Genomic DNA, 288358 nt, shown 5'->3' on the forward strand with positions numbered 1-288358 from the left:
CAAATGGAAAATAAAATATAGGAGTCTGACAGGATCCCAAATATACAAAATTAAGACAGACTCACAACAAACCATATTATCATGAAAATTCCTATTATTACTGTGTGTATATAGTGAATGCATGACCAATGTGATTCTGCAACCTGTATACTCACAAAAATGAGACATTATATTCCATGTGATTCAAATGTAGGATATGTCAAGGTCATTGTACTGTCATGTGTAACTAATTAAAACAAATAAAAATAAATTAAAAAATTAAAAAATTATAGATTTTTATTTGTGCAATAACACAGTAGAATAGAACTTCCTCTACCCTTATAAAATAGTCATTTTGAATCAGCAAGAAATATTAAAGAATACAATTAAAATATCAAAAAAAAAGAAATTGCCTTACATAATTAGGATAAACCTTTAAAGGCTATCTGAGAAAAATAACAAGTCAAATTTAAGGAAAAATCATTCTGGATCACAATGCAGGCTCTCAAAGATAGAAAGTTTTGTAATAATTAAGGCCAAACTCTGAAAGAAAATGGATGCCACCAAAAACACAATACCCGGCAAAATTAAGCTTCAGAATTGACAATGAAATAAAAACATATCATGATAAACCCAAGTTAAAAGAATTCACAACTAGAATATATGCTCTACAAAACATACTAAACAAAATATTTCATCAAGGAGAAATAAAAGATAAAAGTGAAAACCAGCAAATGAAGGGACTACCCTAGAAGAATAGTCATAGGGGAAACAAATTCAAATTAGAAACCAGAAATAAATCAAAATGACAGAAAATAAAAATCACTTCTCAATAATAAAACTGAATGTAAATGGCCTAAACTCATCAATCATAAGACAAGAATGTTGGTCTGGGGTGGTGGCTCAGTGTTAAGAGTGCTTGCCTGGCATGTGTGAGGTTGCCAACCAGAATATTTCACTGTAACAGTGGGAAATTTTAAGCACTACTTCATTCTCAGTATCACATATAAATAAATAAAAAAGTTCCATCAACAACTAAAAAATAAGATACAGACTGGCAGATTGGATTAGTAAACAAGATCCAACAATATGCTGTCTTGAAGAGACCTCGTAAGCAGGACATCCACAGATTTAAGGTAAAAGGATGAGAAAAAAACTTACCATTCACTGGATAAAGCAACTGTGGTACATATACACAATGGAATATTACTCAGCATTAAAATATAAAATCATGGCATTTGCAAGTAAATGGATGAGTTGAAGAAGATCATGCTAAATGAAGTAAGTCAATCCCAAACAAAACAAAGGTTGAATTTGTCTCTGATAAGTGGATATTGATCCATAATGGGGGTAGTGAAGGGAGCAAGCAAGTAAAGGAGCAACTCGAAATAAGGATGGGAGGAGAAGGAATGGGGCCTAGGTATATGTGTGAAGACACAAATGGGGTGACTCTACTTAGTGTACAACCAGAGAAATGAAAAATGGTGATCCATATGTGTACTATGAAATGAATTCTGTTGTCATGTAGAAAAAATTAGAACAAATTAATTAATTAATTAATTAAAATCTTAGCATTCACATGGATCTTGTAAATAAGCAGGGGTTTCTATCCTCATATCAGATAAAGTGGACTTCAAGTCAACGTTAATCAGAAGGGACAAAGTAGTACATGTCAGACAACTTAAGGGAATTATACATCTACAAGACATAACAATCATAAATATTTATGCTCCAAACAATGGAGCACCTAAATACATCAAACAAACCCTTCTCAATTTCAGGAATCAAATTGACAACAAAATAGTAATGGGTGACTTTAACACAACTCTCTCATCTCTAGATATGTCTACCATACAAAAACAAAACAAAGAAGCTACAGAACTGAAAAACACAATTAATAATTTAAACTTATGAAACATATATAGAATAATTCATCCGTCAATGACTTACTATAGTTTCTTCTCAATAGCACATGAATCATTTTCTAAACAGAGCATATCTTAGGCCACAAAGCAACTCTTAGCAAATAAAAAGAAACAGACATAATAAATATATTTTATCAGATCATAATGGAATAAAATTAGAAATGAATGATAAAATAAAAATAGAAGCTGCACTAACACCTGGAGACTAAATACCATGTTAATAAATGACTAATGGATAGATAAAAATTCAAGGTTGAAAGTTAAAAAATGCTTAGAGGTAAATGAGAATAGAAATACAACATATTATACTCTCTGACAAGTTGGTTCTTTAAAAAAATAAATTTCATAAAACCTTAGCAAAGCCAACTGAGAAAGAGGTTAAAAAACATAAATACTAAAATCAGTGATGAAAAAGAAAATATTATCATGAAAATTACTTATGTAAGTATTTTATCATATAGGATGATCAGAAATTATTTTGAAATTTATGCTCCAATAAAATAGAAAATCTTAAAGACATAACCAAATTTCTAGAGACATATGACTTATCCAAATTGATTCAGAATGAGACAGAAAATTTAAACAGCTCAATATCAAGCAATGAATTAGAAGATGCCATCAAAAGCCTCCCAACAAAAGAAGGTCCAAAACGAAATGGATGCTCACCCAATTGGTACCAAACACACAAAGAACAACTCAAACCAAAACTCCTCAAATTATTCCATGAAGCAGAAAACTCTTCTAAACTCATTCTATGAAACCAGGATCATCCTGATACCAAAACCAGACAAGGACACATCAAGAAAACAAAAGTTCAGACCAATATTCCTGATAAATATAGATGTAAAAATTTCAATATAATAATAACAAATCAGATACAAAAAATATATTTTAAAGATATTGCATCAAGACCAAGTGGTGTTAATCCCTGGATGCAAGGTTGTTTCAACACACGGAGATCAATAAATGTAATTCGCCACATCAATAGACTTAAAAGACGAGAATCACATGATTATCTCAATAGATGCAGAAAAAGCTTTTGACAAAAGAAAGCATCTATTAATGTTCAAAACACAAGAGGAATTAGGCATAGAAGGAACATACTTCAACACTGTAAAAGCTATATACATTAAACTTATAGTCAACATCATCCTAAATGGTGAAAAAATGAAAACATTCCTTCTAAAAACTGAAATAAGACAGGCTGCCCTCTTTTATCACATCTATTCAACATAGTGCTGAAAACTATAGCCAGAGGTATTAGGAAAAAGAAAGAAATTAAATAGATATGAATAGGAAAAGAAGAGCTCAAACTATCTCTATTTGCAAAAGGAATAATCCTATATGTAGAAGGCCCAAAAACTGCACCAGAAAACATTTAGAACTCATAAACAAATTCAGTGAAGTAGCAAGATATAAAATTAACATGCATAAGTTAACTGCATTTCTATAAACCAATGATGAATCAGCTGAAAGAGAAATTACAAAAACTGTCCTAATTCACAACAGGTTAATAAAAAAACCACCTTGGGAATCAATCTATCAAAACAGGTGAAAGACCTCTATAATAAAAACTACAGGGCTGGGGGTGTGGCTCAAGTGGTAGCATGCTCACCTGGCATGCGTGTGGCCTGGGTTTGATCCTCAGCACCACATACAAACAAAGATGTTGTGTCTGCCGAAACCTAAAAAATAAATATTAAAATTCTCTCTCTCAAAAACATAAAATAATATAAAATAAAAACTACAGAACACTGAAGAAAGAAATTAAAGAAAATGTTAGAAGATGCAGAACTTTCCCATGATCTTGTACAGGTAGAATTAATATTGTCAAAACAGCCATACTACCAAAAGTACTATACAGATTTAATACAATTCCTATTAAGTTCCCAATGACATTCTACATAGAAACAGAAAAAGCAATCACGAAATTCACTTGGTAAAATAAGAGACTCATAATAGCCAAAGCAATCCTTAGCAAGAAGAGTGAAGTGGGAGGCATCACAATACCAGACCTTACACTACTTTACAGAGCCACAGTAACAAAAATGGCACAGCATTGGCACCAGACCAGAGACCCTGTGCCTACTACAAGAAACTGTAAGCCCAACTCTTCATGGTGTGGGCTAAGGGACCAAATTCCTCAACAAGATTCCAGAAGCATAATAAGCAAAATCAAGAATCAATAAATAGGAAAATATCAAACTAAAAAGCTTCTTTAGTAAAAGAGGCAATAAAAAAAACCTGAAGAGGGAGCCTACAGAATGGGAGAAAATCTCAAAGACACCTGTACTTCTGTATAGCATTAATCTCCAGTATATATAAAAAACTCAAAAACTTAATAGCAAACAACCCAAATAACCCAATCAGTAAATGGGCAAAAGAATCGAACAGGCACATCACAGAAGAAGAAAAATAAATGGCCAACAAATATGTGAAAAAAATTTCAACATCTCTACTAATTACAGAAATGCAAATTAAAACTACATTGAGATTGCATCTCACTCCAGTCAGAATGGCAATTATCAAGAATATAACTAACAATAAATATTGGTGAGCATGTGGGAAAAAAGATACATTCATACATTTCTGGTGGGAATGCAAATTGGTGCAACTATTCTGAAAAGCAGTATTGAGATTCCTCAGAAAACTTGGAATGGAACCACCCTATCACCCACTTATCCCACTGTCAGTATATACTCAAAGGACTTAAAATCAGCATACTATATTGACACAGTCACATCAATGTTTATAGCAGCTCAATTAACAATAGCTCAGTTACAGAACCAACCTATGTGCCCTACAACCAATAAATGGATAAATAAAATGTGGTCTAAATACACAATGGAATATCATTCAGTGATAAAAAGAATGGAATTATGGCATTTGCTGTTAAATGGATGGATATGGAGATATCATGCTAAGTGAAATAAGCCAATCCCCCCAAAATAAAGGCTGAAGGTTCTCTTTGATATGTGGATGCTAACACACAATAAGGTAGTGTTGGCGGCGGGCAGAAGTTCAGTGAATTAAATAAAGGGAAATGAAGAAAAGAATTGGGGAAAAAGAAATACAAAAAGGTCTACTGAGTTAAACAATGCCCTACAAGTAGCCCTTCAGGTAATGCACACAGGGGTATTATGTAAAAATGTGGATGTGTAACTGATGTGATTCTGCAATCTGTATTTGGGGTAAAAATGGGGAGCTCATAACCCACTTGAATCTAAGGTATGAAATATGATATGTCAAGAGCTTTGTAATGTTTTGAACAACCAATAAAAAGAAACACAATGTAAAAATAAATAAATAAATAACATAAAGTTGTTGTGTTCAACTACAACTACAAAAATAATTATTTAATCTAAAAAATGAAGCATCTCTTTATCACTTATCCTGGCGTTTCCAAGGCAAAATCAGAAACTCACTTTTCCTGATGTTATGGTTGAAAGGTACTTTTATGCATGCTTGCAGAATTATAATTTCAATTTAAGGAGTATATATCAGCATTTTTGCTAAACAAGAAGTTTCCAGAATTAATTATTCAAAGAACAAAAACTGTTATTTCTTGAATTATTCAGGATTTTGTTCTGGGTAGTTTTAAATGTTCTTACTGAAGAAAAGTATTAAGGAATGAATTAATCTATTCAACAAGAATTCATTGATTTTTCACTATATCTCAGGCCTTTGCTTGCTGCTTAGAATATAAAACTCAATCAAAGCCAATTCTAAGTGTTCAGATTTACTATCTTGTAGTACCCATCACTTAAACCAAAATTCTAGCACAGGTTGCAGTGGTAGAAATCTATCTAGATTCATTAGGAAAACACACACACACACACACACACACACACACACACAATAAAATACTAACCCTTTGGACTTAATCAAAATATAAAACTTTTTTGCATCAAAGAAAAACATTAAATAAATGAAAAAAAAACCCCTACAGAATGGGAAAATTTGTAAATCATGTGTTGAACAGGGACTTATATGCAGGCTCCATAAAGAATTCTCACAATTCAAGAATAAAAAGTAAATAATCCAATTTAGAAAGATGGAAAGACTGTGAACAGACTTTCCTCCAAAGAGGACATATGAATGGATAAAGAACACATGAAAGATGTTCAAACCATTAGTTAATAAGGATCTGAACATCAAAATCAATGAATGAATAGTATAATCCAAAAGACAGATAATAGCAATGTTGGAGAGAATTTGAGAAACCTGAAAGCCTCATCTGTGGCTGGTGAAAACACACCATGGTCTGTTGTTCTGGGAAGCAGTTGGCTGCTCTTCCACAAGGTAAGTGTAACTATCGTGTGACCAACAATTCCTCCCTGTGCATTCCTATGAAAACTAGCAAACCCAGGGCATAGCTTGATGACGTGGTGGTTTCTAACTAGGCTTACTCTTCAGACTCACTGGGCAGAGTTTGCAACATACACATTCCCAGACCAAAGCCCCAGAGAACCTCACTTACCAGGGGCCCCTGTAGGTTGCCAGGGCTTGGGCAAGTGTGTAGGGATGGCCATGGGTGTCAGGAAGACCCCAGCACTGCTAGCTGAGCTCCTCAGAGGCCCAGGTGAAACAGGATAAGAGAGGCTTCCTGGTGGCCTTCCTTTGGGTACCAGTAGGTGCCTCAGCAAGCAACATGTCAGAAGTACTGGAGCTGCCTCACCAAATGCCACTCAATTTTAAGACAAAGAAAATTACCTGTGGAAATGTCTTGTTATGCTTACAATTGAGCATCACCAAGAGGGATTCCAACATAACAATTAAACCTTCCATCCTTTGGCTTTAAGAGTTGCTAAATCACTAATGCCTCAGGGGAAATTTTGTACTTTATCATTAAGTAGTATAATGTTGCCATTTCTTACATGATGATATATTTTTTTAAAAAATCCTAAATGTTAATTCACTGTCCTCTAAAGATTCTGAGAGGTACCTGTGAATGTAAGCCACACAGAAAGTCATTCAATGCATATTAGGGATAAATGCCATCACTGACAATTCACCTGATGCTAACAAGCCCACGCTGCTTTTGTGGGAATTTATATGTCAGCTCACTTTACCAACAACTATTTTCTTTTATCTTTGATTTGCCTCCTTCTGGAATCTGTATCTGAATACTTAATTATCCCCTTGTTTCTACAAACTATTCCATCTTGTTTCAGCTAGGATTATCTGGCTCCTCCTGCTACATATTTACATTCATTAACTAGATTATTAACCAAATATTGATAGATTACCACCAATGCACAATTCACTGAGATAGGTGCTCCTGAACACACAGAGAGAAAACAAGGGTCAACATGAGCAGCTCAGTAAATCGATTAAAAACCACTGCAAGGTATGGACCCTCTGACAGGGTAGACCTTATGGCATTAAAAAAAAAGTCTTAAAAAATAGGTCAGAGGGCTTTTTCAATTCATGTTTATAGATTAAGAAGCTAAATCTTATTTCATTTAATTTACTTGTATTGAAGTCCATGGCTCCTTGTAATAGCATCTCCCTTTCTGAGTTTTTGCAAAGACTATTTTCAGTAATCTGGGGTAGAATACTGTCAGCCTCATGGCTCTATGTAATCCACTGGTGCTTCATTACTTGGTAAACAGGAGCATTGGCTTTTCACCAAACATCTGGAATTCTGCAACTTGCTATGTCATGCATCTCTATATTACAATGAATTCCACTTTTATATACTATTATACTGCACCAATTAAAAATAATAAATAAATAGAAGAAAACCAATAGAGTCGAGGAAGAAGAAGAGGGAAGGTGTGGGTAAAAAAAGGGAAATACTGGGTGGTTGAAATTATACAAATTATATGCATTTATGAATACATCAAAATGAACCCCACTGGTAGGTATAACTATATTGTACACATACACACACATTTTCCACACACATCCAAAAATGACTGTATGTGACCATATGTATACATTCTTTCCACTAAGAAACCCTGTACAACTAAGATGAAACATATGAAACAATAAAATATTGTTTATATCTATATAAACAAAATATTGGGAGAAGACTGTAGCCATCACTTCCTCTGTAAGACTCACAGACCCCGAGGTGATAACACAGGCGGTCACAATAAATTTTAGTGTTGGTCAGGTTGCTCAATTATCTCATCTGCTACTTCTAAATAAAAAAAGTTCCAGGCCAGAATTCAGTTGTAAGCTGGTATCTCTGATGGTCTGGGTTAGTAGGGGCTGTGAGTAAAACAGATTTTCCTAACATTCCCCTCTATTACAGATGCACCACTTATTCTAATTTGTTGAAAGAAGAAAAAATAGTCTAAAATCCAAGGTGTATCGTGCTCATTATTTTCTATCCCATTTTCACCTTCACTTGGCTGCTGTTGGAAAGGACTTTATAAAAAGGGTTGCTTCTTGCTCACTATAGATTTCTAAAAGAAGGCATGAGTGCTGCATGACACTGGTGGGTTGAAAAGTTGGCTTTGTCCCTTTCAAAACTGCCTCAGTCCTGTCCCGCTCTTGTAAATTTTTTGTGGTGCTGGGGATGGAACCCAGGGCTTTGCGCATGCTTGGAAAGTGCTCTCCACTGAGCTCTAACCTTGATCTCATGACCTTCCTACCTTGGCTCCCCAGGTAGCTGGAGTTACAGATGTGCTCTTTTGATGCTTATACTTTAAAGAAAAAAAATGACATTAGGTAAGTTTCCAATTACAAACCTGATAGGTGTGGGAAGAGGTCAGGGGAACTGGGTGTGGAGGTTGAGGCAGGTGAGGTCAAAGCCAGGAGGGGGGTGAGGAGGAAGGGCAAGTGTCAAGGTTGGGGACCACAGGAAGGAAGAAGAAAACCCAGTTAAGGCAACAGCACCTGCATGGGCTTGTAGAAAGAGCGTTGAGCACAGTGGGGAAGAAAGAATTGTGGAAAAGAGTAAATGCTTGGCTTTGTAAGCTTTTCAATGAAGAGTGGACATGACCCTGAGGGTTCTAGAGAGCCAATGCTGTACACTGGCAGGTTCCCAGCACTCAAAACTATCTTCACAAATCACTGACACCGTAGATCTGTGTCATGAATGAAAGGCACTGAGTAGAGAAGATGCTACTTTAATATTTTAAAGCATTAGGTAAGTGCCAGGCACGGTGGCGCATACCTATTATCCCAGTGGCTCAGAAGGTTGAGGCAGGAGGATAGTGAGTTCAGAGCCAGCCTCAGCAACAGCCAAGCACTTCTTAACTTGGTGAGACCTCTCTCTAAAAAAATACAACATAGGTCAGGGGTGTGGCTCGCTGGTCCAGTGCCCCTGAGTTCAATCCCAGGTACCTAAAAAAAAGCATTTGATAAGAACTTTAGTAAACTCAGAATTCCCATGTTCAGGTCCCTCTCATTATTTCAAAGTCATCTATTTGGGAAAACTTAGACCAAGTAACACGAGATCCACATATCTATTCAATTATATTTTATAATCTATAAAAAGAAAACTCCTCCAAAGTACACATTCATGAATAATGAATAATTTAGACAGTCTAGGGCAGATTTTTACATGTTTATATGTGTTTGTGTGTATACATATAATATTCCATTTGAAATAATGCAACAGTGTAGGTTATCAAACTCAGACAAAAATATCAATCAACATATTTAACAGCAGCAATATGTTAATGGGTCTGACTTAATGTATATATTATTAAATGTCTTTTAATGGAGCTTATGAACTTGTATATATCTTATTAAATATCTCATTAAGAAGCTCATTACTTTCAATATATCTTATTAAGTATCTTTCATTTCTTAGTTTCATTAATATTCAGCCAAATGCCTTATATTCTTAATATTTTCTTTCATTCAATTTCAAGTGCTTGAGTTAGATGTTCCTGCCTTGAGTCGGAGTGCTGACCAGCCCATAGGTGCCTTCTGACTCCAGACTGAGGCAGCCGAAAGCACAGAGGGAGATTCTGAAAGGAAATACATTCATTGCTCTTTTTTTCTTGATATGATGAATTTACGTACTACCTTTTTAAAAGAGACTAATTAGCTTTTTAAAGCTGCTGGAAATAAATTATAAGGAATATACTAATAGATGATACATATTCAGATTTACAGGACAATAATCTTCTCGGAGTTCAAACTGTTACTGTGGAACTGCAGGTTTCCACACACACTCTGGGTCACCTCCTCAGGTATGGGGAACTAGAAAGGCATTCCTCTTGGCTTCACAGCAAAGCAAGCTAGACAAGTCATAAGTTCAAGACTTTTTTGAATCTATCAGAAAGCTTTGGTCACAGGGCCACCATGAAGTCCAAAATCCAGGGAGAAAAACACAACTGCAGAGAAGCCAGCACTTGTCCTTGGGGCAGAACCCACAGGGATCTTGGGGGAAATACAGACTAGAGGAGGAAGAGCAGAGTGGAGCCCCCCGGGGGGCTCAGATAAAAGGAGGGGGAGGGTTCACATCCTCCATCTGACCTTCTCCACTGACCCCATGGGCTTCATCTATGTCTTCATTGGTTAAACAACAGTCCTGGCTGGGAAGCACTGGGAAGGAGATTCCTCCTCAGACTCTTCCCCACCCACACTCCATAGAAAAGCCTTAGGGGGAAGGGGGAAGAAAACACTACTTCCCCAGGGAACCATCAAATAGGGGGCAGCCCACAGCAATGGAGGGACAGGACTGCCAAGACCACCCACCGCCAAGAGCAAAGGGTACAATGTTGGCTTACTGGGAAAGAAGCCCCCACCCTCTCCACCACCCCACTGAGGGGAGGTATGAGGAAAGAAGTGTTTGAGAGCAGCTAGGAGACAGAGAAGGAGTAAAACCACTTGGAAATCAACCCCACGCCAAGCACAAGGTATCACCAGAGGGGGCAGCCGGCAACCATACCAACCCTCAAATTGCCTACCTCCCCCTTCATCCCCATGCTGAAGGCCCCACAGGAAAATATGAGGGGCTCACCTGCAGGTTCAAGAATGACTTACTTCTACCTCAATTGTTTCCATAACTTATTCTGCATTCAACAAGCAATCATAAAAATCTAAAATGATAAAAATTATTGCAAAAGGGGACCAAAGTTGATGAATGTATACTACCCATTTTTGAGGTTCACAATAAAGCTAGTGTGATCAAGACAGCCTGGTATTTGCTGTAGACACACACAGAGACTATAAAAATAGGTCAGCATTAACACAGGAAGCTAATGTTTTACGAAGCTGCAAAGGTAGCCAATTGAATAAGGAGAAGTTTTCCACAAATGATGCTGAACAAATGATAACAACTGGATGTCCAGATGCAAAAAAAGAGGAATCTGGACCCATATCTCACCCTTCATACAAAAATAAGCTCAGAATGGATCACAGGCTTCAGTGTTGAACTATAAAGCACCTAGGAAAATCTTTTTGTGATTTTGAGTTAGGTAAACAGTTTTCAGACCCCACCCCAAAAGTAGGATCCACAAAAGAAAAATAAATTGAAAACTTTTATCTGTATCAAAATTAACTTTCAGACACTGATACAAGAATAAAAAGTCAAACAAAAGACTGACAGAATATATTTCAGACTGAAGACTTACCTTCAGAATACATGAAGAACCCTCAAACAATAATAAAAAATCTATTTTTTATAAATAGGAATAAGACTGAAACAGACACTTCAGAAAAGATACAGGGGTGTCATAAAGCGCTCAGTGTTATACAAATTAAGGACAGTGTCACTCCCCTGAGTTCTGACGAGGCTGACTCCTTGCTACACAGTAAGCTGAAGGTTTGGTTTTTCAGAGGCAGATTAGGTTTTATTTTATACTTGATATCCAGAACAGTGCTCATTCATTCCAGTGTTATATCTTTAACATAAAAATGTTCAAAATTATTAATTAATCACAGAAATTTATAATTAGGGAAATTCAAATCAAAACTAGAACCAGGAGATACCATAGACTCTCTGAACTGAATGAATCCTGAAAACAGCAAATGTCTGGGCCACTACAGAGCATGCACACAGCCACCTCCACCTGCACAATCACTTGTGAGGTTGGATCTTCCTAACATGCACCTATCAGGGCTCAGCAATCCCCCTTTCTGGTATTACTAACTGAAACTCACAGACACACACACACACACACACACACACACACAATATGTACATAAATGTTAATAGTAGCTTAATTTATAATCCTCCAAACTGGGAACAACCCAGATTTTCTTAATTAAGTATCCATACAAGAGAAGGCCACTCTGTCATTAAAGGAAAAAACTCAATACCTCATACAACGTGGATGAGTCTTAAATGCAATCTGTAAATGAAAGGACCCAGATTCAGAAGACTGCATGTAAGACTGCATGTATATGATACTTAGACCAACAAAATTATAAGACAGGTCAGTGGTTACAAAGGTTGGCATGAGGGCAGGGTTCTATAAAAGACAAGCAAATGGGAATGTGGGTGTGACAGCTGCTCTGATCATCACTGGGGAGGATTCATGACTGTGTATCTGTCAAACTTATAGAAGTGTATTCCACAAAGAGTCAATTTCACTGAATGCAAATAAAACTAATAAATCACTACTGTTAATCTGTCTCTGAAAAAACAAAACCTGCAGCTCACTGTGGAGCAGCAAGAAGTCAGCCTAGTCAGAAATCAAGGGCTGATGCTTTCCTTAATTTGCATAACACTGAGCAATTCATTTAGGAAAGAAACTTGTTACTCAGATGTCTTCTTCCCAGTTGGTACCTGGAGGTTCCAGTGCTCTTAGACCAGCTCATTTCCATGGAAGGTGCCATCTGCTCCTAGTACCACTGAGTCAAAACCCTGCATTGCTGTCTTCTAGGACAGGACCAGCCATCGGCTCTTGGTGAGCGCACTCACCTCCTTGGAGAGCTCCTGGCTCTGGGCACAGAGCCCTTCACATGTTGGACCTGCACAGCTGTCTGCTCTCCTGCTAGAGTGTTCACCCCTCTTCTGCACTCCCTGGAGTTCAGCCCAGGTTTCACTTATGCAGGCAGGTCTTTGCGACACACTGCTCTAAAGCTACCAGGTAAGAATCTCAACATCTATACTGGTAGAACATCCATCAAAGTCCACCACTACTGTAATTAACTAAGGAACCAAGGAACTGGGGAAGAAGGAACCACCTTCACATCACTCACCATTAGATCTTTAGCAGTTAGCAAAGGACCCTACAAAAAGTGATGATCTATAAATACTTACTGACTGAATGAATGAACAAGTAGCTGTATTTTAGTGCTGATATCCAGAACAATGCTCATTCATTCCAGTGTCACATCTTTAAAAGTAAACCCAACAGTTCATTGCTGGCTCACACTCAGCTCCAAGGGAGCTGTTTTAGTTTAATTTCATGTGTTAATCTGGCTGGGCCAGGGGGTGCTCAGGCACTGGTCAAACATTGCTCTGGGCATGTCAGTGAGGGTGGTTCTGAATCGGTGGACCAGTGAGCAGACTGCTCCCCTCCTGTGGGGGGTCATTTACCCAAGCAGTTGAAGGCCTGACTACAAGAGAGAGCTGATATGGCCACCTGACTGCCTGAGATGGGATACCAGCCTTTCCTGTTTTCAGACTCAAAAAACTCAGTCCTTCTTGGGTTTAGAGAATGCCGACTTTCAGACTAATACCTCACCTACCAGCTCTGTTGATTTTCAGGCCTCTGAATTGTTTTTACAGGTCTGTAGCCTGCTAATTACACAAGCTGGAACTTCTGACCCTCCATAACTGTCAGCTAATTCCTTATAATAAATCTATTTGTTAGTGGTTTCTCAGGAGAACTCTAATATAGGACTTCCTATAAAATTGTTCCCCTACATTAGTTAATTTCTTAAATTCCTGACATACTTGGACTTTTTTATGCACACTCTGCATCTTGTACCCACAACGCATCCATTTTGCTTCCTACCATCTTTGCAGTGTTGCCCCACTTCACTGTGTCCAAATACTGAATATGGCCCACTGTGTGACTTTTTGGTTTGGGTTCTAGGAAGAAATAAACTAAACTGCTCTCCAGAGACCTGTTAAACCTACACAAAAACAAACAAAACAAAAAATGTGTCATCATTAGGAAAAGGGTACTGCTGAGAGCCATAGCCAAGTAGTAAAGATGAATGGTATTTTTGGTTGAAAGGTGACCCTGCTCAGGGATTAGGGTGGCTCCAGATTTAGGGTGGATCTTGCTGGGAATAGGGCGGCTCCAGGATTAGGGCAGATCCTGCTGGGATTAGGGCATATCCTGCTGCCTCAGGTGCCCGCTCCTTTGGAGTCCCCAATCCTCGAATGCTATTAGGTCCACTATTTTTGTCCAAATAATAGTACCAGAGAATTCATTTTCTATTGGAGGCAAAGTTATATTTCATTAAATTCATTGATCTTTGAAAGAGAATGTGAAAGCAATAAAGAAATAAGGATAGAAAGAATTCACTGAAGACCACACACCCTAAGCAAATGTGTGTCTCCAGCCTTTTTTCTCAGATAAACTGTTCAATTATGTTTGTTATTAAACAGCACCAACATGCACTGACTCAACACAAGTCATGTCTTTGTTATGGACTTGGGAGAACACAGTGTAGGAATGCGAGGAGGAGCAACCAGACAGGACTCAGACAGGAGGACAAGCCAGGTGGAAAGGAGCAAAGAAATGTTCTGGGACTCACACTGTGAACAGGAAGGCAACTCTCCCACTGCACTGCACTTGGGACTCAGAACTCCTCAAGTTTCCTGCACGCATACACGCACACACGCACTGTGCTTTCCAGTGATTCTAAAAGTGAGAAGAATACTTAAATCTTTAACTCCCTGAATGCTAAAATTCCAGTTATTTCCCTGGCCTATGAGCAATGCAATATTGCTGCAATAATCATGGAATGTTACTGAAACACAGTTTTTAGGAGCGATTTCTCATTCTGCTCTAAATATACAAAGACTTTGATTTGTCATGCAATTGTTTACCCCTTCCTAAGTCTCCTGAATAGTGCAGTAAGAAGGAAAAATAGTTTTTCTCTGAAAAACTGTGTGCATCTGGTGAAATAAAATGGAGGCAGAAGAGAAAATTTTGAATACAATAATAGCAAACCAAAATTACAAATCTACTTGAAAACAGTGTATTAATTCAAGCTGCTCTACTTCCAAAAGTGGATAAAGAACCAAAATTCTCAAGTAATAAACATAAGGAATCATATGTGAACCCTGAAAAGTATGTCTAAGGAGTGATATAACTGGTAGCTGTTTTTAATCAGTGACTTTCTCCTTGGATGTGATGGTTGCAGGGATGTAAGGTATTTGTCTCATAAATCAAATATATGTGGTGTTCATGCTAATTCATTTTCTCCTTCAAACACACCTAAAACTTGAACATAAACAACCATCTAGCTATGGTCCAAATGTCTGTGTTCCTCCCAAGATTCACAGATTAAATCCTAGCCTCCAATGTGTCAGGGGTGGCCTCTAGGCAGTGAGTGGGTAGAGGGGCAGAGCCCTCAGGAATGGGGTATTAGTGCCCTTGTAAAGGAGATCTCAGAAGCTGGCTCATCCTTTTGCTACTTGGCGAGGACAGAGCAAGAAGGTGTCAGCAATGATCTGTGACTTATCAGAATGTGCCTTCAATACACAAAGACTGTTGTTGCAGGTTCCATCTTGTTGCTGCATGATACATGCTGGCTACTGCAAAGTCACCAAGGTGCACCCACCCAAAGTACCCTCAGATAAGACACTGTTTAAAGTATCTATACTTTTTTCTACATTCATCATCAATTACCTTGATTTTAAGAAGTTTTAAAAATCAGATTACACTTAGGCTATGTTTTGGATAAATGTCCCATAAAGGCCCATGTGATAAAGGTCAGGTCCCCAACTTGTTGTTACTGGGAACCTTAAAAGGTGGGACCTACTTGGAGGTCTTCAGGTCACGAAGGGGGCCTTTGAAGGAGACAGTGGGACCCTTGCCCCTTCCTCGTCCTCTTTCACCACCAGGCCATGAGGAGAGTACTTCTACTTTGCCACCAGTCCCACCAGAGGCCTGAAGGCAATGGGTTCACCTCATCAGGAACTGGAGCCTCTAAAACTGTGAGCTAAAGTAAATCTTTTCAAAGTTGATTAGCTCAGACATTTGTTATAGTGACAGTTGACTGACACCAAGTAGCAATACCAGATTATCTATTTTGAATATTGGAGCCTGAAATGTCCTTACCATCTGGTGAAATTCAGCATCAAAACAGTATAAATCTAGGGGCTGTGCAGGGGGCTCAGTGGCAGAGTACTTGTCCAGAGCCCTGAGGTCCGCTTGCTCTAAAAAGAGCAGTTCTGAGCACTGAGCACTTTCTGAAATCATTGAGAGTGCATGCTAACCATCTCTTCATTGACAAATTGTTAAATTCTCTAAAAACCCAGACTTTAAAAATTAAGTTCCTACAGAAGATGAGAGTAAAGCAGAAAAATTAAAGTACTAGTCATTTTTAATCAATATATTATGTATTCTCTTGGAAAACAAACTTAGATTCTATCTTGTTTTCTTAGAAACAAAATTATCCCAATCATTATCTAAAGCATGTGGAAAAAGAAGAAGAAGTATCATTATTACTTTCAACCAGTTTGGGATGGAATATTACCTATTATTTTAAAAGAAAAACCAAAAGAACCTAGTAAATTACTTGAAAATTAAAATCAGGAAAAAGTTTGCCCAAAATATGGGATAATATGTGTCCCTGAATTTTTGCCTAGTGACTATAATACTTTCACATTTTTATCAACTGTCTAGCCCTTGCTAAAACATAGCCCAGAGATATGGAACATGAAAACAAAAAGAAAAATATAAGCAAAGTGAAGAAGCATTTTAAAGAGTCAGAAACAGAGAAGCCACACTGTTTGAGCCTTGCTTGCCCCAGAGCATGCGGTGACAGCCTGGGTACTTGCTAGTGGGAGAGAAGGGACTAGGAGTCCCCCACCTCCCGCACCAGGACTCACTATCTGAAACCAGAGCTAGGACAGGGGCTGGCCAATACAACAACAAAAGAAAGATGAAATTAAAAACGTGGGGAGTATGCTTACTGGAGTACACAGAGCTAGCCGCAGTGGAGATAGCAACTGACCACTTCAAATCAATATTGAATCTAAAAGTCAGCAGCTTGCAGGAGGAACTTTACCTTTCCATTTGCAGCCCTCACAGTTGGTCACACTGGGGACAGAATGGTAAGGTGATCAATAACCTCTGGAATAAGAATAACAGAGTTCCAAAGGAGGGGAATAAAACTCAGTGCTCACAAGAAGGCAGCAAACCCAGAAGCGGAGTGTGTACTCGCGTCTAAGCTACAGTAACTCACCAAATTGCTAAGGGCTTAAAACATGCATTTGCATTGTTCAGAGAAATAACGGCAGGGGCAAAATTGACTTTTTAAAAGGGAAATAACTTAATGAGCAAAGGCATAAATCCAGTAAAACAAGAAAAGTCAAGGTCCTTCTGCAGGATGAAGCACAGTAGGCCCCAGCACCAACCTCCCCTGTAGCAACTGGCAACTGAGAGAGAAAAATGACAACTGTATTTTTACAGACACGAGGGGGCTGCTAAAGCAAAAAAAAAAAAATGTGATGGATTGAAACTGCAGAGCAGGAGCTTTCTCAAAGTGAGGAACAAAGTGACTGCTGATTTCTTCTCAGGGGTCATTTGTTGATTTGGGGACACAGGCTAATTCTACAGGTGCAGACTAAGAATTGGGACTGGGATGCCGTAAGGGACTGTACCAAGGGAGCAAAGCCAGCAAGGTTTGTATGAGTCAGTCTGTCCCTATTAAGGAGCAGAGTGCATGTGTGATGGGTCCTGAACACAAGGTTCGTTTTCCCTCAGGGTCTTTGCTAAACTGTGGGCTGTGCTTAGAAGCCTGAGAGAACAGGCCAGGTGTGTCTAAAGCCACCTTGAGGGCTCCAATGGTGGCATGTGAGAGAAGAATTCTGCTAAGCCAGAATGCTTGCTTTAAACACAAATCTCCAGGATGTGTAAGGAATCCACGCCAAAAGCACCACACATTAACATCTCCCAGGGAAGTGAATTAGCAAGTTGTCAGAACTGAGCAGAGCTGACCAGCCAAACCACGCCAAGCACATACAGGAAGCAGAGGCCTTCCCAAGGTCAGCAAGGACACCAGCCCAGCTTGCTCTCACCTGCACCAGTTCCTCACCAGGCTGGCCAAGCAGGGAGGGGGAAAGCCTTCTCTGCCACCATGATCATCTATCACCATCTGACATACAATTAAAAAATTGTTAGATAGGCAAATGCAAAGAATAGGAAATTAGTAATCTAGAGAAAAAGATAATTAATATAGGCTGAGAAATTACCCAGAGGTTAAAATAACTGTAATTAAAATATTGGAGAAAATAGATGTATATAAATGGGTGAAAGATGGAGAATTCCAACAAATGGAAGCTATAAAAATCAGCAATGAAAATTCCATAAGAGAACTAAAAAACATAATTATTAGATATGAGGGATTCTGGATGCATTCACTACTATCCTGATTACAACACAGACAGAACAGAAATTCACAACACACAGAACCTGACCACAAAGCAAAAGCTTGTGGCCTGGTGGGAAAATGAAAATTCAAATACACACTACCACAAGACCATAAATGGACACAAGTTCCAAGGGCAGTTGGAGGCATGTTGCAGAGTGGAAGATGAAAACGCACACCCCACGGCCCAGCAACCTGGCCCCAGCAAGCGGGCTGCAGCACCTCTCCCTACTTTACTCCTAGTACAGGAGGATGCTTGAGAATGTTCTCAGCAGCACAACACTGCTTCATGAAGTAAGACAGCTGCACACATTTCCAAATGAGTCACAACAAGACAACAGAGAACTTGAATGATGGCTCACAGAATAGAATTCTGCCCATGCACTAGTGAATCATTAGCCCCATGCAACAGGACACACCTAAAGGGCAGTGTTACACAGAAGGTGCTGCAGGATGACACCAGGGGTGCGGCACCATCCACACACAAGGGCAGTTTGCTAAGTGTAAGCTGGATAGGCCTGGGGGACCCTAGGCCTCAGATCATTTCAGAAAAGTCACTCTCTCCCAAGGTCGAGGTGGGGTTTTCCAGAAGTCCACATGTAAAAGCAGAGCAGGAAATGCAGCTGTCCTTTAAGTCCAATATTTAAAACCATTTGCAAACAATGAAAAAGCCACTGTTTTAAGTGCTGGCTTTGGTTTTTCATTCCCACTTATTTCTGGCTTGGATAATATAAGTACTCTTTCATCAAAATTTTATTTATGTTTGCATGTATATTTTTATTATTATCATTACATAAAAACATTATATAAAATTATCAATTTAAGTTTCAAATACAGCTAATGCTGATAGCTATAACCTGAATAAAAACCAGCTCTTTGGATCCTCAATACATTTTGAGTTTAAAGGGTACCTAGAATGAAGGTACTCGAAAAGCATGGCTACAGAACAAACCCTGACAAGCCGATCTGCACAGCTCCTCTGTGCTCAAGCCACATGGCTGAAGAGCAGATTCACAGGGTGCTCACCCATGACTGGCCGGATTTAGGAGGGACACACAGGGTTCCTAAAAGTGTAGATTATTTTCTTTAAAACAAAATCAAATACAGACTTGAAGCAAATATGGCAAAAAGTGGGTGGGTATGTGTATTTGCTTTTCTACTTATTTCACTATATAACTGAAACACTTGCGGGTAGGGAATCTATCACTTGCCCCATAAATTCCTTTTCTCCAAGTGTATATTTCCTTTGGTGCCATTAATTTTCTCTGTGAATCCCACTAGGTCCACTGGGTGATGTCTATTTCTCTCAGCAACTTCACACACACACACACACACACACACACACACACACACACACACTAAGAGTAGACCTAAAAAGATTTTCCCCCTTTTCCAAATGAATATGATTTTTTTACTGATAATCTTTCAGAAATAGGAACCCCACAGATGAAATTATAGATTTATGGAGAGGTAAAAGGGACCTCAGAGACTCCATCACATGACATAATCTGATGCAATGTCCTTAAAAAAGAAAGATTCAATAAAAGGGAATGCCAACATTATTTGAAAAGATAGAAATAAAAAAAATCAAAAGTACTGGTTTAAAAAGGATCCTTTTCATCTCTCATGTATATTTAAATTTCACTACACACACACACAAAAAAAAAAAAAACACAGATGAAAAAGGCTGACATGGTTAAAGCAATACAACTAACCAACTGACCAAATGACAATGTTTTAAATTAAAATAAGTACCTATCCATTAATGAAGCAATAGTTAATGAGTCCCTAAGGCCTAAGAACACAGGAGGATAAAACAGGCATTCACTCTGTTCATTCCAATAGGCAGGCAGGACGTCAAGGAAAAGAGAATGCACATAGAAATACTCCAGATCATGATAGATACTAAAAATTCAGAAAGAAAACAAAGTAGGGTGATGTGGTTTTCACTGGACAGGGAGACTCCACAGGTCTCAGTGGAGAGGGAGAGTGCAGAGGCAGCCCTGAAGAGGGCACTTCAGCCATGACAGGCTGGCAGCCAGCCAGACACCTGCTGGCTGGACTCCCCTCCTTCAGAAGGTAACAGGGCTGTTAGGGAGGAGCACGGAGCAGGGGCACAAGAGGGAGATGGCAAGCTGAAGGGCGGGCAGGGAGACAACCAAGAGGAACTTGGGGGATTCCAGCAGGGCAGCAACATGATCTGATGCTTGGATTGTCTGAAGATAGAGGGAGCCAGCATCAGGAAGGCAGGTGAGGAGGCCACTACTGTGGTCCTTCTGCCAAGAAACAGTGGCCGAGGAACAACCATGGAGGGGAGGCAGGAGGAGGAGGACAGAAGGAGCCCTGGGCTCAGGAAAGGGCTGAGTACAGCTTAGCAATCAACAGCGATTCCCAGATTTTAACAAAAAGAATGACTTCCCCTTTGGAATATTATGTTCTCAGTCTGTGTTTTACCTATTTTCTTACAACAGTACAGCAAAATACCAAAACTCAAAATAACAAGGATTTCTCCTTTGTTCTGTGTGTTTTGATCTGCTCTCTCTTGGACAAAAGGTGCAGATGGCTCTGTCCCTCCTCACCTCTGTCCTCACCCTGGACCATCTCCAAGTCCTGGGTAGGTTCTTGTGCAATTGATGGTAGAAACACAGGAGGACAAATCCCACTTTAAGCCTCTGTTTGACAGGTCACTTTTGCTAATGTCCCACTGACCAGAGTAAACCTCAGGACTAAGCCATCATCACATGGCAGGAGACACCCACTTCTCCATATGATGAAGACAATGGCTACTCAGAGGGACAAAGAACACAGGTAGTAACTCAGCCCAACACAGGGTCAGTGTGGTCAAATCAAGACACAGTGCACTAGAAAGGCAATGACATTTAGGATCTTTATGAGATTAGGATCACGGGATAGAGAAATTGGTTTGAAATTTAAAAGAAAATGATAAAGTCTGAAGACAACAATGAGATCAATAGAGACTAAAGATCACAACCAACCAGAACACAGTTCAAAGAGATTTTTAAGAATAGACAATAAGTATTCACTTATTTTAATTCATAAAATTAAGCAATTTTATTTCATAAAATTAAAAAAATAGCAAAATCACTCAACAAAGTAAGAGGCTAAATAAACTTTAAAAAAGTGTCATAGTTTCACCAAGTATATAATACTCTTACTAAACATTAAGAAAAATAAAAAAAAAGAAAAATAAGAATACACTTACTAGTCCATATTGCTAAAAGCTTTACCACTGTTTGCTGTGCTTAGAAAATATTTCTTAAAAGAATGAATGTGCTAAATATGCTCTGATGAGGTCACAGAAACATGCTGTGCACCTGAGAGGAGGCAGAACTGAGTCATGAAGAGTTTTCAATGCTAAGCAGAGAAATATGCATTGGTTATGCAGCTTACCACAGGCAAGAGGAAGGACCTGCAGAAGGCATTGGGCAACTGTGCAAAAGGAATCCAACAGACCAACCAGGAACAGGTGAATACAGATTCTAAATTAGTAAAAGAATACAAGGACTAATCCAAGAAAGAGATAAAATACCTTAGACAAGAGTAATATAATAGGAGAGAGTCAAAGAAAATGCTAGAATCCAGCCCAGGGCAGTGCTTCTCAATCTCAAGGACACTAGGGTCCAGTTACAAGGCAGATTCTGAATCAGGAACCAGAGACTCTCCCTCTTCCTCAACCTCCAAGGTGGGGCCAGCACTGCTATTTAGAAAGGACTGAGTAGAAAGGACCCAGAGAATGGAGCCATTATGGAGAACTTCTTCTGAATCAGCTTTCCCAGCACTCCAGACACTGCAGGAACAGCTCATCACATGCTCTCCCACCATGCCATGGCCTCCTTCATGGCGCACACCAAACACAACTTGTTTGTCCAGTTCTGATGTTCTGTTCAGTGTACCTCCTCCCACTTAACTCGGTGCCTTACTTGACGCACCACTTGAGCCCTGATGCTTAACTTAGCATGCATCTGGCACATGGCCTGCACCGAGGATTTAAAAAATGAATGAACAGAAATACTGGTAAAGAAGCAGGTCTGAACACACCAGGGTTAGAAAGGGCAGCTGCGTGCAAAGAGACACTACTGAGAACAGATAGAGGCTCTGGATGCAGATCTGATGGCTGTATTAATATGGACATTGGAGCCATGTCCATATTAATACATAGGGTACACACAAAGAAAGAACATCAAATGAAGCTCTCGGGGGTAGTCTTGAGAGAACCTAGGGGAGGGGACAGCAAGGAACATAGTCAGCAGGAGGTTCTCAAAGGAAGAACAGTCAAATAATGAAAAAAAAAAGTTTGAAAACACAGCCTCTGGGCCAAGCGGATGGAGCACTGAGCACAGCAACAGGCTAGGCCTCCTTCTGGAAATGGGAGATTCTAGGAGGTTCAGAAGGAGCAGCAGACAGGGAGGAAGGGAGGGGATGGCACTCCCTGTTCACACCCAAGGCTACCTGCTGCCCATCTGAAGGAAGAAGCAGCCTGGTGTGTTTGAAAATGCCTCCAAGAGCCAGGTTGTCATACAAAAATAAATGAAATAAATGAAACGGTGTCTTATAAAGCAGGGACAGGGCTTGGCTCAGATCAGAGCATGTAGCACCTGCCTCCTCCCCCACACAAACACTTTGGGGGAGTAGGAATCCAATACTGTCAAAATGGACATTTTTATTTTTTGTCCCAGGAACACACAAAATTGGAATATGTGTGTGAAACTTCCTGAATTGGGCAGAGAATATATTGAATTTATAGTGTACCACTGGATTCTCTCTGGCCTACACAAACAAGCAAAAAACATGACTTATCCAAAGTGAATAAAAGCACAGGACTGCAGAGCAGAACTGAGAGTGTGGCGGGCTTTGAGCAGACCAACATGCAAACAGGGCCGACATGTTGAGCCACCAAAGCACAGGTGGCCGAGGCCCAGGACAACAGGCTCAGCAAGTGGCCAAGAGCACCACAACAAAGCAGAAGGTGCTTCTCTGTGAGGCCCAGGAACCCACCCAGCATGGAGAGAAAGGGCTGGAGGAGGGGGTGGGAGCTCAGAATGAATGGAAGTCCACCCTGGAGTCCACCCCACACAGCTCCAAGTCAAAAGCCAGAGGACCATAGTGGAAAATGGACTCAGACTGGGAAAACTGTTTTTGAAAATACACTGATTTGTTTTATTTTAAATTTGGACAGTCCCAAAACTCTTCAGTGATCTATTCATCTGACAATATTTTAGCATTGACAGCGATGGCTATCTGAAATAGTACCAGGTGTACGAGATGGATTACGGAAGGAGAATATTCTGTGGAGAAAACACTCCACAAGCGAGGGCAAGAAGGCAGCAGCCCTCCTGCTCTTGAGCCCCTTTGTTGACTATGCCAGAAAAACTTGGAGCCAGTTGAGACATGAGACAACTATCTGGCCACTTAAAACTCCCTGGACTGATGCCATATTCATGCACGCTCTACAGCAGACAGCATGTCAATCAATTAATCACCATACCAGCCTGGTCTGCAATTAAAACTGATCTAAATCATCAACTACCTCTGTTTTCTCTTATGAAGAGCTTGGGCATTCTTTCAGCTAGGCTGTGACAGTCTAGATGGGCAGCAGCAATGTGTGCTGCTCTCCCTCAGAGGACAGCTGGCATTATGATATGTAAAGTGCCACACAAAGTACTAGGGTCCATATAAATATTTCATCAGAAATGATGTCATAAAGAAGCCTAACAGAAGGGGTATGAGATACAACAGATGCCTAACAGAAGAGGTGTGAGGACAACTCAAGGTAGAAGTTGAGAGAGAGAGTGAAGTGAAGAACCATCAATGCTACAAAAACAGATAAAAAGCTGGGAAAGAACAGTCCATCATTAAGGGACTCTTATTTGACACAACAACAAGTGTCAGGGTGGTCTCCCAGTTCGCCATCTTGTCCTACCAAGCCACGCTGCCTTCCACCATGGACTCAAGTTTCCTGCTGAACTCTCAAAACCTAGACAACTGATCTTAAATTTTCATCAGTTTCATTCTGTCTATGTTACATCTGGGGTGCCCTGAAGACACTCTTTCTTCCTACTCCACAGGGTGACACAGGAAGCCATGCCACACACAGAAGACTCACTCCTGGTCCTGCAGATGTTGGCCTGAAATGAACACAGGCTCTGACATGAAGAGGACATTTTTTTATGAACTGTTCTTAAAAACACACAGCTTTTGCTCTCAATATTTGCGGTTAAGAATTAATGATGTTAGGGCTAGAGTTGTGGCTCACTGGTAGAGCACGTGCCTACCATGCATGAGGCCCTGGGTTCAATTCCCAGCATTGCATATAAATAAATAAAGGTCCATGAACAACTAAAAGAATATTTGGGCTGGGGCTCAGTGGTAGAGCACTCACCTAGCACATATGAGGGACTGGGCTTGATCCACAGCACCACAAAAAGGTAACTAAATAAAATAAAAGTACTGCGTCCATCTACAACTAAAAATATTTTAAAAAATAATAATTGATATTAAAAAAATTTCATGACAACTAAATCTAAGAAATGACATGCTGTGCCAAGTCAGAAGGGAACATGACAGTATGGAACTAGATTAATGTGAAATTCCTCTTACCTCTCTTTGTTATTTAGGAAAATGGAATCTCTGTAAGTTGGCACTTAATGTGAATACACAGTCTTATCATTGTATGTAAGAAGTCAGCATACGATATTATGTGTTTCACCTAGTAGTAAGAGTGAAATATAGGGAAAAATAGAAAGAAAAACTGAAGAAAAAGTAAGTGGCTAAAAAAGCATCTATTACTAAATCACTTCTCTGAAAGTTCCCCAGCTTAGTGGATCTGAGAATAAGGGTTTTTTCTTTATCAATTTCTTACTACTAATAAATTGTTTCACATGATTATGTGGAACTATCAACATTATCAAATTTTAAATGTTAAGAAAATAACAATATAAAAGCTGGTTTTGGATTTTGTTTTTGTTTAAAGTGAAAAAAAGATTTTGTGTATCTTTGCTTATATTTATATTTCATCTCATCACATAGCTACTTCTATCTCCGTCAAAATACCACAACTCCTTGAAAACAATGGTCCTCTGTCCCATGGTCTGGCTGTTAAATTACAACTATACATGCCCTGATAGAATATGTTCCTATTAAAATCCCCTTGAAGGACCTATTTAACAAGTCAGTTGACTTAGTCAATTTTCTGCTTCTGCAACAGAATACCAGAGAATGGGGAATTTATAAACAGAAGAGGTTTATTCAGTTCTCCATTCTGGAGGGTGAGAAATCCCGGATGGAGGGGCAGCATCCAGTGAAGGATTTCTTACTGGTTAATGTGGTAAAAGGGCAAGCAAGTGTAGACATAGAAAATATAGGATGGAAAGACAAAGCGATTACCACCCACTATCAAGAATAGCACCTACTGTCAATCAGAAAAGCAGTGCTGGTGTGGTTTTCACACACAGCTCTAAATGCTTCTTTCTTCCCTTCAATTAGATAATAACTGTAAATTACACAAGAAAAAGAAAATATGAGGGACAACTGAGTAAGAGAAAAATTTCTTTTAGAAAAATCAATGATACTATAGTGAGAGGTATGCTTAAGTATTAGAACATCAAAAATATATAGTTATCAGGATTTTAAACATTTAGGTATTAGAAATTTATATATGCATTCCACTAAATTACAAAATTATATAATTTTAATTAATTAGGGTCTTCTTGAATTCTTTGAAAGAAATTGTTTTAGGTGTCATCCAAATAGTTTATGAACTTACTGATGACAAAGAGATTAAAACTCAGGTTTTCACTATTGATGGTTATCTTGAGAAAAAAGTAATAAAAGATGTTTTGGGGTACAGACCATTGTGTCCTAAAAGGGAAAGTTTCATTTTCAAGACTCCCTCACTGGCTCAATGATAGTGACTGCACAATGGACCTGCTCCATCACACCTGCCATCTCCCGTCTATGCCACAAGCATTAACTCAGACATCCTCATAGACTGGTGAGTGATGTAACAGTTTTAAGCCTGATTTTGATGACCAAAAGATGCACCCTGACTTCCACTGACAGCACTGACATATTAAAAGACCCCAAGAGTCCTATACTTCTCAAAAGCAAGACTCTGTGAGTTGGATAACCCCTCCCAAGTTTAAGTTCTACACTATCATTCCTGATTCTTAGCCACACTGTGTGCCAGCCCTCACTCTCCAACTTCACTGCACACCAACATCTACATCACTCCTCTTTTCATCAAGTCCTTAAAAGAAACCTGTTATTACAAATATGGAGAGATATACTTCAAATGCCACTTAACTAGATTGGACAGTTTGCTTCACTTTCCACCCCTCAGTTTCCTCATATGTAAATGGGAATTACCTCACAGAACATTATGAAAATGAAATAGTTTAATATTTATAAAACTGTTAGAAAGATGTCTAACATACTGTTTGCTATAATTACTAAATATTATCAATATACTTTCAAACTTTATAAATTTCATAACACTAGATTTGAGGAGGCCATAAAAACAAGCATCACCCTTTTCAGAGCTACTCAAAACTCTTCCAAGTCCTCCTGGAGACACACTCATACAAACCTCCAGTGCACAGTGCTCCATAATCCTTGGGGCACAAACTTTTACCTGATAAAGCCTAGTTAATATGGGGAGAAAAAGGTGTGTGGCAAAATGAGTCATTCAAGTAGAAGGGAGGCAAGAGCCAGCACACAATGACCAATTGCTACTTTCACAATGACCAAGGAAGTGACAGGCAAAAATTATATTTTCAAGAAATTATGTTTTCTTGAGCAAATTTTGAATCTGCAGCCACTTCAAAAAGCAACTTGCTTAGATCAGTCCACTCACCATGAACAAATGCTTAACTAAAATTGCGGGGGGTGGGGGGGAATGTTCTCTGCACCACTCACTAAAAGCACTAAAATAATCCCAAATTTTCACTATGTTATAAATATCACATAAACTTATAATTCAACTTTTCAATAAGTTAATATGGGAATAATCCCAAAAACACATTAGCAAATTTTCTTCAGATTCTCAATGCCTATGACGCCTTTTAAGGAGAAATTTTCATGTAAAAAATAATATGCTATAAACAAAAAGTTACTGGCTTCTACACTGAGAGTTCTCCTACTTCAGCTCATAGTATAGATAGTTCATCCTCCCTGAAAATGAGGCCTGTTTTCCAGGCAGCTAACTGTTCTTCTTTATCATAAGAAAAGACTCCCCTGACCACTGACAGTTACCGTTAGAAATGGAACATTCTGTTGTTAAACAAGAACAGTTAAGACTTATTTTTAATCTATAAATTGTGCAATACAACGTTCTGTTTCTTCCCATACTAAAATAAACAGTTGTACTCAAAACCACTGATTAAGCCCAACTGCACAGCACTAGTAAAAGTACCTCAAAAAAAAAAAAAAAAAAAAAACAAAACCCTAGCTAAAAGTCTCTAATTGTTGCACAGAAAACTAAACACTATGACATTCTTTGCTGTTACCTTTTGAATGCTTCTGCTGGGTTCCTCTCACATTCCCCAGGCTGTAAGAGGCTTTGAACGGCTGGATCTCGCAGCTTGTACTCATATCCTTGGAGTAGTCCACTGCGGCATATCTGGGCGACCAGACCTCTAATGAACCCTCCAACATACAAAGTATCAGAGTCCTGGGCTTTGCAGAAATGAGAGGCCAAAGCCTGGCAAGGTAAATCTCTCTGCAAGCTTGTAGGTGAACTTGGCCATAAGAGTTTAGTACACAGGGCTGTCTTGCCACTACCAGGCCCTCCTACCAACAACACACCCCAGGCAGCTGCCTTTCCTGAGACAGCACCAGCATTATTCCCAGAATTCATCACAAGGGACGGTGTGTTGACAGCACTACTGTAGCAGCTACTTTTCTCCTGGAGGCAATGCTGAACCTTGTGGAAAACCCACTCCCTACAGTAAAACTGCTTCCCTTGCAGTAAACTCGTCTAGGCATTTTGCAGACCTTTTCTTCCCAAGGATTAGTCATAATAGGTTTTCTATCTTCAACACTGGCTAGGAGCTAGGTACACCAATATAGTCTTTATATCCATTTGGAAATAACTTGCATTTGAATGACAAAAGTAACCAGTTACAGAAAAATTCAACAGTTACATTTTATCAATACAATGTGCATGACTGTATTTGCTTCCATATTCTTGATTAGCAGAGAATATATTCATTGTTGAACAGATGCAAAAACAACTGGTTCCAAAGCTTGCCAATAGTTTTTGTATATCTTGATGGGTCATATAGCTCCATCCTTATGTCTGGAGTTTATGTGACTGTGGAGATTTGAAGCATACAGATGAAATAATAAATCAGGAAAACTCAAAAAGAGAAAATTCAGTCTTTCAATAGATAACAAATGCTTCTCCAAACTCCAGTGTTAATTGTGTGTATGAAAATTAGATGTAGAAAAGTTGTCCATTATCTTAAATGTCATCAAAGAGATAGCATTTATATAGTACATAGGTAGCTCTGTGTTTCTTGTTGAAGGATGACCACTCCAAGTACGAGTTCTTGCCAGGTTTAGGCATCTGGGCAACTGCAAGGGAACAGATTCAGATTATCCCTTATGTGGCAGAAATAACAAACCACTGTTTACAATTTCTTAATTCAAAGCATTCATAAAATGCATTTCTCAAGACAGCAGATTCTTACTAAACGGGTTCCTGGGTCTTAAGATGTCCAGGTAATCCACAATTTCCATAAGTAACTAAAACGAAATAAATAAAAATATCTTAGTGCAAAATACCATATATTAAAAGATTATCTACAGTTCACCCATTAATCTCAAAAATCCATACACCTCATCTCTGGCACTTTCAAGAAGTTAGGACACTTAACCCTCAAAGATATTCGTTCCATTTCCCTTTTGCATTATTTTCTTCTATGGTTGTAATTCCCAAGCAGCCAGATATTAATAATTTAATATCGATTTTTGAAACCTTTTCACCCTAGAAAGGGAGAAAAAGAGACCTGATAAACATGGAGTGACACTCTTCATTTTGGCCCAAAGGCTCTGAGGTGGAACAGCACTCCAAGGAAGCGCTCTCAGCCCGCCGGGCACAGCAGTCAGAGGCTGTCTACTGAACTCACCACACTTCTTTGTTGGTAGTTTGCAAAATCTAGGAGAAGAACCCCAGGGTTGCGGCTGGATGGGAACTGGTTAACAGAAAAGGGAAGGCGACGATCCCTTCCACAAATGATAAATCAAACACACTACAGTGTGATTCCAAGGGCGACACGCAGGATGGGGTCGGTTGGCAGCGGCGAACTCCTCCGGAGCACGGGCGCAGGGCAGAGGCGTCCGCAGGGCAGCCCGAGTCCAGCTCGGCCTGGAGACAAAAGGGTCCGAGTCCTGCGCCCGGGTCGCCAAGGCTGGCCGTCCAGCAGAGGCCGCGCCCCGCACCGTGGTCCCCCGCCCCGCACGCCTGCCGCCGCCGGCCCCGCCCCGCCCCTAGGGTGTGTCCGCGGGAGAGTGCAGGGTCCTCGGAGCCCCCACGAGGGCCGCAGCCAATGTCCAGCACGGCGCCCCCAACCCTCCAGGCCCGCGGAGCGGGGCGCACCTGAGCAGGGATGGCGCGGAGGGGAAGCGGGTCTCCGCCAGCCCCGTTGCAACCGCGCGCTGCCCACCGAGGGAAGGCCTCGCTCCCGCCGCCGCCCCTGGGCACCGCGGCCCTGCCACCGCCGCCCCTTGGTACCTCGGGCCCCGCCGCCGCCGCCGCCTCAGGCACTGGCTGCGGGAGATTCCGCTGCCAGCAGCGCTTCCGGATCCGGCTGCAGCCGCCTCCTCTGCCGGCCTGGGGTGCGCTCCCAGCTGCAGATCCGCCTCTTGGCTCCTGGCTACGGCCAGCTCCAGCTGCCCCAGCAGCCCGGGCCATGCAGCTCCCCACCCCTACAGGCCAGCGGCCGCCACCGCCGCCATCAGGGCATTGACTGTCTGGGGCAGCCTGGACCTGCGGGCTCCGCCCCGCCGCTGAAGCTCCGCCCCAGGCCCCGCCCCGACCTTCTTCGCCGGCCCAGCCCCCCCCCCCCCCCCCCCCCCGCCCTCGAGGCCCCGCCTCCGCCGTCCGACCTGCCTCACCCGCCCGACCAGGCCATGCCCCTGGCTTTGGCCCTTCTTCACTCGCTGGCGAGCGCCCCGCCCCCGTGGCCCTCCTAGCTTCGCTCTACCGGGCAGGTCTGGTTGGGCTGCACAGGCCCCGCCTTCGCCATCTAACCTGCCTCACCCACCCGACCAGGCCACGCCCCGGGCGTCGGCCCTTCTTCACTCGCTGGCGAGCGCCCCGCCCCCGTGGCCCTGCTAGCTTTGCTTGCCCTGGCAGGTCCCTTGGGCTGCGCAGGCCCCGCCCCTAAGGCCTTTCCCCGCTTCTGGGCGTGCGTGGCAGCTTGGGACTCGCTGCCGCTCTTTGGGGGGCGCCTTTCAGGCGGGCGTCGGGTCTCCGCCTTTCTACGGGGGGCGGGGGCCGGAGGACAGGGCGGTGGTGCGTTCTCGCCACCTGAGCTCTCGGTAGTCGCTGCCTCCCTCGGCCGTGGGCCTGCCTTTGTCCTGTGGGCCGCCTCCCTTCCTCGCTGGGCACCTCCGAGGCCACTGGGCTGGCAGCCCCGCGCGGGCCTGGTCGCAGTTCTGTCCACTGAATTGCGGGGATGCTTTCCCAGACCAGAACTCCAGGAGGGATGGGCAGAGTGGGGGACGTTGCTGGGCTGCCGCTGCCCGCCCATTCAGGACGCTCCGCTGTAGCGCCGCCCACCTCGCTGTGTGCAGGACGCGCCCGCTGTTGGCTCGCCCTGCGCCCTCCCGAGGTCTAGATCCCGGGTTTCTCCTGGGAAAATAGGTGTATGTCAACCGATGGAGTGGGAAACCTAGTGCATTTATTATTTTTGTTGTTTTGGCTAAAATGCAAATTTCTCCTCTTTTCTGGTATGTTTCCCAAAATACCAAGCCAATCTCCCTGGTTTTAGGAATTTCAAAGTACAACAAGCATACGTAAGTAGAAACTCAACCAAATAGACCTGCTTGTGCTTACTCTCCCATATTGCTTATTCATGGCATGAGGCTTAATGTTTAGCTTTGACTTATGTACCCTTAATTTGGTTGTTCTTTTTCCAGAACACAACCAAAATGACAGTAAAGTTCAGTTTTTCCATAATTAGATGAAATTTGATTTTATGAAACTATGAATTATGAGTTAAACAGCTTATTTGTTTTAATAGTTTTACTGGCACATTTTAGTTGTACATAATGGGGGATTTGTTGTAACATATTCATACATGAACACAATGTAACAATTTGGCCAGTAGCATTAACCAGTTTTTGTCGCTTGCTCTCTCCCCCTGATCCCTCTCCTCAACTGATATCTTATCTCGATTTATAGATTTACATGAGATTCCCCCCAACACACCTTTATTTTTCTTTTTCCTCTCTAGCTTTCACATATCTGAGAAAACATACCACCTTTGACCTTCTGAGTTTGGCTTATTTCACTTAACCTAAGTTCTTAAGTTCTATTCATTGTCTTATACATACCACAATTTCATTTTTCTTCCTGGCTTAATAAAACTTCTTTGTGTATACATACCACATTTTCTTTATCCATTCATTCACTGATGGACGCCTTGGCTGGTTCCATAGTTTGGCAATTGTGAATTTAGCAGTTATAAAATGGGTATTTATCTGTAGCTGTAGTATGACTAATTCTTAAGGATAAATACTATGCAGTGGTTTAGCTGGGTCATATGGTGGTTCCATGCCAAGTCTTTTGAGGAACCTCCATACTAATTTTCCATACTGGTTGTACTAATTTACAAGCCCATCAACAGTATAAAAGTGTTCCTTTTTCTCCACATCTTGTCCACCATTTATTATTGTTTTTATTCTTAATGGCTGATGTTCTAACTGGAGTAAAGTGAAATTTCAATGTAGTTTTGCTTGCTTAAGCAGTTTTTAAAAATATATTATTTGTTCTAATTAGTTATACCTGATAGCAGGATTCATTTTGGCATCTCATAGGTAAATGGAGCAGTTTTGATCATGACTTAGTTTACCATGCAACACTGATTGACTCTAGTTTCACAGTTGTCATTTTATGTTTACTGAAAATTTTAAATGAGAAATATGTATATCACATTTCATTTCCATTAAGCCACTTGCTAGTGTGATAATTAAAATAGTTTCTACCTAACAGGGAAATTCCCGAAACTTGGTTTGGTGGGCCTTTCTAATGATAACTATCACCCTGCATGGAATACAATTTATAGTAACATCAGCTACATCTAAGCAGTTAATAATCTTCAGCCCATCTAGAATTTTATTTTTTTTACTTTAAATAAATTTTATTTCAGGGCTGGGGTTGTGGCTCAATAGTAGAGCACTCACCTCGAATGTGTGAAGCCCTGGGTTCCATCCTCAGCACCACATAAAAATAAAGGCATTGTGTTGTGTTCATCTACACCTAAAAAATAAATATTTTTTTTAAAAAAATAAATAAAATTTATTTCATATACAAATAAAGTTTATTTCATTTTTTATTGCTTTTTGCTTTCCTCAATAGAAAAGTTTTGATAATAACAATTTTATAATACTTCTTTTTGTTAATTACCTGCATGCTAAAAATAGCATGAGCAGAGTTCTTAGTCCTGCTACTATTCACATTGTTTAATCAGTTTCTTAGCCATCATTTTCTCCAAAAGTAGGTACTGGCATTTTCTGAAAAATGCCTTTTTTTTCATATGGCTTTCCTTATTTTTCTTTATAAGATTTCCTAAAATTATCTTCACAACTGCATAAATGTGAAGTTACTGACACCTTCAATTACTGCTTCTCTATAGAATCTTAAATAAAAAAATTTTCTCTGTTTGTAGGACGGTATCTACTACGTTCAAGCAAACTCTGCTTAATGTATTCTCAATTTTGGTTTCTTCAAATGTTCAGCTTAAATCTTTCCCTAGAAATTGTCTTTTTAAAATCCACTTAGAGCTACACACGTCAACATATATTTTTACAAGAGGAAGCTCAACATATATTTTAAGTTTGTTGCTTTGATGATCTTAAGCAAATTTGTAGACTGCACAGATTGACATCTCAATTTTAGCACATTTGTGTACAAAATATAGTTTGTTGTTGTTGTTGTGGTACTAGGGATGGAAGTTGTGGCCTCCTGTGTACTAGCACTCATCCTACCACTAAGCCACATCCCCAGCCCCAAATATAGTTTTATCCAATTAGAAGTTCCATCAAAAGATTCTCCCCACAAGTTCAAGTATCCCAAACCACAATTATACATTTCAAAATTAGTTTTTTTAATAAAGTTTATGCTCTTTTCATAGAGTACATTGATTTTCTTTTTGGTCATTATAAGACTTTAAAGCTGCTGAAGGTGAATAATCTGATTTTAGAGTGCCAATAATTTTGAATGAAATGCATGAAAATGTAGAGGCTTTGTGTCAGTCCTCCAGTTTAACTAGTAGGTCCATAGGTTTATTCACAACAGAGTGCTTTAAGGAGCTTTCCCAGCAGGCTTTCCAACTGGGCCACAGTGTACAAAAGCATTCAGCATACTTGCTTCCTCCTCCGCTGTAGGCAAAACCATCTCTATTTCACATGTTCCAGACAAACCTAATGAGATTTTCCACATGTACCAGTGGGTCTGAGAAGTAGCAGCCCTGTGGGGCTCTTGTGTGTGGAAAGTGGCAGCAGCAGGCCACAGCATTCTAGGCGCAAGGCTGACACACAGAGTCACAGCAGCGTCAGAGGCCTTCCAAGCTTCTCTGATTATGACCAGGCCCAGGACTGCTTGGAGGTGCATATGTACCACCTCTCATATCAAGTCATATTTAAGTCATATTTACTTCTTTTCAGATAGCACCCTGTACAGTATTCTAGTCACTTTGAATCTTGAAAGGTTCAGGAAAAAAGTTATCACCGGCCATCTTTCATATTTCCCCACAAATTTAAATTCTGTCCTCTCACACACTATTAAACATGGCAGACGCTGGAACTAAGACAATGAAGGTCTATCAAACTCATCCCAAATAATTTTAATGCTAATATTAATAAGGCCTTATCTACACAAACACGTACATTTGAAAGAAAATTGACCACAACACTCGGAGCAACCAAAAGATCTTTATTGCAGCAGTGCAACAAAGAGAAAGGAAAGAAGGAAAGAGAGAGAAAGAAGGGAAGAGATGAACAGGGAGAGAGCAAGAGCGAGAGAGAGAGAGAGACAGCACGTGCAAGAAGAAGAGAGAGAGCAAGAGAGAGAGGTGCCTGGCAGGAGGGAGTTTTTATAGCCCAAATCTAATGGGGCCTCTGGGTCTGCAAGCTGCCTTGTTGGCCCAAGGGGGGTTGAGTGCTCAGCCTTGAGCGGGACTTGACACAAACAGGTGATAAAGGACCAGATAGAGGGGGGTTTGAGTGACTGGGCTATCTTGCAGCCAACATCTGTTCAGCCTGCCCTGCAGACAACACAGTTCAGCCTGCTCTGCACCCAACAGCATTATGTTAGTTATGTTGATTGGTCTTGAGGGAGACCTAGACCATGCAAAAGATTTGATTGGCATGATAAGTGTATTGATAGGGAAAGCCAGCTGTGTTGCTCTCTTAAATACTCTTTTAAAACAAACCTTATTTAAATTTCACATTTTAAAAAAAATAGGTGCCAGCTTTATTCAGTGCTATTCTTGAAAGCATGTCTTAAAATAGTCTTTACTTATAAAATGTGAAAGAAAAAAACCTCTCCTTCAAAAATTAAAAGAACCCCCAAATATGATTCATTTTGCAGAATTACCAGCTAAGCAAGATGAAGACTTGCTAGCTATGATTATCAAGTAGCTGATTACAACGCTTTACCATCAACCAAAGGTCTACCCCACCCCCTTTCAGAAGCAGTGCAGAGTGGCCCCAAATGGTCATCCCAGGGACAGGGAGAGGCCCAGCCATCCCACATCCCAGGGGGCAGTGGGTCCTGGGATGATTCCAGCCTCCACCACCATGAGCAGCAACTTTATGAAGAACCCCAAGAGAGATCAGAGGAAAAATTGTCCAGCTGAGCCCCGGGAACCCCAGAAATATAGGGGCTGACAAGGCCAGTGGTGTTTTGAGGTTCTGGGGCAGGGCTTGTGGAAATAGTAGTAAGTAATTTAAACACTGTCAGATGGAAACAATAAACAGCTTCACGGTCCATACATAGGCTGAGCATCCTGAATCCAGAAATCTGAAATCCAAAATGTTCCACATCTGAAATTTTTTAATGTTCCCATGACACTACAACTGTAAACTTCCATGCCCAGCCTCACGAAATGGTCACACAAGAGTCCCACTGCATTTATTGTTGCAATCTCAAAAAATAATAAAACATTTATTTCCAACCAAATTAGGTACATTAAAAGCCTAGAGTAAATGGAAAGGGAGGGAATCAAGTTTATCCTTAGAGACCTACAATCTAAAATAAAGAAGGAAGCCAGGGACAGGGCACACTCCTGTAATCCCAGTGGCTCAGGAGGCTTGAGGCAGGAGGATTGTAAGTTCAAAGCCAGCCTCAACAACTTAGTGAGGCTCTAAGAAACTCAGTGAGATCCCCAGTACCATGAAAGAAAGAAAGAAAGAAAGAAAGAAAGAAAGAAAGAAAGAAAGAAAGAAAGAAAGAAAGAATGAAGCAATCATTTTGTCTAAGAGAACACATGAAATAATAGTAATAAAAAAGGAGCTATGTTGTACATCCTTCAGGAGGGAGTATGTCTTTGAATTTACTTTAAGGTGAAGTCATATTTGAATGTTAGGAGCTTCATGGTTTGAGGACAGTGTAGAGTCACCACAGATAACTGCACAGGCTGAGTACTGCACAACTTTAGGTGACATTATTCAAATGGATTGTGATGCACTTCTCAAGGACTAGAGGGCATCAGGTTGGGAACATAGTTAGAGGTTATGTTGAGTATGGGTAACAAAGCCCCAAACAATGGTTTGATCATGAGGGCGTGTTTCTCTTGGGCAACAAGAAGTTAGGGAGGCCTAGTTTATATGGTGTACAAAGCCATCAAAAACCACCCTGATGTCTCTCTTCTGCCATTCTATGTAGCTCAGCATGGTGGAACAGAAATAGGGAAGCGGAGAGCCAGAGGAAGCCAGGCTGGGGACTGCCCAGGGAAGGACAGTGGGAGGCCGAGGAACCGGATTGTGGTGCATGCATATGATTCCCCAAATTGTCCATCCTGAAGTGCATCCTGGGGAAGGAGTGCCAGACAGCCAGGCAGGGCTCTGCTAGTGAGACAGGCGGTAGGACAGGTAGCAAGGTTCCTTTTGGACTTTCAGATACTGGGGGAATATTCTACCTGAGAAAATCAATGATCTCAAAGAGGTAAATGAATATTACTTCTTTTTGGCCTATGACAAGAATGTTTGCCTTTAATTTGAGATTCGTTAAGTAATTCTGTTTTGCTCATTGAAAAATTCTAAACTTTAGGGGTTGGGGATGCAGCTCAGTGGTACAGCACTTGCCTAGCACATGTGATCCTCTGCACCTCATTAAAATATATATAAATGTGTATGTATGTATGTGTGTGTGTGTATATATATATATACACACACACACATATATATATATATATATATACACAAATAAAATAAAGTGAAAAAAATCTAAACTTTAAGGATAAAATTTTTGTGCTAAAATGAAACTACTTCTGTCACAATGATTTTGTTTCTCAAGCTAGAGCCTAGATTTCCACACGTGGGCTTCATTTATCACATTGGTCTAGGTTAATTTTACCCCAATAAATTTTCTCACTCCTCTAAGCCAAGGAGAAAAAAACAATTCTCAAGAAAAAGGAGAAATTAACAATAAATCAATAAAGACATCTTAACAATAAAAGCAAAATTTTGTAGAAAAATAGATGGTGATTTGATGACTGAAGAATTTTTTAAAAAAATGTATTGTAATGAAAATGTGTGTGTGTAAATTTAAGCTAAATATTTTAGTGTCACATGACAATTAGGATAGCTCGCTGATTGAAAATGGAAACCATTTGTCTCAAATGAATACTGACAGTTGTTGGAAGTGACAGCTGAATTGGAAGCACCACCTCCTACTTAAATTGGGGAACATTTAGGAATATATGCCCTTATCAGACTGGGGATAGCAAGAGCCATAACAATCTCTCTAGGGGAAGTAGTATTTATTGCATATTTCAATTTCCCCCTACTAATATTTGAAGGGATTAAATAAGTGAAATCCAGAACTACTGCTATTTATGTAAATATACTTTAAGGAATCAGTAAAACAAGTCAGTCCTTATTCAGATATTACAAATAAGAAAATAAAAATGACTGTAACAGACTTACAGACCAGCATCACAGCTGCAGTGGTGGAAGATAAGACAATGCTCTAGGAACCAGTAACATAAATTTGATTTTTCTTGTGTGGACCTTATTTTATTTAATACTAACTATTAAATTAAATAGTAATTATTTCTTTCATCATCACTGTGGGTGATCATCGTCTAGAGTAGGGGATACGGATTTATAATTGCTTGAGTTCAGACCTGGTGAACATAACATGACACATTTCTCAGAGGGGGAACCCTTCATCATGAGAGCTTTTAAAGCTCCAACCTGAAGATTCTGTATACTTGACTAAGGAAGGCCAAGGCATTCCATGGAAGACGGAACCTTCTGGAATAAAGAAGAATCAAGCCCACAGAGTTGGCAGCAGAAGAGCTTCGGGGCCCCTGCAGCAGCCCCGCTCTGGTTTGGCTCCGCTGAGGCAGGAGGCTTTTGTGTCTCAAGCCAGAGCCAAGGGCTGGAGATGTGGCTCAAGCGGTAGCACACTCACCTGGCAGGCGTGCGGGCCCGGGTTCAATCCTCAGCACCACATACAAACAAAGATGTTGTGTCCACCAATAACTAAAAATGAATAAATAAATATTAAAAAAAATAAAAAAGAAAAGAAAAGAAAGATGCACCGAATGGATCCTTCAATTAATTAAAAAAAAAAAAAAGCCAGAGGCTAGATTTCCACTCATGGGCTCCATTTCTCACATTGGTCTAGGTGAATTTTACCCCAATAGATTTTCTCACTCCTCTAAGCCAAGGAGAAAAAAAATTCTCAAGAAAAAGGAGAAACCAGATAACAATACATTGGAGGAAATATTACCTGCAGAATTGGCTGCCTGTCCCTGAGAAATTGAAGATGGTTTGAAGCCTGAGAGCTCTTACACTGATAAATCGATACTGTAAATTTTAATTTATTTAAAGATAAAAATACACTAAGTATAATTTTTGAATAGGAGAAATTAATTACAAATTTTCAAAGTATAAAAATACTCTTTTCTATTAATATTATTCTCTAATGCATTTTTCTGAAAATGATGAATGCAATATTACCTCCTTTTGACTCATTGAATAGAAAAAGATCATTAAAATGTTGGTACAGAATCTCTTTGTATATAGCAGTTTGTAAAGAAGTCTGTGGTAAAGTGGAGTTTTTGAAAGAGGACTCATTTTTTGTACCAGCTTTTGGTGGAGGATTAGATTTTTGGACTCTGTGGCTGCATTGAATCCCTTAACCTGAAGCTTAGTGGCTGAAAACAACCCTTACCTATACTTCTCCACCATGCTGTGTTCAACTGGTTGCTCTGATGCCTATTGGGCCCCCTCATGCAGCTGCCCTGGGGTGGGGGGAGGTCACTGCATGTGTAGTCTAGTACCTGAGAGACCCTAAAATTCGGTACTGGGTCTTCTTCTCTTCCTGGGGGTCCAGAGTTCCTCAAGGGCTGGGGGCAATGGGGGAGGAGGTTGTGAAAAGCTGTGAAAGCTGGTGAGGTCTATATTCTGAAATTGCCCCACATAGCTTCCTGTCACATCTTATAAAAGTCAAGGCATTTGACCAGGACAGCTCAGCATCAGAGGTGGGGGCAAATCATTGGCATAAGGTTCACAAAATTACAGCTATGTTTTTTAAAGACCACAAATGGAAACCTTTGAAAACTTGATATTTCATATTAATTCCCCACCAGAGAAAAACAAAAAGCACACATATACCAGTTCTCTGTCCATTTTAAAGAAAGCTGATCTTCTGTGTTACCTTAGAATCAGGATGGTCTGATTCAAACAGCTTCCATTTTTATGGATTTAATTCTATGTACTGTTTAACATGAATAAACAGGAAAACCACAAGATAAAAACATATGTCCATCTGTACCTTTTTCAGTGTTAGATTCTGTATTTATTAAAAATTGCATTTTTATTCAATATAACATGATTTTTACAGAAGTTAAGGCTGAGAAACTTAAAATATAGTAGTTCAACAGAAACTTATAACTTTTGGAAAATATTTTGTTTGACCTCAAATGGAACATTACTCATATGAATGAATACATAACAAGATGATAGTACTTTTCAAGTTTTATAAAAAGCTTTTTTATTTTAATTAATTTGTCATTCTGTCTCTGATTACATTCTTTTAATCTGAGGAGGCTAAAAGCAAATAGTTTATAATCTTCTGCAATCATGGGTAGAAGGAGCTTCCCTCAAAGAAGAAAGCAGATATATTTTTGCTTAATTAATGTGCTTTAAAAATATGTTAAAGCATATGAGCATTTTGCAAAAATAATTTAATAATTACTATAACTTAATAATTGGCATCAGTTAAATCTTCTCAAGATTCATTTCTTATTTGATAGAATTTTTGTAGTGAATTGATTTTATAATCCCTGTTAGTTTAATTGGGCTAACTTTAAAGTGAAATAAATGAAGAATATTTTATTACTTTTATTTTTTATGTGCATTCATTATTTGCTTCCAGAAGAATTTAGAAATACCAATTACACAAGTGTCTAGCACTTCAGTCTATAATTTGTGATGGATAAGAAAAAAGCAGGACTTTTGGATATGTACACAAGTTACATAAAAGAAACCCTGGCACAGTTCCTGAACTTCAGAAGAACCAAGGTGCTGCCATTGGATGCCACACAGGAACCTGTAGAGAGAAATATCATAATCAAAATATGCTCAGATGGGAGCAGGGAAAGTCATGGTAAAGTCCATTGTAGGGGGTTATATCAGGAGCTCACTTATCACACACTAAAGTAAATGAAGGAAAGTCCCAGTTCAAGCAAGATTATAGAACTAAACCCCACCTTGGGGGTGACTGTCTGGGAGAATCTTTGTTCAATTGTATTTTGCAACACTGTTGCTGGTCTTTGAAGATGGAGAGGACCATAAGTAGGGATTGGAGAATGACTGCAAGGAGCCAAGAGTGACTGCTGCCCAAATACCTAGGAGGACACGGGAACCTTAGTCTGCAACTTCAAGGAGCTGTATTCCCCCAGTCACAAGAATGGGCCTGGAAGAGGACCTGATGTTCCTGAGGGAAACAGGCCAGCAGGACCTCAGTTGGTCCTGCTTTGACTCCTTAAGCTGGGAACTTGATTAAGTCCTGCTAGACGTCTGGTGCACAGAAACTGGGAGGTAGCGAGTGGGTCCTTTTTTAAGTTTCTAAGTTTGTGATCATAGGTATGGAAGCAACAGAACACTGATATAAATTCTGGTACCAGCCATGCTACCATAACAAAACCTCAAATATGTGCAAAGTGTTTTGGAATCTGCTGGTAAACTAAGCTGCTGGAATTTTGAGAAGAATGATAATAATTGTAAATGCCTAGATTGCTTTGAAAAACTGCTATAATTATGGACCCCAAAAGGACTGCAAGGGAGTTCTCAGAAGAAAAAAACCTCATGTTATTGAAACTGCAGGAAGGGAGACCCTTGTTCCACAGTGGCCAGAAGCTTAGGAAAATGGTTCCCTCCCTTTAGGAGGTAGGACCTGTCAATGGTGAGTTTACAAGTTGGGTTGAGGAGATGTCTAAGCAAAGTGTTGAAGTGAAAGCTGGTTCTTCTTTATGTTTATAGTAAAATTTGGGGGTGGGGAGAGAGAGGGAGAAACTGAGGAAAGAGCTGTCGATATGGGAAATCCTCATCCTCTACAGATGGCAAAAGGTGCTAAAAATAATAGATTGCTGCTCTGGAGGTTAGCACAAAGAGCTGAAGGGGTACAGCAGTACAGCCCTTTGCTGCAATCTCAGGAAGATGGAAAGGTCCCAGCATTCAACACCAGGGGTTCAAGTTATGCCAGTGGGTCTTCTCAGTCCTTTTAGAGAGCCACCAGGGAGCTTCTTGGAATTATCCTTCAGCCACCCCAGAAGAAGCTGAAAATGGAAAAGGAACGACCTCAGCAAGATGTGAGCACATGTTCTGTCTCATGAGGCATCCAAGGGGCCCACAAGGAACTGGGCTGTCTCATCAGCAGGAGAGCTGCCTGTGGGAACTGACAGGTACAGACCACAGGACAGGGGAAGATGCTCAGAACTATCAAGATCTCTGGCAGGATGGGACTGGGCAAGCCACACAGCTACTTACAAAAGTTCCCTTCCATGCAGAAGCAAGAAGACACAGTGAAGCTCCCAGAGGGCAGAGATAATCCAGATAGGATTTTCCCAGGCCTGGGGACCTAACATAGAGGAATTCCCCCATTGGATTCAATTTTCCCCATGTTTAAAGAAGAATGCCAGTAACTGTCACTTTTCAATACCCATGTAACAAATTAGCACAAAGGTAGTGACTTAAAACAGCACAAATTTTTTGGAACCTGTTGAGAGCCACAGCCACAGTCAGAATGATGCCTGGCATATTGCCAGAGGGAATGGTTGAAAGGTGACACCAGTGAACCGTTGAGATGATGATTTGAGTTAAGCTGTATATAATTGCTGTGGTGCTAGATTGATTGAGTTGTATATGGACCCTGTTGGGTGGGGGGAATAGGGCGGCTCCTGGAATCTGCCTCAGGCACCTGATACTTTGTAGTCATGTTGCAAGGCTCTTCTTTTGGAATTGCTTTCAGAGTTTATTGGAAATTTTTGAATGGTGACAAGTCTTGTTCTCTAAAGATTAATTAATTTTCAGCAGTAACTAAATTTCCAAAAAGCAAAGTATGGTATATAAATTTGGGCTCAAAATTAGACAAAGGTTATGAAAGGACTAGAAATCAAGTAGACATAATTTCCCATATGGCTTTTAACTGACTGTAAAAAAAACTCAAGAATAACATTTAGAATAGTTGAAATCAGTTGTAACTTCCCATATTAACTTTGTTTTTATAATTAGTTTGACATTATCTTAAAATCTAAGTACTTTCATATCATATCAAACATTTTAGCAGATAACACTAACTTGAATCAGTTACTCTTAGTTTCTTTACCTACATTCATTGTATTCAAATAATAATAATAATAATAATAATAATAATAATAATAATAATAAATGTGTTAGGCACCATTCTGCTTCAAAGGTGTTTCTATCAAAATTTGTGTGAAATTACAGAAGGAAAGTAAGATTTTACCTTGTAGGTTGAGTTCTGTTGCCTATTATAATAAGTAATTCAGCCTCAGGTGATTCTGTGCAGAGTTCTGTATTTGCTGTCATTCTAAATTTTTATTAATATTGTCAGAGAAGCTGACAGGTAAGGGGTAAGTTTCATGAGTTACACTTAGACCTAAAGACCTTGAACTTTACTGAAATTGTTTAGTAGCAATGAATCACAGCCCTGCATCACCTGAGTCCTCTTCCCATAACCAGAACACTGCTGCTGACTGTGTAGATTTCCATATAGGCTGCAACCAAGAGCAATCATTAATCTCCTTACTACAAACAGTAACTCTAGAGTTAAAATGTTGACTTTCAAGAGAATGTATGTGAGGCCAGAGACCTACCAGGTGACCCGATGATAGTGTACCACTCCAAACCAAAAATTTCACAGTAGGAAAAATGTGGCAGATTCCTAGAGTACAAAGTTGGAAGACATCAAATCCAACATGGTTTTTTTTCTTCTGTTGATAAACTTACAGATTTCTTCTTTAAGAAAAATTCTGAAGAAAGGAATTACCTTATTTTCATAGTCAATGTGTAACTGATTATGTTTTTCTGCCTCTTCTGTTAGTTTAGGAATGAACTTCAACCTTGATTTCTGTTTATCCTTTACAACAAATGCTATCAGAGCAGTCAGTTGCTTTTATGTTCATGGAGCATGGCACAGAGAAGGTCATGAAGAAATCTTTCTGTTGGAACAAAGAAAAGAAATAAATTATCTTACTGGATTTTGCAAGCTTAAAAATAGTTTTGGAGTCAAACTTTCTGTATTAATATTTTATTTATTTTTATGATGTTGGTGAATAAAAAAATTATTTCCTCCCATTGAACATTAATTCCCTTAACTATAATGCTGGGGTATAATTTGACCAATCTAAAAACACTGTTGTAAAGATTAAATGAGATAATACAAATAAAGTTGATAATATAATAAGTAGGTATTATATAGAGTTCTAACTGTAAATAGCTTTATACCATGTAGCTTTCATTACTTCAAAGGGATGTCATGAATCTATTAAAGAATCTAATGGAATCCCCTCATCATCCCCTCATCATTCCATAGCTTTAGCAAGCTCTTCAAACTATCTAAGCATAATTCACAATAGCTAAATTGTGGAACCAACCCAGATGCCCTTCAGTAGATGAATGCGTAGGGAAATTTTGTTATATATGCACATTGGAATATTACTCAGCATTAAAAAGGAATAAAATCATGGCATTTGCTGGTAAATGAATGGAGTTCGAGAATATAATGTTAAGTGAAGTAAGCCAATCCCTAAAAACCAAAGGCCAAGTATTTTCTTTGATATAGGATACTGACTCATAATGGTGATGGGTGGGTAGCATGGGAGGAATGGAGGAACTTTAAATAGGGCAAAAGGGAAGGAGGGAACGGGAGCGCATATGGGGGTAGGAAAGACTGAGGAATGATTTAGACATCATTACCCTAAGTTCATGAGCCACATCCTCAGCCCATTTTTGTATTTTCTTTAAAGACAGGGTCTCACTGAGTTGCTTAGCACCTCGCTGTTGCTGAGGTTGTGTTTAAACTCAAGATTCTCCTGTCTCAGCCTCTGGAGCTGCTGGGATTATAGGTCTGTGCCACAGTGCCAAGCCCATTATATTTTTAACTAATATGAACCAATGGAATGGAGTGGAGTAGAGTGCAGTGGAGTGGAATAATAGAAGAATAGAGTCTATGCTTTGCATTTAGTGGGATAAATAAAGGTAAACATTTTGTGCAACTTGCCTTAAAGTGTATGTGCATAGTATGCTTATGTGCCTATATATGTATGTTAGGTTCAAATATATCTTGCTTGATCAAGATGGCTCACACAGAGCATCCTGCAGATTTCTATGCCTTATCATTTTCATTACACTTGCTGTTCTTAGTTTCACCTGTTTGCTTTATTTCCCAACATCTAAACACAACAGCTACATTTGCAATACAACTGACCACAGAGATCACACTCATTTAAAAAACAGATTAAATCAACCAAGTGATCACATTATCAAGCGATCACAATAATTGTATGCTAGATTCACCGATAACACAAAAGGTCATGTTCAGAAGGCAAGATGCATCAAATTTTAAGTGTTCCACATAGATGACCTATATTCCAGAGTTTCTTAGACTATGACCCTGGGAGCATGTTATACACAAAGCAGGAAAATGAAGTTGCACTCTTCTAGATGATGTCAGAAATAGTTCTAAGTCAAACTTTGTATCAGAGCATGATGCCTTAGAGTAAAATTATAATGAATAAATATTCCAGATTTTTGTAAATAAGATGCTTTAAGCCAATTTATCCACTTTCTTAACTTGAAACTAGAATCAGAACGTGAATCAAATATGTCACGTGGTTTTTCTTACAAAACATAATTCCACAACTATATATAAAATGTTTTTTGTTCGAATGATATATAGTAAAGACTGTTCACAAAAAAAAACTAAAATCCCTGCAGATGATGGAGACACCTTTGAAATTCTCCATTCCAAGGACCATTAATCTAATTTTCTTCTATTTCTTCTTGAATTAATATCTCTTCAAAAAGGTTAGTTTCTTATTGAGTCTCTGAAATGCAGTGTAGCTGTTCTCCCTCATTGTTAATGTCTTGTTTATTAAACTTTTTCAAGAATTAATCTAATTAACATTGAGTTTACTTTTTAAGACTTGTATTGTTTCACAAAGAAAAGACATAAAATTATTTGAGGGAAAAATGCAGGCATTTACTGTTTTTACCTGGTGCATTTTTACTGTTTGCCACTTTAGTGATTTAATTTACACTGAACAAACACAACTCTCTCCAATACAGTTTTATTTAATGCAGCTAAATTTGTATTTGGCAACATTGTACTATATTTAGGATGGAAACATTAGTTAAAAGAGCACATAAACAAAGTATTTATTTTTGATATTCTATGAACTCAACATTAGAGATTTTAGGAAGATTTGCCAGAAGAATTCCAGAAGTTATAAGTCATTATTTATTTGATTGGTCTTCCAGGGAATGTTTGGAACTTTTCATGAATCTATATCTCATGTAGATGCTTGCCTTAAATATTGATTGGATGAAGAATTAAATAGTCAATGTGCTAGAAATTAAAAACATAACTAAACTTTTAACTTTAGCAATTCCTGGTTTGTTGACTAAGGATATATGGATGTTCTTTGAGGCAAAACATCTTTAATAAGCTTTAGATTATATATGTTTTTGAAGATTTGTAACTTCATATATATTATGTGAAGAGTTGAAATAAAGCAATTAACTATTCAAGCCAGATCAAGAATACCAGGAAACATGTCATTGGTGTAATAAATGGTGCTCTGTGCATGCAAATTTAGGAGATAGAATTTACAGGCATAAAATAGAATTCGTAACAATGGCAACAGAAGCCAAGCAACCAGAATATAGTCACATGATATGTTTCCTTAAAGAGCATTAGCTGAGCAGTCAGGAGGTCTTCATTTTATTTTCCTTTTGTCATGACTATTCTTAGTTTGTTATCTTTTGTAAACTGAACATCTAATTATAAATGTGTGAAACAAATATAAAAGCAACATTTGTATTTGTTGTGGGACAAAACACTGAAAAGGATTTGTTTTGGAAATAAGATACTAAAGTGGTTGCTTAAGTCACAAAGTTCATATTCAGGCAATTATGACTACCCTTTTAATTTCTGTAATAATAATTTTTTTCCAATAGCATAAATTTTTTTGTTCCCTCAATGGTGACATTCTTGAGTAATTTTATAAGCACAGAATTTTTTTTTAAAAATAAATGTTCTCCAGGAATGTTTAAAACTTTAAATTTTTCATTTAAATGCTGCCATTCCTTCTCTCATAAAAACTGGACAAAATTCTAACTGCAAATTAAAAGAAAGAAGGATGGACAGACTCAGTCATTTTCATTTATAATCCTTTATATCCAGTCCCAGAATATAATTTGGAGTCCAAAATAAACAGTGAGGGCAGGGACCACATTTATCTTTCACTGATCAAGTTACCAGCCCCCAGTAAGATTTCAGTTAATATAGTTTGAGTAAGTGAAAGAACAAAACTAAATCCAATAAAATGAAACATGATAAAAAAACATTTGTGCTTTTAACATAGAAGAACAAAGGCTTCTTACCAAGCATTTTTTCTCTTGAAATTTCCTATTACAAAATAGTATAAATTTCTAAGCAATTTTTAATTAATGTATTGTCCATGAATTTAGAAAAACTTGTGATTTTCAGAGTTAGGCTAATTTTCTCCACCAATAAGAAGAAGAGGAATTGATACAGTACGTTATAATGTTTGATCCAAAAATATTGGATGACATTAGGCAAATAAAGATCCTAACATGCAAAAGAGTGCAGGTCCTGAGCAAACCCACACTCAGACAAACAGAAAAGTTATTTTTCATGTACTCAGAAGATGTCTTATCACTCATGGACTATCTTCTCTTTAGCTGTGGTTTTTAATTAATAGAAGCACAAAAGAAAGGCTATGCGGTGGGATGGCCAAGTTTTGCAGAACACTCTGGAGATGATGCACCTGCCTATACTATTTATCCCAGGGGCACCCAAATTTGGGTTGACACATTTTGAAGTCTGTGATAAACGTTTGCAAAATTAAACAATATTGACAGTGAAATGGGCTTTTTATTAAAGTTTTTTTCAACTTTGATATCTCATTTTAAACAGAAGTTTTCAAATAGAATATTATTGAATAGTAAATTTTGCTGTTTCCAAGCTCAAATAATTTTAAACTTTAGAAAATTGGTAACAGAAACACCTTCTGAGATTGCATTAAAAAGAAGGAAATAGAAAACATTGCAAGTGCAAGAAGAAAACATTAGATTTGAAAGGATAAAAGAAATTGAAGCTAAAATGTAAAGGACCAGGTTTTGTAAAGTTTTCAAGCTGCACTCAGAGCCTGAAATTTCTGTGGCAGTTAAGACAATTCCCGGAACCGCCTGTTAGATGTGTGTTGAAATCTTCCCTTGACCACGTAGTTACTAAATCACCCCTTCCCAGAGGCTGTGCAGCTCAGCACATACACTTCTCAGGGCTTCAACCAATCAGTTTAAATGTATGCCTATCTTAGTGCTGACCAATCACCCCCACCCAACCTGTTCCTGCCAATGAATGTGCTAATCATGTTTTAGAGTTGTTATTTGATTTTCCCGCAGTATATGATGATTTGCTAAAGGAGGCTATGACGTATGTAAAGCCCCTGCCCTCTCTAAAAAATGTATATGAACTCTGCTCAAGTGGCTCTTGGGGCTCCTTGTTCTCTGCTCTTCTTAAGTGAGCTCTGAGCCACAGCATGCTGGACGCCCAATAAACCCTTTGCTGTTGCATGAGATGGTCTCTTGGTGGTCTTTTCCTCCGACGCTCGCCACACCTTTTCAGATTAAAGGAACAAATTTCAGTGTCTCTATTTACAACTGCCATTGATTGATGAATACAGAGAGTCTAGGAGTACTATGAATGGGGTTCCTTCCTCTTTTATTCATCCATTGAAAGAATCCAGCTACCCTTGATACTTCTTTGAAAAATGTCATTCAACTATACCAAAGAAAAAAAAGAAAAGAAATGAAAGGATGCTTTTTTTTTTAGAGAATGAAAATGGCCTTGGTTCTCAAAGACTGTTTCTTTTTCATTAATTTATTCAGACATGACCAAGTTATGATGGAAAGTCTTACAATTTATTGTATAAGTTGTGCACAAATGCAAGAAAAAAAGCAAAACAACACTTATTCCAAAATAAACTCAGTCTACTTAAGAAAATTGTTATTAACAAGTTAGATTGAATTTTAAACAATAACTGATGTGCCTGAATTCATTTTAAAAGAGCTAAACATATGTTAAATTTTTCTATGAGTATGATTTAATTATTAAGATATCTACTTCAAAGTTCAGAGATGCATGAAAACTAATATATTTACTTTCTTAGAAGTCTTTTTAAAGAGGGAGCCTGATACTTCTTCAAAATAGATAATCCAGGTTTCCTAAGAAAGTGGTGAATTGAAGTTTTTACCCCAGGATTATTTACTGTAGGATTATTATGTAAGGGCTCGAGTTGTGGCTCAGTGGTAGTGTGCTTGCCTAGCATGCATGAGGCACTGGGTTCGATTCTCAGTACCACATACAAATAAATAAAATAAAGGTCCATCAACAACTAAAAAATTAAAAAATTAAAAAAAAATATGGCCTGAGGCCTTGTTTAAAAAAGGATTATTATGTAATTAAATTAATTTATCATGTTAAAGTTTTAAGTATAAATTCACATAATTTCTCTTGGTAAGTAAATAAGCAAATAAAAATACATAAAACATACCCCAAATCACCAGTGTATTTAGGGACTATAGCAGAATCATGATACCTTTGAGCTAATGTCATTATCATATTCTCTCATGCTTTAAATTAATAATTTTCCTTACACATTTACACATACATTCACACACATATGCACACACAACTGGTTCATACACTCACATGTATAGACTTTAACCCTTTTGCTTTACATTTAGACATTTATAGCTAAAACAAACCACTATGTGCCCTATATGACTAAATAAAACTTTAAAAACTCTCCTGGGGGAATTGGTAATTTTTGTATATCATTGAAAAATTTATTTACTACCTCCAATCAATTCTGTAGGAGAATCAAATGAGTATAAAGTCATCTCGAAGATTAAAAGACTGCAAACAAGTTTGGAAGAAACACTGCATCCTGAATAGGAAAGGTAACATATATGTAATAACGAAAATGATACACTTAGGCAAGGGAATTTGGAAAAAGTTGTAATAATGGAGAAAATAGACATTTATACTCTGAGCTGGACCCTCGTATTTAGATTTTTCTTTTTAAAGTTACTCATATGTTAAATAAGGATAATAGTAACTACCACCCTGGTCATTGTGGAGATGATCAGGCATGTTAAATGACTAGCTCTGGAACAAGTATATTTATTAGAATTAGCAAATAAATGTTCATTATTATTAATGGAATTTGATGACATTAATAGTTATAATCATACTTGGTTGTGATCTTCTTCCCCAGCACCCCTCTCACACTGAAGCTTACTTTACACTTGTCTCATGATCCTTTTTACCTGTTTGATTATTAATATTGTGCTACAAGTTGTTGAACTATGTGGGGCCAAGTATTATGATAAGCTGATGTGTGCATCCTACAAAGCAAGCTCTCTCCAACTACAATCTGGTTTCCATGATTTTATTCTGTTTTATTTTCATTAAATTTATTTTAACTGATACATAAAAACATGCAAATTACACAGATTTTGGAGACTATCATGAAATGTTTCTGTATATGTAAACATAACTTACTTATTTATCTACTTAACATACTGGGGATTAAACCCAGTATGTTAAGTAGATAACATAACACTGAGCTACATCCCTACCATCTATTTCTCCCCTGCCTCTTTTTTTTGAGACAGTCTCACTAACTTTTTGAGGCTGGTCTTGAACTTAGGATCCTCCTGCCTCAGCCTTCTGAGCAGCAGGGATTACAGGTGTGTGCCATTGCACTCAGCTACATGTAAAAACTCTCAATAACTCTGGACAGAGTTCTAAGGTTTTGCACTTTAACGATGATTCTGGTTCCTCTCATCATGCTTAGAGTACAAAGGTGCTACCATACTTACCACATTGCAAGATAGTCTATATTTCTTGAATTAAAATGACAACATAAAACATACTATTTAAATTATAAACTTAATGATTGAAACAACCATTTTTCAAAGATGTTCACAGGGAGAAACTACAGAAAACTTTATAGGAAGAGAGTTTTCTCAAGTTCTAAAAATTATAAAAACGAAAATGGTCAGGATAGAAAGAAAATAAATTTAGGTTTGTAGAAGACTTTGAGCCAAATGGAGCAGAATGGAAGGAATGTTCATGCATTAGTGCAGCCTGCATGCTTTTTTGAAACATAAACTTTAGATTAGATTAAAAATAAGTTCAAAAATATTAGTTGATATAAATGTTTATCTGAAAATGAACAAACATACAAAGTTTTTAAGTAGAGTCTGTGAAATGATCATGATGTTTTTAGGACAGCTGTTCCTTACAGCCATATAAGGTAGTTGAGAGTAAAGAGAAATGTGGAAGACAGGTGCTTCAATAAGGTCTTTCAACTTCTATCTGTATGTTCAGTGAGATTGCCAGAATTTAAATGTAAGATATCCTTGCACATGTTTTCTATTGCTATGTTAAATCTCATGCTAACCCTGAGACAATTAAACAAGAGTATTTGTATATTTTAGCCTCAAAATAAACTTGTTTATAGTTCCTTCTGCCGATTAAATATGTTAATATGATTCATTTTTCCTGATTTCAAGCATCTCCAAATTTCTGAGGTCTCTTACAACTTTCCTAACTGCATTGTATTGGGACTCATATTTAGCAAATATCACTGTTATTTTTACATATATAATAAAATTTCAATGAAATGCTTAAAGCATGAAACTATTAACAACCCATGGATGGGGTGTGAAAAGTAAGCCAATTGCTTACCTTCCATAATAAAGTGAAAAAATAGAATGTAGCATTGCCTACTATATTTAATAACGGAGCAAAGAGTCATGTTTGTGGAAAGCAGTTTTGACTGTATTGTAAAATAATTAACAAGTTTTGACCATAAATTCTTAAAGTTTACAGCTGAAAAAAATCACTCACTAATGTATATTTCAGTGTATCTAATTGCAGTTTTTCCTATTATGTGATTCAATTCTAGGGGGAGATAAAATGAGACTTGTCCCATATTATTTAGTAGTAACATCTAATTAGAGGATATAGCTGGCATAAAATAATTGAAGAGTAACTCTCACTAGTGATGTCTAAAATCAAGTGATTTAGTGTACTGCATCACTTAGAACCAATGAAGCAGAGTAAGCAATTGGCAGTAAAAGTTTTTAAAAAATAGAGAAATGGCAAAGCAAGGCAACTACCATTAACATCAACAACAACAGAAAGTAATGATATTATTATAGACATTGTATGCCATCTCCACTCTAATTTTCACAACTCTGGATTCACTTGCCAGATTTGCAATAATGTTTTCTTCTATCACATAATTTTAACTTTAATTCAAGTGTAAAATCAGAATACTGTTTAATACTGTTTAGATCTTTATTATAGGTTTCACACTTAAGTTACAGTGTTTTATATGCCCATGTGCAGTATTGATTAATACAGTTGCTTTCCTGCCCCTCCTTTTCTAATCTGAGATATAGTGATTCATTTACATATAAAAGTCTGAAGGTAAGCATCCATTAATTCATACTATGTATGTGGTAGAAAAGATTATTTCATATGTGGAAAACTCAATAGAAATCACAGAGAATTCAAAAGAACATTATAATAAGGCCTTTTAGAAATAGATCTCAGTTTTTTGAACTGTGAGATCTGATTTAAAAATTCATGAGAATTACTTTCCTGTGAGAAGGCTCAGGGAATTATGAATATGACAGACAAAAGCAAAATAAAAATAGGAAACTCAAAAAATCTGGAATTCATTCATTATGTGGGTTTTATAGTTTATTATTACTGATTAAGATAAATCTTGGACATTTTTCTTCAGTTCAAAAACTGCAAAGGAGAAGTTTTAAACTACCTGTGTAAAATTGCTTTGGAACCATGTAATTGTAATTAGATAGGTCAGGATATATGAAAAGACAATCATATGCAGTAAATTCTGTGATATTTTCTAATTGAACACAGATTCTATTTTCAACTTTTCTAACAGTGTTTATTATTACAACAGTTTTTGTTTTAAACTTAAGAGCAATATTTAGAATGTGTGTTCTGCATTAATTTTTAATCATTGAATTTTCATGGACTTTCTGTTTTATTGCTTCATAAATAAATAACTTGTAAATTTGTCTAGTCAATTTTTGTTTCCACATAGAAAACTTGACCTTAAAAAGGAAGTTAATGTTCTAGATATATAATGAAAATATTTGTGAAAATGTAATTTATCATTAAGCATTATAATAGGGGATACATAAAAGAGAAGCACAGCCTCTTTTTTCAAATACAATACAACCGTTTTAGTTGTAGCAATGATTGATTTTTAAAAAAATAAATGTAAGTCCAATTATTATTGCATATATTCGTGTACATAATGTTTCTAATGAAAAGTAGGTTAAAAGAGTGGTCATAGTTACATGGTGAGTGGCACACACCTATAATCCCTAGCAACTTTGGAGGCTGAGCAGGAGGATTGCAAGTTCAGAGCCAGCCTAGGCAACTTAGCCAGGTCCTAATCAACTTAGTAAGACCTCTATATTATATAGGGGTGAGTGTGTAGTATAAGTGCCACAGTCAATCAACACCATCCAGTTCTATGAGTAGTAATGAAATAGGGCACCTCCGCACCTCCTGCTTGTATCATTATTAATTGTGCCAGTCTTTTCTAGAATTTTGGGCTTTATTTGAAAATAAATGTTACAGTATTCTGCTTTGCACAGTATGGTGCAACTATATTTAAGAGTGAAATTTGATTCATTGTGTGACACTGGTTGAATTGTTGCCTTTCTCTTTGTAAGATTTTCTTCCTATTTTTAAGAGGTAAATTATATTTTTCTGCCCTATGCAACACATAATGTTGTTTGGAAGTTCAAATGAACCTTAAGTAAAGGTGCTTTGAAAAGTGCACTGTCTTAAAGAAAAACATCGCTGTGAAGAAATTTCTAAAGAAAACCTCAGGCCTGTGTTCTCATGATCTTAAGTTCCCTACCAGTGCTATGATGTGTACTCCAGTCTCTTTCTCAGAATTTGTCTAATATTTTATCTAGAATTGGTCAACATCCACTCTGATTTGTGCACAACAATTTTCATCAAATACCACAAGGCTATTATATTGCAATATAACTTCAAATAAGTATTTTGTACAGCAGAAACCTAGATAGAACTGGAAATTGAGTTCACCATTTCCACAAACCCTTAGACATCTGTCATGTGTCCGACATTGTGCTTGTCACAGGAATACAAAGAAGAGTCTGCCCTTCACGAGCTTTTTATCTAGTTGAAGAGAAGAGCAAATGAGCATATAATAATGTATTGTAAATATTATTACGCTAAAGTGGATAAATGAGATAAATGAGAAATGTTTACTCATTTTAACAGTTTGATTTTATTTGATTTTAGGAGTTACCATATGATTCATAAAAGGAAGTTACAACTAGTAGTATGATTCCATTCCAATTATTGATTTATGCCAATTTTTCAAATAAATGCTATTTTGAAGAGTAACGTTCCTATTGAATGTTACCCACTATAGTTTATTTAAGTTCTAAAATAAATTTTTAATTTAATTCACTAGTCAATGTCTTTCTGGCAGTAAAATTTATGGGCTTCCCATTGAGCTAACCACTTATATTGAATTAAAGTGATGTGTTTTGGTCTATACTGCAGTTTAAGATGGAAAGATTACAACAATGACCCAAAAAGTTTAATCAAGATTTTCATGTTTATAGAAATGCATACAGAATGCATAATGGATTTAATATAACTAAGTTATATAAAATATAATAAATAAACAGATGGCATTTATAACTAATTATGCATAATATTTAACCCATTTATTAATTCATTGTAAGACAATAAGGAATCTATCTATTTACAGATACTTAATAATTACAGTTGCCATCACTTTTGCTGGGAAGCCTTACAGGAATCCAAAGTTAAGACATCAATTTTTTTGATTATTCTATAATAAATAGTAATTGAGAAATTATTCTATAATAAATAGTAATTATTTATTATTATTATTTTTATTATTATTATTATTATATAAATAGTAATTGAGAAATTAAGGGAAAAAATGGTTCAGCCAGAGAAATTAATAGAAGAAATGCACATTCTGGCTATAAAAATGTTTTGCTCTGAGAAACTATAGCAGCATTTCTTTATAATCTAAGAAGCACTAATGGCAACAAACTTACAAAGATATTGAAAGAAAAGAAATAAAATTATAAGCCACTGGTGCATAATAAAGAAATAAACAAAAGACTCAGAAAATTAAGACAAAGATTTTGATTCAGTCACCTCTTGTGGAGTTGAAGACAATGTGCAGAAAACTAAAAGTGCAAAAATCAAACAAATGTAAAAACCAAATCCAAGCTTTTTCAGTTAAGTTTGGGGTAAAATCCAGGTCCTCTTAGAGTTAGTTCATCAAATATACAGTGGCAGATCAGCATAGACATTCCATAGTCCAAGGATCAAGGGAATATGTACATTATGAGGCACAGAGGCAAAGTGAGTTCCAGCATTGCCAAATCAACAGTCACTGTCCTTCAGGAAATCTCTGAGGTAATCTTAAATTTTGAATGATGGCTTCTCCGTCTAAGTCAGGATTTGAGGGGAGATACGATTTGTAATTGAATGCACTAGTAATACTGTTTCTCTTCAAGCATAATTGTCATAAATTTTTTTAAAAAAAATGATGAAAGCAAGATCTGTAGGGGAGACATTCTTTCCCTCCATTCCTGGGAATTCTAGAGACTGTAGAAGGAGCATATTCCTTGAGCTTAAGAGTTCATTTCTAGCCACCACATAAATGGATATCACCCTAGGAAACCTCTATAATAAAACTCATATTTACCACATTCCCTACACCATCCCTTTGTGTGGCTTTTATGAATTAATTCAATAAATTTTTATTGTGTTCATGCATTATTTCAGGAGCTATTTTTCTGTGCCAGTGAAATCCCAGTAAAAAACCAAGGCCCAGACCTGGGGGACTTATATTTTGGTCAGGAGTTGAAGATAAGTAATAAATAATGAATAACATAATGCAGGTTATTAAGAAAAATGGACAGGGGGTGCAGGTGATACTGGGTCTCTTGGAACAACTCTCTGATAATGTGGCTCAAAGAAAGAAGAATGTACAAATCTGTGGGAAGAATTTCCAAAACAGGAGAAATGAGTTGAAGAGCACTAAGAAATAGCTCATATAAGTATCAGAAAGAAGGTGTAGGTGGTTGAGCAGGGTAAGTCAGGAGAACAGGATGAACTGAGGATGGGTGAGGACACAATACAAATGACACAGATCTTGTGAAGAGAATTTGATCTGATTTGCACAAAGTAGAAATTACTTAGTGAGAGATTTTAAATTAATCCCTCTGCCCGTTGAATAATGAAGATAGTGTACTGACTGGGTTAAGGTAGATCTTGCATGTTAGTCAGAAAGTGATTGCAATAGTGCTGGTAAGAGCTGTACTGGCCATCGCTGAGAGTGTTCCTTGGGGCAACGAAGCCTGACTAGATCATGGACACATTGAAGGCTGTTGGATGGGTGTGGAATGTTTGGAGAGTGAGAATTAGGTGATGATTTTGAAGTTTTAGTCTTAAACTACTGGAATACTGGAGCCATACTGAAACAGAAGGGTGGGAATTAAGAGCATGGTTTTGAGTGGTTTTGAGATGCCATTTGAGTATCTAAATGGAGTTGGTATGCAGGCATTTGGATATGTAGGTCTCGAGTACAAGGAAGGAGTTGAGCTTGAAGTTATAATTTGGGCATCATCAGCATTAAGATATAATTAAAGACCTAGGAAATGATTGTAACAAAAGAAAAGGTCCCCCAACTGGCATTTAGGGAAGATAAATAAGGTGAGCATACAATCTTGGTGTTTCTCTTGTTAAGAGATAAGGTCTCAAAAGACAGTAAGCCAGTCATCTTGTAGTGCTCAGCACTGAATCATTTGCAGATAGACAGTTTGCAAGTCACTTTCACATTGATGGGTGAGACCCAAACTGTGTTAACCCCAGTATACAGAGACAGTTATTCTTTTGCAGGTACAAATTCATTAACATTTTGGAATTAACCAACATATTGTAGAATTCTAAAGAAGGAAGTGTGAGACAGAATCTTACTGCATAGGCAATAATCCGATTAAGAATCAAATTCTGTGGCATTTCTTTGATTAAATAAAAGTCCTTTTTTCCCCTAAACTATCCAAAATTTTAGATGTCAATATCCATTGCTTTAGTTATAGGAACATCCAGCTATGATTGATCAAAATCTATCCCTTAAAACATGGATGGTAGGTAAAATATTATAGCAAAAAAACTCTTGACAGTTATATTTCATAACAACTTGTTTTTAATATTTGATAATGGAAAACATAGTAAATAAATATTCATATAATACTAATAAAATGTATTCATATTGCCTATGTCATTAGGGAATTCCCAACCTGTTGAAAGAATGAGAGATTTGTGGTGTCTTGCTTAATGTCTACTCGTTCATAGACTTTTCTCCATCTGGTTTTCTAGGAGTTTTAAAACATCTAAGTTAAAGTTTTTCATTTTCATTTGTTGTTGTGTTAATATGAAAATTATTCTTGCCAGAAGCATTCTGTTACAATCTTTTAAGAAAGAAATAGAAATTAGATATATGTGCCTGTTAATGTTGTGAGAATAGTGCTAACTGCATCCGCTAACTAAATCTGTAGATTAGAAAATCTTTGGTTTAGTGATCACATCAAACTTAAGGAGCTGCAGTTTAAAAGAGATTAAATGTATTTCTAACAACTGCTTCCAAAGCTGTTGATAGCAAAGGAAATGAATGACTATTATCTTGAGAAATGTCTGCAAATTTTCTTAAGGTAATATTTTGATCTTTTTTAACTCAGGTGGCATTATATCAAATGCAGGGTATCGTAAAATAGTGCTTTTGCAAGTTTAAATAATAATGCTTAAAATATTTTTCTATGAAGTCATTATCTTTTGAAATATTTTCTGAGATGCCAGAATTGTCCAGAATTTATACATAATTAAAATATATTATATGAGGAAGCCCAGCATTCAGATAGTCACAGAATTGCAGTTTGAATCACAGTGATGTTAAAAATCAAAACTGGAGTCTAAAGTAATTGAAACTCATTAATTTGTAAAGGCTTAAAATAATGCAAATGTGAAAGACCACATTAAAAATGCAAGCTTTTATAGGAACATTTTTTCACTTTTTAGGAAGATACACAGAGAAATCAACATTAGAGTTTTCCTCTGGCAAGAAATAAAATTGTATATTCTATTTGATGCAATGCTTTCTAAAAGAGCATATTTAACTATTATATGAAGTTTGCATTCTGAATGATATAGAAAAGAAATGACTATTGTTTGAACTGCATATTCTATTGAATAGGTTGACTTTTTAGCTGTAAACAGGAAATGTAAAGAAATTATTTTATATACATATAATCTTTTTATCAACTTACAACAAAAGCACCGCTTGTAAATATTTCTTGGTTCTCAGTTTAACCTGGAAATGGGGATTATAGAATTTTTATTATACAAATATACAAGCTCCATTTTGAAAACGTCTAAGGAATGTCAAGAGAATATTAAAATTATAGACATGTGGTAATCATTGTTCTTATTTTATTTATGTATTCAGTATGTTGCGGCTTCATAGAATGAAATCGATAGTGTATGATGTCTCAATCCATGATATCAGGTCTCCCAACTCGATTTCAAGTCCTTGTCATTATTCTAACTAAGACCTCAATTTCCTCAGAGGATAAATGGATTTCTGTATATTTTTATAACCTCCCTAGGATGTAACATGGTTTCTATATGATTAGAGAAGAGCAATTCCAGTAAATTGTGTTCATAATGCAGCATCTGCTATTAAAGTCTCCCAATTTTCTATTTCAAAAAAAGAATATCTCATAATTCTGCAATTTGCTATCATTATGATATAATTTCAGCTGTATACATACAGACATGCTAAACAGTGGAAAAGAAGGGTATACCTGCAGAAAATAAATAATTCTGTCCTGCATTTGTGTTTACCTCACATCTAAGAAATTGAAAGTAGTTAAAAGAAATGAATGTTGAAAATCAGAGGCAACTACCTGTAAAATATAGTTACCACTCTGTTTAGCAAGGTGAAGTATATACACACCACACAAAGTAAGAAAATTGCTCTCTCTGGAATAATATGGGGAGTGAGAGGAGTATTCTGAGTATATCTTTTACTACTTACACATAGTGATTTTTCTTTCCAGAAATAAAATAGTGAAAAAAATTACAATTGGCCCAAATTTTCTAAATCGTGTCTTTTTTTATTTTTTGTTTGATTCTTTTACTAAATACAATACTCACCATCCACAGGGTTTTTGTTCAAAGACACTCAATGGATTCCTGAAACCACATACACTAAATTTTTTTTCTATATAAACCTATCTATGATAAGGTTTAATTTTTAATTTAGGCACAGTAAAAAATTAAAAGAAATAACTGAAAATAAAACATAATAATTATAAAAATAAACATAATAAATGTTATGTGAATATTGTGTCTCTTTAAAAAGTCAAGACAAATATTGACATTTTTAAATTGTATTTCTCCAAGAGTAACTACACCTGTAAGTATGTGGTGACTACTACACTGAAAACCAAGATTTATTTACTGCTCTACATATGATAAATACAATTCACAAATTAACCTGTTAAACCCTTACAACATCATAAGGTATTATCTATCATTTCACAGATGAGAAATCTAGCAAGAAGAAATCAGGTAGCCTGTCCCAAATCCCACAATAAAGAACTAGGGTTAAAATGTTGCTCCACTACCATTAGAGGTAGCCTTTGATCTTAGAAATACTCTATGTTAGACCAGCCAATAACTTCCTCGTTGTCTGTCTAGAGTTTTCTAAGATTTCATAAAGTTCAAATGCCGATAAATATATTTCTTCTTCTCTGGATAATGGAACAGCCTGTTTTAAAATATTCACCTCTATTTTATATAAAATGGTTTACTATCTTCACAGATTTGACATTATTCTGTTTAAAGAAAATGTTATTAAGCCCATGTATCTCTCTTACAATTTTTGTGCATTAATAACAAGGGAAGCCTATTACTACTGATTTTAGTGATTGGAAGTTATGATATAATAAAAAAATAATAATTTGTTGGTGCATCAGTTTGAAAGCCATTCACACTGTGAACAAGAATCAACTTGTCAGTCATTGTTTCTTGGCCTCTGCCAAAAGAAGAAAAAAGCTTAACAGTAGTTAGGGAGCTACTGAGTTGAAATCTCTAAGGATGTTTCAACCTATTTGTTATATTTTCATCCACCCTGTCCACGGATGAAAAGTGATGTGATCTTAACTTATTACTGACTGAAAATCAGCGTCAGGGGCTTTTCTGTAGTCCTTGTAATGGTTCTGACTAACCATGCTTAAAATCCAATTGCTATTTAAATCAGACAGTGAGGCCTTCTTTTATTGACATGACATTTGCTAGTCTGTGACTTGAATGATTATATTCAGCAGGTTCTTAACTTTGGGATAGAACTTGGCTGTTGAACTCAAGATCTTTGACCTAATAACTGTAGTAAGTAATGGTGATGAAACTACCTGAAATAATAAAAGTTGCTGATCATTAGTCCTGAGAGCCAAAATGATATTTTTCTTGGGAGCACATTTATAACTTTTTTTCAAACTCAGACGTCCTTGTTCATAAATTATGAGACTAGAAATCACTCTATTGTTCATTACTTAACTGTAACATTACACATCATGATCATGCATTCTGATAATTTTTTTTCTTTCTTTTTTCTTAAACTTCTTTTTTATGTTCTCACCACACCATTGTAATGTCTACAGCTCACCCTGTTGGTAAGTAGCCATCCTTTTATCCATTTAGCATGGCTTTTTACAATGCTTCATAATTCATGCATAGTAGAATTTGACAGAAATATAATTATTCACCCATATTCAAATATTACTGGAGGGACTGTCTACCATAGAAATTCTTCTGACTTTTTTGTCACTTTGAAAAACCATTTTTTAATGACTTTTGATACAAAGCATTGTGTAGGTGTCAGTTTGTCATATAAATGTATAAATGAATGATTTATGGTATAAAATGCTAACTTTTCTTAAGGGGAAAAATGGAATTCTTTCCTTTCCTTGTATGTATAAAAGAATCAATTACTATTTATGCTTGGTATTGGTTAAGACAAAAGATCATAAGATCTTATAAGATCATTTAAGCAATTCTATTACTTTCATCACTTATTTTATTTTAACCTACACAGACTCCCAGTTCTTTAGGAGTATTTTTACCTGCTACACACCTGTTATCTGCATGCCTATATAAACAAAATTAAGTAGAACGCTTTAACTTATTGTGAATAGATTGTGACCCTTAGTGTATAAGGGAAAAGAGAGCAGTGGTTTTTGGCATGAAAAGTTAATGTTTGTGTTTTTAACATATCTCATTCTTCATTTGGCTTTGCAAAATTGAAGTAAGAGCTTATGCTTGCAGAAATTTAGGTAGTAATTATTCATGAGTATGTGGTTGATAAAATATTTTCAAATTCATTGATTTACTAATCTTTTTGTGTCAGATTTGAATTTTAGTTTAACCCAAAAAATACATTTAAATAAGCGAAATATTGGTAATTGTGTGATAAGTAAATTAACAGATGGATGTGTACATGGCTGAATGAATGAATGGATCAATTCTACATATTGCTTCTTTAATATACTAAGAAATAACAAATTTTTTTGTTTTTAGGAATTTTTAAATTTTTCCAGCTAGCTTAAAAACTTTCCTTAATATAATAACTTTAAATTGCTGACATTGATATATATTGATCCAAATTCATAACCCTCCCCCTATCTTTCTTTGAAATAGTCAAAGACGTTATTATCACATAGTACATTGTTTCATTAATAGCAAATATCATAAATAGAACTTTAGTGTCCCAATCTGAATTTCTGATATGCCATTTCTGACCAGTACTTTCTTACGTTAGCTCTTGAATAACTGAAACTTTCATCATCTCTTCTGTAAAATGGACAAAATATTATTGGCTTATCAAAGTTGCTGCAAGACTGGATTGAGCTTATAATTGATTATGTATTTGAAAAGTGTTCTATATGCCAATACTGGCTAATGTATTCCTTGTTTCTGAGACACTATTTTGCATTTTGATATATTGAAATATGGTTATGACTTAAAGTTATTTGAAAAATAAAGTACCAGGCTCTTTTTTTTCCTAGGAACATTCATGTTATTTGAAAATTGTGGACTATATTGTTATAATATTTAATTTTCATTTTCTTGTATTTGAAAGAAATCCTAGGAATGATAACTTGGTTGTCAATGGAATAGTATCTAAAATATGGAAGAGAAAGGGAAAATTGAGATAACAGAGAAAGCCTGAGAACAAACTGACAGTAGGCTCCATGATCACTCTCTCTGATTTCCTTGTTTCAGCATCTGTGAAAACATTTTCTGGTTCAGGGGTGGACTTATTTATGTGTCCAAGAAAGTATTTCATTATTTATTAATGTTGTATAATAAAATATAAGTGAAGAAATTTATACAAGTCAGGTGTGGTGGTACATGTCTAAAATAGCAGCTATTTGGGGAGACTTGAGGTGGGAGGATTATAAATCCAAGGCCAGCTTGGACAAGAATAGTGAGATCAAGTCTCAAAACAGACCAAAAAACAAAAGCAAAAGCAGAATTATTTATATATAACAAATTTAAGGAATGAATGAGAGTAAATGTAAATATAACATTAATTGACAAGGATTAAAGCAATTTGAATTTTTTTGGAATTCTTGATAACTAAGCAACATAAATTTACAACTTTAATTAGAAATTATTTTAAAATATTAAACTTATGGATTTTATAATAAATATATAAAGATACATGATTCGATGTGAAAATTTGTCAATTGAAAGGTTGGCAATAAGTACCTCAAAATTCAATTTGATTAGGCTTAGGTATCAATTTTAATTATAAGATCATGACCTCAAATGAATAGAAAAATATCACATATAAATTATAGATTTTTATACAGCAAATCCTGAGTCTGCTATATTGTTACCAGTTAATTTATATCAAATATTTCCAGAACATAAAACAATATTTTAATAATTTTTTATGTATTTAAAACATTTAAGCTAAGAAAACAGTACATTGATGAAAACAATGTGATGTACACAGAGTATAGGGATTTATCTGTCACCTACAAGTACTTTTAAAAGTTATTTTCATTTTTTATTCTTGTTTGAAATGATTCTTAAATTCCCATTGGACTGGAAATAAAGAATAGCTTCTTGACACATTGCATTTTACTCGCGAAAGTCTGTCATTTCATAAATCTATCTCGAATGACTTATAACAGTGTTCAGAAATATGAAGAACTATACTTTATACTTGACAACTACTATTAATTTTGAAAACTGAATTTTAGATACATTTTTATTGAATTACTAAAAAAGAGACTGATAATTGGGAAATTAGTCTGTGTTTTCTATCAAATTCTTACATCAATTTAAGTTTAGGAACTATAGGTATTTGAACTTTTATTGTTAGTGGACTCAGAAGAAAGTTTTTAAACTTTCAGGTGATAGTAAGAATATTCTGTAGACACCATAGACTGTGAACAGAAGCTAGTTTTTAATTCCAATATGTTTGGTGAAAAAATTTGTACCCAGCACATAAAGCTTAGAGAAAATGCAGAGAGGGCAAAGCTTTCTTAAGAAAATTAGAAATCATTGCAGATTCTAGAATTCTTACAAATTCGGAAAATCATCATGGCATTACACCAGATGAAACTTCCTGATGGTCTATGGAAAGTCCCACTTAGAAATCTTTTAAAAACCCCAACTGGGAGTTTGTTTAAATGGATGACTCTTATGAGTTAAAGACTCTACTTTGGAGATTCTATAAAACTTGTTTAAGAGGATCCCCAATGTGGAAAAATATTGCTGAAATCAGTCCATTATACACTTGCCAATGGAAACCAATATTTTCCAGATTGCATTATTCATCTGTAATGTTACCAACATCTCCTAAAGAGCCCTTTAATTCAACCTCTGTATTTATTGGTTTCCAAAAAATCTAGACCAATGCCACTTTGACAATTAAAAAGCCATTTTTACTATTTTGAAGACATTCCTTCTAAGAAAAGCACAAGTGCATTGTAGGGCATAGTTAACTAAGAATGTTGAAATGTTCTTTTGTTTATGTGGAAAACTCTTCCAATGAAGGAACTGACAAGAAAAAAAAATGGTCTAAATAAGCATAAATATCTTGCTTCCTTTACCTGTCTGTCTTATTTTCCTATTGGAAGCCTTTCCCAAGCTTAAAAATAAAAAAGAACATCTATTTTGGAGATGGGCAACACATTTTTTCCTAGCAGCAACTCAAAACATGATGAGTAATTTGGAAAAGAACTGTCAAATCGACCAGCTGCCTTACTTGTGATGCTGAGCCCTGCCTCATTTTATATCTTGTACACCATATGCTATCTGCTTATTGCCTCAAGTAGAGAGACCAAAAAAAGCTGAACATATCAGGTGAAACGTGTTTGAAATATCACAAACAAACTGACAGTACACAACTTTATGAAAAAACTTTTTTCCCAATTCAGTGATATAAAAGTATGTTCTTTTTGATAGTAGAATATAATTGGTTACAGAAAAATTCATAAATATTGAGAAAATCATGTTCTTGGCAAAATTCCACATTTTTCGATTATGATTTTATAGAATCTGCCACTAGTCAAAACAGACATCTATAGGGACATAATTTTTCAATGTTTTAACTGCTTAAGCACAAAAGTAAACATATTCTCATTTTAGAAAGTTCTATTTTATGAGTTGAGGCAGTTTTGGAATAACATGTTCTAACGTATTTTATTCCTGAGGCCACCAAGAAATACAACAACAACAATAAAAATTAGTGAATAAAATAATAATTCAAGACAAATAATAAATCAGTTATTACTAAGGAACAAGGTGACAGATATTTTTGACACCTTCATATCCCACCCTACCTTGAAATGTGGAAACTATAATGTGCTAAATGTAATTTAAATTAGAAGTGGAAAAATTATAGTTACTTTCAAGTCAAAAAAAAAACGTGGTTATTATGCAGCATGCTGAGATGTATTGTTTGTAAAAGGTGTTCTGAGTGTGTTTTGGAAGGAGACCTAGAATTTTATTCTTTGCATTCTTTCTTTGTTGGACAAACTGAACCTCATAACCTGGGCTAATCTTTTTTTTCCTTCAAGTTCTTGATGTTTCTTGTACCTGGCACTAATTAGCTACTTTATACAGAGTCCTGATTAACTATTACTAAATAAATATCATGTTTTTCATCACACCGTATATTTTTACAAAATTATGGGTAAAAATGCATATTCTAATAGAGTTTCCACTATGTGAAATGTTCAAGATAGCTTAAACTAATACTTATTTTTAAAGTGAAAAACAATTTTAGATTACTTCTGCTGGGCCAGTTTTAGCCTTATGTGCTTGACAGCATCTGTCCATTGTCTCTATAGGGAAGGTTAGGTAAGAATTATTGAATCACACATTTCTTTCTTTTTTTTTTGTTTCTCATAACTGGATGACATATTCTCTTGTTTTGGAATTGAAAGGTACTTACACAACAATTCCCTCTTGGTTGGGATATTTCTTTGCATATTCTTCCAAATATATTTTCTGGATTACGGACACCAAAAGCTTCCTGAATCTATAGGATCATAATTAAGTTAATCCTTCAAGGATGTTTCCTTCTGTTTTATCTTTGATATTTTTCTTTCACTTATTTCCTTCAGACATACTTTGTATATTGGCTTTCCTTTGTTTACATTCCATGTTTACTGACTATGCTGTAATAATTTCAAAGGTAAGAATTTTATTTCATATGTGTGAATTTTAATGTCAGTTTTCACCTTCCTTTTTAAATTATAATCATCACGTATTTCTTCTTACTAAAATAATTTATTGTTTTTCTCTTTCTTCCCCCATTTCCTTGCTGAGCCCTTACATACCTTTCTTAATCTCATGTGTCACTTAATCCATTTACTTAATCCAATTTTATGAATTTGTTTGTTGCTTTTGTAGAAGAAAAACTTCATTGTATGTACTTTCCTTTAAAATATGGTCAACTATTCTAAAGTATGTCTGTGTTTCTTTGATAATTCCTAGAAGGTACTGGTCATTTCTCTTGGATTAATTATTTTTCCTTTTTCTCTTTAATTAAATAATTAGTTCAGTTATATATATATATATATATATATATATATATATATATATATATATATATATATATATATATTTATTTTGTTTTGCATAGATCCTATTGAAACCTTATCTGGTAATTATCTAGTTGAGTGCAGAAGACTACAGTTTGCATGTTTAGAGAAGAGAAAGAGGAAAGTATGAGGGTCATTTGCTAGCCCTTGCTTGGAATGCAATCTTAAATATCTCTTTTTTTCTTAATTTTTAAGCTTATTCGTTCTAATCAGTTATATATGACAGCAGAATGTTTCTCTGGTTGTACATGAAGTAGGGTCACACCATTGATGCAATCATGACCTAGTATAATGATGTCGGTCTCACTCCATCATTTCTTGAAATCTTCATGCTCCCGCCTCTCTCTTCCCTGTCTTTGCCCAATCCAGAGTTCCTCCATGCATCACATGCCCAACTCCCCATTATGGATTAGCATCCACTTATCAAAGAGAACATTTGGCCTTTGGTTTTGGGGGATTGGCTTACTTCGCTTAGCATGATATTCTACAACTCCTTCCATTTATGTGCAAATGCCATAATTTTGTTTTCTTTTATAGTAATATTCCATTGTGTACATATACCACAGTTTCTTTATCCATCATCTATTGAAGAGCATCTAGATTGGTTCCTTTATGAAAAAAATAAAATCAATTTCTTTTTAGTGTTTTATTGACTCTGCTGATAAACAATAATCTTTGTTAGGTTTGAGCTCTCTGCTTTCCCACATGAAACTACCTCCTCATCTTCCCTTTATATTCCTTTCTTCATAATGAAGATGGCTTTCAGGCATGGTAGTTTTCTATTACTGAGAGAAAATCATCACAAACTGAGCTATTTAAAACAACATCCAGGGCTGGGGATGTGGCTCAAGTGGTAGCGTACTCGCCTGGCATGTGTGCGGCCTGGGTTCGATCCTCAGCACCACATACAAACAAAGATGTTGTGTCCGCCGAAAAAACTAAAAAATAAATATTAAAGATTCTCTCTCGCTTGCTTGCTCTCGCTCTCTTTTTAAAAATAAAATATAAAACAATATCCATTAATTAAGTCAAAATTCTATAGATACAAAGAACAGACAGGTAAAAGCAGGGAGGGTTCTGCTTAGGGTCTCAACAGGTGAAAATCAAAATATATACCCAGTTAAGCTCTTCTCTGGAAACTCTCCGAAAGAAACCACTTCAAATTTTGTTTGTGTTGATGGCAGACTTAAGTTCCTTGCAGTTGTAGACTGAAGTCCCCAATTCCTTGGCTGCAAGTCAGTGTCACCCACAGTTTTGAGAGGTCACTCTTCAACCTTCCTATATGGCTTACAGGGCCTTCAAAATTGGCAATGGTTTCTTGAATTCTTATGTGTTAATTTTGTATTTCTTCCCTTTTGGTACTAGAGAAAATCTACTTATTTAAAAATCTCATAGGGTTAAGTTAGGCCCAACTGACTCATCTTCCTGTCTTTGGGTTAACTGATTTGTACTCTCAGTTATATCTTCAGAATCTCTTTTGTAACATAACATGATCATGAGAGTAACTCCAGCAAGTGGAAGTCATGTGGGTCACCTTAGAATTCTGCCCACCACAGGACGCTTGGCTTTTTCTTTCTTTAAGTTCACCTTCCTTTCTTCTAAATTTTAGCTGGTTTTCTATGTAGTCATGTCTCTTATTTTCAAAATCATGATTAAAGGATCAAATGACTAGCTTTTGCAATGTGACAGGAGATTATAGTGACATGACTAGTGATAGAGAATGGAGGCTGGTTATGCTGATTGATGTTCACCTTGCTTCCTCTTTCTCTTCCCGACTTGAACCTGTTTAGCAGGGATACCATACAGTTTGTTGTTTTGGCTTACAGTAGCTTTTCCATATTATTTATTTCTTTTCTTATAATAACTAGAGGAAAATAGAGCAAAATATATTGACTACATTATCTTAAACCAAACATCAAAAAGTTTAAATCTCATTAATTTTAGAATCTCTCCACATAGGATTAAAACAGAAACTAAATATTTTAATTTGGTACCTAAAGTACTATAAGTTTTGAATATTGTAATAATGTAAATTCTGTGGCCTGAAACTGTCCAATAAGATGAGAATTAAGAGATTTCACTGGATGTAGACAGAATAAAACACATGAACATCTGAGTCATTCCTTTAAAAAAGGTAGAAATTTAAATTTTTATACATTATTGTAATTTTTAGACAGCAAGAAACTCTATGATATGTATGTTTTCATATCCTATAAAATATATTGTGATATGTATTACACCTCAGTCTTACATGCATGCCATTTAAATTACTACACTACTTACTTAAACATATTAAAGGTCACTCAAGGGACTGGTACATAATTATATTCATTAAAAATATATAAACTAGCAAATTAAATTAAAATTTGAGTTAAAATATATCTGAATGCACATTAGGCTATCTGGCAAATATTGCTCCCAAGATTTATTGGTGATGCTATTTTCTTCTATCCTACAAAATGATTCGTTCTTTATCTGCAAATATGTTGTTGTATTAATCTTTCTGCTGCTTCTAGCTCTAGCATAACACTTACATGTGGTAGGGGCATGCCAAATGTTGGCACAGTTAATTGATACACACATATGCATACATAGGTAAGACTTGCATAGAAAATGTTTATGCAAGCAGCTTTAAATAGTGCCATAAAAATAGTAAACAACATTAATGGTAATAGGCCAATCACATATTCCTCATTCTGCTAGTAGGAGATAAAATACAACAAAAAGAAGGCATTAATGAGTTAGGATGGTGCCTTACTAAGCGTGTAATTAATGTTATTAAGAAACATTTCAGTTGCATGTTAAAATTCCGTTAACTAAACCATCCTTCAGCATCAGTACATTGGTTCCTGGGTTGCAAAAAATTTTTCCTTTTTCCTTTTTCTGATTGGCATCTTAATGCAATCTTTCTTTAAAAAATGAGATAATGGGATGTGATCAGCCTTCCTGATTTTCCTGGAATGCTGATGTGACAGTTCTGGCAAGTTGACAGGTTAAGTGACTGAAAGTGGATGTCTTGTCTCACCATTTACTTGAAGAGGCATTTTTTAGGCTATAGTTTTCCCCTCCTTACTTGCACAGTTATGACCCCTTCTACCCCCAATATAAGAAATCTTATTTCCCCAGTTTAGCAGCATAGGACCTTGATATTTTTTTTACAAACTTTTAAAATATTCTCCATTTGCTGGTCAAAAATATGATCATTCTTTTCTGAATTATGTGAATATTGTCTTGATAAACAATTAGTTCTAAAATTAATAGTATTTCATTTGCAAATCAAGAGTTCCCTAAAGAGTAAAAAAAAATTATTCTGATAAAAAACAGAAAATATAGGGAAGTGGTACTTAGAAGTTCAAAATTTCTTAAAATGTTTATAGATGTTTCCAGAAAGTTTTCAATGTATAGTTTTATTTTTTTTATAGTTCAGTTGTTCTATGCAACTTGTATGTTGAATCAAGTATGAGTTTCTGTACTTACCTACAATCGAAATTAAATCTACTTCGGTAATCCAAGATATAATAAAGCTTAAATTTCTATAAAATGCCTGAGTTATATGATGAAGTAGGTATACTACTTATACTAATTATGACCAACTGTATCACTGGTGGAAAAGTGTCAGGAGCTTTGAGTATAATGAGATGAAAAAAATATTGCAATGTAGAAATATTTAATACCATCATAGGATTATAGAAGGCTTTGTAAAACAAGTAAAGACAATTAATATAGAAAAATATGTGGGTTCGCTAATATGATCCTTTTTGTTTAACAAACTGACTAAAAATGTGGAATGATCTAGATTGCCAGTGGTGACAAAGAAGGAGGTGAGGTTAATGGAACCCTGGTGCCATTGAAAGAATTTTATATTTCTAACATAAAACATATGTTTTTCTCTCTGTGAAGAACAACCTCTCACCCTTCCTCTTACCTGTTTAATCAATAAAAAAGAATAAAATTCTATCCTTCCTCCCTTTGTCCCTCTATAATTTCCCTCTCTCCCTCTTTCCTTTCTCTAGCTTCTCTTAGAATTGCTTTTACAGTTGCTCTACAATGCGATTAAGAAGTCCACTTTGATCACACTAGATAATAACTGGCTCACTTCATTGCCTACTCTGATCATCAGATTTGGAATAATTGAGAGTGTTTTTGGGGTTTCAAGTATTATATGAACCCTCCAAAATTGTAGTCTTCCCAAAGTTAACAAATTCCATAGGAGGAAGTAAGAAATCCACAGAGCAATGCTAAATGACAGCAGCATCATTATTCACACAAGGAATGGATGCTCCTATGTATGTGACCTCTGATAGGTGAAGAGCAGGATGTGAAGTCTGATTAGATGAAGAATCTAAGACTCTCATTCATTGTGATCATTCTATTCTCTTTAACCATTTACTTTACTTTTTCAAATTTATGAAACTAGTAAACTATATAGTACTTTTCCATCTTCATTTTGATATCAGAAAAGTGTGTGTTTGGGGGTGGGCCAGGCATTGTTCTGGAAGCTGAGACAGGAGGACTGCAAGTTCAAAGCCATCATTAGCAATGGTGAGGCGTTCAGCAACTTAGTGAGACCCTGTTTCGAATAAAAAAAAAAAGATGTCAGAAAAAATATATATCTGTTTATGGTTTTACAAATTATATTATTGTCAAAAGAAAAGGTATAGATATCGGTATTATCTTAAATCCTATATTCCTAATTTATATTTTCCATTACAAATGCATTCTTTCCTCTGAGATGAATTATGTATTAATATGCTTCAAATCAAATATTTTATGACATTATGTATGCATTTCCAATATTAAAAGAAATGATATGAACTCAAGTGAATGTTAAATAGTAAAAAAATAAATAAAATTAAATAAGTTCAAAACATTCATTTATCAATTAGAAGTCAAACTCTACTGTTTTTAGATTGAATAAACATTTACCTCTTATTCCTAGAGTATACTGCATTGTAATGAAATGACTTCTGCCTGTTTCTTGTTGGTAAAGGCAAGTTTACTAACATTTTGCCAGGACTTCTAGGTCTGATTGCTATAAAATGCCTATTTTTGTCTATATGCTTTTGTTCCTCTGGGATGGTAGGTACTTGTTTATAGTTATATAGTCATGTTCAAATTGGTTAATTATTTTTTTCCTACATTTTCTGTCATTTCCCTCCATCCAAATTATTACCAATAGTATTGGTGAAAAAATCAGAAGCTTTGAGTAAAATGAGATGGAAAAAATATTGAATATTTTCTATAGATCCATTTTTAAAAATTTCCTAATCTATGCCCTTTACTTAGAAATTCTCTCTTAGAAGATTTTCTAGGCCAAATAAAGACAACATTTCAGTGCAAGGTGGTAAACAACACTTCACACCAATAAGAATGTACTACAGATCTGAGTAAGATATGTAAATGGGGGAAAATAGAGAAAAAAAGAGAGAGAAAATGCAAGCCAGGGCAACTACAAGGTCAGGATGTGTTCAGGTTAATCCTTGTTGACAAGGTGAATCAAAAGATAATAGATATAAAGATGGGTTAAGCATAAGAAAAGCCAATATATATGTGAGTGATGGAGAGAAGACTGGTCTACTGAAATTCTGGAAGTAGTCTGGGGACAAATGAATGTCAAGATGATAAAATCTTGGGAGAGAATGATTTGCAAGCCTTGCAATGATATGCATTGTAGGTTTTTATTGCCATGTAATGAAAAGCACTGTAGGGTTTTGAATCAAGGGTTATTTGAAAGAAAGTGTATTTAAGAAAGGCTGTACTTAGAGTTAGCATAGGAAGAAAAAAATTATGGGTTTTATGCTCCTTTAAATAATAAAAACAGCTATTCAAGAAAAGCATGTTATGATTTTTTAAATATTATACCTTATGGGAAGTTGTAGCCTAAATTTCTGACTCAATTATTTGATGCTAGATATGAAAAATTCTCAGTTAACCAGATTATAATTTGAAGTAAAACAAATTAAACTAGCAGTTCAGTGTTTAATAGGTCCAACTATGACATTGAAATGAAAGTAAAGTAAACCTATCTTCCAGTCTAAGACTTTAACCTTAAGAAAATTGTGTACCCTTTATAAAGTTCAGTTTACTGGCCTTTATATCATAATGGTAATCATTAAGACATAAGGTTTTCAAATTTTAAATAAAATAATGCCTGTAGATTGTTTAACATAGTCCATATCACTTAATAAGCACTCAATTAATGTTAATTATTGTCATTGCATTGCACAGTTTGTGACTGAGCAAGTCTTTGACTCAAGCAAATGATCAAAGAGATTGCATTTTAAATGTTTGCAGAATATATTAGCATTTAATAAGTAAATTATATTAAATAGCAAAAACTCTTTTCTACTCCAGTTTGTCAAGAAGTTCAAAATGTTTATTACTATTGAATCAAAAGTTTATTCATTCAGGCATGAAATTACACCCAAAGAAAGGGAGCAGCTGAGTGTGCCTGTAACCATCCTGTATCACATATTAATGTACCTAACTGCGGCATGACTATCTCCATGTTAATGCCTGCCATACAAAGTCATATTTTCCTGTAGAAACATCTTGAACATGATGCGATGAACCTTTAAGGTCTCCCTCCCCTCATCTCAAAGCCCACCCCATGCATGGCCTATGTTTCCTACTCATGTTCAGCCATCTGATTTCCATATCACCCACTCACTCTCACCAGCAAGCATTAGCATAACAGAGCTGTTGCATGACTTTGATTGAAGCCAGCTTGGGCTGAATTCAGAATCAAAGCATAATTTCACAGAAATCAAATCTAATTTGCTGTGCATTGTATTTAAATTCTCAAAACACAGTTTCAAGTGAACTGGACTAGACCTCTATTCTTGATTCACCTTTTTATAGATCAGGTCTACTTCTCTGGAAATCACACAACATACTTTTCTCATAGAGATATTGTTTTTTAATGTGTAAGTGTTGATTAAATACTGAACTGCATCACTCTGCTCCATCTCATTTCTTCTTATAGCTAAAGCAATAAGGTATAATCACTTGACATAGCAGGCAAGTAGGTTATTGCAGCATAGTTACAGGAAATTTGTCTAATGTTTTCAGGTTTTAGAGAGGACATAAATATGTATTTCATAGTCATCTGTCTTAATAAACATCAGAGAATTGCCATTTTTATAACTAGCATATTCTTTTGGAGTTTATAACTCGATATCCTTAATTCACATTGGGTTTAAATTGTGTTTTGAATTGTCATCTTGAGGACCTAATTGTGTTTTTTTCATATTTAATGAGAACCATTGTATAAAATCCCTTTTATGTATATCCCACTTCCCACTATGATGCTTGTTGATAAAAGGCCATCCCTGTCTACTCTCTCCCTTTGGTGCCATCAGCCAAGTACTGTCTTTTCAAACCATTCTCACTGCCACCTGGCAGAGATGCGGAAACTGTGGAGTGTCATCAGAAGAATAATTGATGCTGTTTTTCATTTTAAAACCTCAAAAGTAATTTCCTTGAGCTTATATGCCTTCACAGAAGATTGCAATATAGATCTTGGGCAGAGAAAGAGAATCTACAAAAGTAAAAGTGATCATTGCAATTTTATTTGTTGGCCTGACTTTGGGTGACAAAAGGACATACATTTTCAGAGACTCAAAAGCTTTTTAGATTGTTTTGCTAAATGATTCAACATTTTTAGTATTCTTTAAAAAAATTTATACCTGACAATTCTGGTTCTATTGAGACCCACAAGGCTATTGACATGAAATTTGTCTAATGTTTTCAGGTTTTAGAGAGGACATAATTATGTATTTCATAGTCATCTGTCTTAACAAACATCAGAGAATTGCCATTTTTATAACTAGCATATTTTTTGGAGTTTATAACTCGATATCCTTAATTCACATTGGGTTTAAATTGTGTTTTGAATTGTCATCTTGAGGACCTAATTGTGTTATTTTACATTAGAAATAGAGCATATTTATAATAACTTAGAATTAAAGTATAATATAAATAGATATCACAGGAAAAAGAGAGTTTTTAGGATTGATGGCTTTTGGTTAGTGGTCTTTAAAAAATATAAAACTGGAAAAAAGTTCAAGAAATTATGATTTCCTGGTCTTTCAGAATGATATCATGAGTGGTAAATATTATGTTGTGATACTGTAGCACTTCATTTTTGTGTAGGAGTTCTGATGAAATGTTTTCTTTAGGTGCTACTCATAGCAATTCTCACTGGATTTTCTGTCCCAACTTGCCAAGGTGTTCCAGCCTTTGTCTTTGTCTTTCTAATCATCATCTCCAATCACCATCTACATTGCTTCCAGAGCATTCTTTTTAAAACCATATATCTGATATCTATTTTGCAAAATCATCTTTGAAAAGATCTTAATAGCTTTCAGGACACAATTTTCAACTCCTTTGTATAAATTATCTGGTCTTATCTATATCAGCTCTGTACACCAGGTTTCTTTTACTTTCAAAACTCTTTATCTTCCTTTACCAAATCCAGTTCCACAGGTCTTTGCCTTATGTTTGGTGCCTTTGTTCTGTGACCTTAATTCTCTTCATCTAGTGATCTCTTACCTGTGCTTCAAAACACAGCTCATTTTCTATTATTGCATTTTCTATTATTGTACAAATCGTGTAATGGTGTGTTTGTTTCCTGAGAAATCTCTGCCATAGGACAAGTAGGACGAGAGCACCTCCTAACACCTCTTTTTTTCCCCTCTCTTTTTCTTTTATTTTGGGTGTCCTGGAGATGGAACCCAGAGCCTGTGAATGCTACACAAGAGCTCTAATAGTGAGCTACACCCCCACTCAAGTGCCATGTTATATTTGGCTTCCCATGCCCTGAAACAAGCAGAATGTCTTAGAATTTGTATTCAGTCAGTACATTTTGAATGAATGAATGGAAGAACTCTAGCTTCTCAGGAAAGTGTATGCATAGATATGGCCAATTCTGAATCCTTGTGGGGCGGGCTGTATTTTAGCAGCTGTGATAAAACTATAGGATGAGGATTTCAAAAATGTTTTACGAGTTCCCGGTCACCTGAGCTCCCCGCGACGCGGCTGCGGTAGCCTCGCGGATACACGCCCTCCATGGGTCCTGTGTGTCGACCCGGCCCTTGTCCTTTTGCTCGGTCGCTCCGCCACCCCGAGCCCTCCAAAGGCCTGTCCTTTCCCTTCTTGTCTTTCCTAGTCTCGGGCCGGACCGGGCCGAGCCGGGCCGCCCGGGCACAGTCCCCAACCATAGCGTCCCTCTTCAAGAGGAAAACTGTGGATGATGTAATAAAGGAACTGAATCGTGAGTTACGAGGTACTCAGAGGGCTATAATCAGAGATCGAGCAGCTTTAGAGAAGCAGGAAAAACAGCTGGAGTCTTGTTAAAGAATTTGGGGAAGATGGCCGCGAAGGGAGTGCAGTAACTCCCAGTAATGCGTCACTGTGAGGTAAAATGATGAGTTAGAACGGCTAAAAGCTATCTTGTTAGGAATTTCCAGCAAAATTGGGGTGCTCCAAAACCTAGTGGAAGGATTTTCATCGCACGAGGATCAGCTTCAGGGGCTCAAAAGCGAGCGATTTGTCCGTACGGATCGCTGATTTTTCGGCAGATCGCCCTGCGGCTGGAGTCTGCGGCGCGCACTGGGAAACGACGGGCTGGTGGCGTAGAGATACAGCGATGCTGATTCTGCGGGCTCCTGCCAGCTAGGCATTTGCTGAGCTCGGAGCTGAATTCTGGGTTGGAGACGGTGAAGGAAACGGTCCAGTTCGGTTCTCCACACCGGTCAGACCACGGAGGAAGCCAGCGGCCACCATCTTGGAGAGCTGACGTCATCATCCTTGTTTTTGACTGATTGCAGCTCTTTCAGCTATAGAACAGGTAATTTCAGGCTGACAATTGTCTGCGTCTCGCAGACAAATTGCTCAGACTTAGTGCTAAATAACACGCGGAAACTGCTTCTTGGAGCCTGCTCCTGTCGGACCATGCACCAAGTCCGGAGAGGCCGAATTCTGGCTCCCGGAACTGCTCTGGCCCAGGGATAAAGAACCCGCGGAAACTGTCTCTCGGTCCGGGTCCTGCTGAATACTGTGAAGGCCAGAGGGGCGGAGCAGAGCCACCGCCAGAGCCCGGAACAGGCCCAGCGACCCGCAGGCGTGGTGTTGCGTCGCTCCGGCTAGAGCAGGGGCCGAACAGAGCCGCCGCCTGCGCCCGGAACAGGTCCAGCGACCCGCCGGCGTGGTGTTGCGTCTCTCCGGCTAGAGCAGGGGCCGAACAGAGCCGCCGCCTGCGCCCGGAACAGGTCCAGCGACCCGCCGGCGTGGTGTCGCGTCGCTCCGGCTAGAGCAGGGGCCGAACAGAGCCGCCGCCAGAGCCCAGAACAGGCCCAGCGACCCGCCGGCGTGGTGTCGCTTCGCTCCGGCTAGAGCAGGGGCCGAACAGAGCCGCCGCCTGCGCCCGGAACAGGTCCAGCGACCCGCCGGCGTGGTGTCGCGTCGCTCCGGCTAGAGCAGGGGCCGAACAGAGCCGCCGCCAGAGCCCAGAACAGGCCCAGCGACCCGCCGGCGTGGTGTCGCGTTGCTCCGGCTAGAGCAGGGGCCGAACAGAGCCGCCGCCTGCGCCCGGAACAGGTCCAGCGACCTGCCGGCGTGGTTGTCAAGAAACCCCAATTGGAGTAGGGGGAAAGCAGATCCTACACCACGCCCGCAAGGTAGGCAGGCCTGTGACAGACTGGCGGAACAGGCCCAGCGGCCTGCCGGCGTGGTAGACACGTCACACCACCTGGGGGAGGGGCAGAGCAGAGCAGAGCCGCTCCCCAAGCCCGCATCAGGCCCAGCGGCCCGCCGGAGTGGCAGCCACATCACCCCATTTGGAGTAGGGGCAGAACAGAGCTGCCGCCCGAGCCTGCAAGGTAGACAGACTTGCGCCCGACTGGTGGAACAGGCCCAGCGGCCTACCGGCATGGTAGACACATCACACCACTTGGGGGAGGGGCAGAGCAGAGCCGCAGCCCGCGCCCAGAACAGGCACAGCGACCTGCCGGCGTGGTAGTCACGACAACCCAATTGGAGAAGGGGCAGAGCAGAGACGCTGCCCACGCCTGCAAGGTAGTCAGATCCGCGACCAACTGGTGGAACAGGCCCAGGGGTTCACGGACGTGGTGACGTGGTAGACACGTCACACCAATAGGAGGAAGGGCAGAGCAGAGCCGCTGCCCGCACCTCCAAGGTAGGCAGACCTGCGACCGACCAGCAGAACAGTCCCAGCGGTCCGCCAGCGTGGTAGACAGATCACCCCAATTGGAGGAGGAGCAGAGCTGCCGCCCGCCCCTGCAAGGGAGACTTTTCAACTATACAAGAGCAATGTAAATATATAGCGGGAAAATTTCAAAAACACAACAGTTTCACTAAGCAGAAAGAAACACGAGCAATATGAAAAGACAAGGAAAGAAAGGACCACAAGCAATGCAGGTCAACTCAACTTTAGAAGAGGTTATAGCTGCAGCAGATGAAATGTCAGATAAAGAATTCAGGATATACATGCTGCAAATGATCTGGAGTCTCAAGGAAGACATTAGACAGCAAAATCAGACAATGAAAGATCATTTCGACCACTTCGACAATGTATTACATAAACAAATCCAAGAAGCAAAAGATCAACTATACAGGGAGATAGAGGTAATAAAAAACAAACAAACAGAAATCCTAGAAATGCAGGAAGCAATAAACCAACTTAAAAACTCAATTGAGAATACTACCAGCAGAGTAGAACACTTAGAAGATAGAACATCAGACAATGAAGACAAAGTATTTCAACTTGAAAAGAACATAGATAGCTTAGCAAAACTGTTAAGAAACCATGAGCAGAACATCCAAGAAATATGGGATAATATAAAGAGACCAAACTTAAGAGTCATTGGGATACAGGAAGGTATAGAGGTCCAAACCAAAGGAATGAACCACCTATTCAATGAAATAATACGAGAAAACTTCCCAGACTTGAAGAATGAGACAGAATCCCAAATTCTAGAAGCATACAGGATGCTGAATGTGCAAAATCATAAGAGATCCACACCTAGACACATTATAATGAAGATGCCCAACATACAGAATAAGGAGAGAATTTTAAAAGCTACAAGAGAAAGGAAGCAGATTACATTTAGGGGTAAACCAATCAGGATAACAGCTGATCTTTCAACACAGACTCTGAAAGCTAGAAGATCCTGGAATAACATATTTCAAAAACTGAAAGAAAATGGGTTCCAACCAAGAATCATGTATCCAGCGAAATTAAGCTTCAGGATGGAAGATGAAATTAAAACCTTCCACGATAAACAAAAGTTAAAAGAATTTGCAGCTAGAAAACCATGTCTTCAAAACATCCTCGGCAAAACATTACAGGAAGAGGAAATGGAAAATAACAATGAAAACCAACAGTGGGAGGTAGGACAGTAAAGGGGGGAAAATAATCAAAAAGGAAAACAAACCATGTTTAGTAACATAAATAAACAATTATGGCTGGAAGAACAACCCATATCTCAATAATAACCCTAAATCTTAATGGCTTAAACTCACCAATCAAGAGACACAGGCTAGTAGAATGGATCACAAAACAAGACCCAACAATATGCTGCCTACAGGAGACGCATTTGATAGGAACAGACATACATAGACTGAAGGTGAAAGGTTGGGAAAAATCATATCACTTATATGGACTTCGGAAACAAGCAGGAGTGTCCATACTCATATCAAATAAAATAGATTTCAAGCCAAAGTTAATCAAAAGGGATAAAGAGGGACACTACATACTGCTCAAGGGAACCATACACCAACAAGACATAACTATCATAAATATATATGCCCCAAACAATGGTGCAGCTATGTTGATCAAACAAACTCTTCTTAAGTTTAAGAGTCTAATAGACCAACATACAATAATCGTGGGAGACTTCAACACACCTCTCTCACCACTAGACAGATCTTCCAAACAAAAGTTGAATAAGGAAACTATAGAACTCAATAACACAATTAATAACCTAGACTTAATTGATATATATAGAATATACCACCCAACATCAAGCAGTTACACTTTTTTCTCAGCAGCACATGGATTCTTCTCAAAAATAGATCATATATTATGTCACAGGGCAACTCTTAGACAATATAAAGGAGTGGAGATAATACCATGCATCTTATCTGATCATAATGGAATGAAACTGAAAATCAACGATAAAAGAAGGAAGAAAAAAACATGCATCACTTGGAGAATGAACAATTGGTTACTAAATGATCAATGGGTTATAGAAGACATCAAGGAGGAAATTAAAAAATTCTTAGAGATAAATGAAAGCACAGACACAACATATCGGAATCTATGGGACACATTAAAAGCAGTTCGAAGAGGAAAATTCATTGCTTGGAGTTCATTCCTTAAAAAAAGAAAAAACCAACAAATAAATGATCTCATACTCCATCTCAAAATCCTAGAAAAAGAAGAGCAAAACAACAGCAAAAGAAGTAGAAGGCAAGAAATTATTAAAATCAGAGCTGAAATTAATGAAATCAAAACAAAAGAAACAATTGAAAAGATTGACAAAACTAAAAGAAGGTTCTTTGAAAAAATAAATAAAATCGACAGACCCTTAGCCATGCTAACGAAGAGAAGAAGAGAGAGAAATCAAATTACTAGCATACAGGATGAAAAAGGCAATATCACAACACACACTTCAGAAATACAGAAGATAATCAGAAACTATTTTGAATCCTTATACTCCAATAAAATAGAAGATAGTGAAGGCATCGATAAATTTCTTAAGTCATATGATCTGCCCAGATTAAGGCAGGAGGATATAGACAACCTAAACAGACCAATATCAATTGAGGAAATAGAAGAAACCATCAAAAGACTACCAACTAAGAAAAGCCCAGGACCGGATGGGTATACAGCAGAGTTTTACAAAACCTTTAAAGAGGAACTAACACCAATACTTTTCAAGCTATTTCAGGAAATAGAAAAAGAGGGAGAACTTCCAAATTCATTCTACGAGGCCAACATCACCCTGATTCCTAAACCAGACAAAGACACTTCAAAGAAAGAAAACTACAGACCAATATCTCTAATGAACCTAGATGCAAAAATCCTCAATAAAATTTTGGCAAATCGGATTCAAAAACATATCAAAAAAATTGTGCACCATGATCAAGTAGGATTCATCCCTGGGATGCAAGGCTGGTTCAATATACGGAAATCAATTAATGTTATTCACCACATCAATAGACTTAAAAATAAGAACCATATGATCATCTCGATAGATGCAGAAAAAGCATTCGACAAAGTACAGCATCCCTTTATGTTCAAAACGCTAGAAAAACTAGGGATAACAGGAACTTACCTCAACATTGTAAAAGCAATCTATGCTAAACCTCAGGCTAGCATCATTCTGAATGGAGAAAAATTGAAGGCATTCCCTCTAAAATCTGGAACAAGACAGGGATGCCCTCTCTCACCACTTCTGTTCAACATAGTTCTCGAATCACTGGCCACAGCAATTAGACAGACGAAAGAAATTAAAGGCATAAAAATAGGAAAAGAAGGACTTAAATTATCACTATTTGCAGATGACATGATTCTATACCTAGCAGACCCAAAAGGGTCTACAAAGAAACTATTAGAGCTAATAAATGAATTCAGCAAAGTGGCAGGATATAAAATCAACACGTATAAATCAAAGGCATTCCTGTATATCAGTGACAAATCCTCTGAAATGGAAATGAGGACAACCACTCCATTCACAATATCCCCCCAAAAAATAAAATACTTAGGAATCAACCTAACAAAAGAGGTGAAAGACTTATACAATGAAAACTACAGAACCCTAAAGAGAGAAATAGAAGAAGATCTTAGAAGATGGAAAAATATACCCTGTTCATGGATAGGCAGAACTAACTTCATCAAAATGACGACATTACCAAAAGTTCTCTATAGGTTTAATGCAATACCCATCAAAATCCCAATGGCATTTCTTATAGAAATAGAGAAAGCAATCATGAAATTCATATGGAAAAATAAAAGACCCAGAATAGCAAAAACAATGCTAAGCAGGAAGGGTGAATCAGGCGGTATAGCGATACCAGACTTCAAACTATACTACAGAGCAATAGTAACAAAAACAGCATGGTACTGGTACCAAAACAGGCGGGTGGACCAATGGTACAGAATAGAGGACACAGAAACCAACCCACAAAACTACAACTATCTTATATTTGATAAAGGGGCTAAAAGCATGCAATGGAGGAAGGATAACATCTTCAACAAATGGTGCTGGGAAAACTGGAAATCCATATGCAACAAAATGAAACTGAATCCCTTTCTCTCGCCATGCACTAAAGTTAACTCAAAATGGATCAAGGAGCTTGATATCAAATCAGAGACACGGCATCTGATTGAAGAAAAAGTCGGCTACGATCTACATACTGTGGGGTCGGGCTCCAAATTCCTCAATAGGACACCCATAGCACAACAGTTAATAACTAGAATCAACAAATGGGACTTACTCAAACTAAAAAGTTTTTTCTCAGCAAAAGAAACAACAAGAGAGGTAAATAGGGAGCCTACATCCTGGGAACAAATCTTTACTCCTCACACTTCAGATAGAGCCCTAATATCCAGAGTATACAAAGAACTCAAAAAAATTAGACAACAAGATAACAAATAACCCAATCAACAAATGGGCCAAAGACATGAACAGACACTTCTCAGAGGAGGACATACAATCAATCAACAAGTACATGAAAAAATGCTCACCATCCCTAGCAGTCAGAGAAATGCAAATCAAAACCACCCTAAGATACCATCTCACTCCAGTAAGATTGGCAGCCATTATGAAGTCAAACAACAACAAGTGCTGGTGAGGATGTGGGGAAAAGGGTACACTTGTTCATTGTTGGTGGGACTGCAAATTGGTGCAGCCAATCTGGAAAGCAGTATGGAGATTTCTTGGAAAGTTGGGAATGGAACCACCATTTGACCCAGCTATTCCCCTTCTCGGTCTATTCCCTAAAGACCTAGATAGAGCATGCTACAGGGACACTGCTACATCGATGTTCATAGCAGCACAATTCACAATAGCAAGACTGTGGAACCAACCTAGATGCCCTTCAATAGACGAATGGATAAAAAAAAAATGTGGCATTTATACACAATGGAGTATTACTCTGCATTAAGAAATGACAAAATCATAGAATTTGGAGGGAAATGGATGGCATTAGAGCAGATTATGCTAAGTGAAGCCAGCCAATCCCTAAAATACAAATGCCAAATGTCTTCTTTGATATAAGGAGAGTAACTAAGAACAGAGTAGGGACGAAGAGCATGAGAAGAAGATTAACATTAAACAGGGACGAGAGGTGGGAGGGAAAGGGAGGGAGAAGGGAAATTGCATGGAAATGGAAGGAGACCCTCAGGGTTATACAAAATTACATACAAGAGGTAGCGAGGGGAAAGGGAAAAATAATACAAGGGGGAGATATGAACTGCAGTAGAGTGGGTAGAGAGAGAAGAGGGGAGGGGAGGGGAGGGGAGGGGGGTAGTAATGGATAGGAAAGGCAGCAGAATACAACAGACCCTAGTATGGCAATATATAAATCAATGGAAGTGTAACTGATGTGATTCTGCAATTTGTATACGGAGTAAAAATGGGAGTTCATAACCCACTTGAATCAAAGTGTGAAATATGATATATCAAGAACTATGTAATGTTTTGAACAACCAACAATAAAAAAAATACAAAAAAAATGTTTTACAAAAACACTCATCTAAAACACATTTTCAAACATTTAAGTATCAAATTCAATGAAGTCTATAGCTTTTTCTAAATTACAGATAGTGATTTTACTGACAGGTAAATGACAGAAAATAAAATGCTTAAAACTCTGTTTTCATTTATGTTTTATTTGATGATTTCAATCTGTTATTGCTTTTTTTAAATATATATATATATATATATATATATATATATATATATATATATATATATATATATTGTAAGTACCAGGTTCTCATGTCTTACTAACTAGTTATATAGGCCAATTGAAATTTTTTCTCACCCAAAGCTGTGCAAATGAACTAATAAGCTGAACAGGCAACTTTTATTAAAGAGTGTCAAATAACTGATTTTGACTGAATTGGGTTTTTAATTTTTGAAGATGACATATAAGCTAAATTCCTCAATACTTCTCAAAAAGCTAATGTCCACATTGGCATTATTACTTTTCTTTTTAGGATTTCATACAACTATACACTGATTCTTAAATATTTCATAACATTTTTTTCTAGAAAAATCCCATATTATAGATGATGAAGATCAACCTTTAATCTTCTGTGGCAAAAATAATCCAGTGGTTTCACATTTCTGCTGAAAAATGAATACTGCTGTGCTTTAAAAGTTTTTCCTAAAGTAATTTTGTAACATTGATTTAAACTATCATTTATATTAGCAAACATGGAACAAAAATCAATGTATCTGCTGATTCAGGAGAAGTGTGTAGAAATAACAAGTAGATTGTGAGAGGCCTGTAATCTTCTGAGCATGCCAGGCAACATAAACCACACTCTGTCCAAATAGATCCATAAATCCGGGTTCTCTGTACTGTTAGAATGAGTCTTCCGTTATCTTTAGTTATAGAAAAGAATTTCACTTAGTAGATTTATCCCTTCTGTCCTTGGGGTATGTGTTGGATATCTTGAATTAGGATCCAGGAAAATAGAACACCTAAAAAAATAAATCAATACAAATCTCACTGAATTCTTTTTGAGAAAAATACCTCTGCTTTCACAGTGATAGCATTTTTGTTAGGATGAATGATTGGTTTTAGGTTTGGGGCACCATGTATTTATTCTGTTCTTAGATTTGCAGTTATGCACTTGAAAAACGTAAAAGAAATTCAGGTGAACTCTTTTATTGGATGTTGCTGATTGTCAGAGTTCTTTAGAGCTCACCTTTTAGCTGATGTATACCAGATTCTAAAACTTAGAGTAGATTTGAAAGTGTTTCCTTGGTCTTAGTTTTCTAGCATAAGCAACTAGTTAAAATAGAAACAGATGATCAGAAAAGTCATGGGATACACATGGTGTTTACAACTGATGTGGGTTTGGTGCTGAAGAAGATGTCCTTGGGAACATTTCTAGCTATACATTCTCTTGCTTTTTACTCCTTTGTCTCTCTTTATCATTAGGTTCCAATCTAAATTTTTCTGTCTTAGCATTTTTACCCCATCCCTGCCCTCTTTCTTTCTTTCTTTTTGTATTATATCTAGATAGATAGATAGATAGATAGATAGATAGATAGACAGATATCTTCTGATATAGATATAGATATAGATAGATTAAACCCTGGGGTGCTCTAATTTGATACATTTATTTATATTGTTTGTTATTTCAAATATGTAACTTCCATCCCTTAAATAATTCAATGTCTTTAATCTTCAAATCTTGAATTCCAGAATATAAGAATTTTAATAATATGGATCATATTTTATGCCTTCTGACATCCCATTGCCTCATTCAATATCTTATAAATATTGTAATAAAATGAGTGTGTACTAGGAGATGGATTTTAAAGGAGGAGATAATTGTGTAAAGGAGTGACTCCTTTCCATGTTTTTCTATTAAAAAACATAACCAAATCATTTTTATAAAAAATGTTAGAATCATAAGGGATCAATTTTCCCATACAAGTAGGTGGGACACAGGGATATAATATAATGGACAATATTTAAAATAGATCTGCTAATAAGTTTTCTCACATTATTTCCCCAATCCCTCAGTGTTTTAAGAAATGCATACAAGTAAGTAAAAAATTGCTCTCTGGCACTGAGCAATGCACCCAGAGCCAGATTTTCTCTTTGATATCTTTTTATTTGACAATGGTTGATATTTACACATTTTCTTTCCTTTTAAATTATAGCTCCTCCACAGTTTGTGGTTAGGCCGAGAGATCAGATTGTTGCTCAAGGTCGAACTGCAACATTTCCCTGTGAAACTAAAGAAAATCCCCAGCCAGCTGTGTTTTGGCAGAAAGAAGGCAGCCAGGTGAGTGTGAGGCTTGACTGCTTTTCTGAAGTCTCTGAACTTTGCTGACTTTGGTACTCCCTGAAGCTTGCCTTGCCTCCATTGCTATCAGATGCTGAACTTATTTTATTGCTAAAAGAAAGACAAATGATTCTAAAATAAGTGAAAGACAGATGTTCTAGCACTTTTTATTTGCTATTGGTAATCTTTGAAAATCCTGCATTTTGCAAGAAACAGAGTGTAGCAAACTTATTTTAAAAATCCAACCAAACCTCTGTAGATATTTAAATCTCTGCAGGTTAAGGTGATTTTGCTTTCTTGCACAGGATTAGTCTGTGTAAGTGAGTTGGTACATACAAAGAGCTGAGAATAGTTCCTCGCTCATGGAAGATGATCAAAAAATATTTCTAGCATTTATTGGCATAGATCCAATATCCCTCCACTCCTAGATAGAAAATATAAATGACTTTTAAAAATTATTAATTTAAGCCTGTTTCCACTTAAGAGTTGAAGAAATCTTTTCTTTCATTTTCCCTTCTGGATTTCTTCACAGTAGGGTAAAACAGAAATAATATATAACACAAAGAGCCAATACCTACCTTATCTTTGCTTTGCTCTTTCTGGACATGATGGCCTCTCAAAGTCTCTCCCAAAGCCAACTGGATACATTACTTTTATAATTTAGCACTTGGTCCAAATTCAGAGAGTGTTTAGCCTATACCTTCTGAGGCAATGAATGGAACTTTCAGCTAAAATTAGATCAGAGATTGTGATCTTTGCATAAAAATTTGTGCATTCCTGAGAGATCCTGAATTATTTTGTGCTAGATTCTCTAAAATCATCCAGACAAGAAATGTAGTTCTTGTGGTACTCTTCCCCAGCACATTCTGATACTAGTCCAGGTTCTGAAAAAATTTCTCAGGGATTAATTGAAAATATTATTATAAGTCATAGGAAATCTGAAAACTTGGCCAGCAATAGGGAATGGTTTTAGCTACATTAAGAGAACCTATTGATTAGAACTCATATATGTCTGTCCTTCTGGAGAGCCTCTAGGAAGTCCTGCTCAGCCATGCTTTCTAATTTGTAGGGGTTCCTCTGCATTCCTGAACCACCCCCAAACTAGCAGTTATAAACTCTGAATGGACACCTGGTCATTCTTACTTTCTCAACACTCCTTGTTACTTCCCCTCTGAGTCAGGGATGTAAAGGCAATGAAGAAAAGAGAGTCATGCCCACTGCCTTATCCCATTATCAGAATTATCAAACTTCAAATCCCAATTTTTTTTATCATTTAACAGCTATAAAATGTATTTCTCTTCATAGATTTCCTTGACTATTCTTTTCAGTTTATTTCACATGAATTTATCCCAAAAATTCCAGTAAGTATGAAAAAAAAGATATGATAGTTAAACACACACATGCATACACACTCACAACCTTTAAAGGAGAGGCCTTAAAGCCATTTTCCTCCTTTTTTTGTTGCACAGTATTTGTAAGTGTTTTTCAACTTTACTAAAGCTAGTTTTTATACTAATCTGAAATTTTGGGTTATGCATCTTACCTCCCATGAGTTATGAAGATTTCATAAATAAGTGTAAATGTAAAAGGAATTTACATGTTATGAAGATAACACAAATTGCTATTTTGTCACTGATAGCAAACATAATGATGAGAAGCAATTTGATTATTGCAAATTCACACTTTAAGTCATGTTTTGAGTGAAATCTCATAATGTTTCCTGATATATGATTTATTTTTGTAAGATTATTTCATGTGTACATAATATCCCTCAAAATAGCTCCAAGGTAGATAAAAAATGTTTTTTTCCTGTAGTCTAATTCACATATGGTATCAAACATTGTTTTTAATGGTTATGAAAATAGTTATCAAAAGAATTGAAGTATTCCTTTTCCTATTTGACAATGTAGCATGTAAATCCATATATACTATAGCTAAGGATGCCACAAAATTTCTACTTAGCTTCTTTGGCTTGTTTATTATTATAGGTCTAGTTACCTTCTTCTTACCAATCTGCTCCCATCAGGGATCTAGAGATTGGGAGGAGGGAGGGAGGTACAGAGGGAGAGAGAGTAAAGAGAAGTGCTTGAGCAAACTGTAAATTTTCAAATCATGAATTAGGATATTAGGAAAAATAAATTGGTCTTACTGTTTGTAGTATCCAATTTCTATGGTGATCTATGACTATCCATCAGTAGAAAGAGTGAAGTGCTTGGACTTAATGGTCCATATTCCCCAATATGTGCTGATAATGCCAATTAGTACTAATAGGATTCTCAGACACTTCAAGGCAAGCAGAGCTCTGTAGAGTGCCTTGGTTTTGCTTATAATCCATTTTCTTTTGGCCATGTCATACAAGCAGGAAATAAAGATGATGGGTTAACCTCAATCAAATGCCATTTTCCATGTAAATGGATCATTTAGAAGGTGGACTTATATTACATCCTAGAGGAAAAGATCCCAGAGAGAATTAGCCCATCTGATAGATTGGTGCTATGTAAATTGGTATTCTAATGGCTAATTATAAGAAAGTGCACATTTTGAGTTATTGTATCATTTTCAAGTGCCTTTAAATTTAGACCCTTCTCTTTTGGATGGTTTATTTCTGTAATATATTTGGATTCCACGTGAGATTTAACTTGTTCTCAAATTATGTTTCATATGCATGAAAATATCTAGACTTAGATAGTAATACAAATTTTAGGAGAGGGAAACAGTTTTTTTGAAATCATATCCCTGTCAGGCTAGCAAACATCTCTTCTTTTAGGAGTTTAATAACATGGTAATGTTTATGTAAAGTGGGCTAATAGTGTCACACTTGAATCTAATAAAGTGGACATCCATCATGTTGCAATAAAGAGAAGAGCTTCTAATTAAAGTAGGACATTATTTGCAGGATTAAAGTCATTTAGCGTAATTGAAAAGTGTTAATACCTTATTTTATCCTCTTCCATTGGTAGTACTTCAAGGGTAAAAACATTTTAAGGTGAAAATGTGTCTTGTGCCTTTAATTGAATGTTATTACCTCCTGATTGCAACTTATTGAAAATGTTTAATTACAAACCTGGAAAATTAATTACTATATTGAGAAACAGATCCCCGAGGGTTATAATGTTCTTTTTTGTAAGTAAATAGAACATAAAAATTGATATGTTCTTATTTATAATCCAACTTGGAAACATACCTCAATATGATTTATTATATCCAAATGTTTTTCTTAATTGAACAACAGTAAAGTGACATAGGTCATCTAAATTGATGTTACTGCACTCATATAAAAACTTTCAACATTTATGATTAGGTTATATGAGATATATGATAGGCTTTTTTGTGATATATAGTAAAGTGTTTTTTAAAAATAATACTTCAAAATTGTTTGGTTGAACATTCTAACTTCCATAATTATTCTACATCCTTTAATTTTCAGCCATTGATTTTATCATGCTTAGATTAGGATTTGTCAATAGCTCTTTGGGAAGTTGTCATGATTTGCAGTGCATTATAGCAATACACTCAGCTTTGTCTGTCAGTCAAAGACACACACATTTTGAAAAATGTTAGAATTTAATTTGTTGTCCTAAAATATTCAAAATTATCAGTGACAATTGCAATTATATTTTACATTCTTTGTTTCTTGTAAGTTTAGAAAAGACCTACACATTTATTGTTACTCTCTCGATTCTTACCTTGTGTAGAAGTTAAATCATATGAGCATTAATCTGCCCATTTTATATATGAGGAAAACTTGTTTTAGAGAGAGAGTAAATGGCTGAGATCAAGAAACCTTAATGTTACCCTGATTTTATCATTACATGCTGTACATATGTGCTGAATTTTTATACTGTATCCCATTAAAATGTACAAGCATTATATACCAATCAAAACTTAAAAATTAAAGACAGATCCAGCTCTTTAAAAATGCAGGTGATCATTCCTTTAACTGAAGTATATTGAGGTCATAGAGCATACACCATGATTGGAAACTTTCCCAGTTATTTTTCCCACTACCCGACCTATAATTATTTTGAAACTTTTTTGTTTAAATCTATACATCTTTTTACCAATCATATTTTTCATAACTATAATATTTGTTGTTAATGCGATTTTCCTTGTAAATGGTAAAAAAAAATATTGATAACATTGTGTTTGCTTCTACAGAACCTACTTTTCCCAAACCAACCCCAGCAGCCCAACAGTAGATGTTCAGTGTCACCAACTGGAGACCTCACCATTACCACCATTCAGCGCTCAGATGCGGGTTACTACATCTGCCAGGCCTTGACTGTGGCAGGAAGCATTTTAGCAAAAGCTCAACTGGAGGTTACTGATGGTGCGATATTGTTTTTAGATTCGTCTCATAAAAAATATGATTTTTTATTTCAAGATACACATTAGATGTGGGTTTTTTCTACTTGTTAAATGGCTTAGATCAATGTTTATCCTCTAAATTTAAATCTAGGTAAAGTAACACATTTTAACAGTTTTTAATTTACCTGCCAGTATTTCCTTTAATGCCATTTATTTTCCCAAAGGCAGCCCATTTTAATCTTAAAAACATTGATTTGGAGGAAATTTTAATTTTAAATTTAAAGTAATTTTAAAGAAATGACATCAAAATTATTGTGTTTACAAGTATAATCTGAATACTTTTAGTTAGTCTTATGTTGACATGACTGCTTCTCAAAGATGTTAATAATTTTATATTTTATTGCAGAATAAGAGATATCATCTTTAATATTATCAGTGAAACAGAGAATTAGTTTTTTAGTTATCTAATCACATTATGACATTCCTCTGCCTTTAATTATACATTCACTAAGTTAAATTAATTAAGTACTTTTGGAAGCACTGATGAATGCTAAAATTATTATTTTTTACTTGCACGTATATACTTTGAATCTTAACTGAGACACTTACATTCAGAGTGAAAGTTGAAAATGTTCTGATCTTTCCCCAAGGTTCATCACAATTGACAGTTAGGAAGTTGTAGCTAATTTTTGAGCCTCTGAGCATGAATGTATTCCCTATTCTTCCATGCCTTAAATTAAAACTTTCTATTGCTGTCTTATATTGGTGAGCTTTTTGTGTTTGTTTTCCCTTCGCATGCTGGTTAATGAGATATAAGACTTTTCATCTGTGGTTTCTCTAATTCTCTGCTGGTTAAATTTCAATGTGATTTCATAGAATTTGAATTTATGTGTAGATTAAAAGGTCATTTAAAATTAATAGAAAGGCAGTATTTTTTAATATCTGTCCATGGTATGGCCTGATTCAGCACCATGTCAGTAATGGGAATAAATAAGACAGACAAACACTGGCTGTGAAGACATTGAGTCATTAATGTCTGCACCTGCTAATGCTCTGGAGATTTATGGACTGGAGCTGAAAGAAGAAGTCAGTTTCAAGGGTAACAGTGATAAGAAATCCTTCTTTAAATAGGCAGTGCTTCCTTAAAGCCTCTTTGATGGTTTCTACCTCTTTGTTTATTTAAAAAGAGTGAAAGATAATTATGAATATTTTAAAAGTACTCATATATTCTATCAGTAAAAATTTATAGGTATTTAAATTGGAAAACAAGATATCTGGGTCTAAACCTAAGATTTACTCTAAATTGCTATATTTCAAACATAATGCTTAAAATATCTACTATAATCTAGCTACTTGAAGCATTTTACTTGAGAGAAACCGAGCTTAAATGAATAATTTGCTATGAAAAAGCAGACCATATATGTAGAAAACAAAATGAGTGAATTAGAAGAGGTAGTGGTTTCAAATGATAGGGTTCATGAGACAGGTAGATATTGAGAATGATTTTTGATACAATGAATTGAAAACTTATGCTTGTTGATGATATCTCACAGCTAGAATATCTATTCTAGGTCAAAATTAAAAAGGTGATGATGGAGTTTAGATTTTCAGTTGACTGAGATGGCTCTGAACATTTCATTACAACTGTTTCGAACATTAATTCCTACATTGATTTTTACTTAAGCAATCAAAAAGCCAAAGTTATTATGAATAACTATCTCTAAATATTAAATTGTGTCCTTGCCTGATGACTTCAGCTTCTAGTCATACTTTAGGTTTTTCAGAATAGTTAGTGATTTAATCATATGTAAGTCATCATTTTCATTTTAGGTGTACTCTTTGATAAGATCTAGGGCAATTTTGAGTCAATTGAAATTGTAAATGGAAAAATATATATCATATTCAGATTATTCCATCTGTACCAATGTTTTTGTTATATCTTTGACATTAAACTCAATTACTGAGCATATATTTAATTTAAACATTCATATAGTATTCACATACTATTGCTAATAGTGATGAAATATGTCATGTCGAGTTACAGTTGTACAGATTATGGATTGAGGTAAGATGTTTCCAAATACTTAAGCTTCAAAATAGACCTCTAAAAGATCTTCTCATAGTTATTCACTTTTTTCCTTTGCCCTTATTTCAAAAAGTTAAAAAAAAAACTTGTAAAGAAAACTCTATGGGTGGAATGAATAGAATCTAAAAGGACTAGGAGCTGAAATGCATTTCTGTCTTATGCTGACTATAAATGTCAAACCATAATCTTACATGAATGGTTTATTAAGGATTTATAATGCATAGTTAGAGAAGACCATGGAGTTGTTCACAGATCACTGGAAACCCTAAATGTTCATTTAAACTTTGACCTTAATGTCATGGAAACCTTGTGGTCATCTTTCACCCATAACATCCTTGAAAGTGAGAATTCCTCTGGCCAGGAGATTTTCAATTCACTTATTGATCGAAGTCATTCAAAAGACAATGAACCACTCATTTAGGCATTAAAAAAAAGAAAAAAAAAAGGCAGAGGGGAATCATTAGATGACCTTTGGCTACATCTAATGATTTCAGAGATATGACAATAAAAGCAGGTTATAAGAAATTACTGGAATTCTTACGAAGAACTTAATTTGAAGCAAAGATGTAACATTTAAAATTTGATAAATAAGTTAGACTCTGAAGACCTATTTTTCTCCCCATATTAAAAAAAATCCATTGATCTAGTTTTGGCTCATAAACGATTTATGTAAAACCATTAGCTTAAATTTCTATTTGCCAAATTATTGCCAGATGTCTCAGAATTATTGTAATATTGGGCTCCCACATTCTCTTAAGCTTCTTCATTTGTTTCTAAAATGAAGAAAGTGATCAAAAAATCAGTGAAATAAGTAGTTCTAATTTTGATGTATGACCAAGTAATGGTTCTATGGTTTATTATAGTTTTTTTATTATCAATATAATAAATTCAGGTTCATTGGGGTCTACAGTGTCTTGACTTGTGGGGACCTATTATCCTAAGTTCTAATTTAAATTAAAATTGATTGGTTGTGTCATGGGTGGTTCGTAGAGGCCTGGTAATTTTAATGATTTCTTCCCCAAATCTGTGAACACTAGTATAAATATGATGCATACAGATGGAGACAGAGTCATGAAAATTGGTGTTTACAAACATGGATAGACAAAGGAATTGAGAACCTCAAGCAAAATTACTTTTCTAATTATTTACCTGGTAATAAATTAACTTTTTAGAGAAAAGAAACCATTTTTTTTTCATCACAGTTGCTAAACAATAATTTAAGTCCACTATTCTTTTTTATTTTCTGGGAGGATTTTTAAATATATATCTTATGTATTGGATGTTATATGTTCATATATGATATATATGATGGGTATTGAATAAATACACAAAGTATGTTATAAGTAACATGTTTGGCTTTGGGGTTTTCTCCTTACTTCCGATATCAGTACTTTAAGACTATTGAATGCATAGGAGTTAAAATATACTAAATATGTCTTTATTCATCAGTTCTGACAGATAGACCTCCGCCCATAATCTTACAAGGCCCAGTAAACCAAACACTAGCAGTCGATGGTATAGCATTACTAAAATGTAAAGCCACTGGTGATCCTCTTCCAGTCATTAGCTGGTGAAAGGAGGGATTTACTTTTCTGGGTAGAGATTCAAGAGCATCTATACAAGAGAAAGGAACACTGCAAATTAAGAATTTACAGGTAAGCAATATTTGGTTTGCATTTGAGTCCTTGTCTTAACATAAGAACTGTTATAGGGAAATATTTTGTGGTGAACTTAAAATCTTACATCTTAGCATGCCTTCTGTGCATGTTCTTTCTTACTGTAAAAATTCTTAGTTGAAATTAGAGCAAGGGTCTTTTCCTTATGTCACTCATAAATTCAAAACAGACCTAGAATCTTTTTACTCTTGTATCACATCTGCTATGTATGTAATTATTGAAACTATAAATCATAGTTTAATGATTTAAGGATAGTAGTATAATATATAAAATTCTTTGAATAAGTGACAAATGCTTCTGATTTTACTATCACTGATGAAAGGTATATCATAGCAAGATGTAGATAAGTTGGCTTGGTCAAAAAATTGTGTAGAAAAAATAAAGGGATGAGACTGAATGCAAGAAAGGCAGGTTTGGCTAGTTAGAGGAAACCCATAGGTTTTAGGGGATGTTGCTGTGGTTTTTCTCATTTAAACCCCAGGATGAAAACAAATTGTTGGTGATCTTTTAACTGAAATGTATGCAACAGAGAAAGACCATTCCTGGAAATTTAACAATTTGGTACCTCTTCAGGAGCAACTCAAAATAATATGTGTGCTTCTGGATATTTTTTTAACTATCTATTACAATGTAACAGTATTGGCAGTAAAACAATTATTAATATCTCATAGCTTATGTGAGTTAGAAGCATGACCATGACTTAATAGGGCCACCTGTTTCAGAGGCATAATCAGAGGTGCCAGTTAGAGGAGATGAGGGCTCATATGAAGATTGACAGGATAGATTTGCTTCCAATCATCATGACTGCTGGTAGACTAGAGTTATTTGGGTCTACTGGATTAACAACCTCAGTTTACTTGCCTTTAGTATATTGCTATGTGGACTTTCTCAATATGCCTGTCTCCTTCCTCTATGTCAACAAGGAAGATCATCTCCTACCAAAATAGGCATTGCAATCCTATGTACGAAAGTCACAAACAAGGTATCTTAAAACCTTGAAACCAATGGTTTTCAATATACTCAGGTGGAATATGGAAATTGTAAAATCCAGGTGAATGTCACCATGAGCGATATCTGTTCTCTGCCAGTATATTCAACTCATTCAACCAAGAATAGTTACTCTACCCCTACTTACCCCATGTTGCAAGCATTACACTAAAGCTGGAGGATATATTCATACCACTGGGTTTGAGAGCCAGAATTAAGATACTGGGTATAATATAATGCATGAGGAAAAATGGAATGAAAACAGTTCAGTGGAATAACAGTTAGTAGAAACTGGTATCTAGGTAGAAATTGGGAATGAAAGATAAAGAAAAAACAAACAAACAAGCAAAACCATATTGCTCAATTTTCACATTCAGAAGCTAAGGAGGAAAGTAAAAAATGTTCTACTATAAATGTTTTCAAATGAAAAGGATTCTTCCTGTATGGTGGGAAATGTTATCTACACTTAAATGTTTATCTGGTTATTTATCACTGTAACTAACACACACACACACACACACACACACATACACACACACACACGCCAAATAGAAGAATGATCCTATTTTTGTAGCAAATACATGCTTACATTTTTAATTGTGTGTGTATGTGTGTATATATTAACACACACACACACCACACACATATATGATTTTGAGACATAGGCATTAATTATTGCTCTTAAGTAACAAAACTACTGCCAAGTTCACTTAAAGGAAAATAAATTAATACAGACTCTTTTTAATGTGTCTTTTCATTGATTGTAAATTAGTTATTAACTTTCTTTGAACAAAATGGAAGTTATTAAAAAATTAATGCCAGCTCTCCTTGGGTAAACACTTTAACCTCTCTCTCTGGGAGCAAGGCAGCCTAGGGCAATGGAGGTTAATGCATTTTCACTGTATTGTTGAATTAAAGGGTATTCTCAGAGTCAAGATTCCTAGGAGTGTTTGAAAGAAGCAATTAAAGGTGCGTGCTTGATGATGTCAAACTCAATAGTCTCTAAGATGCCAGCTCCTAGGGGCTTATCTGTAGCCAACTGCACAAGGAGAAAAGTAGGATGGAGTGAGCTAGAATATACACCTCTTAAAGCAGTTGGTGAGATGAATGGATAAGGTTGGAAGAGAAGTGAAGCATTCTTGTCCAGAAAAGTTATTATTTAAAATTAAAACAATAAAAGAGAGTAAAGTGCTGATGATTATGGTGATAAAATAGTGAGATGTATCAATGATATTCAGGCATTTGATAAACACCAAAGTAAGCACATCATTCTTTTTCTGTAAAATGAGTCTCTTTCCAGGAGGATTCAAATGGGCTTTTCAGTGTTTCACTTGCATAATCAAGAAAGGTTTTCTATAGGTCATGTTCTTTTGTGTCTCACTATTTCCTTTTCAGTATGTAAAGCAAGAGAAAAAAATAACATGATGAATACAGTGTTCTCATAGTCCAGCTAATTGGTAACTGAATCTGTATCTTTTGAGAAGTAGAATATTCCAGTACTCATTAAAACCTAGCTACCACAGCTATTGTCAGGTTGTATCTCCACACAATGACAAGGAGCTACAGTTAAAAAGCATCACCTACATACTCTTCTTTTAGCATTTGCACAGAATAACAAGTGCTATGTTTTAGTTCAACAGCTATAATAAAATGCAAATTTTTTTTACTCTTTCACAGTCCATATTCAAATGAACATCCCATTAAAATCCAACCCTGGCTTATTATATTTAGTTTGTGAGTGATGCTTCTTAAATGCAAAGAATTCTAATGACTATAATGTGAACACAGCCACATTTGAAAGAATGGCTCATTCTACAATGGCTATTCCCATCATCCCTCTGTGTAATAGAAGACAATTGTACAGAGATAATATGGCAAAGAATGACGTGCAAGAGCAATTTGAAACTTAAGTTAAAATACATAATGACATTTAAAATCAATTAAAACAGTGAAATGGCAGTAACATCCATGCACTAATGATATACCTGAGAATCCATTCTGAAAGCTAGAATCATCAATACACTTACATTTTGAACCTGACAGATGCAATATTCTATGAACTCCCACATTTCACCAACAATTAAGTTCATGTTCATCACAGTTTTAATCTATGTCTTCTGCCTTGCTTTAGTCTCTTTTTTCATGAGCCTCTCTTCCCAGTCTCACTTCTCCTGTACTCCTAAACCCAACCTAAGTGAGTGTTGTTTACCATGGAAGCCCACAAGTCTCAACCACAGTGAGGACTTTTGAATTACATCTTTTATTGACCTTGGGGCTATTTTCAAATTATAATGAGAGAATCTTTTGGCTTAGATTTGTAAAAGAGACCTCTTTTTAAGTGTCCTTGGCTGTTCTTCAACGAGTAATGAAAACATTTTCAGTCCTCAATTAAATGTCAGTTTTTAAAAATGTTTAAATTTTGTTAGATTATTTTTGTGATCCCTTTCAACACTAACTCCATAGTCAGTATTTGCTGATTTACGTATGACAAAACTTTCTTTTACTGGATTCTGCACTGCTACAATTTACATAGAAGTGAATACTGAACTCCTTAAAAGAAAAAAAAATTCTTCTTAAAAAATATTTTTCTTCTTTTTTTTCATGTTTTTAAAAAGAAAGAAAGTATGGCCTCCTATTATCTCATTGCTAATTTATTCCAGAGTAAATAGTTTATTTAAAACAGAAAAAAAAAACCAGAAAAGACAGCTTTTTATTTCTGATGGTGTGTAGCCTTATGATATTATGAATGAATTCTGTCCTGAGTTGTCTATATTTAACTCAGGCTCCATTATAAAATGGAATTAAGAGATTAGTATTATCAAAAAAGAAAAAAGACAAATAGAATTTATCCTATACATTTAATTGTAGAAATATAATTTTGCAAACTTTCAAATCAATGCTATGAATAACATTGTATGAATTTATTTTAATATTTCATATATATAAAATTAATGCATTATTTAGATGGGCAAATGGTATCTTTAAAAAAATCAAATATTACCTGGTTGATATTGAGTAATTATTCTGCACATTGATTACAGTTGAATTCTCTCCTTCCATGCATGCTAGATTTCTGACACTGGCACTTACACTTGTGTGGCTACAAGTTCACGTGGGGAGACTTCCTGGAGTGCAGTACTGGATGTGACAGGTGAGCTCTTTGTGAACCATCTTAGCAGCAGAAATCTTGAGCCTCATAATGATGGTTTCTTATTAAATAACAAGGTAGTGGACGATCAAAGTTTTAATTGATTGAATGTAAATCTAAGTCTGTACATTCAGTACCACTTTTTAAGCCCTCTACCAGTTCACACTCAGCATTACATTTGTGAAATTTAGTACATTGGTTCTTGAAAACTTTGTTATTTTACATCCTCTTAAGTGCAGGCAATTCTAGTGATCATGTGTGAAAGTAGAATTTGCATTTACTAATGTGTATGGAAAGCAGATATTCACTTACATAGATGCTACTGATTAATGAAGATGAATTGTTCACCATCTAAGCCAACTTCTTTAGTAGACTGTTTTCTTCTTGTAAGCATAAATGTCAACATGACTGATCAGAAACAAAGTTTATTCTGTCTGTCTTCTATAGAATCTGGAGCAACAATCAGTAAAAATTATGATTTAAATGACCTGCCAGGACCACCATCAAAACCACAGGTCACTGATGTTATTAAGAATAGTGTTACCTTGTCCTGGCAACCAGGTACCCCTGGAACTCTTCCAGCAAGTGCCTATATAATTGAAGCTTTCAGGTATGGCATGATTTCTTTTTTCTTAGTTGTGTTTTTAATTTAGCTCTTAAGTACTAAAGCCTCACCTGAGCTATCTGGCTGTGTTATGATAAGAATGGGTTCAATGGATGCATTTGAAGAATTTATCTTTTATATCAGTATTTATTCAAGAACAGACTTTATGTTTTAATTTATAACTTAATTGTAGAATTAAATATGCATCATCTATGTCTATATCTATAGAAATGTAGTCATGACACAATCACTTAGCTCATTTATTTTTCCTGACAAGCGTATGTATTTAAAATGAGAATTTGGGCATTAGAACTGGGAAGACAATACTTTAATTAGGGACAGACACATTTTTATGTTATGCAATATTTATTGAAGCATGAGACTTTGGAATATTTATGCCTAATAATTAGGATAGAACTTAATTCCAATGTTTTTATGCTATATATTTGAATAAATCTATTAAATATGTCTGCAAGAAAATGTAAATCTAAATCGAGAAACTGATTCCATGTGGTTTTAGTGCAGAAAGGAAAAGATGTTTTCATGTATTTTTTGAAATCCTATCAACTTACAGCTATGAATGATAAATTAGCAAATATTATTATAAAATTACTTTATGGGAATTTAATGACATACTGATGCAAATGGGAAAATATACTTAATTTATTTTCATGTTTAATTTCACATCATAACATCATACATTTTGAAGGATAGCCTTTGTCCTTTGTCAATAATGGGACAAATGATCACTTTCATTTTGAGCTTTTAGAATCCATATTTAAGATAATAAAAGGTACATAGTTTTCAAATTTCAAAATACTATTTTTCTACAGTTTGATAGTTTGATGCTTAAAGACATCTAAAATGAAACCTCCCTAATACCATTTTCTCTTCATTGTAAGCAAAAGTAGCATTTGACTATAGACAAAGAATTTTAAAATGTCATCCATCTGGCTCTAAAAGGTCTGTCTACACACACACACACACACACACACACACACACACACACACATTCAGAGATATTTCACCAGTCTGAGATGCCAAATCACAATTCTGTGTAATGTACAATTTTTTAAAAAAATGTAACCAAGGGAAAATATTCATTATATGCTTTCTTTCTTCTTTTACAGATATGTAGTTTTAGAAGGCTCTATTTTAATATTGCATGTGGAATTGATGCAAAAGAAAACACACCTTGTAACAGGAAAATATATTTATTGGCATAATTTACTCTATAGTCCACTTATTTATTCTTTCTGCAGGTTAATTCTTTTCAAGGTATATATATCATACTTATTGTATAAACTTGATATTGTGATCTTGGCCTCTGTTCCATTTACAGGTATTCATTTAGTGGGCTGCTGTGCATTAGCAAAGGGCTGTCACATCTCCTGGGCTGAGTTTAATTTTGTTGTGCATGGCACTTCCGTTAGGTGGGCTTGGCTTTGTTGTTGAATAAACTGAATTCATCCAAATGTTTCATTTATTGGACTGAACACTTCAAGTGTTCTGTGTGTGTTTAATTTTCAGCCATTAACCTTTGTCATTGCTACCCAACTCCATTTCCAATAACTGTATGACTGTTCTTTAAGTGAAATTTCTGTTCACATTTCAGGCAATCAGTGAGCAATAGCTGGCAGACAGTGGCAAACCATGTAAAGACCACCCTTTATACTGTGAGAGAATTGCGACCCAATACAATCTACTTGTTCATGGTCAGAGCGATCAACCCCCAAGGTCTCAGTGACCCAAGCCCTATGTCAGACCCTGTGCACACTCAAGGTAATTTCAATAGCTGTAAACATGACTGGTTCTAGAGAGAAGCATCAGACTGACATTTGAGAACAAAGAGATTGCATGAGGAAAAGTACATGTATGTACACTGCTTTGTAAAATGATTTACTGGACTTTAGCTAGTGAAGAAGAAAGAAGTCAGCAATTCAACTTGCTAAAATGTTTCCTTTCTCTGGAGCTGTTAGGATCTTTGCAGTGAAAAATTAAATCGGATACATTTACATGTTAAAAGTAAATCCACTAAGCTAGGACTTTAGTATATTTACAAGAGGGAAAAAAAGATAAAATAAATAAAAATAAATTTCTCCTTCTTTGGAAGAAATTATACACTAGCCAAAAAAAGTGATATTTTAATGGATAGATGCTCAGATAGGGGTATCCAAATTACTTCAGAAATTCTATTTTTATAGTACAGTGACTGTCCTGAGAATGCAGCATCTGGATCCTCTGAGATAGTTAGAAACACAGATTTTCAGGCTCCAAGTCAAAAACACTGGGGTCAGTGTGTATCTTAATATACCCTCCAGGGGATGCTGGTGCTAAAGTTTAATGACCACAGTTATGATGTATTTTATTCAATCCAATGTTTCAAAAAGTGATTTAGTACAGAAAACAGTAAATCAAGTTTTCTTTCTGAGGCTTGTCATTCTTTTGACTAGTATAAAAACTCCTAGAATATCAAAATGTGATTTCAAAATGGAGATGTCCTCATCTCATCTTTAGTAACCTGACTCTTCCAACTAAAAAGTCACTGGAATCTCAGATGGAATGCAGGATGCTATATTACAGTTTCCTTTTCTACTAGTAGGTAAAGGGAATTAATACAATAGAAGTAGTGCCTTTATTATTTGCTGCAAACAGCTCCCCACAGAGTTATAAGAAAGGGTTAATTATTTCTTATTTGTAAAAGGCTTTGAACAAGATATAATTCAAAGTAGTATTTTGTGCTATGAAAAGCACTATACAGCCATAAAATATTATTATAATTACCATGTAGTTCAGTGATAGTAACTAGCATGCCATTATAACAGAGAAGGTGCCTTAAAGGAATCAAGTGAGATAAAGTCACCACGTGACTAATGTTGCTGACATGATGACAGTCAAGAGAGGAGGGAATGCCACTCTGCTATTGTTCTCTAAGCAGTAATGTGATTAATTTTCCTTGATGATAAAGGGCCTGTATGTAAAAAACCTGTCTCAGGAAAAATAAAAAGCACAACAAAGAATCTGAACACCTGTAACTAGTTATATTTTATCTTACCTAGATCCAATTGCTTTATAGGGTGTCTGAATTTAATGAGTAAATTAAATTATTGGATGCAAAATGGAAAAGATGTATAATTTTAATTCAGGAAATCCTAGTACCTAGATCATTTACACCTGTGTGGATTGCAATAGTTTTTTTTTGTGTGTGTGTGTACAACTGCAGTGTGAGGTAAGGAGATAACGGAATGTGGACGACTTGCGTGTGATTGAGTCTGGCAGATTGTCCAGATCATTCAATAACTATGCCAGTCACTAAATCTTGACTCATAAAATAACTCTCAGTGAAAAGATCAAGAAAGATTAATGAAAAGTTGTTTTTGATCTGATCTGTTTCAGTTGAGAGACTATCCAGAGCAAAAGACTTATGTTCTTTTAACATATATTTAATAGGAAAACTCATGTTGTGGGTCTGAATGTCAGGATCATTTTTGATACCTCACTTTCAGTAGCTTTGCATTTTGCAACCGCTAACTTTCAAAGAGCTCTTATTTTACAAAGATTTTAAATATCACAGAACACAGAAATTGTTTATTTCATTAAGGCTACTAAATGCTTACACCATCAACATCACAATTGAGTGTATTTATGTAGGCAAAGATTAACATTGTTCATATAAAGGGACTCCCCCCTCCCCCAATTTCAATAAGCGTGTACTTTGCAGTTTTGTTAAGGATGAAACAAAGAAGGAAAATGAGGGGGAAAAAATCACCCAAGTATAGTTTCCAAGTATTCATGTGGCAATTTAAATTAGTGCACTGAATTTAAATTATAGCTAAGATATGCACTTTAAAGATATTTCTGCAAAAATGTGGTGTGGTGGCCTGAGAAAACAGGAGAAAAAAAGATGAAGAAAATAAATCATTTTAAATTGGACCTTCTTCCTTAAATAAAGTAGTTTGAATTCAACTAAACTTTGAAGTGTACCAGTTAAAGACAACTTGAAGAGTGTGAAATTCAGTGTTTGATATCAATTAAATGTCTATAAGGTACCATTTTGTCTTAATGGACACAGAATATATACCATTGTATAGGGCCGTAAATAGGTGGATGGTGAATAAGGAGACAACAATGTACAGTTACGCATGTCTTATTCAAAATGTCACCATTCTTTCTTTTCCTCCTTTCTTAATCACCAAAAGCAGCTGCATTTCCTCTTTTCAGATATTGGAGTTCTGGCCAAAATTTATTATTTTGGAATATTTTGTCAGTATTCAAAATTTTTCAGTGACTGTGAATTTGAGGAGCTCTGTCCCCTCTCTCCCCTACTCTAGTTACCTTTAATGACATAGTTCCTTGTCCCAGTGTCCCAAATTTTCCTTTCCATACTCCCAGACTTAAATAGCTCAAGGGGTAGAAAAACACAACCTGAAACAAGGGATTCAACAAATTTCTAACCTTCCGTGTTGAGACATGTATTAATTGACCACTGGGGAAAATTCTTCAATGCTCTAAAATCTACATAAAGCCAATCCTTCTAGAAAAGTCTCCGAGTATGTACTTCATTCTTTCTAAAGGATCATTCTAGTGATCTTCCACAGTATTGTGTCTGTGTTTGAATGGAGATGAGGGACTTTAAATGGTCTCTCATTAAACCATTGTAACGAAGATTAATATCCTTCAACTTATGTCCTACCTTGTGAAGTACACACACACACAAAACACACACATACACACACACAACACACACACACACACACACACACACATGCTTAAATGCTCTTTGTCATGAAAGGTTTGTAATTTTCCCCCTATAATTAGTTCTAGAAGGATAATTTGACTTGTATTAGGTGAATTGGAATTTTATTATGAATTTCTGAAAATCAGGAGTTTTTATTTCCTCTAACTGCATATATCAGCCCACCAGCACAAGGAATGGACCACAGACAAGTACAGAAGGAACTAGGAGACATCCTTGTTCGCCTTCACACTCCAGTTGTACTGACTCCCACTACTGTTCAGGTCACATGGACAGTAAGTTGTTGAAAACTATATGAGGCTTTATGGACAGCTTTATATGTAGTGAAAAAGCCTATATGAAATGTTTTGTAATACTTTAAGGAAACCAGAAATAATAGGAAAATGCAAATAACCAAACTCAAAACAAATAATTAAAATGCTCACCTTTTAATATCCAAGTATAATCCACAAAAATATTGAATGAATAAATGTGTAAGTGGAGAAGTAGAATAAAAATATATTATAATATAAACATGACCTTTTCTATCTTCTAAATTTTTAACAGTTTTATTAAGGTATAAGTAACACATCAAAGTGCACAACTAAATATTTTTAGTATATTTATAGAGGTTTGAAATTATCATCCAAATCTAATTTTAGAACACATTTTGAAATGAAACTTTGTGCCCACTATAGGCATTCTCTGTACTATATATCTTAGCCCTGTGCAACTAGGAATTTTCTCTCTATATTTAGATATGCCTATTCTAGACTTTCTTGGGTATGGATTCATATAATATATGTCTTTATTGTGTGGCTTCTTTAATTCACCATGATGTATTTAATGTTCATCCATTGTGAAGTATGTGTCAGTACTTTGTTCCTTAAAATGTACTATTCTATTGTGGGATTTCATTCCCTTCTTTACCAGGATAGTGATTCCAAATAACACTACATTGTATATCGTATTTTCTTTATCCATTTATCTAGTGATGGGCCTTTGGGTTGTTTGGAATATTGGCTATTATAAATAATGGCACCTCGAACATTTGTATGCAAATCTTGGTGTGGACATTCATTTAATTGTTCTTGGTATACATCTAAGAATTTTTGAATAATACGGAAACTCCCCCACTTAATTTTTTGATGAAGTAGCAAAATGTCTTCAAAATGATGATATCATTGTGTATTCGAAACAGCAATGTTTTAACATTCCAATTTCCTCCAAATCTATTCTAACTTTTCTTTCATCCTTGTTAACACTTATTATTCTTTCTCTTTTTTGGTTATGGCTGTTCTAGTGGGTGTATAGTAGTTTATCACTGTGATTTTGACTTGCATTTCTTTCTAGACTAATGATGTTCTTCTTTTCATGTGCTTGTTGGCATTTGTATACCTATTTAGAGAAATGTCTATTCAAATTCTTTGTAAATTTCTAGTTGAATTGTTTGTCTTCTTCTTAAAGATTTATTCCAGATATGTCACTTATCTTATACATGACTTGCAAATATTTCCAGCCTGTGAGTTGTTTTTTACATTCTTTAGGGTGTCATTTGAAACACAAAAGATTTTAATTTTGATGAAGTTATCTTCTGAATTTAAATAAACCATCTTTATATTCTTTTAGTGAATGTGATACAACAGCACAAAACATTTACACAATTTTAATCATTTGGCATGTGTGGTCAAAAAATTAGTGAGATTTAGGTAATAATTTGATATTTTAATGAATGTTAAGAAAGTTCAAGTGTCATGCGTTATTATATGTGTCAGAATACACACTTATTTCAAGTGGCAAATGTTTTTATCAGATGGCAACTGCTGCAGTGAAATCAACAAATAGGATGAAAATAGAAATATCAATTGTATTTGAGAATATTGCTACTGTGTGTGCTTATTGTATGTGTGCGACTGTGTTTTGAGAGGAGTCAGATCCTATTCTCTGTGCCTACTATAGTTAGCACCAACTTCTCATTTATGTCCAAATCCCTCTCTATTATAAATCCAAAAAAATCCATTAAAATATACATATTGGAATGACAGAAAAGTATGGCTATTTGGAACACTCTGAGGATGTGACAGAATTTGTTAAAGTAATGAACATTTGAGGGCATGGTTAGGAGTTTTCACTTTAATTACAATATTGTTTATTTAGACAGTACTTGTGTTTCTATTGCTGTTGTTTGATATTATGTAAGTAGAAGGAAGACAAAAAGTTAAAATAATGTGTTTACTGCTCTTTGAATCTAAGTTACTTCAGAGAAAGAACTCTATCACTATTCCTACCAACTCCCTTAAGAGAGGAGAATGCAAAACTAGTTATTTTTGGTCAGTTGTGAGTAGTTATGTTTGGAATATAAGACACAATAAAGAGAAACATACTGATGTCTTCCTCATGATAATTCCATTGAACAAATCCAGTTCAACAAGCATTTTTTTGTGAATGAATTATGTTCTATATGGAGAATAGCACCACAGAAGGTGTGATTCTAGTTGCTGATACACATGAATGATTGCAATAAGGATATTTATGCACACATTTAAATGAAAAGGAAGTGATTAATTCTATCATAGGCACCAAAAAAGACATTGTTATTCTTTCCCATCCATACTGAGAAATATGGAGGCATTATTGTGTAACAAAAGTAAAAAATGAAAATAACAGTTAAGAATGTTTAGTCCATGCTCCTCCTCCCAACCCCACTATGAATCAGCCTCCTTATTCAGAGAAAACATTCAGCATTTGTTTTTGGGGGATTGGGTAACTTCACTTAGCATTATATTCTCCAACTTCATCCATTTACCTGCAAATGCCATGATTTTAATTCCCTTTTATTGCTCAGTAATATTCCAGTGTGTGTGTGTGTGTGTGTGTGAGTGTGTGACATTTTCTTTATCCATTCATCTATTGAAGGCCATCTAGGATTCCAAGTTCAGCTATTGTGAATTGTGCTGCTATAAACATTGATGTGGCTGTGTCCCTTTGGTTCCATGGGAGGATTAGAGGAACTCTAGATAGGAAAAAGGAGTGGCAGGGAAGGGAGGGGGCATGGGGATACAAAAGATGGTGGAATGAGGTAGACATCATTACCCTAGGTGCAGGCATGAAGACACGAATGGTGTGAATGTACTTTGTATACAACCAGAGAGTGAAAAACTATGCTCTACATGTGTAATATCCACTGCAATGCATTCTACTGTCATATGTAGCAAATTAGAATAAAAAAATAGAATGTTTAGTCCAATTATATACTCCATAAAAGAGAAACAATGCAGACAGGTTGAATAGTATCCCTAATCTCCCCTGTTTATTTATAAGTAAAGATAAGACTAGAAGTCCCTGGATTTGCAGATTTTTAACCTTTTTTTAAGGTGTGTAATTTTGGGGATTGAACCCAGAACCCCAAGCATGCTATATAAGCACTCTACTACTGACCTACACTCCAGCCCCAAATTACCTGACTTTACATATGCATTCTTATTTCTTTTTTTTACTATAAAGAGAAGCTATATATAAATATTTAATAGAAAAGAATGACTTTTAGTAATGAAATTTTGATATATGATCCTGGGTAACACATTTTGTTTCTTCTTAAAGGAAACCTCATTATTGTTCAAATTTTCTAACTTATTTGTACAAAATTGGATTATATTTTAATAAAAATATGACTAAGTTTATAGTGACTGTTTCGTATTGTAGCACTCCTAATTCCATTTTGATATAATTTTGTATTGGCCTATTTTATGTTCTGCACATAACACTTTCTATTATTCCAATCCCATGGAAGTAATGTAATTCTCCAATAATTCCAGTGGTACAAACTGCCATGATTCTATCTTTCAGTAGTTTTGACTGGATACAAAACCACCCAAGCCAGGAAACCATGTGTTTTTCATAGCAGATTTTCCACCATTCTTAATGGAAAACATGTCCTCTGTAAATTTTGAGGGGGTTTCTTTTTTATTGATTTTTTTAAAAATAAATGAAAGCAGAATGTATTACAATTCTTATTACATGTATACAGCATAATTTTTCATATCTCTGTTTGTATATAAAGTATATTCACAACAATCCGTGTCTCCATACATGTACTTTGGATAATGATGCCTATCACATTTCACCATCTTTCCTAATTCCCCTACCGCCTCCCTTTCCCTCCCACCCCTCTGCCCAAACTAGAATTTATCTATTCCTCCCATGCTTCTTTACCCTACCCCACTATGAATTAGCCTCCTTTCTTTTTCCTTTTTTCTTATTGGTTGTTCAAAACATTACAAAGCTCTTGACATCTCATATTTCATACATTAGATTCAAGTGGGTTATGAACTCCCATTTTTACCCCAAATACAGATTGCAGAATCACATCGGTTACACATCCACATTTTTACATAATGCCCTATTAGTAATTGTTGTATTCTGCTACCTTTCCTATCCTCTACTATCCCCCCTCCCCTCCCCTCCCATCTTCTATCTCTACCCCATCTACTATAATTCATTTCTCTCCTTGTTTTTTTTCCCCATTCCCCTCACAACCTCTTATATGTAATTTTGTATAACAATGAGGGTCTCCTTCAATTTCCATGTAATTTCCCTTTTCTCTCCCTTTCCCTCCCACCTCTTGTCTCTGTTTAATGTTAAACTTTTCCTACTGCTCTTCCTCCCTGCTCTGTTCTTAGTTGCTCTCATTATATCAAAGAAGACATTTGGCATTTGTTTTTTAGGGATCGGCTAGCTTCACTTAGCATAATCTGCTGTAATACCATCCATTTCCCTTCAAATTCCATAATTTTGTTATTTTTTAGTGCAGAGTAATACTCCATTGTGTATAAATGCCACATTGTTTTTTATTCATTCATCTATTGAAGGGCATCTGGGTTGGTTCCACAGTCTAGCTATTGTGATTTGTGCTGCTATGAACATCGATGTAACTGTGTCCCTATAATACACTCTTTTAAGGTCTTTGGTGAATAGTCTGAGAAGGGGAATAGCTGGGTCAAATGTGGTTCCATTCCCAGCTTTCCCAGGAATCTACATACTGCTTTCCAAATTGGCCGCACCAATTTGCAGTCCCACCAGCAATGTATAAGTGTACCCTTTTCCCCACATCCTCGCCAGCACTTCTTGTTGTTTGACTTCATTATGGCTGCCAATCTTACTGGAGTGAGATGGTATCTTAGTGTGGTTTTGATTTGCATTTCTCTAACTGCTAGAGATGGTGAGCATTTTTTCATGTACTTGTTGATTGATTATATGTTCTCCTCTGAGAAGTGTCTTTTCAGGTTCTTGGCCCATTTGTTGATTGGGTTATTTGATATCTTATTGTTTAATTTTTTGAGTTCTTTGTATACTCTGTATATTAGGGCTCTATCTGAAGTGTGAGGAGTAAAGATTTGTTCCCATGATGTAGGCTCCCTATTTACCTTTCTTATTGTTTCTCTTGCTGAGAAAAAACTTTTTAGTTTAAGTAAATCCCATTTGTTGATTCTTGTTATTAACTCTTGTGCTATGGCTGTCCTATTAAGGAATTTGGAGCAAAAACCCCACAATATGTAAATCGGAGCCAACTTTTTCTTCTATCAGACGCAGAATCTCTTATTTGATATCAAGCTCCTTGATCCATTTTGAGTTAACTTTTGTGCATGGCGAGAGAAGGGGATTCAGTTTCATTTTGTTGCATATGGATTTCCAGTTTTCTTAGCACCATTTGTTGAAGATGCTATCCTTCATCCATTGCATGCTTTAAGCCCCTTTATCAAATATAAAATAGTTTTAACTTTTTGGATTGGTCTCTGTGTCCTCTATTTTGTACAATTGGTCCACCTGCCTGTTTTGGAACCAGTACCATGCTGTTTTTGTTACTATTGCTCTGTAGTATAGTTTGAAATCTGGTATCGCTATGCCGCCTGATTCACACTTCCTGCTTAGATTTGCTTTTGCTATTCGGGGTCTTTTACTTTTTTCATATGAATTTCATGATGCTTTATCTTTTTTTTTTTTTACAAGAAATGCCATTGGGATTTTGATTGGCATTGCATTAAACCTATAGAGAACTTTTGGTAATATTGCCATTTTGATGATGTTAGTTCTGCCTATCCATGAATAGGGTATATTTTTCCATCTTCTAAGATATTCTTCTATTTCTCTCTTTAGGGTTCTGTAGTTTTCATTGTATAAATCTTTCACCTCATTTGTTAGGTTGATTCCCGAGTATTTTACTTTTTTTGAGGATATTGTGAATGGGTTGTTTTTTCTCATTTCCATTTCAGAAGTTTTGTCACTGATATACAGAAATGCCTTTGATTTATGCATGTTGATTTTATATCCTGCCACTTTGCTGAATTCATTTATTAGTTCTAGTAGTTTCTTTGTAGACCCTTTGGGTCTTCTAGGTATAGAATCATGTCATCTGCAAATAGGGATAATTTAATTTCTTCTTTACCTATTTTTATGCCTTTAATTTCTTTCATTTGTCTAATTGCTCTGGCCAATGTTTTGAGAACTATATTGAATAGAAGTGGTGATAGAGGGCATCCTTGTCTTGTTCCAGATTTTAGAGGGAATGCCTTCAATTTTTCTCCATTCAGAATGATGCTAGCCTGAGGCTTAGCATAGATAGCTTTTACAATGTTGAGGTAAGTTCCTGTTATCCCTAGTTTTTCTAATGTTTTGAACATAAAGGGATGCTGTACTTTGTCAAATGCTTTTTCTGTGTCTATCGAAGATGATCATATGGTTCTTATCTTTGAGTCTATTGATGTGGTGAATAGCATTTATTGATTTCTGTATATTGAATCATCCTTGCATCCCAGGGATGAATCCTACTTGATCATGCTGCACAATTTTTTTTGATGTGTGTTTGTATCCGATTCACCAGAATTTTATTGAGGAATTTTGCATCTAGATTCATTAGAGATATTGGTCTGTAGTTTTCTTTCTTTGTGGTGTCCTTGTCTGGTTTCAGAATCAGGGTGATGTTGGCCTCATAGAATGAATTTGGAAGAGCTCCCTCTTTTTCTATTTCCTGAAATAACTTGAAGAGTATTGGTATTAATGCTTCTTTAAAGGTTTTGTAAAACTCCACTGTATACCCATCCGGTCCTGGGCTTTTTTTGGTTGGTAATCTTTTGATAGCTTCTTCTATGTCATCCATTGATATTGGTCTGTTCAAATTGTGTGTATCCTCCTGACTCAGTCTGGGCAAATCATATGACTTAAGAAAATTATCGATGATGTCTTCACTATCTTCTATTGTATTGGGATATAGGTTTTCAAAATAATTTCTAATTGTCTTCTGTATTTCTGTAGCATCTGTTGTGATATTGCCTTTTTTATCCCGTATGTTAGTAATTTGAGTTCTCTCTCTTCTTCTCTTCATTAGCATGGCTAAGGGTATGTTGATCTTATCTATTTTTTCGAAGAACCAACTTTTAGTTTTGTCAATTTTTTCAATAGTTTCTTTTGTTTCAATTTCGTTGATTTCCGCTCTGATTTTAATTATTTCTTGCCTTCTGCTACATTTGCTATTGTTTTGCTCTTCCTTTTCTAGGGCTTTGACATGAAGTATGAGCTCATTTACTTGTTGTTTTGTTCTTTTTTTTGAGGAATTTCCCTCTTAAAACTGCTTTCACTGTGTCCCATAGATTCTGATATGTTGTGTCTGTATTTTCATTTATCTCTAAGAATTTTTTGATTTCCCCTTTATGTCTTCTGTAACCCATTGATCATTCAGTAACATATTGTTCATTTTCCATGTGATGTAGGATTTTTCCTTCCTTCTTTTATCATTGATTTCCAGTTTCATTCCAATATGATCAGATAAAATGCATGGTATTATCTCCACCCTTTATATTTACTGAGGGTTGCCCTATGGCATAATATATGGTCTATTATTGAGAAGGATCCATGTTCTACTGAGAAAAAAGTATATCCACTTGATGATGGTTGATATATTCTATATATGTCAGTTAAGTCTAGGTTATTGATTGTGATATTGAGTTCTGTAGTTTCTTTATTTAACTTTTGTTTGGAGGATCTGTCCAATGGTGAGAGAGTGTGTTGAAGTCACCCATAATTATTGTGTTGTGGTCTATTTGATTCTTGAACTTGAGGAGAGTTTGTTTTATGAACGTCGCAGCACCCTTATTTGGTGCATAAATATTGATAATTGTTATGTCTTGTTGGTGAATTGTTTCTTTTAACAGTATATAATGTTCTTCCTTATCCCTTTTGATTAACTTAGTCTTGAAGTTGATTTTATTCGATATGAGGATGGCTACCCCTGCTTGCTTACGAGGACCGTGTGCATGGTATATTTTTTCCCAACCTTTCACCTTCAGACTGTGTATGTCTTTTCCAATCAGATGTGTCTCCTGAAGGCAGCATATTGTTGGATTTGTTTTTTTAGTCCATGTTACCAACCTATGTCGCTTTATTGGAGAGTTTAAGCCATTAATGTTTAGAGTTACTATTGATTTGTACTTCCAGCTATGTTTGATTATTTATCTTTTTTTTTTAATTTACTTTGTTTCTCCATGATTAGCTTTCCCCCCGTCCTCTGTCTTTACTGAGGTATATCGCACTGTTGGTTTTGGTTATTGTTTTTCATTTCTTGTTCATGTATTATTTTGATCAAGATTCTTTGCAATGCTGGTGTTCTGGCTGCAAATTCTTTTAACTTTTGTTTAACATAAAAGATTTTTATTTCGTTGTCGTACCTGAAGCTTAATTTTGCTGGATACAAAATTCTTGGTTGGCATCCATTGTCTTTCAGTGTTTGAAATACGTTGTTCCAGGATCTTCTCGCTTTCAGCATCTGTGATGAAAAATCCATTGTTAACCTTATTGGTTTACCCCTGAATGTAATCTGCCTCCTTTCTCTTGTAGCTTTTAATATTTTTTCTTTGTTTTGTATATTGGATATCTTCATAACAATGTGTCTTGACGTTGGTCTACTGTGATTTTGAATGCTCGGTGTCCTGTATGCATTGACAATTTGTATATCCGTTTCCTTTTTTATTTCTGGAAAGGTATCTATAATTATTCCATTCAGCAGGTTGCTCATTCCCTTGGTTTGAATCTCTATACCTTCCTCTATCCCGATGACTCTTAAGTTTGTTTTTTTTATGTTATCCCATATCTCTTGGATGTTTTTCTTGTGATTTTTTACCAGCCTTTCTGAGTTGGCTAGACTCTTTTCAAGATGATATATTTTGTCTTCATTATCTAACGTTCTGGCTTCTACTTGCTCTACTCTGTTAGTGATACTCTTATTTGAGTTTTAAATTTGGTTTATACTTTCCTTCATTGTTTGATTTTTTTAATAATCTCTATCTCCTGATAAAGATGCTTATTTGCTTCTTTTATCTGTTTATGTAATTCATTTTCAATGTGTTCTTTCACTGTTTAAATTTGCTGTCTCATATCCTCTTTAAGATTCCATTCCATATATCTAAGGTATTCCTTGATTCTTTATTTGGCCATTTTTCTGATGCCTCTAGGTCCTCCTGAATATTTAGGCTGTCCTGCTCGCTTGGTATTAACCTCCGCAGGGTCAGAAGGGACAACCAGTTGTTTCAGTGAGATCGTTTAGTGCTGAGTCACAGCGGTTTGCCTGAGAGATGCAGGCGAACAGGAGCTTTAATTCAGCCTATCCGGGCTCAGTGCATGTTCTGAGAGGCCCAGACTGTTCGCCCCAGATCCACGTCAGCTCAGCATTACCTAGTGATCCTGAGCAAACAGCCTTTAGATGGTTTACGACTCCCTATGCCCGCACAGCTGAAGAGGTCAGAGACTTGATCTCTCCGTGCCCTCCACCATGTTGGATCTCTGAGTCAGCCTCCTTATATCAGAGGAAACATTTGGCATTTATTTTTTGGGGATTGGCTAACTTCACTTAGCATTATCTTCTTCAATGCCATCCATTTACCTGAAAATGCCATGATTCTGTTCTCTTTTATTGCCAAGTAAAATTCCATTGTGTATATATGCCACATTTTTTTTATCCATTCATCTACTGAAGGACATCTAGATTAGCTCCACAGTTTAGCTAGTGTGAATTGTGCTGCTATAAACATTTATGTGGCTCTGTCCCTGTAGTATGCTGTTTTTAAGTCTTTCGGTTATAGACCAAGGAGAGGGATAGCTGGGTCAAATGGTGGTTCCATTCCCAGATTTCTAAGGAATCTCCATACTGCTTTCCATATTGGCTGCACCAATTTGCAGTCCCACCAGCTATGTAAGAGTGTACCTTTTTCCCCACATCCTCACCAACAGTTATTGTTGTTTGTCTTTATAAGAGCTTCCCTTCTGACTGGAGTGAGATGATATCTTAGAATAGTTTTGAATTTGCATTTCTCTAATTGCTAGAGATAATGAACATTTTTTTATATATATGTTGATTGATTGTATATCCTCTTCTGAGAAGTGTCTGATGATGTCTTTGGCCCATTTGTTGATTGGGTTGTTTTTTGGGTGCTTACCTTTTTGAGTTCATTATATATCTTAGAGATTAGTGCTCTATCTGATATGTGAGGGGTCAAAATTTGCTCCCAGGATGTCAGCTCTCTGTTCACTTCACAGATTGTTTCTTTTGCTGAAAGGAAACTTTTTAGTTTGATTCCATCCCATTTATTGATTCCTGGTTTTAATTCTTGCACTCTAGGAGTCTTGTTAAGGAAGTTGGAGCCTAATCCCACATGATGAAGATCAGGGCCTACTTTTTCTTCTATTAGACGCAGAGTCTCTGGTTTAATTCCTAGGTCCCTGATCCACTTTGAGTTGAGTTTTGTGCATGTACAGAATAGAGGACACAGAGACTAACCCATAAAATTACAATTATCTTATATTAGACAAAGTTGCCAAAAACACGCATTGGAGAAAAGATAGCCTCTTCAACAAATGATGCTGGGAAAACTGGAAATGCACATGCAAAAAAATGAGGGAGCTTCTTTAAGCTACTTCTAAGTGAAGAAAATATTTGGGGAAGAATTAAAGTCATCATGTTTATGAAGTTAATTGCTTCAAGATTCACTAAGTTTAAAAGAGTACATCAAATAAGATTAAAATTGCATGTCTGTATATTGGGAGTTCTTCCAGGAAAGGACCATGTCATATTCATCTCTGTAGCCCATGAAGGCTGACATTGCCAGTTTGCTTATCTATCTCTTTCTTGGGCAGGGATTTATGTGAGTATAGAATCCTTGTCCTTCACATCTGTTTTTCAAAATGTTCTTTTAATAACTGCCTATTAAACAATTGAACCAGTTGCTTTCATAGGTCTTTACATTTTTCTTTTGAAATGTAACATAGTTTTATATGTTTCTGTGCCCTTGATTTTGATTGCAGCATATTTCCATATATTTATGTGGGTGCAGTTCATTAGGGACAGACTATAGAAAATACAAGATCACAGGTTATTCACAATGACTACTCCTTTTTTAATGTAGTAGAATGTGATATTTTCTTTTCTCAGCCATTTTCTACTGTGGGCATTGCCAGTCTGAAACATAAGTTCTGATTTGGAAGGTCACTTTCATGTTTGTAATACCTTTCTTCTTAGGAAAATTCTTGCCTTCTCTCTAGTTTTGAAAATTTTTTTACCCACAGATACTTTAAAGTCAATCAATGATGGACCTAAGATTGATATAGGTTTCAACTAGTCCATTTATAAAGTCTCCTTCAGTAAGCCAGAGACTTATAATGAATATTGCTATTAAAATAAAAATGCGGGATGACAAAACAAATCCCCCTTTTTGTTTTTATACGAATTTTATGTGCACCAATCCTAACAAAAACCTTTTGTCTAAATGTATGTTATGCAAAGAGATATTTTAAAAAAGGCTTTAAGAAAATGTATATTGTTTGCTTATACTGACCGGTATGTCTGACCAGAGAAATTTTATAAAATATAAATTTTCTATAATATAATACAGAGCAAAAATAGAATGTTCACATTAGTTTACAGTGTGATCCACAGGCAGGGACACAAAGCCTTATTTTAAAGGCACATTTGCTTTACTTTTAGGATATGAAAAGAAAATGCAAGATTGATAAAAATTGGTAGTATTTTCTCCAGCATTAAATTTTTACCATATCTTGCAAGTGTAGTACTAATGAGCAGGGTGGATAACTCCAATACAGAAGATCACATTGGAATCCTCCCTCCGAAAGTCATTTTCACTGCAGTTAGGCTTTTCCTCTGGCCTAGACATTTGTCACAATTCAGTGTACATTCATCTCTGATTTCTGTGGCCTTGTGAAGGTAACAAATGGAACTCAGCTGGGCTATGTCTGGGAATGATGAGCAGTGATTTGGGTTCTTTCACATCTGTACAAAGAAGCTGAGTACCAGAATAAATGACCTGTCAGGAAGCAGGCCTGGTGTTCTCGCCAAGCCAGCAGTAAGGAGAATGAAAAGCCAGTTTCAAAAGTGTTATTTTTCAGTGCAGTCTACTTACTAACTACAAGGCTGGTAGAAAAGTGGTCAGATTGATGTCATCATACCCTCTTTTACAGCAATATTGTCACATAGAGGAATAGGAAAAGAGCAATATTGTATTATCACATGTCTGTGTACATCCTATATCTCAATGTAAATATGATCATTCCTCAATGAAATTTATGTCCTGACAAGTTTGCCAAACATGGGAAAAACCTTACCAATGGGTCTTCAAAATATGTTTTAGATACGATTTTTAAGGGACTAAACTGTGCAGAATATAAAAGCATTGATGGTTTTATATAAAAATCCTTTAATGTCATAAAATTCTTTGTTTTCTAATTATCAAGGAATTTTTATGTAGAATCCTTATTATGCTTTCTCTACATTTGGTTTAAATTCAGAGATTCACTGAAAATAAAGGAGTATTTTTCTGCAAAATTAATATTTCTTAACTCTCAGATGCACCGTATGGAATATGCTTAGTCTAAATTCAGGAAAACCTTCATGCTTCCTATTTCTCAGTACAGTGGTAATTAGTTATAGGAGAAACTATAAAGAAAAAGAGTTTTTGTTGGAAATCAAAATCTGACTACTTCACATTTGACCCAACATGAACCTGTTTTCATATTTATCATCATAGTCTCTTGCCCATCCATATAAAATCAGTTTTAAATCTTAAATTATGGGTCAGTTTATGAGAGTCAATTATTGTTCCCAGTGTGAAAGGATTGTTTTTCTTTGGTGGTGAAATTTATGTCTGTGTTTCTGTTTTTATTTACTAAACACAATCGAAAACAATATTTTTTAAAAGACTGTCAATAATCCCACTATTCAAAAATAATATCTCATAAAATTTTGATATATATTCTCTCAAAATAATTTTGGTTGGAAGCTATGATTTTATTTTTCAGAAACATGGTCCTTTAGAATTGAAATAATCAAATTCTTAAAACAGATGTACCTGGTTCAAATCCTGACTTACCATTTAACTTTTTTTTTTTTTTTTTGGTAAGGGAGTTCCAGGAATTTAACTCAGGACACTCAACCACTAAGTCATATCCCCAGCCTTGCTTTGTATTTTACTTAGAAACTGGATCTCACTGAGTTGATTAGGGCCTAGCTTTTGCAGGGGTTAGCTTTGAACTTTTGATCCCCCTGCCTCAGACTCCCAAGCTGCTGTGATTACTGGCGTGTGCCACCATGCCTGGCTTCATTTGACTGTGATAAATTTCTTACAGTAGATCATTTCCTTTTCTGTGAAATTAAGAGTTACTTTTACCCACTGAGGTTATGGTGATAATGAAAATTGACATTTTGGTGCTGGGCATATAAAAACCACTCATTAGCATGTTAACTGTTAAATTTATTATTTAGTGCATGTTTCCCCACCTGTTGTATTTGCTTTAATTTTTTTATTGAGTTTAATGACTGAATTCTCAAAAAAAAATTGTCACTGTTAAATGCTATATACAGATTTAGAAGTACTGGAAGCCAGAATGTCATTGGTCTTGCCTTTCTATTCATATTTTGTAAGCAATGCTAATGTACACTGAGACTCAAAGACTGCATTTATCCTAATTACTCCCTCTGCAGCCCCAAGTGCCCCTCCACAATCTGTCACTGTGCTGACAGTCGGAAGCCACAATAGCACAAGCATTAGTGTTTCCTGGGATTCTCCTCCTCCAGATCACCAGAATGGAATAATCCAAGAGTACAAGGTAGGGCCTGCATGAAGAAGAAAGGTTTATGGATAGTTTTTTGGAGAAAGTTCAGTGTCATATGAGAAAGAGACAGCTCTAAATATTCTCTTATTCATTTAAAGTGTGAAGTGGTTATACCTTTGTATGACAGGTAAGGAAACAAATGCATCAGGAATCACAACTTAATTTTAAGATTACAGACACATAACTGAGTTGAGCAAAAAACCTACAACAGTGGAATGATTTTCTATATGGTATGATCCAGGAACCAAGGATTTAAAGGGATGGGGATAGATGTAGGTAATAAAGAGGTCATCCCAGAAATTGCCTGCATGATTATTATTAAATTCTATGTAAGGGACTTAGGGCAGCTGTTTTAAATCTGGTTCTCAAGAAATGGAGAGAGATTTTGGATTTAGAGGGGATAAGGTAGGAATAGAAGATGGCAACGCCAACTTGATCTCTATATTCTGCTTTTATTTATTAAGATTTTGAAAGATATTTCCCTTGCGGCGGGGGGAAGGTGACCATTAAAACATCAAATTAAAAAAAAAAAACTTAAAAAAGTTTTGTCTCTTTTATTAATTGATAAACTTGTTGCTGTTTAGAAAGAGTATCTGTTGTTTTATCCTCATCCTTGATGTTTAAGACACAGGCCATGTCTAAGGATTCAAAATAAAATTTTATCTAATTGATATGATTAAACCATGGATGAGTGTAAAACTTCTCACTAAACTTTGTAAAATTTCAAATCTGTGTTGCTATTAGGAAATATTTCTAGAATTTTGAAAACAACTTATGCAATAAAAATAATATAATAAAGAACACCTCACTTTACTTCAGAAATCCATAATTGGTATGTGAAATAAAGTTGAAATAGTTCACTCAAAAGATTGCTGATTGAATTTTATCTCTAAAAATATCCTGTATTTTAAATAGAACTGTATTAAATTGAAGGTCAACTTGGAAGCACATGAATGCACTAAAGCATAAGGTTTTATTTTAAAATGATTAACATCACTTTATCAGCAAACATTCTAAAAAAGTATAAGAATAAATGCCTTCATAATAGGATAGTTTTGTACATTCTCAAGTTTTAAAATATTAGAACATTGTTTGAACACTAGATAATTAATCACTATGGTGTATATATGTGTGTGTGCATGTCTATGATTTAATTCGGTGAGGAATTTGCTTTAGGACCATCTAGGTCTGAATACCCTAAATTTACTTTCAATTAAATTTTGATAAATTTATTTACAACATGATGAATGTTTTTCATAAATTATAAAATTTTCCACTCATTATAAATCTGTCATATTTTATTAGCAAATTGTATACATAGATGAGGGATAAATATTCTTTTGCTGGGAACACAGATGTCAGATATAAATATGGAACAGGATGCACAATAATTATTTTGCTAAAAGAATTCAGGGGCTTACCTGTTTCAGAAACAAACCTTATGTATTCCTACATGTTCATCTACATGTAGATTATGAAGTATAATATGAATTAAAATAAAGATATGCAGCAGAACTATTTTACAATTACAGTTTTTCATATCCCTAAAGAAAATATGCTCTAAAGTATGATTTCTTCTTGGAGTAAAGACCTAGGTGCTTTAACATCAGTGTCTACAGTCTTTAACCACTTTATTTTCGTGTGTGTCATATGTGTCTCTGTGTGTGTGTGTGTGTGTGTGTGTGTGTATGTGTGTGTGTGTGTGTGTGTGTGTGTGTATGTATTCATCAATATAAAGATTTATTGGTGTCAATGTAAATATTGGCTTTAATCTCATTTTAGTCAATACCTATAACTTAGGTCAATTAATCTCACTGACTACTTCTGTGTAAGTTAATATTTTCTTTAATGACATATAAATTACTTAGATGTATATCTATATGCCTTAGACATTATAATTCATAGCCATCATATTTTAAATAGGTTATATGCACAATAAATTTTGATAAATTAAGTGGAAAAAAGTATGTGTTTTTATATGTACCAAAATGCTATTTCCAACTAAAGACCATTTTCTATATAGGTGTTAAAGGAATCATTGTTTGTTATAGATTATTTATCATAATTCCTTGATTATATATATATATATATATATATATATATATATATATATATATATATATATAGTTTGAATGTTGGATAGTTGTATTTTCTTTTATTGTTCTTCCTTTAATTCACACATATACATAAAATGCAAAAGTTGGACTTTGGGAAATGTCATTCACAAACATTTCTGTATTAGACTGGTCACAATTAAAAATATTTAATCAATTATAGTCATTCAGTTACCACAAATGGGATTTTCATATTTATGTGTTTTCACTTTCCCTTTGTGTAGATCTGGTGTCTGGGCAATGAAACACGATTCCATATCAACAAAACTGTGGACGCAGCCATTCGGTCGGTAATAATTGGTGGATTATTCCCAGGTATTCAATACCGGGTTGAGGTTGCGGCTAGTACCAGCTCCGGGGTTGGAGTAAAAAGTGAACCACAGCCAATAAAAATTGGTGAGTATCGATGTAGGTGCTAAATACTTCAGCATTAGTCAACTGACAACAATGTAGATTGGTTTCAGTCTACATCTTAACATATCATATGTTCATATGATATGAACATACCATATGGGCAAATGACTGAGTAGGATTTCCTACAAAATGATATAAGTTCTTGTGCTATTAAGATGCCCACCAGCCTCTTGAATCTATAATCATTATGAGTTTAAAAGCTGAAAGGTATTTGAAAATTATTTTTAATCACTAGCTTCATTTGTAATTTTGGTGTCACTGAAATATTAAGTAACTGAAAGGAGTGCATCGTGTCTCAAATCTACATGCTTCTTAGCCAGAAAAATGTCAAAAATTAATCAGAACCAGGCCAAAGAAACTTAGTAATCCAAATATACTATCCCAAAGAAATTCGTGTTAAATCTACTTCCATCATTGCATGGAACTCTTCTCTATCAGCATAGATTATATTTGTCTGCTCTTGAAGTGTATATAAATGGGATCATGCAGAATATGATATGTTATGTCTGGTTTCTTTCACGAAGCTTCAGTTTTTTTGATGATTCAACCATGTATGTATTATGCAATTCACATGTTTTGCTGCTGAGCAGGATTCAGTTCTATGAATAAGCTGTATTTTGTTTATCTGCTTTTCTTTTGGGAGAATGAACATTTTTCTGTAAGCCTTTACAAGGACAAATACTTTCATTTCCTTTGGAGAAACACCTTGGAGAGGAATTTGTGGGTAATAGGGCTTTATAGTTTTGACTTTATAAGAAACTGCTAAACAGTTTCCACAATTTCAAATTTTAAAATTTAATACTCCCAGCAGCAAGGAAAAGGACTGTCAGTTTCTCTGCATTATCACCAACATTTGACGTTGCCAGCCTTTGAAAATTTAGCATTCAAGTGTATGTAAAACAGTAACATCCTTGTGATTTTACCTTGAATTTTTTTAACGATTAATGATCTCAAGCAACTTTATATGTGCTTCCTAGCTGTTTGCAGATTTTGTTTTGTAATTTTGCCAGGTCTTTGCCTCTCTAAACTTGGATTGTTTCTTGCTACTCCTTGGGGAGAGTTGTTTTTAAATTCTAGAGATAGATAGATAGATAGATAGATAGATAGATAGATAGATAGATAGACAGGCAGACACACACACACAAATATATATCTCACAAACATTTTCTCCTAATCCATTACTTTATGTTTATTTTCTTAATGTATTTTGATGAACAAAAGTCTTAAATTTTAATGAAGTATAACTTATCATAATATTTTTCATATTTATTGTTCCTAAGAAATTGTGTTCTACTTCTAGATATTGACGACATTATCTCATACTTTTTCTAAAGGCCTTATAATTTTAGCTTTCATACATAGTTCTGTAATTCAATTTAAGGTAATTACATGTGGTTCAAGGATTAATGTTTATGTATGCATATCAAATTGTATAGGCACACTGACAAGACTTGTTTTCCTCCAGCTAACCACATACACATGGATTCATTCCTGGGTTCCTTATGTTTATAATGTTTATATGGTAATTATACTCTCTTGATTACTGTATCTTACAGTAACTCTTGAAATCAGGTAATGTGAATACTGCCCATTATCTTCTGCAGAATTGTTCTGGCTGATAATAGGCCTTCTACCTTTCCATATACTTCTCAAATTAATGTCAATTTCTACAAAAATATGTTGAAAGTGTCATTGAAGTGCAATGAATCTATCCATCAAAATTGGGTAAACATTTTACTTATGATTTTTTCTGTTCAGGACATGATATACTTCTTCATTATAGACATCTTCAATACTGTTTCAGAATATTTTGTAGATTTCTATGTATGAATGGGCTTACATGTTTTGTTAAAATATTTTGTGTGTACTTAAAGATTTTTTTTACTATGATAAATGGATTTTTGAAATTTCCTTTTGTTTTACATTATACATACAGTAAATTTTTATATTGCCATTCTATCTTGTGGCCTTACTAACATCTCTTGTTCATTTTAATAGTTGTGAAATGCCTTTTTTGAGTTTATTAAAATGACCATACTTTTTTTCCTGGGTTTTGGTTTATTTTGTTTGGAGGTGGGCGGTGGTTGTTGACATGATCAATTCTAATGAATGGTTTTCAAAGGTAAATCAACTTTGCATTCCTGGGATAAATTCCACTTGGTCAGATTTGTCCTCTATATGGATGTTTCTAGATGTGATTTACTGACATTTTGTAAAGAATCTTGCACTTAAAATTGATAGGTAGCATTTTTTTCTTCTACAATCGTTGTCAAGTTTTGGAATCAGAGTATCTGGCTTTATAAAATGGGTAGGAAGTATTACTCCTCTTTATTCCTCAGGAATTTTTGGAGAGTTTTTTCATTATCTCTTCCATTAATATTTGCTAAAAATCACTGATTATATCCATTCCTAGAGGTTTAATTTTTGATTTTTTTAAATTCAATGAACGTAGATCTATTTAGCATTTTTTAAATTTCTCCTTGTATTGGCTGTGGTAAGTAGATTTTTGGTTTTGGCCCCAAAATGAACTTGTCTAATTCATCTAAGTTATTGAATTTATTATCATGTGGTTGGTTGTATTTCCTTATGATCTTTGCCATGTCTGCAGAATATGTCGTAATTATGTTAGCTTTTCTCCATTGTGACAAATACCTGAGAAAATAAACTTAGAGAAGGAAAGATTTATTTTGACTCATGGTTTCAGGGGTTTCTGTCCAAGATCAGCCAACGCCATTGCTTTGGGCCTGACTTGATCATGGCAAATGGGAATGTCAGAGCAAAGTTACTCATGTTGGCCCAAAAGCAGAGAAAGAGGAAGGGGCTACAGATGAAAGATAGTCTCCAAAGTCCTGTCCTATGGAAGCATTCCTTACAACTAGGCTGTATATCTCACATACATTTTCTCCTAATCCATGACTTCATATTTATTTTCTTAACTTGAAAAGTATATGGAAAGGTAGAAGGCCTATTATCAGCCAAAACAATTTCAACCTCCTCCCTAGAATGCCATCAAATTATTAATTTACCAAGAAGATCAGAGCCTTATGATCTAATCACTTCCCCAAAACCTCACTTCTGAACATTACTGCATTAGGGACCAACACATGAGCCTTTGGGAGACATTCCTGATCCAAAACATAACAGTAGCATCTCTCTTTTTTTCATATATACCGTGAATTTGTATGGACCTTTCTGCCTATTCTTTGTACCCCTTTGTGTCTGCCTCTCTCTCTCTCTCCTCTGTCTCTCCCCTCCACACACAGTTATTACTATTAGTCTTTTTAAAATATACTTTTTAGCTGTCGATAGACATTTTAGTTAATTAATTAATCAATTTATTCTTTTATTTATGTATTTATTTATTTACATGCAGTGCCTCCCACATGCTAAGCGAGCACTCTACCACTAAGCTACAATTCCAGACCTTATTCAATCTTCATAATGATTTAGGAATTTTAAGGATATTTTAAAATTACAAACATTTGACTTTTTCAGTTTTGTTTTCTAATTAATTGTTTTTTGCTATTTCATCTTCTTTTATTTTGCTTCTTAAGACCAATAGTTATTTAATTTGGGGGACGTTTTTTTTTCTGATTTGAATATTTTTCTCATATGAATATTTTAAAGTTTTACTTTATTTTGAAGCACTTCTTCAGCTAAATATTCCCAATTTTGGTATATATTGTTTCCATTTATTATGGAGTATATAATTTTTCTTTTTTTATATATTTCTGTTCTTTTTCTGAGGTAATTTGGAAATACATTGCATAATATACAAATGTTTGGGGAATTTTCCATATATATTTTTGTTCACTGATTTCTAATGTAATTCCTTTAAGGACAGAGAAGGTACTTTGTGTAAATTTAATTTTTTTAAATATAGAGTAATTTTATGGCTCAACACTTAATCTTGTATGTACTTGTATTTCATAAATGTAAAGTAAACTTGGTAGTGTTTTTCTAGTCATTAATGACTTTCTTTTTTTTCTTTGAAATACAAAGAAAGGGTCTGGAAATCTATTATAATTATGGATTTGTGCATTATTTTTCAGCCTACAATTTTGTTTCATGTCTTTATTCCTTTGTTTAAATGATCACATTTTAAGAATGTTAGCTTCTAAATGAACTTATACTTTAGCATTATAAGATTCCCCTCTTCAGTCCTTGCCCCCAAACTTGCTTTGTCTGATACTAATATAGCCATATTTATATAGGCAGTGTAGTCTCTTCCAAGTATTTGCAAGATTTGTCTATTTTCCAGTCATTTATATTAACCTCTCTTTCATTGCATGTAATGTGCACTTCTGTTATTTAATTTACATATTAACAGGTCTCATTATTTATATATTCTGATTATTTTTGCCTATTAATCATGGTGTTCAGATTATCATTAGTGTATTTATTGACACTTTGGGATTTAAAATTATCAACTTGCTACGTGTTATCTGTGTTACTTTCTGCATTCTTTGTACAAACTGAGGAACTTTCAGTTTTATATTTTATCTCCACTAATGGATTTTTAAATATGTTTCTATATTTGTTTTTTGTTGTTGTTATTGTTGTTGTTTTTAGTGCTGATCAAACCCAGGGCCTTTATGTATGCAAGGCAAGCACTCTACCAACTGAGCTATAGCCTCAGCCCCTTCTATATTTGTAATGGCTTCTCTAAGATTTCCTACAAGGATCTGAAGTAAAATTTCATTTCTTTCTCTCATCCTATTTAATTAGCCATACCATTTATTTCTAAATTTGTAATAATTATCATTGTGTAAATTATAGTGCATTTTTTTTCTGTAAGGACACAAGCATCTTTCAAATAAAATTAAAATAAGAAAAAAAATTTGGTTACTCCTATGCACTTGATACTCTGCTCCATAAATTTAATCCCTGAGCTTTCCTAGTGCCTCCTTGTTGTTAGTTCATGAATGATCTCAGTCAGATCCCCTGTTTCATTCCTGTATCTTAGAGATCACAATAACATTCTTTTTCTTATGTATTTAATCTGGTCTTGTTTATGATGTTTGCACATGTCCCATGCCTGCTATTTCTTCCTGGGTAGAGGTAAAATTATCCAAGGAGTTATTCACTTAATATATTTTTCTGATATCCAATTTCTATTTCCTTTCTCTTATATTTTTCATTTCCCTCTGTTATTTTCTATAGATTCATTCATTATGACTTTATTAACATTTTAAATCTATAACCACATTATAACAACTGCTTTAAAACCCATTTCTCCTGATTTCAATGTCTGTATTGTATCAAGGTATATTTTTATTGAGTATATTTTCTAGTTTTTTACCTTGGGGTATATTTTTCTAATTTGTTGTGATTGTTTGCTTATTTTTGCATGTCTGGTAATATTTATTCTATACTGATTATTGCTGATGACATTATAAAAATTGTATTATCTGTTAAAGTATGTTAATTTTGTTCTAGAATACAGTCTAGGTAAATACCTAGAATTTTTCTTTTTTTAAAATTATGTCAGTATGGAATTGTTTATGTATTCCCCTTATTCATAGAGCAAAATCTTGGTTTGATATTTACTTTGGAGGCATGGCCCTCCTAGGATTTCAATGAAAAGTGTAATATATTTATCTGATCTCCCTAACTTGATGAAATTTAAACTTCAATCACTAAGTTATTTTTAATAGTTATCAGATGAAACCCCTCTTCAGTCTTTCATCTTTCTAGTTTTTAATTTTCATGAGATCCTTACAATCTTATTCCTACATGCATAATTCAGGATTCACCCTAAGATTTGGGGGTGGGGATCATTTGGAGATTTGGGAATTCACTCTCCACTGCTTTCTTTTGCTCATAGTTTTCCCCTTAATTTTCAGTAAGTATTGCAGTCCTGAACTCTACCTTCTGACTCATCATACCATTAAGAATGTGACTTTTGAGACTGGGCTCTGGCTTCCCTATATTGCATGAGCTAAGTATATCTCTAAGGTGGAGGGGGCTTATCAACACATATTTCCTCTAATAGGGCTTTTTTTTATTTCTAGAGTCAAATCTCTATCAATTAGTTCTGTTCTAATTGCTTGGCAGAGCCATTGATTCTTTAAAAAGTATTCAAAATATTTTTCCCAGAATTTATATATTTTCAAAATATCTGTCATGCATTTGTATAAGCCAGTTAGCTTTTAGATTCCATGACCAAAGTACCTGACAGGGACAACTTTGAAGAGGGAAAGTTTATTTTGGACTAATGGTTTCATAGATTTAGTTCATGGTTGTCCAACTGCATTGCTCTGGGCCTGAAGTGAGGCAGATAATTATGGCAGAAGGGCCTACTAGAGGAAAAGTTTCATCTTATGGCAGGAAGGAAGCAGAGAGCAAAAGAGAGGAGAAAAAGACATGGACAGATATAGTCCAGACCACGCCCACATTGTCCTATTTTCTCCAGCCCTGCCCCACCTGCCTACAGTTAATACAGTAGTCTGTTCAATTTATTAATCTATCAAGTGCATTAATCCACTGATGAGGATACAGTTTGCATAATCTAATCATTTCACCTTCTGAGCACTCGTGCATTGCCTATCACATGAGATCTTTGGGAGAGCTTTTAAGATCCAAACCATAACACCAATCCCATTATTCTCAGTTTATTTTTTGAAGTAGCATATAGAGGCTATATTGCTATTGACTAGATAATTATTTCTACTGAAAAGTATTTAATATGTATATATTTAAACTCAGTCATAATGTTGAAACATTTAGATTACCTGAGTTTTCTCTGTTTTATACATTAATAACTTTGAAGAGATAAAGTTAAAGTATTACCTTTTCTTTAAATTGCCTTCCCTTTCTTAATTAGTTGTAAAAACTGAATTAATTTCTTAACCGGAGGGAAACCTACAATCTTACCCTTCTGAGATTTTTCTAAAATAAATTGGAATAAGAAAGAAATACAGGTATACCCAAAAGGATTTAACTGATACATAGATACATATATAATAATATATATGTATATAATAATATATATACACACACATATGTACATATTTATTTCTCTTACAGTATTTAGAAATATGCCATTAATTGTTTCCCAAAAAACTATATATGAAGCAGGTTTAAATGCAATAGTTCACTGTGAGTGCCCCTAGATAAGTAAGAAACTTACTTTTTGTGTCTCTCTAATATATATAAAACTATATATATATATAGTTTTATAGTAACATAAAGTAATAAAGTCAATTTATGTATGTATATATATGTATATATAATGGATTTATTAAATATAATTATTATAACTTGAAGATAAGTAAGATTACCAAACAACTATATTTGCATTTCATGTTTTATTTTTATATACTTTAGAAATAAGTATATTTCTTAAGGAAGGGCATTTTTATCTTTTCCTAGTGACTGTTTGATTCCCAATATATTGGAGAACTATGGCTCTTGGAGGCAAAGAAAAAATAACAAATATAAAATATAACCAATCCCATGACATGACAATCAAAGTAATGTGCTGAACAGTTTTATAGTAACATAAACTAATTAAGTGAATTTAGATTATTTTAAATCAAAAAGTTTCATTAGCTTTTTAATCATTTACAAGAGACAGAGTCTCCAAATGATTAATGAGTATTTTAAAACAATTTTAGAGTACCATAGAAAGATTCAAATTTTCCTATGAAATTAAAAATATCTAGTAAATTATTTTCCTATCTTCTCTTCAGATAATTAGAATATTTTGTGACTGAGGGGTAATGATAGAAGGTAGAATTATAGTAAATGAGTAGATGCATGTGCACACACACATACATACACAAGCTGAGTTCAGCCCCCAAAAGTCTATTTGTCTGAAGAGATTTATTTCTTTTTAATATCTACTGTTGTAGTGAGAAACCTCCTAATTGTTTCTTTAATCATCACTCCATATCTACCTTCACATCTTGTCTGATAACATTATCTACACAACTGTTATTCCTAGTTGAATAGTGATGGCTAATCTCCTTTCTGTTTCAATTCATGCTCTCCTTATTGCTAATTTAATACTGGATACAGCATTGAAGAGACTCAAGCTCTCTCTCGTTTCCCCTTTGCTTTAATTAAATTGCATATTGTCATTTGATGTAATTTCTAGTTCCTCATTTTACATTTGTCCTATGCCAGACCAAATGTACTGTTTTATCTCTACCCTCTCAGTTTTCTTCATTTCAAAAGATTCCATAAGAAGACCATTAATTAGAATATTGAAAAATATAATGTATGACCTAATGCAAGCTTAAAATCAGTGTTATTCTTTTTTCTACAGTTTTCCATGGGAAAGGGACTTTTATATGAAAGTGTCCATAAGCCCATATCATTCGTAAAACTTACAGGCACAAAAATGCAACACCATTTGTTCACATACATAACTATCAAGCAATATGTCATGTAAAAATTTTACATTGATTTACAGTTTTCAGGAGTCTTGATTAGTAATATATCTATTGTCTCTCTAATCATTTGGCCTTTTCATGCTTACATTACATAGTTGGTAATAATATGTGGAACAGCTGCAAACTTTCACAGTAATAGGTACAATCAAATCTGATGTGTCTAAATAATTTTTAGTCCAACAAATTAGTTTTGTTCTTCATTACTCTCCAATGGGAGGGAGACATTAGATTTCATTATATTTTTTTGTCTGCAGGAACAATGGAGCATTACAGGTCACACACATCCTTGTCTGTGCTCTAATTAGTCCAACTGATAACATTATTTCAAAAATGCAAGGAACATTAAAAAATAGTAACACACCTTGGCAAAATAAGTATTGTACCATACTAAATAATATTCTATGGACTCTTTATAAAAATGAAGGGAAATTTTTCTTTTCTCTTTGCACTAGAAGGTATTTATTTTCTTTTAGGTAACTGTTAATAGTTAAGAAAATCAACAAATCTAGTACTGAAAATGCAAGCTATTTTAAGTAAACTTTTAATTGTATTTATATGTATGATTTTTTATGGGTAAACTTATTGGAGGAAAAAGTAGCCTTATTACCTAAGTGAGTCTGGTTTTAAATGTGGAAATTAATACAAAATAACTTTGGGGAATAAAATATAAGTATGTATAAGGAAATATAAGGAGCTTCATTAAGCCTTCATTTTGCTTGTATTCACAAAATAAAAGGTCTTTATAGCCTTACTTATAGTCTAGTCTAAGACAGGTCCTCAAAATGGAAAATGGGGTTTCAGTGTCCCATATAGTGTTCCAGGAACCTTGTATCCCTCCAAACTTAGCCCTATTATCTCTTAGAGATTCAGCATCCTCCAATAGACCCTTTGTCTCTGTCTAACAAGAAAGGAAACAAAAAGAGTGTAAAGTATTGTTACAGAAAGTAATGGGTTAGGGCCCAAGATGTTGTGCATCATTTGTACCTATACACTATTACTTAACATTCAGTTACTTTATTGTATTCAACTCCATGTGAGTCTGAGAGATAAAAGTTAATTTTCTGCCCCAGGAGAAAGGGGGAAGAGTGTGGTAAACTAGTCATTTACAGTTTGACTTATATTTCATTCCGAAAAATTATTTGTATTAAAAGTAGTAAATCTATTTTTCAAATCTAGATAATTCATAATCACATGAATTTAACAGAAATGCTCTTAAAGTAAAACTCTTACCATTATGTGAGTCATAATTTTCAGTGAAAAAGATACTGTGCATCTATTAACCTCTTTATATGTATCATCTCCTTGATTCTTCCCCAAATGAATGAAGTAGACAATGTTGTTGCTGACTAACTCAAACAGAGACTTAAGATTAGTTATCTTACATAAGTTCATTGCTTACCTAGCTAGTTAAGTGACAGAGATGGTACTCCAATCCAGGACTTCAAGGACCATGCTCTTTATAATAGTTACATTGCCATAAGGTAATGACAGTCCTACACATTCTTTTCATGTAATACACTGAAATGTGCCATATATTTTGCTTGCAATTCAATTTTTGAAGGTCTTTGATTAGATACTCACTAGATGTGATATTTACTTTACAAATCACTTAATTCCCAAGGTCTGAATTTCTTTATTTGTTAAATAAGTATCTGAATGTTCACTCTCTCATGATGTTTTGATTCCATGAGTTTAAAACTTATTAAAAATATAGACTGAAATTTTCTTAATTTTTTTGAGAGTTCTAAATTTTCAAAACATGACCAGCTCCAGAATAATCTTTGTCTAGATTTACATGTATGTATATATATATATATAATTTTAGTTATGAAGATCTTAAAATTATTTTAAAGTTGTTTCTCATATTTGATATTTAATCATTGTTAAATTAGTCAAATACATGAGATTTACCTTTTCATTAGGTTTTAATTATACATGCTGATCTCTACAAAAAGACATTTTTATGATTATAATGATTTTATATAGCAAATTTTCTTTGAGAAAGTTAAAGCATAGGTGTTCAAAAGAAAAGGGTAACATGAAATTATATAGTTTTGTATACCAGGAACATTTGAATATAAACAAATACATGGCCAAAAATCAATTGGTAAATACCTGTGTTAAATGCTGTAGTTGCTTACTTTTCTGAGAACTATTTTTAAAAATATTTTTGCTTAACTCAAGAAAAATTACTGTTGTTTAAGTTCCCAGTACTTGTGTGAGTCCTTATTTATAAGGATATAGATCAAGAAGTAGTTCAGAATTTTAGCAAACCAAAACAAACAAACAAAAAAAAGAGAGCAATATTCTTAGTCATGGTTTTAAGGATATGTCTCAATTCTTCTTTTTAAACATGCAACATATGTATGTTGATGATTGTCACAATTGCAGGACAGAACAAATACTACTTGAGCTTACAGGGATTTTCTGTGCCTTTGATGCACCCCACATGTAGCCTGCATTTATTTTTGTCTTCATATTTACTAACACTGTTGTTTCTTCTATAGGAAAAAGGAATGAAGTTGTCATTACTGAAAACAATAACAGCATAACTGAACAAATCACTGATGTTGTGAAGCAACTGGCTTTTATAGCTGGTATTGGTGGTGCCTGCTGGGTAATTTTGATGGGCTTTAGCATCTGGTTGTATTGGCGAAGAAAGAAGAGAAAGGGCCTCAGTAATTATGCTGGTAAGAAACTATTTACAGTTAAGAAAACCTCTTATCTTTAAGAATGTAATGAAAAGAAAGAAAAAAAGTATATGAAAGAACAAATGAATAATTTGGGCTTGTTTTAAAATCTTGCTCTGTAAAATGCGATGATAAACAACCTACTTTCACATACTACTCTTGACCATATCACTTTATGACTTTAGGCAATCTTTTTGCTTGTATCTCCAGTGAAGCGTAACAAGAGTGCACAGTGATAAAATGTTCAGCTGCTTTTCTCAATTAGTTCTTCAAAACCACACGCAAATACTTTGAAAAATCTGTTTAGGCAACAGCATTACTAAAACACAAAAGGAAAATAAAGGAGAGATTTGGAATCTAGCTTGTAGTATGTCAGGATGCAGATTGCAATAGGAAATGTCCCAGAAGGAAAATACAAACAAGCAAAAATCTCACCAATATTAATAAAACTGATGAGGCATGAGTGGAGTGATTTACTCTTCACTTAAATGGTGTAGTCTATTTCAGTGTGAACTGCAGCCTTTTAGAAGGAAAAAAAAATAGGAGAGAGGAGCAAAAGGAAAAGGGAAAGAAGCAGATCAGCAGACCAAAATTAAACAAAAAACCTTGGATGTTCTATTTTTTTAAAATAAATTGTTTTTGAATCCTAGACAGAGTATTAAGGACATTAGATATTATGACCTTCAAATTATCTCCAAAGGAGGGAGGGATAAAACAGGTGATAGAGAGAAAGAGATAAAAATCATAAAGTGGGTAAATGAGAGAAGATATTCAATGCTGAAGTTATGTTCAATTACATTTTGATCATAATTTACATTAAATATTATCTCTAACAGCAAGAATTCATCTGAAACTGACAATATTTCATACTTTCTAGAATTTGTAAGTGGACCTATTTAAAATAATATCATCCTACAGACATTTAAACAGTTTCTGAGACATTATATTCAGTCTTCCATTTTTAATAATCAGCAAGGATCTGTCAAAATAAAATATTATTAAGACATTTGTTTTTTAACAAAACATTAAAAATAGAAGATTTAATATAATGAAATACAATATGTACATAGTGAAAAATATATGACATACCACCCATTCAGTTGTATTGCATGTTATTTGACAGCATTAAACATAATAATTTAGTTGTGATATTGTGACTTATGTCTGCATCTTGTGAAGATTAAATTTATTAGTTATTGGTCAAAATAAATTCCAGGAGTAGAAAAGGGAGTATGGCAAATCCATTGAACAGAGGTTTCCATGTGTTTGACATTCTGCCATTCTCAGTTCTCAGTGGTTCTTGGCTGCCCAATTCCTTATGTTCTATCATCCAAGTGTTAAACCACTGCACCAATTAGAGATTCTTTCCAGAGACGTGTGCTCAGAACTAACTGCTGAGTATAGAGTCTTGAACATTAAAAAAACTAAACAGATACATGAGGTGGGAGGGAAAGGGAGAAGAAAAGGAAATTGCATGGTAATGGAGGGAGACCTCATTGTTATACAAAATTACATATAAGAGGTTGTGAGGGGAATGGGAAAATTAACAAGGAGAGAAATGAATTATAGTAAATGGGGTAGGGAGAGAAGATGGGAGGGGAGGGGAGGGGGGATAGTAGAGGATAGGAAAGGTAGCAGAATACAACAATCACTAATAGGGCATTATGTAAAAATGTGGATGTGTAACCTATGTGATTCTGCAATCTGTATTTGGGGTAAAATTGGGAGTTCATAACCATCTTGAATCTAATGTATGAAATATGATATGTCAAGAGCTTTATAATGTTTTGAACAACCAATAAAAAAACTCTCATATACTTTCTTGTTTTGCATTCTAGCCCCTTGCCTTCACCCATGAATGTATTGTCCATCAGCCCTTTCTTTAATCAGTTACTATGTAATATTTTATCTCTGTGAGACATACATATAAATGATTTAAAAAAATAAGGAAGAATTGATTTAATTCAAGGAAAATTTTGTGTTTACCCCTTCACTTGACTTTAGAGATAATAAAAATGAACTATGCAAGTCACTTCAGTGCAGCATTCTAAAATATCCATATTTGGAATGGTGCATTTTTAAACTTCATACTTCTTCATTCATTCATGACTTACAAATGAAATAGCTCTCATAGTTGGTAGGTTTGCACTTTTAGTACAATCACATTAAGCTGACTTTCTTTTTCTTCTACTACTTCTTTTTTTTAACAGCCATTCTTTGCAAAACCTATGCACTTAATTTGAAAATATCTGTTGGTCTTTGAGCTTGACAAGAATAGTACATTTCCCATTATCATTTCTCATTGTGATTGATATCCATCTGCTTGTAGAAAACTGCTAACTCGGAATGTGCTATGCCCTTCAAATATTTTGGAAGAAGGCCAAGCCAGAGAAAAGCCTTTCAAAACTTTTATACTTAATTGATAGATGGCTTACTCTCAGAATGGATTTTCCTTCAGCTAGTAATTTGCCTTCTAGCAACTGCTGCTCCAGATGAGAAGCAAATGAAAATTTGCCAAACCACAGATACCTAGCATTACATGTCTGATTTGTGATATTTTCTACATATTTTCCTCCAAAAATAACCTGTCTTCCACCTTTTTAAGTTTTCACATTCTCATCCTTTTGTAACTTAAAGAACAAGGGATTTTGAATGAGTAATAGAATATGTATTTATCTTTTGTTTCTATTTTTGACATTTCATGTATGAGCTAATAATCATACATGAAAGAGCAGAGAGATTTCATAAGGGCTTTTTACCTCGAAGGTCTTATAACAATTATTTTAAAAATTCTTGTGTTGGCCTTGCTTATATTTTGGTTTTCATACAGATTTCTTAGTAAGTCTTATAATTTTATAGTATAAAAACTGTGGAAGGTAATCAGAAGGAAGGAAAGGAAAGGGATATCAAAAAAATAGAGAAGAGACCCAGAAGACTAGAGCAAGGGAATATGGAGAGAGGAGAGAGGAGAGAGGTAAAGAAGATAGGTTTGAAGGAATGGAGCAGACCAAATTGTGAGCAGACCAAGTTGTGCATGTATAAATATATCACAATGAATTCCATTATTATGTAAAACTATAATATACCAATAGAAAAGTGAAAACTAAACCAAATAGAATTCAAGCAATGTGACTTGATTTGCAAAATGTGGTCTGAAGTGTATATGTACTTTTTCACTACCTGGTAATATGTATGTAGTCTCAAATCTATATTTACAGTCTCTAATTGTTGATTTATGATAAAACACTTTTTTGTACAATCAGGTTCCACTTTGAGTCAATATTTAAATTATTTTATAGCACAATTATTTCAAAATTCAGTTGTGGTCATAATTAAATATTTGGTGGAATTTTCCTACATTAGAAAACATATTTTCAATGCAGCTGGATTGACTGTAAGATTGTAGACCAGGCTAAATTTTTTCTCAGACCTCCTTTTTCCTACTTCTTCATTTCTGTTTATCCACTAGAGGAAGGAAAAAGAAGATGTTAAATAGTGTAAGTGCAGAATTGCTTTACAAGGTGTGATCCAAACTCTGGGTAGGATGCCTTAGCTAACTCTATGTAGGCCAAACATTACCCATTGACTCATACTATAGCTCCTTTGGAACTTGCCATTATTACAGAAAATTATACTTGAAGACTTAGAAAAGAAACAACAACAACAACAAAAACTGCTCATCACTGTTAATACTTTCTTTTAGGTGTCAGCAGGTGTAACAGATGTGTCAGAGAACAGTAATGGATTAAATTTTAGATTAAATATCAAGAATCTAATGTATATCTATATATTCATATCATCTGGGAGGAAAATCTGGCCTAAACATGTTTTGCCTCTTCACATAGGAGAAAGTCGAGGATCCTCTGAGACAATGTTACACATCAACTTATAATTTTAAATCTGCATATTAATCACTTACTTAAACTCTTCAGATATAAATACACATCTCAGGTTTTGACCCATAGCAATAAGGGCAGCTGCAAGAGCTAAAAGCATCTCTGTGTATCATATCCTAAATAAAATAATATCATACTTCTATAAGCAACATGAAGCGCCATCTACCTTAATTTTCACTGAGCACTATCAATCTCCATATCACTGCCAATGGGGGTCCTGTTTGCTCAACATATTCAGTCCTTAAACTATTATAAACAATAAAAAAAAGTTGTAGAAATTTAGATAGAAAATATTAAGTGGTTTTGAATTTGAAGTAAATATTTGGTAATATCTGTAATAATTTTTGACAATAGAAAAAAGGACAATGTAAGTTTGGAAAAAATCTACATAGCTTTGATAAGGTTCATATAAATATATCAGTATAAATGTATATAACTGTATTATAATCTTTATGATAAATGCACAGTATTTTTCAAACTTCTGCTATCCATTTTTCTATTTGTGATTACTGAAGTCATCAAATATTAATGAAAATAAATGTAATTTTCCAGAAGTATAAAGGGTAAGTTATGTTTTCTGAATATTATCTCTGAGGTTAACATTTTATGAAACTCAGTAAATATAAACAATTCATGAGTGAGAAAATTTGAAAATGCTAAACACCTCACACATAGGTTTTATAACTGGTGGTGAAATAAGTTACTTGACAGTACTATCCAAAAGCAGCTAAAAGACTTGATGGAATTTTATACTCTGATTATCTGGGGTGAGTTAATGCTTATTAAAAAGGATTAATATGCTTTCATATTTGCCAAATAAGCATATCAGGAAAGAGAATGAGAATTGGCTGCAAGAATTTGGAGTAGGAAAATGTGAACTACTAGAGATAGGCACTCTGAAAGCTACATTACCTCAAAATGCCAATTTACCACATAGTTACATTTTCCTCCCAGTTCTGGCAGACATGTAGTATTAATCCTGTCAGATAGTAGTAGACTTACTTTGTATATGATATAGCTTTGAAAAATCCCACTGGTATGTGGGAGAAATTTCTGGAAACATTATTAGTATTCAGTTCATTTTTGGTCAAAACTTCTATATGTTATGCCTTGTAAGCTTTTAATTTGAGATTCCACACAAACTTCTGATTAAGAGCTTGTAATAATTAAGTTACTCCAAATTTATTTCTGATGAGCACAAAGTTACTGCACTGTGATTTCAAAATTATAAAAAAATAACAAGAAAAAGATTATTCACCATCGATCTATCACCCCCTCACCCCACTTTCTTTCACCTTCAAGTTAAACTTTTCTTATAAATGAGGACTACCTCAAAATAGCTTGTAGTATGCAATGGCATTTATTTTTATGTTACACATTCCCATACACACACACACACACACACACACACACACACACACACACATACTTGCACGTTTATATACACACAAACATTCATCAAAATGCTATATATTATTTCCATTTTAGAAGTTTTAGTTTTTCATTCTATTTTGTAGTCTCCTTTGATGGCCTATTAAACTAAGTTACTCTTGTTCTACTTTTCAAAATGAAATTAATCTAAATATTTTGAAGCAAAACATTAAAAAAAAGAAGTGTGAAAAGATGTCCCCTTTCTTCCCTCACTTTAAAAACACAGCTAACCAGTGTCTGTAAGAGAAAATATGTGTGTGTGTTCTCTTCCTCCTCCTACTCTACTTTCCTTCTTCCTCTTTTCCTCGTCCGCCTCCTTCTTCTGTGACAGAAAAATGCAAAATGAAAGATTCCTGTGTATACTAAATTTTATGGAGTCCATTTTAAGTTATTCAGGTATTCATGTAATGTTCTGTGAAGTTTTTCCTATGTTAGCGGGCATGCAGAGATAGAGATGAATGACATTATAGAATATTTGACAAACTATTAGCAGTCTAGAATCCTTTGAGAAACACGTGTTAATGACGACTAGGACACAAATAAAATGGATATGTCCTGAATACTGAATGTGAAATGCTTTGAAATTAATTATTTTGCTTCCAAATTTAGCTCTCAACTGGCAGATATGGACCATCCCATGTGGTCTATATTCTAGCACATCTGCAAATTAACCTTAATAAATGATATATTTTGATAGTATTTTGAGTGTTATGTCATACTACTTTAAACTTCACATTTGATGAAAATATGCCATTGGTTATCTCATAGAGTTAAGTACAACACAATTTTTGTGACTCAGCTTCAGCTTCTTTTCTTTTCTTTGCTATACTTTATTCCTGTGGCAGTATCAGAAATTTTGGATGATGAAATAAAAGTCATCTAAATTAGGGAGAACTATGTGGCATCTCACATATCTCTTAAACAGCACATTTTTGAGAGGCAGCCCATCAGAACCTGCTTATTTGCATATTTGCAATGATGTTCACAGCATTATCTTAACTCCCTTTTGGCAGAGTAAAACAATCACTTGATATTCCATTAAAATGCCACATAACTGGAAAGTCACATCAGATGGAAAGCTAATTAGCTGTACCACTTTCACATTGTGAAAATGCATTTTTACATGTGTGTGTCCTAATCAGGCCTTTATTGAATACCTCTAGTGCTCAATTTTTTTTTTGCATTAATTGTTTCAGATTAATTCTATTGTGTTCAAAGCAATTAATAAGAGGCACAATGTGATACAGTTGCACTGCTGATTCATGACTCCTAGCCCTGAAGTCACTCTGTAGTGATCAGTATTTTTTCATCATCTCTGCAGAGCTATCTACTGCCAATTCTGGGCAGATGTTAAGGTTTTGTCAGGATTGCTTTACAATGCATTTGAGGTGTTACCTGAAAAAATGATAAGGTTGTATATTTCAGATCCCAGTTTGAAGGCCCTTATTTATTTTACTGTCTTGAAATCCTGATGGACCCTTGGAATTATGTTCATATTGCCTGGTAGTGTCATGAAAAGTAATGTTACTAGATGACCTTTCATATGGGCCTAGGAAACAGTGCTTGGAAACTTACAAAATTTAAAGAGTTATCATATTTAATAGCTCAAACTTGAAAAGCAGAAGAATTTTGGAGAACCATTCAAATGAAAAAGTATCCAAACAATTTGTCTATCTTAAGTGGAAATATGCTTGGTTACTTGAAATATGAATTCTTTCATTAAAATTTTAGTAAATTTCACTTTTAGTCACCAAGCAACAACTTTTAATAGACATAATTATTCTGTTCCAAAGATAAGATGTATTGTTTTCACAACTGTGAAAAATGGTATTTTTCTTTCATTCCCAGGGATTGATTTAACTGACCCTTGCTGTTTGTTTTGTTTTGATTTGATTTTAGAATTTCAAGTTTATTGCAATTTTGTAATCTGTAAGTTTCTTAACAAATACCTTGTCCATAATTTTCTAGTTAAATAATTTAGTGGCAAAACTTGATACAAACTAGTGTGAAGCTATTTTAGACTTTATAATCATTCATATTCAGTTTTCATTGGACAAATATTACATAAATTTGAGTGCAATTTGCTACTTCAAACATTATAGTATGAAAAGTATATTACCTTTCTCGGGTATGAATCATTTTGAAGTCTAAATACATTTGGCTTCAACAGTTTGAGATAAGGTGATGGGCCTCAACTGATATATACATTCTTTGGCTGTTCCTGGAAGTCCACTTGCTCAATGTTAGCTTTGTGGAGTGGAAGACATTGAGTGGAGGGAGTGGCTTCATTGACCTTGGTTCTATTAGATACTAGTGGACATTGTTAATAAGTCGCACAGTTTTGTAGAAAATTTTAACTTGTGATCATTACATATAATTGGAGTCCATTTAGTATAAATTGGTTAAAATTTTATTTTCATGAATATGCTATTCCCTATTAGTTACAGTTTACATCTACTGTAATTATACCTATTCAATTCATAATAACTATTAGCATACTTAAAAGGATCTGTGATGATAAGCAATGTGTAATAACAGTTACCTGCTTTTCTTATCTTGTTGGAAAGACATTACCTGTTAAAACTCTCCTGTTTCAATTTCTAGTACATATTTTGCTTTATGCCTTTTAATTAAGACAGTTTTATGTTAATATTAGCAGTTTGATTTGATAACTCTTCATTAATGTTGTGTCAATCTTCCAGGACTACTAGGTCCACCACTTATAATAGTGTTTGATGTTTAAATCCAAATTGTCACTTTTATTTATCCATACTTTTGACTTGAAGAAACTTGAAATATTCTATTAAAGTTGGAGCAAGTGATAACTTTGCCCTGAGCCAAACCACTGCTTTTTACTATCTGCACAATTATGTTAATTATATTTTGTTAAAATTCCCATAGGCTTAGTTCTAAACTGAGGTCCAATATGCAGTTGTTATTAATTGTAATTAATATTGACTACTTGTGTGTGTACATGTCTTTCTGTTTTTTTGTGTCTTTTTTTTACAGTTACATTTCAAAGAGGAGATGGAGGAATAATGAGCAATGGAAGGTATGCTAAGGAGATTCTTTATTAGTATTTTTAATCAGGACTAGAAAAACTCTGTAGTAAGAAGCTATTATTGTGATAAATGATCACTTATAAGTCTGAGAATTCTAGGAGGAATTAAATGGCTTACTACTAGGTTTAATGATCTATCTGTTGTGCACTTTAGAGGAATCAAGTCCAGATGTTTCATATCTCCCAGATGCCCCTGAAGAAATTAGTGGTAAATATCACAAGGAATGTGTTCATTTGTTAGCAGGATGTTTATTGCATTAATTAGACATTAGCAAATGAAGTTGCTGTTGTTTAAGACTCCTTATTGGCTCACACTAAATTGCTGTGAGTGAACAATTACATATAATCGATCACAAAGTAAATGATTCATGGATGATGAATAGGCTGTAGATTGATAGGACTGGATTCCACAACTTTGGATACTCAATTGAAATTGATAAAAGCTGATAACAAACCCATATATCCTCATCTAGTTTTTCCTTTGCCAATATGGAGATTGTAATTAGGCTCTGGTAATAACTTCCAATCTCCCATTTAATCAATATTTTAGCAAAAAGAGATTAAGTCTAATGAGAACTAGTGGATGTAGTAAGGAAGCAGTTGAATCTTCTTATTGCAGTTCCCATAGAAACACATGTTCCTCTTAGGTATTATACCAGAAGGGGTCTATCAACAACAACAACAAAAAAGTACAATGATTATAGATGTTCTATTTATTTGTAAATATGTTAATAACTTGGAAAGGAATCAAAATCCCATTTTAACATTAAAGAAGGGAATTCTTTATTAAATATGATGTGAAGGAAATTTTCCTTGTAGACTATACTCACATGCTGGAGCAGATCACAGGTGTCTTTTATTGCCTTCAGAAAAACACTTAATAGCCCCCTGATATTTTTCCATTTAAAGAACTTGGAAATGTGCTATTGATGGAACAGTATAAGTACTGTTCATTAATTTCTTTCAAGTTCTTTGCCTCTAAATCAAACATGAAGGCTCACAATAAGGATGACAGGCTAGAGAGGACAGATTCATGTTGGGACTGCAGTTACTGGGAACAAAATAACCCAAAGTCCTGGAAATGGCTAATACCAAGAAGCCATTCTGAAAGGTTGTTTCCTTGAGGTATCAATTTATCATCAAACCTTGTGTGGGGGTCACTACTATGGCCAATTCCCACCAGTTTCAGGGCAGACGTCTGATTTCTTGTGGAGTTTGACAGGATCCCAGGCAAAGAGACTTCTTCCACTGACAGGGTTGATCTATATATAGCCTTAATGAATTGCCAAAGTTCCTTAATTTTGAGAGCCTACACATTTTAATTCTAAATTCAATTAAAATCTTCTTAAATTCCTTAAGCCTTTCTAGTGCATGAGACAGGCATCAAAATCTTTCATTGAGCTCCATAGTCTGATTTCCTTTTCATTTCTGTTGTAGCTGTCCAGGCCTTCTAAATGCGGGTGATCCCAGCTATCCATGGCTTGATGATTCATGGCCAGCCACAAGCTTGCCAGTGAACAACAGCAATAGTGGCCCAAATGAAATTGGAAATTTTGGGCGTGGAGGTAAGTTGTATTTTTCGAAATAATGTTGTTTTTAATTTTGTTTTTGTTTCTGTTTTCATTTTCCAGATATTTTTAAGAGATGCAGAGTATTTCTTCCATAGTTAAAAGAATAAAGCACATATACTAATATTTCTGTATATTTCCAAAATATTTTATTATAGAATTAGTGTGTCTATAATACCTTAAATAATAAAGTAAAGAAGGTCATTATTAATGTGGAAGTATCCATAATACATTTTGTTTTTAGGAATATCAGTACAAGGTAACTAAAATCAGGGAGTATACTGATAATTAGGGTTTATGCTTTTGCAACAAATACTTCATTTTTCAAAATCTTATTCAACATGTATTTATTGAGTACCTCCTGTGTACCTGGCACTATGGCAGTCAGAAAAAATATAATATTGGTATAAAAAGTGATCATCCTTTACCCCATTTTATTTCATGTGAGGAAGACAGTTAACTAGATGGGGTGGCATGTTCAGAGAGAACTTTCTATTCTACAATCATTAATTGCTATTCCAAAGCAAAGATAAAACAGTGCAAAGTGGCTGACATGATAAAACCTCCAAAATTTCACGCTAAACTCCCCTCCATAGGTTTTTCTAAAGAGACAGAATTGTATCTAATATAAATAATGACTGCTTCCTCCCAAATGCACTTTTTCTTCTGGTCAATTGGATAGGTTAGTTTAGATAAAGATGAGAGGAGTAGAGAATTCCCTGATTGGCTCAGCAATTATACATAAGTTTTCTCCTGGTACAATACTATGCAGACAGTAAATGGACTTGAACTGCCTTATCAGTACCCTGATAAGAAAGGCTGAAATAAAGGCTGCTAGAAATAAGAGACTAGAAATAAGAGAGACATTGGGCTGGGGTTGTGGTTCAATGGTAGAGCTTTTGCCTAGCACATGTGAGGCCCTGGGTTCGAACCTAAAAATAACAAAATAATAAAGGTAGTATTGTTGTCCATCTACAATGAAAAAAATTAAAAGACAAAATGACAGACATTCAACCTTTTTAAGAAATTAAAAGGAGACTGTGGATGTAGCTTATTGGTAGAGGACTTCTCCAGCATGACCAAGGGCCTAAGTTTATTACCCAGCACTGAAAGGGAGGGTAGGTGAGGAGATAAGAAGGAAGGGAAAGACGGAACTTCCTAACGGTTGAGTTCAACAATGTTAGAAAGCACAAAGGGACAAGAAAGAAAAGATGTTCTAAGTCACATTAAGAGTTTAAACTTTGTCCAGAGGGTAATCAGAAATTATTGGTGGATTTTTAAGAGGAGAATGCTGAGATGTAAACACTGTTTTAAATCATTCAGGCTTCTTCTGGGTGGAGAATGGAAAAAGTAGAAAACTGGAGTGAGGAATTTGGAGATTCTTGTAAAGCAAAGCAAATTTAGATAGACACACTAGAAGATTTCCACACTTGGAGAATTAATTCGGAATACCCAGGGCTGTGCTAAACGGTTCCAGTTCTACTAAAAGCTGCAGTGGATTTCACATGTATGACTATATAAGCATATTCACTTAAAAAGAAGGGCTGGGCCTGTGGCTCAGTGGTAGAGTGCTCACCTAGTATGGGTGAGACACAGGGTTCCATCCTCAGCACCACATAAAAATCAATAAAAAAAATAAAGGCACTGTGTCCACTTACAACTAAGATAAAAATTTTAAAAATTTGGAGTAATCATGGATCCTTGCATTCTCTCTTCAAGATGGATTAACAATGTATTTGCATATAAAGTAATACCTCAAATTATAAAGTTACTAAGTATTTCATAAGCCTGATTTCTATGAATATCATTTCAATTAACTCCTTTTCCTTCTTGAAAATAAAATATAAAGATAATCATCCCTACCTCGTAGGTGTGTAATAAGAATTAAATGGATGACAATATATGGTTTACACACAGAGCTTAACTGCATAATCACCTCCCAAAAGGTATCAGATTAAATGAGAGAATACAAAGAAAGCTGTAAGTTTCTTTGACTTCCTGCTTTCTCTCTGTATGCCTTTACTGTCGCCTGGGAAGTTTGTGTGTCTGAGTATTCCCAACCAAGGAAACAGATCATCTTTCCCCTAAAATGCAGACTGATTTTTGCCTAAAGGAATTCTGTTCCCAAAGTTTTTATCAGTCAATAATAACTTCCTATTTTACACTTTGTATTAGAACATCACAAGGTTCTATCTTTGTATCAAGAGATACATGCCTCAGATGGAGAAAACATTTTCTTTTTCTGTTGGCTAGCAAGCTAAATTAACATCTAAAATATCTTAGTCCAATTTAACTGAAGGTAGAATGCAGGGTTTTTCTTCCATTTGTACCTTATTTTTATGGCATGAATATCAAGGCCAAGACAAAGTTTTTCCAGTTTCTACCCACTCTCTCTTCAATTTGATAGTCATTTAAACACTTGTGCCAGAAATACTGAAATACTGTTTATGTATTTCATAATAATGTCTTTTGCATTATTATGAAATACATAAACATATTTACATGTTTAAAGTCAAGAGACTAGAGTTAAGCAAGATAATTTGAGAAGTGGATATAGAATGCACGTCTGGTAGATTTTTAATGCCTCTGCTATTTTATTTATACTGCTGTGTAGTCTGAAGTTGGGTTCATATGTATCATTTTATAACCACATTCACTTAGAAAAATAAGCATGGATACTGACATTTTCCCTTTACAAATAGAATACCAATATATGAATGTAATGAAAATCATATTTTGAAAAATGAAAATATTAATTATCTCATAATTTTGCATTTTACCAATGCAAACTATGAGAAATGCATTTAAACATTCCATCAGCAAGTGCTTACTCTCATAACAGTAGGTGAGGAATTATGGTAATGAAAGCATATATCCAATAGGCTCCTGTTCTCAAGTAACTTATGATGCCATGAGGAAGGCAGTCCTTCATACAAATAATTACATTGGGCAAAAATAAAATAAATCCATGAATACAAATAAAGCCAAGGTACTCAAAAGCTGCGCCACTAATCCAAACTGGAGTCAAGGTTTCTCGAATTCATAGGTTTCCAAAACAAATGTTAACAAGTGCCAGTCAGACAGCATTAAGGTTGGCAGGGACAGCAAGAAATATTAAATGAAAAGTCCTTCCTAATGATGGCAGCACTTATTCAGAGCCAGCTTGTTGAATGGAGGGCTAGTCCAGAGTTCCAGAGTATTTCGTGTTATAAGATTCTCCTCCACATACAGATATTCATGTGTGATCCTCCAATATTTCAGTGTTGGATATAATTTAATTTAGTTTTTGAAAATGTGGGAGTGATCAAATAATATTTGAAGAAAATACATGCAGACCAAAAATCAATATAGAAGCACTTAGGCTGGAAGGCTGACTATAATTTCATCTAGCAGAGAAAGAGAGATACTCTATTTCCAGAGCCATAACTTTAGTGTTTAATTGTTAGTAATATTATGTAGAATTATATTCTTGGACAACATTGTTCCATTTTTTAATTGTTTGAGCACAGAACCCTTTCAATAACATGTAACTGAAGGGACTCTGGAGAACCTTAAGTTCAAGATATGAGAAACTGAGGTCCATGTAGGAGAAACATTTCTATTCAATTAATATTCAAATATTCAGCAGTGAGAGATAGGTGGAGAGAGCCCAAAAACTTATACAAAAAAAAAGATCTGGTGGGTTTTTTTTCCAATTTTTGATATAGTCTTAAATATTCAAGGTTCTGAGAATAAAATAAATGATACTAATACTTGAGAATGAACAATGCTTCTTAAAATCAGATTCTATAATTATTAATCACAAATAAAGAATGACAGAAAAACAATTTTGATATTCTGAAATCCAAAAACAATTTCTTGCTTATGCAACCTAGCATAAATTAAAATGTGAATATGTGTAACAGTCTCACTGAGATGCCTTTAAAATCTTTACTTCAATAAACATCCACATATTTGTAAAACAGGTTGGTATTCCAGACTTTCAAAACTTCAGAAAGAGTGAAATTGCACACTGTATACAATATATTATAAATTTCTTGTCACTGTTGTTAATGAAGATTTTTTTTAGTATTTATAAAATTCCAAAGAAAAGCTAATACTTCTGTAAGCACTTTTATTTCAAGTACTATGGGCATTATCAAATCTAAAAGTTTTAAAGTCAGTTGAAATGTCTTATAATGAAGAGATCAAGTGGTTTCATGACCTCAAGTCCTATGAAGTGATATTTTCAGAACATACATTATTAAGGACTGCACTATAATTAGATTTATCTTAACTGTACATGATTAATACTAGAGTTAGTGATTTCTCTTTTAGATTCACTTAGTGTCTTTCTTCTGAAAAGGGAAAAGAGCTCAGGAGCGAGGTGGCAGATCTGAATTATAAAGCATCCTGTAAAGATAATTCAGCATACCAAAATGATAAATGGACCGATTGATATTCAGTGTTGTTCCTGAAGTTTAATTTTACTCTTGCTGTATTACAACGTGAAACTGTAATTCTCCACTTCTAAGTGTTGATAGCATAAATTAAACTCACTGATCACTAAGGTTGCTTTTTCTATAGTTAAATCCTGCTATATTATGGAAATGACTTATTCATGAAAATTTTCCTTTGTTATGCAAGAAAAAAGAACACATTTTCTACCATCAGTTATCCATTTCTGCAGTTATAAAATCAGATCACATAAATGTCAAGTAAAAACTTCAGAAAAATGGATTTCAAAATCAGGGTCGTATAATTTTGGAAATTTTTGCAACTATTTAGCAGCCACATTCCATATCTTTGGGGATGAAGTGGAAAGAGCTGTTTTCAGGCACGATTTGTAGATTCCCTCTGTTCATTGCTGCTGTATCTTGCTACCACTTTCCTTGATTCTAAAACATAGTGAACAACTGAAAGCATTTTTCAGTATTGAAATATCCCAAATTTCTCATTCCTGGTTAGAGGAAATGGGGGAAGGGATGTGTTAAGCAGTGAGACGTGAAGGACGAGCAGTAGGCCTGCCTGTCACTGAGGTTGATAGCTTGGCGATGGTTGTATATCATCTACCTTTCATTGGTTCATGAAGCCCATCTCAGCTGAAATGCAAACGTGTGGCATGACACATTTATTTTTCATCTTCAATTCTGATAGTTTTGGGCTTCCTGTGTGTCATTAAATTGTTTCATTTCCCTATGTTCATCACAGATGTGCTGCCACCAGTTCCAGGCCAAGGGGATAAAACAGCAAAGATGCTCTCATATGGAGCCATTTATAGCAGCATTAACTTCACTACCAAAACCACTTACAACAGTTCCAGCCAAATAACACAGGCTACCCCATATGCCACGACACAGATCTTGCATTCCAATAGCATCCATGAATTGGCTGTCGATCTGCCTGATCCACAGTGGAAAAGCTCAATTCAGCAAAAAACAGATCTGATGGGATTTGGTTATTCTCTGCCCAAACAGAACAAAGGTAACAATGGTGAGTCACATTCTTCTGTCCTGAGAAGTTAACTTCATGTCATTTGTGCATGAGATAGAAATTAGTATTTGTTGTTCAATTCAGTGATGCATTACCAGGTTCACTACCTAAACTAAAAAAAACATACTGGCATGTATTCAGTACCTTGAACAATTCCTACCACCACCGCCACTGCCTCCACCGCTGCTACCACACACCAACACCAATCGGGTTCATCCTTTCAGCTGTTTTTCAATATAGTGATCAGCAATCCATCTGTACTTCCATTAGGACAGGGTAGAGGAAACATTCCTTCACACTCCCACGACATCCGCTTCTGAGTTGCTAACTGCATGTTCTGCATGTGCTTGTGCTGTGAACTAATCACATGATGCCACTATGACCTCTGACCTTTAACCCTTAGCCTTACTTTACATCCCTGACTACCGATTGGCTGAGGGATTGTCTAATAGAATGCCACACAACCAGTCACAGGATTTCAGCACCACCAGCTCTCACAACAGCTCAGAAAGGAGTGGCAGTCTCTCAGGTTGGTCTCATCACAGTAAGGAGAAATATTTGTTTGTCACCAGCATATGACCTGTGTTCCCTAACAACTGATGAGGAAATATTGAATCGCAAGCCACTGTCAGGCATTTATCTTCCAAATGACAATAACAGTTGATCCTGGTGAAATTATACCTTGGTGGGGGTGGGCAATAAAAATCTTTGTCATCACTTACGTACTAACTGCACAATAATGTATTGAAAGAAAAATAGTGCCATTTTACTAATTACTATTCCTTAAAGAGCAGATGAGTTCATTCCATCTTGAACCAAATATATGAGTCCAAAGAACTTTATAATAAAAAGATCATGCATGAAAGTTAATTCCAGGTCATTGATATCAAAAGATAAATTCAACTGAAATGAAAATAATCTCGGAGATGATTTCATATCGGGATGCCAATGATATAACTTCCTCTTTTAGGACAACCTCTCAAGTATTATGTAATAGTTATCAATTCAATGATTACTATGCTAAATATGAATGTTAATATGTGAAATTATTAATTTTTACTTCAAAAATACAATATTTGATAACAATAACTATTTTATGCTGTCACTTTTAATATATATTTGAGAAATATCAGCTAAACCAACAAGTGTTTATTGCTGCTGTATCTTGCTACCACCAATGAAAAATGCATTTTATTGGATAGAAATATATTCCTATTCTAATGAGTTATCCTCCCTTTGTATGTGAGGATATTGTATTAACCACATTGTAAATTCCACCTATTTACATCACATGCCTTTTTCTGCCTACTTCTGACTGGTTCCTGACTCCACTTACTTAATATGCTTAATTATATGCTAATTGTTTTTATGGAGTTTTTGTTTGGTTTTTCAAAATTACATATTAATAATAAAGGATTATAGTGTACTATGATACTGTGCAGTCTCCCAGGCATCAAGACTATGAAGAGTTAACTTTTTCTTATCATTAGGGTTACATTTACTAAATTACTTTTCCTCAGGAGATGGAACCTTCTCAGAATGAAAATGTTAATGCTCTCTCTTCCCTCCAAAATGAGTCATTTGCTCTTCTTGCCTATTGGTAGGATTAGGTACATTATAGAATTCAGAAAATTTTAAACATCTGTTATGAATTTAAACTGGCTTAATAATATAAGGGAATGTTTTGAATGACCTTCTATGTCATTTATGCTGGCATTTATTTGTAATTTGTCCCACAATTTTTCTGAATAATTAAAAAGTAATTTTGTTGGATATTCCTTTTTATTTCATTAAATATATGTAAAGATCAAGCAATATATGAAAAGAAATCTCCATATTGCAAGCCATGGACTCCATAAGACCTGTAAATCTTTCATTAAATGTTCTGTATAGATTGATTGTCACCAAATTTAAATGGTATCTTTTGAGTAATTGAAAGCAGAACAGGATTCACAATGTTGCTTGCTGCTTTTTGAATCCATTAATCTCTTGAGTGACATTTACATATATCCAGGAATTATATTAACTACTTCATCTACATTTGAATACAGGATTACTTGAATTGGTGATAGAAATCATTTTTTAGTAGGTAAGAGTGAGGTGATTATTCCTTTTACAGTTTAGTCTAATTGAGTTTAATGTTACACTTTTGTTTAATTCTTTTATTTATAGCTATGTTTCCTAGGGGCCAAATCTAAGAATTAACTGCCCCATGGCTAGCTAATCATATATTATGGGATTTTTTAAATCTGTGCACATTTGTGAAACCAATTTAAAATAATCACAGTGACAAAGAAAATTGGGCATTTCTGAATTATTTGAGTGAACTTCTTACCCTCTTTGAAACACTTTTATAATGCATTCAATATATAAGTTCTGAGTACTTCTTGTTAAAAATCCAACCAGTAAAAACTATACAATAAAACTCAGATGTTTTAAAATAGTATTTGAAATCATAGTTGTATGTGTATATAATATAAAATATTGGTAACAATAGCTAAATCTTTTAATTTTTTTTTAAAAATAGACCATATGTTTAATTTTAAAATGAATCACTTTTATGATTTTTTTTTACAGAGAAGTCATTTTTTAAACTTTAACTATCCAACTATTTACATTTTTATTTTAAGAGAAAAGGGTCAAATATGTTTACAAGGCATCAATATCTGCTCCGTTAAAACATAATTTAGGTACTCTGGCCTTCAGATGATACAGGGTTCAAGGTGAAGCAGCAGACTGTGGCTTGCTTCTCTAAAGATTCAGATCTCAAGAGATTTTAACAGTTGTCAGTTATATCAAGCTCACCTCCATCTCAAAGTGTTGTTAAGACATCCTAAGACGCATGTGCTGATGAATAATAGTCCTACCCAGACTGATCAAATGAAAGAACAGATATTTCTCCAGAACAGGGGAAAAATAAGTGTTGGTTGTAAAGTCCTCAGTAATTCTCTCTGTGCTTCAGCTATTTCCAGAACACATTTTAAAGCCTGTTGTTGTTTGGAAGCATAATAATGAGTAGCTTTCTTGAACCTGAGCAAGGGCTTCAACAATGAGGTTCGGAGCTCTAGAAATAGTTTCAAGTTAAGCTGCTCAGTAGTAAATCTGATTGTTCTCTTGCTATGTGAAGGTGAATCACATAACATTCAGAGCCTTAGTGTCATCATCTAGAATACGGAGGTGTTGGAACTTCTTTCTTAGGCACTTGGTTCAGGTGAGATTCAAATGACATTTCTAAAATGCTGTAGAATGTGATTAGGATTGTGCATACATAAAGTTGAAAGGGAGTGATCAGGAAGAACAAATAGCTCAAGCATTCTTCTCTCAATAATTGAAATATAGTTCTGATACTGTAAAAAGGAAATAGACCTTAGTCATTGGTGGGTTAAGGAAATGAGGAATTGAGGTTCATTTACCTTAAAAACAAAAATTACATACTTATAACCGAGCAAGCTTATTATTATTTTTATTCTGAATATGAGGCCTTTTCTGACAAGTAAGACTTCAGAAAACAAGTGAAACTGGTTTTGCTATGAGGAAGAGAAGACAGGAGAAAGCAATTATGATTGGCATTTATTGAGTTTTTCTGTGCATCTGAGCACTTCATATACAGTATCTCTTATAATCCTCAGGACAACTCAAGGAAGTAGTAACTTTTGCATGCCTATAATCCCAACAACTCAGGAGGATCACAAATTTTGAGGCCAGCCTCAGCAACTTACCAAGGCCTTACACAACTTAGAAAGATCTTGTCACAAAATAAAAACTAAAAGGGCTGGGGATGTGGCTCAATGGTAAAGCATTCCTGGGTCCAATCCCAAGTACCAAAGAAAAAAAAAATTGGAATAAGTTCATATTTCTTTTACATGTATGTAAGTTAAGGCAATACCTTTTGAGTGAGGAGTTAAATTTCAAACTCAGAAACCAAACTCTTACTCACTAAACAGAGGACACTTTCTTACCCTCCTCTTAATATCTTTTGTCCTGTCAAAGAATAGAAGTGAGAGGAAAGCTGAAAGCACTTTGTTTGTAGGGATCTTCTTTTAAATATTTATGTATCCTATGTGGAAAATGTACACAACTCAATAATTGGCTGTAGTGTCTAGTTTAAGAGTTTTATCACTTTCTGGCACTCAAATACATTATTACCAAATTGCATAATCTGACTCAGCAGTTGTAGAAGAAAGAGGATGGATTGACTTCTTAGTGAGATCTAAATGGCTAGATAGCCCTGCTACAAATATCTTATGCTTAAAATTTAGCTATAAGTTGAGGTGGGATTATTGGAAGTTACTGAGTCACCCTTGAAAGGTCATTTTCATTTTGCTCAAGAAGTATTCATTCTGCATCCAACTGAGGTCCATTTTTATGAAAAAGCTTTATTTACTTGATTTTAAAAAGTACAGCACTATGCAGATGATGAATTTTATTTTTATAGTTCATTAAGCATCATGTAATCTCAGATATGGCTCATACACCCTTCATTTATGTTTTGCTAATATTTGTGCATGAATTCATTCATGTAACAAATAGTACTGAAACTGATCACTATATTATCATTAATTTTTCCTCCTTTTTGGAATTTACAAAATGTGATAGTTAAAACATCTGGGAAATATTCTCACTATATGCAAAAGTAATTGTGCCATTTATTAGTCAAAAAGTCTATGAAATGTATCATTGTGAGAGGTTTATAGGTATTCTCCAGATTGTATTTGATTGATTTTTATCAGTGACTTTTGAGAGAAAAATGTTACTCTCCTGGATTAATTAAATTTAGCAAATTCTAATGGAAAAGTTAAGCCTGTATCCTTAGACACTGTATTTTCCACTGAGAGAGATTATGCAAAAGAGCATTTTAAACGCACTAAAATCTGACATTTAAAAGAATTTGTTATGGACCATTATTTCCTCTAACAATGAAAACGTGGAGGCAGCAGACATGAATAAATCAATAAATGTTCTTTTGATACAGCAGCAATGTTTTTGGTTTATTCAGCTCTGCAGTTAATGCAATGGGAAAGAAACAATATCATTTTGAGTGATTTATAAAAATGTGTTTCTGATTGTATCATTTCATTGTTTATAGCTTTTACCATCTCTAACATAGTGATTCTGGTATTTTGAAAACAAATACATCTTTCCACCTGATATTGCCTGTTTGTTCTGATATTCACCATCTGTGAATAAATGCATTATTATTTCCAGGTGGAAAAGGTGGAAAAAAGAAGAAAAATAAAAACTCCTCTAAACCACAGAAAAACAATGGATCAACCTGGGCCAATGTCCCTCTACCTCCTCCCCCAGTTCAGCCCCTTCCTGGCACAGAGCTGGAACACTATGCAGTGGAACAGCAAGAGAATGGGTAAATGGTATTTTATATACCAACAAAATGGCCCAGGCTGCATTCCACTCTCTATTGTTCTCTTTTGCCCTGAGTTCTTGTTCTTTCTTAGCTCCCCTCCCACCCTTTCATTACATTTTCCCTCTTTCCTGTTTGCACTGTCCGTGTATTTTTAGCTGATAAACACAAAACAGCACATATTCAGGACTGTGAATCCTTGTCCTTCAAGTGCCTCAGATTGTCTGCAATCATGATAATGCAGCCTACATTTATAATATTGCTTGTTAGTTTGAAAGCAAGTACCCACAGCTCTTTGAACTAAAGAGCCACTCCTGAGAAGGGCTGAAAAGGAAATTAAAATAACCTTCCTCATCATCCCTTGCAGTTCTCTAATGACTTGATGTCTGGCCATAACAGGGCGCCATGGTAGAGCGCCATCACAATAGGATAATTGTAGGGACCTGGGCAATGGGTAGAACTTTAATCATCAGCTCTGATGAGAATTTAGGGGCAGGGACAATAAAAGAGGTTCAAGCCGATGCACACTCTGTAACAAAACCTTTTTAAGTTAGAAAATTTCCTTTGAGGACCTTTAAATGTGATCAGTTTTCTGATTCTTTCTTTTGAAACATCTAACAAGAGTTAATGTCCTCTGTAAGCTTAAGTGTTAATTGATTTTGAACACAGACACAGATAATTTTTTATTTGAAAGAAAAAAAAACAGGTCAAAAGAATATATTCTCTTTTTCTGTATGAATAAATCCTATGTCTTTTTTATAATTCCTAGGTCACTGTTTATTTTGACTAGACCTTTATGTAACCTAAAATAGAGAATACAGACAGTTTTTCTTTGCATACATTTTCTTTACTTAGAATATATATATATATATATATATATATATATATATATATATATATATATATATCAGTTTATTTGAATGATAGATTTAAATCTTGTCTTGGTTCAAATAAATATCATATGTATGTACTTATCATTTTTTCTATCTGCTTTCTAAATCTTCTGAGGTTCCCAGAGTACTTTTCATAACTGTTTTCTATGTCATAGCTTTTGTTTTCTTTCAAAAATATTATTTTAATATATATATATATATATATATATATATATATATATATATCTGTATAGATATAACATGTATTATATATATAAATATATATACACACACACATAGTATGTATACATGTACACACATCACACACACACACACACACACACACACACACACACATACTCATCACATATTTTTGTATGTCTTTTTCTCCCTCCAAAGGACTTTATTTATTTCTCTGGGATTATAATGCCCATATATGTTCATATTATTATCATTTATATATTTTAGAAATATATTGACCTATGAAATAGGCAGCTAAGGGTATATGCTTTCTTTCCGTAACTTAAAAAAAAATAAATTTTTTATATGAACTTAATTTACCTCAAGGTATAAATGTGTTAGTCTCACATGAATTGTGAGCAAAGAAATAGCAGACCTATAAGGGCTGAAGGTGTAGTTCAGTGTTGGAGCTCTTGCTTAGCCTGTGAGAGGCCCTGGGTTCAATCTCCAGCATTGCAAAAGAAAAGGAAAAGCAAAGATACATATTCCATAAGAAAAGATTATCACACAGAATTTTACAGTCTGCATTTTTAACAGAATCATCACAAAATGAGGGAATGAAATTTAAAAGATGAATATAAAGTGAAAGCTGTGGTATTAAAACTTTATAAGCATAAAATTGAAAACACAGATCACACAAAAAGTATGGGTAATTTGGAATTCTTTCTATTTTCATTTTTTGTTGAGTCTACTTGAAATATATATACAATATAATAAGGCCAGTTACTCATTAAAATAAAACTAATTCCATCAAAGTGAGTACTAAACTTATCACTTGATTTTGTTTTATCTAGCAGTAGAATTGGAAATACTAATTTGATAATGAAAAAACACATGCTATTGCAGACTTTTATCTTTTGACAAAATCATTTTCAGAATATCAAGATATAAAGCAAAAACTTATTTCTTAAGGGGATTTTAATTTGTTTAAATATTCATCCAAAATGCATGATATTAAAAAATCCCTTTTTAAAGATTTCTATAATATCAACTTGATTTTTTAAATAGGTAAATTATATTTGTTGACCATATACATGTATATGTATATATCTACATGCATGTGTATATGTATTCATATGTATATTTGAAGTCTATTTAGGATGTATTTTAGTCTTTATTTACCTTTGAATTTTTATCACTTTACCTAGTATTTGCTGAAAAAAAGTCATTCTTGTTCAAAGTAATGGTTAGGTCTTAAACAGTTAATAATACTAACCGCAGAATTAGATTTACTTCTATTTTAGGTTTGTTTTTTTTTCAAAGAATATTGTAAGTTTTATTTCAATTGTTTGTGATGAAAACATATTTAAAGTCAATGCAAAAAGAACAAATTAAACTTACTAAGCTGAGGCTGATATTGTTCCTTTGCATATAATCTTTACATTTTGGTGTTTTCTAATGTGCAAACCTCACACTACCAAAAAGGAAATATTATTAGACTCAGGTTGTAGTCTGCTATTCATGAAATTAACGTTGACTATTTCACAGATGAGAACTTCTATAGAATCTTTTTATATTTTAGTGTGAAAACTTCATAATTTAGGCTTGAGGTTTTCTTCATATTCAAAGTACAGAAACTTTAGAATTAATTTTTTGCTTTTGATAATTTTTACTTCTATCCATCAAGGATTCTGCAGTTATACTACTTACAGAGATATACAGATTATGACACTTTTATTTCTAACATCATAATAGATAATTTAATCCGCAAATATTTCTATCAAGTGTAATAAGTGCTAAGCATTGTACTTGGAAGAGACATAGGAGACACAAGATAAATGTACAATTACTAGGGAAAACTGACCTGTGACCCAGAGGGGAAGATAGAAAGCACATTCTAGATAGTAACCCCCTTCACAACACTTATCCATCTCCATCTCTCTGTCTCTCTGTCTCTGTCTTTTTCTCTCTGACACACACGATTTTGTACAATGAACTCTTGGGGAATTTTGTATACAAAATAATAATTTGTCTACCCCAAGGAATAATCATAGATGCCAGGTAAGCAGATAAGTCTTCAAAAAGCTGATAGCTGGAGAATATTGCCGTGAATCTTGAATCATTTCTTCATAAAGAACATTGCCAAGTTGGGTGGTTGTTAGATGCCAGATATAGAGCAAAAAGTAAGGACAAAGGAGAACAAGAAATAAGTCTCTGATCTAATGGATCTTATGTACTAGGAATAGGTCGTTAATCAATAGCTGCATTGAAACAATACTAAGGTCACTCTTTGAACAAATGGAAAGAAATTTCTGTGGGGAAAGACAAAATTAAAATTAATATTATGTGTGATGAGAAAATGAGAGTAGAAATAGCTCCATTGGTCTTCCTTTGGAAACCCTGCCCTATTCTAGTTAGAGGTATCTGCTTTTCTCTTAGTTGCCCCTATTCAGTACCACCCGCTTCCATGCCCTACCCTCAGCACTTTATTTTAATTACTTGTCTGCATCCTTCAGCAATTAGTGGATTCTGTATGTGGTTTTATGAGCTTTAACCTACATTTTGTATGACAACATCTGACATGGAGTCTTAGTTTTCATCTTGAATCCTTAATGCCATAGGAAAATTCTGATTTTTGAATACAGATGATGGATTGGAGAACATGATGCTGAAGGACATGAGATTCCAGGTGGATCACATACAAGATATCATAGCATATGATCTAGAAATCATATGATATAAAAATGCTAAGGCAGTAAAATAAGACGATGAAAGTGGGTAGGTGCGAAAGGAGGAGATCTAGGCACAATTCCTAGCTGATAAAAACTGTGATCTGGAAAATATAGTCTCTAGTTTTTGTTACAATTTTTAGTATAATTTCTAAGTGTTTAGAAATCAGAAATTTTCTTTCTAAGCATTTCTTGGACCAGTCTTTCCTTACAATACTAAATACCAAAAGTTATCAAAGCATTGTCCAAATAACAAAATATTTAATTGTTAATTCAATAATATGGTTACAATGCTAAATGTTCTCTCTCATCAATATGCATCTTCAGTTAGACAAAATAGTGTTAAAATGTATTAGTTCTTCACTATAAATATATACATTTTATTATAGTCATGATGCTAGGAAGCATTGAATAGTAATTAAGTATAAAACTGGTGCTTTGCTTTGTTATTGCAATTAGAGATTGGCAAGCTTTTGCTAGTGTTGAACTTTATTGTATTTTTTATTAGTAATTTGATATTTGTATTTGGCCTTTAACAAGTTAGTTCACATGTGGCATTGATTTGCCGTCATCTTTATCATTATTCATCAGGCAAGACATAACATGACGCCTCATATTTCACTGACAGAATGTCAAAAGAACAAGCACTTCCCTAGGAAAGGTTGGCCAGAAGAACTATGGTTTGGCATTAGAAGAATTTTTATTCATTTTAATGTTACACAAGAAAAAGATGAAATTCTATCTCTCAAATAAGATGTGTATTATAAAATGTGAAGGAAACTATCAAAACAGATGTACATTTTTATAAATTTCATAGGCACATCTGTAGTCTTTTCATCCTTCCTTAGTAGCTGCATGAACTAAGACTAAAATATATGTTCCTCTGGAATGGATCAAGACTTGACTATTTCAGAGATGATGAACAATTCTTCGCCATTTTGATTTGCACTATATCCCAGCTTCCTTTCCTCTATTCTTTCATATTTTTCTTCTTTGGATATTCTTTCCTTCTTTGTTTATTTATCTAATGTTGGTACAAATCACTTTGAATCCATGGACTTTTCCCAGCTTTGCTTATATACTGCATGTAGACTTATATACAGAGTTGGTATATTAAAGTTCTAGAGTAACTTTGAAAAAGGATGTAGAAGAATTGGTGATAAAATGTATAGAATGTTAATGAGATAGGTGATGAAATATGTTTTAGTCATTTAATACACAATGCAATGCATTTACATAGTATTAAAAATAATGTTTTAATGGTTAGACACTTCTTTGCCTGATATTATTTGAATAATAAAAATGAATCTAATACAACTTACTACCATGTTTTTTCTGTTACCTTAACACATGTGATGCATATACCATACACTTTTCCTTTCTCTTATGTTCATTTTGTGTTTTCATTCCATAGGTATATCTCTAGTAGATTATTGAAAGTAAGAACAGTTTACTATTTATGGACTACACAAATTTTAGGAGATAACTGGCTAATTTCGTTTGAAAGATTAAGTATATAGTTTTTTATTTAAAAGTATAATATATATGGGAATAAACCAATGTAAGTAAAGAAAGTGCAATTATGACTTTCTGACACAAAAATAAATGTGCTCTTTTCTACTGAATTTTACAAAGTAAATGTAAATTTAATTGATGAAGTACAATGTTAAACACATTCTATACTGAAAAAGGACAATTATTTTATGATTAGCTTTTTTGTATATTTTTTTGTTTGAGTTAATAATATGATATTTAAAGTTAAGTAAGAAAATAAACCTAAGCATTTTTATTAATTAATCAATTTTTGTGTTTTCATTTCAAATCAGTAAATATGCTTATAACCTACTATTTTTAAGGTATACTGTTAGGGGCAACAGAACAAGAACAGTTCCATGTTATAACTCTAAGGTAGCTTAAATCCACTTGAGAAAAAGATACCATAAACATGTGAAAAGTAAATACAAAAATATTTTAAAGTTTTAAAGAGTCCAACATTGGAAAGAACATTAGACAGTGCATAATCAATTTTCAAATAAATGTAGAAAAATATTGTCAGCACCAGTTAAGAAGAGTAGTTTAGCAATGCTAGTTGGCCTCATCAAGGAAATATTTATAAAGATATGAGGTTTCACCTATAGCTTGAGGATTTATCAGATTAAGATAGGTAAATTTGGAGGCATCCAGTTTATTTGAATAACTTGGATTCTATAAACAAACCTACCAGAAAAGTACATAGACAAGAGTAGACAAACCAATTTAGTTTGAGCAGAAGATTCATGTTGAGAAACTATAAAACCTATCCTAAAGGTAGACTAAAGATTAAATATATTTAATAAACAGAATAGATAAGAGAAATAAAATTGGTAGACCATTCTCATATTTTCATAGAAAAAAAAAGTAAGTGGTGCTCTGCTTCACCTGTGCCCATTTTTTTTCTTTCTTTGGAAGATATTGCCATTTAGGAAACTATCTGAATTGTTCCAATACCATTTCCCTTACACATATGTCACTTAAAATTTTCTCTTTTTAGTGATCACTGTAACCTTGACCAACCCCAAAACAATATTAGGCCTTCCAAATCAATTCTATAGTACCCTGTATTTTTAATAATTTACTTAATATCAATCTACTGAATTGTATGCTATATGAAATAAAGTCAGGACCCTAACACATAACTGTTGGGAAAAAAGGATGATAAATTTGGGGTTACTTTAAAAAGAGATTTTAGTTTTATAGACCAGTTTTTGGTTCACAAGTAAATGAAGAAAAGCATAGTGATTTATCCCAACTTTCACATATGCATAATCTCCTATCATCTCTCACCAAGCTGGTGCAATTATTCTAGTTGATGAACTTGCATTGGCACATCATTATCTCTCAGAATGCATCATTTCCCACAGGGTTTACTTATCATGTGGTACATTTTGTGGTTTGGACAGATTCATGTTGACATGTATTGCTGGGAGCCATCAGCCAAGTAGGTATGATAATCTCCTTGCCAGCTTACTCCCATGCTGTCTAGTGGAAGGACTTCTGCAAGGTGACCTCGCTCAAGGACCAGGGCAGGATCTGTGTTTAGGGTGTTCCCCCTTTAGAATAGGGCGGTTTAGCATAATAGGAGATTAGGGTGTTCCCCCTTTAGAATAGGGCGGTTTAGCATAATAGGAGATTAGGGTGTTCCCCCTTTAGAATAGGGCGTATCCTGCTGCTGAGTTCCTCTTGTATCATACAAAATATCTTCACTGTTCCAAAATCCACTTTGCTTTTTGCCCATCTCTCACTCCCCAGAGTCTGGCACTACTGATGTTTTTACTCTTTTCATGGTTTTGCCATTTCTAGAATGTTCTGGAATTGGAAATATATAATCTATACCCTTTGTATATTGACTTCTTTCACTTACCAAGGTGCATTTATGTTTTCTCCATGTCTTTTTATGACTTGAAGCCCAATTCTTTTAAACATTGAATAATATTCCATTGTCTGGATGTATCTGTTTATTTATTCAACTTCTGGGGATATCTTAGCTACTTCCAAATTTTGGCAATTATAAATAAAACTGCTATACATGTCCACATGCAGGTTTTTATGATATATTCAGTTTTTAACAAAATGATTAAAATGTTACTCAAGTGAAGATATTCAACTTACAGTGGATCTATATGAGTTACAGTTTTTTTTTATAAGGGAGGACAAGACTAGTTATGCATAGCTGTGATATGGATAGTTAATTCTAATTTTAGGTACTAAGCACTAGCAATGGAGAGGAGTATTAAATAGTTCTTGGACTTAAGGATCTCACAGAATAATAGGACAAAAGAGACAGAGACAAATAATCCCAATATAACATGGGTAGTTCCACAATGTAGGTATTATAAAATTCTAATCAGTTGTATATGGAAATGGTAGAGAAGGTTCCACAAAACTAACCACCTTTGAGGTGACCAGGAACCCACAGGCAGATAGATGATTTGAGAACAGTCATACGCAGACCCAGAGTTTAGGAAAAATTAGAAAATAGGCTGATGTTGGGGAAATAGTGAGAAACAGGGCTAAAATAACAGATTAATCCATTGGGGAAGGATCTTTTAAGCCAGCTAATGAGTTTTGACTTTTCTCATATTAGTTATGATCGTAAGTGTAGGTGTGATGTGAATTAACATCCTGTTGCCTGCATTAAAGATAGGGTGGAAAAGAAGAAAAGAGAATCAGAAAGCTAGTGAACTATTTTATAGAAGGTGACTGATCAATAATTGTGGAAGAGGAGATGTAGGAGGCAGATTCAGGAGATATTTAAGATGTTGAATTAAGAAAACAATTAAATCCTTTATTATTTTTATCTTATACTTAAAAATCTATAAAAAAGTATATTAGGACTTATTTGATTTCTGAAAACATTAGGGTTACAGAAAAAGTATAAGTAGAAATTCTGCTGATTTTGTACCACAACAAAAACATATTCCTGGTCATATTATGGTCATATTCCTGGACCATAATCCCCTTTCTAGATGTAATTTGAACATGAAATATAAGTATTTAAAATAATTGTATTTTGTGCACTTAAAATATGTCAATGAGGTTCATTTCATATTAAATGTTTTACTACAATAAAACAATTTTTTAAAAAATATATATTTTGTAGGGCAAGGTTTTGAACTTCTGTTTTCTGGTTTTAATTTAACACTCAATGTAAGCAGAAGCATTTGATTTTACCGATAAAATTAAGGGAAATAAAGTAATATTGAGTATAATTTGTGTCATGAAGTCTTATGACTGGAATATCAAATAGAAAGGTTGTCATAAGTCTAGAATAAAAGCAAATCAAGGGGCTGGGGATGTGGCTCAAGTGGTAGCGCGCCCGTCTGGCATGCATGCGGCCTGGGTTCAATCCTCAGCACCACATACAAACAAAGATGTTGTGTCTGCCAAAAACTAAGAAATAAAATATTAAAATTCTCTCTCTCTCTCTCTCTCTCCCCTCACTCTCTCTTTAAAAAAAAAGCAAATCAAGTTATCTGATACTTCTTATATGGTCAGTCAGCTCTATTGATGTATTCTGCTGGTGCATAAGAGAAGGAAGCACTAAATTCATTAATTGTCTTTAATTAGCAATTTGGTGTTTCCACATTAGTAACTTTGTTGGGAAGTTATTGCTTTTTGTAAATGTGGGGTAACAATTAGCCAAAAAGATCTTTAAAGAATAAATTGAGATACTGAGATAACAGTTGTAATTACAATTTCAAATTAGGTGATTTACTATAGTAGCACTGACAATGTGATCAGGATGAAATAAACTGAGAGAACATTTTAGACACCGTGTGGTTGCTGTTTATTGTCAGTGTAGCCATTTTTGTTTGTCTATTAATGTGCATTTTTCCTCATCTAATTTCAGCTATGACAGTGATAGTTGGTGCCCACCATTACCAGTACAAACATACGTACACCAGAGTATGGAAGATGAACTGGAAGAAGATGATGATCGGGTCCCAACTCCACCTGTTCGAGGCGTGGCTTCCTCTCCTGCAATCTCTTTTGGACAACAGTCTACTGCCACTCTTACTCCATCTCCACGGGAAGAGATGCAACCCATGCTGCAGGCTCACCTGGATGAACTGACAAGGGCATATCAGTTTGATATAGCAAAACAAACATGGTAAATATATTCACTGAGTCAAGGGATCCATGTTTTCTGCACATGGAAATGCCCTTTTATATAAATTCACAAGACATATTCATAAAACTATACACATGGGGACAAAATTTTGATTTTGTATACTCATTAATCATTTAGAAAATGATTTAACTACTACAGAAATGTTAATTTGACCAAAGTCACATAACTAGTTGGAGTAAGCTAGAGCAAGAATTCAGGTCTGCTGAAATTCAGTCTAAAGTGCTTTTTGGCTACACTGGAATCTTCTAATTTACAACTGATTTAGCTTCAATTAGCTTATCCTTGAACTCACTTTTAATGCCATGATAAAGGACTCCTTTTGGATTCTTCAAAGTGCCTGTGATTATTTCTGCATGTGGTTATGAATATGTAAATCCAAGCTTCTGCAAATCACTTATGGTCAGTGTCAGTTATTAAAAGACCCTCTTTGGGCAGAAGTAAACAAATCAGAAAAATAACAAATGTACTAACAGAAAATGCATTTTTTAAAATCATAAAGAATAGATTAAAAACCCAAATTTCATTTTTTTTCTTTTGGTACCAGGGATTGAACCCAGGGTCACTTAACCACTAAACCACATGCTCAGCTGCCCCCCCCACACACACCTCAGACAGGGTGTCTCTAAGTTTCTTAGGGCCTCACTAAATTGGTGTCTTTGAGTTTCTGATCCTCCTGCCTCAGCTTTCTGAACCACTGGGATTACAAGCCTGTGCCACCACACCAGGATCTATAGCTTTATTCTTCTAATTATTAGAAAACTTTCATAAATTATAGATGCAATTCATATAGGTATCTTGCACAAATATGGTAGATCATAATTTTATAGGGTTGGTTGTTTTTTCCAATGTTTTTCTCTCAGATAGTGATATATAGGCCTGCACCCTTGAAAACAAAATCTCTGTGACATTCTTTGAATTATGTTCTCTTGATTTATACCCTGTGCTTGAAATCATGGTAGCTTTTTTTAAAAGATAATATTATCTTTCTTTTTATGGGAGGGTAATTCTAGCTACTAGAGTAAGTTGATTATGAGATGACTCTTATTCTCAGTGTTAATTGACTATTTTTAAAATATAACAGCTATATTAAAATATAACATAGTTAACTATACATACAAAGAGATTCTCAAACAGGTATGTCACTTAAAGCTGTATAAACATGCTCTTTCCTTAGGATAAGAGGGTCTTGAACATTTTCTCATTTTTTTCTAAAGATTAAAGACAACCTCCTGTTACACATAATTATTTTATGATACATCACTGGTTAAAATGAAGCCAATTACTTAAAGAGTGATAGGATTCTCTTCAAGGTTAACTGGTGAAATCACAACCTTAAGTCATTTGAAGCAGAGACTTTGGCTCAGGGGTTCTCAAATTTGTGTGTGTTTTTAAATCATATGGAGAACTTTAAAATATATTGGTCCCAAGTCCCACCTCTAGGCAGATTCTGATTCCATACTCTGAGCTTTGACTGAGGACAGCCCAAGTTGGGGCAGTTACCATGGAGGTGAACCTGCTTCCTATCTACATAACTATGGGCAACTTGCTTACCACTTGCATGCTATAGTTAATGTGTTTAAAATGATGTCAGAAATAATAGCTCATGTATAAAATGAAAGGGCAGTCCTCAGACCACTCTCATTTCTGATAAAAAAAAATACAAATATCAGGGTCCTGAGACCACACTGAAATTCAAGAATTCACTAGAAGAATTTATAGAAATCTATTATTCTCAAAGACATAGTTAACTTCTGTAAAAACATATAAAGTCAGCAAAGAGAAGAGTTATGAGGCAGAGTCTAGAAAAATCCCCAAAGCAGAGCTTCTTGTTGTTTCTTCCAATTGGAGTCAAGGACAGCACTACTTTCCCTTAAGTGTGACGATACACAGGGGATATTGCCAGACTTGGAAATGAGTTTCAAAAGACAACAGTAAAAGAACATAACACTTACTCTTTAGTCTTGCTTAAATAGAAGGGGTATTTAAGATACTTTTGTATGACAGCAATAAAAAGACTCTGTTAAAACTTGTAGTACATTTGTTTTTAAATGACATTAAGAAATAACATTGCTGACAGCTGCAGTGGTGCACACCTATAATCCTAGTAGCTCTGGAGGCTGAGGTAGGAGGATTTTGAGTTCAGAGCCAGCCTCAGCAATGGCGAGGCATTAATCAACTCAGTGAGACCCTGTCTGTAAATAAAATACAAAATAGGGCTGGGGATGTGGCTCAGTGATTGTGCATCCCTGAGTTCAATCTTGGTACCTCCCCCAAAAAAGAAAGGAAGGAAGGAAGGAAGGAAGGAAGGAAGGAAGGAAGGGAGGGAGGGAGGGAGGAAGGGAGGAAGGAAGAAAGGAAAGAAGGAAGAAAATAACATTGCAGTGCTTTTGCTTAGCATTTTGTAGGTGTCCAGTTGCACATTAGTTAGCCACCTGATTTGATAAATTTAAGTTTTACTTGAATATGTTTCAAAACTGTGATGGTAATTATAAGATTATATTTATCTAATGAAGGTTGAGATTAAAATTATTTACTCATTGCAAAGGGTTTATCTAACACATCTTTTGTTCTAAACACAGAATACTAGGGTGAATTTTTTCTGCCTTGGAGAAGTTCAAGATGTTGGTAGCTGAGATAGATGCACAACTAGGTAGATAGAGCAGAAGATACTTGCCCTAACTGGGGCAAATGAAAATACCACTCAGCCTGGTCTGAGAGGGTCATGCAAAAAAAAATCCTCCTAAGTCCAGAAATGTGCTGAAGGTGGAAGAAAAGGAACATTAGGCATTCCAGTGACATCTTAAGTGCTAGCAGGCCGCATGGGTGGGTTACACAAAAACTGGAAACAAAATAATATGTATATGTATATATGTATGTGTATATATATTATTTTTTGAAAAGGTAAACTTTAAATAGTCTTGTGACAAGTATTTTCATTCTGTTTTTGATGACTTATCTATACAAAATATATGTTTATATCACTAGAATAATTCTTAAATTTATGTGGTTGTTGGTAAGGCATATGCCCAGAGACCTATTGTCTCTATTGACGTGTATGTAATAAAGCATTGTAAACTCCAAAATTATTAATGCAAAAGAAGAATACTGTTACCATAGCATGCCATTTAATTCTTATTACAATGTTTTTGAATGTTAATGGACTGCTTTTCCCATTTTATTGTTTCCATTTGAATTCTAGGCACATTCAAAGCAATAATCCACCCCCACAGCCCCCAGTTCCAACATTAGGTTACGTGTCAGGAGCCTTGATTTCTGACTTGGAAACAGATGTTCCAGATGATGATGCTGATGATGAAGAGGAAGCTTTAGAAATCCCCAGGCCCCTGAGAGCACTAGACCAGACACCCGGATCCAGTATGGACAATATAGACAGCTCTGTGACAGGTAATGGAACTGATTTAATATGAATAACTGACCTATTTGCAATATTGAAATGCATCAAAAATCAAGTACTTTCTTACTTTCTTATGTAAGATTTATTCCACTCCATCTATTTCTGTAACATTTTAAATATGTTAATGTTAAACACAAAATTCAAAAAGGATTTGGAAATACTTTTGCTTTGCTGCAAAAATGATAAGAAAATTCATGAATTTTAAAAAGCTTTAAAGACATGAAAGAAAACTCAATTATAGTCATGGCTTTAATGAAAAGTTCACTGTGCTAGGGAACAAAGTCTATTAAAAAAAACTTTTAGAAATGATATATTTTGTATATCAGGAGGAACATACAAAATGAATGCAATCTTAAAATGCTTCTTGATATTTCACACTGTAAAACCATTCACTGATGAAAATAAGCAAGTCTTCAGAAAAAGACTCTTCAGTTGCACAAGGTATTATTTTTAGAGTGGAAAATGCATAGTGAGATAAACCATGCATTTATGCATTTCATAGTGTAGAATCCAACAACTTCCCCTCTTCCAAGAAGTATATTTATTTTGACTTATTTACTCCTCTGGCTTCTGCTTGCCTTGTTCACCAAGTGAAAGACTTCAGTTGGTACCCTCCTCTGATGATTCCAGGACTAATGTGTAACCTATGTCCAACAATTTCAATTGGAAATTTTAAAATCCTAATATGTACACAATATATATGGTGAAAAGTAAAAATTCAGTATTTCTGTTCACATAGTTATACATTCTTTGATACACGCGCACACACACAAAAAATGCCTTTTACAAAATTATGAAGACCTAGCTACTCCAAACTAAGCCTGGTCTTTGCATTTCTTTAGGATTTCTAAGGAAACTACACATATCTGTATTTTCCTGGATGACAACTTTCATCCTAGAAAGCATCTTATCACAGTCTTAATTTACTTTTAATCCAACAGTTTCCCAATTCCACAGACTTTGTGTTCCATATTAGTTCTGCAAACACAAATGGAAACTGGTTTAGTGCTGAGAAAACATGAGTGCATTCACTTTTCCTGTACAGCCCTCTCTGCATGAGGAAGTGCATAATGCATGAGTCCACTATTCGGTTTTCCTTCTTGCTTGATGGATGGTCAGCTTGCCAGGCTAATTAAGATTTAAGAACTGCAGATATACTGGTGTGATTTGAAACCCAGATCCAACCCAGAGTGACAGAGCAAAAGTTAAAATCTTTGAATTCAGAGAGCTGACTTATTAGGGCACTATTATGTCAAGCCTCTTTGCCTGAATTTCTAGCATAATCTCCTTAAGGGTAAAATTCTGCATATTTTTGCATATTTCAATAATGATACTGAACTCTTTTTTTCCTTTAGGAATGCAGTAAAAATGTGCAATAATGATGAAAAAAAGTCAGCTATGCTGATGTAGTTCTTTTATTAAATACTATAATGACAAAGATGATAAATGTATCTATAAATTGGGAGAACACCACCCTGCACTTTTACATACACACCTGTCAGGAACAAGTAAGGATGTCTAAAGTAGTCCACTGGTTAAGATGTCAAGTTTAAACGTCTTAAGTAACCTGCATTTCTCCTGTTGGTAATATAATGTTAATTCCAAATGAAGCTCTTATTGCTAAGAAAAGAAAGTCTAAATTTTCCTATTTGAATTCACTGCTTAATTACTTCTGAATATAGAAACTTTAGGGTGTTTAGGCATGAATTCCACAATGCACTTATCCTATGAATAATACATCTCCTTAGCAGAAGTTGTACTTTACACTTAAGCAACTTAAGCACCTCCCCCATACACATTTTTTTTTTTGTCTTTCCATGCACCAATGACTTTGAGGAGAAAGTTTGATCAAAGATTTGATTTGCCTTCCAGGGTGTGTTGTGTGTCTATGTGTATGTGTGTAGGAAGTGTGAATGAGTATATGTAGGTATTAGTGTGACCATAGGGGATGTGAGTATTAGTGTGTGTACATATGTAGGGTGTAGAGTGCATGAGTATAAATGTGTGTGAGAACAAGGAAGATTGAAAGTGCATATATAGTGTGAGTGTGAATGGGGTGTGCACATCTATACAGGGTATGTGCATGTATTACACAGTTTTCAATTCTATACAGTTTGTGAACATGTGTGTAAAGTGTATGGTATACATGTGTGTATGAAAGACAAGGCACAATGTGTGTGGAATATGTGTGAGTCTATGTAGTGAGTGAATGTATTTGTGTGTGAGGGAGAGCAACTAGGATGTACATGTAATTGTGTGTGTACACATGCCTGTACATATGCTCAGGTGGATGTTTATGTGGACCAAATGTTATCAAAACCAACGTGCTAATGAATATTGTTCTAATGATGTTCTTAGGTTTTGTTCAGCTATAAGGCTACTTTAATAGTGCTAATAGAGATAGGCCATAATACACATACTCCTTCAATGAGCTTTGGAGACTAGAGGACTCTGAACCTACCGTCAGTTTCTTAGAGTTCTAAACTCACCTGTGGTGTAAATTAATCTTTACTTTCAACTGAAATTCCCTTATATTTTCATTTTCATGAAGCAAATGACCATTTTTATTATATAGAACTAACAATTTCCATTCCTGGAGACTCTAAAGCCATCCAGAATGATACTACAGTAACACTGGGTGGGCTGAAAGCCTTTATGTAAAATTTCACATTTTACTTAGCTGAATTGTACTCCCAACTTCCAGCATAGGGAATACCAGCCACTAACAGTCTACAGAGCTTTATTCTGTAAAAAAAAAAAAATATATATATATATATATATATACACACACACACACACACACACACACACACACATTAACTCCAAATATTTTCATAGCAAGTATGTAGTTTGTGAATGGCTACTTAAATCTTGAAATGATCATCAAGAATAAAAAAGAACAAAAAGAAAAGAAAATATCAATAGTTCCACATCCCATGACCTTAGTAATGGTAATATGTATTTGCAAATCTCCTGTTTCATATATTTATTCCCTAAACAAACATTTATTTTAAGCCCATAACTTCTAATCACTTGAATAAACATTTAGATTCAATAATAGCAACAACCAAACAGCAATAATAATAATAAAGTAGAAAACCTAGCTCCTAGTCAATGCATGATACCCTTCTAAGCAGTGGCTTGTTTTTTTCCTATGGCTGGCTGAGCTAAGAATGGATTTAAATGTTAGAGTTTGTAAAGAAACAAGACGTAAGTATGAAATCAGAACTAAAGAATGCATGACAGAACTAAAGAATGGAGAAGCCTAAATTATTTGGTTTCTTACATTTGTAGAAAGAACTCCCTGCCCTGATGTAAAGTTTTACCATCTTACTAACTCATTTAATCCTCATAACCTCATTATTATTGTTGTTGTTCTCAGTTTATAGCTAAAGAAATTGAGTCACAGAAGGATTTACATCGTTTTTGAAGGTTATCTACCAGATAAGTGGCAGAAGAATGAACAAAATCAATCAGTTTTACTCTAAAGATAAATTACTATGATCTCTGCCCTGGAAATGCCCAGTTCATTCTAATCCTCAGAATTAGCATATTGAAGAGAAAAATAATGTTCTGTTTTTTTTTACTTCTCTGTGTGTGTGTGTGTGTGTGTGTGTGTGTGTGTTGAGAGGAATAAGTATGTATTTATAAAAATAAAATATGCATTTTATCCCTGGAAACATTAATCCTTTCCCACAATGCGCTTAATTTTGATAAAAATATTGAATTTTGATATGACTTTTATTATTTATTCTTCTCATATTTAGCTCTGTGTGCAGTTACCTTTTTCTAATAAAATTCAAATCCATTAGCTCTTTTGGAAGGAATATTATTTTTATAATTTTTATTTTAATTTGTGCTTAATACTATTTGGTTGTAATAATGTACATTTTTTTAAAATTTCATACCATCACACTGCATTTGGGACTAAGCAATGTCTATGCAACATTGTCTTGGGAAATATGGACTGTTTCTTCCTCAGTGTTCAACTTGTCAGCTTTGCTCTCTGAGTACCAGGGAGGGGCAAGATTTCAAGATTTCTTTCTCTAACTTCCAAAAGGTGGTGGGAGTCAAGGATAAGTGTTTCCTGAATTTAATGACACCACCATGAAAAGAAACCAAGGCAAGAGGAGAGTGGGAGAGGACAATGTCCTGAACATGTAGTCAAGATTGTAACCACCTCACTGATTACAAAAAGACCCAGATTGAGTGTTGTAAAGTGAAACGAATAAAATTTTCCTTGCCTGTTGGATCCCACATGAACACTACAGCTGAAAGGAAATTGTGGCCCTGTATTTTCCACTTTATATCTTTGGAGGTTTTTACTGGAACTCCCATACCAGATGAGTATGAAAGTAATAAAACCAGACATTCTCACCATCTGACCTGAGCACACAGCTTTTGGGTCCTTGGACTCAGGAAAGTTTGATCTGACAGATGGTGAAGCCTAATGGCCTAACAATTTCTCTCCCTCACACAAAAATACACTCACTCCCTACTCAGACTCACACACACTCCACACACTTGCCACACTTTGCTTCTGCTACAAAAGCATAATAATTGAGTATTAAGGCAAATTCCAGGAATAATGCTAAAATTAAGGAAATCATTTTCTGATGTCTTTAAAAAGAAATTAAATATATACTTTGGAATTTAATGGATAAGAAAAGTGCATATTTTATGCACAATATTTTGAGATGAGTTAACAAGTATTATATGAACCAAGGGAAAAGATTTTTTAATTGCTTATTTTGCTTTTCCTATATGACACATTTCTCTCCCTTCCTCCCTCCCTCTCTCCCACTCCCTCCCACCTTCCCCCACCCCTTTCTCTCTCTGGAATATAGGTGGGACTATTGTATATTCAGACATTTGAGTGTAAAAAGAATTTCCAGAGACTTGAAATGTTTCTCTGCCTCTAAACAGAAGTCAATATTTGGATTGATTTGATCAAAGACATTTAGAGTTGAAGATTTTACTTAGCGGGTAGTTAGGCAATGAGAACTTCATAGAAAAAATTTCAGGATTAAATATTGGCTCGAAAAATGGGGGAACATTAGTTTTCATATCTCATAAAAATGGTAATGCAACAATTAGCAGGGTCATATTAGAAAGCACAGACTTTACTCTAGCTTAATGGATCTAAGGATAAGCATTTATCAGCAAGGAAGGATTTAGCATAAAATGACATGTAAATGAATTGATGACTGATCATAAATTAATTTTAGTGCTGAAGATGTAATAGAGACACAGCAAGATGCCACTTTATCATGGTATTTTATGTTCAGTAACATTTGAGCAACAACTTAATGTCCTGTGTGCATTTTTTTAACAACTTGAATACATTTGAGTTATTTTTTGACCTTTCAGTAATTTTGAAGCTGAGAAATTTGGAAAGATTGAGAACATAAACACAAATAAATTTCTCTATGTGACATAAATTCATTTTTCATTAAGTGTTTAAGTATGTATTGATTATGTTTGGGGCTATAATGTGTCAAATGAATATGAATCTCATATAATTTGTAAGAATCTCTGGCTGAACTCCTTTTACCTGGTGTTAACTTTTATTTTCATGTTTATGCTTACATTTACAAAAAAAAAAAAAAACTGTTACCACTAAATGACTTCCTTTTTAATTGATGAGTTACTCTTTTTTGTTTTCTTTCAATTACTGTCTTCTTTCTCCCCCTCTTCTCTTCCTCCTCAAGGATTTCTACCCTTCTCCTCCTTCTTTCCCTCCTCTCTTTAATAATTGTTTGCCTGAATCTTCAGACCATTCTTGATGTTCAAATCAAAAGTAAGAGGAAAAATTGTAATGACTGAGAGGTGAAATCAATAAATGTTAAAAATTTTAATGATTTTATGGTAGGAACTTTAACATATGTTATAGACCTTTTTGTTCATACAATATGCTTTAAAATTGTCCTACAAAGGTACTAATTCTATGTATCTCATCCCCAATTCAGAGGAAAGTTGAAGACTTACCAGAAAGGCAGAGTAATGAAGGAAAAGGAAATATCGATTTCTTTCTGTTTATATCGGTAGCAATCTATTGAAGCAACTAACTTAACTTCTCTCTTTCACTTGGGATCATTAGTGTTCTCATTGCCTAATATGGCCAAATAGCTATAGTATATTTGTCTTTAACTCCAAAGTCATCTGTCTAGTCGCTTTGCTCTTATTGGAAGTACAAGTAAAAGAATAGCTAATGTTGTCTCTTTATCAACCGACACCCACTTGATGTCCTGCCTTCCAGGCCACTCTCTCTTCCCAGAGAAGGGAGTCAGTGAGCATCAGGAAAAGCTTCATGAACAAATGAAAAATAAATTCATTTTTAAATGAATTTAAATATGTTTAAATATTTATTGATTATGTTTGAGGTCATATTGTGTCAAATTAAAGCTTGAAAGATTGAGAGAAATCAGAGCAAACACAAAAGTAGGAAAGTTGCTGATCTGTTTAGGGTAAGGCAGATGCATGTATGGAAATCCTCTTGTGTGGGACCCACTTTCACAGGGTGATAACAGTTTATTTGGGGGGAAAGTTGGGAAGTCTTACAAGATGGGATTTCTTTGGTGACATTGCTGTGATGGGAGATTTTTTTCTAAATTTTGCAGATTCAGAAACTAAATTTGTCAATATTCTAGATCCTCAGAGTAGAACCACAAAGCAGGCAGACAGAAATAAAGCCCAGAGTAGACTCAATTTCTTGGCTGATCATAGTGGATAGAAGTGGAATAAGACAATTTTAAAAGAATAACAACAAAAATAAGAGCTTGGGATAAGTGCATTGGGATGGGTGAATCTGAATAGAGATGTCACATATACACACACACAAATAAATTGCCACTTGCCACTTAATAAAATTTAGCATCTTCATTGGAAGACAATATTGCTTAACCTTGATATTCAAAAATATCAAAGCCTAACCAAGATGTACATCATATGAACTTTATTATATAATATATAACCTATTTTATATAATAAAAATTATATAGTACAATTTTTACTTTCTTACTTGAAGACGTTATTGCTTTTCCCATGGTTCCAAAGTAATCAACAAGCATTCACTAATTTGTTTAATAAATTTTCTGAGGATGCTTGTAAGAACATTCTTTTTGCAACTAAAGCAAGGTCATTGCTAAGAAATTGTACATCAAATATAATCACTCAAAGAATTTACAGTGAATAAAAAACAATAAATGCATTTAATTCCATATGCCCACTGTTCATTGAATTCCTACTGTACAGTGACCCTGTATAAGAAATACTGAAGTGAAGAAGAGATAGTTCTTAATGTCAAGAGTTTTATTTCCTGGAGCAGGAAAATACATACAATATACAAAATATAGGGAGACAGGTGATAGACTACTGCATGCACAATGTTTTCACAACAAAGGAGGGAGTCACCCTAACAGAATGTTGAAGGTAGAATCCAGGTGATAAAGATGGTATTTTATTTGAACTTTAAAGTTTGGCAGCGATTATTAGATTTGGTGCAATACAGAGTATTGTCAAGGAATGGGAAGTGATGTGTGGGTGAGAGAGTGAGATTACACTAGTTGTGGGACAGAATGGGCTGCAAAGGTAGGCTGGCTTAATATTGGGGGGAGGTCTCAGATTCCTAATTTTGTATGTGCATTGGTGTTATAGGTAAGACTTTAAACAGAGGAACAAAGTATAAGATTGATGCTTTGAAAAGATAATGTAGATAACAATGAGGAAAGATAGAAGGGACTAGAAGGAAATCCGCTAAAAGGAGTGTCAGGATGAATTAGGAGAATAACAATAAGGAGATGCTTGTTTGGAGAGTGAGCACAGACATTTAGAAAAACAGAAATCACATGGAAGGGTTTGGAACTGAGCTCTTGAATGTTTTAAAACTATTCCCAGTTCTCGACTTTCATATTCTTTTGTGACCCCTTGCTGAATCACTTTGATTTCTTCTTATCTCCTGTAGCATTATATTGCAAGACCCACTGCATCATTTCTTCTTTCATTTTGGGCTGTTGATCCTTGACTTGTGATTATTAACCTAGAAATGAATCTCTCAGAGGAGGCTCAGTTGCTGGTGTTATCTCAGTTTCCTTGCAGTGGTCTGTGTCAAGGGAATTTGTTTGGAAAGTAAAAAGTATATCTTTGTACTTTTGGCAAATTGAATCAAGACTCTATCTTTCTCTGCTACACTTAACACCCTTTTAACTTCCAGATCATTCTAACCCTTTCAGTTTCAGTTTTCTCTGTCTTGAGAATGCATGCATCCGTGTTATTGTACCATGACAGCCTGACTAACACTTCAAATACTGAGTCGTGGCAACTTCTAACTACACTGTTGTCTTTTTAATATTAGAGAAATAGAAATAATCTATAACATACGACTTTCATCTCTTTCCTGGAAACACCTGTTTGGTTTATTTTGAAATTCTAAATTAACTTTTTGTAAGTCCTTTTTTTGTCCCTCTTCTAACAAAAGCAGAAGTTAGGGTAAACAGTACTTGATAGTTTATTTTGTCATGAATTAATGGTACACCAACTTAAATATGTACTGTGATTTTAATTTTATTACATAATGAGTTAAATTCCCAGTGTGCTTTTATCTAATATGTGTGTATGTATATGCATAAAATACTAAATGACTTTCTAGAAAGAAAAAAAGTTGTCAATATCTTCAAAGTGTATTTTCTTTAAATATAAAGTTGCATTTTTTTACTCTACTGCCATAGTTCATTTTGAAAAAGAAAATTGATAGAAATGCTGATAATAGTCTCCATAAAGGCTAATTTCATAAGTATCAGTGTTAAAGAGAAAATTAGAGTTCTTCAAATATTAAAAATCAAAGAAAGCATAAGAAATATTGAAATTAATAGCACTTTTGCAAACTAACATTTTCCTTATGTTCTATGTTTAGTTGATTTGATGTCATCTATACATTTTAGTTGATGTATATTGTTATTTTACCAGTAATTAACTGTTCACCTTAAAATCTTAAAATAATTCCAGATCTTCTATGAAATACAACTGTACTTACAAGGTCCGGTATTCAAGTTTTTATGCAGATTATCATTGCCCTCTGAACTAACTTCAAATTATACCCATACTATTTATTCAAACAAGTCACCGATCAGTTTAAATTAACCATAATTTGTTTCAATAAGAGTGTTCATCCCTGACTTGTAGAAAATACACATAGCAGTTCTTGCTTGGAAAAATGATCATGTAACAATTTAAACAATGTAAGAAATGAACCACTTGGAACATGTCTTGCACATGTGCTTCAAACAAATACCGATTTTACACAAGCTTCTTTCATTTGTACTAAGTGTGTTTAAAACATGGATAATGCTTAGCTAAGGAATCCATGATGAAACTTCAAAGTGGCAAGGAGTCGAGGCAGTGTACTTGCTCATTCGTATAGTGTTTACAAGCACATGAGATATGCAATATATACAAACTCACTAGACAACTACATTTGTTTTTAGGTTCAATGGTAAATGGATGGGGCTCTGCATCTGATGAGGATCATAACTTTTTTAGTCATAGATCTAGTGTAGGTAGCTCCTCAGATGATTCCATATTTTCCAGCGGCAGTTTTGCACAAGCACTCAAGGCAGCAGCAGATAAAGCTGGTTTTAGGCTGGATGGAACCAGCCTTACAAGAATAGGTTGGTAGACTCCAAAGTCAACACTCTTTGCATGAGAGAATCTTGTCCTTGGGACACTTACCTTTTTTCTCCTCTTCTTTCTCAGCAAGTCTGACTGCAGGGCTCTCTGTAATATGCATGAACATTTGGGATGCTCTGTTGTCTGAACTCTGACCTGATGCAAGTTTTGCAGAGCCAAAAATAGGCTCCAACTTACTACCTTCTATCCTTAATATCCCTTCCTCTTCACGGTTCTGCTGATTAATTGGAATATACTTCCTTTCTATATTATGGAAAATCAGCAACTCAGATTGCCATTAAATTTTCAATAACTCACACTTTGCAAAATCTGCACACATTAATAATGAACCTAGTGATTAAAATTATTCAGCTTTTATCTCCATTATTTTCCTTTGCCCCGTCTCTTTCTACAAATGCAGTTTCTGGGAAGCCTTCCTCAGCATGGGGTGAATGGGTGTAAGGCTTTCAGTCTAACAGTTCAAATGGCTGAGGGTCTTATTGTTTGGCTAAGATTTTAATACAATAATTTATTATATGTTTTAAAGGATGCTTATTAAAGATACACCTACTGCATTTGCAAGTTGAATAAAATGATGACTACATGTATATTGTACACTTGAGAATTTAATATTGATTTCTGAGAGTAATAAGTAATAATATAAAGGACCAATTATGTCATTTTCACATGCTGCTCATTCCACAAAAAGAAATGAAGTCTTAATTCTAAAAATTGATTAGCAGTTTGTAATCATTTGTTTTTCTGGGAAAAAAACCAACACTTTGGCATGATTATGCTCTAATATTTGTATATGTACTTCTTAATTTCACATTTAGGATGGTAATATATGAATTAAACTGAGCTCTCTTACAAAACTAATGAAATATCAAATGCATTTTTAAATCTTTGTAGTGTTCAAATATTAAATAAAAGTGATATGCTCCTGATCTTCATTAAACTCTCAGGTTAGAAAAGTGAGCCTTGGAAATTGTCTTGAATTATATCATCAATATTTATTTTGAGCATGTATTAGATATCTTCAAGCAAAATAAAAAAGATTTCTCAAGCATTGCAGACGTTTATTTTCATATAGCATCCAATCTAAAATATGTTGTAATATAACTGTTATTTGAATTTTCTTGTTTTATAAAGCATAAGTCAAAAACTTTATGTTGCCGGAGTGCTTTTTGTGGCATTAGCTGTAAGCAGAACAGTGAGAAAGTGCAAGGAAACTAATAAATTAGACAGAATAGGTGCATTTCTTGCATGTATGCTAATAGCTAATAAAGCATTAAGCAACATCATGTCACATTGACTTAGGAAAATGAAACTACGTATGATAAGTTTATATGAAATGAAAACATGACAAGAGAATTAATATATGAACATAAACCATCCTTCTCTTACTATAATAAACAGTATTAAAAGACGTTTTTGAAAATGTATTAGGTAACCTTTTCCCAGAATAAATTTCACTTCTTTTGTACTAAACCACAAGAAAGGGAAATAGTACAATTCATTCGTCCATGAGAATTTGAAGTCTGCTCAGATACAGTAATCACAAAATACCTACTTCACTTTGGATATACAAGGTGATTTTAACCTGCTATCCTCTACACTGATGTTATTGAGTTTCCACTAAGAGATAGAGTTCATTTTGTTTGCATATAAGTGGTAAAGTCAATTTAACATGAGTACCTGAGCAGACTTTTCACATAAAACTACAAGGCATTTTTTACTGTGCTCAGATTTTGTAAAATTTCAGGGGTGAAATTTGGTTAAGCAAATGAAACAGTGTGCAATTCATTTAAGAAATAACCTTTTGAATTTTGAGAAATAATATTTCATGAATTTGCATATAACTATAAAATTATCACTAAGATTTTCAAGGTAATATAAAAACTAATCAAGCAGTATGAAGCTTTGGATTGGTGGATTTGTTTTATGTTCAATTGTTTGAAATATTTTTGTGGGTGGGGTGTTCTTAGCTTATAAAAATTGAACACATTATATGTAGCAGGGAATATATTTATTTTTATAGGTGCACCAATATTTGGTATCTTCCAATGGCATCTCTAGGTAAGTTCACACACTTAGCCTTAGGAAGAGCAGAAAATACAAGACAGACATTATCAATGCATTACAATGACCTTCTCTATACCCCATTTCCTTTGTTTTCTTTCTAGGAAAAGCCTTTACCTCCTCTCAAAGACCTCGACCCACCAGCCCATTTTCTACTGACAGTAACACGAGCGCAGCCCTGAATCAAAGTCAGAGGTCCAGGCCCACCAAGAAACACAAGGGAGGGCGAATGGACCAACAGCCAGCACTGCCTCACCGAAGGGAAGGAGTGACAGATGGTAGGCTGATTTCTGTTCCTTTTCTTTCCTCAATGAAGAGATGCATTCTACTCAGTCATTAACTCAGATTAAAATATCTATGGTAGATTAGGCATTGCCTCATTACATACAAGGCAGAAACCTGGCAAAAATGGTCTTGCTTACGTGAAACACCCTCTCTCTCAACAATCTGGAATTATGTCTTTATGATCAATCCCCAAGAAAGAGAAGCTGTACCACTCTTAACTGTTGATTTTTCTACCCTTCTGGCATTTTTCTTTATTGTATTTTAGCAAACATTCCACTTAAAGGTTAGGAAAAAAAACATAAGCAGCATGTGCACATGTCATAGTATCAGAACATTGATGATATGAAATTATAATCTCTTTCACTCTTGGAAAAGAACTTGAAATGGTTTAGTAATTTTTTAGTTTTGTGAATTTCAGAGCTTAAAACATGCTAGCGGTTATGTAGTTGAAGAGTGTCTACTTGGGTTGCTATAACAGATAATCATAACTGTATAAACAGCAGAAAGTTTCTAAACAACAAATATTTATTTCTCATAGTTCTCTGGGCTAATATTAGTGGAAGTACAGAGATCAAGGCACTGACTGATTTGGAATCTTTTGAGGGCTCACACTCCGGTTTACAGATGGTACATTTTTATTACTTCTCACATGATGGAACAGACCTCTCTGGGGTATGATTAATAAGGGCACTAATCCCATTCATGAGAACTTTACCTTTATGACCTCATGAAGCCCTCATATTCCAATACCATCACCTGGGGTTAGGATTTCAACAGATGAATTTTAGGGATATACAGTCATTTGGACCATAACAAAGGGCTAGTGTGTGTGTGTGTGTATATATATATATATTTTTTTTTCTATTGAAATTCAGAGAGTAAATATTTGGAGTTTTTTTTTAGCATGTGGCCTGTGCCATAAGTACTCTGCACTGCCATTATTTCATGGGTAGAGCTATAGTAAATGAAAATATGGGTGCGACTAACATCTAAAAAATCATTATTGATAATTAATGGTGACCTCTGTATTGTCTAGTCAGTTCTGCTTTTCTTGACTGCCTGGAGAGTACATGGGGAGAGCTTGGTAATGTGTATTTGAGTTTGTTACATGTCAAAGGATTCTTTTAAACCTGCATGTTTGAAGGGTTCCCAAGTACAGTGCATACACATTGCATCTCTCTCAATAACTTTTATAGTATTAGGTGTAGAAAATAAATCATGCACTTGCTAATCATATATACTGTGTGCTCTACTTTTGACATGATTCTTCATCTAGAAGAAATTTGGGACTGAAAAAAATGGGCATTTTCTTTGTGCTTTGAGTCAGTTGGCTTCTGATGACAGTAACTGAAAAGACCAATGTTTATTATTTCCCAGGAAATTAGGAACCACATAGGGAAGGTAATGGGTCTAAATCAGGGAGCCAACAATGACAATTACAAATTAAATCAGTTTGTCACTGTTTAAGATAATCCTGGTTTACTTTCTATGCCATGTCTTGGAGCCAGCAACCATCCAGATGGTGGTAGTTCTTTGGGACTTGACATTATTTAAAACGTCAGCACAGTAAAATTATAGTAGGCACCTCGTTCTTATCAGAGACCAAACATCTGTGATCTTCTTCCAATTTTGAATCATCAGTACCACAGTTTCCCATAGCAGCTCCTTGCCAACTTCTTTCTGGGTGAACTATGTGAACTATTTATTTTTCCTATTAGAAACTGTTACATATACCCTATATAGACAGTCCCATAATGTTCCTAAAATTTTGTCACTTACATTTGAGTCAAGAAAATTAGGATTTAATTTAGAAGCGGGACATAGACTGACTTATAATTGTATTAATGATATCAACATTAGGAAAAGCCTCCTATGTAAGGCATTTTCTTCCTTGCAATGTTATTATAGGCTAGCAAACTTACATTGACTTTGGTGCCTCAAAGTAGTGTATATATTTTAAATTGATAAATATTACATATCCTTAAAATTGATAAAATAATCTATATATTTTATATAGATATGATGTTTAAATTCCATATTTAAGGTGTTTGTTATTGTTAATTTCTATATCCTTCCATATTAGAGAGTAAAAAAGTTCATATAATCCTCTATACTCTCATTCACAGATATACAGGTCTCTGGTTTTTCTTTTACATAGGCATTTATTATAGTTAGGTATTATGGGAAGAGACAGATTGGGAAATGTAAACATATCTTAATTTCATCATCTTGAATCTAACCAGAACTAATACTCATATTAAATATTCAGAGGCTGTTAGTTATAAATGAAAGCTTCCATTTCAGAGGTTCAGTACATAGTCAGCCAACTTCACAGCTCTGGGCCCAAGGTGAGGCAGAACATCATGTCAGAAGGGCATAACAGAGGAAAGCACTTCAGGACATGGCAAACAGGAAGGAAAGAGGGAACTCTCCTCACCAAGGACAAAAACATGTCCCCAGTGACCTAATTATGGTAGGTATATACCCTACCTGCCTATGGTTACTGTCCAGTTAACTCATATTGTGGATTAATCCACTGATGAGGTTACACCTCTAATCATCTAATCATTTCATCTCTGAATGTTCTCGTGTTGTCTCACACATGAGCTTTTGGAAGACATCTCATATCTAAGCTGTGACATTATAAGAAGTTTTCATAAAGTAAAACTTATTTTGAAAGTAAACAGGACTAAATACAGAACTAAATTATCAATTGACTTTTTTTTATGGGTAATAAAAAAAAGGTTAATGATGGTATAAATGTGATGCACCATATACTTACATTAAATATTTTGTGACCTGTCATAAATTTTAGCCTTTAAACCTGCTCACCACAAAGACAGATGAATCTTCTATAAATTTTGAAAAACTTTTTATTGTTATGAGAATTGTTGATTTACAACCTTAATACAAATGAATGCCTGATGAAGGAAGCTAAATTTAAAAGAATATGTGACTGCTTATTTTAATGGCAGACTCTTTTTGTCATATACAGTTAGTTATCCTCAGTACCATTGGATCAATTAACCTGTGAACCACAATTCCACTGATCAAAGTTTTTAAATGGCATTGCAAAATTAACTTTAAGTCACAATACATAATCATAATCTTTTCCTTTTCCTTTGAAAATTCCCAAAGCACTGCTCCTTTTCTAAGCAACTACTTGTAATAAATACTTCTATCCATAAGGCTCACCTTCTGTAGTTATTCTTTCCTATTATATTAATATTGCTTCAATCATTGATGAGCATAAGCCCCAAATTAGCAAATCAAATTATCTTTCTTGGGTACTTGACATTGGATCTGTAACACATTGGTGCATTATTGTGGGTATTTAAGCAAAAAAAAAAAAAAAAAGATATATCTTGGTATCTTTGCCATAAAGAAGCAAATAAAACTGGTCTTAGAAAGAAAGATAAGACTACAAAGAAAATAGATATGCATCAGGCATGGTGCTGCATACCTGTAATCTCAGTTACTCGGAGGCTGAGGCAGGGGATCACAATTTTGAGGATAGCCTGAGCAATTGAGTGAGACTCTGTTCAAAATAAAAAGGATCTGGGGATTTAGCTTTGTGGTAGAATACCCCTTCATTCAATGTCTATTTCGGGGGGAAAAAAAGAAAAGAAAAATAAATATCAGCAGTAAAAAGAAAAAAAAAGTGTTTCTTTCTGGTTTTTAAAACCTGGCTGCATACTGTCTGTCCTGAATTCTATGGAATATCTGTGTTGTTTTTTTTTAAGGGACTCTCTACTTTCACTCAAAGTACTTTGAATGGAATTCTATTTCCTGCAAACTATGATTGAATAAAATAACTTTGTGTAAATTTTTCTGATCCATATCTGTCTACTTTGGAGCCTTTGATGAAGAATAAGCCAAGGCTGTGGTGTCGCTTATGCATAAACTCAGGTGCATGTTACTTTATTTGTGTTACTGATTGTACTGATTCTAAGTTTCTTTGCTACCTGTCCTTTGATCTTGATAGTAGTTTGTGTTCTTCCTTGTCCTCAATTAACTTACAATGTTGTTAATGGTTCAAATATGGAATACTGAAATAATTCTCTGTACTTCTTTGAAGAGTATAGTCGTTTGTTTTATATTAAAGTTACAAGGAGCAATCCAAAACCTGACTACAGCAAATACTGAAGTTTTAGAAATCACTTTTAAAGGTTGTGGAAACATATAAATGTCTGGAGTGAGGCCTGAGATTATTCTTTATTTAGCTTTTGATGGGTAGCCTCACTTGACAATCACTAATGACTCCTAGACTAGGATCCCTATAAGGACTCCCATAGACGGAAAACTTTTGGTGGAACTCAATAACCTTTTATTTCTTCATTCACACCACTGATTTCAAGGAGATAAATAGACCACAGTTAAAAAATTTCAGAGTTTTAAAAGTAAAATGTCAGAAAGTTCATTTTTAACCCCAGATGGCCATTTTTCTACAGATGGAGACATTTTAAAATGGACCTTCAAATCATAACCAACTCAAACATGTAGACAAAAGTCATAGCAGAATTATAAAAGATAACTGTATCTTTTATAAGAATGAAATTTGTTAGGTTAAATGATAGCAATTTTTTAAAAAGTTACTTTCTTCCTTTTATTTGTGACTGAATCTACTATTCCTCGAAATGGTAAAATTTGAGGATCAAAATGATCACAGTATCTTTCTTTGTACTGGTTGGAACTCACCAATGACTAAGTTCAGTGTGCTCCAGGAGGAAAACAAAGAAACTTCACATCAAAATTGCTCCATAATCAGTTTTCCTAAAGTGTCTTTCCACAGAGTGGTAATCATTGGATACTACTTGCAGCTTTCTAGTTGCATGATTTCAGGAATCTGGGATTCTGCAATCTTTTTAGACATTCTGCTAACACTTAATATAATGCTTTAACCTTGTGCCTATACTTTAGTAGGTAGTTTTTAAATAAATGAAGGAAATAATTTTCTTTATTAATTCCTTATGTGTAATGGTTTTGAACCCTGTAAAAATATTACTTCATTCATTAAAAAGGACTGAAATCATAATTTTCTTTATAACCAGGCTCTCTATAATTTGAAGACAGATAAGTTTCTGCCTGATGATTTTTGATAGTCATGCAAATACTAAATCCATTTTAGAATCTGGCATCTACACAGCTAGATTTTCAAATTTAGTTTAAAAAAATAAGAAGAAAAATATGGATATCTGGATAGCTGTGTGTATGGCCAAATCTCTTTAGGGAGCCTGGCTATAGCATTAATGGAAAAGATATCAGAATATTCTGGCAGATTTCAGATTCTTTATTAAAAGCAGATACTTTGTGCTTATGCATTACTAATTTTGTTGTTCATAGGGAAAATGATTCATCATTATGTGTAATTGGTAAACAGTTGGAAAGAAACATTATTCACTTTGTTTATTTTCTTTGTAAAGAAAAGTTCGTTTTCTTTCCCAGTTTAAAGTTGTAGGAAGCAGTGCAACAGATGTGGACAATTTCCTGTTTTGGAATGATACTTTTTTGAAATGGAAAGGAATGGGGCAAAAATATTTTAAAATATATATTCTATATAGATCATGATTAGTACTCAAAACAATTTAAAATTTTTTTAAAATCTAAAGCAAGCATTTGAAATTTAAGATCCTGATCTTTCAAGTATGAAATATATAAGTAAAACAGAGTTTCACGATGTATATTTCTTAGAAATGTAGTTTTAAAATATACCATTATGTACTATTCAGGACAAAATATCTGTGTTCAAATTAAATTGGGAAAAACTGGTTTAAACAAATCAGATTCCTCCTTCTTAATGTTTATATTATTTTTGCTGGGGACTGAATCCAGGACCTCATGATAAACATGAACTCTACCACTGAGCTATACTTCCAGCCCCAGACAGATTTCCTTATTAAAGTACATCCCAGAGCCTATAAAATGTTAATGCAGACTGTGATCACATACAGTTATACACACATACACACACACAAACTCACATACTCCAGTTTTCAAATGCATTTAAATTTAGAACTATTTTTTTATCCTTGGAAAGTATCTTAGGGAGTAAATTCTGTATAATATACTTTATCCATTCAATATTTGTCAATTTACCCATTATGTTTTCAAGGTTGCTATTGTGTGTTGAATTTCACTAATGAGCAGACTAAATGGTTTTTAACTGTCCAGATAATTATAAACAATCTCAAATAAATAAATCACATACTGGTTTTATCTATATTCTGGTTTGCCTTTCCCTTTTGTCCAAACTGTGAAAGAAGTTTGTTATTAAAATGTGCTTTAATTTTAACACAGAAATCTTTGTCTGTCAGCAGGGGAGAAAAGAGCTCTATTTTTATCATGAGATTATACCAAACTGTAACTCTGGTTAATAAAATACTTAGACTCTTGATTAAATAAATCATTGTAATAATGATATTCATCACCATTATTATTTCTTCAGAAAGAGAACTGGCTTCAGGGTATTCTTAGTCTAATTCTATCTGCCAACACAAAATTTTGACTTTGAAAAAAATGCATTAGGTATTTTCTGGATTACATCCCTGGATGACGAAGAGCTTCATTACATGTGAAAAGCTCCCACTGGTTTAATATCTAAACCTTTGCACTAGATACAGAAACTATATCTACATTTTCAAATCCACAAAATTTCATGACATGTATGAGAGAAACTGGAGGTTACCCTCTCCCCAACAGTCTGATGCCTAAGGGCTGGTATTTGTATCCAACTCTCTTTTTTGCCTGATTTCTATTTAAAAAGAAACAACAACAAAATAACAATAATGCAAAACATTTCAAAGCCAGTTTTGAAAAATGATAGCTTGCAACCTCTGCAAAAAAGCAAAGATGTTCCAACTGAATGATAAACCAACATCAGCTATAGGGCTCCTAAATAACCATGCAAGACAGACAAAAAAAATATAAGTGAAAGGGCATGCATATGCTGAAGAGTAAAACAGAAACCAGGGTAAGTCCACTATGGAAAATCACCACATTGCATGATAGTAGTAATACATAAATATGATTTAAGTGATAAATTTAGGCCAAGCAGAATTCTTTTCTGGCTGCCTGCAAGTCTAGCCATAGTTACAAGATCCTGCAACTCATGGTCAATAAAAGCTGTAGATGTCTATCCCAGATATGTTGCCTGAAAACTGTGCATATTTCTCTGTATATTTTTAATTGTTATTTTGAAATTAATTTGTATAAATTTCTAATTTTTTAAATGTATAAATTTCTATAATTTATGAAATAGTTTGAATTTTGTATGGGAATTCTAATTATTGAAGTAACATTAGCACTTCCTCTGACATGTAAAAGTTGTAAACCTGGACAAATTACTACAAGGAATTTAAATAACTGGGTGCAGAGGATATATGTTGAATGATGAGAAAAATATTGTGTGTTTTGATCCAAAAATATCAGTTTTACATTGTTTATAATAATTAAATGACAACTATGTGCTATAATGAAAATTATAAGTACTGAAATTTTATCTCTTATTCACCTCTCCTTTTCTGAATCTCATTATATGCAACTTAAAGAAGTAAATTTACATTATCAGCACTCAAGGGAAAAATGAAAGTTCTTAAATTTCTACCTGAATTCTTCTGAAATGGTTAGAATTTTAGGTGTAGAGAAATGCATTAGTCTGCTTCATGTTACTATAACAAAATCCTCAAGGAAATTACCTTACCAAGAGAAAAGGTTCATTTAGTTCATAACTCTGGGAGTTCCAGTCCAAGATCAAACAGCCTCCTATTTGATTGCATCACCAAGGTTGCACATGTCCCTCATGATTCAAGTTGATGTGCTGATTTCAAAGGCTCAGTACAAAAAAAAAGAACATCAACTGTGCTACTAAGATTTTGTACTGCTTCTCTGTTGAAATGACATTTTCAGCACATTGGATTAAATACAATTTATTATTAAACTTAATTTCATTCCTTTGACTTTACTTTTTCAATGTTTCTACTGGAATATATTACAGTACATATGTGTCCTTCTGTCCTGTGTTTCTGTTGGATGATATTGATTTATTTATTTTTATTAGTCCTGGGGATTGAACCCAGGGGCACTTAACCACTGAACCACATCCCAGCCCTTTTTTTAAATTTTACTTTTCTTTTGAGACAGGGTCTCACTAAGTTGCTCAGGGACTAAGTTGCTGAGGCTGGCCTTGAATTTGTGATCCTCCCACCTCGACCTCCCAACTTGCTGGGGTTACAGGTGTGCACCACCATCTGGGCACTGGATGATGTAGATTTTAAAAAGAATCCTCAAGAGACTAAAGGAATTCAATGAGAATAGAGGCTAAGGAAGTCACATCAGTCACTTCAGGACGGTGGCAGAAATGGAGAAAAGGCTAAACAGGGTCAGCTATGACATCGTGTGGAGATTGTTCAGGGTTTGTGCACCAACCCTGAAAGTGCCATCAGACACCTCTGAACATAATTTCAGGACTAGTCAATGAAAACAAATGCCTACCTGTCATAAAATAAACTTATGGGGTTTGTGATGTTTAATGTTTAAAGTAGGGGGAAGGTCTGACCCCCCTATAATTTATTAAGAAGCCTGCTGAAGTCCAATAGATTAATAAATTCTAAATAACACGTATCGATTACTGATTTGTAAGGTGTGTTTTCTCAGTAAGTACCCGGAGAAGTCTTGGGGCTAAAAATGCCTGCGACTTCTTCCAACAGAAAGAACTTCCATGTTGGGAGAACAGAATCCGGTCCTCCTACATCTTTTGATAATCACCCATCTTACGTGGGGCATCTTTGCAAAAATACTCACCTCACTCGTGGGAAATAAACTCATACGTTAGGGTGGAAACTGAGTCTAGGAGGACCCTGGATTTATTTAACGCACACGTTCTGAGAAGCTTCTTCGCTGGCAATATTCAAGTGAATAAGTCAGGTAGGCTGTAGGACGTCACAGCCCAAAGGTTCCCAGGTGAGGATTCCTGTATTTTTAGAAAAAAGGCAATAACAAGGCATCCACAGACTCTTGTGGATTGCTCCAATTCATTTCCTGGCTCTACACGTGCCTTTGAAATGGTTGTGGCTCTACTAACGCCAAATATCGGGAACGTGGAGTGGTAGAAACGTACCAGATCCAAGATTTTATAACTCACACCATTTTTTAATTTACAACAATAAAAAAATGGTGCACACACTTTTTCTCCTAAGAAGCTCCTAAATAAATTGATCCTAATATTTTATATTGTTCTTTGAATCTCACTGGGACCGTATCGTGCAAAATAATACACCTTCCCATTACCTGTAACTAGGTTTCCTATTATTGATCATACACTAGTTATGCTGAAGTTCTCATAATGTTTGATTGATTGATTGATTTTAATGAGGTCTATATGACAGCAGAAGGCATTTGGAGTCATTGTACACAATTGCAGCACAACTTTTGATTTCTCTGGTTGTACACCATGTAGTATCACACCATATGTGCAATCATACATGTACCTAGGGTAACGATGTCCATCTCATTCCACCATCTTTCCTGCCCTCATGCACCATCCCTACCCTCTCTCTCCTTTGCCAAGTCAGAGTTCCTACATTTTTCTCATGCTTCCCCACTCCCTGTTATGAATCAGCATCCACTTATCAAAAAGAACATTTGGCCTTTGTTTTTTTGAGATTGGCTAACTTCACTTAGCATGATATTCTCCATCCATTTACCTGCAAATGCCATAATTTTATTCTTCTTTAATGCTGAGTAATATTCCATTTGTATAGATTCCACAATTTCTTTATCTATTTATCTGTTGAAGGATACTTAAGTTGGTTCCATGGTCTAGCTATTGTGAATTGAGCTGCTATAAACATTGATGTGGCTGCATCCCTATACTATGCTGAATCTAAGTCCTTTGGGTTTAAACCAAGGAGTGGGATAGCTGGGTCAGATGGTGAGTCCATTCCAAGTTTTCTCAGGAATCTCCATACTATTTTTCAGAGGGATTGCACCAATTTGCAGTCCCACCAAGTTTTTGCCACATGCACATCAGATGGAGCACTCATCTCCAGGATATACAAAGAACTCAAAAAAACTTTAAACCAAAAAAAATCAAACAACCCAGTCAATCAATGGGCTAAGGAGCTGAAGAGACACTTCTCAGAAAGGAGCTATACATTCGATCAACAAATATATGAAAAAAAAATGTTCAACATCTCTAGTAATTAGAGAAATGCAAATCAAAAGTACTCTTCAGATTTCACAGTCTATCCCACAATTTTTATGCCTCCAAACTTGAAATCCAGTAGCAAGTCAGCCATCTGTTAGGGCTCTATGTAACAGCATCGATCTCTTTAGGTGGATCCCGTGAATACGTTGTGCATCTTGGACATTCTCAGCCTGAAACCACCTTCCCTCCCCCGGCTGTTTGACATTCCATGGCTGAGATATAGCACGGAGCACATCATCATGCAATCATTTACTTATTCATCCCACAAGTCGTCATCAAGGCGGTGAGCTAGTAATTGAAGGAATAATAATGAGAAGATTGATAATACCCCTTTATCCTGAAAGGCAACGTGGAATAGGAAGGAATTATTATTATTATTTTTTGCCAACAAATTTCTAAAAATTTCTTTTGAATACTAACACTGCGGTTTGGCATTTTCTCGAAGTAGCTTCCACTAATGGTTGTTTTGATGCTATTCTGTTGCCGAGTGGAGAAGAGCAGAAGGCACACCTCGGACTTGGGCTATGTATGGGTTTGAAGGTGCAGCATCATTAGTCCATGTAATATCTGTCAAATGTAGCATCCGTCAATTCACCACAGATATTTGCGGCAGGGTAGCTTGCATAGAGGATGCGAGGAAATAAAAAGATAAGCTGCTTATTATAATTGCCCACTGAGGGATTTTTTTTTAACCATCAAAAGGAGAAAGAGGATAGTAGATCCAGACACATGATTCTATTGGAAGATAGAATACAACTCTACTTGGTGGAAAGGGGAAGTCAGAAAAGTGAAGAATACTTTTCTCTGGGAGACCCAGGGAAAGCTCTAGGGAAGGGGTGGACCTTACATTTGCTGGCCGAGGTTGGGTGGACATTGAAGAGTTGCTGGGATGTGGACATAGAGGTGGGGTGGATGTTCACTGCCAATCAAATAAGCAGTGTGCATGTTAACCTGGAGCCCAAGTCCTGCAGGATGGATATCAATGGCCAGTGGAAGTCGCTTGAACTCAAGCACAGAATGTGGAATCCAAGTGACTGCCCTGTGCAGACACTGTCCATCACGCTCTGCTGTCCACTGGGGCAAGTGTCTCTTCTTGCTCTGATGCCTGTCTGCCTGGCCATCTCTGTCCCTTAGACATTGATGCTAATGGATGGACTGCGGTGGTCATTGAGCTATGCCGTCTTCAGCATCCCTGATTGAGTGTTGACTGTTCCAGAGAAAAAAACCCAGTTCTTATGAAATCATCAAATGCATGCTTATGAAATCAGCCCAGAGCCAGTTTCTACATTCGGGCGCATCTGCCTCTCTGCGCTGGTTTGGTTCATCAGGAGGGATTACTGTGCTTCTCTAAGAAGGTTAAACTGTCATCTGGCCGAATGTGGACATAAAAGAATGCTACCCAGCAGCTGCTGTAAGTGACTGATGATGACGGTGATGGATAACGATAGGGAGGAAATTCACTTTGCAGGGGAAATAGCTCCTTTTTTTCTACTGGGGCAGAGTCCTGGTCCAGATTTGGGGATTTCTTTCTTGTGGTATTAGGTATCTCTTTCAATTAAAAAGAAAATTGCTCAGGACTGTATTCTCGGATCGAACGGCTCTGACACGGAACCGTGGGGCAGATGCGGCCAGGCGCTCTGTACCTGGGCTGGATCTGTGGCCGTTACCCGAGCTTTGCCGTGTCCTCTCATCATAAGTGGAACAGAAACAACCCAGGTCCAGTCCACACGGGGTCAGAAAGTGGCAATAGTGTGCCTTGTTAAAGCCTTCCAAGAACATTCTTATGGATTATAATGCCGTCTTCCCTGTGAGTCCCTCAGCCCTCGAGCACTTATTCTCTCTTCGAAGAATGCGCTTTACCCCAGAGACAGGTGTGGTTTGTACCCTTAGCTGCCATGGGTCTCTGCTCAGATGCCACCCCAACAGAAAGGTCTCTTTTTTCTTTTTTCCTTTTAAGGTGCTGGGTATGGAACTCAGTGGCACTTAACCCCTGAGCCACATCCCCAGACTTTTTATTTTTTAGAGATAGTGTCTTGCTAAGTTGCTCAGGGCCTCGCTAAGTGGCTGAGGCTTCCATCAGACTTGGGATCCTCCTGTCTAAGCCTCCCGAGCTGCTGGGATTACATGAATACACCACTGTGCTTGCCTGAAATGCCTGCCCCTCCCTCTCTCTCTCTCTCTCTCTCTCTCTCTCTCTGTCTTCAAATTAGTTATACATGATAGTAAGATGCACTCTGACACAACCTACATAAATGGAGCATAATTTCTCATTCTTCTGGTTGTACGTGACATAGAATCCCACCAGTCATGTAATCATATATGTACAGAGGGTAATAATGTCCAGTTCATTCTCCTATCATTCCTAACACCATGCCTCCTCCCCTCCCTGCACTCCCCTCTGCCTAATCCAAAGTACCTCTGTTGTTCCCTACCTCCTCCACCCCCTGCTTATTGTGAATTATCCTTGACACATCAGAGAAAACACTCAATATTTGTTTTTTGGGGATTAGCTTATTTAGCTTAGCATGATATTCTCCCATCTCCATCCACTCACAAATGCGATAATTTCATTCTTCTTCAAGGCTGAATGATATTCCAGTGTGTGTGTGTGTGTGTGTGTGTGTGTGTGTGTGTATCACATTTTCTTTATCTGTTTATCTGTTGAAGGGCACCTAGGCTGGTTCCACAGTTTAGCTATTGTGATCTGAGCTGCTATAAACATTGCTGTGGCTGCATCACTATAGTGTGCTGAGTCTAAGTCCTTTGGGTATAAACCAAGGAGTGGGATAGCTGGGTCCAATGGTGGTTCTATTCCAAGTTTTCTCAGGAATCTCCATACTGCTTTCCAGAGGCATTGCACCAATTTGCAGTCCCACCAGCAGTGTACGAGTATACCTTTCCCCCCACATCCTCCCCAACACTTATTGTTGCTTATATTCTTGATAATTGCCATTCTGAGTGGAGTGAGAGAAAACCTTGGTTTTGATTTACGTTTCCCTACTTGCTAGAGATGTTGGACATTTTTTCATGCGTTTGTTGATCGACTGCATTTCTTCTTCAGTCAAGAGGCCTTTCTTGGTCAGTTGTTCTAGAAGAGCCTCTACCTCCTCTGCTTCCTCCTTTCTGCCTGGTGTGTGTCAGTACCTGGCTTGTGGCTGTCTGTCTCCTCAAGCTAAGCTGTAAGTTCCTGAGAGCAGAGACTGGCTTCTTCAGCAAACTAAGAACCTGCACAACTTCCTGGCCCTGAGAAGACCTTGAATTAGTCATTGCTGAGTTGTGAACTGTATGCATGACCCTTTTATTTGTAAAGGGCTTAAATAAACTACTCAAGATGGGGAAAAGAACCTAGCCTACTTTGGGTTCCAGAGTCAAATTCAAGCTTTTTTGATGGATTTACCCAAACTGTGCTGGTTTGTGTAGTTGCAAGCAAGACAGACAACCAATAGCCCAGAAAAGGAAATGGAATATTGTGCTCTCACTCTGAAATGGACTATTTTTTATACCTCATCACAGCCTATAATAAAAGAATTACTTTTGCTTCTGCCAAGTCACTGGTAACTGCCACCCTATACCAGGGTGTTGTGTGGACTCATGAAGACACTGATCTGAAAAAGCCATTTGCAGAAAAAAGAAAGGAAATCCAAACCTAATCAACCCCCTTGGTGTCTTTAAAGGCCAATAACATTTGTATTCATTGGGTAAACACGATCCATCACCATTCTGCAGGTTTTCTATGGGCCGCTTCTTTAACAAATATATTTTTTGCCTGGGCCATTTATCATATCTTGGAAGTCTGGAGGGTAAGCTTGAACACTCCTCTTAGGTTAGCATTGAAAATAGCCACTCAGGGGATTGTCAAGGGAAAAGCCGGTTAAATTGTCAGGGGAGAAAAAAGTGTATCCCCTTGAGAACAGAAAACAGCATCTTATAGGCTATTTCCATCAGTATTGGCTTGTAGTGTGGAAACTCAGCTAAACTTCAGGAGGAGCGTGGGTCTCCATGGGAAATCAGGTTATGAATGGGAAGAGCTACAGTGCAGATGGTGAAGGTATACCCTGGAATCCTCAAGGGCATATAGGGTGTGTGTGTGTGTGTTTGGTACTGGGGAGTGAACCCGGGAGCACTTAACCACCGAACCACATCCTCAGCTGGTTTTGTCTTTTCTTTAGAGACAGGGTCTCACTGAGTTGCTTAGCAACTCGTTAAGTTGCTGCAGCTGGCTTTGAACTTGAGATCCCCCTGCCTCAGCCTACCGAGCTGCTGGGATTACAAGCGTGTGCTACCGTGCCCAGCACATAGAGTGTCCTTTAATGGGACCAAATCTGCTCAACACAGGACTCTGATGTGTTCTCTGAGAAGCACTGCCTGAAAAATTAGCAGATCCCCTTAAAGACCAAGATTCAGGGAGCTGCTGCCGCTAGAGTTAGTTATGGGATTGATGAGCTATTTTGCAAAGGGAGGAACCATGGGAAAGCATACATCTGAGAGAGATCTGCTCCCGTATCCCATGGCAACTCCACCTCTGGAGTTGAGTGGAGTCCGAGAAGTTGAAAGAACTTGGGGACCTCTGAGGTCAGTGGATATACCAAAGCACCAATTGCATATAGAAAGCATACTTTTTTTAAAATATATTTTTCCAGGTTAGTTAGTGCTTATGATAGAGAGCATATGGGTAAAGAAAAGAGACTTGGGGGTGTTTGGTCGTAGAGCAGCTGGTTGGGCTTGGGAAAAGCATGGAGCTTACAGAATCCAGTGCACACATCTGTTAAGGTTTGTAAGAAACAGCGGTGGAGACACTGTGTAGACTGAATGGTGGTTGAAAGCGGGGGTCTTGGAAAAGCGGGTAAAAAAATATCGTTGAGCTAAAAACAAAGCAGCTGAACAGAACTCGCAGAGCCTGAAGCTCATTAACAGAGCCAGGAGACTTTGGTCCCAATAGACTGTGGCTCTAGTTTCCCACCCTAGGTATCATGGTGTGTCCTCACTGAGACCATTTTCTTTGGAAGACCTGAAGGACGTCCTTTTCTTATCCCTCACATAATGACTGTTCTTACAGAGCCCCACTTTTAGATTTTCTTCGAGATCCCTGCAGAGGGATTTTTGAATAATTTTCAATTCCTGCTTTCACTGGGATGTGTGCCAAAAATGGATTTAAAGCAGTGAATGGATTTTTTAAAATAAGCCAGCTCTTAGTATTTCCTAATCCCTCTCCAGTGTTTTCTGGCCCACCCCCCAAAAAAATACTGTTTTTCAACATGGGCTTTGGGGTCTCAGAGAGAACAGGTTGTCTCACGTGATCAAAAAATGTATTATGTAACCGGCGCTGAGAATTTTCACTTTGCTGTGTAAAAACCAGGTTCACGTCCTGTGGTCCATTGAAAATATAAGGGTTTAATTTCAGGAGACAGTGTTCGATGAGACCATCCCTGCAATTAAAAGAGCAGGATGGCACCAGATGGGTGCTGTCCCTTACATACATAGCTCATGAGTAGCAAAATGAGACGATGGTCCAGATTTCCGGAATCATGGCTTCATGGAGCAGAATACCTTGTTCAGAAATGTGGGCTCCGTAGTTAAACCAAAATCTGGTTAGCATTTCAGCCATCATCCATATTGTTAAGTCACTTACCCTCTAAGCCTATACTCCTTGATCTGCGAAATGGGATTAATCATAGCTTTTACTGTATCTGGCAGATTAAGACCCAAATAAATCCCAAAGTCTTAGAAAATAGTCCATACATTGCAATAAGCCTGCATGAGTGTCCCGTTGCTGCATAAAACATTACCACAGATGCCCTGACTTTCAGTAACACTCGTTTTTTGATCTTGCAAGCTGCGCTGGCCTTGGGTCTTCTTCTGGGTCTCACAGTGAGGAGCATTGTGAGGTGACTTTGTCGGCACCTGGGATCCTTTCCAGAGGACCCTTTTAACATGGAAAGATATTTCTTCTCAGTAGACATTACACTCACATTTCAAATCTGTCCCCTGGAGACAGGTGGCCATTCCTTTTTAAGAACTCACCTGATCACATCAGGGTGATCCCCCTTTTTAGTAACTCAGGGGCACCTGCAGTGGGCCCTTAATTCATGCATTTTGTCATGGAACCTACCCAGGAGTGAAACCAGGGCTGTTCATAGCCATTCCTCCCCCAACTCATGGCAGGGTGCTACACCAGGGATGTCCACCGGGGGCGCTGTCCCCTTTCCACAAGACACTGGTGGTATTTTCACCATGAATCATTGTTCTTATCATGCTTATATATTTCTGAGGTTATTATGGTTTTGAGCTCACGATCAAAGGTCGTTCTACGCTAATGGTGCGGAATAAAGGTAACCAAACCTTTTTGGCACATGGCTCCTGAAGGAATTCACGTTGTGTGACACTATTTGCGGGTTGATCTGGCTTTGCACTGCATTACCCATACCTGAAACATTCTAATGGTTATTCCCCAAAGAACATGAGGATGGTAATGCAGATTATAACCTCGCCAGGTCCCGAATGGTAAAATAAAAGTTCATGGGAATGCAGAACATGATATTTGATCATTCATATGATCCTTTGTTATCTACCATAGACACTCTCCCTGGTTTTACTCCTGTTCTCAACAAAGGAAGAAAGAGAAAGATTGTTTTAAAGGGATGATTAGTGAGGACACCTAAAAATTTTACACTTCAGTGTAGAGTAAGAAAAAATTCTGCTTATCGTATTGATTGCATTGTCACCTGTTTGCACAGTGTCACTATCTGAATATTTCCAAAATTCCAAGTAAGAACATCCTGCTTCTTAATGTAGAAAAAGAAACTTTTGGAAAACTGACCCCCCCCGCGCCCCCCAACTACACACGGGTTTTTAAGATGCATTGTCTGTCCTTAAAACTCTGTGTTAATTTCCTAAGACCCCTTGAATGTGCCACGAGCCATTTGCAATAGAATCCATTAACATTTGGGAAGCTGAGCCTGGCCACCTAGGGTATTAAATATTTGCACCAGGAATGCTAATAAAAATCCACTGACATGATATTCCCAAAGTATTATTAAATAATGATAGCAGTGTTAAAGGGTAGCAAATAAATGAATATCTACTTAGAGCCACTTTTCTCAGTTCTTGTGATTTTTGTGTATCTATTTTGGATTTGAACGTTCTCATTTGCTTTGGAGATCAGACTTTGGAAATAGGGCTTTCAAAAGCTGCTGTGTCACTGACAGTCCCTTTGGAAAGATGTCTTTGCATAATCAAAGTCATCGAGGGGACTTGCATAAGAAAATGAAAGGTATAAATTATCTTTTCTTCATTGCTATTTCTTGGGTAGCTGGAAAAAAATGAAGTATTGTTACTTAGTTGGCCCTATTTATAAAATATTATGCAATTTTTCTATTTCATAGCATATTGGCAAAAAAATAAAATGTTGTTCTATTTTTATTTTACTTTTTTTAATTTTCTGTGGTGCTGAGGATGGAATCCAGGCCTTACATAATATTGGGCAAGTGCTCTTACCTCTGAGCTTGTCCTATTTAGAAAAGTTGATTTAATACTACCTTTTAAAAAAAATCACAATATATTAAATAGGCAGCTTCCATAGTTTTCTGTACTTTATAGCAGCATGGATTTTATTTTAAAAAATAGCTGGTGTCGTTTTGATGAAGTAATGTTGTGAAGCATAACTATTTCACAAAGGAAGGCTCTTCCTATTTCCATCACTTATCTAGTTGATATGTTTGTTTTCCAAACACTTTATTTGACATCATAAAATAAAGTGTTAGAAAAGTGAGTTCTTCCACCTCAGGTTTATTAATTTGATTTGCTTTACTTTGTTTTGGCTCAAATTAATTGAAATCTGTGGCATAGATATACATCAGTACAGCCTGTAATGATTTCCACTGATACATATTCTATGCTTACATTTATAGGAATCAGAATATTGCTTGGCATAGACTAGGTTGTTGTAATCAGCTTTGTCATTGCTGTGGCCAAAAGACCTGACAAGAACGATTTTAAGAAGGAAAAGTTTATGTGGGGCTCATGGTTTCAGAGGTCCCCATGGGTGCACCTCCTCTGTCCACACCCTACCTGTCTACATTTACAGTGACCAAATAGTGGATTAATCCACTGATTTGGTTAAGAACCCAAACATTTCACCTCTGAACCTCCTTAGATTGTCTCATGTATGAGCTTTTGGGGATACCTCCTATCTAAACCACAGCATAGGTAATAGATAGACCTCAATTAAATGAGGCAGCTGTAGTTATTAAAAAACAATAGTCTCTAATGTAAATGTCAAAATTACATTTCCTCCAATATAGTCGAATGGCCAAAAAACTTGCACTCGATAAAGGTTTTGATTGATTGGAACAATGTCCTAAATCCTGTGGGAAATGCACCGGACTGCATTGCTAAATGAATCTTCAGCAAAACATTGAAGTTTTAAAATCACCTTTGTTGTTTATTTGATTGTCTCTTTGGTGACCTTCCTATTACTTCATTTATTTATAACATTTTTTTTGGTGTTTGCTAAGTATGTTTCTCCTGATTCTCTGAACGTACACATCCATTTAATAAACCAAACTTCTTCTTTCCTCGCTTTTCCGCCGATGGTATTCTATTCATGTGAACAATCTTGTAATGTTCGGTGCATAGACCCTCACTTTGATTTTACTGCTTGGGCTTCTGCAATGAAATCTGTCCTCCTTTTATGGATCAGACTGTAGATTCCATAAAACTCATGATCATGGGTGATGACCTAGTGATTTGGCCTGCAAAGCATTGTAGAACCTTGGAAGTTATCAATGCTGTTGTCGAAAACTTGAGAAAAGCCAGACTCGAAAGAGAGTTGATTCATTCTTTGCGTCCCGGTGTGTTTTCTTACGTCATTCGACTTCTTAGGCCTGTTAAAGTTTATGTTTTAATTCATTGGATTCAGAGACTATTATAGTCACAGAAAGAATAACACATACCAGGTACAAACAGCAATGAAGCCCCCGTATTTAGCGGTTGTGTAGATACTTTCAGCAATGTAAATAACCATTTTAAGTAATTTCAGACACAGAGAAACTTCTCACTGTCTTTTTCCCAATTTAGTGGATCAAGGTAAATGATATCCTAACCCCACAGTCTGCTGAAGGCTGTGTAATTGATGAAACTTGGTCCATTTGTCAAAATTTGGGGAATGTTTCCTTTTCTTTTCTTTTCTCGTTCCTTCCTTCTTTATCTCTTCCTCCTCCTCCTCCTCCTCCTCCTCCTCCTCCTCCTCCTCCTCCTCCTCCTTCTTTTTTAATTTTTGATACTAGGAATTGAACCCAGGGGTGCTTAGCCATTGAGCCACATCCCCGGCTCTTTTCTATTTTACACAGAGACAGGGTCTTGCTAAGTTGCTTAGGGCCTCGCCAAGTTGCTGAGGCTGGCTTTGAACTTGCAGTCCTCATGCCTCCACCTCCATGGCTGCTGGGATGACAGGTGTGCACCACCACGCCCAATGTATTTCCCATTTTTTACCCCTTCTATTTTTCTCACCACTAGGATAAACAGTGACTTTGTTTCCAGTGAAAATAGCCTTATGTTTCCTTTTAAAAATTATATTTTTGATGGGGGGATAATGGCATGGATTTAGAGAGCCGAGAACAGAGATTTTTTTTTTTTTTAATGTAGATTGATTCAGTCAACAAAGCAAAACAACGAATATTATTACCCAGGCTTTGCTCCAACTGGTCAAATACAAAATCAAAAAGAGTTTTTTTTTTTCTCATTCCTTGTGTATCTCCTTTCACTTTTCATGTGAAATCCCAACTGTATTTTGAAGCTCTTCCGAACGGCACTTTCCGTGGATGGAAAACCCACCCTATATAAAAATCATCTCAGAGATGAGATCCGAAATGATCCTTCTGTTTTCTGCCGGATATCCTAGAACGGATCTGTAATTTTTTTTCCCAGAAAACTCTTTCTTTTCAATTTCATCTGCATGATATAATTCAGAAAACTAAAAGCATTTTTTGTTTGTTTGTTTTCTTCCAGATTCACTCTTTGCTGACGGGCGAAACACAAGCAGAACCCATTTGGATGTTTTTGCAACGTTATGTAAGAAGAATAAAAATCCTTCACGCTGAGGTAAGGGGAAGAGTCTGTGTAAGTTCTGATGGGAAAGGAGCGAAGGTTTGTTAACCTTGGGTCTACCTTATAAATTCTTCTGTTTCCTGCTCTTACATGCATAATGAGAACTTTATCCTTGTCTCTCTGTGCCCCGAGGATTTTTGAGATGCACCGATGTGAGATACACGGTGATAGGTAATAGGTCTGCAGTCACCAAACCAAAGGTTACCAAGCTTCTCCTTATTACCATCCCATCAGACCCAAGAAGACTTTGAACAGCACTTTCTTGTGATACTGTATGAGCTGGGGGTTAGACATGGCTGCCCGAGACAGAAGACTTCTTTGAGATAAAAGGTTTTCAGTTAAGAAGTGACGCAGTCAGGGAAGCCAGAGCTGGTCGGGGGCGGGTACCATCATCAGGGACACAGGCTCAGTCACACATATCCTTTGCTTCATGATTGCAGATGGATTTTTGGTGCCCTAGTCAGATTCCAAGCAGTAGAACAGAGATAAGGTGCAGATATTCCCTTTGGGGCAAGTTTCTAATATTGGTCATACAATCACCCTGTTAAATCCTCCGTATCTGAGCTTAGTCACATGGTCACCTGGGGCTGCAGACTAGAAGATAAAGTCCTTATTCTTGCAGTCATGTGACCAACTAAGATTTTTGTCCTATGGAAGAAGAATTAGCAGCATTTCCCCATTAATATATCCTACATTTAAAAAAAATAACTTTGCTGAGGAGGTTGTGAACTGCATAACAGCAGGAATTCATTAAAAAATGTGGTTTTTGCCCAGTGCAGTGGCCCAGGCCTGTCATCCCACAGCTTCGGAGGCTGAGGCAGGAGGATGGCCAGCCTCAGCAATGGAGAGGCCCTAAGCAACTCAGTGAGACCCTGTCTCTCAATAAAATACAAAATAGGTCTGGGGATGGGGCTCAGGGGTCAAGTGCCCCTGAGTTCAATCCCTGGTTCCCCCTCCCCACAAAAATGGGGTTTCTTCTGTTGCTTTAATGGCATTACCAAAGGGATGAATAAATACTCATTGAAGATGTACATGGATAGATGTTGTTTTTTTTCCTAAACATAAAACGTGACTAGCAATGAGACTGATTTTTTTTAAATTTTAAGACAAACATACCCAACCATTCTTTTATGCATTCAAGAGTCACCATTATACCATCTGAGCTAAGTCAGTATAGAGTTATTTTTCTTATAGAGGCTGCTCAGATACAGCCCTTTTTTGAAGTATGATTTGGGTGTGGCTTTGCATATGAATTTCAGGCTTACGCTTCCAAAACACATAAGTAAACAATTGTGTTCACTACTAATTTTTCTTCTTGATCCTACTTTTTTTTTTGATTACTTGGCTCTAATGGTTTTCTGACTCTTGCTAAAAAATCAAGTATACCTCCCAGGATGGAGATTTGGCTCCCTTGGAGGATTTTTGAATAAGAGCTATTAACTGTGATTGAGGATCCCATACATCCCAGACAAGAACCCTTCATGTTCCAGGATCAAATTAATTAAATGACTCATTTAGTGAGTGCTGTCATTGAAGAATTCGCAGTACCTCCTATGCCGTCTGATTCATTGGAAAAGAACAACCTGGCTATTTTGAGTTTTAGAAAAGGGACACTCTTGGGGTCTTCTCAGAAGCAGTTCATTGGCTTGGTGGGGGACTTGGGGCTATCCAGAGTATGGGTTTTCCAGTATTAAAACCAAAGACAAATTTGGGAAAGTTTTGTCTACTGCTCTTCAACTATGAAGAAAGAGTGGTACCATCCAGTTTGCTTTCATAGAATTGGAAAGGGAAGTCAATTGAGAATTAGACACCAGTATCGGCATGGATCTGTCTTGTCTCCAAGAAACAAAGATGGCACCAGTGGAATTTTCCGTTCAAGAAAGTGAAGAGCTTCTGATGAGTGAACTTTACCTGTGTCTAAAAGACAGCATTCACCTCCTTCCTTGGCTGCTCGTGAGTGAAACACCACCATGGTGGGTTGAAATTTAGCTCGACAGCCACCGAAAGAACTGTTTTCTGAGACAGTCCTGCCATTTACCTAAGGAATAAGTAGGATCTCTTTGAATAGACCCATGTGAGTTTGCTTGGGAAAGAAGCATACCATATCTCCTCTCTTCATAGGAAGGAGACTGTTTCAAACAGCCGTTTTCTTTGCTAACAAAGAAATGCACACTGGAGACCAATCAGCAATGTCACAGCTGGTTTGTGAAATCCTGAAATGACGTGTGCAAATCAAAGCAGGAAAGAGGCATTTGCAATGACAGGGATATTTGAGTTGCATCCCAATTTCTAATAGGATATTGCTTCATAGTTGCAAGACATTATAAACATACCATGCCTGGTATAGATAGCAATTCCTATCTCAGTCAGGACGCATGAGCTTCCTTAGAAGTGTGAAATGGCAGGGTTGAGTAGCCTGTGCTAGGTGAGGAGAGGAAGCCAGTTGGCCACTCACCTGTGATTAACCAGTTTCTCTATTGATGCACAGGGTAGCTGGAATTCTCAGTCCCTCTGTGACAGTGACTAGGTGTCTGACAGATTGGCTGCCATTCCTGTGCAAAAGCTGAGCTGCTGAGAGTAATAAATCCAGAGTCACTTCTTAGTGTTGATGTGTCCCCCAATCCAGCATCCAATTGCAGGGTTGGATGGAAGTTTACATTTTTTTTGTGGGGGGGGGGGGGTTCCGGGGATTGAATCACAGGTTCTGGGCACTGGACCACGGAACTGTATCCCCAGCCCTGTTTTATATTTTATTTAGAGACAGGGTCTCACTGAGTTGCTCAGTCCCTCGCCATTGCTGAGGCTGGCTTTGAACTCTCGATCCTCCTGCCTCAGCCTCCCGAGCCGTTGGGATGACAGGCATGTGCCACCGCACCCAGGGGAAGTTTACTTTTTAATCTATCTCCTTTCCCTACCTTTCTTATTCCTTTACCTCCCACTTTTGATTGAGGGAGGGGGTGGTGGTGTCGAATCCCTGAGATACAGCTGCTGTTTTCTTTTTCATTAAAATTTTATTTTTTTAAATTTTATTTTGGGACAGGGTCTTACTAAATTGCTGAGGGCCTCACTAAATTGCTGAGGCCTTGCTCAAACCTGGAATCCTCCTGCCTCAGCCTCCTGAGTCTGAGATTATAAGCATGCACCATTATAAGCATGCCTGGCAACTTTTCTCACTCTTAATGGAACATACTAGCCCACTGCAGGTATTTGAAGCACATCAGCCCACAGGAATTGATCCTGAAAACTTGTGGACCATGAGAGAAAGAACGGTCCCTGCCTTAGGCTGGAGATGTTTGCCTAATGTCTGTTAAGAACCCCTATCTGCTCCATAGACTTTGTGAGGCATTAAATAAAGCACAAATGTGCTTCTAAACCTGTATCATGGAACAACTATTTGAATGCACCTTCAATATTTTAATGTGTCCCTTTTTTGTAAAATGACAATTGTGTTACCCAGGTCTATTTTATGGCCAGGGAGGGAGAGAATACCCTTTTAACTTCATGCTTTGTCTTGAGTGAGCAAACCTATGTGTTTATTACGGATCAGGATTCAGCCTAGAAAGATACTGTTGAATATATAGTATTTCCATGAGTGTCACTCCATGGGACTTGGAATGAGAGTCTGATAAATTACTCAGGGGACACATTTTTAGTCCAGAGAGGTCACATCCCAAGTTACTTCCACTAAATGGCCAAGTTTCTCAGGAATAGGAATTGGACTCTCATTATGGAACCTAACAGAATTTGGGAAATGAAGGCTGTTGGGTGACAGTGTCAGTCTCTGCGAGTGGCCCTCTTGTGTGAATACAGTTCTTCTTGTTAACGTGGTCTATGTATCTGTCAATGCATGAAAGTTATAAAAGAACAACTCTTGGAAAATGTTGGTCCCTGATGACATGTTCCACCACCCCCTTGCTCTCTTTATTACCCAGGTGCATGCGAACAATGATTTGTCTAAAGTATAATGCGTAGGATACAAAAAACACCCAGAATCTTTGATATGTTTTACCCCTCAACCCTTTTTCAGTGCTAAGTGGCCTTGGTAGTAGAGCAGATGAGGTGATTACTTAACCTGTGATTTACAGGTTTCTCCAACTGACCCACAAGGTAGCTGGACTCCTTAATTCCCCTGTGACTGGCATTGGCATGTGCAAAATCCACACTGCCTTGAGAAATAAATCCAGACCGAATTCTCAGCATCGAGGTGTCTCCCCACTGCCCCATGCCAGCAAGGTTTTCAAAGGTGTGCCCTTCAAAGGAGAGAGGAAATAAATTGCACATTAAAATAAGGAGCACTCAGAGGGCTTTGTCTAATTAATGGTTAGTCTGGTAGCGATTGCACAAATTGGCTACATTTAGTTTCATCAGGGTTGTGTCTGGCATGTGGGCGACAAGCTCACCGGTGAGTTCATCTATATTCCTGAAGTAAGAGGAGTGCTTCCGGATGGATTTCCACAGTTTGGCGATTCCACGGTCTGCATTTCAGCATCTCTATAAAGGGGTTCTTTGAGTCCACGCTGGGTGCTGGGTACGGATGAGCTCACCAGAGTAGGAATGACAGACAGGAAACAAAAGAGTTTGAGTTCATCTCTTGGAAGAGCATCAAAGGATCAGTGTGTAGGTGGCTGTAAATACTTGAGGATTTTGATGTCACCCCTTGGAAATCAATTAAGAGGGGTTGGGGAGATGGGAATCAAATGAGGTCCTTCAGATAATTGCCCCTTTCTTCTATGGGGTATTGAAGTTGATTACACATGTCTGTGATATGATAAATTGTATTAATGATACATCTGTTTATATTATATATCCTATCTCGTTTTGAAGTACAAAAGAGACCTGAAGGATTGTAATGTCTGTTAACCTTATTAATTTATTTTTTTTTAAACATAGACAGGCATGGTAGCACTTTAACCCCAGGTGCTCAGGAGGCTGAGGCAGGAGGATCCCCAGTTCAATGCCAACCTCAGCCAAAGCAAGGCCCTAAGCAACTCTGTGAGCCCCTGTCTCTAAATAAAATACAAAACAGGGCTGGGGAGGTGGCTCCGTGGTTGGGTGCCCTTGAGTTCAATCCCCAGTACACGTCCCTCTCCCAAGAAAAAAGATTCCTAGTGAAAACGATAAGTGCTAGCCACAGTTAGCTCAGGTCTCTGGGATATGGCTGATTAATTCCCTTGGTTAGAAATCCCCAACTAGATATGGGGCCCTCTCAAAGTCCTAGTGATGCATCTTGATAATGTATGTCAGGATAGGTGGTGTGGGGTGGGAGGATATGGGGAGTATGGATGAATTAATCCAAATCCAAACATTGGACCAGAAAAGCAACCTGAAGTACATTTTTTATTTACTCCATGGTTGGATTGGCATGTACTTCTTAGGGAAAGGAAGGCAAGAACACAAGACTTACCTAAACCTTCTGTGTCTATATCATGTGTGTTGTTACAGTGGGGTGAGCTCTCCATATGGACAATTGGGTAAACCAGCGTTTTTTAAAATCATGTCTTGTACATCATATGAATAAAGCCCAATATGATTTGAGGAATGCACCATTTATGTGTTCCTTGGGTCATGTTCATTAAGCGTTATCATAAATATGCAAGAATTTATTTTTTCTACACCACAGAGATATACTATTGAGAAAAACTCAGTCACTTGAAAGTGTTTCGTAATAGCATCATAAACTTTTATTCTCTGCCATTTTCCTATTCTTTCCTCAATGACTTCTACCCTCTTCTAAACCCTGAGTGGTTGTTGACTATATGCAATGAACTCCATGATTATGTATCCTTTCATATATTTTTCGATTAAAAAATTCATTGTGATCTGAGGTATGCTAAATATTAGGTGAGCATGAAACCAGTAATAATTCTGACAAATGAAATTAACAGTTTTCAGAAGTTTTCTGTTTTAACTGGGCAAGGTGGTGCATGCCTATAATCCCAGTGGCTCAGGAGGCTGAGGCAGGAGGATAGCAAGTTCCAAGCCAGCCTCAGCAACTTAGCAAGACCCTAACAACTCAGTGAGACCCTGTCTCTAAGTAAAATACAAAATAAGGCTGGGGATGTGGCTCAGTGGTTGAGTGTCCTGAATTCAATCTCAAGTACCAAAAAAAAAAAGTATTCTGTTTTATACCTGTTATATAAACTTTGATATGTTAAAAACAAAAATCTAGGGGCTGGGGTTGTAGTTCAGTAGTAGAGCAATTGCCTAGCACATGCGAGGCCTTGGGTTTGAGCCTCAGCACCACATAAAAATAAATAAATAAACGTTTTGTGTCCAATTTTACCTAAAAAATCAATATTAAAAAAAATCTATCAGTATACAGAATATGCACAAATAAACATGTTAAGACCAAATGTTTATATCATTTTAATATCTGTTATTATTTTGAATATTGGTTTTATTATCTCTCATCTATTATTTTTGCTTGGCCCATTATCTTTTAAAAATATTGTCATGATTAACCAACTGAATGTTAATTATTTAGAAAGCAGGGATCTTCAGTTTTTTAAATGCTGCTCATTGCAACCTCCTGACACCTTGGTACCCCAAAGTCTCTTAAGCCTAAGATGCACATCCTTGAAATTCTTCTCTTTTCCTTTTAGAGAAAGATTGTAACCGTGTATTGTTGGCAGGAGATCAGGCCTGATTAAAAAGGAGCCAAAGTGCCTGTTGATTGATGTTCTAAATATTAAGGGAGTGACTTTAAAGCTAAAGCACTCTGTGAACCATGGTGGTTCTGTTTAAAGAGCCTTCTCCGGAGCTGAGCAAAGAGTCCCATACAACAGCCTGTTGAAAAACACAGAAAGGAATGTCCTCTGTTCCTGGCTCTGTCTGCCATCAAACATTCACCTTTCATCTCGTTCTTTTCTTTCTTTCTTTCTTTCTGTTCTCCTCCCCTGGCCAGGGTCCACAGCTGAGGATTATTGTATACCTTTCGGGGACTTGTGTTGAATATCCCCGTGCGGGACACAGACACGCATAATTGCACTTTCCCCTCCTGATTCCGTGGAAGCAGAAATTCTCCTTCAAGCTCAACCTTAGGGATGCTTCTTTGCTTTTCTCCTCCTCCTGGCTTACCCTCCTCTAACTTGGGAAATATTGATCATCCTCCACCGTGGGTGAGATGTACCCTGCCCGGCTCCTCTGTGCTGGCCTCCTCCTTGTGCAGAGACGCAGGGAGTTTAGCACAATGCTATTTGTTGAATTTATCTGTCGATTTCGCCTTCCTTGCCTGACTGGCTAATTCAGGGGAATCGGCACAATACGAGAAGCACCATCCAGGATAACGGCGTAAGTGGTTTCTGAACAGAAAATTGTAAATTGAAAAGTAGGGACTTGAGAGGGGGAGAACCAGTACCTGCAGAAGGTGGCTACTTTTTAAGTTTGGGCAGGACTTTCTAGTTGGATATGTCCACAGGTGATGGTTTTGTAAATGGATTACGTAATCAGGTCTGTTGGGGGGCAGTCCTGGGTTGGGGTCTCGGGGGGTAGATCCCATCCTAGGCCTGGCTGGGCTACCTAATAACATCTCATTAGGTATCTAAGAAGATAACACAGAAAAATAAGAATGAGCAGCCTCAGATGGTAACATATACCTAGGAGACACTTGCAACCAAGGAAAAAAGTAGGATCGAAAAAGAAATGGAAATCAAAATATGCTCTTTTTCTACATAATTCCTCCTACTACTCAAAATCTCAGGAGTAGTTCTCATTCGTGGTTTAGTCCCTGCAGTGGGCTTAGAATAGGCACGCCTGGTCTCCACGTACTAGGAATACCAACATTTCAGGTGGCCGCTGATCAGGTAGGAAAAAGAAAGTGGCCTTCACGTTTGTAATCAGAGCTGAAAAAAAAATCACTGGACTTTGTCCACCAAACTCAGCAACTATTGTTCTACCTGACCCTAGAAACTGCAGATCTCGAAATATAACAGGTTCAACATAAACGCTCTGGACAAAAGCAGTCGGCTCAGGTGCTGAAGGAGAAATATTATCCATACTATGCACCTAGGGAAGCTTCTATTCTGTTCAAAGAACTTTAAAATGTCTTACAGCTTGGTAATTAAGAGAAACGAAGTGAAATCGATGGTTTTTGAATCCCAAGACTTCCATGCCTACCTCTGGAAAAGTTTCCTAATTTCTTTATACCTTAGTTTTTTTTTTTTTTTCCTTTGTGAAAACGTGCGTCCAACACTTCATTACATAAGTAAGAACAAATTCGAGAGTTTGGTAATAGAGTAAGCACTAGATCCACAGTTCCTACTTTGTTATTTATCCTAAAATAAATTTGTCCTTCCTCCTTAGTGGCCCTTATTCCACGGTTATTATCTAGTTAGGGATGGAAGGAAATGACTCTCCGTTGGATTTGCAGATGGGGCTCAAAAGAACACGCTCATCATGTTCAAAGCCAAATTGAGATCAGGGAAGGTGCAGCCCTGGCGTGTTGAACTTCTATATGAGCAGGGTGGCTGGGCCAAGTAGATTGCTCCTACTACCCATAAATAAAGAGAAACAGATAGCAAAGAAAAAAACATCCAAATGAAATTATACATGTAGCCCAGGATTAAGACATGGGCTGACAAGGTAGAACCCCAGACATAACTTTCTGATAAAGAGACAAAACACACAAAAGAGGATCAATTGACTGTTTTCGTTGGAAGGCAGGAGTCAGGAAGGGATTGCATGTTTTCTGCATAATGTAGGATGTAATGCATAACATCCATGTGCTCTCTGGTCAAGAAAGCACACAACCATCAGATTATGAGGAGGTACAGAGAATAGAAGGTCACAATGCACCTTGAAAACTTAGAAGCATGAGACCTTGTGCAGAACTGCAGGCCTGGTCTCTTCTGAAAGGTGGTGACTGGAAAAGGGACCATATTTAAAGGGACCCAAGAAACAGAACCAGGTGCCATACTTGGTCCTGTAGTAGATTCGTATTTTGTCAAACCAGATGAAAAAGATGTTTTTGAAAGAGTGTCTGATTTTTTGTGAAATGAGGTTTGCATAGAAAAAAATAGCAGGATGCTCATGAAAACATCCTTAGAAATTGCCTTGCAGATTTTTTTTTTTTTTATGACCTGCCAATATTCTTCTTCCATGTTCCAGTTTTCTTGAACCTCAGGGATCACCGGGGAGCAATCAGCAGGTGCTTAGGAAGCGTAGGTATAAATCTAGCGCTCTTGACGAAGAGAATATTTCAAGAATCGTTGACCATGAGTGTTCGCAAAGGAAGTATTGTAAAAGCAAGAGTAGAAATCTGAGTTACTCCCCCCTTCCCACCCTGTATTCTTGTTTTTTTATTTCATTTACACATTTTGGATCCAATGTGCAAAAATCTTCGTTGAGCTCTGAGCATGCAGAAGAAGAGAAGTATTTCAAGGTGAAGTTCACCTGCAGGTGGTCTCATATTATAAGCCAGATGCCTGTCCATTGGGCTAGAGGGTCCTCAGCTGTGAACCTATTAAATGGATCATCACAACCCTAGAGAACACCACCTGATAGAAGAGGGGAAAGCAGACTTCAGTATTTCCCAGGGAAAGATCCCAACTCTTTGTTACCAGCTTTGTTTTTTCAGTATTGAGAACTTGTGGATAGAGTTTGCTAGTTCAAGAGCCCCGGCTCCTGAAAAGTGGTTCTAAACAGCTTCAATGCTTTCAAGACTGGAAGTTCCTGACAGAAGCTGCATCATGGGAAGAATAACGCATACGGTTTTTGTTCACATTACCTGGGGAAGGCACGTCACCCTGGCATCAGACCCCAGCTGAGTCTCAGAGTGACAGAAGCAGCCATTCAGAGGAGGCTCCTACCTGCTCTGTTGGTGAAAAGTTGAGATTCAGATGGCAATTTTTTTCCTCACTCTTAACAGGTCTTGACATCCTGATGGGCAGAAACAGGAAGGCTTGCAAGCTAAGAGCTCACTGTGCCCTAACAAGCAAAGTCAGACAAGACGTTCCTGGTCACATGAGAGATTTCCTAGCCTCATTTATTTTTTTAAAAAAGCTTTAATCATCACAGCCTTCCAATGACTGTCAGAGATGCCTTGACCATCTTCTGATACCTTCTGGTCCATTCTTCGTAGGAAGACATGGTGAGGTCTTGACCACCTGGCTGGACTTCTTTGGCATCTCAGTCTGCTTCTCCGGGAGGTAGGGATGAAGGTAGAACTTTGAGCTTTCCATACAGTGTACTCCGGAGCATAGTGACTATTCCCCTAACTCCTTCCTACAGCTACTCAGCATCCCAGTCCCCATGGACCACTTACTTAAGATACCCAGATCATCTTTGGGGACTAAGCACTGTCATGCTCTCAAAGTGTATCCTGAGCTCTTCTGGCTACTTTGTTCTGCCCACTGTCTTAGTTATTCCTAAAATAATAAGGGCAATTTTAGAGGACTCCAAAGCTCTGTTTCTGGTGATGCCATCGCATACCAAAGGATGTGGCTTACTCTTCCCAATCCTTGATACGTATAAATAGCAGGGCTTCAAGAATCTGCTTGGAAAGGTTTGGTTCATTGTCCCGGTGTTTATTAGGTATCTTGTATTTCTTCTCACCTTTTTGTTTCTTTAATGTCACCTGTGTGAGTTACTTCATTTGTCCAGATGAATCTTTTTCTGCTTCTCTAGCGCCATCTTTGTTTATGGAGGTTCAGCATGGTTAACTGAAGTCAGTGTTGTGATATCTTTCACTAACTCTTTTTGGGCTAACTTCTGACTCTAAAACACAAGATTTCCGTGCATTTTAAATTCTAACAAGCCATCCACTTTTGAAATTCCACATTTTCCCAGTAGTCATTCCCTTTCCCCCCCCCCTTGCTCCATTTCAAAAATGGCTGTGGGAGATTTTGTTATTTTCCTATACATTTCCAGTTCAAGCATATTTTGATGCTGATAATGTGGGTGCTTTATTGTCTAGCAGAGCACTGATAGAAATTTTATTTTATAGTTCATTTTCTCATGAATGGCTGTTCTACACAGTTTTCAGGTGATTGGCCTGAATTTTATGAGGCTAGTTAAAGGCAGCAAACATTTATATCAATGATGACAAACACTTAATGAGGTGTTCTTTGCTCATTGGTGGTAGCTCTATTTTTTCTCCAAAGCATTTTCCTAAAAATAAGAATGCAGAAAATAACCACTATATTACACAGCCTGTAGTTTTTCAGGGTCTCTGGCATTGAGAGTGGGCACACCATCTTGTGATAACTGTGAGCCAATCTATGTCCCAACACGTCTTCCTTTGTACTCTGCAGTATCTGATGCTCTTTATGGGCTTCATTGCTATCATTTTTCCCCATGTTTCATGAATGATTTGGACACTGTTGGCTGCCTGAAAATCAACCAGGATCTAAGAAAACTGAGCAAGATGAGCACACAGGATACATATCGAGGAGTGAGAGAGTGGGTCCTGTGGTAGCTCCATTCCTAGTTTACTGAGTGATCTCCATCCTGTTTCCAAAGTGGTTGTACTAATTTATAAGCAAAAGTTGGCTCTTCAAATGTAGGTCCTAGAATATTCTGAGATAGCTTCAATCAGGGGTTGCTGTTCAACAGAATGGTAAATGTGTGTTTTGCCCAGAACCTGTGCACAAAATTCAACAGTAGCATTTCCCCTTGATGGCCACAACTCAAATGATCATCCATTAATGTGTGGATCAACAAAACGTGGTATATCCACACCACACAGGAAGTTGTCCAGTTGTTAAAAGGAATGAAATTCTGCCACATACTACAACATGGGTGGATCTTGAAGATATCACACTTGGTGAAAGAAGCGAGGCACAGTGGACCCCATGGCGTTCACCTTTATCTATATAAAATGTCCAGAGTATGAACAGGCATAGAAGCCAAGTGAATTTGGGGCTGCCCAGATCCTAACACAGTTACTAAGTCAAGTTAGTAAATAGAGGATTTAAGATCAGAATCAAAAGAAGTTCATGGCAATTCTTTTTGACACCAAGAAGAGCATCCAAAGTCTCAGTTTCGGGGAGATGGGCATCCATGTTTATGGATGAGTGATTTTATAAATAATTCCAGGAATATGTTTGGAAAAGAAACATGTAACACAGTTTCTAATTTAGTAGATGTTCCAATTTCCAGGACTGAATCTCCTCTCCCATAATGACAAGCTGGTCATTAGTCATGGTGCAGCGGAATCATGTTCTCCTAAAGGTGCCCCCAGAACACATTTCATCCATGGGAATCAGGATACAGAAGAGACAGTAATGGATGACGTGTAGCTGAATTAAAAATAAGGAAGGATTTCATGAGAGGTTTCTTCTGAACTTCTTAAAGGAGAAGCAACATGAGTGGGAACAACTTTGACTTTACCTCCACCCTCTTCCGTCCAGAAAGGTTCGTCAATTCTCCCATGAGCCCAGTGGTCTACCCTCTATGATTGAAAAGACCTTACGATGCTTATTTCTCGGCTCAGTTTACAAGATCCTATTTTTCCTTCCCCTTCTGACTTCCTTCTCAAGGGAGTACATTAGAAACTGCCTGTTTTTTTTTTCTTTTTTAAATCTACAAAAGCTAAGAAAAACATATTCCGCTTTATAAATTTTTCATCGATTCTCCAGAAGCTGGTCTGCTCTTTGCTCCTCTTGGTTGGCCTTGAAAATCTGCTTCTTGCTCACCTGGTTCATCTCTTGCTATTTGCCCAAGGAGATGGAGAACAAAAATAGCGAAACGTCGAAGGGTGTGCTGATCTTTTGCAAAAGGAAAGCAGAGAGGCAAATAGAGGAGGTGCTTCAAGAGGGGAAAAGAAGGTTGATACCTTAAAGCTGGGAGTCCTGAACCTCAGAGATGATGCTGTCGTTAGGAACAGGACACAGAATTAAAAATAAATAAATAAATAAAAATCATGCTGCAAAAGCACAGGCCCAGTTAGATGATCTGCAAATAGGGTTTGCTTTTCCTCTGTACCATACCCATCAAGACTGAGCTTGCTGTCCTGTCCCCTTTCCAGGTGGATTGACACATTTGGGATATTTTGTATCCTAATAACTCTTAGAACCTTCTGGAAGGCCATGATGATTTTGGAAGTCAGTTAACTGGTTTTCATGAATCGTGGGTACACAAACCACCTCCGGATTGCTTCAAAGGAAACAAATTCACTGACAAGGTGTCATTTCTTCTATGTTTTCATCAGTGCTTTAGAGTTGTACGTAATATTGGGGTGCATTGTGGCGGAGTCATAGGTACATGGAATATAATTGGCTCCACTCAGTCCCCAGTACTTCCTCTTCCCCTCCCCACCTTCCTGACTCTATTTCCCTTTCTCTGTCTCTACTGCTCTTTTTTTTCCTTCTGTTTATTGACTGCTTTTTACATGGGTGCTTTGTAGATGTAACCAAAGATGAAATAGCATCATTTGGTCAAGTTCACGGCACTTTTCCTCCATTCACGCCCTTCCCCTTTCCTCCTCTATCCCCTTCTTTATTCCACTGAACTCTCTTCTCTCTTAATGGGAACCCCAGCCTGTGTTTTTCCTTTAAAAAAAAACAGTTTTATCTAGTTTTTTTTTCCAACAAGAGACAACATTTGACCCTTGACTTTCTGGGTCTGGCTTATCTCACTTAGCAGGATGCTCTCCAGTCTATCCATGGACCAGCAAATGCCCTCATCTTATTCTTCTTGATGGCTGTGTAGAGATCCATTGTGTCTATAGATCACAGCTTTTTTATTCATTCTTTGTTGATGGGCAACCAAACCGATCCCCTGACTGGGCTATTGTGAACTGGGCTGCTATGAACATGGATGTGCCTTTATCACTATCTTATGCTGATTTTGGTTCTTTAGGATGAATATTAAGGAGTGAGAGAGTGGGTCCTGTGGTAGCTCCATTCCTAGTTTACTGAGTGATCGCCATGCTGTTTCCAAAGTGGTTGTACTAATTTATAAGCAAAAATTAGTTAATAAATCCTTGCCATCATTTCCTATTATTATCTGTATATTTGATGGTTGCCCTCATAACTAGAGTGAGATGCAAGCTCAATGGAATTTTGATTTTCCTCTCCCTGATTGCTACAAAAGTTCAGCATTATTCTTTTCCATATATTTGTTGGTCATTTGTATTTTTTTTCTTTTAGAAGAGTCTGATTCTTTTGCCCATTTATTAATTGGGTTATTTGAGTTCTTTTAATTTTTGTGTTGACTTTTTTGAGTTTTTATATATTTTGGGTATTACTCTCTGTTGCAGAAGTAGCCAGCAAACATCCTCTCCCCTTCTGTAGGTTCTCTCTTCTTGTTTTCTTTACTATGCAGCTTTTTAATCTGGTATAATTGATACTTGACAAAGGTTCCAAAAATATCTTAGAAATCAGATAAGCTTTTAAACAAATACCTTGCACAATAATGAACTCAAGGTGGATCAAAGACTTGGAATCTAGACCAGCATCTTGGCAACTGCTAGAAGAAAATATAAGGTCAGCTTCAACATATTGGCAATGGGATTGACTTTCTCAGGAAGAGTTCTGAAGTGTAAGAAATAAAACCAAGAATCAATAAGTGGGATGACATCCAATCATAAGGTATCATTTCAAAAAATTTGCAATCAAGAGATAAGATAGGGGTCTGTAGTAGAATCTTATTACAGTGTTATGCTCTGGAGGAATTTATTTACTTAGTTGTCGAAATGGAACTCCTGCAGTGGAGCTAAGAATTAAAAGAGTCTAGCATCGTCTTGGAGGATGTTCATTTTTAAATTAAATTATGTTCAACAGTAGAGGAAGTGCTCAGTAAGTTATGAATACACAAAGAGGTATAAAATATAATATTGAAACACATGTAATGATATGCATAATATTCCTGATGTGGAAACACAAATGCATGTTATAGGAGATGATTAAATTAAAGCCATTCAATTTGTACCACTGATGACTTGAAAAAAAATACACTAATGCTTCACTAACTGTCCCTATCGGGCAGGATGTAAGAGGATAGCCAGATGATCTAACATGAGATGCTGGCAATAAGAGGAAACATAAATCAGCACAAGTGAGGCACTAAGCAACTCAGTGAGACCCTGTCTCTAAATAAAATACAAAGTAGGGCTGGGGAGGTGGCTCAGTGGTCGAGTGCCCCTGAGTTAAATCCCCAATACCCACCCTCCAAAAAAAAAGAAGAAGAAGAAGAAGAAACATAAAGAATAAAGATACAAAATTAAAAGCACTCAGTATACACAGAAATCATTTTCTTGCAACCAAGATGCAATATGGTATGAAGAAGTGCTGGGAACTATTAATAGACACACAGTGATTGGCATTTGTACATGTTACATTAAGACCAAAGATAAAAGACTGCAGCTTGAATAGCAAATGCATACTTAAAAGCTCATGATCAAGAATCTCTTAATCTGCCAAAAAACAAAAAAAGAAAAAAGAAAAAAAAAATTGAATAGGATTTAATTTGATGAATGGGTTGTTAACCAAAATAGTTTATCTGGTTCAATGACTGTCGGTAAATCTGTTTAATGACATTGCAGTTGTATATTATCCCATCACCACTAATAACATATATTGATTTTTTTTTTTGTGAAATGGAAACATTTAACATTACACTGGGGTATTGACGTTTCACACAGGGACCTTCTCCTTTCTTCCCCTGGGCTCTATCTCCCACACCTCTGTGTGAAAACTCAGTAACACAGCAAGGCATGGTGGCCTGTATGTCTGTTGTCGCAGCCCTTGGGAGGATGAAGGAAAATTGCTTAAGCACAGAAATTGGAGGCTTGACTTGGCTACAGAGCCATACCCTGGATGCCAAAAGAAAAATAATAATCAAGTCAAGGTGACCAGGTGTGGTCTTCCTCAAATGCAAAAATGGATTTTTATAGAATTTGTTCTCTTTAGATGTACGTGACAGCAGAGTGTATTCTGACCTATCATGCGTACATGGAGTATAACTTGTTCTAATTCTTATTTATGTGAATAAGCCATTCTTATTTATGGCTGAGTAATATTCCAAATTTTCTTTACCCATTAATCTGTTGAAGGGCATCTAGGTTGGTTCCATAGTTTAGCTAGTATGGATTGAACTGCTATAAACATTGATGTGGCTGTGACACTGTAGAATGCTGATTTTAAGACTTTGGGATATAAACCAGGGAGAGGAATAAATGGGTCAAATAGGGGTTCTGTTCCAAGTTTTCTGAGGAATCTGTGTGTGTGTGTGTGTGTGTGTGTGTGTGTGTGGTGCCAGGACTGAACCCAGGGCCTTGGGCAGGTGAGCAAACCTCTACCAACTGAGCTATATCCCCAGCCAAGGAATCTCCAATCTGCTTTCCACAGTGGTAGCACCAATTTCCAGTCCCATCAGTAATGCATGGGTGAACCTTTCCCCTGACATCTTCAACAACATTTATGGTTGCTTGTGTTCTTGATGATTGCCATTCTTACCGGAGTGAGATGGAATCTCAGTGTAGTTTTAATTTGCATTTCTCTGATTGCTAGAGATGTGGAACCTTTTCTCATGTGCTGGGAGCCATCAGCCAAGTAGGTATGACAATCTCCTTGCCAGCTTACTTGCATGCTGTCTGTGGAAGGACTTCTGAAAGGTGACCTTGCTCAAGGACCAGGGCAGGATCCGTGTTTAGGGTGTTCCCCCTTTAGAATAGGGCGGTTTAGCATAATAGGAGATTAGGGTGTTCCCCCTTTAGAATAGGGAAGTTTAGCATAATAGGAGAGTAGGGTGTTCCCCCTTTAGAATAGGGCGTATCCTGCTGCTGAGTTCCTCTTGAGTGCTTAGGGTCAGACAGTATATTTTGGGAGACAGAAACCCATGCGGTGTGGATTTCGGCAGAGAGAGGATTTGGGAGAAGTGGATTTGGGCAGAGAACGTGGATTCCCCCAGAGCGTGTTTGTAGACGGCCGGTGTGAGTTCGGGAATAAAGAATTGCTGTTTGAATCTACAAGCTGTGTGGAGACTCGTGATTTGTGCCCAGCCAGAGACTGCGGCATCTGGTGGCTTGTACGCGGAACATCTAAAAAGAAGGTAAGTGAAATTGTTTGCCCGAGGAAGAGCGAAAGAATGGGTGAGCATTTCAAAAAACAATGTGTTTTTGTTTTGATTTATTTTGTTTTTATTTCAAGTTGCCTGTTCCTAGAACTGTCTCAGGCAAACTGGGGAAAATGGTTGACTCAAGGTTTTAAGTTGTTCACCTCCGAGGAAGAGAAATTGTTAGAGAAAAAAGGCACCCCAATAAGACCAAGAACAGCTAGGGCATATGTTGATATAATACAAAAATGTAGCCCATGGCTTTTTAAAGACGAGTTATTAAGTATTTCAATGGGACCATCATGGTATCCTGTAGAAGGGTTTTTCTTCAACAAGAAAGAGATGGCTAGTTCTGTTTACTACAATTGTCTAAGATCTTGGTTTTTACAGATATCTGATTAATTTACAAAGCTAAAGTGTTAAAATATCAACCACTAAATATGAAATCAAGTACTCTTTACTTATTAAGTTCCATAAGGTTATATATTTAATCATTATGTGTGTTTTCATAAATTGGTGAATGGAAAAATGTTTAATATTGCTTTGGTCTATGTCTTTGCTGAAACAAGGTTACTAAGTGTTAAGATTCTATCAGGTGTAATTTATATACAAAGAGTATAAGAAGTTTCAGTTGGGTTTAAATTACAGTATTATAGTATCATAAAAAACATGAAAGTCTTTCATCTTCTTAAAGTGGAATAATTTGTCTAAATCAGAAATTTTATAAGGGTTATTTCAGAATGTGAATTTATAAAAAGGGTTAACGGCTAGAAAAGAGATATTAAGATTAAAGATGTGAAAATATATTTTAATATGGAAGGTTAAAAAAAATGTTTCTAGGTGAGATAATCTCTGTGGTAAAGTAAAAAGTTATAAAATACCATTTAAAAAAATTTTGAGGAAACTAGACTTACTTTAAAAGCTTGAGAAAGGAAGAAAGAAAAAAAAGGTATTTGTACATGGCAGATTGAGACAAAGCTTCTTAATGGAGTAAAAAAGGCCTTTGGTTGAAGGGCAGCCATGTAAACTAATATTAAGCGATTTAAACAAAATCTAAGCCTTGTTTAAAATAGTGAAGCTGTAGGTGGTGAAAAAGTACATTTAAAAGTACAGTATAGATGATAATTGGTAGGCTTTAAAAGGTTAATTTGAAGGTGGTTAAGACACCTTCATGACGGAGGAAAGATTGCATGATTCGAAGCCTAGTTAATCTTAAAAATTGGAAAGGGGTATATATCCCCCAAAGATAAACTTAAAATAACCCTTTTTACTCTAAACTTTTTAAATTTGGATTCATCAGGACTTAGTGCTGCGGAAAGGCATATGTATCCAAAAATTGTGCATAAGCCTAAAGTTCTTTGGAAAGATATTCTAACAGGACAATGGAAAGGTCCTGACCCAGTAATCGTCTGGAGTCGGGGCTCTGTCTGTGTGTTTCCACAGGGAGAACAGCAGCCGATTTGGATTCCAGAAAGACTAACTAAAACGATTTCTACAGATCGAAAAGAAGATGATTTGATTCAAATCCATAACAGCTGATATCCAGAACTCCAGCTTGGCCATTCTTACGTCTGCGACTGTGATTAACCAGGATGTTTTTTTCAATATCTATTTTATTATTGCATTTTTCCACATCATAAGGTTCTATTTTTATTTTTTGAGCTCATACAAACCTAGGTTAATGTTTTTTTGATCAGTTTTATTTTTTGACTGTGGAGTTTTTAAACATTGCAATGGAGAGTTCACCTAGGTGAAGCGACAAGGCCTTTATTATTATCTTATGTGTTTTACGTTTGTTTGCACATTTGTGTTTTGTGTTATATGTCTGTGTGTGCGTATGTCCATATTTCATATATGAGGAACGCTCATGAGAAAACGGATCCAAATTATTATTTTTTTATTATTCACGTGATTTAAATGGCTTAATTTAAATTAGGTAAACAGCTGTTAAGGATTGTTTTTAAAGGTGGTTAACAGATCTGCTTGTTTACTAATTTAAATCAGGTAAACAGCTGTTAAGGATTATTTTTTAAGAAGGTTAACAGATCTGTTTGTTTACTTTCACCTTTCCTTTTCATTATATTTAATAATTCTTTTCAGGATAATGTCTTTTTAGCATCATTGCCAGAATTTCTATCTTCATCCCAATGAATATAGCTCAACAAGTATGCTCAATCAAGGAGTCAACTTACTTTGGGAGGCAGCGGACTTTGGGAGGAGACAGACATATTGATAGATTCCTCCACTTTGAACTGCTTGCAGAACTTGCCTGGACTATGTAACTACGTTTAGTGCAGCAAATTGTGGTAATGCTGGCATATCTTTGCTGATGGTGTCACCAGTGATCTTTGCTGATGGTGTCACCAATGATGCAATTTTTCCAAAGGAACTGTCAATTGGCTTAGTGTCGTGGCATTTCTGTATCCTCCTCCCTTCTGCTAGTGATGGTCTAAATTTGGGAGCCAATGGCTATATGCTGGACCTGTAGTCAGTGACGGGTATGATCCAGTTGCATTGGTATCAACCTAAGACAGGAGGCTGACGCCTAAAGGTCAGTTTTCCAATGACGGGTAAGAGCCATATGTTGAACTGGACAACCTACCAGGCACGGTCCTTAAGCCACATTACTTGTTGTTTAATTAATCAGAAGGGGGGAGATGCTGGGAGCCATCAGCCAAGTAGGTATGACAATCTCCTTGCCAGCTTACTTCCATGCTGTCTGTGGAAGGACTTCTGAAAGGTGACCTTGCTCAAGGACCAGGGCAGGATCCGTGTTTAGGGTGTTCCCCCTTTAGAATAGGGCGGTTTAGCATAATAGGAGATTAGGGTGTTCCCCCTTTAGAATAGGGAAGTTTAGCATAATAGGAGAGTAGGGTGTTCCCCCTTTAGAATAGGGCGTATCCTGCTGCTGAGTTCCTCTTGAGTGCTTAGGGTCAGACAGTATATTTTGGGAGACAGAAGCCCATGCGGTGTGGATTTCGGCAGAGAGAGGATTTGGGAGAAGTGGATTTGGGCAGAGAACGTGGATTCCCCCAGAGCGTGTTTGTAGACGGCCGGTGTGAGTTCGGGAATAAAGAATTGCTGTTTGAATCTACAAGCTGTGTGGAGACTCGTGATTTGTGCCCAGCAAAAGACTGCGGCATCTGGTGGCCCGTATGGGGAATGTTTTTTTCAATATCTATTTTATTATTGCATTTTTCCACATCATAAGGTTCTATTTTTATTTTATTTTTTGAGCTCATACAAACATAGGTTAATGTTTTTTGATCAGTTTTATTTTTTGACTGTGGAGTTTTTAAACATTGCAATGGAGATTTCACCTAGGTAAAGCTACAAGGCCTTTATTATTATCTTATGTGTTGTACGTTTGTTTGCACATTTGTGTTTTGTGTTATATGTCTGTGTGTGCGTATGTCCATATTTCATATATGAGGAGCGCTCATGAGAAAATGGATCCAAATTATTATTTTTTTTTATTCACGTGATTTAAATGGCTTAATTTAAATTAGGTAAACAGCTGTTAAGGATTGTTTTTAAAGGTGGTTAACAGATCTGCTTGTTTACTAATTTAAATCAGGTAAACAGCTGTTAAGGATTGTTTTTTAAGGAGGTTAACAGATCTGTTTGTTTACTTTCACCTTTCCTTTTCATTATATTTAATAATTCTTTTCAGGTTAATGTCTTTTTAGCATCATTGCCAAAATTCCTATCTTCATCCCAATGAATATAACTCAACAAGTATGCTCAATCAAGGAGTCAACTTACTTTGGGAGGCAGCGGACTTTGGGAGGAGACGGACAGATTGATAGATTCCTCCACTTTGAACTGCTTGCAGAACTTGCCTGGACTATGTAACTACGTTTAGTGCATCAAATTGTGGTAATGCTGGCATATCTTTGCTGATGGTGTCACCAGTGATCTTTGCTGATGGTGTCACCAATGATGCAATTTTTCCAAAGGAACTGTCAATTGGCTTGGTGTCCTGGCATTTCTGTATCCTCCTCCCTTCTGCTAGTGATGGTCTAAATTTGGGGGCCAATGGCTATATGCTGGACCGGCAGTCAGTGACGGGTATGATCCAATTGCAGTGGTATCAACCTAAGACAGGAGGCTCACGCCTAAAGGTCAGTTGCCTAAAGGTCAGTTTTCCGATGACGGGTAAGAACCATATGTTGAATTGGACAACCTACCAGGCGCGGTCCTTAAGCCACATTAACCTCACTCCCCCACTGGCACCAAGGCCAAATTTGGGGGCCAACAGAGGTGAGGCAAAGAACCTCACCCCCCCACTGGTGCATAGACCTATCCACAAGTATGGCTGTATGACGGACCGGTAGTCAGTGACGGGTATGATCCAGTTGCATTGGTATCAACCTAAGACAGGAGGCTGACGCCTAAAGGTCAGTTTTCCAATGACGGGTAAGAGCCATATGTTGAACTGGACAACCTACCAGGCACGGTCCTTAAGCCACATTACTTGTTGTTTAATTAATCAGAAGGGGGAAGATGCTGGGAGCCATCAGCCAAGTAGGTATGACAATCTCCTTGCCAGCTTACTTCCATGCTGTCTGTGGAAGGACTTCTGAAAGGTGACCTTGCTCAAGGACCAGGGCAGGATCCGTGTTTAGGGTGTTCCCCCTTTAGAATAGGGCGGTTTAGCATAATAGGAGATTAGGGTGTTCCCCCTTTAGAATAGGGAAGTTTAGCATAATAGGAGAGTAGGGTGTTCCCCCTTTAGAATAGGGCGTATCCTGCTGCTGAGTTCCTCTTGAGTGCTTAGGGTCAGACAGTATATTTTGGGAGACAGAAGCCCATGCGGTGTGGATTTCGGCAGAGAGAGGATTTGGGAGAAGTGGATTTGGGCAGAGAACGTGGATTCCCCCAGAGCGTGTTTGTAGACGGCCGGTGTGAGTTCGGGAATAAAGAATTGCTGTTTGAATCTACAAGCTGTGTGGAGACTCGTGATTTGTGCCCAGCCAGAGACTGCGGCACTCATGTATTTGTTGTCAGATCATATTTTTCTTTCTGGGAAGTCTCTGTTCAGTTCCTTTGACCATTAATTGATTGGGTTATGTGGGGCTTTTTTGTTGTTGGTGGTGTTAAGTTTCTTGGGTATGTTGTGCATGCCTGTAATCCCACCAACATGAAGGCTGAGGCAGGAGGTTCACCAATTGGAGGCCAGCCTCAGCAATTTAGCCAGACCCTGTCTCAGATTTTTAAAATGAGTGAAAAAGGCTCATATAGCTGAGTGAGAGAGCCCCCCCACCCAGGGTTCAGTCCCCACTGTGGCCAATAGGTAGGTAGGTAGGTGGTAGGTGGGTAGGTAGGTAAGTAGGTAGGTAGATAGATAGGTAAAAGCTTTTTTTTTTTTTCCTAGTACTTTTTCCCCAAAAAACTCCCTGTTCACTTTAGGAAACAAGAAAAACTTAGATAAGCAAGAGTAAGCAAGTTGTTTTCTATAATTCTCCAAGAATCTATAGAATTATAGATTATCTCCAAGAGCTAATCTCCATTGCCATTTTGATGTTATCCAATCAGATAGGTTTTTTCCTTTGCTTAAATATGCAAATGAATAGATTATTATGCACTCTTCAAAACTTTTGATGCACTATCATTCACACTTAGTCTTGTAATAAGAATATCTTCCATGTTAGGAGTTCTCTGTTATTTTAATTACCAAATATTATTTCATCTGTAGATGTACATGATCTGTTTAACTACTCTTTTTACATTTTTTTAAAGCAGGGATTACACACAGGAATTACACACTTAACCACTGAAGCCGCATCCCTTATCCTTCCTATTCCTAACTTTTATTTTGAGATAGGGTCTCACAAAGTTGCTTAGGGTCCCACTAAACTGCTGAGGTTGGCCTTGAATTGCGATCTTCCTGCATCAGCCTTCTTAGCCGCTGGGACTACAGGTGTGCACCACGACGTCCAACCCTAATCTCTCTTTTTCGAGAATGAATTCCTGAAGCATATTTTCTGTATCAATGAAGGGTTGAGCCAGGTGTGGTGGTGCATGACTGTGAACTCAGTGGCTCAGGAGGCTGAGGCAGGAGGACTGGAAGTTCAGAGCCAGCCTCAGAAACTTAAAGAGGCCCTAAGCAACTTAACGAGAACTTGTCTCTAGGTAAAATATAAAAAGGGGCTGTGGATGTGGCTCAGTGGTTAAGAGGCCCTGGGTTTAATCTCTTGTGCCAAAAAACAAAGTGTTGATTTTGATACTTTTAATGTATTAATAAAAATTTCCTTAAATAATGTTGGTACTAATTGACAGGTTGGTCTTCACTGAATTCGTTACATCAGTTACATTTTTGCTGCTTTGGGTTAGCATTTGTTTATTTACCATTTTTATATGCAAAAAGGAATTCTACTAGGAAGTTTGGCTTTTAAAAGTTAATGCCACATCTGTCTGCCTGCCTACATCTCTCGCTCTCTCCCTCTTTCTCTCTCCCTCTCTCTCTCTTTCTCTCTTAGCACACACATACACTCACATGCACACACACATACACTCACATGCACACATGCACACACACATAGCTTTTTAAAACACTATACACTTACATTTTGAGGATGTGGTTAGACTCTACACCGGTTTCCTTATTGGTTAGAAAGATGATGGATTTCTTTTCTTCATTTTTATTGTAATTAAATCAAAATACAGTGACACCTACAAAGAAAATACTATGATTTCATCCCAAATGATTCTAGTTACTGTAAAAATAGTTACTGGTGGCCTGGTTCAGTGGTGCACACCTGTAATCCCAGCATCTCTGGAGGCTGAGGCAGGAGGATGACAAGTTTGAGGCCAGCCTCAGCACCATAGTAAGACTGTTGACAATCTAGGGAGACCCTATCTCAAAAAATCTCCAAAAAAACACAAAAAAGGCTGTTTTACCACCAAGCTCAGTGGTAAAACAAGACAACAAGAAACAAACAAAACAATAAAAGTATTAAGGTTTATGATGCAATTAAAAAGGAGAAATATAGCATTTGTATTCTCTATAACTAACTTAAAATAGGTGATATCTCAAGTAGATAAGTCCTATAGTCAAAATACTCTACTAAGTAATGTAAGCATGAGATGTGTTACAGATGTCTTGGTAATAAGATCATTTATGTTAATAAGGGAGCATACTATTCATAGAAATTGGTGTGAGCTTAGACACTGTGGAATTGCTGGGTGCGGTGACACACGCCTGTAATCCCAGCGGCTCAGGAGGCTGAAGCTGGAGGATCGCAAGTTCAAGGCTGGCCTCAGCAACTTAGCGAGGCTCTAAGTAACTTACCAAGTCCCTGCCTCTACATAAAACATAATAGAGGGCTGGAGATGTGGCTTAGTGTGTAAGCACCCCTGGATTCAATCCCTCGTACCCCCAAACAAAAAAATAAATAAAAATAAAAAGTATGGAATTCTCTAAGGATATGGTGCGGTGAAGTTTAGTTTTTCTCTGTGTGCCATTTTTGAAAGGAACACAGATGAACTAGAGAATTCTTATGTAGAGACAGGGTCTCACTGAGTTGCTGAGCACCTTGCTTTTGCTGAGGCTGAGTTTGAACGCGTGATCCTCCTGCCTCAGCCTCCCGAGCTGCTGGGATGATGGGCATGCTTCCCCCACCCATGACCAGCTGAAAATATACTGTTTTTTGATCAGCACATTTGTAAACCCAAAGCTCTCCTGTGTGTGATATTTCCACCGACTTCGTGAACTTTAGTAAACTCTTTCCACTCATGTAGCCATGCCTGGATCCTAAAACAAGATGCAAACGTTCATATAAAAAAAATCACTTATTTTAAAATCATTGAGAATAAAGATCCATTTTGATTAGGGCTCGTTTTAAAAAGAACCGTGGGAGCCAGAGGCATCTCCGACATTTGGGCCATTTTGACAGGGGCAGAGAGATCTCGTGAGGCAGAGAGCAAATGGACAGCCGAATTAGAAAGTAAATCAGAGTCCGTGTTGGTAGAAATAGAGTGGAGTGGATTTGAAAGGAAACTAAGAGAGGAAACAAATTGCTCTGTGGGCAGATTAAAGAAGCCGGATCAGATTGGGACCCGCTGAGGTCTGCAACCGAGTTTCTCTCTGGAATGAAGTGAGCAGAGCCCTTCTAAAGTATAAAATAGAAACTAAACCCCAAGTGCCCATGTTATCCCAGCGGTGGAAGGGATCTCAGAGAAATAGGACTCTGGACATCAGACAGACAGACAGCAACTCATTTTATTGGCAGTGGGGAGCTAGAAAATATGGGAGAAATACACAAATAAGAGAGTTAGAACGAGGTGCTTGTGAATGTTCATTCAATCATGCAGGGAAGACGCGGGCAGAACTGGAAATTCTAAGGACCGAAGCTCACCCAAGACTGTTTGCATAAGCAGTAAAGAGAGAGAGTGAGATTCAAGGTGCCAAGAAATATCTTAGGTGTGGAAATTTTGCAAATAGATCAATAAAACAGTTTCATCCCAATGCATGCTTCTCAGCCTCAGATTTCTGAGAAGCATCTGCGTAATATAAACTCATGAGGACCTTCATTACCATAAAGTGGTATATTTCGACTCCGAAGTGGTCTCCATTTATAAATTTATAAATTTATATAATATGATATTTAAGAAATATTTACAGTATAGATCACATGGGACATTTTTAGGTATTGATCTTACGGAGATGCAAAAATTGAAGGGTCAGTGGACCTTTACCCTGAGCTCACCAACCTCCGACTAGACACATGCATCGTCAAGGGACCCAGGACATCCGTTCTTTCAGTTTGGTTTGATTTGTTTTAGTATGTTGCCCATCTGACGTCTGATCATAAGCCCGAGCGGATCAGAGAAGTGAAGCTGGCCAAAGAGGGTCAAGGGTGGCAGTGGAGAGGGACTTAACACGTATCCTGTCAGAAGTGATCTCTCAAGACAGGTGGAAACTAGTACAGGTCAGAGGGACTGCAGGGGACAGGAGGAAGAGGCAGGAGTCCCAGCAGGGTCCGGTGTGTCCTGGGGAACCCTATCTAGTAGAGGTTCCTTTGCACTTCCTGACAACCACACACCATTTTTTCTTTTGTACCAAGGATTGAACTCAAGGGGCACTCAACCACTGAACCACACCCCCAGCCCTTTTGTGTATTTTATTTAGCGACAGGGTCTCACTGAGTTGCTAGCGCCTCACTTTTGCTGAGGCTGGCTGTGAACTCCTGATCCTCCTGCCTCAGCCTCCCAGATCGCTGGGATTATTCATTTGTGTTCTTCATGATTTCTGTTTTGGCCTGGGGGGAGATGAAATCTCAGTGCCATTTTGATTTGCATTTCTCTGATTGCCAGCAAAGCAGAACCGTTTTTCTCAATGTATTTGTTTTTTCTTTTGAGTACCATGGTACACTATAATTTGAGTTCCATTGCTCCAAATCATGTTTTGTGGAATTGGTGTTGGACGATGCTCATCTTTCCATAAATGCCTGCAGAATGCATACTTATTTTATACATATGTATATGTATGTATATATATATATTTTAGATTTTTTAAATTAATTTTTATTGTTGGTTGTTCAAAACATTACATAGTTCTTGATATATCATATTTCATACAACTGATTCAAGTGGGATATGAACTCCCATTTTTACCCCGTATACAGATTGCAGAATCACATCAGTTGCACATCCATTGATTTACATATTGCCATACTAGTGTCTGGGTTTATATATATTGAGTGGTAATAACTTCCAGGGCTGCCATTTCAGGATGCCATTTTTCTTACATGGCTTACTTTGGTGTATGAAAATGTTTACATGATAGGAGGGAGAAAAACTATCTGGTGAGACTTAAAAAAGACAAGGAATCAGTGGTACAGTGAAGAGAATGAGAAGATTCACGAAGAATGAATTTGTAGGTGTTGAACTAGAGCTGAGATGATGGAAGGGGTAGCAGTGAGCAGATTTCGACCTTCAACTGTCTCAAAGGCGTGTGCATGATGCTAAGGCAACAGGAAGACACTGAAGAGTTTGCAGAGTGTGAGATGATTCTGTGTCAGCAGCCAGGGTCTCCGGATGCTGCAGAGAGGAGCTTCAGAATTCTTATGACAATACAAATCTGATGAGAAGAAAATGCTCAATTTCCTTTGATTAGAAACACCAGGTCCAAGCTTTGCAGCATTTATTGTTGAAAGGACCAAACTTTCCTACGAAAACCCTCAAGAAATTAATGGAATGCTGTTTTAGGACTTGTGACGGACTAATAAGTAAGCCTTACTTTTTAAAATCGAATTTCTCTTTCGCATTTAGTTACAGTTATTAAAAAGAATGGCGCTATGGCTGGGCCCATTGGTACATGCCTGTAATTCCAGCAACTCTGGAGGCTGAGGCAGGAGGATCACGGGTTAGAGGCTCTTTGGAACGACTCAACAAAACCTTGTCTCAAAATAAAAATGGAAGAAAAGGCTAAGGATATATCTCAGTGGAAGAGCACTTGCCAAGCATGCAGAAGCTCCTGGGTTTGATCCCCTGTAGAAATTTTTTTTAAAAAAAGGAACTATTTATGTGTTTTTCTTTAACCTCACCACCTCACCATAACTATTTGTTGAAAAAACTACCTCCCCTAGTTATTGAGGCCTCTCAACCTGATTGTTGCTGTTGTGATGATTTTTACTCATTAGTGTCCCTGTGCTTGTATTTGAATATTTTTTAATGTATCCTGATACTGAACTATGTTAGAATTTTTTCAATGGCAGAAGTATATTTGAATAGCACATCTGTCTTCCCCAGTAATAAGTAGAACATGTAGTCATGCTACAAACAGCTCCTTAAACCATATCTTACTGGGTTGCAATGGGGTTGGGGTTGGAGCTTTCACGCTGCTTAAAACTTTATCTACAAAATTGCAATTTCATTTTAAAATGAAAATGAGTAAAATTTGGCACGCAGGTATACTCGCAGGGTAACCCTAGTTATAATAGATCCCAATAAATTTCTCCTTTGAATATTTGAAATAAAAACAGGTGCACTAAGAAGATTCAAAATGAAATTTTAATTATTTCAGATTGTTGAATGGCTGTTCAGCTTTTCTTTAAAAAAAATTTTTATTATAGTTGTTTTCAGTTTGGTTGTTTTGTTTTTTTCATACTGTTGGAGTGATTCCAGAGGTGCTCAACCACTGGGCCACTCCCCAGCCCTATTTTATCTTTTATTTAGAGACAGGGTCTCACTGAGCTGCTTAGCACCTCAATGTTGCTGAGGCTGGCCTTGAACTCTTGGTCCTCCTGCCTCAGCCTCCTGAGCCGCTGGGATGACAGGCGTGGGTCACTGTGCCTGGCTTCTGTTTTGTGTTTGTTGTTATATCTACATTCACCGGAAAACAACAGCTACTACAAAATCGTGAAATATTCATAGACATCTTTATAATTATTCAGGTGTCCCTAGAATTCTTCTGGGCATAGAGGGATGTAATCTGTGTCCTCTACTCAGTACTAGGGACATAGACATGTTATTCAAATACAATTTGTTTCAAACTGTAATGTTCTCAATGGCGTTTTTTGAAAGAAGGTAAAAATGGATTTGCCTTGCATCATTCACTGTTGACACGAGTGCCTCACGAGTGCCTGTTCCCTGTGGCATTCACAATGAGTGGCTCTTGGTTTGTCACCTCCATAGTGTGTATTCCTTGCTGCACACCTGTGGGTGGTGGTTATTTTTTTTTTTTTCCTAGCTCTTACGTAGGTGCAGCCATGTTAAATAGGCACATGGGTGGACTCAAGTCATTCTGTTCCCCTTCCCAGTAGGACCTCCTCACGCCACCCCAGAAAATCACTCTTCTGAATTCTTACCCCTTAGAATCTATTTTTTTCATGTTCTGGAATTTTACATCAATGGGAAAATATAGTATACATACTTTTTAAAATTTTAGTTGTGGATAGACCTTTATTTCACTCATTTATTTTTATGTGGTGCTGAGAATCAAACCCAGTGCCTCACACCTGCTAGGCGAGCACTCTACCACTGAGCCACCTCCCCAGCCCTAATATTCCATTTTGATGAGTGAGTGAGAAACATTTAGGACAGTGCCAGACATAATGGTATTAACTCAATGGCTTTGACATTATTATAAGAAAAAAAGCAATGTATTATTATTTAGTTATTGGGACTGTAATTACAGTGACAAGTAGCAGTTATTACTTGATTCATATCCTGGCTTTACCACTTCTCAGCTGTGTGACTTCAGACAAGTTACTTGGTTTCTCAGTGTCTCGGTTTCCTCATCCGTACAGTGAGAAAAAAAAAATGTCATGCCTGTTTCATAAGGTCTTTGTCATAGTAAATGTGCCAATAGATTTCTTGGCACATGGTAAATCAATACACACGTTTTGACTGTTACTATTTGGGGCAGTATTAATATTCTTCCATGTCTTTATTAGGATTCAAATTCTTTAATGTAAGGAGAAGTAGTTTGTTTGAATATTTGCATTATAATACTTCGATAGAAATTTATTTTTTTGTTTTGTCTGCTTTTATTGATTTTATTTTTTTCAAATAAACCACAGTGGAATGCACTACTATTCTTATTACACATATAGAGCACCATTTTTTTCATATTTTTTGTATATAAAGTGTGTTCACGCCAATTCATGCCTTTAAACGTGTACTTGGTTTTTGCATTACAATTCTTCTTACACAGATATACCACACTTTTTCATATCTCTGTTTGTATACAAAGTACGTTGACACCCAGTTATATCCAAGGACCTCGTTTACCTAAATACACTTTAAAAGGATAGACAGCCAGGCATGCTGGTGCACTCTTAGAATCCCAGCAGCTTGTGGGGCTGAGGGACGAGGAGGATCCCAAGTTCAAGGTCAGTCCCAGTGATTTAGTAAGGCTCTAAGCCACTTTGTAAGATCCTGCCTCAAAATAAAATAAAATAATAAAAAGAGGTGGGAGGATATTGCTCAGGAGCAAAGTGCCCCTGGGTTCAACCTCAGTGCCATAAAAAAAATGTAGGTGGCACTATGAGCCTTGAATTTGTATCAGTTGTCCGTTTTCATGCCACAGAGTATAAAATTCAGGATCCTAAAACGAAAACCTCTTCCTTAGCTAATAATTTGGGAGTCAGCCCCGAGGAAGGACAGCACCCAGGGCTCTGTGGACCTGCTCAGCCCCAGGGCACAGGGTGGGGAAGGAGAGTGTGTCTTCCACAGCAGGGAACAGGAACAGGTTCCTTGCAGAAAACCACCTTCCACCGCTTAGGAGCAGGCTGTCTCCGGTTCTCTTGGTCAGTTGAAGTTATTTAAGGGCATTAAAATTTGTCAGAAAAAGAGAGATGTGGAGACTTTCACTTAACCAATCATTTAAAAGTGATGAATATTTGAAGACTCTCAAGCAGAGACCACACTTAAATGGCGATGCTTGGGAAAACAGGATCTGGCCCCAGACGCCTAGATTACTGCCAGTTTCCAGGACAGAGGGTGGTCCAATAGAAAAGGCAGCTGAGATAGTACAGGACAAAGGGCAGAAGAAAAGTGAACTGGTCCCTAGATACTGCACTGGATAGGCTGGGCATGTAGACAGATGATCAGCTTACGTTGTTACCACCCTTTACTGAAACAGAGAAACTTAATTCCAGTGCACTAGAAAACTGCATTTTAGGGAAAAACTGGTCTTTCAGCTTTTCTTGGAAAAAAAAAGATCTTCAGTTTAGGACTCTAAAAGTTCTGTGAGTTTATTGTAAGCCATTTTACTTCTGTTTTCTTCCAAATAGAGCAGAGAGTTCAATGGAAGAAGTTTGGGTCGAAAAAAATGGTGAGATTCTGAAGTTTTTCTTCGGGCCTTTGATTGTAGGTATTATTTTCATTTGGAATGCAGTAGGGAATCTGTGAATCTTGACTATCTTGAGATCCTCTAACCAAAAAACTCATCCCTCAATATAAATTTAGTGTTTCAGAGTCTCTTGAATTGCCAACCAAAATGTCTTTCCATTGATTCGTGAGTGACATTTTTTTTTTCTGGATTGGTACCTGTACTGTATCACCTGTTGGAAAACCCAGGGTGCTTTGCAGTTCACATCTGAAAAGAGCATCCAACGGATTTAGTTTTATTTTCATTTTTCTATTTCCATCGGTGGGATATCCTGTCATCTTTTCAAATCCTTCTGTGGCATGTTGCCAAACATCATTAAATATGTGGATGCTTTCACCATTACTTGGATAACTTTGGCGTCTTTTGAAGAGACTCTGTCGCTGCTTTATGTATGGCAAGCAGAGTTAGAAACTGGATGCTATCTTCTGATCTCTGCCTGCCCAGATAGATCTTTCTAGAAGTGCACCTGTCTGACAGCATCTGTCTAATTTAACCTTGCCTTCAGTTCCCCCGGCTCCCTTGAACTTTGTAAAGTGCTGTGTACCTGTTTGACTCGTTATTTTTATTTTCTGTCTACCTAGACTAGATTTCAGCTTGCTGGAATCAGGGGTGTTTGACCCCATTGGTAGATGAACATTTTGCAGCTAGAACCCTGCGAGGCCCAGGGTTGACACTACATAGAGATGGGTTGAATCTGAAATTAAGTGGACACATGAATGGAGTCAACGGATCCTTACAGGAGAATGTAATTAGGAATAAATCACCTTCAACTACACATCTTGCTTGATGTTTAAAAACAGTTGTAAAGGTATGATGTTAACTTGGTCAGGGCTTGGTGTCACCTTGTCAATCAAATTAAAAATCCAGTTTTAACATTTGTCTTGAAACTTAACTGGCGTATTTTAAACCTGCTTTTCTCCTCCTAGTTATAATTACTGAATCAGAATTAATACCTGTATGTTAATTTTTTAAGCGCAAAATATATATTGATCAGCTTAACTAATTATCTTATGAACCCTGCATTTCAGAACATACTATTCGGTGTCCATCAAAATGTCCTGGTAAGAAATGGAAATCTAAAATTTTTTCTCCCTTCACCCACTACTCTCTTTTTCTTTTTCTATCTCATGGTCCATTTCACTTTCCTTTGCTCTCATAAACATTAATAAAGTCTGGGCACATTAGCACACACCTGTCTTCTCAGCAACTCAGGAGGCTGAGGCAGGAGGATTGCAAGTTTGAGGCCAGCTTCAATGACTTAGAGAGGCTCTAAGCACCTTAGCGAGACCCTGTCTCACAATAAATTATAAAAAGGGCTGGGGATGGGGCTCAGTGGTAGAGCACCCCTGAGTTCAATCCCTGGGATCAAAAAATATTAATAAAGGATGAGTTTCAAATTCTTTGACATTTATATTAAAAATTTAATACCATTTCTACGGGGTGGGGGGGGAGATCATACGACTAAATTTGGAACAGCATATTTGTGTAGAAAATGCATATTTGATAGGTTTTTGCTTAATGACTATTGTAGCCACAGGCGAATGTTCACTTTGAAGCTGGACAGTACAATTAGCCATCTTATTTATGACTCTCCTTCTCTTTCCATTTAACCCAGAAATGGAATCAGAGCATATTTAGCCAGTGAGCACCTTGCCCATTTGGGGGGCTTTCAATCAGACTTGTTTGCCTTGATGGAAGGTAGGAACTGAGGACATGATGGTTTTTCAAAATATCCGTTATTATTTCTTTAATCTGGATTTGCACTAAGCCATCCTTGCCATGTCTTTGACCCTTCTTTGAATCCACTGAACATAGAACTCTCTAAAATGCACCAAAATTCTGTGATATTAAATGTGAACTGCGGGGTAGTCACAGTAAGGTCTCAGATGTGCACAGATGTATTTTTAGTTTCTGTTACCGAATAGAATAAAAAAAACACTCTGCGAGCAAACACTAATTACTCCTGTGATGGGAAGGAAAACAGAAATCCATATCAATTTAGATTATTATGGTCCACCCTGGGTCTGTTCATGAATAATCTGTTCTGGCTCTTTATTAAGCTATAAATACATTTTAATAAATCTGGTTGACATTTAGGTATTTTATTAAACACCATCAATGCCAGAGAAAATTGAATTAAGAAAGCTCGTAATATGCTTTACTAGTAGTAAAAATTTTTTTAAAAAAGTTGCTGTAAATGGTTTTTCTGTATAACAAGAATAAATATGTTCCCAGACCAAAGAATAATGTTATTATTCCTATTTTTTTAATGCCAGAGGACCTGACCTTTTTATTTTATTTTATTTTTTTGCTGAGAGCTGGTGTTTAACAGCTTCATCTGATGTTTTATTTCTTTTGATTGGTAAGAAATTTAATTATCACTGAGAGCCTAGCAGAGTCCCCTTAAGTGAGGTCTCTTGGCTGCAGAGACTGAGATACACAGGTTGACACTGCACCCCTGTCGGGTTGAGTCTGGCATCCACTAGGGACATCTGCATTTGTTAGATGTGCACCTTAATTCCCCAAACTTGTGACTCAGACCCGCCTTGCCAGACTTTGGAAAGCATGGGTAAATACTTCCGAGCCATATGATAAATGCATTTTTAAACGAACTCCTGGTTTCTACAGCTTAGCAATCTCCTTGACAGAAATCATCAAGGACATCAATCCGTACAGTCTGAGACGGACGAGAGGGGGTATAATTGGTGCCACCAATTTATTAGTCATAAATGACATGCGTGCCCCTTCCCTCTAAATTGGAACTGAGCTCTTGCCTACTTCTGTTTCTTCTGGACAGAGATTTTGTAGAGTCATTAGGTAAGAAAGGAGGCGCTCTTCACGTTGACTTCATTAACCTTTGAATTGTTTGGATCTACGTTGGATATATAATTTGAAAATAAATGAGGTTGTGAGAAAATCTGCCGTTTGAGCTAATTCGCATACTTGAAAGCCACGGTGGCACTTATTTTAGGAACGCTGTTGCACTCTCTCAGATGAATTCCCCTATTTGCAAGATCCTTAGCCATAGCTTCTATTTAAACCAAGGGTTTGTTCACCTCCATCGTTTTCTCAAAGTGCATGAGAAACAAAGAGCCCCCTATTTTTGGTCCACTCAAAATGAAGAGGTAAAGTTTTGGTCTCTGTCCCATGAGGAGGAGCATGCAGTGATTTGATGTTTCATCCAAAAATATATTAGTCCTTCCAAAGTTTCATCTATGCCAGGTAAGCTGTGTCCCATCACCTGCAAATTATTTTTTTTGCAAAGAAATTAAATTATGCCAACCTTGGCTAAGTAATATTCAAACTCCCAACAGATATAGATTACATATTCATAGGTGAGACGCACCGTGGTCTTTAATCCTTATGTCTTTGATTCAGCTACTCAAAGGACTGGTATCAAGAAAGGACCATTTGATCAAATGACCTGTTAGTCATTTGATTGTATTTATTCATCATTACATTGTATTTGACATTTGGGAGCCCATCAGCGAAGTAGGAAATTTCTCTTTCAGAGTATTTAGAACTTCAGATTTATATGGCTCTTCATTTCATCCTTCGCATCAAATGAAATTCTTTGCCGAATGTCTGATGCAATTATCCTGCACCACACCTATAATGCCCAATTTTCTGTTACCCATGTCTCTGCGTATGTTTAGAAAAGTTAAATTAATTGCATGTTATGAATACACACTGCCCAATCTCCCATTGGATTATCTATCTACACTGTTTATGTTCCTCAAAACGTTTTCATAGCCAGATTCTGCGAGGGCTCTCCTGAGTTTTATATGATCTTTGACATTGATTAGGATAAAGGATGATCAAAGGGAGAAAAGGGAATGTCCCATCACTTAACGAGCAAGACACTTAACATCTTCTCGCCTGAGTTCACAACATAATTTAGATGAAACACTGTTGGACTTGGTAATTAGGAAAATAATAAAGGCAAAGTGGTGTCTTGATCGCATTATGAGATCTGACCCAACAAATACTGTGTCCGACCATACCATCCATTCCCAGTGTGGGTACTTAGCCAGTGAGGAAATAAAGATGCTGTCCCTCTTGTCATCTCTGGTGCGGATGGAGACCATCGCCTCTGTATCTAGCAATCTGGCAAGAAGGAATCTTTAGAAAACATAAAATAGGTTATTTTTTAAGTCATTTTTCTCTCCCTGTGGCAGGTTGGACTTGGAGAACCATTTGCCTAAGCAAGTGTGGCTGCTGGTTTTGAAGCCATTGTCTATTCAGAGCTGTGGGTTGTTTTCAAATTCTGACAATTGCAAAGTTCCTGTTGGAAAGGGGCAGAATTATCCTGAGGATCCCAGATACCAGTACTGAAAATTTCTGGTTCTGCTCTGGAGCCTGGGTATCAGCAGCCCAGCAGAGTGGAAGGGGGGCTGTAGAGTCAGTTAGGAAATGCACCCCATCCCAAGGAAGCAGGTGTATGTGACAACAGAGAGGATCTACCTTCCCGCACCACCACCAGGGAATTCATTAAAAGGTATTTCATGACATATTTGCTATAATCACGTCTCTGTGACTTGTATTATTTTTCTTTCTTATTTTTTGGGGGTCTTATATGTGTTAATTTGCTTACTGTTTCATATCAATTTTATTGCTAAAGTTTGAAATAGTGAATCCCACCAGTTCCTAGATTCACTTTCTTTGTTTTGCTCTATGAATATCCTGCTTTCCAAATCTTGGATTTCTCTGGAATTTTTTTCCCTTTTTATGAAGGCTAATCCTCAGATTTCACTGATCCTTTCATGAAAAGAAAAAACTGGGTGGACTAGGGGTACGGTACTAGGGATTGAACTCAGAGGCACTTGACCCCTGAGCTACCTCCCCAGCCCTATTTTGTATTTTATTGAGAGACAGGGTCTCACTGAGTTGCTCAGTGCCTTACTTTTGCTGAGGCTGGCTTTGAACTTGCAATCCTCCTGCCTCACACTGCCTCTTGAGCTGCTGGGATTATAGATGTGCACCACTGTGTCCAGCCTCATGAAAATATTGTATGAATTATTTTTAAATGGGTTAGGCATATGCCGTGAATATGATCTGTTTAGGAGTATGTGACTCTGTGGTTCTTAGTATAGTGAGTCACAAGACTGTGCAGCCTTCCTTCTAGAATATTTCCAAACCAAATCCCAGGCTCATTAATAGCCACCCCCACTCACCTCTCTGGAAGCCACTAATGACCATTAATCTACACTTTACAGATTTGCCCATTCTGGACAAGCCACATAAATAGAATAATATAACATGCAGAGCTCGGTGCCTGGCTTCTTTGGCTCAGCCTGCCATGGAGATTCAGCTGTGTTCTGCAATCTGTAGGTATTCCATTCCTTCTCCTGGATGAACTGAATTCCTTTGTGTGAATATACAATGTGTTGTTTATTCATTCATTTTGCATAGATTTGGGGTTTATTTTCTTTTTTGAACTCTGCTGCACAGTACTGCTGTGACTAGCAGTGTGTACATTTTAGCATGCACCCACGGTTTCATTTCTCCTGAGTGACCTAGAAGTGCAGTTGCTGGATCCCATGATAGCTATATGATAAGTTTTGGGGGAATGACCAGTGAAACTCTGTGACCCCGAGACTGTAATTTTTTTTTTTTTTAGTACCAGGGATTGAACCCAGGAGAGCTTCACCACTGGCCACATCCCCACCCTTTTTATTTTTTATTTAGAGACAGGGTCTCCCTAAGTTGCGTATGGCCTCGCTAAGTTGCTCAGTCTGGCCTAACTTTTTATATGCCTGCCTTCGATGTACAGGATTCTTACTTCTTCGCTTCCTGTCAATCTTGTTGTTGCTTGGGGCTTCTGTTATTGTCTTTCTTTCTTTCTTTCTTTCTTTCTTTCTTTGTTTTTTTTAATTGTAGCACTTCTAGTGAAGGTGAAGAACTTCTCATTATGGTTTTATTCAGCATTTTCCTAGCCATTAATGATTGGAACATCTTCATGAACTTGGCCATTTACTGAGCTTCTTTGGAGAAGTATCTATTCAAGTCCTTTACCCCTTTTTAAACTGGGTCATCTGATATAATCTAATTGTAAAAACTCTAAAAATATGCTGGATATATGTAGATATGAAGTTTAATTTCTCTGATGTTATTCTTTTTCAAGAATTTTTTAGTTAGTTGGAGCCCCTTACATTCCTATGTAAATTTTAGGACAAGCTTTTTAATGTCTATAATAAATCCACATGGATTTTTTTACAGGAATCGCTTAGACTATGTAGATCAATTTATGAGTATTTCTATTTTAACAATATTACGATTTTCAGTCCATGAACGTGGCATAGTTTTACTTTTATTTCAGTCTTCTTTAATTTCTTTCAAAAGATTCTTTTTTATTTTTATTGCACAAGTCTTAATCTGTTATTTTTATTCCTAAGTATTTTATTCTTCTCAATGCTATCTTAAAATGAAATTTTTTCTTAATATTGGACTTGGAGTTTTCCTTGCTAGTGTATTGAAAAACAAGTGATTTCATATATTGTTCTTAAATCTTATCACTTTGGTGAAGTAGCTTATTCAATCAGAGTTTTCTGTTGATTCCATTGGATTTTTCTATATAGATCATGTCATTTCCATATTGAAATAATTTTACTTCCTCTTTTCCTATATGGAAATATTTTATTTCATTTTCTTGACTAAATTGCTTTGACTAGAATATCCCCTGCAATGTCAAATGGGTTTAGCATGTGGTGTGTTTGTGTGTATGTGTGTGTGTGTGTGTGTGTGTGTGTGTGTGTGTTTTGGTCTTGTGAGGAAACCTTACACCCTTTTATAAATATGTAAATTTGCTTTTTGATTTTCATATATACTTGTGTGTGTGTGTGTGTGTGTGTGTGTGTGTGTGTGTTTGTGGTTCTGGGGATTGAACCCAGGGCCTTGTGCATTCGAGGCAAGCACTCTACCCACTGAGCCACATACCCAGCCCCAGGCGAATTTAGTTTTGAGAATATTTGTGTCAGTTTCTCTTGTGTCTAGTTTAGGTATTCCGGGTCAAAAGGGTCCATAGAAAGAGTTTGGAAGAGTTTCTCCTTGTCTATGTTTTCGAACATTTCATTACACATAGGAAAGAACTCATCAGCTATGTCTCGTAGATGTAGGCTTTCTCTTGGAATTCACTGGTCTTATTTGCTGTAGTCTGACTTAGATTTTTCTACTTCTCCTTGACTCAGTTTTAGTAGTTGGTGTTGTTTGAGGAGGTGTTGCATTTCATCTAATTTTTATCTAATTTGTTGATTAATAGTAATCCACAACATGGCTTTATAATTTTTTTTAAAAAAAAACTTCCATCTGTTCCGTTTTAATTTCTACTCTTTTATTGTTGATTTTAGGAATTCAAATGCTTTTCGTGTTTTTTTCCTGTCGAGCTCAGCAGAAGTATTTTCTGCTTCCTAGATATTTTAGTAGATCCACTTTTACAAATTATTCCATGATTTAGAAAGAGAAGTTACCCTCCCAGATTCCTTCTTTGAAGCTAGGATCACCAATACCAGGACCAGATAAAGACACAACAAGGAAACAAAACTGCATACTGATTCCTGAGGCACATAGATGCCAAAAATCTTATATAAAATATCAGCAGACCCACATTCAGAAACACATTAAGAAGATTGTGCATCACGATCAAGTTGGTGTCCTCCCAGGGGTGCAAATTTGATTCGAGATATGCTAAATCAGCTAATGCAATTCACCCCATAAACAGATTGGAGGACAAAAATCACATGGTCATCTTAACAGATGCAGAAAAAGCATACCATTTCTGCCTCCTAGTTCTGGAACCCGGGAAGTTCAGGACTGAGGACGATGTCTGTCCAGGGTCTTCTCAGTGCAGGATAACATGGGGGAGAACAGAATATGGCCCAAGGAGACAGGAGAGGGGAGGAGCCTCGGAGAGCCAGGGATGCCAGACATGTTTTATAGGAACTCATTTCCATGGTAACAGCATTAAAACACCCCTACCTAAATCACCTCTCTCCAAGGCCTCATGTCCTGGTACTGCCACAGTGACAGGTAAACTTCAGCCTGTGTTTTAGAGGGGACATTCAAACCATATCCTCACCTATTCCAGAATTTTTAAAACACCAACCTGGATCAAACAAGTGATTTCTACTGGGCACCTCGAGGCAGTGAGAAAGCATTCACCACCTGTTTTCCCCAGGTGGATGGGCTTGGGACCAGCTCAAGTTGGGTGTGTTTGCTCTCCTATGCTGTTTTCCAACCCTCCCTTAAATCCTCCCCATTTGTAAATTGCTGGGAATTAGCTCTGGGTGAAGATCTACTGGCCTCCAATAAATAATTTACAGTCTGCCAATGACATTCACATCACTAAGACTCTTTATTACACCTAACTCAGTTTAGCTGTTGGGTAGAATATCCGACTCCAGTGGACTATCCCCAAGTGCGTCTACAAATTAGAACTGGATGAAACAAAGGCATGAATAAATAACATGTTGTCTCAAGGGGAATTCCTATAAGGGGAAACCAGCCCGTTGGGACAACATTTCAGGGACTTAAGTTTTGTCTCCCAGCTAACGCCCTGGGTGCTTTTCAAACTTGGACTCTTAGATAGACGCCTGATGGTTTTTTTTCTTCCATAAGATGAGACAGTCCCATTTTACAGGTTACCCATTTTTTAATGATGATCCATAGACCCTACAGAGCTGTAGGGTCTGCATGAAAAGTTTCTCTCCACAGAAACTAGAGTATCTGTCTTGCAATCTCCCCCAAACCCATGGCCTCTGTGACCTACAGAGCTGCTGGGGGGACATTTATGGCATAAGGGTCAGCATTTCCACTCTTCACCCCACTACCTACATCTTCCTTTTATCATTTCCATTTTTTTTTTAACTTTCGGCCATGGGCTGTTGGTAATACTGGACCACATCCTTACACCATCCCTGGTCCCCTTTTAAATTTTGGCTTCCCCTGTACCCCAACAGCATATGAAGCAAAAAGTCACCCTCGACTTCATCCTCCTGTTTTTTTTCTTGCATTTTTCTTTGTCTTTTTAAAGAATGCAAAATAACAGCAAAAGCAGGTATCCTGCAAGAAAAACCTCAGAAACAGAAGCATAAAATGCACACCGACCCTTCCTCCTTGGAACGCATTCAGTCTTATTGAATCTGACAAATTTCAGTGAATTCCTAATGGAAGGCTGCTTCCCAGATCCAACCTGTCCTGCCAAGCACCAGCCGCGGGAGTGAGTCACACCAATGCCACAGAAATTAAGGCAGTGCGCTTTGGATCCGCAATGACATTTTTTTATCCCCCCTCCACTTGAGATCCTCTTAACCTCTGTCTTTCCGTCAACCCTGGGCAGGTATTTTGATGTGTAATTTTCTATGGATCTTAATAGGCTTCCTTCTTTTTCTTGGAACCGGTTGGAGAAATTCATCAAACAGGAACATGTTTCACAAGAATCAGAAAGAAGCCCTTTTCACGGGCATCCAAACTGTTGAGTTTTGTTTCTATGAAAGCTTTGAATGAGACTTTGCTGATCAACTTTTAATCGTCAGATGGAGAAGAAGTGCAGAGTGTTTGACGGATGCAGCTGTATAAGTGGCTGGAGCTCCCTTGGGTCACTCAGCGGGAACTGGGTTGCCATAGGTGGGCCTCACCATGCTAGGGTGCTCAGGGTGTGCATTCAACCTGCCGTCCACTCGTCCACTCCACTAGCTCCATAGGTCAAGAAAAGGCGTCCGCACATTTGGGAACACTTTGGAAACTGAAGGATCCCATCATCATTTGGAAAATTGCTTCACAGGAAAAGGAGCTGCATAGAAATCTGTTTTCCCAAGAATTGCATTTCCTTCTGAAAACTGTTTGCCCTGCGTTGAAAGATGAACAGGAATTCTAAAGTCATCCTTCTTTTCTTTTTCAAATTTATTGATTTATTCTAATTTGTTATACATGACAGCAGAATGCGTGACGATCCATAGTACACATAGGGAACACAATTTTTCACATCTCTGGTTGTACACAAATTAGAGACACACCATTAGTGTCTTCAGACATGTACCTAGGATAATGATGTCCATCTCATTCCACCATCTCTCCTACCCACATGCTCTCTCTCATCCGCTCCCTCCCCTTTGCCCTATCTACAGTTCCTCCAATTTTCTCACACACCCCTAATCCTCATTATGGATCAGCATCTACACTTACCAGAGAAAACATTCAGCATTTGATTTTTGGGATTGGCTTAACTTCACTTAGCATGATATTCTCCAGCTCCGCCCATTTAGCTGCAAATGCCATGATCTTATTCTTTTTTATTGCTGAGTAATATTCCATTGTGTATAAATGTCACATTTTTTTAATCTATTCATCCACTGAGGATCATCTAGGTTGGCTCCACAGTTTAGCTATTGTGAATTGTGCTGCTATAAACATTGATGTGCCTATGTCCCTGTAATATGCTGTTTTTAAGTCTTTTGGGTATAGTCCAAGAAGAGGAATACCTGGGTCAAATGGTGATTCCATTCCCAGTTTTCCAAGGAATCTCCATACTGCTTTCCAGATTGATTGCACCAACTTGCAGTCCCACCAGCAATGTACAAGTGTACCTTTTCCCCACATCCTTGCCAGCACTTCTTGTTGTTTGTATTCTTAATAGCTGCCTTTCTGACTGGAATAAAATGATATCTTAGAGTAGTTTTGATTTGCATTTCTCTAATTGCTAGACATAATGAACACTTTTTCATATATTTGTTGATTGATTGTATATCTTCTTCTGAGAAATGTCTGTTGGACCAGAGACCCTGTGCCTAATAGAAGAAAAAGTAGGCCCAAATCTTTATCACATTGGATTAGGCCCCAACTTCCTTAACAAGACTCTGAAGTTCAAGAAATAAAATCAAGAATCAATAAATGGGATGGATTCAAACTAAAAAGCTTCTTTTCAGGAAAGAAACCATCAGTGAGGGGAAGAGAGAGCCTACAGAATGGGAGCAAATTTTTATCACCTGCACGTCAGATAGAGCACTAATCTGTAGGATATATAAAGAATTCAAAAAACTTAACACTAAAAAGACAAATAACCCAATCCATAAATGGGCCAAGGAAATCGAGAAGCATCCTTCTTTTCTACAGTTATAGAAGTTGGAGACTCTGAAGGATGTGTGTCTGGCACACACAGTGAGCATTAAGTAAGCATTCATAGAATATGTCAATGGAGAAAAAAAAACAGTTTTAATGATATAAGAAAACATCTTTTGAAAAAAAATGAGGAGTAAGAAATAAAATTGAGAACGAATTTGGACTTGTTTGTAAATATTCTGGTTTCTTTATCTTTGGGGGTACATGATGGGGTTGCATTTCTCCCCAAAATGAGACCAAAAAAATTTATGTGACCAATAAAACTTAGGTAAAGGTGACATGGATCACAACTGGATGAAGGACTTCACAACCAGGGTTTGGTCCTCCTCTGTTAATATTAAATATTTTCAGGAATGCTGAATAATTAAGGTAGGCACGGACACCAGCCAACATGGGGTAAAGCAAGCACATAAATGAAAAACGAATTGCACCCATGCACTGATTTTGATGATAATACTGGACTTTCATGGAGCTGTTCTAGCTAATGCATAACTCTTCATCCCTGGCCAGTCAGCTACAAAGATCTATAGGCAGTTCTCATCCCAAGGAGCCACGGGGACACCCATCCTGGGAGATCCTGAGATCAGTTACATACATTCCTGTGGTTCTCCCATTGACACCTGCAGTGACTCAAATGGTTCTCATGTGTCAAATAAAATTAAAGTGCCAACAGGAATACTTAGAATTCTGTTTGTTTGTTTTGTTTTGGGTATTGGATATTGAACTCAGAGGCACTCAACCACTGAGCCACATCCCCAGCCCTGTTTTGTGTTTTATTTAGAGACAGGGTCTCACTGAGTTGCTTAGTGCTTCACTGTTGCTGAGGCTGGCTTTCAAACTCCCGATCCTCCTGCCTCAACCTACCAAGCCTCTGGGATTACAGGCATGTGCCACCACGCCGGGCAATATTTGGGTTTTTATAATGCATATCACCCTGTCAGTACCAAGAGCATAGTTTTTGGGAAAAAAAATTAAGTTACATTTTTCCCCCCAATGTTAGAGAATCCTGTGTTTTCAGATAACTTGACCTAACCCAGGCATTTCAAACTCTTCTGGATTTTTGGTTGGCTGCTATTGTGCGTTTGTTTCTAGGTACCTGTGTGTGGGGTAGAGGCTGTTTTTGTGAGTATCTGGTAGCCATGGTAATGATAAAAACTAACATTTAAATCTAGAGTTACTTATATTGCTATTAAGAATATAGCTGGGTGCGGTGGCTCACTCCTGTGACTTCAGGGATTTGGGAGGCTGAGGCCACAAGATCACAAGTTTGAAGCCACCCTGGGTGGCTTTGCAAGACCTTGTCTCAAAGTCAAAAAAATAAAAAAGGCTGGGGATGAAGCTCAGTGGTAGAGCACCCCTGGGTTCAATCCCAGTACAACACACACACACACATACACACACAGATTGTGTGAGTGTATAACAAAAATTAAAATGCTCCATGTAAAAATCTGCAAGATAAGACCAACAGTTGTACATTCAGGCAAATGACACTTTATCATATAATGATATTTCGTCAATAATCTGCAATTATGTCCAACTAGAAAAATCTATGAGACCAATTTTTGTGACCTAGGAATCGGATAGCTGGGTCAAATGGTGAAATGAAAGAAATGAAAGAAAAATCAAAGCTGTAAGAGTAAGAAAAATGATCAAAAAATATTACAACAGAAATAATGCAATAGTAGAAAACACATTAGATAAATCTAAGCACTGTTACCAAAAAGAAATACATGTAAGCTTCAAAGGCCTCATACCAAATTAAAATATGGAAATGCTCAGAATTAGTAGTTAAGATTGCCTGGGTCAAGAGAGATTTACTATGTTTGAAATATGGCTGATGTTCCTTAGCAATGCAAATTATTTAACTTAAGTGAAAATATTAATAAACCAATTAACCCAGAAAACAAAACCGTAAAGTGTTGTTTTATTTTATTTTATTTTTGGTCCAAAAGAATGCACTGGTTTACCATCTTAATAGAAAGAGCACTTTTTCCCATTAGTAATAAGTATTTTATGCAACCAAATTGACTTAGAGCACAGAGATAGAAAGCTGACTAAGGTCTCAGGATGCCGTGTAGCCTGGACCCACTGAATGGAGAGTGACCGCTGGAGTGCAGGTCAGGGCTTGGGTGTGGTGATTTCCAAGCTTCTGGTAGATGAGAGGCCTGGACAGGTGGCCCCACCCAGGACATGTGCTTAGTACACTTTCCTGTCAATTCCTGGTCTTTAAACAGTTTTACATCCACAGGGAACTAATTTTTTTTAATAAACTGTACATGGATTGAAGAAGGATCCTTGGAGGGGAGGTGGGGAGAGTACTGGGCACTAAAGCCCGTGGGCTTGGTTCCATGCTTTGTGATTATGTCCAGGTGTATCCTGGTGTTGGATCATAACTGAAAAAGGATTTTTGAATGCATTCCAAATCAGCAGAACCCACTAATAATCTAATATAGGCTTATACTTTATTTTACCACAATCTAAGTCAACATAGTACTTATGAAGATAGCATTTTAGATATGTCCACTAAAGTATTTTTTAATGTTCCTTTACACTTTGTTCAATATTATTATGATTATGATTATTATTATTAATCTCGTGATGGGATGAACAAATAAGCAAAAAATTGTGTAAAGCAGATAAACACATTTTTTAATAAGAAAAGCAACTGCATTATATTTCCTGTTCACTCCTATCAAACCAAAAGACATTAAGGTTAAAAACAAATTTATTTTGTGAACACCTTTTAAAATTCATTCTGAGTTTTCTTGCTCTCGAGTAAGAGTGTATAATAATAAGGACCCCTGCTAGTCACAAACTATAAAATGTATAGGAAATGAATTAAACAGAAAATGTAGATTTCTAATGTGAAGGAAATCATAAAACTTTGCCGATGAACATGAAGTTTGAGTAAGATGAGGGTGTGCGACTTATAGAGAGTTTATTTCCTCATGTGCGCATACTCCCATGCACATTGTGTGTGGATATTAAAATTAAGACATATTCTGAAATTCGTTTAGAGGAATAATATGTAAGAGACAAAGAGAATTTTGAAATGGGCTAAAAAGGCAAAATGAAGTGCTTATTTAAAAATTGAAGGACTATAGAAATCAAATTGTCATGGAACGTACCCACTTTTATATCAGCAGTGAATTTTTGTTAAGGTTGGCATTTTAGAGAAGCCGTGTAAGTGAACATATAAATATAAATGATATTATACGAATATGATGTGCTCCCGGGTAAAATCCGGGAGATCATTATCTGTGTAGCAAAAGAAACAGATTGAGGAATAAATGTAAAATACGTAACTGTATCATGATCTAAGCAAACTTCCGTAACGTGATTTGGGGGAGAGACTTTTCTAATCTTTAAAGGGAAAGTCTTGTGCATAAATTTAAATTGTGCAAATGTCACAGAAGGCATTAGACATTATTAAGATCATTTGAGAAGTTAGAGAAAACAAACCGGAAAAAAAAAGGGGGGTCATATATCAAAACCCAGTGAGCATATATAACCCCATAGAAAAACTAAACAAAAAATTATGAAGTTAGTTTAAAAGAAAAAGAAATACAGATAGTACCTAACGGCTTCACTATCAATCAAGACTTATACATTTAAATGTTTTTTCAAGTATTAGATTGACAAATATAAAAAAAAATAATCAATGCTGGGCAGTTCAGTTTCTGGTAGAGAAAGTGATCAGTTGGTCTAAACTGGGTATTTTTTTGCATATTTTATGGAGGAAGTTGAGACGTTAACAGAGGTAGGTCCTATCAATACTTAGACAACGTGAATTAATCAAGTGGTTTCCGAGATGCAAAGTGAAATACTATTATCTAATGTAGAGAAGGATGCTTTGTGGGGTGAATGTAATAGATATCCTACAAGAATTTACTAAAATAGAGAACTGGAGCATTTTTAGAGATACTCTGGACTGTTTTTTTCTTAGCCAATTAGTTTTCTGATACAGTAGAAAAATCTGTGGATCTCAAGTCAGAAGGCTTGGATTCAGATTGAGGAAATTACTAGGGATCAGCATTAATAAGTGATTTTGCTTATGTGAATCTCGAAGTCCCCATCTACAAACGATGGATTATGCTAGTAACTATCTCCAACTTTTAGGACATTTATTTGAAAACTTTGTATCAAATGTTTAATGTACTTACAAAGCAGAGTGCCTGAACATGTATTGCACATCTGATAAATGTGTATTGAATGCATGAATAATAACATTAAGAGTATCTTAAATTGGGGTTCCAAATACCATTCTGATGAAAACCTACTTAAGTCTTCTCCCTGTTGGTGTTATTTGGTTAGATTAGGAGCCCAAATATGTTGAAATTATGTCCTTGCATTTCATTTGATTTTGAAGATGCGGTTTCTCTGGTTACCATGACATCATTTCCTTCTGTGCATCATCATCATCTCATAATGTTCATGGTGAACCTCACAAATTAACAAACAAAAATGGCAGTAGAGTTGTGGGTGAATCATTTCTAACTAGATAGTATGTAAGAGACATTTGGTGTTTGTAGTTTTGCATTCTGTGTGATCTCTGTGGACTGCTAACTTATCTACTGCATAGTACAACATGGTTATTAAGATATGCCTTATCATAATAATATTTGAGTTGTGTACTTTTTCTTATTTATCTGACTTAAAAATTCGTGGGACCTCAAATGATATCAACTAATTGGAGAAAAAGTCTCAAACTGTCCATGGCCAATAATTTAAATAGTTTAATAAACGTTGTAAAACTGATGTTTATGAGTCCATATCCCAACATCCCCTTTTCTAAGGGGACTTAGCACATACAGGCACAAGCTGAGGTTGCTATGCTATTGTTTTGCATCCATATATAATAGAGTAAAACGCCTCCTGTCACATCTTCCCAGGAATGTGTGCAATGCTGTTGTCCTTTGGAACGTTTAACTTATCCTTGGTTATTTTTTGAAATGTCTGTTCATGCAAACTCTTAATAAATAGCTCCAAAGCAAAAACACAGGCCAATTAACTTGCTGGGGAGCCACTTTGTTTCTTCCTCAAATTTTTCTTTCCCAACTTCTTTCTGCCTTTTTTTGATTCCATAGACACCCCACGCTGTCACCATCCCTAACTGCCTCTGCATTTGGGGGCCACACTTTAATAAACTCTCAGATGTCTCTGAAATGGGGCTCCCTACTCTCCTCAGTGCAATTTCCTCAGCGTGGATGGATAAACTACATGGCAGGCATTTTTGATGCACATTTCCAAGTTTCTGTATAAACGAGAGGTGTAACCTTGCCTGCAGAATGCAGACTCGACCCGTTATCAGAAAGAGGACAAGTCTGCCTATCTCAATTCAGTGCCCAGGGGCGCCTGTTGGTGAAGCAGGTCGACTTGCCTGTAGCCTGACCTCATGCATGGAGGTACAGAGCAGATAGGTTCCGTCTAGTTTTGTTTTTAATGCTAACAGGGGAGAGGATTCGTGCAAATAATAACCAAGAAGAATCAGCAGCTCCTTTCCAACTCAAGAAGTTTATCCTCACTCACAGGGAGTCCTAAGCAGAAGGGTGCAGGTCATCATTTGTGGATGGTCCCTCTGGCTCATACTCACAACTCCAGAAGAACATTATCCTACCCCCCCAGATTCAGAGTGCTGGGGATCAGACAGACATTTCTTTGTGTGTGTTCTTTGACCTGCAATTCTCTTCTAATGGACAGAGTTTACAGTGAGTTTGGAGGCTTTCTTCTACTTAATCTGTCAATTTTGCTCACACAGCGCGGCTGCTTTGAAAGAAATTGGAGCTGTTACACTCCGTGCTTTGATACGGTTTGTAAAATGCAAGGTGGGAGACAGGAAACCAAACCCAGCATGCTAGTAATTTCTTTAAAACGACGGATGTGCTACGACTCAGAGTGTGTGTGTCCCAGGGAGCGAGCATCTCTCTCTCTCTCTCTCTCTTTCTCTCTCTCTCTCTCTGCTGAAAAGACTAATGTTTTGCTAACTGTTCTCTTCCTTTCCTGGCAACGCTGCAAATGTCTTTGGTTTGACTTCTAAGACTCAATTGGGAACTGTGGGTCTTTTGATGTCATCCTCCCCAAGAATATGAAGATATCCATATGTGATCATGCAATAGGTTTTTTTTTTCACTCTGCATGGTATAGGAAACATATGGAGCATACTAAAAATGTGCATTAGTAGAAATGCGATCCCAGCGATACTGAGGCAAGAGGGTGGTGAGTTCAAGGCCAGCCTGGGCAACTGAGGGAGACCCCATCTCCACACAGACAAACAGAACAGTGGACCCTAGGTACCATGGCGTCCCATAATATGCTAATGGGCCTGAAAAACTCCTGTCCCCTGGTGGAATAAATCAGCTGTAGAATTTGGCAAGAGGGAAAGGAAACTGCGGGGGAAGAGAAAGAGGAAGAACCTTCCAGAAAATTCACAGTGAAGGGTTCAGCAGAAGCCTTTGCAGATGTCCTTAAAAAGTTTGTAAACCTAGAGGCCGAGGCTGGAAGGTTCTCATTAGTGGGAAGAATTGTCTGTGGTGTATTATTTGCTCATAAGCAAAACCACAAAAGATGCAAAAAAAAAAAAAAAAAAAAAAAGCAAGCAAAGCCTCGTGGCCTTATCTCTGCAGAGAGGCACCTCCTCCAGAGACGCAGGCAGGTCCTCTGGGGTAAGTGCAGAAGGCATTGCCATCACAGGAGATGACAGCTCCACCTGTCTCGCTGTCCCTGGGGACTTCTTCTAGTAGGGCAAGAGGCAGAGGCAGAAAACACTGATATGGACGATCCTGAGCCTGTGAACAGTGGGCCGAGGCTCATGTGGAGTTTCCGTGTCTTCATTTTTAACCTACCAGGGTTTTCAAAACTGATAATAATTAAAATTTTTTTTTTTAAAAATGAAGAGATTCCATAGAACAAGGATACAAAGAAGAAAAAATTGGTACAACCGTACAACATGTTTATGTTTTAAGAGTTAAGACAAAAGTATCAGAAGGACTTTTAGAAAATCTGCAAAATATAAGTTACAGTAGTAGGTTAAGGGGAATTTATTATTGAAGAAAAAGAACTTTCTAATATATATATACAAGTATAACCTGAATGATCCATTTTTATGAAGTCTGAGGTAGTCACTAATGTCCTCGTAGGCTGTCACCACCCCTCTGCGGCCACTCATTCACTGTCACCCAGGGCAATTTGCAGTCCTATAAGCTCCTTTCATAGTATATTCCTTCCGTTATTCATTTATTTGTTTATTTTGGGTACCAGATATTGAACCCAGGGGTGCTCAACCCCTTTGCCACGTCCTCAGCCCCTTCTTTTTTTTTTTTTTGTTATTTTGAGATGGGGTCTTGCTAAGTTGCTGAGGCTGGATTTGGACTGACATCCTCCTGCCTCAGCCTCCTGAGCTGCTTGAATTACAGGCGTGTGTCACCAGTATGCCCAACCCTCCTTTCTTTCTTTCTTTTTTTTTTTCTTTTTCTTTTAAGAGGCAGGCCTCAAACTGCTGGGTTGAGGCCATCTTCCTGCCTCAGCCTCTTGAGTAGCTGAAATTATATAGGCAGTCACCAATATCCTCCTGGCCATTATCCTTCACATTATAATTTTACTGTACCTTTGCTATGTTCACATATGTTGACATACACAAATCCTTACCTTGGCGTGACCGTTGTCTACACTGTTCAATGCAGCAATGTGTGGATATTTGCAGACTAGAGTCAGTAGACAATGCTATACAGCCTAGGGGAAGCAGGCTAGACTGTCTAGTTTTGTGTGAGCACAGGCTAAGATATTTGCACAGTGAAGAATTGCCTCACAGGGCGTTCCTCACGAAATCTCTCCACGGTCAAGGAGCACCCAACTGTATTGAAGATTTTCCAATTTAATTGTACTTGCTCAAAAGAAAGAGGAAAGAAAATGTTCCTAAATATTGGTCAAATATATAATAGGCTTCAAGAACTCTCTGGAGTATTCTGTGTATGTTTTTTTAATATTCATGGTGTGGGGTTGTGGCTCAGTGGTAGAGCGCTTGCCTACCACGCGTGAGGCACTGGGTTCAATTCCTGGCACCACATAAAAATAAATAAAATTATTGTGTCCATATACAACTAAAAAAATATTTTTAAAAATACTCACATGTGCAATATTATTGTTATGATTTCAGACATTTGGAATATCCAGAATTATTAAAGAATGATAGTAAATTGGATGAGTCATGTCCAGAAGGCTTGTTTTTCTACTCTGAAAGAATATATATTCTTTTTTTTTTTTGAGGGTACCTGAGTTTAAACTGGGGAGCACTTGACCACTGAGCCCCATCCCCAGCCCTATTTTGTATTTTATTTAGAGACAGGGTCTCACAGAGTTGCTTAGCATCTCCCTGTTGCTGAGGCTGGCTTTGAACTCACGATCCTCTTGCCTCAGCCTCCTGAGCTGCTGGGATTACAGCGTCCAGCTAACCACCTACATATTCTTCAGAAGACTTTATAAAAAGTTCAACTTGTCCAATCCCCTTATCTACAGTATTAATAAATGACATTATAACATTTTAGAATAGTCAAGTAAGGTTTGTACATCATAATAAATCTGTACACTAAGCATTATTATCTCATTTTTACTTATGAAAAACTGCTAACTTTCCCTCAAAGTTAAATGATCAAAGGACAAAAAATTCCCTTAGCAAAGAGAATAGAGTTGAAAAGAGCTAATCAGGCCAGGACGGGTATCATTTCAGGATGAGAGTCAGACTTAGCGTCAGTCTGTTCATCCACACCTTGGATCTTTTTTTCCTCGTGTTCAGAATGAAGTAGGACTAAATTGTCTCTGGAGAACCTTCATGCTCTAAAATGTTTTGCTATTTTGCAGTGTTCATCGATGCATGGATGCTGCTTCAGGAAGAAACTTTTTTTTTTTGAAACTTACTGATAAAAACTAATTAGGAGAAATTACAGGAGAAATCACCAGAGCTGGAGATGATGAATTGTGAACTAATATAGCTGACATGCCCACCTGTGTTATCTTTTTTTGGTAGCAGGGATTGCACCCAGAGGTGCTTAAGTACTGAGCCACATCTTTTAATTTTTTACTTGAAGATAGGGCATCCCTAAGTCACTTGGGGCCTTGCTAAGTTGCTGAGGCTGGCTTTGAAATCGCAATCCTCCTGCCTCAGCCTCCTGAGCTGCTGGGATGACAGGTGTGCACCCCTGCACCTGGTCACATTTCTTATCTTCACTGCAACTGGTTCTTGACATTTGCTTACATTTGCCACTTCATTTTATCATCTATATTCTGCATCAATGCAGGGTTAAGCGCATTCGCTGTGTATCCCAGGCAGATAGCTGTTCTTGCAGTTGACCTTCAAAATGTGACTTTATTGGTATAGTTAAGGTTAATGGCACATTAATTTCACACAAGACATCTTTCAGTATTCCATTTTCATTTACCTTTTTTGTAATGACTGGCGTTCTAAGCTTTTTATGTCACTTTTGGCCACTGTAAATTATCAGGAAGCTCATATCCATGTGAATGCAAAATCATGACTACTGCTGAGATCTAAAGCAATGAATGCCAGAACATAGGAAAAAGAAACACAGAAGTCTGCATTTGGTGGGTCATTTTTACAGAGGTTCTGATCTGTCTTTTTATGGTTCTTCAGCCCAAGGGGAAAACAATTATCATTTGAAATAACGACATTAATAGTGATAAACCTCAACTAAAAGTGCTTTGGATGGACTTTCATTCCTAGAATATTTTTATTTAGTTGAACAGCCATAGGAGAGTCTCAGGGGAGAGGTCTAAGAGAAAGGTTACATGGAGCCATGGTGCATGGGAAAATTTTCACAGTGAAATACCAGATAATGCTGGGCACAGTGGCACATATCTGTAATCCCAGAGGCTCAGGAGGCTGAGACAGGAGGATTATGAGTTCAAGGCCACCAATTTAGGGAGACCCTAGGCAAAACTCAGTGAGGCCCTGTCTCAAAATAAAAAATGAAAAGGGCTGGGGATATGGCTCAGTGGTTAAGCATCCCTGGGTTCAATCACTGGTACCCCCCAACCCCCAAAAAAGAAATCAGATAAGGTGGATTCTGTCCAAGTGGTCAGAGCACGATTCATCCCATACCTCTAAGGAGACTTACTTTACTTCACGAGGCACATTAATTCCAATCTACCTCATGAACTCACAGAGTTTGTTGCCTTAGAAGAATTCTGGATAGTATAGTTACTCCGTGTTCAACCCAGGAGTCACGGAGATACAAGTTTAGATCTCATCTCGGCCCCCAGTAGCCACGTGCCCTGTGAGAATTCTGTAAAACTCTTAGTTTACTCAGCTTTAAATGGCAAGAATCACCTTTTGTCCCCACAGGACTGTCAAAATGGTAATTATGGTTCAATAAAATCATCTTACCCAAGTGACCAGCACTTTGTAAGCATCCAAAAATGTGTCCAGGTCTGCAGTCGTTTAAATGAGAAAAGCTACACAACTAAAATCAGATTTCTAACTTTTTTTTTTAACCATTGAGCATGCATTTATTATAATTTTCAGTAACTTGGGTTTTCAGTACTACTATTTTTTTCCCTTTCATCTCAGCTATAAAACTATTTGCTTATTGTACAAATGTGAATTGCTTCTGAGGTCCTGATTCAACCTTGTTCTTCAGCTTTCCAGATGGGAAACATTGTAATTAATACCTTGATGTGCTTAGGAAGGACATTCAAGGTCACATGAATTTCAAAATCATTATGTCGAAGCTTGTGCTAGGACTTGGCTAGTTACATTTACATGATTATATTTATATGTATTTATTTTACCTTAACCAAAGAGACAGCGAGTGCCGTGGAATATGGCAGTATTTGTTTATTTAAAATGAACATCAATGAGCCGGGTGCACTGGTGCACATCTGTCATCCCAGGAGCAGCTCTGGAGGCTGAGGCAGGAGGATGGCGAGTTCAAAGCCAGCCTCAGCAACGGGGAGATGCTAAGCAGCTCAGTGAGACCCTGTCTCTAAATAAATACAAAATAGGGCTGGGGAGGGCGCTCAGGGGTTGAGTGCCCCTGAGTTCAATCCTTGGTACCCATCCACCTATCCAAAAACAACCCATATCATTGGTCTGTGATAGGGAACAGGCAGTTTTGGAAATCAGAGACAGAGAGAAAGTGAGAGAGAGAGAAAAGGAGAAGAATACAACCAGTACCCAGATTGACGTGTTTTGTTTGCTTTGGAGAATAAGTTAAAGGCCCTACGTCTCCCTGTTTGTGTCTATAACAATTCTCTCAGCTGATGCCTCAAGGTTGCGTAGGATCACATGATAGAAGGTGCATCTGATTATTTTACTTTTATCATAGCCCTTTATCATTTCATTAACATTATAACCCTTTGCCGACTCTAAGGCTTTTAGATCAGCAGAAAGGAAGCCGTCTTGAAACTCAAAGCAAGAACCCAAACAGATCCTCAGATACCAGTGTCCATTGCAACGTTCTTCAAAATAATCCAAAGGCAGGAACAGGTCCCCAGATGTCCGTCAGTGGCAAATAGGTAAAGAAAATACGTCACAGGCACGGGACGGATGGTTACTCAGTCTTAACAAAAGAATGAAAGTTGGACATCGGCCACAATGAAAACTTCATGCTAAGTGAAATCTCACGCCAGATAAAAAGAATTAAAAACTTAAGTCAAATTCAGAGAGACAGAAAGTACAACAGAGATTGCCAGGGGCTGGGGAGTTATTTTAAAAGTTACAGACTTTATTTATTTATTTATATTTTGCTGGAGATGATAAAAATTGGAATGGATAGAGATGCTCTTAATGAACTCATGTCACTGCATGGTGCACCTAAAGGTGGCAGATTTTATATGACATTCTCTGTCTGTAGCATTTTAGTATTTTTTTACTCAGCCCACATTTAGATACTAGCTTATTGAAAATCTAGTCCGCATCAAACATGCTGCTTGCCGTGTCTGTTGTTTTTATTGAGCAACTAACTGTGTTTGCTTAACTTCCTAAATGGATAAGAATAGGGAAAAAAATTTGCAGTCTCCGATTAATGGATTCAAGTTCATGGTCACAGGCGGCAGGGGTGGGGAGATTTTGGAGGTTCAGTCTCCTGAGTACACTGAGTGCTGTCCTAGGGGTCTGAAATTTCCATGCCGGTGGCACAGACAGCCACAGCAGCCTGATAAGCAAAGGTATTTTTTTTGTGTGCAAGAGCTGTCTCGCTCCTGGACAGACCTATTTGGAGTGACTGTCAATAACAGCAAGTGCATACCCCAGGAATCTGTCCCTTCCGTTTTAATTTCACAGACATGCACCACTGGAACTATGATTCTTAGAGGACGTACAGTCTCCTGTAGGAAAACCGAATGCTCAGGTAACGAAACCAAGCCCCGTTAGCCTATTACTGGAGTGCAGACTGTCATGGTTTGAGGAGGGAGCCTCAGACAGGGGAGGGAGAGCCCATGGAAAGGGTGGACTCTGGGAGACCATTTTTGCCTGCCTTAGTCTGGTGCATATGCACAGAACCCGGTCAAGGAAAGCGCATGCTGTTCCCTTAAAGTGCCTTTCTGCTTGAATCTCTTTTAACTTGATAGGCATAGACTTTCAAATCCCTCCATTTCTCCCATGGCTCAGAGCTCCTAGATTGAGAATTATCACTCATTCTTTCTTTGAGGCAGAGTGTGCCTCCAACCACATGAACACATTCTAAATATCAATAAATAGTCTGCCCATTAAATTAAATTTCTGCTGGGCATGGTGGTGCACACCAGTCATCCCAGTGGCTCAGGAGGCTGAGGCAGGAGGATGGAAAGTTTGAGACCAGCTTCAGCAACGTAGTGAGGCCCTATGCAAGTTAGAGAGACCCTGTCTCAAAATAAAAATTTTTTAAAAAATTAAAAAGTGCTGGGGATGTGACCCGGTGGTTAAATGCCACTGGGTATAATCCCTACTACCAAAATAAATAAGAAAATAAATAAATAAGTTTAGATTTCTCTGGTGCTCCCCAATCTCCACCCCCATCTCCTTGCCCCATAGATTGAGATCAAAGCCACTATTTGATTGCAACTGTGCACACAGGTGCTCAGGTATCTGCCTGTACTCTCAAGTTGGCTACTTTCAAACATCGACGGCAATTAAATTACTTCTAAGTATGAGCAATATAGTATTAATACAGAGCACTCTGGGAGATAGCAACATTTAATACTGGATTCTATCCTGTTCCCTGTGCACTGGGAAACCAGAGATTGCAAGTTGAGACAGGGCCAGTGACATGATTCCCAGCCACATTTCTTTCCTGGAACTGGGCTCAGCAACCTTCATGCTGTTGAGCTTTGGGGCCGGATGGTCCTGGGTTTCCAGGCTCTGTAGGTGGCTTGGTAGCATTACTGATGGCTGCTACCCATCAGATCCCAGAAACACGTACCCGCCTCACTCATGATGGAAATGTCTCTGGGTGTTTATTGTCCTGTTCAAAGCAAGCTATCAATTTAGTTAGGCTCTAAGAAATTCAGTGAGACCCTGTCTCAAAAATAAAATACAAAATATAGGGCTGGGGATGTGGCTCAGTGGTCAAGCCCCCTGAGTTCAATCCCCAGTGTCCAAAACAACAACAACAAAAAAAAACAAAAACAAAAACAGATGCCCTTCCTAATGTGGGTGGGCCTCGTCCAATCAGCCGAAGGCCTGAATACAAGGAAAGTCTGACCTGCCTTCCAGAAAGAGTGGATTCCTCCTGCCTTACTGCCTTCAAACGGAGGCTTTGACCTTTTCCTAACTTTGGACTTCTTGGGTCTCAATCCTGTAGCCTTTGGACAGGAACTTCAATATTACCTGTCCTGAGTCTCAGAGTTCAAACTCAAATTAGATCTATAACACTGGCTATTTGAGGTCTCTTCTCTGTTTACTAACCCTGCAGATCCTGTGACTTGTCAGTCTTCACATGATCATGTGAAGCAATTTCTTATGAATCATTACACACATCAAAAAAATCCTCCCCCGGTCTCCCAATGCTGTTTCTCTGGAGAATTCTAATACAGAGGATGAAGTAAACCACCAAAGAAACATATGTTTGCAGGTACCAACTGTTAGCACAGAGGTTGGGTAGTGATTTCTCTAACCTTTTTCTCTGGGATCTCATTCCTTCTGGTCACTGAGTATCTGACAAGGACAGAGAGGGTGAACAGGGTGTCCCTTGAAGCAAGAAGAGGCGATCCTGCCACTACTTTTGAATTAGCACTCTGTGCTGCGCCTTGGGCAATGGAACTATGATAGTGTCCACTTTAAAAGTGAAGAAGGTCTCAGCTAAGTGTCATGCTCTGCCCAGGGTCCCCCGCAGAGGTCAGTGTCCTAGCCAGGGTTCTAACCAGCCATTCACAGTTCTGAAGCTCTTCCTCTTACTCACCGGACTTCCTTGTATTTCTCTATCCACAAAACAATCTCCTACCTACAAAGATGTAGGGTGGCAAGAGTGTTTCTGTTGTGACCTCGCCTACCTGGGAGCTCAGTCAAGCCGCCGCTGATTTATAGTGACCCCGGGAAATGCTGTCAAGTCATTCCAGAACCGTGGGAATAAAGGCATGCCCTCTGCAAAGTGCTAAGTTTCTTTTCAAAGAGGGTAGAGCGATTTTCCCACTGAGTAGCAAACGTTGGCGTTCTCCACATTCTTCTGCAAGGATTTCCAAATTGATGGCTATTTGCTTCAAAATGAGCAGGAAATCAATCCTGGAAATTATTGTGTGTGCGTGCATAGCTCAACTCAGTAAGTTGTAAAATATTATTTCTTTCATCCCCTGTATGCTGTTTAGTTGCTATTTCATTCTTCACCGTAATAGCAAAATATGCAACGGTATTGTAAATACACAGTGATCTTTAAACCTCCTTTTAGATTTATTTTAGAGGTCAGGTGGTGCATGGACTTCTGCAGATCTCTCCCTGTTTCTGGGGTGAAAAAAGAAACGGGGGACACTTCCTGTTTTACATATTGTTTCAAATATTTTTATCTTCAAAAAATATATTGTTTGGTCAGGTACAGTGGTAGATATCTGCGATCCCAGCTACTAGCGAGGCTGAGGCAGGAGGATCACAAGTTCAAAGCCAGCCTCAGCATCATAGCAAGATCCTAAGCAACTTAAACAGACCTTGACTCCAAATAAAATATAAAAAGGGCTGAAGATGTGGCTCAGGATGTGGTTCAATCCCCGGTACCAAATACACACACACACACACACACACACACACACACCCATAAAATGTGACTCCAACTCAGTATGTTTTAGTTACCACTTCTGTTAAGCGGGCTGGTAGACTCTGCCTTGTAGAAGCATTTATTTATGTTAATAAATGGTCTGGCTGTGTGTCAGTAGCAATTCTAACTGCTTTAGTAAACATGTGATCTTCCTAAGAAATCTCCATTCATCTGTCCAGGAAAAATCAAATATCTTTCTCTCCCCGTATGATTAACACTGCAAACTTCTCTCATCGGATCGTGAAGGGCTTTCCCACCTGTCCATCACAGATGCATGCCTAGGATACCCTTCAATTCTGAGTATCTGCTTGGAGTCTCTGTCTGATACTGCAGAGGTTGGGCTCAGTATCACCAGACTGACCCCAGGTAGAGGGAAGGAGCAGAGAACTTCCTTGCCCTCTCTGGACATGCCAGCAACCTGGAATCCCTCTAAACTGGTCCTTTTGGGGATTTTGTGGAAGTTTCATTATCATTACACAGGCATGATTGATTAGGTCGCTGGCCAAGTTGATGCCCTTAACCTTCATCCCTTCTGCTCCCCCTAGTGGCGGGTGGAGGTAGAAGTTCCCACAGTCCAATCACAGGGCTGGTGTCCCTGGCAACCCGTCCCCATCCTGAGGCTACCCATTCATCATGTCATTAGCATACAAAGAGACAATGCTCACTGGACACCCAACAGAGGTTTCAGGAGCCACAGCAAAAAAAAGAGGTTTCTTTTTTAAAAAATCACAATACCACGGAGGGAAATAGGATCAAGGGCTTCATTGTATAAGGGCAGAAATGAAGGCACACAGAATATAGATAAGTCATTTCTCGAAGGTTACTCAGCTAGAAAGTGGAGTCCCTTGTTTTCCAACCCAGATTTTGTAATCCCATTCACTGTGCTGTATTTCTCTTACCTACTGTTTTTGTTAGCTTTTCCATCCGTGTGGCCAAAAGACCTAATAAGAAAATGTGGAGGAGGAAAAGTTTTATTTGGGGCTCACAGTTTCAGAGGTCTCAGTGGGGAGAGAGCCTAGTCCACCATAGCTCTGGACATGGCCACCAGGAAGCAAACAGAGCTCTGCTCACCAGGGACAGAATATTTAACCCAAAGGCATGCCCCTCATGACCTACCTCCTCCAGCCACACTCCAGCTGACTGTGTTACCACCCGGGTAATTTATTCATGTGGATTCATGCACTGATTCAGTGAAGGCTCTCAGAACCCAATCATGTCACCTCTAAACTTTCTTGCATGGTCTCACCCAGGAGCTTTTGGGGGGACACCTCACATCTAAAAACATAGCACCAAGTCGGTGGGTCTCATGCCCACCGACTTATAAACTTCTCATGTTTATAAGAAGATTCAGATGGAATAGTCTCTTCTATTCTGATGCTTGATCACAGGGAGGTAGCAGGTGCGGCAGACTTCTCAGAATGACTCAAAGGACAAAGGTGTGCTGCTTGTATGGAACCTAGGGGTCGGGCAGGAAGCTGAGTCTTGCTATCGTCACATTGGAGAGCTTGCGTGTCAGCCATGCTCTGTGGAAACTCCTTGCTGTCCTAAGACCCCGCCTGGGGTGTGAATTTACTATGCTAATCAAGTAAAGGTACAGGTGACTTCAGTGGCCGGTCTATGGATGTGTTTGCCCCTTAGCACCAGGGATTTTCCCCTGGGAAACTGAGAAAGTCTCTAATTGGGTTCTGGAGCAGGGTGGATCACTGCCCTGCCTCAGTGGGTTTGATTTTAATGACCTTATTTTTCTTGGCTCTGACTTTTCGGTATCCCTGCTGACCACATGGTCTTTGAAGGCTGGACTGACTTCCCCACCTCCCTCCCAGCTCTTGGGGTGTAATCTTAATGTTACAGCCTTGAAGACTGGGTCTGTGTTTAAACTCCCAATTTCCTGATGTGTCTGATAATCCCTGAAGATGGAGGGGGACGGGGACTTCACCATGGCATTTCTTCTGACAGTGGAAAGAAGAAATTTTCTTTCTTACAATGACCCAGATGAAAATATCTGGACACTATCATTCTATAGTTGCTTTTGTTTTGTGATGACTTTGCTCGATTTTATTTTTCTTCTATTTGCTGTGCAGAAATATAGGTAGTTTTTTTTTTAACCTCCTTTTGGTCATGCTCAAATCTGTGACAAGCACTTATAGGACATATCAAATTCTGAAACGTCCAATATATTTTTATATCATGTCACACAATGTGACACATTAAACAGTTGTGGAATATCAAAAATTGGCAAAATGTATGACTTGGAAATAGAGAGTGACAGGCTGTCATTATAACTCTGACAATTTTTTTTTTGTGTGTGTGTGTGTGTGTGATAATGGTGAACCCTGCAAAATTTCATCTTCTGGGTTTGCAGATTGCCAACCCACTGATATTTCCCGTATGGTTTCCCAATGGGAAAGGCAGAATCAGGTTTCGCCTGATTCTGATAATTTTCCTTAATGAAAACTTAAGGAGCTCAAACGCACGCATCTGGACACTGGCTTCCGGAGTTTAAAAAGAATTATTGTCTTTATTTCTGAAGACAGATGAAATCCATTTGCAGGGTCACTGAAGGGTAGGAGTGGGTAGCTAGCAGTTCATAATCTCATTTCACTATGTGTTGAAAAGTGTGCTCAGCATTTGCTTGTGTTTGGGACAGTTCTTTGCACGATAGGATGTGTAGCTTCAGTCTTCTCATGGACCCACAAGATGCCGGTCCCAGACCCCATCTGCCTATCCATCATGACAATCAGAAATACTGCCAGACGGTTACTAAATACATCCCCTAATGGCATGGCCCCAGTGACCCCCCTCCTCCAGCCACACCCTACCCAGCTTCAATGACCGCTCAGTTAATCCCTATCAGGAGATTAATTCACGGCTCGGGTTAAGGCTCTCAGGACCCAATCATTTCACCTCTAAATTTTCTTGCATTGTCTCATTACCTGAGCTTTTGGGGGGACACCTCACATCTAAACCATAACAAAAATCAAATCTGCTTCTGGTAGGCCTTTTGGTAAACTACGTCTTCTCTTCCCATCTCTAGGTTTCTGTAAGTGATCTCTACAAATAATAGGATTATTGACACCAGCCATGGGCTCACTGCCAGGGTTTCTATGTCACCAAGATAATGCTTAAAAAAAGGGCTGGAGCCATTCATTGGCAGAGGGTGGGAGACGTGGGCTCCTCTAAGATCATTTGGTAGAGGGGACCTCAGGGGAAGGGCCAAGTGAGGACAGCTTGTGGATTGAATGGCAGGTGTGGGTACTTATCTTTGCCTCTTCTGATGTCTAAAGGACACGGATTGAATTGTCGGGCTTCTGAAAACCCCCATTCTGTGCCAACGTCGGGTGCATTCTGGAGAATCTTCCTGCAAAACAAAACAAAACAAAAACGTAATCACTTTATTATTGAAGGGATTTCTGTCTGGTTGTGTCTAGACCTTCACAGGCTTCAGCATGAATATCAGACAAATATGAACAGTTTTATATTTTCAGGGCACTTTCGAGGCACTATTGATTTTAGTTCTCCCCATAACAGAGAAGAATTCTGATTTACCCATCTTCTTGGTTACAAAACAAAGACTATTTTTTTTTTCCTGTGTTGGGAAGATCAGAAAGGACCACGGTTTTGAGTCATTTTATTCTCTTGCTAAATAAGTTCTCATCTTGAGAGTAGGATTTTTTTTTCTTTTTTCTTTTCCTGTCTTGGAGGGGACTGTCAAAGAATCCTGGTTGTTGGTTTCTCCTGTTGTGCAAATTCTAAACCACCTTCCACGGTTCCCTACTTGGATGTCACTGGTGATTGTCCTGAGACCTCACGCAGACTGCAGCATCCGTCTCTAGCCTCTCCAATGGGCTGCCCTGATTACGTGACATCAGGACCACTTGTGAGTCCCTGAATCTCTTCAGTCTCCAACCTTAGGAGTGATGGGCAACTCACACCATCTCCATTTCAAAGCTTAGCCCCCTTCTTGTCTTTCAGATTCATAGATCTCCGGGCTCTGATGCATCTTGCAGTCCTGTTTATCTTGTAGACAAGATCCTAGAAATCAGTCTTCCAGGGGGAAAAAAAAAAAAGCATGGTTCTTCGGGGCTGACTCTCCAAGGCGAGGGTGTCTGTGTAACCTTGATAGGAAACCACCTCCTCTGTGCTCAGCTGTCATTGCAGGGACAGCCTCTGTTCATTAGCTTCAATTGTCAGCTTTATGGTTCAGTAAAATAAATACACATTTTCCCTCTGGTAATGACTTTTTTCTCACTTTGTGAGAACTGCGGGGACCCTTGTTATCGAGAGATAATCATATTCTGGCAATGTCACTAACGATGCCCAGTAAAAGTCCCAAGGTTGTGATTTTCTCTTAATAACTGCAAAGCCTGTTATGTATTGTGTTGCATTGTTGTTTACTTTGTCGGTGGGTGGGGGGGGACCCATTAGTGATCTCAGCGGTTGATATCATTCCTGGTGATAATGATCAAGGAATCAAATGACCATTTGTTGGCTTGTCGCTAGACAGCGCGATTCGAAACGCATTCCACTCCTCATTCAGAAAGGCTCGGGCAGACGTGTAATCTCTGGCTTCATGTTTGTTTAATAACCCTGATGTTAATACTGAATTATGTCGAGCCAAGCTAATGGGAATTCTAGAAATAAACACGGATAATTTAGTGTCTAACTGACCTTTCCCTCCCACAGAGAATTCAGGTTGGGTTTTAAATACCTGTGAAGGAAGTAAATACCCGTGAGAAAGAACATGCTGATTCAGTGATGAGAAATGTCATCAATAACTTCAGCAAAACAGGCTCTGTGTAAGGAGAAGAGCTTTATGTACCCTATGCCGGCCCTTTAGAACGGGCCTGGTTATTGAATGGCCCCTCTTCTCTCTCAACTCATGCCCTCCATTCATGTCCATTCATGTTAACAGTGATCAATACCATTTATTAAATACCTGCTATCGACCAGGTGGTTGTCATGCATTAGATCATTTTTATTTCCCTGCACAAGAACCTTTCAAGGTGGTGAACCTTGGTCCCATTTTGCAGCCCAGGGGACTGAGGCCATTGGGGATCACAGAGTTGGGTGGTGCCGTCCAGTGGCCAATTTTGGATCTGGATCTGAATTCAGAGCTCATTGTTATTTAAAGGCACACTGTGCAGGGTGATGAAGCATAGTGACCAGAGGTGGGTAGCCAGTGGGGCCCTTGTGGGTTAGTAGACGAGTGCAGGTCTGACTCCCTCCTTCCTGCCTTCCAGGATACTGTGCTTGTGGGACCTCCAGGACCTGGAGAGCGCCCCTGGGTTTCTCCAACACGCTCATCCACATGCTCATCCACATTATCTCTGCCTCTTACCTGTCACTTAGGAAGGGCTGTTTGTGTTCTGATGAAAAACCCACACATCTTTTGGCTCTGAACGATGGCTAACTATTCATTTTGTGCATATTACGAACTGGACATGGTTCCTTACACAGATCTTCTCAATCTCTCCTCCCAAGAGCCACATAAGATGGAAATACAGTTAAGAGTCTCTTTATGTGCACAAGGAAGTTGTGGGAAAAAAATCAAGTCTTTCCTGTGCTAGTAGCCCTTGCAGTCTTTGAGTTCTTCTCTGTGGCCAAGAAGAGATCGTGTGTTTTTACCCTTTAAGGAAGAAACTGGGTGTCCATCTCATTCATCTTTCTTCTTGCGGGTACATCTTAGATGAGACACTAATATCATTTTTTCTGTAATATGGACATAGCGAATATACTTTTTTTTCCCTCCAATCAGGTGCCTATATTTAAATAAGAAACTTCCCAACCCCAACCTAAGCATCCTTAGAAATTTCCTTTTAAGAACAGTCATGAAAACATAGCATGGAAACGGAATTTATTTTTCGAAGCCTGTCCTTTATTTTACCCTGCGAGTTGCAGCTGTTAACAGAGAAAAATTAAGGAGCACCTGTTTTAGACCAGGTGCGTTCAGCTTCTACTCCTTCAAGTTGAAGAATCCCAGGACAGGTCCACACACCCCCACATCGGAAGGTGACGGTCTCTCAGGGTGGAAGTGAACCAAGGTGAACGTGTTGTGATTAGTGTCCAGCTAGGAACACAGGTGGCACATAACAGATCTCAGAACAGTCAAAGATCCATTGTGATCCCGAGATACCCTAAGTTGACTCAAAGAATGATTTTGAAAGCAATATTACTGTTTTATATGCATTTTGATGTTGTTTGTTTGTTTGGGGGTGGAGAGGGTGGCAGAAGAGAAATTTTCTTTTATGGTTAACCCTATGACATCAGGGACCTTGTTTATTAGTTTTTTTTTTCCTTCGAGTAAATACTTTGTGAATAAAAATAAAAATTTATTGCTTATTTTTTTTAAATAAAAAGTTATTTTTATTAAAAAATAAATAATAGTTACAGTAATCCCAATGACACAGGAGGCTGAGGCAGGAGAATTGCAAGTTCAAGGCCAGCCTCAGAAACTTAAAGAGACCCTGTCTTCCAAAAAAAAAAAAAAAAATGACTGGGGATGTAGCTCAGAAGTAGCTTCAATTACTTCTATAAAGAAAAGTAAAATGTTAAAGCTCTTGGACTATGATAGTAAAGGAAAACTTGACAAAGACTTCTATTTATGAGACAGGAGAATTTGTAGATGTAGGTTCCCTTGCAGATGCACAGGATGTTAGTCTGGTGGAGTGATTTTTTTTGGGTTTACTTATTTGTTGACTCACATGTCCCTGTCTTGGTGTGTTTAGGCATAAATCTAGTCTTTGTAGCAGTTGCAATAAGCTCACCTTGAGTGGGTTCATGCTTTCTTATCAATTTAGCCGTGACATAAAATGTTTAACTAGCTTGAAGCAAAGAGGGGTGATTGAAAGCACGTGCCAGCAAAGTAAGACCCATCTAAGGAAATAAAAAAATATCAGGCAAAGTCTGACCTCATCTGACCTCATGGGGACTTGACTTAAAAATTCAGGAGATTCAGTGACATCTCACTTTTTCCCACCCCTTTTCCATTCCCTGAGTTCTCAGGGGACTCAGGAGTCAGGGTGTGTCTCAGCTCTGATTTGCTCTGAGGAACTTTCTCAGTGGACTAGCTTCTGAGACAGAAATTCCAACCTGCCAGGCTCAGAACTACCTCACTTGCTATTGAGAGCTCCCAGGCGAGGGAATTCTGCTGGTTACTGTCAATCAACTATGACTGGTGATTTCGTAGCTGCAGCCAATCAGGTAGAATCCACAGTGCGTGGGGCAGATCTCCTCAGGAGCTACAGGAGGGGTCACCTGTGAGAAGGGGACCTGCCGAAAGGGACCACTTTACTTTTCTTTCCTGCTTACCCATGTCTGCATGATTATTCTTTGTGGTGGCTAGCTAATCTGGTAACTGTGTTCTTGACAGATACATTGTCCAGCCCCACAGGTAAGTTCTTTGAGCCAGGGTTCCCTGGGCAAAGAACTGCAAAAAATCAAAGAGATGAATCTCATAATGTTTGACATCATGGGTGGGTATTTGGAAGCATTTGTTTTCTTTAGGAGTTTTTCTGTCTACCTTCATCATTCATGAGACTACCCATCGAGCATGAGAATCTCTTACCAATATTTCTTTCTTTCTTTCTTTAAAAAAAGCAGGGGGTGGCTCTAAACAATAATAGTTTACTCTTTTACCAATATTTCAATGACTAGTGTCAATTACTAGTTTAATTAGGGTCAACCGAATACTTAACCTGTGTTTTCTAATTTAAGGATTAATTTGGGAATTGAAAATATTTTTTGAGGATAAATAATGTCTCTGATTCAGAGGTACCACTGGGGTTTATATCAAAGGATGGCTCAAGATCATGTAGCAAGTAAATAACTGACCTAGAATCTCATCCCAGTCTCTGTATCCCAGAGCTTAGACTTCAAACAAAAGAAAAGTAGTAATTATTTTAATGAAATAAAATCTTGAATTAAGTTTTCATTTCAAGAGTGTATCCTTGTACCAAAGGTACAGTCTTCACCTTTATTCTGATATAAGGAGGCTGACTCATAGTGGGGTAGGGAGGGGGAGCATGGGAGGAATAGATTAACTCTAGATAGGACAGAGGGGTGGGAGGGGAGGGGAGGGGCAGGGGGTTAGCAAGGATGGTGGAATGTGATGGACATCATCATCCAAAGTACATGTATGAAGACACGAATTGGGTGTCAACCTACTTTATATGCAAACAAAGATATGAAAAATTGTGGAATATATGTGTAAGAAGAATTGTAATGCAAAAAAAAAAGTACATGTATAAAGACATGAATTGGCACGAACATACTTTATATATAAAGATATGAAAAATTGTGCTCTAAGTGTGTAATAAGAATTGTAGTGCATCCCGCTGTCGTGTATTTAAATAAAATAAAATCAATTTTTAAAAAAAGAGAGAAATATAGAGCAAGGTCTTCAAGATCATTGTCATTTCATTGCTGTTACTAAGAGTGGCAGTAGACACAAATGGTGTCAAAGCTATAAATAGAGCTTGGTTTCACATTGGTGGCTTTCCTCATGTAAGAAAGGAAAATCAAGCTGTAAGATTCACAGTGGACTGTTATAGTGACACCCCTTCAGCTGGTGACTGACCGTATGAAAATACGGCAGATGGTGATATATTTGTGATTCCGACTGAACTTGAATATAGGATTCTCCATATTCCACAAGAGATTCTTCTTCTTCCATAATGTGTGGAACATTATGTTTTTGGAATAAGTGAGACAGGACAGGAAAAGAAAGAGAGCATTTCTGAATATATTCACAGTGTGAAGAGTTCTCCTTGGGTCCTTAATCTTCTGAGTATTCCTGACACTCTCTGCAGAGTTCTGGGAATTAGATATTTAATATATACATGAATCATTTTGCTTACCAGTAGGAGAAGGCCTATGCTTAGCTGATGGCTAGTCAAGAATACGTATCATTTCTATCCCAATTAATTATGTCACATTTAAATATCAGTCAGAGTAAGCAAAAATTTGGAAGAGTGCACGGTTTAGATCTGAGCCCAAGCAGTGGGCTCAGAAAAACAAATAATATAGAGTTAAACCAAAATTCCTTTAGCTACCCAAGGCCCCAGAGTCTGTTAGGCTGAAAACTCACTAGTTAAGCTGTAGCCATTTGACTGACTGATTGACAAAGCTGTAGCCAGTTAAGTATTTCTTTTTTCTCTGTATGTCTCATGTCCATTTCTCCATAAATACTGTCAGATCACATTGATGTCTTGGGTTCTCAGAACCTGCTCTGCTTGTAGGACCGACCCGATTAGCCTGAAAATATTTTTGCTTTGCTCAGATCAACTCTGCTAAATTTATTTAGTGTCAGGAGTTTCTGCTTTCAACATTTGTGTAGGGAAAGATACTTCGGAGTGGCCCATCTATATCCATATCTATATAAAACTTTATTCTCAAGCACGTATCATTTGTGGTAAATAGGTGTAATAAGATTATCTACAACAGGGACTTTGTTAGAAGACACACACACACATAAACGTGAAGATATAATTGTACGCATTTATTCTTAGTAAAATAAAGTATGGTACATTCTGAAAAGGAAGAACAAATTTAATCAGGAAAAAAATGAGGTTATAAAACTATTTCACAATTAAAATTTAACTTCGTAGCTCTGAGAAAAAGATACATTGCATTTATATAAAGAATCCTTTTTTGTTTACATTTCCTCTTTCATTTTACATATTCATGTGCGAAAATAAAAATAAAAGAAAGAAAAATCTACAGGACATTTCCTAGTTCATTGCTCAGTTTTTATTATTTTGAAACACTTCTAATATACCATGTTAGAACATCATTTTAGTGACCCTAAGTAGCACTGCATATCTCAGGCTCCTAAAGACGTTGCACTACAAAGAAGTGACCCAGGTGACATTGCCTTGTCAAAAGCCACTGGGCTAGTGAGAATGGAGCTGAGAAGGGAATCCCCCATCCTGGCTCCCAACCTGGGCAGTTCTATCAAACTGGAAATCCACACTAAGCGTATCTGATTTTAATCTCCTAATTTAATTTTAGCATATGGAAAGATAATCGTTAAGCATCAGCTACATATAAACCTGTCTTGGAGGAAAAAAAAATCATGTATTTACTTGTGCATTTCCTGTCTGTGTTTTAGGAATCACGGCATGCATCTCCAAGGACTGCCCTGAAAGGTAAGCTTCCCCACAGGGGAAGGTTTTCCTTCCATGTACTTTGATGAGCATCCCTGGTTTCTATGGAAACATAGAGAACCCATCCTTACAGAGTGATACCAGGAGATTGTTTTGATGTCTTTATGAATGTTGAAGCTAATGAAGGTAGTGAAGTCCCATAAATTAATCCCCGAAATGAGAAAACAGACCCTTCTCATGTCTCTGGAGAACCTACTTGAGGTAGGTAGGTTTTTCTGTGATCCAGATGAGTTCGGTAATTCAGAAACTTTACAAGTTGGCGTCGTGGAAAGAGTCTTGGGAATAAAGTAAAGGATGTTGCACTTTTTCCGGATGATTGTACAGAATGGGATGCTTTAGCAGCGAAAGCAACGGAAATGTTACATGGACTGGGTCCTACAAGGATCCAGGTCTTTAGAGGGGAAGCCTTTTAGGGTTCAACGTGTGAGCTATGTAGCTCTCTTGGCTACCCTGTGAGCAAATGTTTTCTTAATAAAACATATGCATTTAAGAAAGTAAAATCGGTATCGCTTAGAGATTCCCTAAGGCTGATCAAGCAAGTTATCAAAAATTGGGTGGGCTTAGCTCACCAAAATTGTATTTTTTCACTGTTCTGAAGATTGGAAGTCCTGCATCCAACTGTCAGGCAGGATGAACTATTTAAAGATCTTAGGGGAAGAATCCTTTTTACTGTATCTTGTTTCCTGTGGCTGCTGGTAAATTTTGGTGTTTCTGGACTCGTGAATACCTGACTCAAATCTCTGCCTTGGTCTTCACATGGAGTCCTCCGTGTGTGTGTGTGTGTGTGTGTGTGTGTGTCTGTGTGTGTGTGTGTGTGTGTGTAAGCACATGCATCCAAATTTCTGTCTTTTTATATAGTCCTGTCATTGCATCAGGACCCAAGATAATCCAGTGTGACTTTGTCTTAATTATATCTGTAGAGACACTTTTTTCCAAGTATGGTCATATTCACAGATGCTAGACATTACAGTTTTAGCCATATATTTTGGGGAGATGTCATTTACCTCTCACAGTGTCTATCTCTTGAAAGTGACTTCGGTGACATTACCTTTATCTTGGTATTTATGGGGAAAAATTCCTAGCATTGCGGGGAGTGGTGGAAGGTCTCATTCCATTGTCACACACAAAATAAAATGTTGCCTATTTTCAAAGACACAGTCACTCTCTCTTGAGGGCCAGCTTCTCTCTCTCGAGCAAGATGGAAATTGAATGATCACATATTCAAGACAGAGATCAATGCCATTGGGTGAATGTTAGTTCGTGACCCTGACTCTCGGATTTTTAAAACTGTCCAAATAGCAAAATACTTCTACTTGATTCTTCAGATATTTTTTTAAGTCAATATGGAGCAAGGGTTTGTTTTGTTTTTTTCTTTCCTTTTTACCAATTAACTATTCCTCACTCAGACTCACTCTGGGAGGATTTCTCTGGTTCCTTTTTTTATCTGGAGGAGACTTTCCTCCAGTTCCAACACAATAATTGCACGATGCTGTAATTGCTTGCTTAATTATCTCACTCACTCCCCGTAGACGTTGGAAGGCAGGAATCCCATGGTCTCCTTTAGCAGGGCATTTTAGGAACCCAGCAGTATGTGCTCAAAGAACATCCTCAGTCATTATCCCTGGAGAGAATCAAAGACTCTCTGGGACGTTCCCTATTGTAATTCCTGTGTCTTAAAGGTTAAGTCCTTGGTCATTTCCAGGATGAAGGCTGAACAAGAGGGAGGGCAAGATTCTTCCATTTTCGTGATCCTCCTTGGGCCCTAGAAAGAGTATCCTGGCAGCTGCTAGTGGCGATACATGGTGCACTGTGAGATAGCACAGTGATTTGATTTACACATTTATACTCCTTAAACTTCTAATCTTAAAAATGAGCCAAGTGGAATTGGTCACTGACATTTATAAACAAGGAGACTTTTGCATCAATAATGGCTTCCAGAAAATCTCAACAGCTTTCAGAGGGTCTTTGTACCCTTGGCCGTCTTTCCCAGATGGCAGGAGGGCTGAACAGAGCAGCAGATGCCTTGTCCAGGTCTCCTCCAGTTCATTACCCACTGTCACTGGGTGTCTGTGTCCACCCACCCAGCGCCTGAGTTCAGTGTCTTCAACTGAAGGAAGAGAATTAGACTAAAGCGAGGTGGACGCTACCCCCAGCCTCTCTGTCTGGGTCTGTTGGTGGGTTCCAGAGGTTGGATGGGACCACTGCCATAGGTCCGTCAGCTAAAACTGGTCAAAACAATTCTGTCTTCCATGTTCCAAGGCTAGTGCTTGAGTCCCGGATCTAATATTTAAGCAGACAACCTCATCTCTCTGAGACTCCCCAGTTCCCTATGTGGAAAAGTGGGTCAGGAATATTCTGCATGGGTTTGTGTTAGGTTAGCTTGTTTTGTTGATACCACATTTAGTCTAGCTTAAAGGCAGGGATAGGAAAAGAATGGTTGCAGTCTTCTCTGGATCGGTGCAAATGCTTTGCACCTTTTGCTAGACCGAATTAACAATGAAAATCCATTAGGTCCTGATCCGTGCTACAAAATGAATGAACCTTGAAAATATTAAGAAATCCTACACTTAATGCAGGTTTCTGTGTATAGGGAAATATCAGAATGGGCAGAATTGTGCACAAGGTCCTGAGTTCAATTCCCAGCACACACACACACACACACACACACACACACACAAAGGCAGAATTAGACAAAGTAGTTCAGTGGTTAGTACATAAGTTAGTACATAAATCAGTACATATAATCTTTTTAGTGGGTGGTACAATCCTTCTAAAATTAGTAGTGTTGATCATACAATATGGCAAGTACACTAGGAAACATTGAGTTGTCCCTGAAGGGTCTATTTCACAGTCCATGGATTTGTAAGATAATGAATAAGAAAACAAAATTTTAGGGAGAAAAACTTTTTTTTTTAAACTCTGGCACCTAGTGGAGATAATAGAATAAGCCCTCTTTCCATCAAATCTGTGCAGATGGTTCTTCTCCATGTTCTGACTTCTCTGACCTCCAAAACCAAAGAGCAAATCTTCTTGCTAGTGGTCAGGATTCCTGGTTTTATGCAAAGGTCAGGACTGAAGAGGTCCCACAGAGATTGCCCATGTTGAAATCCTTCAGTGACTCCCTGTCTAAGCTCAAGTCCCTAAAACTGAGAAACAGTAATAGGAATAGCCATTTAGAAGTCAAGGAAGTCAATGCCAAGTACTTACGGTGGCGCCCACTAGAAGATAGACCCTCCATAATTGATACTTTTATAATTAGTGTCATTTGGTTGTAAATATTGGGCTATTACATTAGATTGTCGGCAGTTGATTTGTTGGAGGGTTGTCTTTTCTCTGGATGGCATCTTGGGCCAGAAAGAAAAGAATGGCTAGAATTTCCATTAGCCCTTGATGGATTTAATCAGCTCCTTGGGGACCCTTGATATAGCACAGATATAATTAATGGGGAAGCATAATTTTTATTCTCTGTGTTTCTCTTGATTATGGACAGAAGGAACATTACCTGGGCCAAGAATGGCATCAACATACCGTGAGTGAGAGATGTTAGGGCACGGAAAACCCATCCAGGTAGCCTTGGGTTAAAATGTTCTGTGCATGTGCTTCTGAGTGTCCCGGAAGCTGCTGCCCATCAGAAAATAAGCTGCTTCCTCAAACTGCGCAATTCAGTTGTCCCCCATTTCCATTATTTATTATTATTATTTTTCCCTTTCAGTAACATCGTAGGGGGAAAAAAAGAATTTCAACTTTGGGAACTTAGAATCATGGTGGTAGAATATAAAAAGAGTCACTGCGTTATTCTGAGAAGTATGTTATCAGGTCTAATACTCTGCAGAAACATTTAATCTTAATTATGAAAAAAAAATCCCTACATGAACTGCTCCATTGGATCCAATGACTGCTTTCGGCTTTTTTTTTCCTCCCTCTGTGGATAATGGAAGGGATTATGTTCTGTCCAATGGTCCGATTAAGTGGAAGCTTGAGAAGCATTTGTTCTCTCCAAAACTGGTTTGCAGGGAACGAATGAATGCATCAGCATCTCCCTTAGGACTGCTGTTAGGGTGGTAAATAAGAGATCTGGGCTCCCTGGAATGTTGCAGGTGACGTTCACCGGAGGTGACAGATAATAAGTAGGTAAAGTAATACCGTCGTGTTAAATGCTATAAAGAAAGGGAAAAAACAGCAAGAGGAAGGGGTGGGGGGTTGTGGGTTTGCATCCCAACTAACCTGTTTTGTGACCTTGGGTAGCAGCTGTTCACAAAAGAGGATTTGGATTGCTACTAATTTGCTGTATTGATCACTTGACCATAATGACATGAGTCTCTCTCTATTCTCATGAATGCTTTTGAACATAGTACTTATTTGATGTGATATTATATTGCAATACCCGCTTTATTGAAATCAACAGGTGGCTGGGGTTCCTTTGTAGCTGTTTTTGACCCTTCGTAGGAAATACCTCTATCTCTCAGTCTGATTTTCTTTTCTTCTTTGAACAAGGAAATGGAATTTATGGGTACTTGTGTGAGCTCGTGAAATAGTTTCATTTTCTTTCAGCTGTCAAGTATTTTATTTCTGTACACTTGGCAATCTTTGACTGGGTTCACTCTTTTCTTTATTCCACTTTTCCTTACGATGATTTTGGTTTTTTTTTTTCCAGTCTATTTCTGTTTTTAAGAGCCTTCCTTAAAGTTTTGACACAATGAAGCCAAATTTAACAGCATTTTCAAATACAAAACTAAAAGTCTTTAACTCTGATTATTCCACCCAAGGTTCCAAGGTATTCCTGTGTATATATAGTTTTTGAGTTCAACTTGATTTTTCTTGCAATTAGAAAATCATATTATCAATATGATAATAAAATCATATTTTTTAATTTTATTATCACACAACTTAATAATAAAGACAGAACTGGCAAAAATTTTTCTGTGTTTTTTTATCATTGTATTCTACTTTATTGGAATTTCAGTTCCTTTTCTCCATTAATCATTAATTAATTTACAGTACATGCACTAATCTTTGTTTACAATTAAGCACCACTTTTTCCAATATTTTTTGAACAATATAAACCAGGTTTGGAATTCCCAGTTGGCTCTGTATTTCCTTCCACAATTCTTTTATTGTTTCCTTGTTTTCTACTCTTCCTTATTACAGGGAATGAAATCTGCTCTTAGTGGAACTTGTTCTTTTGCTTGTGATCTTTTTTTTTAACTTTTGTGATTTTTTATGGAGTTCAACTATTTTATGATATCTAAGAATGCATGCATTTTTAGTCTTTCTCATGTGATAATCCTACTTTTCAATCTATGCACACATTTCTTTTTTTTTCAGTTTTAGAAAATTCTCATTATTTATATGAATATTGACACTCAGAACATTTTCCTCTTGACATTTTTCTGCATATCAACTTAGTCATAGTTTGAACAATTCATTCTCCCTGTCCATAACTTTTAGTACCATGTGATTTTTTTTTCTTCACGTTTCCATTCTACATTATAGGAAAATTCCTCTGATTCCTCCTCTGATTTTTAAATCCTTTCTTCATCAGTGTCTACCTTCCTGTCTGACTTTTAGTATCAGTCAAGATGGCTCGAATATGCTGCATTAGCAAACAGCCAGGAATATCACGGTTTAATACAACAACAGTGTGACAATGTCCCTCATGCTTCTTGTCCGTGATATTTACTCTGGACTCACGTTGGTGGAGGCACCATCAGAGAATGTTTCCATGATTGCTGGGAAACCTGATCATCCATAGGCTGGGAAAGCTGCTTCCCACAATCAACGTGCGTAATTTTGTTCTCACTTTCCATTGACAGAGGAAGCAAGAGAGCCTAAGGTAATTCCAAAGATGTCAAAGAAAACAGAACCGTGGTATTTACAAAAAACATTCACAACTAGCACAAATTCCACTATTTAAAAAAAAATCATTTTTCTACTATTCATTTTTAGTTTCTAGAAGTTCTGATTGGTTTATCATTCTGACTTGATACGATCATGATGCTCTGTTGCTTGGAGTTTCCTTTATATCTCTAATAATTTTGTTCACATAATTTCTATTCTTGTTCATTAATCTTTTGGTTTTAGTACTTATATTATCAATTCTTTTACTGTGTCATCTCTTTTTGTGGTAGTTTTTTTTTTTTTCTCCCCACATTGTTTTTTGTAATTTTGTGTTATGAACTTACCTTATTTTCCTTTGGCATGGTATACATCCTATCTTCTGAAAGCATCCCTCAAGGATGGTTCAATTTCTCCTTTAATTGAGGATTTAGGACTTAAAGGATCCCAAACCATTGTTTGTCTTAATTTCTTCCACACTATTGATGATATAATCCCATCCTCATGCTTTACCTAGACTTGAAGTTTCGATTTCTTACAGGCAACACCTTGAGATCAAAGACAGCACAATTCCATACCTGTTCCTTAAATCATATGAATAGCTTTCCAAGATTCCTTTAAAGATTTAGGAGCTCTGTGTCTTACTGGGACCTATCAGCCTATGGTCCAAGTCTCTTTCTCCTCTCACTAGGTATCCTTACCTGCCTCACCACCCTGCAGTCCTGTGGCAGGACTGATCTGCTACTAAACCACAGCCCATTAGCTGAGGTGTATTGCTTAGTCTCTGATTTCTTAGTTTCTTTATGACACTTTCCCATTCTCTTTCTTTTGTTTGAGCTTTGTTCCACTCAGCATTTTCACGGCTGTGACTAAAACACCCAACCAGAACAACTGTAGAGGAGGAGCAGTTTATTTGGGGGCTCACAGTTTCTGAGGTCTCTGTCCAAAGACAGCTGGCTCCATTCTCCAGGGTTCCAGGTGAGGCTGAACATCATGGTGGCAGAGGGGGGTGGAGGGAAGCAGCTCACACAATGATCAGGAAGCAGAGAGAGACTCCACTGGCCAGATACAAATATATATCCCCAAAGCCACACCCCCAGTGCTGCACCCCCTCCTGCCACACCCCACTTGCCTCTAACTGCCACTGTTAATCCCATCAGGGATTAATTTGCTGATTGGGTTATGATTCTCACAACCCAATCATTTCTTCTCTGAACCTTCTTCCATTGTCTCATCCATGAGCTTTTTTTTGGGGGGGGGATACCTCACAGCCAAGCCCTGACAAGCTTGATTTATTTATTTTAAAAAAATTCAATTTGAGTCATATTTTATTTTTCTATGTCTCTCAGAAGGCGTTGGTCTGCATTAGTAGAGTTCATCATGTTTTCCATCTGGGAAGCTTTTCGCATCAGCTTTGTAACTTAGGAGGAAAGGTTTTCAAATTATAGTACCCACAGAGCTCCTGGAGTTCATCTCTGTGTATGAGCCAATGGGAGGAAGAGCAAAATTTTAAAAAAATGCACGTTAAGTCTCTTTCTTCAGCTTTGATAGGAATCAGTTGTGTGATGCCAAAGCCGTCATTCAACTTCACTGGGCTCAAATTTCTCCATCTATAAAATATGAGGTTGGAATGTGGGTTCCTTAAATAAATGCATTCTAAGGGATTGGAATATAGCTCATTTGGTAGTGTCGCGTTGCCTGGTTTGTGTGAGGCCTTGGGTTCCATCCACAGGAGCACAAAAAGAAAAAAAGTCAAGAGAAAAGAAAAGGCAAAGAACATACACAGTTTAAATCAGTGCAACGTGTTCTCTACTCCAAGAAAATTTAAATATGACAAGTGTTGGTGAAAAAAAAAATTTTCTACTTCCTCTTCAGTTCTTTAATATTTAATTCTTTGATAATTTCCAGCAAAAATTCTTGTGAACCTACATTATTGCAAAAGATATGCCTTTACCCCACCTCTGTGTAAAGAACAATCATGTCTTATTAAACCTGGAATTGAATAAATTAGGTTTGCCGTTTTAAGTATTTCAAGAGATAATACCAACAGCAAGCTTTTGTTGATTGCTGAAAGATAGTTTTTCAAAATCAACCTCCAAAGCTAGGCTGCCTTATTGCTTTCCACATTCAGGAAAAAAAAGAGAAAGAAAGAAATTAGTGTCCATTTTTACCTTGTCATGTTTAAACTGAGACGTATGGTAGCTTGTCAGAATTGCAAAACAGAGTCTTCAAAACCTTCAGCACAAAATGGCCTTTCTAATAGCAAAGGAAATGGGAGAATGTAAAATTCATAGATTACCCAGAACAGAGGGGAAACCCCTTTTAGGATTTTCTCTTTAAAACTGGTCCCAAGTGCTGGGGGCTATAGCTCAGGGGTAGACTGGCACTTGCCTAGCATCCATCAGGTCCCGAGTTTCGTCCTCAGGACGACCAAAACAAAACGAAATGATATGAAAAGAATCAAAGTGATCAATCAAACAAAGCCAAGCCAAAAAACCCTACAGACGTCATGAGTTTGCCTTAATAAAAGATGTACCCGTAGATTCCTGTGAGTTGATGTTTTACCCACGTCAATTTGAAGGGCAAGATCAAAGTTGCTTACGAGTCTTAACGTTTAATAGGAATATTTCTTAAAACCCGAGCTGGAGCTGGAGATGATGTACCTTGAGAATATTGGGATTGCTCTGCTTTAGCGTACAGGGAGCTCTGGATCCTGTTACCTAGTGGAGACAGAAGAGCATGCGGCAGGAATAGGATCTCAGATGGAGGGCAGACAGACTGAGAGAAGGAACTGAACACAGAAGCAAACAAACTAGTTAGAGAAACTTGAGAAGCTTACTCTGGTGCGGTAAAACCGAAGGCTCACAAAGATGAGCTTGTTCCGAGAAGGCAGATATATCCTGTAGGGAGATGGTGCTAACATCTCTCCAAGGAGCCTGGAGGGGTGGGTCTGGAAGCTTTAGAGCAACCTACTTTTCCCATGAATATGTCTTTTAAAGGTGAGATTGGTACTTGTCTCCAAGGTCAAGGACCCGAAGGCGTCTTAGAGAAGTGGCCCTGGTGCTATCTTACCTTTCCATCCACCTTGGAAATAAAAGATGACAGGTGAGATGAACGTGGTGAGCAAGATGCTCCCTAGGAGGAAGAAGCTTTTGAGAGAAATAAAAATGGCGCACAGCATTAAATTTGTAATCCCTCTGTCACCCCAATCACAATCGTAGCTATCTTCAAAGGTGGCGGGTGCGGAGTCTCAGGAATGGGCCAGATTAACTGCGTTGGTCATGACAGGACCTAATGGGTCCCCAGTGGTGTTTGGAAGAGCTTGGAAACTTGAGATTTAAAGATCAGGTGGATGTGTATCCATCTGCTGGAAAATCTTCTTAACCTCCTCTCTGCTCTGCAGGAACAAAACCAGGAAAATAATGGCAGTGAACTAAACAGACCCTCAAAGAAATAACACCAAGGCAGATATGTCCTGATGCTAATAATTGTGAACAAAGGAGAAAAGCAATTGATGTCAAGTGCTGTGTATGAGTATAAGATAAAGACATCCTAAGTATGTCTAAATAAAGAAGAAAATAGAGTAGAAATCCAGGAATGGCTGTTTCTTTAAGACACTGCGAAAGCTATTATTCACTGAGGGACTAAATCCCTCTAAATGTCTCTCCATTATTTTTTTTTCATGAAATAGCTACACATGAGTAGCTCTCCATCAATAGTTAATTGATGCTTATAAATCACACTTCATCAGGACCCATTTAGATGAGTCACTAGCCAATGAAAATTTAAGCAAGGAGAGGGTGAAAAATGAGAAATGGGAGCATATTGGAGAAAATGGTACCCGACTTGGGGAGACAGAGGGATTACAAATTTAACACCCGTGAGCCATTTTTATTTTTGGATGATGTAGCTTCAGAGCCTGGCCCATCCTGATTAGTTCTGCTCCCTGTACATGTGACTCAATTCAAAATGTAAATGGAAAAATTGTCTCCAGGATCATGGTCCCATGGTTTAGTAATGCTGCCTAAGTCTCTTGGTGACACCGCTGGGGACTTCAACAAAACTGAGGTACCTGGAGGTCCCCTGTCATTCCAGATCTTGTGATCAGGCCAGAAAGATGTCAGACATGTTGCTCACAGTAACAGGCATGTTAGAAGGGATGGGGAAGGGGAAATGGGACACTCTCAAGGGAGAGAGTGTGTGCTCTCAGAGAGGAGAGGGACAGCATGTGCCTCCTGACTCCCAGTTTCATTGGTGTTCCAAGGAAGTTTCCAGAGAGTTCAGTCCAGATCCCACTCTTGAGTTTTGACTGACAGCAGGATGACCTCAGACTTTCAATGGGTGCCATGATAGTTCTAGGTCACTTTGGCCCATGCTGCCTGGTGGTAATTGGAACCTATCTTTACAGATTTTTATGGATGGGGGGAATTATCTTTATCTCCCCAAGTTCTGGGATCTGGTCTGTATTAGGGTCACAAAAGTCCCTTCTTCAGCATAAACTGTTGGTAAAGGGCATGTTACTGTCTGGGGGTTCTGGGTTCCTTGAATTATCTCAATTTAGCCAAGAATTGAAGAACAGGATACACAGAGAGAGCAAGCAAGAAGTAGCTATTGCAAAAGCAACAGAAACACACTTTTCCAAACAGAAGGGGTTCCAGGGCTGGGAGTCCAGTGGGGGAGTGTTGGCCTGTTCTTTTTATGGTCTCCAAAATTTCCTCCTTGCTTCTCTTCTTCCCTGCCCACATCATCCTCCATATTATTGATTGGTGCCCCTGATGTCCACCCTTCTGTTCTAGTTTTTCTTTTGGGTCCCCCACTTAGAAGCATGGTTCAGAAGTGTCTGTCTGATTGGGTCCCTCACTTGTGTCCCTGAGCACTTCAAGCAGGAATTTGGCTTCCTGGAATGACCCTCCCCATGCTCCTTTGTACTGGCCCTGTCCCCGACCTCCTCGCTCGCCATCTTGTCCTGGCTGCCTCGGCCCCTCTACGTCTCCCTCAAGTAATTTGCTGAGGAATGTAACATATCTTGGGGACTTAAGCCAAGTGGAGCTGCAGGTAAATTGCTTTTTCAAAGAGAAAGCCTATGGTTGGTCAGCACAGTGGACACAATGAATAGCATTATTCTCTTACCTTGGTGTCCCCACTCCCCTTGAGTCCCTCTGTCCCCTGTCATCTCTATTGAGCTTACTTGAAACAAACTGACCACTAAAGCCCACGTTCTGTTTATTGCATGATGATAGAAGGACGCCGTGGGTCTTCTGCGTGGTTGTGAGATCAGTCACGGATCCAAGTGCAGAGAGCCAATGCCTAGGACCCCATAAGTCAATGTATCCCAGGTGTCACCAAAGCTGAATCCCTCCTTTCACAGAAGAGGAAAACAGGTTTAGAAATGTTTGCTTCGGAGGCACAAACAGTCACATAAAGTAAAAGTCTTAGCAGACAGCATGTGGATGGCCATGAGGTCATCTCCTACATTCTCCTCCTTAGGGACAGTACCAGGGTGGCCTTACCATCACTGAAAACCATGTAGTTGCCCTCTCCAGAGACAGAGCAGAGCAGGGCAGAGCATTCAGGCTTTAGAAACAAAGCAGATGATTCCACTTCTGTGTGGGATCTATAAATACTGAACTCCTGGGGGGTGGGAGAGTCGGGGGAGCGACTTGGGGGATGTTGGTCAAAGCGCACAGTGTTAGATAAGAGCAATGAGTGTTTGTGATCTGTCACACAGAGCAGCAACCTTAGGCAGTGTATTATATAATTCAGAAGAACTAATACTCCTTTTTTGGGGGGATGGGGGGTACTGGGGATTAAACCCAGAGCCACTTAACCCCTGAGCCACATTCCCAGCCCTTTCCATATTTCTGATTTTTGAAACAGGGTCTCATGAAGTTGCTTAGGGCCTCTCTAAGTTGCTGGCTTTGAACTCGCCATCCTCCTGCCTCAGCCTCCCAAGCCTCTAGGATACAGGCCTGTACTATGCACCTGGCCAGTACTATATTTTACATGTTTCACCACAAAATAGAGATAAGCAACGTGATAGGTTTGCTTTATTTAATCATTACATTTTTTTATTATACCCTGTTATGATGTTGTCTCTCTTTAGAATAGTATTAATTTAAAAAAACACATTTATTTCCATATGACACATTTTTCAGGTGACCCTTGGCCTTCTGAGTTTGGTTTATTTTGCATACTGTAATGTTCTCTAGTTCCATGGACATAATTTCATTCTTCTGTATAGATGAGTAAAACTCCATGGTGTAGGTAGAGCACATCATCTGTTGATGGGCACCAAACCCATAGTTTGGCTATTGTGAATTATAGAGCAATACAGGCATGCCCATATTTAGGATGCAAGCGTGCTCAGAAGCATTCCTCCCTTGGTGGTGACTGTACTGGCTTGTGTGTGTTTAAGCACTTGTTATGTGCCAAAATACTTTCCTACCCTTATCTTCATATTTTCTTCTTTAAGAGTTTTCACGGACCCTGGGGAGGTTCCACAGTTCTCCTCGAGTTATTAAATAAGAATCTAAGATTTCAGAGTGATCACATTCAGTCTCCTAATAGCTCAAAGTCCATCTGCGGCTGAGCTGGGATTCCAACAGTCAGCTCCATCCTGATTCCAGAGCCAGAATGTGTGATCCTTGCTTATATTTCTCCAGTGGAATAGAAGCCTCCATCTCTTGAAGCTGATGGTGCTAGCGGGTTACACAAATACATTTCCAGAAAGGCACCCATCAGAGAGTCGTGTCAGAGTTGCCCAGCTGCCCCTGGGACTCAGCATCTGAAAGGTGGTGAAATAGAAGCTAAAGCTTTTGTGTAGGAGAATCCAGGTCATAGGAGATGGTTGCACCGACCTGCTTTTAGCTGGGGCTGCAGATGCATCACCCTCGGCTGGGAAGAAGCTGTTGATGGCTTCTGTGGGTTTCCGTGGTATGCCAGCGCTCCCTGCCCGCCTCCCAGTCTTTGTCAGAGAGCCACGAGTTCCAAGTGAGGTGAGAATCCCACTTGACAAGCAGACATAAGTCATTTGGGGAAAATACAAATTAAAAGGCTCCAATATAGAAATAGGAGCCTTAGCAGCAGGCAGTGTCTCGGGGGATACATTGTGTCAGATTACATCAGGGAGTTGGGAGAGTCAGTGAGTCCTAGCCTCCTGGTGGAGGAGCCCAGCTGTGTCAGGCATTGGGCAACCTGGAAGCTGGAGTAGCTATTTAAAAGTTGCCAGAGCTGCTTTCAATGCCCCCAAGAGCTGGCATCTGCTCAGTAACACCCTTGAATTATGCACAGTGTGCGCGTTCCTCAAATAGTCCTCCGCTTGTTCCTGCTAACTTCTGACCTGAGTCAGGTCCTCACGATGGAACTGAATCCGCATTTCAGGGTAGGAATACAGGAGTGGAAAGTGTCAGAGATATTTCTGCTTCAGATCCATCCTCCCACCACCACCCCCCCGACCCCCAGCGATTCAGAACATGAGCTGACATGAAACTGTTGAATTCTAGGAGGTTTTTGGTCTTTATTAAAAAAAAAAAGAACATGTAGCATCAGTGGGCACTTATGGATACACTTGCTCAATGGGTTGGCTGGGAGGTTTCAAATCCTGGCCAAGAGAAATCCACTTGAACAGCCCCTGTTCGAAGCTGGTGTCCTGAAATCCCAGTGGCTCAGGAGGCCAAGGCAGGAGGATAGCAAGTTCAAAGCCAGCCTCAGCAAAAGCGAGGTGCTAAACAACTCAGTGAGACCCTGTCTCTAAATAAAATACAAAACAGGGCTGGGGAGGTGGCTCAGTGGTCGAGTGCCTCTGAGTTCAATCCCCAGTACCAAAATTTAAAAAAATAAAATAAAAAATTAAAAATTCCCCAAAAGCTAGAGTCCTGGAAAGGTTCAAGGAATCTCTTTGGAATCCTAAGTAATGAGAAGCCAGCCATGGTCTGCATTTCTGTTTTTCCTGGAATGATGTAGGCATTTTCTCTTTTTCAGTTTCCTTTATTGGCTTTAACCTATATTCAGCTGTCATTTGCCACCAGCACTGTGGACGGAGAGGACATACTGGCTTCCTTGTTTAGGACTCCAATAGTCTCTCTGTCCCACTCCGAAATCCTACAATGACAGAAAGCCCCTGGCGGCAGGGTGTGGGGTACACCTAGGAGAAAGTCTTGTGGTGGGCTGTCAGCCCAAAGACCTTTTTTTTTTTAACTTTACCAGACTTCTCTCAATGCTCAGTTCTGCTTTAACTTGAATTACAGCAGGGACAGACTTATCCCTGGTTAATGTGTAAGATAAACCCTTAGCCCCAAGATCTCCACCTGCTTTCTGTCTTCTAGAACTTTCTCAGGAGTTGCCTGGATGCTGTAGTCTGGATGGGCTCAGTGCTTCCTGGCTGCTGATCTAGTATCAAGGAAGATTTAATCTACAAAACAGAATTTCCATTTCCCTTTGCTGACAGCGTGTCTTGCTCGCAGGGAGGGAAGATGGAGCAGGAACTTCTTACAGGCAAGATTATGTATGACTTTTAAAATAATGGGAGGGGGGCCTGGCTGGTGTGATGCATCTGTGGTCTCAGTGACTTGGGGGAGGTTGAGGCAGGAGGTTCACTGAATCCCAGGGGTTGAGTTTAGGGTAGGCAAACAGAGGCAGAGGTGAGGTCTCATTGTCTTTCCAAAAGGGGTGGCTCAGACATACATGCTCTCCTTGGTTTGACTTTGGTCTTTTTCATGATTTTGCTCTTAGCTAAGGCAGCTGAGTGTTTTTTTTTAATTACAAGAGATATTTTGAATACTGTTAAAGACTCACACGTTTTAACCAGAAAATCCGAGGCTGTCAACACAACGAGATTAATGCAGAGTCGATGGCATACTGAGTGTTTATTATCACAACTTGGTAGCTACATCAGTGTTTCTAAAACTTCAGTGTACCTGCAGATCACTTGGTAAACTGGTTATAAGTGCACGCTCTTCTCCAGAAAGCCCGGATGTGGCCTGAGATTTGCATTTCTAATCAGGTGACCAAGACACAAGGGGTCCACAGACCAAACTTTAAGTAGCAGACACGATAAAATATTGATTTTGTGAGAACTAAAATCAGCATCTGTTGTCGTGAGCTTCTTTTTTTTTTTTTTTTGCCACTGTGACCCAGAAGACCTGACAGGAACAACAGAGTAGGAAAACTTTATTTGGGGCTCATGGGGTCATAGTTTTAGAGATCTCAGTCCATAGATGGCTGAGTGCATTGCTCTGGGGCCTGAGGTGAGGCTGAACATCATGGTGGAAGGAGGTGGAGGAGAAACGCAGCTCAAGACATGGCAACCATCAGGAGAGAGAGAGAGAGAGAGAGAGAGACACTTACTGAAGGTGGCCATATGCTACCCACCTTCAGTTACCACTCAGTAAATCCCATCAGGGCATTAATGCATTAATTGGGTTAAGATTCTCAGAACCCAATCATTTCACCTCTAAACCTTCTTGCCTTGTCTCACACATTAGCTTTTGCAGAACAGCTCCCATCTATACTTTAACTGTATGCTACAGGGATACGTGCATACCAGTGTATACAGCAGCAAGATTCTCAGCAGCCAAGTTATGGAAGCACAATCTAGGTGTCCCTCAATAGACAATTAAATAAAGAGAAGGTGGCATATGTCCACAACCTCATAGAAGAATGACATCATGTCATTTGCTGGTAAACGGAAGGAGCTGGAGAACATCGTGCTAAGTGAAGGTAGCCAGATGCAGACGGAAGTCAAGGGTTGGATGTGTTCTCTTTTGTACTGAAGCTAGAGAAAAAATAAGAAGCTCAAAAAATATGGGAGGATCTCATGAAAATGACAGAGAGAACAGTTAGGGAGAGGAAAGGAACTGAGGGGGAGAGAGGAGAGGGAGGAGAACAGAGAGGAACCGCAGAATGCACTCAGCCAAACTCTGCTTTGTGTGTGTGTGTGTGAACATATCACAGTGAAATACCCATTTATGGTTTTGTGTGTTTGGTTGTGTTTTCTTGCAGTACTGGGGATTGAGTGTAGGGCCTTGGGGATGCTAAGCAAGTGTTCAACCACTGAGCTACTCACCCATCCCCAAATCCAATTCTATGTATAACAATAATGCAATTATTTTAAAAATAAATGAAATAAAAAGAAAGATACTGGTTTTGCATCTGGAATCACTGTAATTTTCAAAATAAAAAAAAAAGAGAGGCCCTAAACATGGATGCTGAAGAACTTCTGGACCCAGGGCTTAAACATGGATGTGTACCTGAGGAACTTCCGGATCCTAGAGCCTAAACATGGACACCTGAGGAACTTTCGGATCCTAGAGCCTAAACATGGACTTGCACCTTTGAAACTTCTGGATCCGGATCCAGGGACCTAAACATGGAATACTGAGGAACTTCCGGATCAATGGGCCTAAACATGGATGTGTGCCTGAGGAACTTTGGTTGCTAAGGCCTAAACATGGATGCTGAGGAACTTCTGGACCCGGGGGCTTAAACATGTTCGTGCACCCGACAAACTTCCGGATCCAGGGGCTTAAACATGGATGTGCGCCTGAGGAACTTCCGGATGCTGCAGCCTAAACATGGATGCCTGAGGCACTTACGGATCCAAGGGCCCAAAGATGGACGTGCACCTGAGGAACTTCTGTATCCAGGTGCCTAAACATGGACGTGCACCTTTGGAACTTCCAGATCCGGGGGCCTAAACATGGACGTGTTTCTGGAACTTCTGGGTCCTTGTGCCTATAAAGGGCAGGGCGTGACTCTCAGAAGAGATGTGGCCCATGAAGAGGATCATGGGGCCTGTTGGGGGCAGACTGAGCTGTCGCACCCTGAACCTGAATGTGACGGTGGCCTCACTTGTCGACCTTACCCTGGGTGTCACTTCCTCTCCTTCCAGGCGGTGCTGGGGAGGAAGTGAGACCAGGGGCAGGGGCCAGACCCTGAAGAGGGACATCGTCTTTCTCCTTTTTAGCCAGGCGCCTAGCCTGGCTGGGGACAGGGACGTCTTGTGACACTGGCTGCCTCCTGCATCCCTGCCCCAGGACCTCAGGGACCACAGGCGGGACAGTCATTGATTCTCCCCTGGCCATTGACCCTCAGTCCCTGGGTATGCCCAGGGTCTGTCTCCCAGAGGGTCAGGGGGCCCCCGTGACCTGCTGCTCCTTACCCACCATCATCCTGGGCAAGCACAGGTCAGGACACCAGACGCTACTGAGAGTGACATCTCCTAGATGGGTGGATGGGGACTTTGCCTCTGTCCCCAAGCCTTGGACACCGGATGATCCCCCCCAGAGACAGAAAATAACCCCACATTGCCCAAGACTTATTTTTAAGCTTTGGATTCTGAAATTTTCCTGCTGCCACCTTCTTTGTGAAGCAGTTTTTCAACAGAGACAATATTCCAGGGAGTGGATCAAACCAAGCTGACACATCTGGTCCTCCAAGAGAAATCTGGATTGAGGGGAGAAGAGCCATTCTCAACTGGAGAAATAGTGAGGTTCTCTTGTTCTTTTTTTGGCTAAGCAAAATAAATAATCTGATGTTAACTCATAAAAAAAAGAGTAGTCCAACTTTGGTTTAGTTAGATTACTTGCTTGCAAATGGCCGGGTGTGGAGTAGCATCGGTATGAAAAGCATCATTCTGTTGACTCTACCAACTTCGGGGACTCGTGTTTATGACGGTGACTCGGTGATTTTTGTTGCCTTTAGTGAAAATTACTGCGTACACAGCCTTAATTCATTATCACTGCCTGGTTTTTCCGCTCAGGCAGGTATTGTAAACATAAACATACACCCAGGGAGAGGCAGAGTGAAAGGGTTTGCAGAGTGAAACTCGGGCTGCAGAGAGATTGACTGATAGTAAAATTTTGACAGCTGCAAGTATATTTTCGGTAATGAGATGAGTAACTTGCACTAAAGGAGACCGATGACAATGAAACTCAGATTTATTCAGGACCTTTGCAGGAGCAGCCTGTATCCTTTCTCAATGCTGAAATAAATAGTGTCCGGTTCTAATCATATGATCCTGCACCGTGCAATTTAGCTTTGATGAATCACGATACATTGTAATCGTGTTCCTCATCCTGCATGTATTTGATGACGGGCTTTCACACCTGCAAATTTAAAATGCTGTGATCCTCCATATATTCTGGAAGAATGCACTGCAGAGTGTATCATATTTCACTTAGAGGTTTTTAAAACAACTCCAGCTACTGTCTTTTATGTCACAAAATGTATGAAATCTTCACTCTTCGTATGATTTATGAGCCCACCATGAGCATTATCAGTGGATTGATTGGGAACATCTGTTTATCCCCATGGAAACATTTTTAGGTGACTCGGATGAGGAAAAGTGTGGTCTGACAAAATCATTTCTCTTTGGCTCGTAATAGTCCCTACTAGCTTTATTCTTGATGTACTTGACAAAAATGATAAATTATTTCTATTGAAGACAGATACGTATGTGTCACAAATGGATATGATAGCCCACTTAACCGTCAGAGTCACCATGTATCTTGGTGGCTTTGGACAAGCTTGCTAATTTGAAGCCTCGCCTTTCCCTCTTACAACTTGGACATAGTACTATTTGCCTCCCCGGGAGAATATGGATGGAATGCAGCCTATTCAAATGCATCTTGCCTGGTGCTTGGCCTGTGAAGCCTTCAGCAAATATTCTACTCCCCTCTCCATTCCTGAATCATTTAATATCTTTAAGAATCAGCCATAGCAACAGGGTAGTTCTCTGGACTTACTTCTGGCCCCTAGAATACTCCTGGGTGACTGGCACTAGTTTTGATTATAATCAGCACTGAACAGTTAATAGTGCAAACTTGCTGCAAAAAAAAAAAAAACATGCTTTTCAGAACTAATGAAAAGTAATTGCAGAGGGTCTACTGTTTCCTCCCCCCTCTCCATTTGCTGCTTCTGCTATTTGCAAAACTAAGTGAATGATAATGATCAACTGTGGCAATAGACCCAAACTAAATAGGTACTCATTTTTATCATGTAGCTGAGCTCTTCAGTGTCAATTTAATGGTTTTATGTAAGAACTGCTGTGCCGACATGCCATAGAAGTCATTTTTTTATTCCCAGTAGAGTTACTAGATCAAGGGGTCTAGGTCCCCTTTATAAAATACCAGAATAAATTATGAGCAGAGACACAGGGTTGGTTCCCATAGGGCCTGTGGGCTGAAGTCTGTGGTTTTCTCTGTTACAATTACCTGAGACCCAGAGAAAAGTCCTTTTCCTGCCCTCCAGGTGTGGTTAAGTGGTGCTGGTGGATGTGTGGGTATGCTATATATGTAATGTCAAAGCATTGAACCACACTGGGGCCTTTCCTTGGTTCAAATAAAGTAGTCACATTTTCCAACTGAATTATAGAAATATTTTTTTTTGCAGATATTAATCAGCCAGTGCTCGCTCTCTGATAGAACGAACGGTGACTTTGTAAGATGCAGTGCCACACAGATGCCTCTGTCAGGTCGGCATGAGTTCATGAGTGGAATGTGGATTTACAACTAGAGCTGAGTTGGTTTTCGTAAGGCAGGATCATTGCCTGGTCGGAGAGAGCTGCACATCACCGTGTAATTATTACAATACATAGTGCACAATATGCCTTATATGTACAGGGTTCAAGTCCTCGATGCCTGTTCAGGAACTGCTGTAGAGAGTCACTGGTGTATCTGTTGCAAACATCTGAGGTCCTGTGGTTCCTGATGGAAGTTACATACATATCAGTATGAGTTATTTAAAAAAATCATCATCTTCTACCTGAAGACTGAACCAGACACAAACTAGCTCATGCCTCATTTAAATCATGTATGTGGAATTATTCATGCTCTGATTTACTTGCTAAGCAGTTACTTTGGAGTTCCTACCAAATACTAAATACCGGGCACTCTGCTGTTCTACGGAGGTTTTGCCTAAACGGAATTCATAGTCAAAGCAGAAGGCAAACCAGAGTAATAGATGATCACCAGATAGGGTCACGAGGCCTGCACTATTTGGAGTACATTAAAAACATCACAGGAAAGGCAACATTAGATGGCTAAGAGTGATGGGGAGGTTTTAAAACACACTCTCTTCTGTTTGGGGACTTCCAAAACAGAAGGTCAATTTAAGCATGAATTAATGATGAATTTGGATTGCCTTGTTTTTAGCAATAAAAAAAGATCTTTCACCCTTCAGTAATGTTTCTAGAATCTTTAGGGTTTTCTTTTTTTTCTTTTTTCCTCTCTTCAACAATTCCATTTCCTCTTTCATTGAACAAGAAATACTGAAAAAAATATATGATTTTCCTAGTGTTTTAATCCACTAGGTTTGCTCAATGAAATATCATGCTCAATCCATGATGAAAAATGATTTTCCTATATATGTATATTTTTTCCTATATTGCTCAATAGTTACCTCTGCTGAAATTTGGGTTTGGAGTTTAGGTTGTCCCTTTCAGCTCAGAGTGACCAGTGTTGACAGCAGGTCTGTCATAGGTGTGATGAGACCATGCCATATATTACTTAAGCCATCTGGTACCAGGTCCTTGGTTTAAGCCATGGTTTAAGACAATCCATGATGAAATGCAAAGTCTTTGGACAGGAAAAGGTTCTTCTTTAAACTGAATAGCATTTTGTCGTATCTCTTTCTCAGGCATGTCCTGGTATTCACCGCACCCACCTTGGTTAACGCCTCATTGGTAACAAGGACATCATATTAATACAGATTCTCTGTCTCAGTAGTTTTCAGGCAGAGGCCACTTTGTCCCCAAGACACATCCATCGATATCTGGAGACACTTTTCTTGACACAACTGGGGAATGAATGCTCTTTGTGTCCGGTGGAGAGAGACCACTAGGAATGCTACTAAACATTCTATAGTGCTCCAGGTAGTATCCATGATAACATCAAGGGTCTAGACAGACAAACCTAGCCGGACTCCACATCCTACGATCAGCCTGTGACGTTTGCCTTGTTAGCTCAGACATCCCGCATGCATTCTCAGAAGAGAAATCAATGAACCAGTGTGTTTATTGCAAATATATGGGAATAAGAAGAGGGGGATTTGGCTGGAAGTCAAATAACTGCTATGAAATAAAATGAAAACCTTGTTTTGGTAAAATAATAATATATATTCTACATAAAATAGCTGAAGAAATATGTCTGATGTATTATGTGGCTGTCACATGGACGTCTTTGTTTGTTAGGCATTAGGTGCTGATGGTGGGGGGGGCCACCCGAGAGCAGGACAGAGGCAGGCATTGCCCCAATAAGAGTGTGTTTTCAGGATAGTTGACAGAGATATTAAATAATTCCATAAATGCATACTGCAAGTATAATTTAAATAAGTATTTTATGCTCAGCAGAAACATGGGTTGATCTGAAAACTATATAAAGATGCGAATTGTAGAAGTCAGGTGAAAGTGTCCTTTTGAGTAGAGAAAGGAGGAAGGAGGAAGAGTTGACCAGGTCAAGGAAGCCCTCTAGGCAGAGGACAAGGAACAGCACAGGGGATAGGCTGGTGTCTGCCGAGAACCATAAGGAGCCAAGGTGACCTGACTCAGCAGTTAGAGACAGTGGCTTGAGAGTTAGGCAAAGCTTCAGTTCACTCAGAGCTAGAAACTGTATAAAGCATTTCTGGCTTTATTCTAAAAGCAAGAGAAGACTTTCAAATAGGAGAATAACTATGGCAAGATTCACTCTCAGAGCCCAAGAGATCCTTACATGCTAAGTGTCTGCAGGAGCAAATCCTGTAATCCTTCATTGATGTCCATGCCTGAACCCATCCAAGCCCTGCTAATTGGTCTCATGTATTAAATACCCAAGTAGCCTCTTTCTTGGCCTCTCCCTCCATGAAGCCCAACCTTGGTCACCTTCTGGTCAGATATCATGCATTACTAAAAGGAGCAAGTTAGTATTCTGAAATGTCTCCCATTCAGCCAACTCATATTTGCTGGTTATTTACCAAGTACCATGATGAGACTGAGCTGTTCACATCCATCCTTCCTCTCAGGTACTTGGTATCTTCTTATAGAGATGAAAAATATCAAGCCTTGTGGATGCTAAAGTGCCTTACTGGTTTAAGAACCTGCAGCCAGTAATTGATGAATACAATGAAAATTAATTTCTCTGACTCTCAAGCCTGCAATTTTTATCTCTATCACATAGAGGAATTAGGTCATGGATGGGTCTTAACAACAACCATGGAATGTAGACACTGTTATCCCCCCCCATTTTATATATATATATATATATATATATATATATATATATATATATATATATATATATATATATAGATATATAAAAACTCTATCCAGAGTATTTTTGTTAGTAATTCCTAAGAGCTGCAGTCAAGATTCAGGTCTGTCTGACTCAGAATCCTATTTTCTTTCCCTCGTTCTGGTGCTGTCTCCAAAAATAACTAGTCTAACATCTTTCCTCTTTTTATAGACTTTAGAGAAAACACAGGATAACTGGTCAGCATCCTCTTCAGTGTAGCTTTCTGTATAATTTAAAGTCATCTTCAAGGTGGTTATTGATAGCAAGCTTCATAAAGCACAGAATGCAGTAATTCTGCCAAAGAGTAAAACAATAAATAAGTAAGGTAATGCATAATCTATAGCTTTAATGTAGGTGATTTCCTCCAAATAGAAAATAAGTAATGTGTATTGCATATTTCCAGTTATATGATCGCTTCTTAATGATCATTGAAGAATGGAATATTTATAACAGACGAGGCAACTTCAGGTACCAGCCATTCGGGAGCCACAGCTCGGCTTGCATGTGGTGCTCTCATATTTCAATGTGACTCCTTTTTAACTTTGTTTATATGCAGGTTTGGTTTGGGGGGGGGGGGGCAGCATGGTATATTTCAACCAAGTGAATCCCGGAGATCAGATCATCCTGCATTCTGACAGGAATGCTGAAGGAGGTGGCAGTACACCTTAATTGTCTGACCCTCTGAGACATCTTCTGTTTCCCATAGACTCAGGATATTGATAAGGTGCCTAGCACCTTTTATTTCATTGTTCACCTTCACGGTTTAAGGACGACTAAGTGTTGGTTATGATAGAGGGGTAAGGCATTTTAGCAGACTCTTTCCAAGGGATCACAATGGATTCTTTCTTTCCAGAACTCTCCAAAGTGAGCTGAGGTTGGATCGTTTCATAAAAACATCTAGGCTTTTTTTTTTTTTTTTTCGACAACACAGTCATGCTAGAGATCTCATTTAATCTACTGGAGTCCCAGGAGGACAGGCAAATAGTTACAAAGCAGGTCTTACAAATGTAGGAAGCAGATGATACCCATGAGTAGCATCATGTTTTAAAAATGAGAAATTGTGGAACACTAGTCCTGTGGTCTGGATTTCCTGGTAATTGACCTATTAGCCATTCCAACAAAGTTAACGGGAGTAAAAAATTCTATTGTTGCTATTTTTAGGACTGTGAGCCCTCCCTGGTGAATCTAGGCCATCGCGATGATGATATCAAGTCTTGCAATATCTTTCTCTTTTCCATTCTCTTTTTTGTTTTTTGTTTTTTGTGTGTGAATTCTGCCTCCTTGTTTTCAGAGTCTATAAGATAATAATGGTGCCATTTAACTCTGTATCAGAGTCATTTTTTCCACACATTTATTTATCCTTGGAGGCAGAAGGTGAGTACAATATAGTATTTTTATAGACTGTGTGCTTCACCCGGTGGCTTAAGCACATTTTGAAATTTTCAATTGTGAAACTCCTGCAGTGATTATTTGATTTTATATGATTTTTGGATGGGAGAAAGGATGGCGAGGGGATTTGAAACCCTTGTAATGAGGGCAGGTAGTGACCTAGCCAGCTCCTCTTCCCTGTTCTTTAGCACAAGTTATCCTCCTTCACTCAGAAAGGTGTTTTCTTTCATCTACACTTACCCATGGTTTCCAAGGGCTCATCTTCACGAAGCCCTGCTCTTCACAAATGCAGGTGCAGATGAAAGTGTCCCCATCCCCTGGAGTGATGGGGTCTGGTCTAGATGCTCAGCATGCCGCCTGAGCTGTTCCCCTTTTTCCCAGCCTCATTCCTGTCCTGGTCACGTTGCCCAATCTCGTGAATCTTGGTGATGAGGATTGATTTAATCACAAATTCACCTTTTCAGATTTGGTTCTGCCTTGTGGACCATGAAGGGACCACCCATGGGAGAGATGGGAGGAGAGACAAAGTTGAACAGAACACATGGGCAGACCAGGCTTTACTTCTTTTATTCCATAGGTGAGGCCATTTGCGGAGGCTGGGGTGAACCGTGCAGTTCCCTTCTCCGCATTCCCTTGTGTAGGTTTTGTTTGAATATCTTGCCATATCCAATATGATTCCCGGGTTTAAATAATCTTGGTTCACACAGCTCCAAAAATGCAAGCCCAAAGTCAACAATGTGTAGAACTCCAGGGCTCCATGAAGGACCCGGGACCTGTTCCGAATGCTCTGGAAACAACAGAACTGAACAACCCAAGTCCATGTTGTCAGGCTTCTTAAGAGGGTGAAATAGGTCCATTTCCAACATGGCGGCTCCATAGCACAGTAGGATAGTTCTGATGTCTTCTACTTATTCTTTAATCTACTGGAGTCCCAGGAGGACATGCTTTGTGTACTAAAAGTTTATCAGCATTGGGAAAAACTTCACTTCATGCCTATATCTTATCCCCCAGATGAATCTATGTTGATAAAACACACACACACACACACACACACACACACACACACACACACACTATATTTCCAAATTGTTTAATTAAGAGAGACTCTGGGAAACTAAACCTATCAGATGACTTCGTCAGTTTGTCTTTTTGTAAGTAATGCACAATGTATTCAACATGGGATTCAATTTTTTTAATTCTAGGATTCT

At 37.1% G+C, this 288358-nt stretch overlaps 1 protein-coding gene and 1 pseudogene across 1 annotated transcript; one reads left to right on the forward strand and one right to left on the reverse strand.

Moving 5' to 3' along the window:
- Window positions 1-27897: 27897 nt before the first annotated feature.
- Window positions 27898-28412, reverse strand: LOC143386183 (ankyrin repeat domain-containing protein 50 pseudogene; annotated as a pseudogene).
- A 56342-nt stretch (window positions 28413-84754) lies between these two features.
- On the forward strand, window positions 84755-196320 carry LOC143386173 (roundabout homolog 2-like). Its single transcript, XM_076841444.1, is given in 21 exon segments — window positions 84755-84764; window positions 84884-85008; window positions 89167-89338; window positions 92852-93057; window positions 97135-97216; window positions 97661-97823; window positions 99433-99599; window positions 102727-102848; window positions 104020-104074; window positions 116588-116712; window positions 119057-119228; window positions 130153-130335; window positions 138672-138714; window positions 140161-140288; window positions 145482-145763; window positions 146167-146292; window positions 150969-151125; window positions 160293-160553; window positions 163774-163979; window positions 175839-176012; window positions 196229-196320. Coding segments are annotated over 21 exon segments (3051 nt in total).
- The last annotated feature ends 92038 nt before the right edge of the window (window positions 196321-288358 follow it).

Source organism: Callospermophilus lateralis, unplaced genomic scaffold (assembly GCF_048772815.1).
Source record: "Callospermophilus lateralis isolate mCalLat2 unplaced genomic scaffold, mCalLat2.hap1 Scaffold_98, whole genome shotgun sequence".
Taxonomy (NCBI): domain Eukaryota; kingdom Metazoa; phylum Chordata; class Mammalia; order Rodentia; family Sciuridae; genus Callospermophilus; species Callospermophilus lateralis.